The sequence below is a fragment of the Lissotriton helveticus genome, chromosome 12 (genome assembly GCF_964261635.1).
Source record: "Lissotriton helveticus chromosome 12, aLisHel1.1, whole genome shotgun sequence".
Classification (NCBI taxonomy): Eukaryota; Metazoa; Chordata; class Amphibia; order Caudata; family Salamandridae; genus Lissotriton; species Lissotriton helveticus.
Window position 1 is genome coordinate 735,575,489 of NC_136073.1, and position 288,358 is coordinate 735,863,846.

General features: G+C 44.8%; 1 protein-coding gene across 1 annotated transcript; it reads right to left on the reverse strand.

Annotated features, from left to right (window-relative positions):
* Positions 1-14,212: 14,212 nt before the first annotated feature.
* VPS45 (vacuolar protein sorting 45 homolog) lies at positions 14,213-230,997 on the reverse strand. The gene is made up of 15 exons (XM_078671388.1): positions 230,801-230,997; positions 224,537-224,671; positions 222,077-222,137; positions 216,468-216,547; positions 214,353-214,421; positions 208,493-208,630; positions 207,702-207,812; positions 202,648-202,782; positions 201,059-201,172; positions 190,739-190,906; positions 129,054-129,212; positions 112,078-112,185; positions 71,942-72,063; positions 45,306-45,437; positions 14,213-14,808 (listed from the first exon to the last, which is right to left on the reverse strand). Exons 1-15 carry the CDS (start codon positions 230,891-230,893, stop codon positions 14,721-14,723), a joined length of 1,713 nt encoding a protein of 570 aa, XP_078527514.1. The 5' UTR covers positions 230,894-230,997; the 3' UTR covers positions 14,213-14,720.
* Positions 230,998-288,358: the final 57,361 nt, after the last annotated feature.

The following is a 288,358-nucleotide window of genomic DNA, read 5'->3' on the forward strand; positions in this document are numbered from 1 at the left end:
AGAACACTCCTACCCAGTCAACAGATCAGGGCTTGATCCATCACCGTTTTTTAGCTCACTGCACCATCCCAGTTCAGAACCTGGCTATATGCAAATTAGTCTGTCCCTGGCCCAGTGCATCATGGGAACAGGGCAGACCAAACTACCAAGCCAATTCTTCACTGGAAAGGAAACAAGCTTCCGGGGACCGGTTTCTGGCATTACAGCCGTCTTCGGCCCGGCTTGCTTGAATCCTGATGGTGCAATGAGCAAGGGACTCATGTCTGAGCATACCCTTCCACACTCATGGTGGCCAAAATAATTTACAAAAAGGGGGTGGTGATGGACAGAGTATCTGAGTTAATCAGAACACTCCTACCCAGTCAACAGATCAGGGCTTGATCCATCACCGTTTTTTAGCTCACTGCACCATCCCAGTTCAGAACCTGGCTATATGCAAATTAGTCTGTCCCTGGCCCAGTGCATCATGGGAACAGGGCAGACCAAACTACCAAGCCAATTCTTCACTGGAAAGGAAACAAGCTTCCGGGGACCGGTTTCTGGCATTACAGCCGTCTTCGGCCCGGCTTGCTTGAATCCTGATGGTGCAATGCGCAAGGGACTCATGTCTGAGCATACCCTTCCACACTCATGGTGGCCAAAATAATTTACAAAAAGGGGGTGGTGATGAACAGAGTATCTGAGTTAATCAGAACACTCCTACCCAGTCAACAGATCAGGGCTTGATCCATCACCGTTTTTTAGCTCACTGCACCATCCCAGTTCAGAACCTGGCTATATGCAAATTAGTCTGTCCCTGGCCCAGTGCATCATGGGAACAGGGCAGACCAAACTACCAAGCCAATTCTTCACTGGAAAGGAAACAAGCTTCCGGGGACCGGTTTCTGGCATTACAGCCGTCTTCGGCCCGGCTTGCTTGAATCCTGATGGTGCAATGAGCAAGGGACTCATGTCTGTGCATACCCTTCCACACTCATGGTGGCCAAAATAATTTACAAAAAGGGGGTGGTGATGAACAGAGTATCTGAGTTAATCAGAACACTCCTACCCAGTCAACAGATCAGGGCTTGATCCATCACCGTTTTTTAGCTCACTGCACCATCCCAGTTCAGAACCTGGCTATATGCAAATTAGTCTGTCCCTGGCCCAGTGCATCATGGGAACAGGGCAGACCAAACTACCAAGCCAATTCTTCACTGGAAAGGAAACAAGCTTCCGGGGACCGGTTTCTGGCATTACAGCCGTCTTCGGCCCGGCTTGCTTGAATCCTGATGGTGCAATGAGCAAGGGACTCATGTCTGTGCATACCCTTCCACACTCATGGTGGCCAAAATAATTTACAAAAAGGGGGTGGTGATGGACAGAGTATCTGAGTTAATCAGAACACTCCTACCCAGTCAACAGATCAGGGCTTGATCCATCACCGTTTTTTAGCTCACTGCACCATCCCAGTTCAGAACCTGGCTATATGCAAATTAGTCTGTCCCTGGCCCAGTGCATCAGCCAAGTTCTGAGCTGGGATGGTGCAGTGAGCTAAAAAACGGTGATGGATCAAGCCCTGATCTTTGGACTGGGTAAGAGTGGTCTGCTTAATTCAGGCACTCTGTTCATCACCACCCCCTTTTCTGAATCATTTTGTCCACCATAAGCGTGGAAGGGTATACTCAGATGTGAGTCCCTTGGTCATTGCACCATCAGGATTCAAGCAAGCCGGGCCGACGACGCCTGAAATGGCAGAAACCGGTCCCCGGAAGCTTGTTTCCTTCCCAGTATAAGAATTGGCTTGGTAGTTTGGTTTGCCCTGTTCCCATCATGCACTGGGACAGGAACAGACTAATTTGCATATAGCCAAGTTCTGAGCTGGGATGGTGCAGTGAGCTAAAAAACGGTGATGGATCAAGCCCTGATCTTTGGACTGGGTAATAGTGGTCTGCTTAATTCAGGCACTCTGTTCATCACCACCCCCTTTTCTGAATCATTTTGTCCACCATAAGCGTGGAAGGGTATACTCAGATGTGAGTCCCTTGCTCATTGCACCATCAGGATTCAAGCAAGCCGGGCCGACGACGCCTGAAATGGCAGAAACCGGTCCCCGGAAGCTTGTTTCCTTCCCAGTATAAGAATTGGCTTGGTAGTTTGGTTTGCCCTGTTCCCATCATGCACTGGGACAGGAACAGACTAATTTGCATATAGCCAAGTTCTGAGCTGGGATGGTGCAGTGAGCTAAAAAACGGTGATGGATCAAGCCCTGATCTTTGGACTGGGTAAGAGTGGTCTGCTTAATTCAGGCACTCTGTTCATCACCACCCCCTTTTCTGAATCATTTTGTCCACCATAAGCGTGGAAGGGTATACTCAGATGTGAGTCCCTTGCTCATTGCACCATCAGGATTCAAGCAAGCCGGGCCGACGACGCCTGAAATGGCAGAAACCGGTCCCCGGAAGCTTGTTTCCTTCCCAGTATAAGAATTGGCTTGGTAGTTTGGTTTGCCCTGTTCCCATCATGCACTGGGACAGGAACAGACTAATTTGCTTATAGCCAAGTTCTGAGCTGGGATGGTGCAGTGAGCTAAAAAACGGTGATGGATCAAGCCCTGATCTTTGGACTGGGTAAGAGTGGTCTGCTTAATTCAGGCACTCTGTTCATCACCACCCCCTTTTCTGAATCATTTTGTCCACCATAAGCGTGGAAGGGTATACTCAGATGTGAGTCCCTTGCTCATTGCACCATCAGGATTCAAGCAAGCCGGGCCGACGACGCCTGAAATGGCAGAAACCGGTCCCCGGAAGCTTGTTTCCTTCCCAGTATAAGAATTGGCTTGGTAGTTTGGTTTGCCCTGTTCCCATCATGCACTGGGACAGGAACAGACTAATTTGCATATAGCCAAGTTCTGAGCTGGGATGGTGCAGTGAGCTAAAAAACGGTGATGGATCAAGCCCTGATCTTTCGCGATGAGAGCCACCAGAAGGCCTGAGGTGAGTATCCAAGGAGCAGAGCCATGAGATAGATGTACAGAGGTCTAAAGGGATCAGAATCTCTTAAAGCCTACAGAGAGGCCCAACAGGATAAGAACCTCTGGACTGTTAATATGCCTTAGGACATCACTGCGACTGTGGAGAGGGGTAGAAGATCAGAGGGACAAGGAGACCTGTGTGTGTGGCTGCGTGTGTGTGTGTGTGTGTGTGGCTGCGTGTGTGTATACGTGGCTCTGTGTGTGTATGTGGCTCTGTGTGTGTATGTGGCTCTGTGTGTGTGTGGCTCTGTGTGTGTGTGTGGCTGTGTGTGTGTGTGTGTGGCTCTGTGTGTGTGGCTCTGTGTGTGGCTCTGTGTGTGTGTGTGGCTGTGTGTGTGTGGCTCTGTGTGTGTGTGTGTGTGGCTCTGTGTGTGTGTGTGTATCTGTGTGTGTGTGGCTCTGTGTGTGTGTGTGTGTGTGGCTGTGCGTGTGTGTGTGTGGCTGTGCGTGTGTGTGTGTGGCTCTGTGTGTGTGTGTGGCTCTGTGTGTGGCTGTGTGTGTGTGTGGCTCTGTGTGTGTGGCTCTGTGTGTGTGGCTCTGTGTGTGTGCGTTGCTCTGTGTGTGTGTGTGGGGCTCGGTGTGTGTGATGGGCTCGGTGTGTGTGTTGGGCTCTGTTGGCAGCTTTTTTTGTAGGTGGGTCTGTGTGAGGGTGGCTGTGTGTGTGTGTAGGTGGGTCTGTGTGAGGGTGGCTCTGTGTGTGTGTAGGTGGCTCTGTGTGGGTGGCTCTGTATGTGTGGGTGGCTTTGTGTGTGTGGCTCTGTGTGTGGTTCAAATGCAATAGGTCTCTCATTTGCGAGAGATTAAGCTATTGGCATTGTAAATGACAATGCCATTTATTTATATGTTTTAAAAACAAGAACATAAATAAAAATAATGTAATGAGCAATGCCAATATCTCTAACTTTAACAATGCCGAGACCATTGCATTGTAAATGCTTGTTTGTATTCTCTTCTGCTGTAGTGGGCAAAAGGTAAATGTGAATGACACAGCAACAGACCAAATGGATGAAGAGGGCTGGCTGAAAGCCCCTGTAAAAAGTGTTTAGGGATATTATACATGCAATTGTAGTAAAAGAAAAAGGTCTTGGCTAAAAAGTGAGATATGGAAATGTTCATATTGATCTTGGTTAATGGGACTTGATCTGGGTGCATCTATATTACATTCCAGAGGTTTTTCGCTATTTGCAGGACCAATTAAGTGCAAAAAGACATGTATACACATAAGTCCTACAGGTTGCTTAGCCATAGGACCTCAAGGCGCACTGTACCAAAGAGGTCCTACTGGTCAAAAAGCAATTTGGTTGCTTGGGTTCCAATTCAGAAGGCCACAGCAGAATAGTTTAGGCTGACCCTTTCGGGGTTGCGGGACTACAATACTTCAGACATGAGGGCGTTGCCCTCCATTAATGAAGTAGGACCAAACAGTGTCCTTGACTACCAGCAATGTCTACCATCGCATTTGGTGCAGGCATTTAGTAACTGGGGGCCATTCTTACATAATTGACTATGTGCCCAGCCGTACAAATGGGCCTTAAAGGTTGCATACTAACTGTGTCACACCTGTGTTACCTGAATAAACTCTTTTTCACACATACTTAACCAAAGAATTGAACTCTGGTTAGAGCTGTGAGAGTTACACAGCCTCATGACAGGGGATAAAGGCTACTGGTGTGTAGACTAGGTGCATGATGATGGCAGGGCTGTAGGAGAAGGCATGGAGCAGCAGCAGAAGCGCTGTGGACTGAAGCTCTTCTTAACTGGTAGGAAGTATTGACTAATGCAGATGGTACAGGGTAGTGGCAGGCTGTCGTCTAGTGCTCGGGAGTGTGCAGCACTGTGGAGGTGTTTGCGTTAGTGCCTGTTGCAGTATAGCTCCACGAGGTGTTGTTTGGTGCGGTGATGTTTCATGGTTGCATGGCATCAAGGACTGATGGAATAATGCCAGGGTTTGTGGACCAGTGACTGGATCGGTTGCCCAGTGGCCTAGGGTGTGCTCAAAAGGCACAGTGTGTGGTCCAAGATGTGGTTGTGTGGGCCAGTGGGGACATGGACTAGTGGTGGTGGCTTAAGACGTAATGTGCTCTGGTAATAGGTCATGTGGTCTGGTTTCTGGAGTGGCCTTGGGGCAAAGGGTCTGGTATATCGGTCCAGTGTTTTTTGTGTCCGCTATTGCTATTCCCAGTGTTTTCTTGCAGTAGCGCTGATAGCAGAAGAAATTGTGGTCTATTTGCCACTGGGATCTAACAGCATGAATAGTTCAAGGATGTTCAGCACTTCAGTCAAATTAACATTTTGCCTCTAGAGCGCTCCCCGTTCACTAATAAAGAAGACAATTTAATGTATTTAATTTAATATGGAGCCTTTGGGACTACAGATTTACTTAGCCATATTTAAGGCTTCTCTAGCAGCAGTTTATATACAATTGGGATACTTAAGATAAGATTTAACAGCAGTGGGGGTAATCTGAAGGCAATTTTAGACGATATTTGATCTAGGGTCCCCAGTGGTCTAAAGACTAATAGTGTGATGTGGCGGAAATGTTGGTTTGAGTATGGGCAAGAAACAGGAAGGTAAGGATTAATAGAAAAGTATGACCTTTGGACTTTTTAGTGCTTAGAAAGTTCATGACCCTCTAACTTTTACATCTTATTCATTGTCACCCCATACATGAAGCACACAAGTGGGATTGTTTATCCGCACGTGGAGTGAAGCAGCGTTAAATTACACTTTTCCATCATTATATGGTGTTATCTGTTGCTTAAGTAATGGTTGCTGCTGGCCAATTATTATAGTGTTACCACCCTCTTTAGAGGGTTATAATGGTTGCTAATACCTACCTAGTGAGTTATAGGCCTGAGCCACCAGCAGGAACCTTATGGAATGCTGACGCTACCCAATAGAAAGGAGGGGCGGGGCTTAGGCTCCCTTTTTGTTTACAAGATCTCTCCGAGGGCGGGGCAGCTTTGCTGCCACACCCACGCGAGACCTAAAAATGAGACAGCCTTTAACAATGTTATAGCCAGAGTGAGAAGAGCTACAATGTTATTACAACAGCCAATTCACTGAGATTCCAATGTTCTAAAGTAAACAGAGACAAACAAAAACAGTGATTAATTTGAGCCAGTGGTTTCCGGTGCTTGGCACCGGCACTGAATTGCCCACACCGGCATTTATGACAGCCAGCACATGGTGGCGCTGTTTCTAAAATATAAAGATGAGCAGAACAACAGCTGTTTATTAATACAATATAGATTAAAAATAACTAATATCTGCCACCCATGCCTTTCTTATGCCTTTGGAGTCCTTAAACAGTATGGATTGTCACACTTGTAGCAGTGTGATGGTTAGTAGTTGAGTAAGTGATGCCATTGGCAGTGCTGACAGTGACAATGTGTGGTGCAAGCTGTAGTGGCCTCCTGACTGGGACCCTGGCACTTATTTTGTTTACAAATTAACCACAGGCCAGAAAGACAAGCACTGGAATGTTGGAGCAGAATGCTGATACCAGCAAGCAGCGGCTGCGGCTCCTCCACTATGGCGGAGGAGCGTCGGCCTCCCTGCCAGCAGCCTCAAAATATCAAAAAATAAGATGATAATAAAATGGGTTTATTATCGTTTTATTTTTATTTTCCGGACTGAATCTTGAGGATGGGGCCTAATAGGTGACAGGCTGCAGGAGTGGTGCGCACGGCTGTCAGTGTGCATGTCAGCTTGGTCAGCTATCTTCGGATGTCCGAAGCGGACATGCGCACAGAGATGTCTCCAACACAAGCTGCATTGCCGGGTTGGAGACAGCAGGCACAGGTTCTTAGTCTTTCTGGGAGCACATATCCAGGGCGCTCAGGCCAATCCTGACGCTGCTCTTATGCATGAGAGCAGCGTCTGGATTGGCCACAGAGGAATATGAGAGCCTGGGCAGGCAGTGGACTTTAGCCGGGAGAAGCAGAAGAGCGGCGATGCGGAAGGAAGCAGGTACGTTTTTTTGTTGTTCTTTTTTGTTTGTATTTTGGGCCGTCGTCCAACCCCCCCCCCCCCCCCCCCCTGCCCCAACACCAACCGCTACTGCGCTCAGGTATTGACCCAGAACATCTTCTTTATCTTCAATGGCGCTTTCAACATTTCAAGATTCCAATAGCTGTTAAGGCCCTCAATAGATGGCAAGAACATATATTAGAAGTGGGCGGAGCGTTGAGTGCATCAATTAATCCCCTGACTACAGTAGTGTCTCTAGGACTGAATTTTAGGGGGCATACAAGGGGCCACAGATAAAACTGGTAGGGCCACCTACAATGGGGAATTGTGAAGCTTGAGTTAATACAGACACACACAAAGTAACTTTAACATGTTGAGCAGACTGTGAATTAAATCTACTATGGTTTGAGGAAGGGGTCTTCCGAGTGTCTTAATCACTCCTAATTTCCTCTTCACATTAATCTCTTCTGCAGTTTTCCAGTTGAGCCACGTATACCCTTTTTCTCTTTCGATTTTTCTGAAGCACTCGATTCAAATCCCTCCCCTCACCTCTTTCCTCTCCAGCACTCTCTTGTCATCCTCTCCTCCACATACTTCCGTGCATCTCCTTCACGTCCCCACCTTCCCATTACACACACACAATTCAAACTCATCTGTAACTTCTGCATTTTTCTTATCTTAGACCAGGTCAATACTTTTACAGCTGTGCACCTCCTTTTGCATACTTTTGCATAGAACCACGGTTACAATTGGCCATTGCTGTGTGAGCTCTGCTGAGAGGCCAAGCATCGAATGAGCTGAGCATTGTTCTGAACCCCTTTCTGACGCTCTGACAGGCTCCGTGCGACTCTCGCACTGTCTTTGTCATGAATTCTTCAGCTCTGTATTGTGCCCTGTTATAAACACCCATCCGCAACCTGAGCTCAGACCCATGCATAAGGCGCCTCTTCACAGCACGCATTATACATTCATATTTGCATAAAAACAGCACAAACACATCTTGGAAAACGCAAATACTCTTATGTAATGTAAGTGAAACGTGAAATGTAAACAGAAGCAATATCACTGCTATCAGGCTGGCAGGGTTAGTGTCTCTTTGCTGGCAGCAACTTTCGCTGGTGGTGGGCCACAAGGGGGAGGGTGGGGCGAGGGCAATCACAGATGGGGCTCGGCCCTACCTGCTCCCTTCTCCCCCCGCGTCACTTCTTCACTAGCATTCGTATAGCCCGCCTTATCCATGACGAGCAGCCTACGCGCTGGCACGCTACTGTACATTCGGAGACATGACGACCTTACTTTTCCCCGTGATTCACTCCCACGAGTCAGCACTCCAGCCCCACTCCCGCACTGTTCCTTCTTGTTCTCTTACCGCATCTCTTCTCTCCTCTGACGCGCATCTGATTTCTGGACACAAAAGGCAACAAGATGCCCTTGAGCGTTAGGCGCTGTCAGCGGCGGACCGTGCCTTGGAGCGAGCTGCTAACGCAGGGCCGTGGCCCAGAGACATCCTCTCTCCCGCACAGCTCTATTCTCCCACACAGCTCCCTTCCGGGGCAGCCCTGTGTCCCACACAACCGCGACAGCGCGCAATGAAAAAAACACCATTTCACAACAGCTGAGGCCATCTCTCCCCTCCACGGGCGCCTTGGAAGCCGAGAGGCTGTCAGCCAAACACTTTTCTTTCCGGGGGTTTCGCTCAGTGGTGATGTCTGTAGGGTGCTGCAGGTCCAGATATGACCCTTTGTCGCTAGTTTACTCTTTTCTGCCTCCGTTCTAACTCGTCTGCCTCTCTCTCTTGTTGTGAGTCACAGGACCGGCTTTAGCGCCGGTGGCGCCCAGTGCTACAATGTTAGTTGGCACCGCCCCCAATGACCACCTCCACCATGGATTCTCTCACTAGCACCTTTTAACAGTGACCAAGTCTCCATAACAACTCTCTCTCAGATGCATTGAATTCATTATATAGCGCTACTCATACCAGTAAAGGATGTCAGAGCACTTTGCATCACACACACATTACACAGAAAATCAATAATACTTGTGTAAATCAGTGTATAGGAAATGTTACATAAGCCAAAGGACTAAGGGCCAGATGTATCAAAGGGTTTTGCCCATTCTGTGTCTATGGGGAAATGTGTTGATACATATGACCCTAAAAGTGTAGGAGTCACGTGTCATCCATAATGGTAAGTATAGTGTTAGAGTGCTTGGTGTGGAGAAGCACAAACTCAGAGTCGAAAAAGAAACAGCATAGTTGGGAGTTTTCTTTATTAATAAGAATCAATTTCTACCCAAATGAACCCTTTTCGCAACATTAATCAATGTTCTATACTTAGCAGAGTATATGCAGTTCCATGATGAAAGTTAATACCTCACTATTCTATATTAGGACTTAAAAGTTATAAATTGCAAGTAACAACAAGCATTAGAAATGCAATCGGGCTCGGATTTATTTGAGTTTGAGCTAATGGCATTGCAAATGGCAATGTCTTTTCGCCATGTGTTATGGACTGTGTGCATGTGGTGTGTAGTGGAATTATGTGGGTTGGATTGTAATTTTACCAATGGTGGCATGCTGTGCTTTAGATGAATATGTTTAAAAGTAAAGTGTACCATACTGCGATTGCTACAATAGTTAATTGTGGATGCGTAAACAATTGATGCGTGCACTGATGGCTGGTGGTGTGTGACTCACTGTCACTCACTGTCACTCTACACTCACTGTCACTCTGCACTCACTGTCACTCTGCACTCACTGTCACTCTGCACTCACTGTCACTCTTCACTCACTGTCACTCTGCACACACTGTCACTCTGCACACACTGTCACTCTGCACACACTGTCACGCTGCACTCACTGTCACGCTGCACTCACTGTCACTCTGCACTCACTGTCACTCTGCACTCACTGTCACTCTGCACTCACTGCCACTCTGCACACACTGACACTCTGCACACACTGACACTCTGCACACACTGTCACTCTGCACACACTGTCACTCTGCACACACTGTCACTCTGCACACACTGTCACGCTGCACTCACTGTCACGCTGCACTCACTGTCACTCTGCACTCACTGTCACTCTGCACTCACTGTCACTCATTGTCACTCTGCACTCACTGTCACTCTGCACTCACTGTCACTCTGCACTATAAACGCATTACAGTGAGTGATACAGCTGTGCAGATGATAAGTACAGTGAAAACTCCGCCTCCACCCGACACCTTGCATGAAAAGCTGGTGCCCTCGCGCTCTGCTCTTATGTATTTTTTGCATTGCCATTTGTGTAGCGCACAATCTGCCGTTGACTTGGCATCGCAGCGCCTGGCACGCGTTATACTGTGCTACCCTCTTCAGCGCAGCGCTACGTGGAGCAAAGGGTGACTTTTGAGCGCTTTATGCAGGAGAAGACAGAAAACGAAACAAAAACATCAATTTACAATCTTAAAAACAATTACTAGTCGAAGCCTATAGGGACAGCTTCCTATATCGCGGATGGGCACTTTACATAGAAAACGCTATAAACGCATTACAGTGAGTGATACAGCTGTGCAGATGATAAGTACAGTGAAAACTCCACCTCCACCCGACACCTTGCATGAAAAGCTGGTGCCCTTGCGCTCTGCTCTTATGTATTTTTTGATTTGCCATTTGTGTAGCGCACAATCTGCCGTTGACTTGGCATCGCACAGTCCTGCCAAGTATCACACATCACGTGTGACACTAACGCATTTCGGTGCGGTGTTCTGCATCATCGCACTGAAATGCTTTGTCACGCATTTTAAATGCCACTGAAACAGCCAGGCTACCGCACTGGTGCTAGCATGCTGCCTCTGCTGTACCAGACTTGCCTCAAGCAGCTCTGGCAGTGTGGCTCATAAATAGTTAAATTCTCGTTCTCCCCAGCTCAGGCCAAGTGAGTCACAGAGTGCTGGCGGCAGTGCTACAATGTTACCTTTGCGGCCTCAGCCGCCCGCCAGCCTAGCTCCATTAATTAATTAATTCCCGGCCATACCGCGGTGCCGCACGCCAGGCTGTCGACCAAACTCACTGACTCTACCGATTAAACACCCGGGGCGGGGCCATGACATGTGTGCCAGTGGGGCCATTACCCGTTACCACAGTTACCCTGTGCTGCTCACCGCCGTGGCCGCTGGACGACGTGTAGTTAGTCAGGCTTGACTGACAAGACCCGCGTTACCTTTACACTCTTTGCCGGGGCCGCAGTAAGTGACTACTATTGGGGGGAATGTCGGGGTTCACACCGTGGGACAGGGGAGAAAGGGTTTCAAGAAGTTTGAACCGTCAATCCCTGCAAAACGTCATTAACATTATCCTCCACGTTGCCTTCACGCAACAATCATTGCAGTGAATGGGCAGTCGATGACGTTTTCCTATGGGTTTCAGAGACTCGCCCTCTGCCTTTTGCAAACTTCAGCACGAACAATCTCCCTACGTCCCGTGCCTGGAGCACCTAATTTAGAAATACACACATTGCCACCTCGGAAATTAGCTTTGCTAATTGCCATCATGTCATCGGTTAACCTTCCCACTGAGCGCCTCCGCCTAGTATCCCTGCAGTAAAGCAGCGTGTCTCTGCTTCAACAGTGAAACGTTAATGCACATTACTAAAATGTAACAGAGTCGGGGTGTGGGTGAGTGTGCCGTGCACGGGCCTGGGCGCGCCTAACAAAAAGACATTACACGCTGCAGACGAACGCGCGCCTGATACATGCAATGCAATGCTGAATGGTGAACGCGCTCCCACCATCTGGATTGCATTTGGAGGAGCACCCTGACAGCTCCTAATTAAAATTAATGGACTGCCGTGCGCGTAACCACACAGAAAATGCCAACAATGACGGACGAAAATTACATATAGCCGATCGCGTCAAGGCTACTAAAAAGACAGCACAGCGAAGACGAATCACTATGCAGATGCCATAAAAAAAACTCGCGCACTAAGGAATGTTTCTGGCCCGAGCCCTAAAGAAACTTTTTTTTTTTTCTTTAACAATAGGAGCTCGGAGCTCCGCCCCACTTCGTGGTGACATAGGCCGAGCCCTAAAAAGGATGGCTCTTTTAGTAACCTGCTGATCTATTTACATTAAATGCACTCTGTAATCTACTTAGTACACGTTCTTTGCAGTAGGCATATTAACCTTCTGTACTACCTTCACATAAGTCAAAACCTGAACTACACAAAACTCTGATCTCTGGCCAGGAAGAACATTAATTACAGGAGTGATCTTGACATTTTTGTGAGGCCCTGTAATTGCAGGTGGAAAGGAACGCACAGCAGATGCTTTAAAGTCATAATAAAGATGTAAAAACGGTGCCCCCAGGAAGCCAGTACCCGGTGCAATGACACCGGTCGCACCGCCCTGGTGAGTCGTAGCCTAAGGGGAAAGGTTGTGGCCAAAGGGCTAGAGCGGTCGACCTTGGAGCTGGGGAACCGGGTTTGAGTCTCGGCAGGGACGCTCAACATCCTGTGATTCTGGGAAAATCACTTAAACTCCGCCTAACAAAAATGAATGTGTCCTTATGTAACGTGACTGGTTGGTGCTCATGTAAAGCCTCTGATACCTTGTGGTCTAGTTCGCGCTATATAACCCCGCCCCCCCCTCCAAAAAGATGAAAAATTAACCACAGCACACAAAGAGAAGAGTAATGCCAACTGCCTCAACCACCGGCATAAATTAAGCATTGGTTTTGGTTCGCACCATACCATTCCATATATCGAAGAATTTCCGTGGATATACAGCCCAAAGGACAGACAGACAAGCTGTGTTTTTCCGTATTGCAAAAACATAAAAGTCAAAAATACCTAGATGAAACTTTGACCTAATTTCCTTATTATAGTACTCGTAATATCCGTAGTTTTCTCTCATTACAAAATTTAATCCTTTAAAACATTTGAGTTGTAATGTCTCAATGACTGCTGTCAGAGCTAACAAACAGTATAGGCAGTCTCCTCCTGAGCAGAACACCAACTCTTAGTTAATAAAAAAGCAAATTTAGCTCTCTAGATCCATTGTTCTGAACTTTGCTTTCCTGTAAATACATGTTCATGACCTGGTAGGAAATGTTTAAGGTTGTATCTATATATATTTGCCAGCCAGCTTTCAGCACAGGAGTGTACATGGGTCCTGCCCACTCAGTGCTACATTCCCCTACAGCTTAGAGCGTAGGGAAGGGAGTCATCGGCAGCTCTGTTATCGGAACACTTCAGGCCTGATGTGATGCAGCCGGAAATGGCATGACATGGGATTTCCAGTTTAGTGTGGCCAGACCACCAATATTTCTGGAGGCTTTTATCCAAGCCCACAATGAGAAACCCCAGGCACACCAGCGACCCTTCATATGTGGCATTGGAAAATGTAGCCCAAGTTTCAACATACATTTGCAGTAGCCACTTTGGTGCCAACAGTTCCACCATACGGCAAGGGCATGGAAGACTTGCAGGCCCAGAGATTTTAAATGCAAAGGGGGTTACAACCATGCAGCCAGGGGCTGTTTCCAGGGCAGAAACCTCAGCCCTAGCTTCAGCACCCGTTTTTCAGAGTTAGAGTGGAAACATGTTTTCAGTGTTGGTTTTAACTAACAAAAAGTAGCAAAAAATCGCCCTAAATCGAACTTGGAATTAACTGAGTGTAATAAATTACCTTTCAAATACACATTTTCAAATCACTTACAATCAAACCAACAGATTCGATATAGTTGTTGTTCAAATCAGATTCTTTTAACTATTAATATCGATGTAAGCTGGAACGACATCAGGTACCGACTTTGAAAGCCCCAAATCCCTAATGCGAACTAAGTCAGTTGATTCCAACATATTTCTTTACACTTAAGACCAGTGCACCATTTCTCTCCCACTTCCATCTGTTGGAGAGTCTAAAAAGTGACCAAGCAGGTCACTCTTTGTCGACCAGCTGGAATAGGCGACTCATGCAACTCATATAGTAGGCACACAGTCAGCACCAAGTAAATGAAAACTGTTGATTGAAGACCTGGGCAAATATGTACTGCTCCAGAGAGCAGCAAGTCGCTGTGTTCTATCACCAAGAACAGGCATGTATGCGCTACTCAACCATCACGGAAGGCATAAATACAGAAGCGAGAAGAGCAAAAAAAAAGCAATCAAAGACTTAAATTAATGTTACAGTCACCCCCCCCCCCAACACCATGCATAAAATGATGGAAAGGAAAAGCATTCGGCTGTGGAGGATTTATTAGGGAAGGGATTTTAAGACAACAGTAGGTCAGACAGATTAGAACACATGCACAGTGATACACGTATTACGGTTCGAGAAGAGTCCAGTGCACAATTCTGTTTAGAATAGACTTCCCTGGTAGCAACTCCATTAAAGCTTCAGAGCAGAAAGAGGTGGACAGTGGCGGACTGGACCAACCTGTACATCTTCCTGGAAGATGTGGAAATGGAATAAATATTTGTTTATACAAAGTGGATCCTCAACAGCTGTAGAAAGATCTCAAATCCAGATATTGTAGCGAGCACTATAGTTCATGTGTGCGTGGTGCCCACCCCAAACCCCAAGATTTTGTTTTAGTCGAGTCTTCCTTTCTTCAGAAAATGAGCAGGCTGAGGCCTGAAGAAGAGGTCTGGAAGATCTGAAGGGGATATCCTAGAGGTTTGATCTGAAACACAACACTGGAAAAAACATAGAAGAAGCTGTCGGCTCTAGTCTCGTATTCCCGGCTCCACGTCTCACCGCCTGGATACTGACCGCGCTGTAGCATGGATGTTCTCAGCACTCCTGCTCTGGAACCCCGATGCTTGAACCTCCTCTAAAAAACTAAAGAGAAAAGATAAAGAAAAGATAAAGATGAAACAGGGAAAAAGGAATACTAAATTATTGCCCCTGTAAAGCAGGCACACAAGGATTAGAGGGCAATAAGCATCATTTATATCAGTGTTTAATTTGTGCAGGCGGTGGGTACAGGTACTCATATTTGGGATTGGGACTTACTTTCCTATTATTACACGTTGACCCGGAGCAAGAGAGACAAAAGGCTTCAATTGGAGAAAGAAGGAGGAAGAGAAAGGAAATCAATGGCAGAGACAATCAGCATTTAAAAAAACAGAACGTGCAGGAGCCAGGAAAGGGGACAAGAAATGTAGGGTGGTGGATGAATCAGACATGTGGTGGAATCAACACTAAAAGGCCCTAGTATGGGGCATTCCGCTGCACAAGCATCAGGCACTCACAAAAACTGTTCAGCACCTGCACTTGTTTATTTATTATTATTTATTCTTTTAGCAAATCATGTGCGTCCAACACAACCTACAGAGGGATCGATCCCTGCCAGTTTTTTTTCTAGAATACCTACTGACTTTGAAAATGTACAATGAAAATATGTTTAATTTAAATTCCCTATCCTGAAAAAAATCAGGTCCTCCTCGACCTACGCAACACCCCTTTTGTTTACTGTCAGGCTGTACGAATGGTCTGTTATAATGACTGCTCCTATCATCCAAACATTCATCCAACATCATTTTGCATTTTTTTCACTCCTCCTTTGCGTGTTTTAAATGAACTGAAGAGCATATTAAAGAGCTTTTCTGCTGTAAAGCAGATCCGTATAGTTTACGCACTCTGATCTGTAGCTCTGATTGTGTGCTTAGCATCCAGTGTAACAAAACACAGTTGATATTTGCAGATTAGGTGGAGAAGCACTTTCTCATCAATAGGTTCAGGGCCTTTGATGAAAAACTAGAGGTCCGTCACTCCATTGTTTCTGCACATCCCATCCTTTGATAAATATGGCTACTGTGCCGTCAAACTGATCACACTCTCGTAGAGAAGCGCCGTTGAAACATTAGGCCTTTTACGCCTGGATCTCCCCAAAAACCAACAGTGAAACAGCGGCCATTTTGAGGCTGAGCTCGAACGTACACCGCTGCTGTTAAAATGCGTGAATGTTATGCTGCTATCACTATTGTGCCCCTGCATGGAGAGGTTTCCAGCGGTCCACTCCTGTGCACAGCCCCTTACACACCATTCACTTCCTCGTTTTCACCTCCCCACTACCTCCCTTAAATATAAAAGGCTGTATTTGGAAATTTGCTGGGTTCTTTGCTTCAAGTTCCTTTGCATTTGGCACCTTTTGATAATAGAGAAAAATAATGTTGTATTTACAGCTAATCCTCTTGCCCCTGTTTCACTGTCCATAGTCCTGCTCTACCGCCACGTTCAAGTTAAGCACCATAAGCAAAGAAGTTTTCTTTTAAATGAAGAGAAGGGGGATTGTATCACCAGCCTGGCTTCTTCCTGGCTTGATTTGGATCCTAACAAGTGTCCTCCTACTGCTGCCTTCAGTCTGTCCATATCTGCCTTCATACCACGTGCTGCCAATCCCCCTTTTCATGACTTTATTCAGCCCACGTAAAAAGTGATTCTCCAAGCCTGGGATTGGCGGTAGTAGTTCATCCAGGAATCCAATAATTTGTGATTTTCGGTCACCAATCCTCCACTTCAGTTGGTGTACGTATACATCGAATTTTAGTAGTACATAAGTGATTACTGATGGATATATACACTGCATTATGTAAGCACTGCGAAGCACATTGCTAACGAGGTACCCAGGGAGGGGCGGACGTGGGCCACTGATAAGACATTAGACCCGGTGCAGACGTGTGTTTTCAGCCTCACATCCTAAGGTGTGACTGAAAACTGCTTGCTCTATGCGTAATTAGTAAGGCATCATCCTCAGAGCACCAGCCACTTTGCTGCCACATGGTCACGCGTGCAACAAATCAGGACAACTAATACTGCGCCTGCCTGGTGGGTGGTCGGGCAGCTGGGTGGGCCGCCACCTCTCAGAAGAATGCATTGAAGGAGAATCCAGACTGATCCACTGCTTGTGGTAAAACACTCCAGACTGAGCCATAAGAGACCGAGCATAAGCCAGTCATGCTAATATCGCGCACTTTGATGAGAGGGACCAACAAGATCAGAGGTGGGACCAAAGGAGAGCATATAGTGGCACCGCTCATTCCCAGGGACAATGAATTGTATTAGACTGTGTTAGAACCTCTTCCTTGAAGTACTTCCTTTCTTGAAAGATGAGGGCTGTGTTCAATATGTGTTTATTGTCTTGTTGCCTGATTGTGGAGTCTACTTGTTGATGAGCTAAGAGACACCACAACCATGCACTGACGTACAGGGATGACCATGCAATAACGTGCAGTGGCGCAATTACCATTCATTAATATGCATTGATAACATAATTTTGCCTCGACGAGCGAGGATACAGTTCTTCTACAGTGATAGCCTTCCCTGATTCTTACTGGAAGCCCCAGCTAGTGAGCCCAGCTGCAGGGGAGAGGAAAAGGCCTTTAACTGACAACCTATTTGTGTAGGTTCTGAGCGCGGGGTGGAGGCCTATGTCTATGTCAGTCTCCCCTGGAGAGGCCAATGTCCTGTTAACTTTCACACTCACCTGAAGGTTCCTCTCTGTTCTAAGGCATCTTGTTTCTTCTTGCTTTTGACACAACGACAAGCACGAGAACCCAGTAAAATCCCAAATAGAAGCGCTGTCTCGTCACGGGGCAGACACAGCAGAACATTTTAATCAACAGGCAAGCCGCACTGGTAATCCCCTGGCCATCTTGTGACAAACTGTTAGCTGTGGCTGCCAGATTAGAGATGATATCCCGTGCAGTAACAAGGGGATTTACGTAATACACCGCTGCATCGCACTACAAATCGTTTTTAATCCTGCATGCTTATTGTTTATTCCAGTGCTTGTGTCCTCCATGGTTGATGAACAGCTGGTTTACATAAAATATGTATCTTTAGCGAGCCACAGAAGCTGGAACCACTGTGAGCCCATTGTAATAGTCATGCAAATCTGTATTTCATGTTGAAACAAGTCCTTACAAATATTTGGAATCTATGTTGCAGCAGATACAATGCCTCTTTTAACCCCTGTCAATGAACTCATTTATTGTATTTTTTTTTAAAAATAACTTTCCTTTGTCGCATCGTTTGGAGGTAAAAAATGAAGTCAGATCCTCCATCTTGGAAGGTTTGTATACCGTTTATCAGCCTTCGGTCTATGTTGGAAGACGTTCTGGGCTAATGAATCAAAACCCATGCATTTCGAGTCAGAGGGGCAAGCTCTTTATAGGTCTCCGCTCCAGCGAGGTTCATTGGCACAAGTGCAAACACTGAGATACTGGACTAGGTGTAAACCACTGAGGCTGCATTAGGAGCAAAGAGATCGCAACCCACCACAAATGCAGGTTGATTCACCCTGCCCCTGAATCCCATGCAAGTATCGCTCTCCACTCCAGCGGAAAGGAAAGCGGACCCTTGCCATGAGCCAGAAGCAGACATAAGGCACTGTCTCACGGCTAAGTAAATGGTACTCCAAAATTGTTGGGTCTTTGCCATTGCCACTATGCAAGGCCAGATTAAGCGTTGCATTTATGTGAGCCCTTGTGTTTTTAAAAACATTTCTTTATTGGTATTTTTGTCATACACATGTTATCACACTGCATAATATATGTGAGCCCTTGTTTATTTGCACTTGGTAGAGGTTCCCATACTTGTATTGTACAGTTCATGATGTGATAGGCATCTCATTTACCTACATTTTGTTATGTGCCCTGCTTTCTTTGCTAATGAACATAGCAATTAATAGGGCTTTGAGTGGAATAAAAAAACTGGGGTGCCTCTGAAAGGGGTGTGGCCGGTGTAATTAAGGGTGTGGCTTAAAAACACGCAAGCTAAAAATCTGTGCTTAGCATAGTGTGTGGCCCGACTGGTATTTTTTTGCTTCTGTCAATGCATCCAGATATACAATACAACAAGTAACATTACACCTACAACAAGCCAGGACTATTAGCTGTGCCTATGGCTGTTAGCTGCATAAGATAAATAAGCAACGACGGCTTCGTTCTATAGACTATTGTAAATGCTTCAGTCCTGAAATGAGACTTTGAAAGAACTATAGGGAGTCTCTTTGAAGTTACATCAAAGGCAGTGAAGGGTGGTACTGCTGCAGGGTTAAGATTTTATTTTTCGCCCTGAGGGTGAGGGCAAAAATGGAGAGACCGATAGGGACCCGTCTCAGCACCTGCTGTTTAGAACTGCTGGTGCAGGACCTAGCCCACTTAAAGTACTGGAGATAATCTCTTCTTTTCAGGACATTTATCCTTCACACAGACTCTGAAAGCCACTTGCAAGCCAAGCTTGATGACACAGCCTTGAGACTGAGCAACTGTCTTATTTTGACTGGCAACTCCTGTGACTGGGACAACAGATTAACTGGTGCATACAGTACTGGATTACCAAATAGTCAAAGTAGGTACCGGCCTATGGCCCCCTCCTTTAACCCCTCCCATGTTCATGACAAGCTCAGCTCGTCATGAGGCACGGTTGCGCTGTGCTGATGACACGCGCGGCGCTCACACGCGGGGCTAATTCCCCCGCTGTGCTGAGTGTTCTGAAAAACGGGCGTGGTCATGACGAGCTCAGCTCGTCATGAGCACAGCGCCACCGAGCAGCGTGACGAGCCAAGCTCCCCCCCCCCGCCGAGCTTCCCCCGCGGCACCCCTCCTCCCCCCAGCGCTGCAGGGGAATTAGCCCCACGGCGAAGGGGTTAAGGGGCCTCACGACACTGGATCAAAATAATATTGATTTGATCTTGAAAGAAAACTACAATCAAGCTTTCTTAAATATTGTTTCCAAAAGACTCTATAGAGAAAATACTGTGTTAATGTAATGTACCCATTAACAATTTAAAGTACATAAACGAGAGACATCAGATTCACATAGCATTTTGTCTCCTAAAAGCTCATCTTCTGGCAGCTGGCAGTTTGTAAAAAAAACTCCGGTGCATTGAGTATTAGGAGATAATTTGCGAGGGGGGCCACAACATTTCGACTGCCTAGGGGCCTCCACAGGGTCTAATCTGGTACTGGGAGCATAGTATGGTGTAATGTGTATCTCATCAGGATTAACATCATTATATATTTAGTTTGGTCCAGGACTTGCTTTGGTGTTGCCATTCATCTCGGAGGTGGATATCATAAAAGGGGAGTGTACATTTTGCACGGTACAGTTGTGCGCTATAGGATCTTATAGTAGGCAAGTACCGAGTCAGACGGTTGAAAGGGAATCTTTTGTTAGATCTAGAAATCGGAGAAAGTGCTAAGTGCGTGACAGTGGGCAGATGGCTGTTTTAACTAATTTGCTTAAAGGGGTACCCGGAAGTGGGGTGGATGTGGCTGGATTCTCTAAGTACCAGCTTGGTTGATGTTTTAATATTTGAGTTTTTTTGCATCATTCTGGAGACTTTCTATTTTACCCAGATAGTCCTAGGTAGCCAGCAGAGATGAGTATGATTTGAACCCAGTGCCTTTGGCCAACCCTCAGTTTTGAGAATGTTTTTGGTGCCTTGTGCAGGATAAGTAGGTGAGAGTAACGCCAGCCTCTTCATTGCAGACATCTAGTCAGTACGGGGTGGGTGTTTCAGTGGCATATGTGAGATGCATTGCTGGGCATGGATCATGTATGCTCAGTCATTAGGGTGCCACAACATGAATCATTCATTGTTTTCAAATGGGGCAAATAGGAGTGATGTTCAAATAGGCTTTAAAAGCACTACACAAGTTAGCTGGTGCATTTGAGAGAATGGTGAACACTTATACAAAAGGGCACTGTGGTTTTTTTGTCACCTGCCTTAAAGAGACCTCATTTTAGGTGTAGTTTACAACGGCAGAGATCGCAGGCCGTCGTTCATAATTGGATTAATAACAATAACATTTTAATTCAAATTCTTTTTCAGAGTCCAGATAGTCTGAAGTCATTGCTACCAATCTAAACTGAAGAGATCTGCCGGGTTTCCGAAGAGGGCCAAGAGAGTCCCGACAATTAGCAAACAACAAGGATTGCAGAGATATGGAGAATGTGACTAATGCTCGTTAAGGATAATGTTGCCATATTTTTGACAATAATTTGCTGCCTGCGCCGTAGTTGACTCAAGTGCATGTATCAAGAAACTTCATCCAGATTGCTCTACTATTAAACATCTCAAGAATAATATGTGGGAGGGTAAGGCGTATGGACTGCACCGGTTGCGAACCACAGAAGAGAAAGTGCATTTATTCACAGGGTAGGTACAGCAGTGGTACCATTTAGGAAAAGAAAACAGAACACGATGTGCTTCCTTAAAAGCCGTCATCGCATCCATTTTCCCTTGCAGGTAGATGAGATGGGTGGAAGGTAAACTGAGAAGTTTGTACAGGGATTGGCTTGCTCTGTTGGGTTTAAAGTGACACAAAAGTAGCAGCGAACAATTGTAACCCTGCCCCTTATCAGATGGACTGTCGTCTAAGTAGAAAGGTGTAGACAGAACCTGCCATTGCCACTGGTGTCACTGGTCTTACTTCCTAACATCAGTACAATAGTGCGTTTCTCTTAATCAAGCGAAATATGTAAATTAGCACTGTCAAACCAAAGAGTAAAAGGCGAACTTTCATCTGTTGAGTTATTTTTTTTATTACCAATACTTCACACCTGTCATTATCCCTTAGTACGAGTTGCCTGGAAATTCCAGTCCCTGAAGTTACCATTAAAGGCTGGTACGGTAACAATGGGATTTATAAAACCATGCTATTCTGAGTTGGACGCTGAGGGTTGACTAAGAAATATGGACCTATCGGGAGAGTTACTGCATTCAGTTCTGCCTCATTATTGACTGCCTTTTCACCTGGAGGATTCAGTTACTTTGAGCAACCGGAGTTACCACAAGAAACTGCTTGGGCCCGCTGTGTTCCACATGACCACGATGGGCCCAGAAACTCCAGTTTATCCCTAGATAGTAAAAAGTCAATACCTTAATTAGACTAATGGAATCAAGAATTTGCAAAGTCTTTCTTACCATACATGACATCATCAGTCTGTAAACGAGTAATTAAAAAAACATGTTTAACGTTATACCGTAAAACATCTTACCTCCGCTTCCCTTGTGATTTATAGGAAGACATGCCGGCGAGCCAGGCATGGTTTAAGGTTAATCAATAAAATGGGGCAGCTGAGTTATGTCGGACGCACACATAAATTATCCAAAAATCAACAACAAAATTAAATCAATACATAAATCAAATATCTGGTGCCCATGCATGGAGGACTGGCCACCACAACAGTCCTAAAAGAGCAAAAGTCCAACAAAATGTGATGCCTTGGAGCACTCAATAAGGCAAGTCACACTGTGGATCTAGTGAGAGTCCTTTCAAAGCTTTAATTGTCTTCAATCTATTCACATAGGTCCTCTAGCCAACACGTGTTTCGTCGCTGGGGCTCTACGCCATCGACTTCTTCAGTGGTAACTTCCAAGGTGAATACATTTAGAACCAGAAAAGTGAGTACAAACAAAAAAATATCTTCACAAAAAAATTCTAAATTATAAGATAACTTGTACAGTAACCAACACAAGATCTTCAAGGTTAAGAGTATCTCATGTACAGCGTGTAACGTTACTCTAAAGAGCAAGGCTTTATGCCTTGGCCCCGTCTGGCCTCTATATTTACAAAATGGAAAGTGATGCTTAGTCAATTTATTACACACTGAACCCCTGAAATGCAATAAAAACTGCAGTATTAGCTTTATTTTAAAGTGGAGTTTAAATATACAATGGAATCTGGTCAGATGTAAGATGCTTGTGGGGAGTAAGATTCATGTTATGCTTACCTCTACCTCTGTCGGTAATGTAACATCCAGAAAGATTTGAGAGAATTTCGTTTTATTTAAAGCTGTCATTTAAAAAAAGAGACGCTTTTCTCATCGTTTTTTGGCTAAGTCTTCTCTTAATATGTAATGTGATTCAGTAGCATAACCTTTGCCAGAAAGCGCGGCTTTATGATTTCTCACATTTTTTCTTTATTACGGTTATTTTGGTACTTAATAAAATAGATTGCTATTCTATCTGCACACTACATTAAAGCAAACGCCTAAAACAGGACATTAAGTCTGCAGGAAATTCTATGCATGACATGCAACCTCACTTTGGCCTCAAAATCAACCACTACATATTCCTTCTTTCTTTTGAATACCAATGTCCTCCTCATCCATTGCCATTACTCACAGACTTTAGAAGGAAACTTTAGTCCAACGACCATTCAGGACACAATAGTGTATTTACTGCAGCATCAAGGTCAAAGCAGTTGTCTGGGACCCAAAAATCATGTGGCAATTTTTTTGACTATCAAAAGACGAGTTATTGTAGTAACTCAAAGGAGAGCATCCTTCCGAATCCCGACTACACAGGCAGTGATGCGTATACTGTGAGAGTTAATGAATGTAATTGATACAGGACGCAAGTACTATGGAAGGGATTGCAACTCAACTGTTTTTCTCAGGATACGATCATGTGAAGCACGCAGCTTTTCAAGAGTCCTCGCCTGTCCAAGAATCATGGTAAAGGTTTATGAATACGGTTGACTCTTTCATACTTCCACATATGAAACTTACCCGCCCTTTCATAAACTAAATACAGTGAGCCGAAACCGTACTGCAAACTTCCCAGACCTATGCACTGTACAATGAGTAGTACCTCCAAGCAATGACCACCTCTTACAGAAGTGACAATGTTCCCTTATCTTACCGTTCTTGCCACTCACGCCAGTGTGGTGGCAGTTATTTGTTGTCAGAAATGGTGGTTTTCGCGACAGGATTCCAGGATGTTACTACCCTCCATCAGTTCTCAACAATACCAACCATAATGCGACCTGTAATCTCGTTACTCAGTGACATACAGGTACAGTACCTGGCGGGTCTCCTCAATATATTCCATGTCTCACTAAGGCACCTCATTAATGCTGTCTGCATGTATCATCATCCAAACTCTATCCGCGGTAGACCGACACTCACTGTAGGAGGGCTGTAAATGTATCCCATCTCTAACCCCATACATGTCAAGCCAGGCATTCACCGCACTCAACCTCCCCAATGCAAATCTGTCACACGACTCTTCTCCAAATATGAATAATTCAGAAGCCGCTCTCAGTCTGTTATTAGACAAGGAGGACATTTCTACTGTTACCTGTCAATGAGGATGCCAAAGGCTCGTGCTGAAAGCCGGAACCCTCACCATTGCACAGGGACTTTCTAGGAACCGGTCAGCTTTGCAAGTCCCCACTTTATCAACGTCCTCTTAAATAGATATTCTGTCGTTTTCTTTTTACTACCCACTGATGTCATTTGCTTCCACTTAATTATTTAACATGTGTGGTTCTCCTGGAATACATTTAGCACTCATTGTATGCTTGAAATAAGCTCTAACCTGCATTATACCAACAAAAGCTGTTGGCTTTGTTGCACTGAAGGGACATTTAAAATCTCTTTCCTCAAAAGAGGCTAATTTGTATCATGCATTTTCTCACTATTTCCTCAGTTATCCAGGATGGTGTCGAAAAGAAGAAGGCTATGTGATCCTTATTAAAATCAGTAAATTCATACCGCAGCTTACAATTCATTAGAAACCCGTTCTGCTTCGCAAGAAAGAGTTCATTTCCTGCTGTTAGTAGGCCTGTCCTCAGGGAGCTGTATTTTATGCTGTTTAAAGTATACTGGTCTACATGAATTGGGGTTGAACAGCTTTTCCCTGAGATGCTTAGCGAACCTAGGCCAGCTGATTGCATGCAACAATTCACCTTCTTTTTACATTTGAAATAGTACAGGGACAACTGATTAAACGCCATTGTCAGAATGATATAATTGTTTCTATTTATCCAAATAGATTGTCTTGCTTAGAGAGCAAACAGCCTTTGACTTGCAACAAGGCAATCTGAACGAGGTATTCGTTTGCTAGTCTTCCCACTGGATGAAAACCTGTAATTCACACAAATTGTCATTAAGTCGAATTATGAAAAATAAATAACAGGTGTGATATACAGCCTGTAAAATATTGGCTTTGAAGTCACTGCTGTTTGTGAAGTAAATAAAGACAAACACATCTTAGCAATCTTACTGTGTAGAATGATAGAAGCGCAACAGTGAATTACGGGGATATTGTTCACTGAATGATTGTGAGTGACACCAAATACATAATGAGAGCGATCTCACTCAGAACCCCAAGGAAAAAAACTTTTCTGTAATTCACTTTTTACTTATCTATGATTTTGTGAGATGCATCACCCCAAGCATTATCTGCCCATGCTTTAAACTGCTACGCAGGGACAGAGGAGTAAATAGGAGCTTCTCCTCACTGTCCTAATTTTTTTTTGTAGGTCTCGCCTGAGCCAGCGCATGCGCTGGTCTGGCAAGACCTTTAGTGAGTGGGGGCTTTAGAAATGTGACCACAAGCTTTTGCTTGTGGCCTAAAGCTTGCTGTTACGCACAGCCGCGATCAGGCGCCATCTGGCTTTCCTCTCGCTTGCTCTCCAGACCAGCGGATGCCCCTCCCCCTCCCCACCACTGAGCGTGTCTCGCGGCCGCAGGTCTTGTTTTTTTTAGCTTGGCCTCCTCACTTAACCTCTCAATCTCCCTGTGCCGTTCCCCACACAACTGCAGCTGCTACATTTCAGTAACTTCTCCCAACCTCTGGATTTACATTTTTAGTCTCTGAGATCACATAGACAATAAGGTTTGTTCAACTGACAAGGCCACAAAAAAATTCTCCTGGCTGCTCCAGAACACATGAGCGGAAAGTAAACTTGTTTGGATTCAGAACATTGGAATTTCAAGAAAGCCACGACAATCTCTAAAGGGCTCCTCACTGCTACAACAATGCTCAACAACCAACTTTCATATAAATCTAAGTGCTTCATAGCGAGGGGAAATTGCCGGTCCAATGTAAATAACAAAAGCCCACAATATTATTGTTTTGATAGTCACTGCGCACCCTTTTCCTTTACGCACGCTCAAGGGCCACTGACCCAATTTAGAGCATAATCCATAGCCTCTTAAAACCAACTTTAAGGCAGAGGAGTTGGCCTAACGGCTAGGGCGCTCGACCTCGGACCTGGGGATCTGGGTTCGAGTCTCGGTAACGACGCCAAAACCTCCTGTGATTCTGGGCAAATCACTCAATCTCCCCGTGCTTAAAAAAAATGAATGTGCGTCCGTCCTCATGTAACGTAACTGGTGCTATGTAAAGCGCTCTGATACCCGATTCGGCTCGTGTCTAGTTCGCGCTATATAAAACTGTACAAAAAAAAAAAAAAACTTTTCCCTTCAACCCTCACTAGTGCAGGGCTTTGAAATGTAGCAATGCAAATAAACGGGGGACTTTTCATGTAAACAAACTTAATAGGGGGTGGGGAAGGTTAATGGAGGTGAAAACTCTGCTTTCACCTTTTCAAGCCGCATGGCCAACTGGACCGCAATACATTTTGAGAAGCTGTATGCTAGCCAGAAATGTCAGCTTTTCATGAAGTACCAAATAGTCTTGCGTTTCTCATACCACAGCTTGAAAATAAAACTATGGATTTAAAGACGCACCAAAGGCAGGCCGTAGAACTTTCCAAAGATGCGAGGTGTGAGCTGAGAGTATATATCCTTTCCCTGGGCGAGTTGTGTGTTGTTCACTCGCAGAAGCTGGCAACTGAGACGATGAGCTGTTGCAGGAAAGTATTTTGACATCTGGCGAAGGCTTTAAAGTTACAATTAAACAACATGTGCAGCTTTAAAGGGACCATGCGGTGAATGATGTCACAATACATCGCTAATCCCAATTGACATCATCAAACAAACGAACGTTCTATAATGTTACTATTGCAGAATGGAGCTAAGAAAATGCCCCCACCCCTTCAGCTTTCACCATTCCTGTTATGACTTATTTACCCACTAACCTGTTTACCATTTTTTATACTGCAGAGCCAGGAGACTCTCAACCTTTTGAACCATCTCATAGAGTTTGGAACATGTTGCCTACAGATTTTTAACAAGTCGAGCTCTTTTATACAATGCATAGAAAACGCAGTGCTTACATAGATTTGAAGGGATCAATAATGGTATTTACTTTCTTGCTATCCAGCAGCAATCTTTGTAACACTTTGGTTGTGCAGTGTGGCAGCGCACTCATTCAGAGTGGGTTTGAGCGAGTCATTGCTGGAAATAAAGCTGGCTGGCAAAGAGAAGGATGCAGAAAGTTTGAGACAAAGAGGCGACAGAGAGAGCGACACAAACGAGTGCATGCGCGGTGGACGCCACTAGTGATCTTTCATAACATTTCCCTTGCAGTGTGTACTGAGAACCTACTTTGTAGAGTCCAGTGTTTCGATCAAAAGGAAGACAAGGGGCACTTTAAAAGTTGTATTCTGAACAGACTTCCCAGTGGAACCCTTCACCCCATCAAGCTGCCAGTGTGTGGGGTTCGCGACACCCCTGCGTGGTGGGGTTCATCCCTCCTACGGTAGTCTTTTACTACGAATCCTTGCATTCACCGAAGACACCTTTTCTACTGCGCTGTCTCATGCTGCTGAGCTCTTGCACGGTCTCTCCATTCACCCCTCACTTCTCTTCCCACTTTCCTCTCGCTCCCGATGTCTCCCTCCTTTTCTTTGGCTCCTGGCATGTCTGCTTTTGACCCTCTGTGTCTGTCCCAGAAGTATTTCCATTGAGTCTGTGGTCAAGAATGCGGATTCCTCCCAAGCACCTCCACCCTCTCCTCTCGCTCTCTCTGCACCGCTACCCCAGCTCTCTCTTTCATCCACTGTGCTCTATTCCTCACCAACTCTCTACCACCCTCCGTTCTCACTCCTTACACATTCCTTCTTCCCTGTCCCATCCTTCTCTAACCATTCATCTCTCCCTGCCTCTCACACATACCTACACTTCAATGCAGGGCTCTGAGAGTGCTTGTTGGACGGGAGCTGTCAGTTCTCATTCACAAAATTAAGTTGAATTGAGGTTTTCAACCATCTAATGGGTTATTTGAAAAGTACAGAGATGTCTCCACAGAAAGTAATTCTAAGTCAAAAGACATTTCATTCAGTCAGTTGCAGTTCAACACCATCAGGCTACTTTATTGGCAAATAAATGAATGAATAATTAAATAAAAACAATAAATACATCTCCATCAGCTTTACAGGTCTCAGGCAATAATTTTAGTTCAATCTAATAATTTAAGTTACAGGTCCTGCATGTATGATGACATTGGCATAGCCAATAGGTCTCGCCTTTGGGACCTTATACGTGTTTAGCCATGAAACAGTTGATGTTGTTGCACTAAGGATATTGTGCTGCATAACTAAATACTTATAAGGTCCCAAAAGCGAGACCTATTGGATATGCCAATGCTTGTTAATATATGGCATTCTGGCACCCACTCTCAATGCCTTCCCTTCCCTCTGCTCCAGAAGTTGTGCTGCCTGCTGTCCTGCGATGCTCTAACAAGTGCTCACAAAGCGCAGCAGGAACAGACTGGAATTCTTTTATAACGTAGCAATAGTGGTTAACAAATGAGGTTACCCACTGTTGTTCGGTCATACCAATAAATTACTGGATTTAGAATCCAGTCATTCATGCTAATGGTTCTCTCTATGAGAGCCATACATCACAAGTAGCATATTACTCTAAGAAGATCTGCCTTTTTCTCATATACAGTAGGCTGGACTATGTTGATAACATGGAATTTGAACTTTGTGCTATAGTAATAAATGGGGGATGATCGTTTATTGGTACACTTGTTCCAAATAAAATGTTTTAGAGGGTCATGTTTATTTCCAGAGATAAAGGCATACATGTTATGTTATAATTTATTTATATGATATTGAACGACTGCAGATGCCTGTTGGCGCTTTAGAAAACACAAACCATCAATCAATCAATCAGGGAAATTGTAAGCGCACTACTCAACTGTGAGGGCCTCAAGTAGCTGGGGGTGGGGGGGAGCAGCTCTGGTCAGTCGAAGAGCCAGGTCTTGAGGGTCTTCTTGAAGATGTGAAGGGTGGGGGCGTGCCTGATGTTGATCGGCAGCTTGTTCCAAGTCTTGGCTGCGATGTGGGAGAAGGTTCTTCCACCCGTTCTTGCTCTGCAGATACGCGGGGTCTCAGCGAGGGCGAGGTCAGTGGATCGGAGGTTCTTCTTGTGTACGTGGAACGCGATTCTGTCGTTGAGATATTGGGGGCTGGTGTTGTGGAGGCATTTGTAGGCATGGGTGAGTATCTTGAACGTTACTTGTTTCTCGACGGGGAGCAAGTGTAGGTTACGCAGGTGCTGGGTGATGTGTTTGTGTCGAGGGATGCTGAGGACGAGTCTGGCTGCGGTGTTCTGTATGGTCTGGAGTTTGCGGAGAAGAGACTTATTGATCTTGGCGAAGAGGGCGTTTCTGTAGTCCAGTGTGCTGGTTATGAGTGTGTGGGTGACTGTCTGCCTTGATTCGGTGGGGATCAATTTGAAAGTCTTTCGGAGGATGTGGAGGGTGTTGAAGCAGGAGGAGGTATTGGTGTTTACCTGTCGGGTCATGGAGAGGGAGGAGTTGAGTACAATGCCGAGGTTTTGGGCGTGGTCCATGGGGATGGGGGGTTGCAGTGGGCGGTTCGCCACCAGGAGTTGTCCCATGCCAAGGGGAAGGGTCCGAAGAGGAGGTCCTCTGTCTTCTCGGAGTTGAGCTTCAGGCAGCTGCTGCTCATCCAGGATGTGACGTCTTCCATTCCTTCCTCGAAGTTGAGTCTGGGGTTAATGAGGTCCTTGGTGAGGGAGAGGATGAGCTGGGTGTTGTCGGCGTGGGTTACGATGCTGAGTCCGTGCTGTCTGACGGTGGCGGCGAGGGGGGCCATGTAGAGGTTGAAGAGCGCGGGGCTGAGCGACGATCCTTGGGGTACTCCGCAGTTGATTTCCGTGGGTTTGGAGAGGAAGGGTGGGAGTCTGATTCTTTAGGTTCTGCCAGTGAGGAAGGAGCGGAGCCAGTCGAGGGCGGTTCCCTGAATGCCGGCTTCGTGGAGTCTGGCGGTGAGTGTGCGGTGGGAGACAGTATCGAAGGCTGCAGAGAGGGCGAGTAGGATCAGGGCTGCGGTGTGTCCTTGGTCGAGGAGGGTGCGGATGTCGTCTGTCGTCTGTGGCGGCGAGTAGAGCAGTCTCCGAGCTGTGGTTGCTGCAAAGTCCGGATTGGATGGATGGAGTTTTCTTCTATGAATACAATAAGATCTAATACCAACAAAGGGGAAGAACAATAAGGAAAGATACAATTAAGTCAGGTTTTTAGCTGGTGTTTAAAACATATTAAGTTGGTCTAGGCATGGAGACTTAACTTAAGAGTTCCACATTTTGGTGGCGGGAGGAGAAAGCCTGATCCTCATAAGTAACCACTATGGTCCTTGTAGTAGCTTCGAAGACGCGTGAACCGTGATGTAGCTTTATGTACGATTGTCGGGACCATGACGGCTGCTGGAGATTGAATGGGTAGCAAGGTTAGGGATCTTAATACAGAAGAGACATGTAATGTAAATTTGCTCTGTTGTGTACTCGGGTGACTGTATTTTGAGTAAGATGCAGCAAATGCAGGATTGATCTGCTGGATATGCAAGATAAATTAAACTTCCTTAGTTGCGATGCAAGTGGATCGCATCGCCAACTACGTAACTATGTACAGTGGAGTCAATAAAACAGAGAATCTTGTTTTTAGAAGACGGAGGTTGGTGAAGCAGATGTGGGCCACATTTATACACTGGCCTTCGAAGCACATAGTATAGGCAAGAAGGAATCCCAAATTGCACACTACGTTGGATGGGGAAGGAGGGATGCCCATTATGTCAGGCCACAAAGTTTTATTCCATTCAGCAGTCCTTGTGGTGGAAGTGAGTAGAATCTCAGGACAGGTCAAGCTCAGCCTGAGGAACATGTTGGCCACCAACCACTTGACAACGGCGACAGGCATAGTTAACAGCCTTGGAATTTGAATGAATATATTTGAAGAGTGGTGCAGACTCAAAATTATGCGAGTGTTGTTGATGCGCATTTAGATGTGAACACCAGCTTGATGGCGCAGCTGGATTAAGGCTGCACACATATGTTAAACAAAAGGAGGAAATAATGGACCACAGCTGAGCTCTACTTATAATGAAAGCCTTTATCCAGATAAGGACTGTACCAGTGATACCATATGGATCGAAAGCGAAAGTCTTAAAGCAGATGTTATGGTGTCTAGGAGGACTTACACACCAGTTTCTCCTCTATTGATGAGCTGGTGAGGGCTGATAGACTACCAGCCCTGTGCTAAGACCAAGATGTAAATGTAATGTAAATGTATAGGCATTTATATAGCGCACTACTTACCCGTAGGGTCCCAAGGCGCTTCGACCGCTGCGAAACCCTTCCTGGCTTCCCTGAGAGATGGTCCCTTAATGGGTATCTCCAGGGTGAGACCAGGCATCCCCGGCGGTCTGGTGGGGCCGTTAGTGAAGATGAGGCAAGCTAATGCCCAGAGTTGCCGAGTGTGATCGCTGATCAGAGTGGGCACCGAGGCGAGAGAATTATCGAGTCCGCTGACCCTGGTCCAGAAACCTGCCGCGCCGGGAATCGAACCCTGGTCCCGGGCCGTCCTCTGCTCTCGGGTCTGCCGCCTCTAACCAGTGAGCCACACTACTTCACTGAAAACTGGCCTGTTTGCCATCCATTAAACTATTTATTTCAATGAAGTACTGAACTGACACAGAGCCACTCTTTCCAGCAGTTTACCAATACAGGGAAGCAGTGAGGTGGGCCTGAGGTTCCTCATATCACTGACACCCAAAGATGGTTTATTTCATAGGTTTGACACAGCTGTTTCCAGGGGGTCTTGAAATATCTGTTAAGCATGGCGGGGAGAGATTCAGCTGAAAGAAGCATCTTTCGAATTTGAGCTTGTGGGGAGCCTGATGGATGGCTGTTGGTAACAACCTGCAAGAGTTTGCTTTGGTGATTTGGATGACTTAGTCTACATATAACCTCACCTGGGAGTTGAATTTGAATGGAACAGAATTGCAGAAACTTTCTCTGTACAGAAATGGGGAATATTGTCACAAAGATCTTGGGTTGATCGTTTTCAGCTTTTGTGGCTATTGGATTTTGTTGTTCAGAGTCAATGCAAAAGATGTCTTTGGAGGGGGTTGATTGCATTTCTATCATTTTTGAATAAAAGACTTTTTTGAATGTCATTTTACCTGCATTTCGAAGCATTAAGAAGTAGTATGCCTCCTTGTTTGGTGTTGGGTAATTTCTCTACCATTTTCTTTCAGCTGTCAAAACTTCGAATATTAAACTGTTTACATCTACAGGGATTCCTTCAGCTTTGTGAATATTTTTGTTCCCAGGGTGGTAGGTTTCTATCCAGGATCACCAGAGGTAAGAAGTTGAAATTGTCTAGCGCAATACTGGGAGTGAAGTCTGTTGAGGAAGCAGTTATTAATACTGAAGATTTAGTAACTCTGACGCATCTGAGTATGGATTAAAAAGCCTCCTGTTACGCCTACATGTTGCTGCTGGGGTATTGCGGCAACCAGAGTGCGATTGTATTTGACATGGAATGAGATTTCATAATGATAGGACCAGAAAAGAGAAATAGCTTTATTCAATGAGATCAATTATGCCAAGGGGAATTTAAAATATTATACAAGCAGGTCCACCGGAATTTTGTAGAGGATGACAAAATTACACGGCAGGGTTGACTAGATTATCTGCAAAGAAAAGGCAGATTGTGCAGCATAATGCAGCACATTTTGTGTTAGCATTACCTTAATCATTTTTACAAGTTAACATTTTCTGAGCATAAGATTTTACTTCAATAGTACCTTTTTGACACCCAAATACAGAAATAGGCAACAGAAAGGTGACCAATCAACCTCTGTGAAGGGTTTACCACAGCGGGCAATCAGTATTGTGGAATTTTTTTTAACTCTTGATCTGTTTTAGCTGGAAATAATTTGCTGAAATCTGTAGACTATGCAGCAGTTGATGGATTATATGACAAATGAGGCAAATCCATAATTATGCAGAAAACACTCCACCTGCAAAATTACTTATTTCCAGAGGCCCTGAATATATACAGGTTATCCAATGGCGGTTACTTCTGGGTAGGTCTCGTTAGGACCACGATCCATTGGAAATAGTTTTTTTTTCGTTTGCTTATAACTAGGGCTCCCGGTTTTATGGTATTTATTTTTCTAACATTTCCGTCTGTATTTATCCATATTTATTTTGGGGCCGTTTTTCTGTACTTATCCAAATTTATTTTGTGTTTTGCGTATATAGTTGTAAAACTGTATATTTCAGTATTTATTTAAAGGATAGACGCACACTTATACTTTGATGTCTGTTGTGTTTAAGCTATTTAAGTTGCCAAATATTACTTAACAGTACATCCACTGGCAAATATTAGCATTATATCACATATGTATGTTGACACATGCAGTTATTTAAAGAAATTTCATCCTGTTTTTTAATTTCCCATCCAGTCCATCTGCTCAGCTGTAGGGCTATAATTAATGAAAGACAGCATGAAGAGTCACTTAAAAGAAGCATTTTTTCAGTATTTATCCACTTTTAAAAACAAATGCAGACAGAAAGCACATTGTTTTCTGTCTGTATTTATCTGTAAAAATCAGTAAAAACAGAGAGCCCAGTGAACGAACACACACACACACACACACACACAAACACCCCCCCGCCCCATGAGTCCTAGTCATGCCCCACCACGGTGAATGCAACAGGGATAAGCATATTACACTCTGTAGACAACACAGATTTATTTTATTTAGTATAGAGTTCTTCTTGAACTTCCTTGTCCGCCCCTGTTAATCCTAATGTGTAATAGGACTCCCAGGTCTGTCCGTCCATCTATTGTGTGTCTTTGCTTCCTCGCCCTAAGTGCGCCGGGTATGCCCAGACGTGGGTCCCGGGCTCACTGTGCCACTGGATTCAAGCTATCCTGGCTAAGGGGTGAAACCCCGAAACCAGTCCTAAGATGCATGTTTCCGGTCCAGGGAGGACCTGGCTTGGCAGTTCGGGCTGGACTGTTCCCATGAGGCACGGGGTCAAGACTGATTTGCATATGGCCAGGTCTAAACTGGGGTGGCATGGTGAGCAAAAGAATGATGGATTTAATCCATATCTCTTGACTGGGGGGGGGATGTTTTGATTGGTTCTGCATTCCGTCCATCAATTGTGTGTCTTTTGCAGGTCTGCAGCATGTTATGTTTATTCCCTGAAATGATAATGGAGGGCGGCGCCCCACTGCCCTCTCTCTGGTGAACGTAATCTGACTGCAGACTGATCCTCTACGCCTGGGCGGGGGTTGGTGGTGTAAATCAGATATGACAAAATGGTGGGAGATAGGGGAGCGAGCACTATGCTAAACCACTTGCATTGATTTTTCAACAATTTACTTTTCTCAGCATGAGAAGAGAAAAACATGCCTGTGCCAGTCGATAACGAGAAACAGCATTTCCAATCCCTGGAGCAAGCATTGGACAGGATATTTATGTGCGAGGCTACTGGTTTGATGTCTTGAAAGCCGCATGAGGATTGTGGCAAAATTCGGTTTCAAAATGATTAAGGGTAAACAGGAGGCCCCGGCCCCATTAATCGGGGGGACTTTTAGCCAAGGAGGACTAACAAAAGGGGAAGCCAGAGTTTAGGACCCCGGCTGATGGGGGTGTGACACACGAGTCTAATGACTCTCTCCCGGCGGCCAGCACTACCGCCTCTCAACGGGAACCATCTTGTTACAATGCTGCTGGCTTTCACCATAGGCCAGTTCACCTGAACTGCTCATTGTGGGCGAAACAATAAATGGCAAATTATCAAAACAGCGGAGCGCCGAACAAGGGGCAACAAAAGAAGAGCTCAAATTAAAACAGAGCAGTAACGTACAACAATTAAAATTGAACTAGTGACTGAAGTAAAATTACTCGCCTTGAAGAAAAAAAACTTTACATTTTGAGACCACAGTCCAGATAGCTTAGCAGCAGCTCTAAGTGTTCTGAATTAGAATATGTAGTCTTTGAAGAATTATACAAATACCTTTAAGAAACACGCTATAGGCTCACGGTGACATTTTTATCAGGTCAGGCACAGAACACGCTTTTCTTAAACACGCCACGCGCGGTCTGCACTTAACTGCAGCTGTTTTCGCGCGCGGCGGGAACCCTGTACTTTGCGGCCCCTGTCAACGGAGGCACCTGCGGCGCTCAGATGTGGCAATTACTCAGCGCCACGTCCAGGCTGTGCGGGTCAGACCACGTGAACAGAGGGGCGCACGTTCCCGGCCAAATGGCATGTTCTTTCAAGTCCTCGGGCCTTCTAATGGCAATGACCACATTCTTTCATTGGTTTTGTGCAGAACCTGTGACAATTCACTAGTGAATGTTTGAAGAGCGTTTCAGAGGTGCAAGGGAAGATATGAGCCACTGTGCTATGGACAAGTGGGCAAGAAACGTCTCCAGCACAAAAAAAACAACAAATAGCATCTTGTGTACACCATGAGGCCTAAAACAGATAGAAGCAGCGACAGTGATGCTAGCGATCGGAGACTCTGAGCCCTATGTGCTACAATTTGCCTGACCTACAAAGCTTGGAACAACACGAAAACCACGTCAAAGGCAAGGAACTTTAAAAGTCTCCTGGAAACCAACCCCACCTATGCTCACGAAGTCAAAGAGTGTGAATATACAGCTCTCCCTCTGAAAACATCTCCCAATCCTCCAAACTGAACAGAGATTATGCTGAATAAATTCTTCACCCTAGCACGCCTCCACTGTTGAAGCATTATATACTCTGTTATCCCCCATAAATCCATAGCCAAGCTTCAATTGCGCGAGAACCATGCAGCAAGAACAACATGCCATAACCGCAGGAAGATAAATCACATCAACCCTGCTTTTAAAGGACTCCATTGGCTCCTTGTTGATACCAACATTAAATTCTAAGCCCTGTGCATAGTAAGGCAAAGGGTGTACTTACCAAAAGAAACTGACACACACCCACATCCCTAACAGCCAAGAGACTGAAAATGGAACTGATCTATGACCATAAAAAAACACAACTTTGGAACACCCTTACCCAGAATCTATGAGCTGAAACCATCCAGATAAAGTTCTGAAAACTCTGGAAAGCTGAACTTTTCAGGCTCGCTTTCAGCTGAGATTGTCTGGGTACAGGAGTTGTGTTGGAAAAAAAACGGGATTGTTGTTCACCCTTACCCAATTGCAAACTAACGTCTCCTTCCAACTATCAAAATGCATCCCCCACCCGCAAGTGTCCTGAAGTAACCCACAGGCAATACACAGCACTTTACAAACTCCACAATAAATATAATATTCAAATAGAAGGAGCGGACATTTCTCTGTACACTCTCATCCTTTTAACCTAGGCCATACTACATAAATTGAAATTCAACATCAGTGACCAGAACTGACTCTGTGTGCATGAATTTATGCAGACTTTACCTGAACCCTGGTCACTAGGAGAACCTTGAGGATGAGCCACCTACACGAGTGCCTCTTCCGGGTGGTGAGTTCTTGGGAGAAACAATGGGCGAGCGTAGTAGGTAGGAGCTCACCCACAAAACACAATATAACACATACCAACACCGACCACGGAAGCTTAAGTAAGTGTGTGAGAGGTAGAGAAAAGTGCACACTACTGGGAAATGGCAGTCGTATTGGTCCAGATACCATCATTGTGGTAAGAATAGTCAACAAGTAGTTTTTTTCTAACAAAGTTTCTTGTGTGACTGTATTGTTTCCAATGCTCCAGAGTCAAAGCACCATGCAGTAGAAATTCCTCAGAAAAAAGCTGCATTATCTAGATCTGAACAGGGAGTGAGAAAAATGTAGCAGCATGTACCGGAGTAGAAAGTACAAATAGAGAAGGAGACAGAGGGTAAAATTAACTGACAGAATAAAGTAAATGGGGGGTACCAGGGACAGAGAGAGAGAGAGAGAGCGGAGATCAACAACTGCCTAATTAGAACATAACATACACATTCAGCCTGCAGTGTATCTTGGGTTCGGTGCTCCATAACAGATGTTACAGGTCTTAGTTGCTAGTAATAAATACCAATACCTACTAAGGGTATTACTTAGCAACCCATAGCTGCCTCAAACCCGGTATAAACGCCTTGGCACACTTGAACTCTAATGCCATTAACACTTAGACCCTTCTCTTCTTCCCAATGTACGAGTAAGGAAGGCGCCCTCTGGTGAGATCCGATATCACTTCACAAACATGTAAAATATTAATGTAGGAGCACACAGAACATCGGAAATATGTGTTACTTCTAAGTTACTTCCTCCTCCTGGAAAACTCTTTATGTGCCACACTTGCTGTTCTACAAAACTTTTCAGTGGCAAGGGTGTATGAACAAATTAATAAATGCAGGGTGTAAAGTGCAAGAGACCGCACTTAATTCCTTGTAGCAGTTAGGAAAAAGGGGAACGGGTCAGCGGTTCAACTGGATGAACACTTGTGCCTTTATGGCTATCTGAATTTGAAATAATTTGCGAAGGTGAGAAAAGTATGTCGCTTTCATGCTCCAGTTTACTTTTGTAGGAGAAATGATGAGTTCTCTAAAGGATAACATGGAAAGAAGACAGCGGAAAAAGATAATAAGTGATGGACAGAGGGGAAAGGTAGAGTAGTAGATGATGTGATCAGTGCCTGCAGTGACGTTTGCCATCTACGTACAGCGTGCTTATCTCCGCATCTGCAGAAGTCAGTGATGTTTACACTTATGCAGGAGTCTTTTAATGCCTATGTTTTCTTTTAATTACAGCCTGGAAGAGCGAAGTTGTTGCTTTCAGAAGACCTTTGGCTGAAGCCAAAACAAATGTTACACTGTAAACAAACATTGACAGTGCAATCAAGTTTAAAAGATTACCAAAGCTCCGCCATTATCGCATGAATTGGTTTGGCTGAGTAGTAATATAGCCTTATAGCCCGCCGTAGCGGGCTATACCGGCTAATAAAGGCCCGCTCCAGCGTTAAAGGCCCAAGCCAAAGGCGAGGGACTTTAACAAGGGAGCAGGACTTTAATAGCTGGTATAGCCCAGCTAAGAAGGGCTATAAGGCTACTAGAACATTCAGCCATTAGAGGGAAGAATGTGCCAACAAATAAAACAAAGGCTCTCAGAGTTCGAGGGGATTAAATTCCCTCGGGCTCCAAGAGGCCTTTGAAAACAACATTGGAATGTTGCTTTGTGGGGCTTTACCAGCCCGTAAATTCATGGAGCACTCCATTGTCTTCAATGGAGCTCTCAACATTCCAATGTTCTAATATAGCCTTATAGCCCGCCTTAGCGGGCTATACCGGCTATTAAAGGCCCGCTCCAGTGTTAAAGGCCCGAGCCGAAGGCAAGAGACTTTAACAAGGGAGCGGAACTTTGATAGCCGGTATGGCACAGCTACGAAGAGCTTTTAGGCTATTAGAACATTCTGCCACTAGAGGGCAGAATGTTCCAACAAATAAAACAAAGGCCTCTTGAAGTTCGAGGAGTTTAAATTCCCTCGCGCTCTGAGAGGCCTTTGAAAAAAACATTGGACTGTTGCTTTGCGTGCCTTTACTGGCCCGTAAAAGCATGGAGCACTCCATTGTCTTTAATGGAGCTCCCAACATTCCAATATTCTAATATTCGTTGAAGATGGATCCTCTCAAAGTGCGCAAAGTTAAAAAACATAAGAAATATGGGGGGGGGGATAAAGCTAAACTTGGAATCAGGAATAAAATCCATGCTTTCAGACATAAATGAATGGTCCTACTATTATGCTCCTCATTAACCAGTTTTGGGGGGACTTGCTCCGCTAGTCACAGCACAAGCTTCTGTTGAGTCGTGATATAATTTTGTCAGGCGGTGTTTTTCAATGTGGAACGTATTTGTTTGCTTGCACGTAAAGCCAATGCCTGACTCGTGCCTGTTACCTGAGTGGCATGCTAAGTCAAAGACTCTGGTTCCAATGGTGTTGTGTCACTTTTCTTGCTAATCGTAAATTCCTATGTGTATACTTCTGGCCACACTTTGAAAAGTTGTGGGGCCCTCAGCCAAATGATTGGAGTGAAATGTCAATTTTCTATGGTACAATTTCTGGATACGGTATGCCAGCAAGAAATGGAACCAGCTTAACAGTTGACAAAAGGCTTTTGTCACTAAAGCAGGGCTACACTAACGGGCCTTGTGAGGTTGTCCAGATCTACAAGCTCAGATTTAGTATTTTTTTACTGTTTTTATAAGATTGTTCAGGTTTGCTATCATCATCAATTTAGTGCCACAACCACATCAGAAGTCCTTCTCAAAATGTCTAGTTACTGCAGACAGAGGTGTCTAGATTTAATATTGTCCAATCTCCCATCAGATATTTTGAGCCAGGGCCTCCAGTAGAGAAATGGTGAATTCTATGTGCGCATACTTTTATATGTAGAAGCTAAATCTTTCAAAAGCCAAACAGGCACATACCTTACGAGTGAAGCCAATATTTTGAAGGGCTGAATTGCACAAGGCAACAATTTTTTATAACAGAAGGGTGTCACATTTCCTTGAAATTATTGGTGTCACATCCAGTTGATTTCTCCAGCCCAAAAGGAAATTGCAACCGTTTCATACAAAATCAACACTGGAATGAGTCATTCACCCCTCCCTGCAGATGTAGGTTTATGTGCGTAATGGTGTTAGAAGTCCGACATAGCCTTTCAGAAAGTCTGTTATATGCAGGTGATGTTACAGACATCGTCCTTAAACCCCGAACTCAGCACACGCAGGTGACAGTATTTTACATTATTGTTTACTCAACACTATTCTTTTATATATAGTAGAAGTATGAATGATTGTAAAGATTATTACCTCAGCAAATTTTATTTATCTATATGTGATCAAGGCCCTCCGGGACTGAAACGCGGCATGGTTGTCATCCTGTGAAATTAAAATATTTCACGAGCACTAAATTTGTGGTCCGTGCTCCATTCTTTACGTTCAAACGGCCAGTGGCATAAGGAGTACTTTGGATATGGATATGGATATGGATATGGATATATATATAGGAAGTGCTCGGCGAATTGAATTAGAGTGGCACACACGACGAAGTAAGACGCAAGCCTACATTGAGGTGAGAGCACGACGCTTGTATTGTGCCAATGCTTGTTCTGCCTTGCATATAGTCGCAGCGAGTTTTCCTGGGCAAGTGAGGCGAAAGTACAGACTATAAATTACCGCGAGAACTGCCCAGAGGTATATAAACTAACCAGGATACAGCAGAAAACATTTGTGTGAAGACCAAAAGTAAACGTGTTGTCTCTGAGTTAATTTGTACAAGAGAATCCGGCACAAGAAAGTTTTTAGCAAAAACACAATGGAAGAAAGAGCTCTTAAACGTGCGCAGAGAGCAGAAGCAATGTTTATGAAAACGACATCGAATCAAATTGAAGAAAAAAATGGCAATGAGGCATCAAAAACAACTGGGGAAATGACACAGAAACAGTTATTTTCTCAATTAGAAAAGCTTTTAAAAAAAGACTACCCAACCTTTTGCCGTCGGTACTATCGAGGTGTAAGGTCGTAAGGTCGTCTTGCCACGTCTCGGAATTGCAGTAGATGAATCTATATAAAAGAAGACTAAAGAATTTGAGTATCCCACTCTAAATAAAAGGGATTATCGTCACGAAGATTTTACCATGAAACGTCTTTCCCGGCAAAACAGACTGAGATAAAGAATACTTCCCAAAATGATGTTAGATGAATCTACTGCAATTCCGAGACGTGGCAAGACGACCTTACACCTCGATAGTACCGACGGCAAAAGGTTGCACTACCCAAAAGAGTGAACTAATAAAAGAAATACAAAATGGATTACGTGCTGTAAATATAAAAGAAGACTAAAGAATTTGAGTATCCCACTCTAAATAAAAGGGATTAGCGTCACGAAGATTTTACCATGAAACGTCTTGCCCGGCAAAACAGACTGAGATAAAGAATACTTCCCAAAATGATGTTTTTATAACAAACTAAGGGGTTTGATCATATACCTATTAACAACAGTGAAAAAGTTATCACATATTTATAAAGATATACAGATATCGCCGCCATACAACACAGACTAGGTACCCTGTACACACACGCAGAAGAGAGAATAAAACTCTTTCTATCTTGGTCCTGAGGAAGGTGGTCTTATCCCACCGAAACGCGCGTAGACCTGGCGTGTAACTATACACAAGCAACAACTGTGTTACCTCAACCTTAGGAATTGTTTTTGGCTGGGAGTAGGCTGGTAGTAGGATAAGTGTGAAGTTGTTTGAATGTATAAGTGTGTCTGGTGATTGATGTGTGAAAATCAGGGTGATGATTTGTATTGTAAAAATATTTGAGTTGGGAATATGTCACAAATGTTTTTGATATAACGTACTGTACTTTTTAAAATTGATTGGATTTGTACCATTAATCATGATACTGATGTATATGGAAGAAATGAACTGAAAAAGAAAAAAGGAAAAAAATATATTTTTTATACACTACAGAAAAAGCAAAAATAAATAAAATTATGGAACGAAATTACTGACTGTGTGGTACCTATATTGATTAGAAGGCCAATGGATTAATTTGATGAGTTCTATCACATGAGAAAGTAAATAGTGACCACGGGGGAATTCTCGTATGTTTTGATGTAATATGTGACGTCATCAGCAGTGCATTGTGGGGGCGCGAGTTATAGTTAGCTGAACTAACTATAACGCCCCTGAAACCTATGTTTTTTTCAGTGAATTTCTAGGGTTTTTAAATGCTAACTTCTAACTATAACGTCTCTGAAACCTGTGATTTTTTCAGTCAATATATATATATATATATATTCCATGTGGGCTAAGGTACATTGGCAGTACCAAACTGCCAGCCCACAAACGGATACTCCAGCACACAAGAGCAATATCTGGTAAGGATCAGGCATATCCAGTTGCCCGCCACTTTGAGCAATGTCACAATAGCAACCCCAATTCACTGCAATATTACGTAACCAATACAATCTTTACTGTGAAGCGGGGGGGGGGGGGGGTGACCGAGAAGCAAAGTTATGCCTATTGGAGACAAGGTATATAATTGAGTTGGACTCTAAGTATCCGACAGGCCTTAATGCCAGTGAAGATTTTTATACATGTCTTTGAATACTAAGCAATGCACCATTTACCTTGACAACATGCACTAAAGAAATTTGAAATGAAGTTGGAACATTTTTGATATTTCAATATGGGCTCATATTGAACAAAATTTGATTATTGATGATACCAGGTTACGGAACAGTTTTAAAACTATTCACGTATTATTAATTATGATTTAGGTTGCACTTTCTTGGGGGGGTTGGCTGCATTAGCGTTGGAAAGCAATTTTTGCTTGACCAATGTTAATGGCATTACAACATTAAGGTTAGGGGTTGCAGAATTTTGGCACTTTCCCTATGATCAATGTTTGTAATATAAAGTGTGGGAATATATTAGGAATGACGTTTAGTGATTTTTTATTGATAGAACAACAGGGTACCTCCACTGAGGTTTCTTTGAAGCAATATGCATGAATTTTAGGAATAATGCCAGTATTCAGAATAGCAGCGGACATGTGATTGAAAGATATTAGACATGGTTCTAAATTAATTATTGATTTTCACATGCCATCATTTTAGGGTGGGTAAGTAGCATACAGTATGACTAAAGCACAGCTTGGCTACATACATCATGATTAAACGCCTAAGAACTGAATATGGTATGATAGTTGACTTATAAGGAATAAGGGTTTTTATATAAAATTCTTGGATCAAAGGCGATTTTTAGTTTGTACATATTTATATATTTATTGTATATTTATTTATATATTTATTTATGGCAATTGCGATGGTTGTTTTTACATTTACCATATTTTTGCACATTATGTGAATATGTTGCTGCTATATCATGATGCTGCTATCTATGGACTTTATTTTGCACACTATGTGAATATTATGCTGCTAGATTAATATTCTGCTATAATGACGAAGTTTAGATGGTGCACACTATGTGAATATTTGGCTGCTATAATGATGAAGTTTATAGTTTGCACATTATAAAAATATCTGGCTGCTTTATTACAATGCTGCTACTTATTAACCACATTTTTGCACACTATGTGAATATTATGCTGCTATATAACTATGCTGCTACAAACATGAATTTGACATTTAATTATTTTTTGCATATTGGAATCGCTGTTGTATCACTAAATTGAGAATTTGCACACGTTTTTGAGCATAGTACCTCTTCTATATCCTTGAGAAGCAGGTCCATGAATCATTTCCTGGTGAAACACTTTATAAACGCCTACTCTGCCATGGCAACGCGTCATGGGATCAAGACCCGATAGGGGTTGAAACGCGATATGGCGGACTGGCTGGTCAAACAGAAATAAAGGATATTTGATTGGCACAAATTACTGGGTCCACCATCGTCTCTTTTGTCTTTCAAGAGCAAGTTCGAGTAACGTTGGTGATATATATATATATATATATATATATATTTTTTTTTTTTAAGGTTGGATCCCTTAAAATAATATTTCATCACACATCCCTAATCAATTGATCTCCGTCTAAATTAGAACTAGCTGATTAACACCCTAGTTATATTACTCTATTCTGTCTGGAGCTATATAAACCTTCCCTGCATACCTTTCATGCCATCAGTCCTGCAGACACAACTCAACCATTTCGGCATCCCATCCGTATCGGGTCCAAACCGTGCTTACCCGCCCCAAATACCATAGTTATCTTTCTTACTTTCTTGTATAGGGTGGTCTGTGCTGCGAGGAGTGGTTAGAGTCCACTTGGCTCCATAGTTATCTTTCTTACTTTCTTGTATGCGGTGGGGTCTGCGCAACGAGGAGAGGTTAGAGTCCACTCGGCTCCATAGTTATCTTTCTTACTTTCTTGTGTACAGTGGTCTGTGCTGCGAGGAGGGGTTAGAGTCCACTAGGCACCATAGTTATCTTTCTTACTTTTTTGTATATGGTGGTCTGTGCTGCCAGGAGGGATTCGAGTTCACTCGGCTTCTGTTTTGCTACACAAGACTATGAACAATACTTGTTCAGATAAAGGACAGTAAAATGACACCTACGATGCACAGTGAGGTGTTAACAAAGAACATCGCCTGTACTATGTGTAACATTATAAAAACACAAAGCCTTACAATACATGTCAGGGGAAATCAAGTAGCTTGCTAAGTGAACACATCTTAACTTGCAATCTATATTGATGGATTATTACCCTGCTATACATTTCTAAAGAAAATACAGAACTGGAAAAAAATATTTGAAAAAATACTCAAAAATATAGACTAACACAATCTCGAACTAACACAAATATCTCCCTAAAACTTTTTTGTACCAGTATTTAATTCATAAATCCAGTTATAAGACCTTGACAAGCATTTTAGAACTGAGTTGATTTATTATTCTGACACGTTCTAGTGTACTGCGGAGCAAACGCTCAATAGCGGGTTTAGGCGCAGGTCAAAATATTTGCAGGAAGTCATTTATGTAAAAACAAGACTTTGGTAGTCTAGGTTTTGGAGTCTGTTTTCCAACATGTGTTTTGCAGTCTGTTATCCATGTATTACACTCCTTTAAAGAGTGAAGACTATATTCTGACCATAGTAACTGTATGCATAAAAGATATTGGGGATTTTTGACAAAAGAGAGGGATGTTTGACAAAAGGAAGCAAAGAGAAGACCACTGCTTCACAAAGGGATGAACACTATCAGAGCTTCTGTTAATTGTTTGTGTTTCTTCTTGTATAGGTTAACGAGAAGATAGAAGAAGCTTCCTTGTATGGCATACCATTTGTTAGAACTGAGAGATGCTGGATACACTTAAGATGGCCCAATGTGCAACAGGTTTATTGGTAGAAATGAAAGAGCAAGAACTTAAAATATGGTGGAAGGCTAACCCCCTTCAAGTAACGAAGCAGGTGGATTCTCATGTCTTCCATCTCTTACCTGACATCAATGTACTATGCTAGTAAAACATATTTAAGGTCCCTCTTTGATTGTACTGTGTATTTTGACTTCAGTACTAATACGGTTTGTTTATTCACTCTACTGTAGGCCTACATAATGGTTTTTCTTTAAGTGTTGTCAAAAGAAGTTACGGTAGTAATGATATATAAACACAGTAAATTTGGTGAACAAGAGATTGTCTCAGGAACAATGGAAAATCAGGATCTATCAATTTACACAACTACCCAATGTTGCAGGGTAAAACTAATTTTCAATTCCTTAGCAGACAGACGAGATTTCAAAGCACTGAAACAGTCGACAAGCACCAGGGACCACATGACGTAAATAATACTGAAGGACCAATCAAGAGTGTACCTTTTAGTGTTGTGAATGGTCGTCCCTCCCAGAACAATCCTGACTCCAGGCGTCGTTCGATTGAGGTTATACACAGTTAACGCTTCCTCATAGGTGGTTCCTCCGATCATAAACACAATGATATCCTGGGGCCTGCAGCAATTGAATAAAGTAAATAAGGTTATTAGAGAAAACAATTGATCGCATAAAAACTCAATATTAAATCAGTATTTATTTAATTTAACACAATATTGTTCCATGTCACAACACATTGAAAGAAAAAAGTTAAAGAGACTATGGGTTTGTCTTGCTTTGCATCTTCTATCACTACAGCATAGCCAAGAGCTTGTGTGCAACATATGGAAGTTTACTTTAAGACCAGTTTTTTTGTATTAAATAAACCACCTGTTTGATGTGTCATACCCATTCGATCTGATGACCTGTGCTAGCTGATCCTACAGCCATGAGTAGTACACAGAAAACAATCTGCCTTCGTACTAATTAAGATTTTTTACCTGTTGCTCAGAGCCAATTCTGGAAGGCAAGTCTCAGCATTCCATTCAGATCGCGGAGTACATTTGTTTCCCCAGACACAATATTCCCTACCTCGCCTCCACTGGTCCTATGTGACTGCACCACACAATGATGCAACCAGTCTCCCTGCAAGCCAACCTGCATTACCTTATCCTGTGCAACAACCCTCTGAAAAACCCTGTAGCCATTAGATCTTGTTCCATTCAAGTACTATACTTCTCTTCCAGCACAAACCTCCTCATCGGCACAGTCTAATACTGACCCTGAGGCTTTCTGGCACTTTGTGAAAGCCAACTGGGTGTCACTGCTTCAAAGTTTAGACAGATAGCTCTTGTTGAAATTTCCCCACACTCAGGTATATTGCAGAGCAATTCTCGTCGAAGGGCTTCTCTTGACTCCCAACACCACAATTTCTCTGCAGTTTATCTATTCATCCCTGTACATACCCAAGGTTTCATAAAAGGTACCCTAACATAAAAGTGTGTGTGTGTGTGTGTGTGTGTGTGTGTGCGTGTGTGCGTGTGCATATATATATATATATATATATATATATATATATATATATATATATGTATGTATATATGTATATATATATAAGTAAATCCTGCACAGCCGCAGCGTCTTCAGTCACGCGGTAACCAGCAGAACAGGACACGGACCCAATTTTCGTGCTCATTAAAATTTTATTCGCCCAAGTTTTGTCAGAGACGCGTTTCGCAGCGCGAACGCCGCTTGTTCACTCAACAGTTTGTTTTACACTTGGAGGCTTATTTAAAGTGACAGTGCATAGCTTAGTGAAATCATGTGAGTTCGTATCGTTATAGACATGAAAGAAATACTTTCCGCATTTCTTCATTTTGCCACAGTTTCTCAACAGGTTAAACTGAAATACATTTTGTTTAAATGAGTTTAGAGCACTGCATTGAAATACATGTTAAATACATTAGTGCATATTCCAAACTTAATGATGGATACTGACTGTATTTGTCATTCATCATAGTTAATTGTAAAATACAATAACAAAATTACAGTTTCTCTGTGTTGTTAAAAGAGAGCTGTGTCATTGAACATAACGAATTCATTTACGTGGTACTTGTAAAGTGCAAGTGATTTAAAAACATGTTTTTTTAAATTCTCTGTATTTGTTAATTACCATACTCTCCACCGAGTTATATTTTTTTCTCTCTAATTTTGTCATAGTACCTCTTTCTATAGACATATTGCTTTCACGTTTCGTCACTATTGACTCAATAAGTTGAGTTACATTGTTTGTTAAGCATTCTTACATCACCTCTTGTTTATCTTTTCATCATTTTTGAACTCAAATATCATTTTCTATTTTGATATCGGATTTTATACCCATACTTCAACATCGATAAATGCTTTTCTTTGGTATATCACAACAATTGATCACAATATATGTTTCCACTTTCCCATAATTGTAAATCATCATATTTTTTGTCAAATTGATGTATGTACAAATTGTTCTTAAAAAATATTTTCTTCAAAAATATCTAAAAACATCCTAAAATATTTACACATATATTAAAAACACCTTTTCATAAATTCATCATGTTTTTTTGTATATATATAGGTTTAGTGTTTGAATAGATCTAAAAAAATTCATCTATATGTACATTATATTCCATTTGACGCTTACTGATTATGGGAATTTATTATGTAGGATATTGTAGATTTATCAATTACTTAAGGGAATTTACGGGATTGTTGGTGATTCTCATTATTCCAGACAAGTATACAGATCTTCCGTTAGATTCAACCCATTTGGATGTTTTGAATCTAATAATAAGATGTATCTTGTTTCCAACTTTCTTAATCTGTTTTCTCGATCTCCGCCTCTCCTATTGGGAGGGACTGCGTCTATTAGAAAATAGGACAGACCTTTGTTGTTTGATCCATGGACTGTTTTAAAGTGGCGAGCCACTGGATAGGTATTGTCCGTGTTTGTTATGGCGCGGAGATGTTGGAGAATTCTAACATGGGCCTGTAATTTCATACTGCCCACGTAGTGCAAACCGCATGGGCATGTTAGAACATAAACGGTATATTCGCTTTTACAGTTTAACATCTTATTGATAAAATAGGGTTTAGACTTGAATGGACTTATATATGTTTTTGTGTTGATCCCGTGTGTACATGCTTTGCATGTCGAGCATTTTTTGAAACCCTTTAAGTTTTGGTACCAGATTGGTTTACTTATTATTTCTGGATCTGGTACTACAAGGCAGTCTCTCATTGAGGGAGCTCTACTATATGTAATGGACGCCCTCTGCGGTAGCAGGGGTCCTAATACGGGGTCACTGAGTAATATGGACCATTCTCCCTGAATGATTTTTTGGATTGCCTGATGTTGTTTACTGTATCCTATTATGAGTCTAAAACTCTTGTCTCCATCTGTAGTTAGGTTGTGAGGCTGATTTAAAACTTTTTTACTAACCAGTAACTCATCTCTGGCTAATATATCTGTTTTAGCAATGGCATTGTCTATAACTTGTTTAGAATAGCCTCTGTTCATGAATCTTTCCTTACTCAGTGGTTGGGCTTTGTGTAGTTCCTCCTGTGTGCTACATACCCTCTTAATTCTTAGCATTTCGCCATAAGGAATGCTATTCACTAAATGGCGGGGGTGAGAGCTGGTGGCATGTAATACCGAATTTCCTGCAGTTTTCTTGCGAAATAAAGTTGTTTCAAGGTTATTGTTGTGAATATACACCTTTGTATCAAGGAAATTAACGCTGGTATTACTTATTTCAGCAGTAAATCTTATATTAAGATCATTGTTGTTGATTTTGACCACAAATGTCTCTGCTTCCTCCTTAGTTCCATGCCACACCACAAACAGGTCGTCTATAAACCTGAGCCACAACTTAACTTTAGTTAACATAGTATTGCCATATGTTCCCATGAGGACCAGCTTCTCCCATTTGCCCATGTGGAGGCAAGCGTAGCTCGGTGAGAAGCTGGCCCCCATTGCCACTCCTTGAACCTGACAATACAACAAATGATTGAACATAAAGAAATTGTTATTTAAACAAAATTCAACCATTGCTATCAGCATTTCATTATGATGTTTATACATGGGTTCTCAGTTTTTCAAAAAGTATTCCACTGCTTGAATGCCATCTTTGTGTATTATACTTGTATATAATGAGGACACATCAAGTGCCATCATTACATACTCCGGGTTCCATTCAAAGTTTTTTATTTTATTGATAAAGTCGCTCGCATCCCTTACATACGATGGTAGGGATTTTACATAGTCCTGAAGGAAATAGTCAACATATACTGACGTTTTTTCTAAATACTATTCCTCGCACTGATAATAGGACGTCCTGGCGGTGTTTTGTTGTCCTTGTGTATTTTAGGTATGAAATATATCGTTGGTACAGTTGGTGTGTCATTTTTTAAATATTTGTACTCCATCTCACTTATAAGTTGTTTGTTCCTCCAACTTGAAAGTTTCTTGTAGTAAGTTCGATACATCTCCTTCAATTTTGTAACATCAGTTCGTATATAACATTGTCTATTATTTAGTTGGCTCATGGCCTCCTTCATATAGTCATCATGTGCCCACAGGACTATGTTTCCTCCTTTATCGCTGTTGCGTACCACAACTTCTTTATTGTTTATTAATTTTTTCATTAGCTGGAAATACAGATGATCCTGGTTGCGGTGTTTTTGAATGCTTGTACCTATTTTTTTGTTCAATTTTTTGATTTTTTTGGTAATGACCTCGTGAAAGGTATCTATGGCATCATGTAACATGATCGGACAATATTTGGATTTGGGTTTAAAATGTGTTAACCCTGCCCCTTTACTTGAAATGTTGCATGCTGATGCGTTTGCACTTACAGGCGGAATGCCATCCTGATTCCACAACTCCTCTAGTTCCGCCTCTATGTTGGATCCTGACATAGTCGCGTCTAACTGAGGATTCTCTATATCATCACTTGTGGTTTGTTTGTGTTTCATTGCGTACATTTTTTTCAATTTGAGTTTTCTTACTCCTTTATATATATCAATCCGGATATTAGGATAATCGAAGTTGTTTGGAGGACAATAAGATAGGCCAAGACTTAATGTGTTCTTTTCTTTGTCCGTTAGTTTGACTTTGGACAAATTTACCACTGTTTGAGTTATTTCTTTCTCCAGTAGTTGCGTCTCCGTCTTGGTGGATTTTGATTTACGTTTTGCTGCAAACCTTCTCTGCTTCCGCTTGAGATTGACCCGCTTCCTTGGGTTTGTGAGCGGGTTATTGGCCTCAAAGTTGCCAGTCTTTGGGCGGCTAAAATTTTCATCTCTTCCCCCGGAGATGGTCTGGTTCCTGTTGCGCCACCGGGGTTATTCCTAAGTTCAGAGTCGTCTTCACTATTGGATGTGAGTTGGTCACTGGAGGTCGTAGCTGTTTCCTCATCTGTTCTCCTTTGACGATTGGCAAACTTATTAGCCGCTCCTTGGCCTTGTTTCTGATGTGTTTTGCGTGCCACATCATACTTGCGGAACCCACACTTCACGTTATTTTAGCAAATGTCATTCAAATAAAGAAATGAACCAACTTTATCATGTTCATCTCGGCAATTATTTAAGCCTTTTATTCGTATTGTTAAAATAAACAAAGATGTTTATACCAGAAAGAGAAAGCGTTCTTCACAAATGTAGCCACAAAAATAAGTTGTCTGAGTTATACAACAACCTATGTGTAACAAGAGTGAAAAAACAATTAACAATTCATGCGATTCATTTCATAGTGCAACATAGTGTTCAAAACGATCATATCACAAGTGAAAACAATTTGACAAAATATTATAAGTGAAAAACGATATCAAAATTATTTACAATGGACAACAATACATAAACGCATTTTTCAAAAATACTAGATTGTCATAAATCCCAAAAAGTACTCAGTATAAGTCACTAGAGGTACTCGGTAAACAATTAATGTCAGCAATAATTGCAAAAAAGGTTATCCCCTGTATGAACAATGTTTTCAAGGGTCTAGGATTCAATCCTTTATGACGACGCGTTTCGAGTGTGGGTCTCCAGTACCCAGACTCTCATCAGGGCCAATTTACTCGTTTTTCAGTCTTTTGACCTATTGATGGAAAAACAAATTGTGCATGCTTAATATGGGGGCTTCCTTTCAACTTCTCAGATTCTTAACATGGTTCATGTCTGGGTTCCTTACCTCGGGGTTGCGGAGGAAAGGTCACACTTTGGAGCTTGCTATTGGAACTGTACATACGCTTCTAAAATGAAGATTGTTGTATATTTATTAGTTACCATAATCCAACAATCGTCCTAAATCACAAAGTTTAAAAGGCAAAAGTCGGGGCAAGGATTCCTACCTGGCGCGACGTGTTTCCAAAATTCAATGAGGGTAACTATTTCCTTCCCTCGTCTTTTTGGATGGCGCAGTAAATCATGATTTCATTTTCCTTTCTGTAAAAAGAGTGACCAAAAATGCCATTGTTGCGTCTGTCTCTATATTGAGGGTGACGACCGTGAAGTTAACGGGGGGGCCACTGGCCAACTCACCGTTTATTTTCTATACACTTGGATGCGGTGTCTCTCATCCGCCCTCTTTAGCGGTAGCGATTTCTCCGCTGCAGTCCTGCAACAAAGGATCGCCCGTTAGGGACGCTGCGATGAAAGCATGTAATGCGATCTTTTGCTAAAAAGAAGCCCTGCTTACCTATTTCTTCCGCTTCTTGTCTCTCAATGAACCCCGTCTGCCCGAGTCACCAGTGTGGGTCAAACAGGCAATCGCCTGTGCGTTTCTTCAAACAAACTCAACCAATTGGATGTTTGCAGTGCGGTGATGCCTCAACGGTGCATTCTGGGAGTTGTAGTGAATTGAACGGCTGGTTGTCATTAAAGTCTGTTCAGTTCACTCATTGAGTTGAGTCCTCTGTTGATACTATCGAACCTCATTATTAGGTACGCTTCCTTGCGTAATAGCGCTTGTTCCACGTTTGGGGATCGATGTTTTGGATCAACGCTTGATAGCACTGTCCAAGTGAAATCGGTCTCCTTGTGGTTGGAAGCCACAAAATGGTCGACCATTGGGGCATTTGGTACTCTTTTCTTAAGTCGTGAGCGGTGTTGTGAAATTCGAATGTTAACTTGCTGGCATGTTTTGCCGATATATACTTTATTACAAGCACACTGTACCGCATATACAACATTCTTGCTTCTGCAATTTGTATGCAACTCGTGTCTCCATTTGATGCCATTGTGGCAAAATTCATTTCCTTCTATAGTACTGCTGCAGGCGACACACATACCGCATTTATGATGTCCAGTGATGGGTTTTAATTTCCACTGTGATATAAGGTCACTCTTGGGTTTAGGGACATAGCTGTCTGCCCGAATGATTTGTTGGCCAATACTGGGATTTTTTCTCATGGCAAATATTGGCCTTTCCAAAGGTGCCAATTTTTGAGGATTATTTGCCTAAATTTATTGGTATGCGCCCCATAAGTGGTAACACAGACCAATTTATTTAGTTCCTTTTTTGATTTTATTTTTAGGAGCTCTTCCCTCGGGGTATACCTTGCTCTCTTTGTTGAATGCTTCAGCAATTTCTTTGGGTAACCTCTCTTGTTCATTTCCTCACAAAATGTGGCTGCATGTGTATCAAACTTAGTTGTATCAGAACAATTTCTTCTGATCCTCAATAACTGACCATAAGGTAAATTTTGTTTCAAACATTGGGGATGTGCACTCTTATAATGTAAAATGGTATTTTTGTCAGTCTGTTTTTTAAATAGAGAGGTTGAAAACCTGTCTCCTTCGATGCCTACTTCCACGTCCAAAAAGGTCATTTTCTTATTGCTTGATTCAATTGAAAACTTTATGTCTGGATGACGTGTGTTCACCCAACCATAAAAGTCATCCAGTTGTGACTGGCTCCCCTGCCACAGGAGCCAGATATCATCAATATACCGTGCCCACTGTTTTATATGGTCACTGAAAGGGTTGTTCCTATAAATGAATTTTTCCTCGTACTGGGCCATGTACAACACCGCCATTTCCGGCGCATAGGGACAGCCCATGGCCGTACCCTTGATCTGAATAAAAAACTCATTTTCAAATTTAAAGTAATTGCTTCTCAAGGAAATTTCAGCCAATGATATAATGAAAGCAGTGGGTACCCTATGGGGTCTCTCGCGCTGCTCAAGGTAAAATTCCATTACTTCAAGGGCTTCATCCTGGGGGATCTGTGTATATAGCGAATTGACATCCATTGTGGTCATCAACTCGTTCTCTGCATCAAATGTCATATCATGTAATTTATTAATGAAATCGATTGTATCCCTCAGGTAAGATTTAACCTGGGATAAAAAGGGTTTCAAAAAGAAATCAATATATTTGGAAATAGGTTCCAATGCTGAATCACATCCAGAGACGATGGGTCTCCCGGGGGGTGTCTGTTGGTTTTTGTGAATCTTCGGCAAGAAGTATAGAACTGGCGTTCTCGGTGATTTTTTATTAAGAAATTCAAACTCTTTAGGACCCAGGAAACCATCCTCTAGTCCTTGTTTAGTTAATTTGGCGATCTTATTTTGAATTTCAAACACAGGATCTTCTTTAACGGGTCTATACCAATCCATGTTATCTACATGTGACCTGCCTTCAGACAGGTACATTGTGCGTGGCCAAATCACCACCGCACCCCCCTTGTCCGCTTGCTTGATTACAATTGAGGTGTCTGCTTTAAGGTCTTGGATGGCCGTCAGTTGGTTCTTGCTAATATTGTGATGCATGAAGCTCTTACTTTTTTCTAGCTTTGTGAGTGACGACAACACCGCCTGCTCGAAGGCGTAGACTTGTTTGGGTATATTTGTCGTTGGCAGAAATTTTGATTTTACTCTTAGTTCAGTGGTTTCCCTATTCGGAGTGGGTTCAGCACCGGCAAAGAAGGCTTTCAGTCTAATTTTTCGGCAAAATTCAATTGCTTCTAGTTTGAGTTTGGTGAAGTCTGTTCTTCTAGTAGGCACAAATTTTAAACCCAAGCTCAAAATTGTTTTTTCTTCTGTTGTTAAAGTTTTTTCGGAAAGGTTAACAATTGTAGAGGTGTCTAATTGTTGTAATTGTTGAAATATCTGTTTCTCGTGCGCATCTCCCATGGTTGTTTGAAGCGACCTGGTTGTTGGTCGCCCTTCCCTAAAAAAGGCTGATTAAAGCCCTTTTTAGTCTGTCCCCCTTGTCTATCTTGTCTGGACTCAGGTGAAGACCCCGACGACGAGGTCGATGAAAAGGTGGTGAACCTTGTTTTTGATCTTCCCTGATAAGAGTTTAAGGCCCTTTTTGACTCTGCTGTTGTATAGTAGTCCTCTTTTAAGAACGGATACACTTGGTCAAGCTTAAATGACTTCGAATCTCTTTCAAATTGAGAAGTTTTATTGTTGATAGTGATGTCTTTGAAAGTTTGTATTTCTTTTTCAATCTTCTCTAATAGCGCTCTAGCCTCAGTGTCTGTCTTGTTATCAGCAATGGCCTTTATTAAATCAGCAATCTCTTGTTCTTCCTGACTGCATAGGCGTTGGGCCGTCTCTATAGTATGGACCATAAGGTCCCTACTACATTTTGTATTGATGTAACTGAAACCTTTTTTGTACTCTGTGTCCTCGACAAAAATCACAGGGATATTTTTAATTTGTAACCCCCATGGTATGGTGCCAGCCCGCAGGTGCTGCAGAAGGAAATATCCATGTAGTTCGGTTCTTATGTGTTTCTTTTGGAGGCGAGTTAATTTGTCTGCCTCATTTTGATGTTTTGCAGTATTACTCAACGAAAGGAGGTAGGAATCCCTGCCCCGACTTTTGCCTTTTAAACTTTGTGATTTAGGACGATTGTTGGATTATGGTAACTAATAAATATACAACAATACAACAACAATCTTCATTTTAGAAGCGTATGTACAGTTCCAATAACAAGCTCCAAAGTGTGACCTTTCCTCCGCAACCCCGAGGTAAGGAACCCAGACATGAACCATGTTAAGAATCTGAGAAGTTGAAAGGAAGCCCCCATATTAAGCATGCACAATTTGATTTTCCATCAATAGGTCAAAAGACTGAAAAACGAGTAAATTGGCCCTGATGAGAGTCTGGGTACTGGAGACCCACACTCGAAACGCGTCGGCATAAAGGATTGAATCCTAGACCCTTGAAAACATTGTTCATACAGGGGATAACCTTTTTTGCAATTATTGCTGACATTAATTGTTTACCGAGTACCTCTAGTGACTTATACTGAGTACTTTTTGGGATTTATGACAATCTAGTATTTTTGAAAAATGCGTTTATGTATTGTTGTCCATTGTAAATAATTTTGATATCGTTTTTCACTTATAATATTTTGTCAAATTGTTTTCACTTGTGATATGATCGTTTTGAACACTATGTTGCACTATGAAATGAATCGCATGAATTGTTAATTGTTTTTTCACTCTTGTTACACATAGGTTGTTGTATAACTCAGACAACTTATTTTTGTGGCTACATTTGTGAAGAACGCTTTCTCTTTCTGGTATAAACATCTTTGTTTATTTTAACAATACGAATAAAAGGCTTAAATAATTGCCGAGATGAACATGATAAAGTTGGTTCATTTCTTTATTTGAATGACATTTGCTAAAATAACGTGAAGTGTGGGTTCCTCTTCTTTGTAAAGCATTATTGGGCCCAACCCCACTTCAGTCCATAGGGCCACACCCCCCAGTTTTTCCAAACATCATACTTGCGAGCAAAGGTAAAGATTTGCCCTATCTCATAGTCAACTTTGTCGCGTTGAAACTTGTGTGTTTTTCTGTCTTTAATTTTTTCCTCTTCTTTTTTTAAGCGTGCTGTCATCTCCTTGCGCATTTTGGCTATTTCCTCATCTTGGCCCATAGCAGCCAACTCTTCATTTAAGGAATCTATTTCAGTTAACAGACGTGCCCTGTCGATGTCCGCATATTTAATTAGTAGTAGGGTGAGTCTGCGTGAGGAATCTAAATTTACTTCAGCCCATTCGCGCATTAGTTCAGGGTGTGGTTCTTCATAGGTATACATATATATATATTTTCCACACACCCCTTCACGAAGAAGGATTAAGTACGCACTCACAAGGTTGTGATTTTCCCAATTTTTTAGTTTATTTTCACGATTTCCAGCATCTCAGCCCAAAGAACCGACGCGTTTCGCTGCACACACGCAGCTTGCTCACGGTTAATCGTTAGATATTTACAAGCCCCTCCTATTTCTACAGGGGAAACGCCAAACCATTTCATTTTCAATACCTCACTTCCTGTGTTCTAAATCGGAAGTGACCTGGGAGTTGTAGTTTTTTACTTACTTAAAAACTACAAATTTGAGTTGTTACCAACATAGATACGTTTATATCGATTTGTTAAACATTACGAATATTTCATTAATGTTAATATTTACAAAAAACCCTTTTTAGACAAATCTTCTCTTATGTTAATTCATCTTATGGTAGCTTATTTACATACTGTTCATCATTTCATCAGTATACGTTTATGCCCTCCAGTGGGCTTAAAATCACAGTTGTTCTCAGTTTGCTTGAAACCTGTCTAATTCATATTCCCAATATTTTTTATATATGAGCTATACTCCGCTCTATTTCATCATTTACTGAAAACACTTGGCATGCCCTCTAGTGGGCATTTGACGTTTATCGCAAAATTAAACCATGGAATTGGGTTACATATATTCATACAACCTGATCTAATTCATTCATTAATGCATCCAGCTCCATATTTGTACCCAAATCATATTCGAAGGTATATCACTTCTCCACTGGTGGGTCCTACCTAGCCACCATTGGGTGAACCCTTACTAACATAAAACATTGAGGGCTGCGTTCTTAGCCAGAAGGACCTGCCTAGCTAAGCCTTCCCAACAACTAACCCCACCTCTCCTTGGACCTTAGCTTCAGGGCTCTGAAAACACATACTGTATTGTATTTATAGCTCCTATAATAATAAAGGCATTGCATTGTATTTTACATTTCCTCACCAATCATCTCTGTCAGCCTTTACCATTTTGCAGGCTCTCTCTACTTTTCACATAATGATAATACAACGTACGTTTCTGGTCTGAAGCCTCATTCATAAACAAATTATAATAAATACAAATTAAGGTAAAGGAAACACATTTCTAGGGAAAAGATACAGAAATTTAGAAGTGTGCTGTCGTACAGAGTTCACTCAGTGGGCGAATCCAATAGTAGCTTTGATTATGAGGGAGAAGTGGGTGAGGAAGTGTAGGTGTCCAGACTAAAGCGGTTTTAAGAAGTTTATAGCAAAAGAAGGCAATGTAAAAAGAAAAGTCTAACAAAGAGAGATGTTATAGGCCCCACTTAAAAGGAGAATGCATATTCTACTACATCAACTACTGGGGTGTGAGCTTTGAGGTAGTTAAGTGACATGGGGTACTGTGTGTGGTAAGGTTTTAGAGTATTTGTATATTATACCTATACTCTTATCCTCATGTGATCCAATATCTGCAGATAAACATGGCTTACAAAAAACAAAAAAAATTTAATTAGAATAAGACTTACTTGCTTATAAAATAATAATCATACACAATTTCGAATACAGCATCCAAGTGAAAACAGTGAGATAGCTTGATTCACTAACCAATGTTACCATATGATCTTTACAGTTGTAAAAAGGAAATTAAATCTAAAATAACTCTTGGTTATTTTATTTTTTTTGAATCAGTGTACATCATACACTTTAAACAGAACTCCATTATTGCTTTCTGAAAAGAGTCATTTACCTACCAACTTGGAAAGATACGGAGAAAACCAATCTGACTCCAAATTCTTATCTGGAGCCCAGATTATAATATCTGGGGGCTTGACAACCTCATTCGTAGTGGTCTATTTGCTGTAGTACTACCATGATATAGCATATGTGGCCTGACGTTTTTGCGGGTCACTGTTCACAAAGCCTAGGGGTTTTAAGTGATTGTATATCGAAGGGGATTAGGTGTTTCACCTACAGCAAAAAAAACGTATATATTTAAGTGTGAGCAGTTGCTATTTGCAACGATTCACAAACACATCAGGCGGGTTGGAAAAAGGCCATTTCTTATTGGAAAAACCATCAGAAACACTGTGAAGATCTCAGCATAGATTGAGTTCTGTTCACTGATGAGTGTGTACTCCAAGTAAAACTGCACAGGTTAAAAAAGGTACCGGCTGTGCCAGAAAAGGTAGATCACAAGGAGTCATGTTTTTTGCACAAATCAGTTGAATACCACAAAACTATACATGTGGTAGACTCAAACTGCATGTTTTAATCATACAACAGCCCTCACAGGAGGAGATAAGATGTGGTGGGCGAGTTGTTGACAGAGGAACCAGGAGACCACCTTCTGATGCTTATTTAACCACTTTAACAAAATGTGTCAATCTAGCCAAATCACTTTAGGTGTCTGAGCTTTAATATCCCATTCTGAAAAGGTAGGAGCACTTTCCATTAGGCTAACCACAGTTACAGATTAATATAAAAAACGCATATCTACTTGTATGACGTAAAACCTGCAGACAAAGTGGCCTTCAAATGACCATCAATAGCCATTCAGACACTTCAGAGAGCAAAGCTCTAATTTGTTCTGGCATTAATTTTCTTAAGTGTAGAATGAAGTCAGCTTCTCGTGGGAGGACATTGTGTCCATGCAGGCACTGAACAGCCCCAGTTCTTGGCAGCATAACATTTTATCACCAGAGATGTATGTGCTTTGTAGTGTTGCTAAAGTTAGAAGACAAAGTGCAGCTTTTCATCCCCGCCGCTGCTGTCAGATGAGCTGGCAGAGCGCGCACCCACTCCTCACAGAGCTCCTTGTTAACCCATCTTCTGATGTGTAGGCACTTATTACAACTGCAACTTCCACTGCTCTCGGAGGGAACTAAGGGCTCTCCTAGGCCACTGCTCTCTTTAAAACAGAAACTTGGGGTTACCCTGTAGGAGTGCCCAAATTCTGAAAGAAAACAGAATGTTGGAGTAGGTTTGAGACTTGTCCTATGGCTGATAATTTGATCAAAAGTGGCCAATAAACAGCTCAGAATGCAGATCAGAATAAACAAAAGAAGGATAAAAATAGATAGCTGATTGAAAGAGTGGATTGTGTAAAGGAGCTAATTTTGAGACACAAGTATTCGAAGGGAGGCATTAGTCCTGAAGAACGCATGATACCAGGGGCTATCCTGGACACTTTCGATATCCCCGCAGAACAAGAGTTTGGACAATTAGCCCTTAAAGTAACATCTGGATCCCCATTGGATCCTCTACCCCACAAAATAGTGAAAGAACTGGGGGCTGAATTCTTTCCTGTACTGCGCCAGCTATGTGCACAATCCTTCTGCACAGGCACTGTGCCGAGGGAGTGGAAGCAGGCAGTGGTCACACCCCTGTTAAAGAAATCCAATCTGGACCCCAACTGCCATAAGAGCTACCGACCTATCTCTCTCCTGCCATATCCAGTAAAGATCATGGAACGGATGGTCAGTAGGTCTCTGTCCCTCTTCCTGGAAACTAATAACATCCTTGAGGAGGAACAATTCGGGTTCAGACCAGCCCATGGAACCGAGTCAGCATTACTGATGGTCCTGGACGACCTAAGAATGAGGGCGGACAGGGGGGAGTCAGCAATTCTGATTCTGCTTGACCTGTCCGCCGCTTTCGATACGGTGAGCCACGACATCTTGCTGACTCGGTTGAAAACCGCTGGAGTAGAGGGTATGGCTTTTGAGTGGTTCCGCTCTTACCTGTCAGATAGATGGCAGGCAGTGGCACTACCCCCGTATCAGTCGGAGTTTGCTATGGTCCCACATGGGGTCCCTCAGGGGTCTGCGATCAGCCCGATCCTTTTTAACGTATATATGCAGCCCCTGATGGCCATCATCAAGGCTCACGGCATTAGCGTGATCAACTATGCGGATGACACGCAGCTGATGATTTCCCTTGATGGTGCCCATGCAGAATCTCTTGAGACCTTCCACACCTGCATAAGGAAAATGGCAACCTGGCTAAAAAGAAACTCACTACAGTTTAACAGCAGTAAAACTGAGATAATGCAATGCAAAGTGGGAAGAATAGCTAGAAACCTGCCCGTTGACTTTTGGCCTCTGGACTCATGTGAGCCATTGGCACCAGTAACAACCGTACGGAACTTGGGGGTTAATCTCAATGACAAACTGAGTCTTGAGTCCAACGTCAACAGACAGGTGAGCAGCTGCTTCGCTTTAATGCGGGGCCTTCGAAAGCTGCTGCCCTTACTTCCAGCACACACCAGAGCAACCGTGGTCAGAAGCATCATCCTTAGCCGCCTGGATTACTGCAATGCTCTGCTACTGGAATCTCCTGCTTATCTGATCTCCAGACTTCAGAGCATCCAGGCGGCAGCTGCAAAGATGGTGCTCTCCCGAGGACGTCGATCTTCCACCACTCTTGCTCTGGCCGAGTTGCACTGGTTGCCCATTCAGCAGAGGATCCATTTCAAATCCCTGTGTACCGTTTTCAAGGCTGCACATGGCTTAGGTCCTAAACCCCTTCAGACCAAATTCAAGTGGTATGAACCTACACGGACCCTCCGTTCCTCATCCACCAATCTCCTTAGTATACCCAGGATCAGGAAAGCCACTCATGGGGGAAGAGCCTTTAGCATAGCGGCAGCCCACCTCTGGAATAGCCTTCCTCTGTCAATTAGGAAAACCAACGAACTGATGCTCTTCCGCAAAAGGATAAAGACCTGGCTATTTCCTAATGTCACACCTCCATAAAGCTTCTCCCCTCATTTCTGCCCTTACTGCTCAGCCCCTCAGATGCATTTTTCAGCGCCAGGATGCCCGTAGGGTTACAGCGCGCTTTAGAAATGATATAAATAAATAAATAAATAAAATGCCTCTCACGTAATAGAAACATAATGATACATTCATAATTGCAATTTTTTAACTGATAAACAAGAGCTAGAATCCTCTATCCAAGATAGGTTTATAGGGTGCAAAAATAAAACAAAGATAACATCCTGACGTATGATAATCCCACAAAAAGCCTGATGATGAAGAACAGAAGTTAAAGAGGCTCAGCAATTTGTTTTTATTCTTACTTTTACAAATTACAAATCTCCTTAACTTGGGCAACTCGGGGTCCTAGAGGTACTGTACCACCTGCTTAGTCTCCTCCTACGTTTGATCTAGTCACCCGTCAACTATAATGGCTACATGGTGCCCTATGGTATTCTACCCACCAATAACAGCATAAAATGTCCCAAATATGCTGATGACAAATAACTATATTTAAAAGTCTCCTCCCCTCCAGACGTAATTCTTCAAACACTGCCTACACCTGACCCAGACCTGGATACTCAGCCCCTACATGAAGCCCAATCCCACCTAAAGAGAGTTTAAGCTACTTGCCAAGAACAACAAGCAATAATTAGGCAAAAAACTGGCGCAAGCCTGCACAGACAAAACCCTCAAATGTATTATATCCCTGAAGACTGCCCAAAACCTGCTCCACTTTAGGAAACAGTTGAAGGCACACCACTTCAGAACACTACATGACGATGCAGCAACAGACCTCGTCCGCTCTCGGAACCCTGCTGCTACTCTAGACCCACGGTGGCAGTATCACTACCCTTAACCCTGTATACACTCTGCTGGCCTTCAGCTCTGGTTGTGCTCCATAAATACCACATGCATGTATTACATACAAGAGACTACTGGAACAGCAATGAAACAAGTGCTGATAGGACAGTGCTTAGTTACTAACAAGTTTTTACTCTTTGGGATATATAGTGGATAACACCGAGCCGTCCTATGATCTGTGGCAACAAAACTGAATGGGAAAGCCAGATGCAGCTAGGTATCCCGTTAAGGCATCTAACACAAGAATATACTTCTGGGTTTTTTGGATCAATAGCGATACATTGGTACAGAAGTATTAAGTGTATATAATTTGAGAGCACTACACATGCCTTGATTTTACTTTTCCATCTTTTAGGTGACAACTACTTAGGAGGCAAACCAAATCTAAGATTAATCAGCAGGCTGCAATGTGTGGGGAAACCCCACAATGCTACAGTTGAATTATTAGCCAGAATTTGTCCAACGGGAAGCAAGCTAGCTTATGAGAACTATTCTGTTGTCTCCTGCTTTCATTAGCATAGGCAAATGAGATGCAAGGCTATGCCATGAGATTGATCTTTGTCCACTCATGGTTTGTGTTACGTTGATTTCCACATACACCGCAGCCTGTGTCTTTGGAGAGACCCTCTGGTACTGGTCACAGTAACATGGCAAGACGGTAACGGCTGAGGAGGCTGTGGAGAATTAGGCCTGTTTTTATTGTTGTAGATGGCTTCTTTTCCTTTTTCGGGAATGTGTATGTGAAGTGATTTTCACGCACCACAAGGCCATGTTTGTATGATATACTGAAGGTGGAAAATTGCATTTTTTTAATAAAATAACCATATGCATGGGCTAATGCGCTTCTCGCCAAGATCCTCACCACCCATTCAGATGATGACTGAACGTTCAGATCGACTTATGCAAAAGGTAACTCTGCTGCACCCTACGTGCACTACATCCGCTTTATGTGCATCAAGTCCACTGATTATTTTTTGCAATTATATGTCACAATATCACGGTCAATAATTCTGACCATCATCGCCTATCATCTAGGTGAGCATATATGGGAAGATTAACTATCTCATTCTGAACTCCACATCTCCTTCCCTTGAAGTCACATTAGTAGCCTATATTGTGTAGTCACATTCAATGCAGATCGATGTTAAAACTCAGATATGCGGTAGAACACAATTTGTGATATGACGGGAGACTTCGAGATGTTACCGTACTAAACAGAAAACTCAGGCCTCGCCTATGCATTGTCTGTTCTGAACAGCCGCTCCCTAACAAACCGCAAAACCGTGCTCTCTCAAATATGACATGGAGGTCACAAACACAAAAATAAGAACCGCACTGAAGAAACATGTTTAGCGTAAGATTCTAGTACAGAGTGAAGAAATGACATTGAGCAATAAAGTTTAAATGTCGAAATTTTCACACTGACATTGTTTAGTTGCAGAATCTGTGCCCAAGTTAAGATCAATACATTTATTAGTAACTATAAGGTTAAGTTTTAAATAAGAAATGCTCTTGACTGGAATGTTGGAGAACCAAAGCAAGAACATTTTCCCAAAGGCTACTCTTTTTACCTCTGGCCTAGAGCCAGCTTTACCTGTTCAGCAACCCTCATGTTTGAAAAAAAAAATCACTATACAAATACATACATATATATTTAATATTCAAGGGCTTTCGGTCAGCCCTCTTCATCCATTGGAACTCTTCACGGTGACTGACTGCATTTTGAATTATTATATGTACACAATTGCCTAAAAAGAAGTGAACTTTAGTGTCAGAGCCAAAATGCTTTGGACACTTGTTTAGTTTTTACCTTTGTTTTAATATTTTGGAGTTTTTTCATAGTGCATATATTGTCACAAAAAATAAGAAGATAATGCTTGCTTGCCACAGCCGGACTCACTCGCCCTGTCAATACTCGTTTAAAAGTAGGCGGTTCATCGGTGCACACTTAACTCCAGAATTGTCAAATAACACTAGATGCTGAGCCAGAGTCAAAGGGACAAAGCAAAGGAGCTACTTCCTACTTATCTAAATACTGGGAATGTGAATTTAAAGTGGCCATCTTATTCTATGTCATCAAAGATAGTTTCCAGCCCACGGTTTTTGTGTGACAACAACCTAATGCATTCTCTACAGTGTCGTTTTTTTAGCTTGATTTTAAAGTACTCACTAGACTAGCACATCTCACAGCAATGATTTGGGCTGCCAATTGTCCCCTTGTCAGTTACGACATTATGTTAGCTTGCCACCCAGGCTGGATTGTGCCTTTCAGGATACAGCCAAAGCCTATTTGCATATGGGCCGTACTCTTTTCTAATGGGGAGCAGTGAAATAAGGTCAGACTTGTTTTGGTTCGGACTGATTCAAGCATTCTCATACAAGCTTTTAGTTTTCCCAGTGAGAGACCCTGGATAGCATTGGTATGCTCAGAGGTGGGTCCCCGAGGACTCTTTGGGACTTGAGCCCAACCTCTACTGACAAGACCCAACAAAAACCAAAGTGTATCTCGTGTTGCTAGAGTGCATGTTCAGAAGGCACAGGGCCTGGCACCTTGGCAGAGATGTTTTAAGTCGTGGGCAAAGTGAGTTCTGGCACAGGGCCCCGGCCTTTCAGCCCCCCCAACCCCCTACACTCCCGATAGAGCCAGCTCTGTTCTGCTGAGAGTCTTGCCCTGATGACCTTTAATAATTATTAAATAACATGTTTTAAATTCTGTTTTCATGCAACATCTATACAAAAGTTTCTCTTAGCTCAAAACAGGACCTCACATATGAGCATGGCTTTCGTTCCCGTCACTCGACGGAATCGGCATTAATTGTCGCTGTTGGAGAAATCCGCAGAACTGTAGACGCAGGAGGTAGGACTGTCCTCGTACTCCTTGACCTATCAGCCGCTTTTGATACCGTGAACCATGCGTTTCTGGTACAGAGGCAGAGGGATATAGGAGTCGAGGGACCGCCCTGTCCCTACTGTCTTCCTTCTTGGAGGCAAGGGAGCAACAGCTATTTTGGGACGGCATGCAGTCTAAAAGCCTTCATCTTCCTTGTGGAGTTCCGCAGGGATCAACGCTATCTCCGACCCTTTTTAATCTTTACGTCACCCCTCTGGCCGAAGTAGTAAGAAGACATGGCTTTGGATTGGTCTCGTATGCGGACGATTCTCAGCTCATCATTTCCATCACCAACCAACCAGAGACCACAGCAATTAGGTTCCACGCCTGCCTTACCGACATCATGACCTGGATGTGTCAGACCTATCTAAAGATTAACACAGAGAAGACAGAGGTGATGGAATTTGGATCAGAAAAACGTATTGCAATGTCCCTACGTTGGAGGATGATCAAAAGATTGGGTACCTACTAGGTAGGCTACCCACTAAGCAAATTCCTTTACTGGACACAACCACTAGAGCTCAATTGCAAATAGGTAAGTTCTCATAACAACAAGCTTTTGTTTCAATCATGGACATATTAGCATATCAATGTATAAAAGATTTCATGTGACAAGAAGCACTCTAAGTCAATTATTTGGTATATATAAAAATAAACATAAGTTTATTATACGTTTGTCTTGAATTGTTTTAAAAAACAGGTATATTGTACACAACAAATACAGCAAATACATAAAGATTATACACAAAAAATTTTTTAAAAATGTTCAAGGGAACACAGGTCGACGCGGCGTTTCGGTTTAAAAAACCTTCATCAGGACAGTTTCTTCAGTTTTTGTGACTGAATACGCAATTTATTCAGTAACCGGCTTTTGTGATGACAAAGCCTAGATGTGTCCTGGTTTGGGTCCACATATGAAGATAGTTACGTCCCATATATTCGGGATGAGATAAAAACCTTTCACTCAATTGTGAGTATTGATTACTTATCGCTGTATCAGAGGGGCCACCAGGAGATTTGTGCACTATTGCATCAGTATACACGATGGCAATTCTTACGTAATCGCTACAGCCGCTTGATACATGTACTTCATAGGCTGTTTTTATAATGCTCGCGATTTCAATTCCATCTGAATAAAAAGAGCTGGCCTCCCTGCACCTCCGTCTACAGCGTTCTGGATTCTGATAATTCCAGTAGGAAAAACTACTTGGCCCTCTATGGAACCAGACCTGGTGGCCACCTGAAGCCGGAGAATGTCCTCGTCCTCTGGAAAAGGTCAGAAATTTAGGGATCATGTTTGACAACAAGCTGAATTTTGGTGCGCAGGTGAATAATCTCATCTCTTCATTTTTCCTTCTTTTGAAGATTTTGAGAAAAACATTCCCATTTATACCCAAAGAGCTCCAAAAAATAGTGATGGTTGCGTTACTCCTGTCAAAACTGGACTACTCGATTGCACTGTTTTTGGGAATTGATAAATTCCAATTGCAAAAACTACAGTCTCTGCAAAATGCGGCAGCTAGACTCCTTTTGGGGCTACATAGAGGACAGCCAAAGTCAGCAGGAATTAGATCACTGCACTGGCTGCCCATAAGACAGCGCATTGAATTTAAATCTTTAACCTTAGTCTATAAGGCAATAAACGGCGGGAGCGCCGAGGACTTTCAAAAACTGTTCATACCATATGTTCCCGCTCGGGCCCTTAGATCGGCCAGCCAAGGTCTTATAGAAACCGTGAAGTATAAACGAGCCAGATGGGGTGGCCAAGCTATTACATACTGCGCGGCCAAGCTCTGGAACAAACTGCTTCTGTCCCTTATGACATCAGCCGAATCTTCAGTGTTTCAGAAAGAACTTAAAAACCTGACTCTTTACAACTACATAGGCTATGCTCCCACTATGGTCCCAGCGTCTTCTTTTTCTACCCCTACATCCCAGCGCCAAGACGCCTCGGCATTCGAGCGCTTTACAAGCATCCAAACATAAACATAAACATAAATGGGAGGAGGTCACAGAGATTATTTTCAGTAATATTAGTGAGCTGCTGCTCAGTTACAATATTGAAAACACACATGACTATCCCTGAATATTCGATGTAAACACATTTAGCATTTGGATGATTGTGCCTGTGTCGTGGAAGTGACCTGGCCAAAGAAGGCATGAAAAAGCTGAAATTGGCTCAAATTCAAAGCTGTTCTGAACAGTGGCCCCAAAACTACATATGGCCCAATGCCCCCAAAATCCTTAAGATGTACCTGCACCTCGGGCTGCTCTGTCTCTTTCAAACAATCTCAACAGCGATTTGCATATGGCTAGTGCACCACACCAAAATGAAGGTGTGAAATGTTCCAGAGGTTCCGATTATTAACCCATTTCCCTTCACCTTTTTGTTCTACTGTGTGTGTACACTATGCACTCTTTTGAATTGCAAAGTGTTTGTGCTTTCAACGACAGCCAACATTGAAAGGCAGGCAAAGGAGGCTTGATATTCGACTGCAAACTGCAGGCGAAACACTCATTGCTGTTAAGTTGTCTCATGTGTGATACATTCAACCAGTCCAGACTTTTTAGGAAATATCACGTTATATACTAGGTATTGTAGTTTCAGTTGGGACATTGTAAGTATGTATTTAAAACTCCCAGTAAGAAAATCATGTTAGCTAACAATCCAGGAGTGGCAGCCAGAGTGTGAGGCATATTCTGGGGAGTTAGAATAGCTGGGAAGTATTTGTGGTGGGTGCTGAAGTTTAACAGGGACACCCATTCTACTGCAATGTTACTTCCTATAGGGAAGTAACTCTTTAGGGGAGCAACATCACAGCTTTCTTGTCAAGATCCGAGAAGGTTGAAAACTCTGGTACATATCTTCACTACGAGGAGAGACTGAACTGGTTGAGAGATGTTTACCAGAAAAAGCTCCCCGCTGCTACTGTCCTCCCTGAACTGCTGAGAACAAGGTTTAGTAACTGGAGCCAATCTGTAGTAAGACTTGTAAGTAGAGGGAGTGACCTCAGCCTGCGGGGATGAGCTGCTCCCCGACCAGGAAGATACATTAATGGACCTGATGACTGAATCCCCACCAAGGCTGCCCCGGGCATCTGACCAGTCAAGGACGCCACATGGAACTCAGATCCAGGCTGTCCAGAAGCTGCAAAAATACAAAGTAGAGCGTAAAAGGACTTTCTATTGCATTACAAAGAGCGAAATAGAACCCCAACAGCATCCCTCCCATTGCATTAATGTCCATGCTCTGCAGGAAAACTTGCATTTGCAAGTAAAGGCGCAGCAAGTAGTGTTTCTCTTTAGACACTGTGGGCACACTAAGACCATAACTGACTGCCTCCCTGGAAATCTGCCGCCCCAGCACTCTGCCCGGCATGAATTGAAACTCTTCTTGCTCGCGTTCCTCAGATCTGGTTTTCTATCTAACTTCCCAACCACTGTCATTTCCTATCCATTAGGTCTTTGAAATCTGAAGTAGTTAAAATACAACATATTGGTGTTACACAAAATATAAAAAATAGATTGATAAATAACATTGTTGCGGAGCTGAGGAGTATCTCAGGGTGTAGACTCTGCCCCTTAGATGTTTAATGTACGTAGGTATGTATGTCAGTGCGCTGTATTAAGGCAAGGGTGGGGGATTCTTAATTCCTTCCCAACTGCTGTTCTCTTGCATCGACCACATTTTAATTGGTGGGCTACATAGCATTATTTACGAATTGTATCTCCAAATATAAAATCTGTTGTGTGTATGGTGATCCACCTGTAGATGGTGGTGGCTGCTGAACAGCCCTGATGTCTTGGCTGGTCCAGCCTCACCCTGCAGGTGCCTCCCTCCAGCACATATGTCAATAACACAACAGTAGCTATCAGCTTTGTCAATGCATGTGTCTGTTGGCCTTAGTAGTGCCCCTATCCCTGCCTATTCAGAGCTATTGCTCCCAAGGTATGTTCTTAGACCAGCTGAGCGTTTCAACACTGCCTACAGAACCGACAAAGGAGCAATCAGAGAGCAGAGGGATATTAACAAGTTAACTTCTGGGACCAGATAAGTGGTAGGTTTTGTGGCAAAACGGGTTTATTTGTCTCTTCATCTTATAGTGAAGTTTGGTGGATTTTATCTTGAAAGTAATAACAATTTGACTGTTTTGCTTAAAAGAAAAGGTGATCTGATACCTATTTTGAATGCATATATCTTTGTAAGAGTTTGCACGACCTGAGTCCACAACGGAGGAGGCTGGGTGGACACCCAAGTGCATATAACAGATGAGCAGTCATCTCTGAAATGCCTTCTCATGTTTTTAGAAGCACACCACTTCCACTTCTTTTGTGAGGTAACAGTTTCCCACGAGTAAGACTTAACATTCGTGGTTCCGCTCACAGGCGGGCAGGGAGAGACTTTGAGGGTAACTCTGGCAGGCTTGAGGTTCACCCTAAGAGGTCTCTTTTGTGCCCTTTCGCAGCGCTGCCAATCGATTTCTAACTCCTACCTGACAGTCCAAATTACGTAGGCACATAATACCCACAACATTCTAGTCTGATGATTATAGGTCAGAAAGATCTTCGCATAGTGAACCTGCCTTTTCAGGCACTAACAGCTAAAGCAAGAGAGGTTAAATACCAATGATGCCGAATCAGAAAGTTAACAACATATTAAATAACAAACACAAAGTATAACAAATCAAAAAGCTACAGAAATGTCCTCTGTGAAATAACAATAAAAAATATTAACGCCAATATTTTATTACAAAACACTAAAGAGATTGTAAGCCCTGGGGCGGTCATGCCCCTGGGCCAACAATGCGCCATTCTGCTTCTCATCACTCATTTTTTCACTTCTTGGTATAATTGGTTCCTCTCCAATCCAGTAAAATACCTAAGGATGGGGTTTATATTTTTATAATTAACTAAAAAAATAACAAATAAAAGCTTGCACCTCACCATAGTTAAGCTTTCATTATTTCAAGGTTAATAAAATCAGTACCACAAAGCGGAATAATATCAAAGGCTGACAAAGTGAGAGAGCGAAATCTGTTACCAGTTCTATCACGGAAACAGATCTTGTTGCATGATCGCAACAATAATACTGCTCCCACTGTGCTCACCACCAAAGGCTATATGGACAACACGCCTCAGGTTCAATGTGCCTGACAAAATGCAATCAACTTCCAACCACAATCTTCGCAACAAGTGTGTCTCTTTCACCCAAGCCTAATATCCAACCCGTATCTAGAACCTGCATCTTAAGGTGACCCTATTTTTTAAATCCTACACTGTAACCTTCAAGACAGTCCAATAACTAGTGCTAGACCAGCGCACAGAATAGGTCCTCTTACAGCTGCAGGGTTAGGCTGCTTTTCTAGAACCTAGAATCGGAGCTAACTGAGGTTGTCTGCTGCAAACTGCTACCATCAAAATGTGGATACGTTCCGGCCGCCTTTCCTCCTGGCTTGGCTACTTGGGTGTGGCCACAAATGCACATATTCATTTCAAATAATCGGCTATCTAAAAAGAAATTAATAACTGAACCAGCCAAAGTTTTAGACGTCTCTGGTGCAAGTTTGATAGCAGCTTGAAATCCCACAACAAAGACCCATAGTTACAGTGTGGTGATTTATTAATTAGTAAGTTCACACAATGCTCTCAGAATTAAGCATCATTTCTTTATGCAGTACTGATATTCAAAATTACATTTAATAAATCTTTACAAATAAGACTTGATCATTCACATGCATACCGTTCCTGACTGTCGTAATTTTTGGTTCATTATATTAATTATCCGTAAGCATCTTTTCCCTTGTGGACTTAAAAGCATTCAACAGCTTTTCGCTTGTCAAGGCTACATCTAAATTGACACACACCACAGGCCTCCCAGCTCCTACAAACAGTAATGGTGTCCTCACTTCTTGATTACCCACCTGTATATGTCAGACATGGGGCTTTCGGTGGCATGGACCAGAGTCCTGCAGCAGCTGATCCACTGGCGAGGTGTCTACTCAAGTGGAGCCAGCTGAGATTCCACAGATGGAAAGAGAGCTACCCCATCTTCAAATAAGGAGGGGGAAAAAACAGATGGGTGCATGGGGCATCCAGTAATTTCTGGCAGGTTTCCTGTTTCCATCTACCTCCAATTGAAGCTCTTAGTGTTATAAGCCATAGAAATGCTAAACAGTGTTTTTAAATCTACCACTTAGGTCTGTGACAACTACTAGATGTCCTTTCCACACAAAGGATCACTGAAGAATTCCCCCTGGTAGCACTTGATCCCCAACTTCTAATGTATTTCCCCACACAGCAGAACCTGCTTCAGCGGTTAGAAGAATTGTTTCTCTATTCAACTCTACATCAAACAAAGGTATTGTGATGGGTAGCACCTTAGGAACCCACCCATGACAGTGCAAACAAGTGTGCTTTTATTCCTCACAGGTATTAAAGGGAATTCGCCCAAATAGGGATAAGCCTTATGTGAAGAGGTGGTCGGTATTCTAGCCATCTGAAAGGTATTGTTAGCAAAAAAGAGCGTTACTTCCTGGGGCGATATCGTACTTCTATAATGACTCAATAGATCCTGGGCATACGTCAGAAAATGTAATACTTTATTGGCTTTGCAGAATACTGGGCCTAAGATTAGGGTTTGCTATTTCTTACTGGTCTTAGAGTACACCCCTTAGATCTCAAAAGATAAAGGACAAGATCAGAAAATGTAACCACATACCGGTGTTACTAGCACTGGGAATCATACCACAAGGTCCCCGTTTTTTATTTGCCTTCTTGGCTACAGGTAATCAGGCCAGGACCTGCTCAGGTCAGGACCTATTTCCTGTCACCGTCCTGTGTCCTACTAGGCTCAAGTTTGATTAAAGCGCTCCCTCCCTGTCTCTTATGGACTGAAGCCACAGGTCAGAACACACCATAACTAACCAGTCTTCCACAGTAGTGGCTATCGGCCCAGGACACGCCTGTTAGGTAATTTACATTTTTTACATATCCATGACAAAAACTGGTTTCTAGGTGACAACAAGTTATTACTTTCTTGTCTGTTAGTTTTTTCAGAATTACTATCAAAAGGAGAGTGAGAAGAGTGAAGGCACACTGTACTTCCCAATGATATCGGACTAGACCAGTCTGTTCGTTTTTTCAGACATGGGACTTATGAACCTACAGCTATTCCATAGTTAGGGTATTAGGGCCTAGAAAAGAACCTGCCTGTCACTAACTATTCCGTAAGGCTCTTGACCCTAGGCCAAAAGGTGCCTCTCCTTACCCATTTTATACATCGCCGGGCTCCAGACCAGATCTTGCGGTCATTATTAGTTTCAAAGGGGCTCGACCCAGAATATGTCTGATATGCTAGAACGGTTCTCATTCAGTGCTCAGGTTTGCGCACATATGCAAAGTGCCACTTTGAAGTCCCCTCTGGAGGTGGTCTTCTAGGGAGACTCCCGTGCATTGCTTAACCCTAGAATTAATGCTCTGTGATGAAAAGGCACTGCCATGCTTGCACTGGGTTAGAGTACGCCTGTTGAGCAAGGTTAGCTATATTTCTTACCTGTCTCTAAGGGTGCTGGGCCCCAGGTATGGATAAAGGTTATCCTTCAGTTTCCCTTTGATAAGCTGGTCCAGAGTCTCTTGCAGGAGGGGCTGGTGCTGAGTATACACGTTTTCTACTCCCTAAAAAGAGAAAAGGCACACGCACATTGGCTCATTCAAGACAACTGATAAAACACACAATACTCTACTAAATGAAGCAAACCAGGTACAAATTCACCTTCATGACTGATGAGGTTTATTGTAAAGATACACAGTATCAGTCATATTATTAAACCGAATGATTCAGTTTGCAGTAGCTGGGTAGTGAAAAAAACAGCTCACAGGTCAACTAGGAAGGGGGGGTGGCGGTGGAACACAAAATCCACCCTCTCAGGCGCCACTAATATCAGTTTTATTAAGTTCTTCTTGTCAGGTGATGGTTTGTGTCCTGACAAGGTGTCAGCATCAGGAATAAACTTTAACGAATGTGGCTCTCCTGTGCCCAGGGGTCCACAGTGGGCCATGTATTGTGATTCAAAAGTGACTAAGGCACCAAATGAGCTTGGTCGCAGAGAGACACGTCAAGAAAGGACACGGCTGCTCAACTGGGACCTTCCCCACTCTTCTCATTGACACATCATCTAATTTTAGCAACACACGAGTCACACCTCTACGGACTCTGTGGTTGGAAATCAGATTCTAAATAATGTCAGCTTTGTTCTGTAAATATCGAAGGTCACTTTAACACTGCAGTGCATTATTTGTTGATTTCAAATGAATTATATAGTTATGACTTTAAATGTAACTGATATATAAAGGTTACAACAAACAGTACATACAAACTCAGCTGTAGATCATAGCAAATTACCATAAGTGGCAGAGATGGTGTTGGATGTCACAATTTAAGTAAACACTTGTTATTTGTATTTAACATTATATTTAAAACATTTCTTGCATTGCCACATGGCTTATAGGCAAAGCGCTGAACTAAAAAAACAAATACAATTAAATACATAAAAGAATATAAACAATTAAATAAAAGTACAATTAAAAATAACTTTAAAAACTTCACATACTTAAGACATTAAAAAGGCCGCTCACGGAGATTTGGCCACAGGGAAGGACGACGTGGGATTTCCTGCGCTGGGATAGCGCTCGTGTCTCTGTGTGGGGTGTGCTTTGGGTCAAGGATTTGGAGTGCTGCATACGCCGAGGGACTGCGAGGACCAGCAGGCTCTCTGCCCCACACCTGCTGCCTCTTCCCTCGGCGTTCCCGCCCCCCGCCTGAACATTTAAATACCTATCGCGGCCCCCGCTCCGCGGGTGCCGCTCACGGAGATTTGGCCACAGGGAAGGCCACAGGGAAGGACGACGTGGGATTTCCTGCGCTGGGATAGCGCTCGTGTCTCTGTGTGGGGTGTGCTTTGGGTCAAGGATTTGGAGTGCTGCATACGCCGAGGGACTGCGAGGACCAGCAGGCTCTCTGCCCCACACCTGCTGCCTCTTCCCTCGGCGTTCCCGCCCCCCGCCCGCAGTGCATATAATCTCGCGCCTAATCCCGCAACACGGGACGCGCGCGGGACAAAGCCCGGACAAAGGGCGGGCCCTCTACGGCCCTCATAGGACCGAGGAGGCCGGGACGGGCCACCCCCCTTGGCTCTGCAACCAGAGGAAGCACATCGTTTGACTTATACCCATAACACTTCCTGGTCAGTGTTTCTCTTTCCTGTAAGACTATGTCACGTAAGGGGTCCAAAAATAAATTACCTTTAATATGTGATCCAGGCCAGGGGACCCTGAACTTTACTGTGACCAAACAAACACTGTCCACTGTCCACTTTCGGTGAAGACGTGATCGAGTCGCAACAATCGTCAGACACCAGTCAATTACCCCCATTCAACTCTGTTAACTCGCAAAACTTGTCCTTTTGGGAGGACATGAATTCTTTATGCGGCACTAAATATGCCCTAGTGGCATCCCCTTGCCCCGTAAAAAGTTCTAGCATTTCTACCCCATTTGGGAAACCATGTGACTTATTAGAAAATACCTATGGTGTTGCCTTGTCTCAGGGCCCAAATAATAAAAGGAAGCAAGAAGAGACTATGGAAAGTGGGAACCATCTAAACACACCATGTGCTGGTCTTTCATCACCAGTCACCAATCCCCCCCTAACCATGGTAGAGAGTGGAACTTACGTAGATCAAGTACTCTTACTGTCCCAGATAGAGTTATTGTTTAATTCTATCGTATCACCTCTGGTTCACAAAATTAATGCCCTTGGCGATAGAATTACGGGTATCGAGAGAATCATTCAGGCCAACCCCCCATCACTTAATAATGATCCATCCATTGGGTGTAGAGCCCTGCAGGCTATCTCCATAACAAAAGATGTAAACCCTTCTACCCCTAAGAAGGTTATAGCCAACGGTCCTGACTTATTTTTTGCCTCAAAAGTTCCATTGCCTATTAACCCTAGCAAACATGTCCAAACTTCACCACAGCTTTCTAAAAAATGTGTTATTACCAAAGTTGCCCCTAAATTCGGGTCTAATAATTACACTGCTGCCAGAGCGGATCTAAATAGAGTAACAAGTAGAGCAGCATCTATACACTTGCCTCCTGAAGCCGCTCCTTTTGTTCTTGTTCTATCAGGTATACCGGCACCCTGCCATGGGAAATTTGAAAGCCGACAGGAACTTTTAAATAAGGTCTTATTCTGGCTTTCCAAAAACAGACCACTCGCGCCCAATCATGACGGTGGTATTCTAAGTGTTAGAAGGGTGGGCTGGCTAGGGTCGCTAACCAAAGACATTAGTGGGGATCTGGTCCTAGTGAAATTCAAAAACAAGAACATCGTCCCCCTTCTACGATCTTACCCGCCCCAAAATGGAGATGGCCCCATATCCGTCTGGGACTTACATGACTTTTATCCAAAGTATAATATATATCCTGCTGTTGGGAAGGGGTCCTCATGCGGTTTAACGTGTTCTTAAAAACTTTTGTAACCACAGCCAGTCTTCCACAATTGTAATGTTGTATTTATGTACATCATGTATTATTATTTTTTTATGTTGATGTTGCTTTTATGATTTTTAATCCTACAAAAATCGAATAAAGCTTAATCGAATCATTAAAAAGGCTGCAATCAGCAGAGACCTAATGTAGCCAAATCTTATCCAAAGAATGAGTTGTCAACATTTTTCTAAAAGTAGGTGGTTTGCTAGTAGTCATAAGCTGGGTAAAGAGTCGTCCAAAAAGTGTTGCTGCGAAGTACTCACACAGGTCTTCTTTTTTGTAAGCCTCAGAGGAAGTGTACAAAGATGAAATGGCTCCAGGAAATTCTTAGACTTACAGAAACAATCTACTTTGACGTTGTACCCCGATGGAATGTACAGATAGGGGGGCATAGTTGAATTACAGGGCACTCGCTACCATATAACCAGCATAACAACAGAGGATTTGGGCACACAAACCAGAACTACATCCCCTCATCTAGTTGGAAAAGAACAATCCCATGACCAAAGAGTGCTAGTCCTCAGCAGAAATTAATACATTGATCATCCTCGCCAAATGGAAATGGAAATATGCTGCTTGATGAAGATGTCGGACTTGTGACTACATATCGAAATTGGATACTGCAACTAAGAGAATTTGATTATGGAACCAGACGAAGAGAGATTTCATTCACTCAAGGACAAGGCAAAACATGTTCTGCGGTTATAGTTTAAGCCGATGGATATTAATCCAATGTTCAATGGCCTTCCGACATCAATGTAAGATGTTTGGCGTCTTCAAAGACTTGGTGGCATCTGCATATCTGAGGCTACCATTTTCTATGCAATACACAGCTACACTTGGCGATACCAAATCTAGACTGTAACATAGCTTACAAAATGGTTCCATGGCTCTGCATGTGTGATGTCAAAAGTCAGAGAGTGGAGATTTGTAGGTGCTAAATTGTAGAAGATGGTGTAAGGCTTTTGGAATATGTTCGAAACAGAGGGAGGTAGCAAGGGTTAGGACCTTCAAGTGATGGAGGGGGCAGGACAGTTAGCAAAGTGAATTTGTGACTGAAAGCGATGTAAAGGAAGGGGGCCTGCTTCAATTAAGGAGGCTACTAATTAAGGCTATGGATCGATTTGAACACCAGAATATTAACCTCTGCGTTAAACGTTATTCACACTGAGCCAGTCTGTCTGCATTTGTTACAGGGAGGAAGAAGTAGGCTGGGTCAACAAAGTGTTGGTTACTAAAAAAAGTAAATTTTCAATCGAACTGATGCAGTAGTCACTGTGGGATACTGCATTGAGCAAGGCCATGGCAAAGTGGGCCAAATACATTTCATTTTAAGCCTGACAACTCTTGCTTCATCGCATTTTATGAGGGAGCTCAGTCAGACATTTTCAGAATATAGGCCTTTGGAACATTTTGAAAATGTTAAGTTAATGAAGGCAACGGACGGCTTAAAGATTAATACCAAACATCAGTCATATACTTAAGCATCCCCACTTAGCTATATGTTGTAATTCATGTGGATGGGCTATTTTCATCTTGCCTCCTTCAAACATAGAAACTTTCCTTCATTCATCTCTTTTCTTTTGTGCTCGATGTATAAAAATAGGCATTGCAAATAGTCATCAGCTGACTTAATCACTCAGGCAATTTACGGCTGTATTTTTAGAAACTTGAAAAGAACAGATTTAGCCAAAACGCAATGAAAGCAATAGACATCTTCAATTGCCAAAAACGGGATGAAAGGAGTAGACAGCTTCGATTAAAATGCCCATTTAAATCCTTCAATAAAGTATTTTTAACGTTGAGTAGTTTAGGTGCAGAGTGCAGATAACATATTTTTTGTTTAAATCAGTTTATTTCCATTAAACAGAAGGTATTTTGTCCAGTCTGAAATCCCATAATTATTCTACGTATAACACAACTATTCAACCATTTACTGTTATTACTTCCCCAGCATAGCACATGCTCATGTAATGAAAAAAACGTGCTTCAAATGGACTTGGTGCGATGAACATATGAAAGAATCTTCATATCGTATCAATTGCATATCCTATGGAAGGCAGCTTTGGTCACCCTCCATCATTGCTCCTATTAGAGATCCTCACCTGTCTGAAGACACCACAAGCACCCCACCTCCCCTTCGACCATCCTCTACAGTAGGGAAAACACAGCTGGACTTTGACTATCTTATAAATCAGACCACTGATGCACATACTCTCTTCTGGAAAACATATTTCTTGCCGAGGTGGAGGACGGCAGAGTGTGACTTTTATGTCTATAAAAAATCAATTTATGATTTTAAATAGCAAGGTGCTCTTTTTATAAAATGGTTCTGGATTTAGATTCAAAACAATATACAATGGATTTGGTTCAGAAATAATATACTATTGTACCCGGAAAAGCCTTCCTTCTATTAGTCTGCTTCCTTCAAAGTCTATTATTTTAGGTCCATCGACTGCAGGACTATCAATAATGTTCTGACTTTATTAGGTACCGCTTTGGGTTTCGTCTTGGGAAATCTGTTTGTTCAGAGAAGCAGAGAGTGCTTGGATCCGACAAGCTGTCCATGCAAGGTCTGAAATTTCTTCTTAATCGTTTATGTAAAGCATCCATAAGAATTATGACAATAGCCTCCCTCCCTCCTCATCCAGTATCCCCAACTGTGCTACTTTCCTCAGGCTACCCAAAACACTCACTGCATCATCCAACTTCAAAATATGTTCAACTGGGCAGCATTTAAGCGTTTCCATTTCCTCAGAGTTGGAATACGTCTCAGCTTTATACCCATGGCTTGGTTCCATTTACCAAATGTTTCTTTTATTCCCATTTTTCATTTACTAAAATCTTCTATTTTACCTTCCACAACATTGTCCACAGTATTTGTGCTTCCAGTTTTTGTCAGTGGGGTGCACTGGTGGATTCTGGTGGATTTGAGTACATTATCTACCACTTGTCAGTACAACCTAATTTTTTTCCCGTTATATGTAGATCCTTTTTGGCGTGGTTTAGGGTGGCTCCTTTTCTTCTACGACATTTCCACATAGCTGCTCAAAAGTTTAGTATAGTCATCACATGGACTGAGTGGTCAATTTGTTTCCTGAGGTCCCCAATTGAGTGCACGTGTTCCACCTAGCAAGATATGTGGACTCAGCCACTCCATCACCTGCATCCATGTCCACAACATCATGGATGCTATAAGAAGAAGCTCCAAAGATGAATGTGATGAGTCTGTTGTTCTATTTTTTGCCTGGGCTCGCTGAACCCGGCAAGCTGCAGAGATCACCTACCAAGCTGCCATTTCCTTGCACTTCTGTCACCTTTTTGGTGATTGCAACTGCACTCTTAGGCAGACCCCAATTACCATAACCAGGAGGTGGACCATGCACAACATTTACCTCCATTTAGGCACCCATGGAAATTAGCTTAAAACTAGTAGAGGTATGGTTCCTTGAAAGCTGCAAAGCACTTCTCCTAACGGTTTGTAAACTGAAAAATCTGGCCGGATACATTCCCATTTACTTCCTTTCCAAACTTTAGGTGCTGTTTAGCTCTCGCTATCTTCTCCCCATGCCTGTAGCTTCTGCACTGGCACAATGATTAATAACTTACCATCAAAGGGATTTCCTGTGTAGGTCATCCAAGGACAGATGCAAGTCTGATTTTGAGGATATTGATATGGGATAAAATAATGCAATGAGTCTAAATAGGAAGTATGTACAAAGTTGGATGGTATTCAAAAATCCTGACATGAATCTGACCCACGTGGACCCATACTGAACTCACGCAGTAAAAGAAATGAAAGATCGAAGTAGAAGATTGGAAATGTGACCGTCCACATCCCACCTTTTTTCAATGACTCTAAGGACAATGAAAGAATTTCTCTTCTTCAGAGCATTCCACATCTAGCCAGGAATGTTATTTCTGAAATTGAGAAGATCTGGTTGTGAGCAGTCTCCAGAGCACTGCATTCAGATTTTGAACACTGTAAAACATGGCTTTCCCAGCTTAGGTCCAGAACAAGCCCGAGCATCTTGGGCCATGTGACTTTAAAGCCCTTTTCAGGGATACATAAAATATTACTTAGATATAACTGCAAGAAACTCTGGACTGTTAATCCTATATTTTTGAAGGTATGACATGAATGCCACCAGAGCATTCGTTATGGTAGACTTAAACAAGAAATGCAATCTCATGCAATTCTGTCTGATGCACATTTCGCCACCTCAGTCAAGGTAGTAATAGGCACCTAGAGGTGCCTGACTGTCTGTATTAGCTACAAGCTGCAAATGTGGCCCACATGGCAGCAGAAAGCAAAAGGCGTGTCAAAATATCTCTTCATTTAAGGCAGCAAATATGCTTTCAGCGTGCCTGTCTCTAACTGAACTGGAGGCTCATTCGGACCATGTTTCCTACAAATAACAGGATATGTCTGGCAAAATCCTCAGGACTGGGCATCTTCTTATATCATACTGGCATGAAGGCATGAACCAGGATTTTCTCCATTCTCATCTTCAGAACTGAGCTCATGAACATTTTCCCACCCTCTTTGAGGTGAGCAGCTGAAAAGATTATTTCACAATATCTGTAACTCACTAACAGTGCTATAATTGGTACTGCTGATCTTTGCAATCCTTACAACTTAGTTACGAGCCATCAATTTCCATAAAGAAGGAGCATTTATACCTCCTAGGCTTAGTTCATAAATAGTTTCCCTGTATTTTAACAATCTTTAAACCAGGCAGGAACACAATTATTGCAGAGAAGGCATTTTAAACTATGGATCCACTTCCTAAGTATTGCTAGTTCTACAAGGCAGATATGAACGTGCCCAAATTAAGCCATAAGGAGGTCCTACATTTTAGCACATCTAATCAAACTACATGGAGGTGGCAAGTCTTTAAGATTTTATTTAAGTAACATGTTCAAAGTAATCTAGGCACTTCGTAAAGGGGAGTGACCAATATCCCGACACTTGAAAACAATTGTGCACAGTACAGACGTGTTTTATGTCTGGCTATAAAAGGAGCTTCATTTGCTTGATCACAGCCTAATGAATATCCAATAGGGACATTGTCTAAATGATCATGAAAATGTCTAGAAGTGACTTGTTCTGGGATTCTTATTGGGGTTCATTTTAAAAATACAATATCGTGTCAGTTACAGAGTGAGTGTTACAACATTAGAGTGTGATTTCTCAGAACGTCACTGGTGCTCCAGCATGAACATTAAAAGCTTTTGTGAAGGCCAGTCCACAAAGTTTGCATTTAACAGACACTAACCCAGCAAATTGCACCACATCAAATAGCCTACTGCGCTCAAGAGAAATTGATCCAATGCAATGCATCCTTGGAATGCAAACTCACCACACAGGCCAATATCCTAGAGACCCTTAAATCTTCTACGAATATACTCTAAGCCAAAGCACTTCACCCAATGGTTCTAAAACACCACACAGTACTGCACCCCAGGAATACTGACCCCACCACACTGCAATTCACCCTATAAATATTATTCACCACAATGTGCTGCAATGTAGAGATAGCAACCTACCACAGTATACAGCGTCCTAAGGGGCAGTAACCACACTGCACTGCATAATCTGGGCACAAACCCACCACGCTCCACACTTGGGTACCTGATGCACTGAAATACATCAAAGGGGGCACTAACACATATACCGCATCCTCAGTACACTAACCTATCACACTTCACTTTATACTATGGCCCGAACCCACAACATTGAGCTGTAACCTGTGGTCATTAAACCACCACTCTAAACAGGATTGCAAGGGGATTAACTTACAAGACTACATTGCATTCCATAACACTAATTGCAGCACGGGGCGCTAGAGGGCGCGCAAGCAAGATGGCCGCACCTGTGTGAGGCTCTAACGGCCCGGGTGACATTATCCTGCTCCCATTACACAATCACTCGACCAGAAATGGCGGCATCATCGCCAGAACATATTCTGCTGTGAGGTTAGGGGCTGAGCTCACAAAAGAGTTGCTAGACGCGGTGGATTGCAGTGGCTTACTGCTAGACCCTACCGGGCTAGGCTGGAGCTGGACGAACTGCACTGGGAGCTGCCGTGGCAAAACAGACGCCACCAGAATCAAGCGGCGAGATCAAACTGAGTCGCGGCTGAGCCCCGGCCGCAAAGCCCTGAGCCAGTGAGTGGTGGGCGGAGAGTGGAACTTGAGCAGCGGATCCGAAAAAGTAGGGCGGGGTCGCTCACCCCCAGGTCCCCGCCAAAAGATATCTGCACCACTAACAGAGGTGAGCCTGCTTCGCCCGCGTAAGAGACGGCAAGAGAGGCAGCGTCCTGCTGAGAAAAGCAGCAGACCAGGAAGCTGGGAGGCGTTGAACCGTCGGGCCTCTGAGACCCAACAGAGTGGCCGGTGTGGGGCTGCGGCCTATCAAGCCTTTGGGATCTGCGCAACCGGCTTGCTCCGGCCTAGTGCAAGGCTCTGGTGCGAGGCGCGAGAGCGGGCCCGGAGGGCTGACCGAACTGTGCTGTGTCGCGCCGCGGAGTGGCGAGCACTCTGCCCAGTGATTTTGGAGGGTGAGGCGACGGGGGCCCTGTCACGAGTGTCGAGGAGCAGTGTGGGGGGGTCACAACGCCCAGACCACCTGAGCAAAGATTGGAGCAAAGACGCCCCCGGCCCCCAAAGGACGGGGAGACCGCAGAGGCCACAGAAGCAGCCCCTCCTCTGAACAGCATTTGAGGCTGGATGTGAGTACCATACCACTGATACAGTTTAATGCGGCCTTTGTAGCCATAAATTGAGTTTAATTTTGTACGTATGCATGCAGCACTTCCCTGCGACTGTTCGAATTAATTAACTGCACCTGCATATATACTGGGACACTAGGGAACACGCAAACTTGACTCCCAGGGCACCCTGCCCCTGCCCAGTCCCAGTTCGCGGGAAGGGTGGAGGCGGGGAGCTGCGCCCTCTGTTGCTACCCCACAGGGTGAGCCCCCAGATCACTGTTACTCCTTACACCTTTCTCCTTTTCTTTTTTTGTTGTTGTTCTTCTCTCTACACCCTTCAGGAGAAACGAATTCCTGTTGAGAGAACCTGCAGGGGTTACAGTATTGTTTTTTTCTTTCTTCTGTACTGTAAGGTTGATTCTATTTGAACCCAAGGGAGGGTATTGTATTCACGACAAGGTTGGGTTGTCGATGTGGGTGTGGAGGTCTAAGAAACTGTTTGGGTACGAGTTTAATGTTTAACAATATGCTATATGTATCAGAATTTCAGAATGGCACCCAGAGCAAGCACGTAGCCACATTGCCAATCATTAGTGGACTTGCCCAACTGGCGCAGATCCTGGCATATGCGGAGCCCCGAAAGTGTTAAAACAAGACGCAAGCATCAAAAGACAGACACCGGCAATCCCCCTGATATACGACTCCTTACTTGAAATATTAGGGGGCTGGGAAACCCCCGCAAATGTAGGCAAATACTAGGATACCTAGGCAGACACCGCATACAAGTGGCGATGCTGCAGGAGACCCATCTTGATCCTCGGCGTCCCACAGAAATGTGCTGCTAAATGGGCAAGGTATAGCTGCTTCGCTTGTTGCTCCACCTACTCCCGAGGCACATTGATTCTGGTGAAGAAGAACACTCCGTATGTGCCTGTGGGCACAGTCTATGGCTCACAAGGCCGTTTTAGCTTAATGTGGGGAATGCTGGCATCCCACTCGGCCACACTAGTCAGTTGTTATGGACAAAACACTGATGACCCAACCTTTTTTTGCCACCCTATGGGGAAAATCATAGACTCGGGATCTACGCATGAGCTGTGGGGGGAGACTTTAACACTGGATTCAACCTGACGCTGGATAGATCATGACCGCAACCACATCACTACAACCGCTCACAGCACCTAGTGTGCGACATACTGATAGACAATGGCTTACTGGATGCATGGCGACACACATACCTGGAGAAGAGGGAGGGTACATGCTACACTGCAGCGCATGGGTCCTAGTTGAGATTGGATAATTGGGTCAACACCAGGGGACTGGGCACCTGGCTGACCAGGGTGGAACATTTAGCTCGCACTCACTCTGACCACTCTCCAGTGCTCCTGTGTCTCTCACCACCAATTGACTGCTCCCCCTACATGAACTGGTGCCTGAATCCCATTACGCTCTTAGACACAGCTTTCCAAACTGAAATGGACCAAGAGGTCCAGGACTTCTTCCAGCACAATATGGGTTCGGTCCAGCACATAGCGACGGTATGGGAGGAGTTTAAAGTTACTGTTAGCGGATTATGCATTGCCAAGGGGGAGGGGTACTCAGGGACCTATGCACAACACTTACAAGGTTAGAGAAAGAGATCAAGCACCTAGAGACGGACTTCGCCCGCTCGCCCACCCAGTCGAAACTTGTTGATCTCAGAGACAAAATAACAGAGTATCAAGACACAGCAGACCGAGAGTGCCGGTTCCGGGGCAAGTATTTTAAGGCTCGCAGATATGGTAAGGGTGAAAGACCGGGGAAAGCGCTAGCTGAACAGATCCGTAGGCCATGGGGCTCCAGTTACGTCCTGGGATTGCAAACACCAGGAGGGGACCCAGTCAAAGACACTTTGAGTATATTTCAAACTTTCCAAACATTTTACTTGTCGCTATACACTTTGGCACATCAGCACCCACTAACGTTGCAGCAGTACCTGGAGCCCACTGCCCTTGGCTGGCTAGGAGACTCTCAGAGAGGATTTCTCTTGGGCGACTTCGAACTAGATGAAGTTTGCGAAGCAATTATGCAGCTTCAGTCTGGTAGAGCCCCTGGCCCAGATGGCATAACATTGGATTTTTATAAAACATATATGGATCAACGTGCCCGATACTTAGACAGGTGTACGAATAGGCCTTTGAGCTGGGGGAGCTGCCGCCTACCATGAGAGAGGCTACAATAATACCTTAGGACTCTGTTTGCAGTAATGCAGGACATTGACCCAGACCTCGAGACAGCCACGTTTTTTGTATGCCATCAAGGAATTTGACTCTGTGGAATGGGATTATCTGGTTGGCATCCTGGAGAGGGCAGGTATGCCGCATGATTTCCTATCATGGATGCTGCTGCTCTACACACGGCATGTGCTAGAGTGATCATAAATGGAGCCACCTCCTCCCCCTTTGCCATTATCAGGGGCACATGCCAAAGATGCCCGCTATCACCGCTCTTATTTGCTCTCGCCGTTGAACCATTGGCCTCCAACCTTAGGCAGCACTATCAAGACTGGGCCCTGGAATATCCCGCTAGGCATATATTACTTTCGCTAGACGCAGATGACATCACACTGTATATGCGCGAACCCCAGACCAGTCTCAATCCAATTCTACGGGAGTTTACTGTCTTCAGAGAACTGTCAGGAGTTAAAATAAACTGGGGAAAGTCCCAGATGTTTTCCCTCACGGATAATGCCCATCCATACCCCTTAGAGTACCCTATAGAACGGTGCTCGAAGAAAGTAGTCACTAGGGACAGTGCGGAGCTACTCCAGTCGAATTATGGGAAAACAATGGAACATATAACAACCTTGGTGACAAGATGGATAGCCCTACCCTTGTCTATGGCAATTAGAATATCCCTGATGAAGATGGTGGTTCTGCCAAACTATTATACTAGTTTGCTAATATCCCCCATGCTCCGGGACCAACATTCTTCAAAACTCTGAAAACTCAGATGACACGGCTTGCTTGGGGAGGGAAACAACCCAGACTGAAATGGGAGACCCTGACCCCTACCGTACTCGCAGGGCGGGTTTGAAGCTCCAGACTTTGAACTCTATTACCTTAGTGCGCAGGCACACAATGCAACCTTACTGATTCGATCCCCCGCCCTTCATGCCGCATTTGGCGGTGGTATATGAAGAAGTGGTTCTGTCGGGAAAGTGTCAATTTCTATGCTCAATGAAATCAATGCATCCACAACATTACATTTTTTGTGAAGAACATTTACGATTTTAAGTTGAAGGAAAAGGTTCAACGTCACTTTTAGAGAACCAAACTGTAATACTTGGAACACACCACAAGGATAATTAGTTTTTAGTGAGAAATTACACTTTGTATTATATGAGTATTATGCACACAAATTAATGAACATGGTTGTCCATAAAACAATACAATGCAGGGCAATAAAGTGATTGAAGTGCAAGAAAAGTGACTTTGTGGTGATAAGTGAAAAAAGTGCTATAAATATATTATACAAAAAGGTAACATGTAAGAGCAACAGTAGTTATGTTGTACTGTCCAATTTCTAAATGCATGAATACACGGCCCAAGAATGACTTTGTGTTAGGGTCAGAGAAGCTGCATGGACTAGTGTGACTGAAACGTCGACGTTTCGACCCTAGGAAGTAGCGCAGCTTAATATGCGTCAGGGGCTGGTCTTCGTCAGGACAGGGGGGTAGGAAAGCAATAGTTGACAGCCACAATGAATGATTGATGGGGATCCTATGAAGTGAATAGTGTAGGATCCGAATTAATTCTGCACGGATAGATCCACACCAGGAGGTTGTGGTCTGAGACAAGGATGAAAAATCATTCAGTCTCCACCAGCTGGTTGGAGAGGGATTATCGAGTGATTTAGGGTTGTGATTTAATTAATGCCGCCAGCAAGCGATTATTACAACAGGAAGGGAGAGACGTGATCTGTTCTGTCTGCTTCCGCTTCGCTACTAATTTGGGGGTGGAGCAATACTACATGCAACCTACACCTCTGTCAGGATTCAAAGCCACGCAAGCGAAGACGAGAGAGGTATGCTCCACCACTGTGGCATGTACTACAGCCGCCTGGCAGAAGATTGCTCAGCGGACAGACACGGCAATACTTTACTCACCCCTGCTCCCGGTGGTTGGGCACCCGGACTTGGAGGCAACCCAAGAGATGCAATGCCGCCAGCTCCTCGAGAGAGTAGGGGTTACGAACTGGGGAGACCTATACATGGGAGGGATATTGAGCACTACAGAACAAATCTTCAGGGATACTGACCCCGGGGCAATGGACCTGTTTATGTATGTGTGATTGCGGCAGGGCTTCAGAACTGCTCCCCCTGACTTCCCGGCTGAAGCCCAAACGACCACTCCACTGCACCGATTATTACAGACCACAAGCCCTACTCGTGCAGTATCCTTACTATATCATACTACGCAGGCGACTATGCTGGCAGGCGCAGGGACGGCAAGAGAGAACTGGGAACGTGAACTGGGGAAGACCATAGAGGAAGAGAAATGGGTCTATTGCTGCCAGCAGACAAGTAAAGTGTCGGCCAGTAGCCGGATGCGAATTCTACATTATAAATATCTTCAGAGATTATACTATACCCCCATCAAACTCTGCAAATTTAAAGTGAGGGACTCGGACACTTGTGATAGATGCTGACAGGGAGCAGCGGATTTCCTGCACTTAGCTTCGGAATGTGCGGAGATCCAGTTATTTTGGGGTCAAATATTCGAGGCACTAGCTCAGATGACTTCTTCAACAATAACACAAACACCCTTGGTGGCGCTTTTAGGGTACACGGCACACATACCTGCAACATATTGGCGATACGTGACACTGGGGCTACACTTAGCTAAACTGAGAGTGGCGTGCTGATGGGGCAGGGGCCGAACTCCTAAGTTCAAGGAATGGCTCCATGACCTCCTATTCTGGCAGGAACAGACACTCACTTACGCAGAACTGTTACCCACACCTTCTAGGCCCAGAGATATTTGGGACCCATTGCATGCGTACCGGCTCGCAAACCCAGAGACGTTGGAAGAGCGGCCAGACTCCCCCTCCCAATCGACCAGCAACACAGTCCCTTTATAGCGACCCCAGAGGTGACCAAGGGGTCTGGTTAACTCCCCCTGGTCCTACACTAAACACCAGGTGCCCACCTTGTATCAACTAGATAAGGAACACGAGAGACTACCTCCTCAATCACAAAGCAACACTTGACTTTCAGACCCGCATAGATCATATGGGACTATGCACGTGCTTGACTGGAACTAAGTAAATATACTAATAAGATTATAACTGATACCGAGATATTCTGATTGTACTTGTACCTATGGGGTATTTTATGTTTTTTCTTTGTTGAAAGGCCAATAAAAAAATAAACTTTAAAAAACTACATGCAGGACACGGACGGGGCAAACACATTGCACCTCCCTACAGGGACACCAGTCAACCACACAAGACTCCATGCTAGAGACACTAAACAAACTTAATGCTTAGAAACAAATCTGCAAGTCTGCAACAAACCCCATGGGTACCCAATTACAATAATGCTCAATATCCTAGAGTAGGAAGCCAAACACAAGACAGTACAGAAGGTATACTAATCCACTACACTGTAGCCAAGGAGCCCTAGCTCCACATTCTGCATCCTGGGGTCTGTAACCAACTATATTTCACTGTATCATATGGACCAGAACTAAGCACAGTGCCTCCCAATAGCACCAACCCACCGCACAGAACTACTGCTAGGGAGTTTAACCCACCACCATCCTGCATCATGTAGCCACTAATTACATACAGCTTTCTAAGATTAACCCATCATAATACACTAAATGCTAGTGGGACAAACACCCCATAGTGAAGGTTCTAACACTCTGCACCATGTAGGTAAAGCAGTTTGTGGCGCTAAACAACTGACATAGACAAATTAAGCTTTGTGTGCCAAGGATGCTGCTCATCGTGCTCAATGCAGTTTTCTATAGAAGGGACACTAACAAGCAAACAACACTGTTTTGTAGGTGATACAAGGCCACCACAAAACACCGAACTATAGGCAATATTCCCACTAATTTTTTCACTCTGTGTGTAGCAGAGTAAGGTCTCTGTAAGGCTAAGTGTGACAAGAACCCGACAGCATGTGTAGACCAGGGCTTTAAATGGGATGAAAAAACTAGGGGGTCTCTCAAAGGGGCATGATCGATGCACTAAGGGGTTGGCTAAAAAGCAATTAAGCTAAAAATCTGTGTGTCTCATAGTGTTCCACCTGACTGATATTTTGCTGCTTCAGTCATTGCATCCAGATTTATAATACGAGTAATATTACACCTACAAGAAGACAGGACTATTGGCTTTGTCAATGGTTGCTTGTTGCATAAAATATATAATATTGAAAATGCCTACGCTCTTGTGGTAGAGGTTGTGGCTTAATGCTCGAGCTGCCGACTTAGGAGATGGGTTTTGAGTCTCGGGTCAGCTTAACATCCTGTGATTCTGGGCAAATCAATTAATCTCCCCATGCATTCCCAAAAAAATAGAAAAATAACTAATAAAACATGTAAAGTGCTCCCATACTTTTGGGTTGAGTTTGCACTATATATAACTTGCTGCATTTCTTTTCTAAATGTGGGGCTGATGGTTTGCCTTTTGAAAGCATTTATGTTAAATGCTGCCCATGACAAGCGTGGTGATTAACATCAATTCTTTCAAAAGACCCACAATCAGCCCGCAGCCCGCTCTATTTAGAAAAGAAATGCATCAAGTTTAAAAGAATGAACGTGTGCTTTCAGATGATTCTGAAAGCACACCTCATGTTTGTAGACTTGCTGCATTGGTTTTCTAAATGGAGCACGGCTGCGGGACTGATTGTGGGTCTTTTGAGAAAGTATTTATGTTAATCACAGCACCGCTCATGGGCTGCATTTAACATAAATTCTCTCAAAAGGCCCACAATCAGCCCCACAATGGCGCTCTTTTTAGAAAAGAAATGCAGTAAGTGCAGGAGTGTTTTAAAACAGTTGGCACAAACGCTCTCCCAGGATGTGCTGTGTGTGCGTACTTCACACATGGCACTTCGCGCTAGGGGGGAAAGAGGTGCGCGCACGCGCCTCTTACAGGGAACAGTGACTATAGGTAAACTATTGAACTAAATTACCCTGAACTCTTGGGATACTAACATGCATCACAGTATCCTATGGCAACTGAATTACCATACACCACTATGGAGCACAAGGAACTCAACTCCCCACCCAACACTGTGACCTGCGGGCACTTACCCACAACACCCAATTGCGCTGCAGCCTATTCACACTTAACAACCATATTTTATCCTAAGCTATTAGGTCACTGGTCTATGCTGAATTCTGTGGGGTACCACCTACGACACTGGACTGAAACTTCAGGATATTACCTAATCATGCTGATCTGCGCTTTATGGACACCAAGTTATAGAGTGTCTACCCTCAGTCCAGTGCAACAGGAGTCTAAGGCACAAGTCCAACACAGTTCACTGCACTGCATTAAATAGATCTACCATATTGCACTATATTATAGAGACCTTAACCCACTATGCTACACTGCACCCGAGGGGCACTAGATGATATAGTGTACTGCATTCTGGGAACACATTCCTATTATTCAACTACTAGGAGTCAAGAGGGGTAGAAAAGACTGGATCGCCCTCCACTCAATCAAACACTAATCAAAAAATGACCCAGTCCTCAAGGCAACGCAGAAATAAGTCAGGCTGTAAACAGTTCTAGATCGTCCAGAGAGCACTCTAGTTATATCTCTATTCATAGAGATTATACCACCGTTTCAGGCTGTTGCCAACGTTAAAAATTGAGCCCATCTCTGATAAACAGAAAACCATCCAACACAATACAGACATTCACTCAAAGGGACAACATTTAGGAAAAGGTGTGAATAGCTAGATGACACCTCACGGGCGCACCACCAATGGGGCCCCTGGTTGGTACTCACCAGGTTGGCCCTGTTCTCATCATCGGTGTCAAATAGCTTAACGAAAACGTGTCCAAGACCCAAAGTAAGAAAAATAACAGTGAATGGTGCAGTGTACAAACAACATATATGTGACACAAGACTAACAGCGTTCAACATATAACACACACTAAACTGCGCAGCAAGATATTACTCGTACTTTATTGATATCTTTTTGTTGCATTGCAGTTCAACATGTAATATAAAAGGGTGAGATATGAATACTACCTATCGCCTCATACTCAACCCGCAGCCGACATGTTTCATTGCCTTAGGTATAATATCAGGCAATTTCTTCAGGGCCAACGTATATTTACGATGTCACTGCCAGCGGTACTGTGCTTCTAAATGCTGGAAATCAAAAACATAAGACACACATATGTATATATGTGGGCATCTGCCTGTAGCAATACTGCATATTTAATATCCACTTTGCACCCTGTTATGGATTAAAAATGCTTTTTACCTAGATAAGACATTTGCTTTCATACCGTTACCGCTCTGGCTCTGTGCAAAAATCTCAGACCCCCTTCCGATCGGTAAGTAGGGTCCCGCCTCCCTTCCTGAGGTGCCTGGACAAATGACACGGGGAAAACGCCATACGGGCGGAAATTAACATCAGCATGCCTACTCTCACCGTCTATTCATCACCAGGTTCCGCGTTTGTATGCTTACTCGCGGAGGTCCTGCAAACGGCGTTTCCTCAACACCGGAGCGTCATGGGTTGGGCTAGCAGTTTATTTATCAGCGTTTCTGTGTAGCTAGACTCTGATTGGCCCAGCACCTCACGTGAGAAACAGGTCGATGATTGGGCCTTGTAACCACGTGACCGCTTGCTCGTTTACAATGTCTATCCTGTTAAATCCAGCTTGTCATATAGACCTACACTCGCCCGAGTGGGATATAAACAAGTGGAATTACTTTGTACACAGATGTGGATTCACAGGTGTAACTTTACACAGATCGAAAGGACGGCCGCCATCTTGGAACAGTCTATCTCAATGACATGTCCCTTTGAAAACTACAAAAACATATCGGCCATCTTGGAATATTACTTCTATATTCAAAATGTACCTGGTTTCCAATGAAGGCACCATATTCCTGACAGTTACTTGTCACCTTATCAAATTCCCATTAAGATCGTATTACTAATGGTGTGGTACTGGGGTAATGTCATGGCGTTGACTATAAGCTAGAGACATATTACAGTGTGTATAGGTAAGTTCACCAGGGTTAGATAGATAAGTGAGAATTGGCTATCTTAGATGTTTCTTGCTACCCATCAAACCAATGTGAAACCGATACTTAGACAATTCCTATTTTTACAGTGTGTTCTAGAATTATTGAGCCAAGGAACAACTAGATCATCGTAGTTTATTCCATTCTAATAACTCATTAAGTCCCTGTTGTTCACTAGATTCTTGGAAAATCCAGCGCGCTTCTTTAGTCGCCAGTCGTTTCTCCATTGATTGTGCATCCCCCATAACTCTCTCCAGAACAACCCATGTGAAGGTGTGCTTATTGCGATGACAATGTTGCACTAGTTTTGTCGTTAGCTTGCCCTGTCGTATCGTGCTTAGATGCTCCTGAATGCGCAGCTTGATTTTGCGCGACGTCAGCCCGATGTATTCAAGGCCGCATTCACAGCTCAGCCTGTAGACTACATTCGTAGTATTACAATTGCTAAACTGATTTAACGTCCAGGTTTTTCCGGATTTTAGTTGGATGGTGTTGCATTTATTGGTGATATGGCACACAGAACAGTTGCCACAGGGGTAGTGGCCATTAGGTACAGTCGAGGCTTCTGGTTGTTTCTTCTCTATCATCCTAGTATGGACGAGTTTGTCTTTTAAATTAGAGGCCCTTCGAAACGCGAAACGAGGAGGTGGCATCTTATGGTCCTGTGTGCTAAGAAGGGACCAATGCTTCCTGATGGCCTGTCTGATTTTTGTGGCTAGTGGGTCGTAGGTCATGACCACTGGTATGCATTCAGATTTTTCTTTTTTATTTGACTCTAGGAGTGCTGTCCTCGGTGTATTGAGCGCTCTCTTGTTGGCTTGACGGATTATTTTACGTGGGTAATCCCGAGCTTGTAGCCTGTTGCTCAAGTCAATAGCTTGTTCTCTGTAGGTCTCAGTTTTTGAGCAGTTCCTCCTGTACCTCATAAATTGACCCACCGGGAGGTTATCCCTGAGGGCCCGAGGGTGGTAAGATTGGTACGTGAGGAGAGAATTTCTATCTGTTGGTTTTTGGTGAACCCTGGTCTCAAATTTTCCATCTGCTGCCTCAATGTCCAAGTCCAGGTACACTGCCTTCGTACGGTGGTAATTCCAAGTGAAGCGTAAACTCCTGTCTTGCGTGTTCAGCCAATTGAGAAACTGGAGGAGACAATCTTCCTCTCCCGACCAGACGAGGAGCACGTCATCGATATACCGCCTCCACAGGCGTAGGTGTTCCCTGAAAGGAGCAGATATTTTAAATGTCCTTGATTCAATGACCTACAACCCCGCCACAGAGTATATTGTGACTATAGACATCGAGTCTCTGTACTCGTGTATCCCCCAGGAAGCGGCCTTATTAGCAACTGCTAAAGCAATCAGCAAACAAGAGTGGTTCTACGATGCTCCACAGAGTTTTATCCTACAATGTGTAGAGCTAGCCTTAACAAAAAAATTTTTGGGCTATAAAAACGAGCTTTTCCTCCAAGTGACGGGAACGTCGATGGGGGCTACAATGGCACCGAGTGTGGCTTGTATTTATGTGGGGCAATTCGAGGAGCACGTCATCGATACCGACCAAAACCCTTTCAGGGAACACCTACGCCTGTGGAGGCGGTATATCGATGACGTGCTCCTCGTCTGGTCGGGAGAGGAAGATTGTCTCCTCCAGTTTCTCAATTGGCTGAACACGCAAGACAGGAGTTTACGCTTCACTTGGAATTACCACCGTACGAAGGCAGTGTACCTGGACTTGGACATTGAGGCAGCAGATGGAAAATTTGAGACCAGGGTTCACCAAAAACCAACAGATAGAAATTCTCTCCTCACGTACCAATCTTACCACCCTCGGGCCCTCAGGGATAACCTCCCGGTGGGTCAATTTATGAGGTACAGGAGGAACTGCTCAAAAACTGAGACCTACAGAGAACAAGCTATTGACTTGAGCAACAGGCTACAAGCTCGGGATTACCCACGTAAAATAATCCGTCAAGCCAACAAGAGAGCGCTCAATACACCGAGGACAGCACTCCTAGAGTCAAATAAAAAAGAAAAATCTGAATGCATACCAGTGGTCATGACCTACGACCCACTAGCCACAAAAATCAGACAGGCCATCAGGAAGCATTGGTCCCTTCTTAGCACACAGGACCATAAGATGCCACCTCCTCGTTTCGCGTTTCGAAGGGCCTCTAATTTAAAAGACAAACTCGTCCATACTAGGATGATAGAGAAGAAACAACCAGAAGCCTCGACTGTACCTAATGGCCACTACCCCTGTGGCAACTGTTCTGTGTGCCATATCACCAATAAATGCAACACCATCCAACTAAAATCCGGAAAAACCTGGACGTTAAATCAGTTTAGCAATTGTAATACTACGAATGTAGTCTACAGGCTGAGCTGTGAATGCGGCCTTGAATACATCGGGCTGACGTCGCGCAAAATCAAGCTGCGCATTCAGGAGCATCTAAGCACGATACGACAGGGCAAGCTAACGACAAAACTAGTGCAACATTGTCATCGCAATAAGCACACCTTCACATGGGTTGTTCTGGAGAGAGTTATGGGGGATGCACAATCAATGGAGAAACGACTGGCGACTAAAGAAGCGCGCTGGATTTTCCAAGAATCTAGTGAACAACAGGGACTTAATGAGTTATTAGAATGGAATAAACTACGATGATCTAGTTGTTCCTTGGCTCAATAATTCTAGAACACACTGTAAAAATAGGAATTGTCTAAGTATCGGTTTCACATTGGTTTGATGGGTAGCAAGAAACATCTAAGATAGCCAATTCTCACTTATCTATCTAACCCTGGTGAACTTACCTATACACACTGTAATATGTCTCTAGCTTATAGTCAACGCCATGACATTACCCCAGTACCACACCATTAGTAATACGATCTTAATGGGAATTTGATAAGGTGACAAGTAACTGTCAGGAATATGGTGCCTTCATTGGAAACCAGGTACATTTTGAATATAGAAGTAATATTCCAAGATGGCCGATATGTTTTTGTAGTTTTCAAAGGGACATGTCATTGAGATAGACTGTTCCAAGATGGCGGCCGTCCTTTCGATCTGTGTAAAGTTACACCTGTGAATCCACATCTGTGTACAAAGTAATTCCACTTGTTTATATCCCACTCGGGCGAGTGTAGGTCTATATGACAAGCTGGATGTAACAGGATAGACATTGTAAACGAGCAAGCGGTCACGTGGTTACAAGGCCCAATCATCGACCTGTTTCTCACGTGAGGTGCTGGGCCAATCAGAGTCTAGCTACACAGAAACGCTGATAAATAAACTGCTAGCCCAACCCATGACGCTCCGGTGTTGAGGAAACGCCGTTTGCAGGACCTCCGCGAGTAAGCATACAAACGCGGAACCTGGTGATGAATAGACGGTGAGAGTAGGCATGCTGATGTTAATTTCCGCCCGTATGGCGTTTTCCCCGTGTCATTTGTCCAGGCACCTCAGGAAGGGAGGCGGGACCCTACTTACCGATCGGAAGGGGGTCTGAGATTTTTGCACAGAGCCAGAGCGGTAACGGTATGAAAGCAAATGTCTTATCTAGGTAAAAAGCATTTTTAATCCATAACAGGGTGCAAAGTGGATATTAAATATGCAGTATTGCTACAGGCAGATGCCCACATATATACATATGTGTGTCTTATGTTTTTGATTTCCAGCATTTAGAAGCACAGTACCGCTGGCAGTGACATCGTAAATATACGTTGGCCCTGAAGAAATTGCCTGATATTATACCTAAGGCAATGAAACATGTCGGCTGCGGGTTGAGTATGAGGCGATAGGTAGTATTCATATCTCACCCTTTTATATTACATGTTGAACTGCAATGCAACAAAAAGATATCAATAAAGTACGAGTAATATCTTGCTGCGCAGTTTAGTGTGTGTTATATGTTGAACGCTGTTAGTCTTGTGTCACATATATGTTGTTTGTACACTGCACCATTCACTGTTATTTTTCTTACTTTGGGTCTTGGACACGTTTTCGTTAAGCTATTTGACACCGATGATGAGAACAGGGCCAACCTGGTGAGTACCAACCAGGGGCCCCATTGGTGGTGCGCCCGTGAGGTGTCATCTAGCTATTCACACCTTTTCCTAAATGTTGTCCCTTTGAGTGAATGTCTGTATTGTGTTGGATGGTTTTCTGTTTATCAGAGATGGGCTCAATTTTTAACGTTGGCAACAGCCTGAAACGGTGGTATAATCTCTATGAATAGAGATATAACTAGAGTGCTCTCTGGACGATCTAGAACTGTTTACAGCCTGACTTATTTCTGCGTTGCCTTGAGGACTGGGTCATTGTTTGATTAGTGAACACATTCCTATTAGACAGCATCCTTTGGTCACTGGCCAACCACAACGCATAGGATTCTAGGAACCTTCGCCTGCCACACTGCAGCACATCCTAGGGACAGTAGTCCACCATAATGCACTGCATTGTAGAGAAGCAGGCTCTACAAATCTACTCGCCCACTTGCTATGGCGAGTCACATTTTATCAGGGTGAACTATATTTAAAGCCCACTCACCCCTTCTGGCGAGATGACAAACAGGTGTTCTGTTCACTCACAAAGTGAAGGAGCATTAAAGATGCTTTTAAATCTTGTTTTTATCTTGTAACATTTATTTGTGTTCAGAGACAGAGGTCAAAAGTCTGTTTACATCTCCAATTACTTTTCCTTCTCTTACCACAAAGTTCGAGGATTTTGTAAAGTGAACCGTCTGACAAACATGCTGTACAAAAAGTGTGAAATTAAAGCCTGCAAGTAGGATGGAATGTTTTATTCGAACACACATTTAAATAGCTAAAAAGTGAACTGTTATAAAACATTTCAAAATAAATTTCAGTAGTTATGAAAGCCCTTATTTTGTAATTCTTTGTGATGAAAAAATATACATTTTAATAGGATTAAAACAAATCAGAACACTTTACTTGCCGATGTGCAAATGATAAATATGTATGCCGAAACCCAATTTCCACAATTATTGTTTATACACTATATAATTTTAGAAGTAAAACTGCATGTTAGTGGGAAAGGTTTGGGCCATTTTAATGAAAAATGTTTTGCCTGTAAATGGCAGCACACTACCACCTCACCTCATGCTTTAGTAATATATGTATCAAAAGTGAGTTTTTAAAGATGTACTGAGAAACATTCTGCCCCTGCTCTAATGGTAATGCTATCTTATTTAGCTGAGAGGCAAGTCGGGGTCATGCGTACCCTATATGTGGGTTAGATTCTTTTAATGGCTGGAGCAAACGTTTAGTCTATTAAATCAAACCAAATCGTTTTTTGTACAGCAGGAATGCTAAACTCATACTGGAAGGCGCTCTCGTATGTGATAATAAAGGAAAAGGTGGCTCTGAAAAATAAAATATTTGCCTGGGATGACATAATGAAACCAGTTTATGGGTCAAGTACATTACAGTTAGATCAAGTAGATTATTCAGGTTACTAGACCTGCAGGTCTAGTAACATTTATATGATTTTTCAAGGCCTGTGACAGAAACCCATCACACCGTTACATATCCTACACAACCCTCCAATGCACTGTAGTACATACAATGGATTCTAACTCATCACAATGCAGCGCACTCCACTGGATGAATACATACGCCACTGCAGTAACAGGATACCCAAACGACAGCGACAATGCACCTAATGGAATACTAATTACTACACCTGTCTGATTCCTAGGGACAGTATCCTAATACGCTGCACCTTGGGGACACTCACTCAACACACGTTACTGTTGTATAGAGTCACAGGCCATTATTCTCAGCACCTTCCTATACCGATCTTCTATAATGTACTCTATCCTAGGGACGTCAATAAATCAAACCCTGTGATATTCTGGGACACTGCTGGTTTGATCTCAGCCCTCTAAAAGCACAGATGCTACAAGAGCGAACGTCTGAAATGGAGACTTCAAGTCTACCCGCTTCTTTAAGAGGAGGCCACATAAATATATAATTTAGCAGCACATAAAAACAACACACCTCATAGCCTTTCATTCCCTACCTAAACAGAACATAGGCCCTGCATGGATGTATCCATGTGTACTCTTGTTTAATAACCACCAGTAGGTCTCTAGTTGTTTGTAAATAATGTTTCTCTTTAGATTCTGGGAATTGGGGATGAGAAATAGCTCCCTTTTACATAAAGAAAAAACACCAGAAACATTGGCCTTCAGAAAAATTAAACAAGCATTTACAATGCAATGGTTTTGCCTTTGTTAAAGTTTGAGCTATTGGCATTGCTCTTGACATTATTTTTATTTATGTTTTTTTTAACATAAATAAATGGCATTGTCATTTACAATGCCACTAGCTTTATCTCTCGCAAATGACACACACAAACACCCACAGAGAGCCCCCCAACACACACTCAGAGGCCCCCCCACACACACCCACACAGAGCCCCCCACACACACACCCACACAGAGCCCCCCACACACACAGCCACAAAGAGCCCCCCACACACACCCACACAGAGCCCCCCCACACACTGTGAGCCCCCCCACACTGCGAGCCCCAAACACTGCGAGCCCCCCACACACTGCGAGCCCTCCCCACACACTGAGAGCCCCCCCCCACACACTGAGAGCCCCCCCACAAACTGAGAGCCCCCCCACACACTGAGAGCCCCCCCACACACACTGAGAGCCCCCCACACACTGCGAGCCCCCCCCACACTGCGAGCCCTCCCCACACACTGAGAGCCCCCCCCACACACTGAGAGCCCCCCACACACACTGAGAGCCCCCCCCCACACACACTGAGAGCCCCCCCACACACTGAGAGCCCCCCCCACACACTGCGAGCCCCCCCCACACACTGCAAGCCCCTACACACACTGCAAGCCCTACACACACTGCAAGCCCCACACACTGTCTGGCAATGTACATCAGGCCCTCAGAGTTCCATACAGCTTTGGAGAGAGTTATTCTGCAACTGTTCATTATAAAGAATATATTCTTTCCCAACTATACATTAAAATGATATTGCAAGACACCTGCAGTTCCAAGACTTTTTTAAGTAACCCGCTTTCGGACTCTTTCCCCTTGAAGGTCACAATGCTCCTTGGTGACTTGAATTGCCCATATTACAAATGTTATGGTGACTTGAATTGCCCATATTACAAATGTTATGGGGAGCAGTCACAACTGCTGCGTGGAGTGCCCCTCCCGCCCGCCGTAATCCGCTAAGTACTGCTATCACGGGGGTCTTGCTTCCCCCACAGTTCGCTACCAGCGGGGCCCCAGGCCGCCTCCTGGTAGCGAAGTGTAAAGACCGCGTTGTAATGGTTGAATCCCAAATAGCATTAGTCCTAGTAAAGTGACATATCACACAGGCCTGGCGAAGTGTATCCGTCCTTAGAAATTTAAACATGTAAGCTAAGTTTAGATATGTGCAGGGTTCTTCATCTTCCAATGAATAAGGGCAGGCACAGCTCATAAAAATATGAACATTGGTTACATTTTTGTGACGCAGAAATTGACTGAACAGGAGAGACAAATGAACAATTCCTAGTAAGGAGGAAAACAAATGCACCAAGTCTAATGAGACTGTATTATGCATAAACAAATACTGGATAACTGATCACTGTATCAACCCTGTGGTCTTTTGTGGAGGGAGAGGGGTCTAGGAATTTATGTGATTGAATATGGAACTTGAAATATAATGTTTCTGCAAACGTCAGTAAAAAGATCTCTAAGAACAATGTTAAAAACACAAGAGGACATCACATTACTATCTCTCCCTCACACTTCAGCTTCACTCCATGCATAAGTGGAGCCACAATTTTGCTGCCATATGATTGCAGCACGCCTCTATCACCATACACACAACACAGAATGCATCCCATGTAAGCTACACAGTAAACCTACACTCTACTAACAATGCACAACAAATGGAGGAGCCTCTCACTTGCAAGCACTTCAGGGCCTCGTCAGGGATAGGATGCCAAATACAAATTCTAAACACAAACACAATGAGTGAGAGGATGGGAAAAGCCGATGAGATATGAATGGTTTGTGGAGTTACAATTAAGCCAGAAAACAAGCAGACCAGAAGAACAAGTTACTTACCTTCGGTAACGATATATCTGTAAGAAACAGTAGTTAGTATTAGATTCCTTACCTTAGAATATCCCCAGGCGTCAGTCTGGATCCGGAAACTTTTGCGTAGCAGTACCCCTGCGCGTCGGTAGGCGTCGTCTGCAGGCGTCCCCTGCGGCTCCGCGTCGTCGGCGTCGTGCGCCGTGATGACGTCGCTGGAGTATATAGACGCCGCCTCCGCGCGCTGACGTCAGTTCTTTGCACACAGCTTTTCCGCGCCAGAACACGCAGAGCCATGTGAGAACCAACACTGGTGCCATTTGAAACTAGGGCCCTGAAAGGGATGTCCCTAACCCTAGGTATCAGTTCGCAGAACGGGGAGGATGGGCGGGGCGGTAAGGAATCTAATACTAACTACTGTTTCTTACAGATATATCGTTACCGAAGGTAAGTAACTTGTTCATCTGAAAGAAACAGGTTAGTATTAGATTCCTTACCTTAGAATAGATACCCCAGCAATACCAACCCCGGTGGTGGGTCTGCGAACCAATACAACCTACACCAGAAAGTCCTGGAGGACCGAACGGCCAAAGAAGCCATCCCTCCGGACTTGACTGTCCAGGCAGTAGTGCCTCGCAAAGGTGTGCAGCGAGGCCCACGTGGCCGCCTGGCAAATGTCCTGCAAAGGGACTCCCCGGCCCAGGGCAGTAGTAGCCGCCGTGGCCCGAGTGGAATGGGCCCTCAGCCCAACAGGAGGCTCCTTCCGAGCCAAAGAGTAGCATGCTTTGATGCACAGGACGACCCACCGAGAGATGGTCCGTTTCTGTACCGCCCTTCCCTTCTTCTCACCCACGTAGCCAACAAACAGTTGGTCATCCACCCGGAACTGGCGTGTGCGATCCATATAGAATGAAAGCGCACGTTTTGGGTCCAGACGATGGAGCCGCTCTTCATCCTTTGAAGGATGCGGAGGCGGGAAGAAGGAGGGCAAGGTGATGGACTGCCCAATGTGAAAAGCAGAGACAACCTTGGGCAGGAAAGAAGGTCTGGTCCGAAGAACCACCTTATCAGGATGAACAGACAAGAAAGGAGGTTGAACAGAAAGAGCCTGGAGCTCACTCACTCTCCTGGCAGAGGTGATGGCTACCAGGAAGGCCGTCTTTAAGGTGAGAAGACGGAGAGGACAGGAATGAAGGGGCTCAAAGGGAGCGCACATCAGGAAAGTCAAAACCAGGTTCAAGTCCCACTGAGGCATCACGAACGGAGCTGGAGGATACATGTGCGTGATGCCCTTTAAGAATCTTAACACAATAGGGGACTTGAACAAAGATGGCTGATCAGGTAGCCTCAAGAAGGCGGAAAGGGCAGAAAGATAGCCCTTGATAGTGCCCAGAGCAGAGCCCTGCTGGGCAAGGGAAAGGAGGAAGAGGAGAACCTCAGATAGAGGGGCAGAAAGGGGATCCACAGCCTTTGCTGTGCACCATGCCACAAATCTGTTCCACCGGCAGGCGTATACCGACTTTGTGGAGGGACGCCTGGCTGCCAGAATGACATCACAGACTTCAGGAGGCAAGTCAAATGGCCTCAACTGTCGCCGCTCAATCTCCACGCATGGAGGTGGAGACTGGACAGGTTCGGGTGGAGGACCGTCCCCTGCTGCTGCGACAGAAGGTCCTCCTGAAGGGGCAGGCGGATCGAGGGACCGACTGTCATGCTGAGTAGCTCGGGATACCAGTACCTTCGAGCCCAGTCCGGAGCCACAAGGATAACTTGGGCCCGGTCGCGCCTGATCTTCTTCAGCACTCTGGGCAGAAGTGGTATAGGCGGAAAGGCGTACAACAGACCGCAACTCCACTCGCGCCGAAAGGCGTCGCCGAGCGAGTGCCGTCTTGGAAACTCCAACGCGCAGAACTGATGACATTGCGCGTTCTCTTCTGTGGCGAATAGATCTAACCAAGGCTCTCCCCATTGCTGAAAGAGGCCTCTCGCCACATCCGAGTTCAGACGCCATTCGTGATCCACCGAGCACCGACGGCTGAGTTCGTCCGCCCTGGCGTTCAGAGAACCTGCCAGGTGTTGAACCGTCAGAGTCACGCCCTGACGTTCCAGCCATTGCCAGAGGCGCAGAGCCTCTTGGCAAAGGGTCCACGACCCCACACCGCCCTGTTTGTTGCAGTACCACATGGCGGTGGTGTTGTCCGTGAACACCTGCACTACACTCCCGTTGACAAAGGGGAGGAATGCCTTCAGTGCCAGGCGAATCGCCCGCAGCTCCAACATGTTGATATGGAGCCGGGACTCCGCCGGAGACCAGAGGCCTCTGATCTCCGCCTCTCCCAAGTGGCCACCCCAGCCTTGGAGGGACGCGTCCGTCACAACCACGTGCTCCGGCTGGGGAAGGGAGAGGGATCTGCCCCTGACCCAATCGCGGTCTGTAAGCCACCACTGCAACTGTCTCGCAGTGCCCTCCGAGATCAGGACATGGTCGGATAGGTTGCCCTGATGCTGGGCCCACTGAAACTTCAGGTCCCACTGCAGAGCCCGCATCCGCCATCTGGCGTGATGCACCAGAAGGATGCAGGAGGCCATCAGCCCCAGAAGCCGCAGCGTCAACCTGACCGAAACCCGGGATAACGGCTGAAAGATGGGAATCAGAGCCTGAATATCCCGGACCCGCCGTTCCGGGGGATAAACCCGAAACTGCGCCGAGTCGAGAACCGCTCCGATGAAAAGGAGCTTTTGAGAGGGACACAGGTGTGATTTCGGCACATTGATGGAAAACCCCAACTCGTGCAGGAGGTCTGCCGTCATCTGAAGGCGGTGGACGACTGTCTGGGGCGAGCCCGCCTTCAACAGCCAGTCGTCGAGGTAGGGGAAGACTGAAACCCCTAACCGGCGCAGATGAGCTGCGACCACCGCCATCACTTTCGTGAACACCCGTGGGGCGCTGGTAAGGCCGAATGGGAGCACGATAAACTGAAAATGCTCGTGGCCTACCGTGAACCGCAGGTAACGCCGGTGGGCCGGCAGGACGGGGATGTGAAAGTACGCATCCTGCAAGTCCAACGCTACCATCCAGTCTTGTGGGTCTAGAGCAGCCAAGACCTGAGCCAAAGTCAACATCTTGAACTTCTCCTTCCGGAGGAAGCCGTTGACGTTCCGTAGATCCAAGATAGGACGCAGGCCTCCCTTGTCCTTCTTGGGTACCAGAAAGTAGTGGGAGTAGCAACCACACCCTACTTCTGGCCCAGGAACGCGCTCGATGGCCCCCTTGGCCAAGAGGGCCGTAACTTCCTCCTGCAGAAGTGTCAAGTGGTCCCCCGACACACGGTGGTTCTGCGGTGGCATGGCTGGAGGAGTGGACTCGAAGGGGAGGGCATAGCCCCTTCGGACAAGCTGCAGCACCCACCTGTCCGATGTTATCGCGCGCCAGCGGGAGTGGTGATGGCGAACCCTGCCACCCACTGGCGTCACGTGAGCCCGAAAGCTCGGACTAGGAAGGCTTGGATGCCGCAGCGGAGGGAGGCGTGGACTGACCACGACGCTGGCCTCTACCGCCACCACGGCGGAAACCACGGGCGCCACCGCGCTGGGGAGCGCTCTGCGCCGCGTGGCTGGCAGCACGTGTGGGACCTCCTCTCCCTTGGCCACGAAAGGGCCGAAACGAACCCGTCTGCTGGCGCTGGGTCTGGGTCGAGAGACCCAAGGACTTGGCCGTGACCCTGGAGTCCTTGAAGCGCTCCAGCGCGTGGTCCGCTTTGTCACCAAATAGGCGACTGCCATCAAATGGCATGTCCATAAGCGTATTTTGGACGTCTGGTGAGAAGTTGGCAGATCTCAGCCAGGCATGGCGACGAATCGCCACCGTAGTGGACATGGCCCGTCCCAGTGAGTCCGTGGTGTCCAGACCACAACGGATCGAGTACCGCGCCGCATCCCGGCCTTCAACAAAGGCCCGGGTGAGCTTGTCCCGCACTTCCTGGGGGCATTGCGGCAAACACTCCTCGACCGTATCCCACAGGGAGTGGGTGTAGCGGCCCAAGAGGCACGCGGTGTTACAAGACCGCAGCCCAGCACTCAAAGAGGAAAACACTTTCTTACCGAATTGGTCGTACCTCTTTGATTCCCGGTCGGGCGGAGCCGACGGAAATGCGGACTGCGAAGTGGAGGCCTGGATCACCAGACTCTCCGGGGAGGGATGGGTGGACAGGAAGGCAGGGTCGTCCGCGCAGGGACGGTGACGCCTGGCAACGTTCCGGTCAACCGGCGCACCAGAGGCGGGCCTGGACCAGGTGCCCAGAAGGACATCCGTCAGGGCCTCATTAAACGGCAGCAGAGGCTCCTGGGGGCATGACTGCGGTTTAAAAACTTCCGTCAGGATATTCGGTTTGACCTTCGCGACGGGGAGCTCAAGGTGTAAGGCCTTGGCAGCCCTCATCAGGACCACCGAATAGGCAGCACCCGCCTCGGACGCCACAGGGGACGGAGAGACAAACCCAGGGTTGGGCGACTCGTCCAGGCCACTGGCATCACCCAGATCACCTACCCAGTCCACATCGTACTGGCAGGCACGGGATAGAGGGTCCTCAGACCCCTCCCAACCCTCTCCATACTCCTCCTCGTCATACCCATATTCTGGGTCGACGATATAGACATCGGGGTCAACAGGCCCCATCGGCGTCGGGTCCGGCGTCGGCCGACGCCGGTCCGGCTCCGAGTCCGGAGTCGGGGAGGAAAGGGGGGTGGCGCCGCGCGGCGTCGGTGCCGGGGACCCGACGCCGGCCGGAGCCGACGGCGGAGTCGCTGCACCACGCGGGGGCGGTACCATGGGCTGGCCCACAGGAACCGACGCCGGAGAGGCCGGGAGACCAGCCGGCGACGAACCAGAGGGAGCCAGCGGCGCCGGGGCCGGAGCCACCGGCGGCGCCGGGGCAGGAGCACCCGAACCGCTCGGGCCCCCAGACGGGACCGACGGGCCCGCAGGCGCCGAAGGCCCCGCCGGAGAAGACCTCGCCCTCATAGCAATGAGGAAGGCCTCGATCTCCTCACGCGACGCGCCTTCCCCAGGGACCGACAGGTGTGGGGCAGACGGCGTCGGCGACCCATGCGGGACCGCGGGGGTGGGGTCACCCGAGCCCCCGGCCGCAGCACGCGGGCGTCGGGGGGAGTCGGGGGTGCGATGGCGACGCCCCGACTTCTTGTGCTTACCTGACGAGCCGGAGGAATGGTGGCGACTCCCGGAGCGCCCATGGCGGCTCCGCGACCGCTCCCTCGACCGCTCCCTCGACCTCCGACCGGACCGGGACCGCTCTCGACGCGGGGCCGACAACCGGAGTTCGAGAAGCTTGCGGGACCGCTCCCGCCTAGCTTTTCCAGTCAAGGCCCGACAGTCGACGCAGGACTCCACGTCGTGGTCCGCGCCCAGACACCGGAGGCAGAGTCGATGGTGGTCGGTGACCGACATCATGCGGTCGCACTCGTCACAACTCTTGAAACCGGGCATCCTACCGGCACCGTAAAGATCAATCAGTTAACAAAAAACTTGGTCAAAAGACCGGAGTACTGCTCTTCGGATCTGCGCTAACTGGCGCGGAAAAAAGAAGAACAGACGTCAGCGCGCGGAGGCGGCGTCTATATACTCCAGCGACGTCATCACGGCGCACGACGCCGACGACGCGGAGCCGCAGGGGACGCCTGCAGACGACGCCTACCGACGCGCAGGGGTACTGCTACGCAAAAGTTTCCGGATCCAGACTGACGCCTGGGGATATTCTAAGGTAAGGAATCTAATACTAACCTGTTTCTTTCAGATATGCAACGCTGTTATTATAGGTCCTCAAGTTTCAGCTTCATTTCTGTCTGTACACAGTACCAAACACAGTAATAAATATCTATTAGTACATAGGTCACATTGCAAAATATATACACATTCACAAACGTGATAGGGCGTAATACCGACCAGGCACACAATCGTGAGTGGCTAAAACGTTTCGCAGTTAATAAACATTAGGTGCTTAATGTTAAAACAGCACACCTTTTGGCCTTGTTGCTGAGCGTATGAAATAATCCGGACTGTAAAAGGGTTCTGACTATTTGCTCATTATCTCTTTGGCTTCTCTGCTGAGCGCACTAAGTGATGTGAAATACTTGGTTTGCTTACGCAGAGACCGGACTGCTTATAGCACTATAAAGCGGGGGGCGGGGTGCCAGGCTCCCGCCTCCACTGACATGGAGTTACGGTCATACCAGCGCACACCTATTGCACCTCACATGCTCATGAGGTCCCTGCCAGTACCCCCAGTTACAGTGTAGTAGGTAGGTTCATTTTATCTAACACACCGTGCCGGAAAGGCTCAGTCAGTACAGTGCCGGCTGCCTGATTCTGGTATGTGCTTTGCATCTGGAGATGAGACACGTGAGGCCAGGGGCTAGTTCCTTTATTAAATATCTGCGTGCCCCCTCCCAACGGACCTGGGTTCGAGTCTCGGTAACGACGCCAAACATCCTGTGATTCTGGGCAAATCACTTAATCTCCCCGTGCCTAACAAAAATGAATGTGTGTCCTCATGTAACGTAACTGGTGCTATGTAAAGCGCTCTGATACCCGATTCGGTTCGGGTCTAGTTCGCGCTATATAAAACTCTGCAAAAAAAAAAAAAGCATTTGCAATGCAATAGGTCTCGCATTTGCAAGAGTTTAAGCTATTGGCATTGTAAATGACAATGCCTTTTATTTATGTTTTAAAAACCAACACGAAAATAAAAGGCATTGCCATTTACAATGCCAATAGCTCAAACTCTCACAACTGCGAGACCTGTTGCATTGCAAATGTGAGCAGTTTTTTTGAGTGTTCAGTGAAATGTTGTTTAGCCTCTGATGTGGCCAACAGTAGAGTAAACTTGAATAATAGCTTTATGGAATACTGAAATCATTTTGACTGTTCGGTCATCATGGCACTTGAACAAGCTAATGTATGTGCATATAATCAGGTCCGTCCCTAATAGCATTTTTCAAGTTTCCTAACCTAGATCCAATCGTAATCAAATATGAGACATCTGTTGTAAAACATAGGACACCTGGTTGTTAAACCAGAACTAATTTTTAAGATGAAAATTTAGAGGAATCAGACTGTTATGGTCGTGCCATTTAATAGCGAAGGTTTCGGAGCCATGATGAGCATAGATCAGGGGTGTCCATGTGGGACCAGGAGGGCTGAATTCACCCTAGGTTTTCAGGAGATATATTTGCATGCGATGCACCTCAGTGCAACTAATTTAAATAATGGCGACCATACACCATCATATTATACGCAGCATTATATATTAGAGGGTTATTTATCTATTGCCCCCTGCAAAGGCACTTACTTTTGCCAGAACAGCATGTCTAAATTGGAGGAAACGTCCTGCAAGAGGTACGTAAATACCAAAAAGTAGCGAGTTTTGAGGTATTCACCTTTTTTATAAGAAAATGGCCTACCCAGAAAATGCCCTCGCTCTGAACTTGTGTGCCCCCCAACTGAGTTTTCGCATTTGTAAGTGCACCCTTAAGAGAGTGAAATTACACCAAGCCGTGTTTCATGAATCTAGATGGTGAATTTTTGTGTTTTTCTTTTTTGTATGGCTGAGCCCATCTTAAGGGCAAAACAAACATTGCAAGTCGGTTCCATACATGTTAGTGGTGATATGCTAATGTGGGACCGACGCTTGCTGTCTTCAGTTCAGATTCACACAAAATCTGTTTTTGTGTATAAACGAAAAAAGGGTATTTGTCAAGTCACGTTAGGTAAAAGGGAGTGCAAAAAAAAGCATATCAAAAACACTTATTGATTTTCTTTCTGTCAGTTACCTACATTTTAGCTTATTTGCCTATTTTCACTCGTGCAACACCAAATTAGGAGATTGGCTGGATAAGTAATTTTTGTATTTATTATTTTCAAAAACACTCAACTTAATTTCCCAAACATCGGTGGCCATGAATAACTCGATTTTTTGCCAATAAATAGTTTAAAGAAGGAGCTATACCGATTCTAAGCCCTGGAATGTGCAAGAGCCAGGTTGACACGCAGTAATGGTGCTCAGTGTTCCGATTTGAAAAGATGAAAGGCTGAGGTTGCCCTTATTGGAACTCTTGGCCGACAGGTGTTAAACACTTAGATCAATTACCTCTTCATTATTACCAAATATGTAACAATTCAGCTTCATTATAGCCCCCAGGCCGGCCAGTCTCACTGTCTCAATCCTTCGGGTTCAAATAAAGATGAACACTGGACGCGTGAAAACAAACAATTGGGGCACTTTTGGACAATATTCTTCCTTGAGAACACAGCCCCCTCGACTGCCCTGTGTGCTCTTTGGCGCCACACGTGAAAACAGCAGCGCGGGAAAGCAGAGGCTTTCGTGATATTTTGCACTGAAAGGAGATCCGCCCGCACTTTCATCAGGACGAATATTATACACAATACGGGGCATGTGATCGACTGCACGTGGTGTGAAGGTGTTCCGATCCAGACCGCGCCTACCTTTGATCCCTTAAGAAACCGCACATCTGGGGCTTCCCTCTTCTGCAGGTTTTGAGGCAAAGAGGGCGATTGTGGGTACATTTTGTATATATTTCTATAGGGTTTGCAACAAGCTCCTCTCTTTCTGGGAGCTGGAAACAATTTTTCTACTGCGTGTTATAGCGCTGGTCTGCTGTTTCCAAGCGCTGTAAATAACTGACGGTATTGTATTCACCAATTTCAAGACTCTCCATTTCGACCTTTCAGTATCCACTATTGGCAGAATGAGTTACCTGCACAGGATCACACATCTTGGTCAAACGTTGAAGCCCGGATTAGAGCCGGCACAATAGTTAAAACATACCCTTGATCGTACCCTGCGATTGCCTTTAAGGCAAAGAGTGCACCTTTCTAAATATCCATTCAGTCAACACGCCTGTGAGGTAATGTTCTTAGAAATGTGTTTAATTAAAAAGAATAGGATCGCTCATGAGTTTGGCGCTGACACATTCCTAAACTGTGAAAATGCGAACCTGTCAGAAGGGCGAAAGCGTGGCCTGAATTCACGTCCTTGGTGCGCCTGCGTACGTGACTTTCATTTACCACTACTCGGAAAATATGGAAACTAGCTGTCTCCGTGGAGCAGACGGGGGAGGTGAAAGTGAATGTACGCGATGCGCCCGTAAGCAGAAAGTAAGCACATCAATACATTTCCTCCATGACTCGCATTTTTAAGTATACTTCCGTCTCGCAGAACATGTGCACGCTCGGACAGGCTGTTGGCGCTGGAAGGGAGATAAACCATGTGCGCACCCGGACAGGCGATGTGCATGCGCGTGCACATCGCCTGTCCGGGCGTGCATATGGTTTGTCTCCCTTCCAGCACCTAAACGATGACAATAGCGTTCGCTGGGCGAGACCTAAAACAAGCACTGTGGGGGAGAGATCGGCGGCAGTGAAGGTGCCTGCGAGAGGCTCTTGTGGCGTCTCAAAAGTGAAAGCAGGAGCACGAGAACAGACGCTGCTGACGCCGCCGTACACGCTCACAGCTCATGCCAGCAGCAAACGCGCGCTCACAAGGCCAAATCCGAGACGGAAAATGCGCGCGTCCGACTCGTGTCCACATATTCAGTAAGCATATAGGTATACTAAAGTATACAAGAGGTCCATCGCTACGCTCGACCTAAAAAATGAAGGTGTCCCTGCCTTTGACAGGAGTAGGTTTGTGGGTGTAAATCAGGCTGCCACACTATGAAAATGAACTTTTCCCTGCTTTGACAGGAGTAAGTTTGTGGGTGTAAAATACTTTTTCAGGTTGCCACACAAAAGAACGCCTAGAACCCCACCCCTGATCTTGAATGTGTGAATGCCGCCGTTCTGCCTTGGAGGCCGGTGCGTAAGTGCACTTTACGACCATCACATTCCACCAGTTTTGATTCTGTAACCAGGATTAGAAGCCGACGTTCGTAATGTGCTTCTGTTATACCATCTCCTGGTTCCCATCAGTATTTACAGCTCTGGTCTTCCATTTACCATGGGCGGCTCTCACACATTCACACACCTGGGGTGCATTAGAGAAGTTGTGTTTCCGTTTCTCTTCATTCTCAGTCTGGGGTGTCTGACGACCTCACCGGAAGACCATGGGCCGCTTCTGACTTATTCGAAGCAATTCACGGAAAGTAACTTTTTGTAATCGTGAGTGTAAATGGAGGACATGTACATACAAAATCTGTCACAACGATAGTAGTGTGTGTGCTTATTTGAATGAAGCACTACTGCCTACAGATGTCTGAGGAGTTACCTTTTCTTAAAGTAACATTTTCAAATAAATGTTGCTCTACATTCAAGATCGAATCAACAGACACGTAATAATGTTAATTCACCAGGCCTGCAAATGATCCATTTTGCCTAACTTTGTTAAGAATGCAAGGCAAAGTCCGTAGAAAGACACCAGCCACTAAAAAACTGTGCATCCAGTGAAATAAAAGAAGAAATCTAGCCCACCCGACTTCCTATCTATTTTAAAAGTGAATTAAATCACTGCTTTTGTTCCAGTGTGAGAACAAGCACTTGGGGCCAGATGTAGGTGGCCAATTACCGGTCGGTAACGGCCGAATTCGGCCGTTACCGACCGGTGAGATGTAGGTCACTCAATTTTACAGAATCGGTAAATTTACCGATCGGTAAATTTACCGATTCTGTAAAATACCGAGTCGGTATTTTTACCGAATCGGTAAAATTGAGATGTAGGTGGGACTCTTCTGAGTCCCACAAGCCTTACCGAATCGGTATTTTACCATCAAATCCTATTTGATGGTAAAATACCGATTCCGGTGTGCATGCACATGTGTGCGTGCACACCTGTGCCATATGCCTGCCACATGGCACCCGAACCCGTTTTGGGGGTGCTAGAGGGTGTCAAAGTGACACCTCCTGCACCCGTGTGAAATTCGGTATTTACCGATTCGGTAATTACCGAATCAGTAATGCCCATTCATTCCTATGGGCTTCAAAGCCCATAGGAATGAATGGGCATTACCGGTCGGTATTTACCGAATCGGTAAATACCGAATATTACCGATTCGGTAAATGCACATCTGGATTTACCTACATCTCGGTACTTCTATTTTACCACTTCTTAAATACCGAATCGGTATGATTCGGTATGTAAGAGGTGGTAAAATAAAATTACCTACATCTGGCCCCAAGTGCTTTGCATGATTTTTATTTTTGCAGTGTGCGCTTTGCTGTTTTTCTTTCTGAGTGTATATTCTGAGATGCAGCTTTTAATGAGCCCGACCCCCACCTTTCTCTCACCCTATTGCTGCCTCCAGCACGACCAAAGCACCCCACCTTTGAAAAGATCCAGCCCCTTGCAGTCAAACCCCGTAGCAGCAGCCCTTGAGTGGGGCAATCAACATGACAGCGCTACAGTAGGTTAAAAACAGCAATGGATTCTGCCTGATCACAAAGACACACACATCACATGCGCCCCACATCTGGCACTTATCAGAATCGAGGTAGAAGCTGCGTTTATGCATCAGATTTACTTAGTGTTCATCAAGCCTCGGTGATTCCACAGAAACGAACACAAGAGATCATTTGAAGTCATCCAAACATCATGTTCTAGAGGTTTTTTTTTGTTCTCCTTGCCAAATCATTAGGGTATCTGGAATACTTACAGTGTAAATGCCTTGCACAAAAAAAGGAAGTTACCAGGGCTGTGTCCCGGTCACCGGCAGTTGGGAACGAGCAACGCAATCTGAAAGCACATACAATGAAACATAATATACCTTTAGCCCAATGCGCCAGTGATGTGAGCAGGCGGCCTCGAGGACTCAGCGCGCACCATCCGTGCAGTGCGAGCCCTAAATTGGGAAACACTCCGGTCTCTGGGAAACCCCTCGGCACGGGGGGGGGGGAACACACGGAGAGCGGGAGGAGGCGGGGAAGACAGGACAGCACACGGAGAGCGGGAGGGTGGCGGGAACGGGCACACGTACGGCGGGTGGGGGGGCGGGAAGGCAATAAATAAAATAACATTCACACTCACCTGGACTTCTTCCGGCGGCGGTCGGCATGGACTCAAGAAAACAAACCCAAACGAAACTCCGCCCACTCCACATTTACCAACTCCGACGGCTGCATCAGTGTAATCCGGCCCGGTAGAGATGGGGCCGCCTCCAAGACGAACGGAACCACGCCCAGGGAAAAAAACACGGGAACGCCCCTGAATCTGGTCCGGCCTTGACGGACAGATCCGGCTCCCAATGGCTAGCCTCCATTTATGAAACTAGCCAATGGGAGCCGGGGGCGGGTCATCGATCCCACATAAGACTCATAAGGTTTTTTAGCGCATGCGCACTACGTGCGCACTTGCAGGCAAAACCTAAAAAGGAACAAGAAGGGGATTAGAAAAGAGAAAGTTTCTTTCAAGTCTCCTATATAATGATTCCTTATAAGACATGTGCTAGGACAGCTTTAATCTCTATGTTTACAAAGTAAAACGCCAGTTAATGACTAAATAATTTTCACAGGACTGGATTTCAGGGCAAACTGTTTATTGTGGTTTTCCGGATTCGCTACAGAACCTGAATGATTTTTTTTTAAACTGTGCCCACTGGATTAGTGAAGGGCTAATCTAGCTTTTCTCTGGAATGGAAGGTCGTTTTCCCTGGAGCATGAACCACTGTACAGTAGCACTAACAGTTGTGCTACAACAAATACAAACAAAGTATGTTTCAATGTTTTCCTAGTTTTTACTTTTGTATCCCCTACTTTGAATGTATGGAAAAAAACAGCTTTCTCCCACACTATCAAGAGTGTACAAAAACTATACCTACTTGCTTTATCAGTGCTTGTTCTATAACTAAGGTCATACAGAGTTTTGTATTAAATTCACAGAACTTCACGAAGTGTCAATCACTGAATTCTATTGAGGAATGCTCTCACATTCTTCTGCCCATCAAGAGACGTGGCGCAGAAGCCTGCACTACTTCGAATAATAAAGAAATGCTGCCGGCTCCCCACAAACGGTGGCAGGTGTCATATATAGGTCGACCAACTTGGCTATAATTACCTTAAGTCCTTTGAAGAACTGCTTTGTGATGGCCACAGCATCCTTAGGACTGAAGAGGTCACTGCCACGCGATCGTTTCCCACCATAGTCCACCACTGCAGAAATCAACTGTACAGTAAAGAAAGTGGGATTTCTCTTAAAAAGTTCATACCCCATTTATTCAATTACATTTCCCAATCTCTGTTCTAGAGCACAAAAGAAATAGGTAAAATCATCAACTATGATGTCTAGCAAAAAAGAAACATTCAACAATGATAAAGAATACTCTGTGAGGTATCTCAAACGAGAATTGAAGTGAGAAGAAGGGTGAACTTTGGTATAAACATTAATCGAAATATTGGCTTGTGGGTTGATTCCTGGCAGAAAATAGTTGAAACACTTGACAGTATATCCCAATCATGGAAGCTGATCAACAACAGTGCATTACCCCTTCAAACACTTAGGCCTTGATTAAAATCACATGAGTCTTTGGCCACAACAGCAGCAAACTCATTCCCCGGTCCTGGTTATCCGCTTTTTCTGACAAGCGGCAGCATATAATGCTTCCCCTGTCACATCCCGATATTCCTTTCCCTCTCTCAACCCTTCTTTTTCCTTGCCTTCATTCAGGCCCCCTCCTCTAACATTTACTGCTACATGAACAGGATGCACATTATAACAAATGAATTCAAATCAGACCATTAGTGTTCCATTTTAATGTAAACTAAGATCCACAGGCAATGCCTTCGCATCTGTGAGATATACTCTTTCTGCTGACAGGAGGAGGAGGTTGGATTAGCCACAAATTGGAGCAAGGGAATTTTTTTTTTTTTAATAAACAGTTTTTATTGAATTTTTTGCATAAAGCATTAAGAAAATTGAGTCACACACTTAGTTCGTCAAAGGAAAATACAAGGCACGTTCTCAATGCATTGGCATTTGGTTGAAACAATACATTATTACAAAGCAGCAACAACAGCAGTAGCACTCCTGCCATCAGTCGGTAACATAGGTTTACTGGCCCAACCATTTCCCCCCTACTAGGTTGTGTTTATGGGGGGAGCCCCTGGCCTCATAGGTCGGTTTTTCTTGCTTTGCACATCAATCCACACCTGGAACTATTGGGAGAGAGTGTGAGGCAAAGGGGACTTCCATCGGGTGGCAAGGTCGTGTTTGGCAACCTTACTGGCCGTCCCTAGAAATGACCGGTTAGCTCTCGTGACCCCCAAGCCCTCCACGACACCCAAACGAAGCATCAAAGGTGAAAAGGGGACCTCCCAACCAAGCACCTCAGACAACTCTCCCACTAACGTAATCCAAAATGTTCGATTTGTGGGGCACAATCAAACTACATGGTATTTATTCATGTATTTAGTGTAATGTCAAGATGCAATCAGACCACACGTTAATCTCTTGGACCTGAGATGCATGATTATGTGGGGGACATTAACAGAGTGGGACATTACTGCATGAAGAATAAAGTATTGATAGTTGTATTGAATACATGGCAAGGCTCTATATTCGGGACAGCTTGTGGGAAGGGCCGAGTTTCGGAGGACAGAGTGGGGGTTACAGTTTAGGTTTCATTCACTTTATGGTACAAAAGGGGGTGGTGATAGACGGAGCATCTGAACCAATCAAACACTCACACTCAGTCAGAAGATCTGGGTTTGATCCATCACCGTTCTTTAGCCCACTCTGCCACCCCAGTTCACACATGGCTATATGCAAATCAGTCTGACCCTGTGCCTCATGGGAACAGTCCAGCCCGAACTGCCAAGCCATGCCTTCCCTGGACCGGAAACAAGCTTCCGAGGACCGGTTTCTGACATTCCAGCCATCTTCAGCCCGGCTTGCTTGAATCCAGTGGCAAAGTGAGCAAGGGACTCACGTCTGAGCATACCCTGCCACACTTATGGCGGCCAAAGCGGTACAGAAGGGGGTGGTGATGGACGGAGCATCTGAACCAATCAAACACTCACACTCAGTCAGAAGATCTGGGTTTGATCCATCACCGTTCTTTAGCCCACTCTGCCACCCCAGTTCACACATGGCTATATGCAAATCAGTCTGACCCTGTGCCTCATGGGAACAGTCCAGCCCGAACTGCCAAGCCATGCCTTCCCTGGACCGGAAACAAGCTTCCGAGGACCGGTTTCTGGCATTCCAGCCGCCTTCAGCCCGGCTTGCTTGAATCCAGTGGCAAAGTGAGCAAGGGACTCACGTCTGAGCATACCCTGCCACACTTATGGCAGCCAAAGCGGTACAAAAGGGGGTGGTGATGGACGGAGCATCTGAACCAATCAAACACTCACACTCAGTCAGAAGATCTGGGTTTGATCCATCACCGTTCTTTAGCCCACTCTGCCACCCCAGTTCACACATGGCTATATGCAAATCAGTCTGACCCTGTGCCTCATGGGAACAGTCCAGCCCGAACTGCCAAGCCATGCCTTCCCTGGACCGGAAACAAGCTTCCGAGGACCGGTTTCTGGCATTCCAGCCGTCTTCAGCCCGGCTTGCTTGAATCCAGTAGCAAAGTGAGCAAGGGACTCACGTCTGAGCATACCCTGCCACACTTATGGCGGCCAAAGCGGTTCAGAAGGGGGTGGTGATGGACGGAGCATCTGAACCAATCAAACACTCACACTCAGTCAGAAGATCTGGGTTTGATCCATCACCGTTCTTTAGCCCACTCTGCCACCCCAGTTCACACATGGCTATATGCAAATCAGTCTGACCCTGTGCCTCATGGGAACAGTCCAGCCCGAACTGCCAAGCCATGCCTTCCCTGGAACGGAAACAAGCTTCCGAGGACCAGTTTCTGGCATTCAAGCCGTCTTCAGCCCGGCTTGCTTGAATCCAGTGGCAAAGTGAGCAAGGGACTCACGTCTGTCTGAGCATACCCTGCCACACTTATGGCGGCCAAAACGGTACAAAAGGGGGTGGTGATGGACGGAGCATCTGAACCAATCAAACACTCACACTCAGACAGAAGATCTGGGTTTGATCCATCACCGTTCTTTAGCCCACTCTGCCACCCCAGTTCACACATGGCTATATGCAAATCAGTCTGACCCTGTGCCTCATGGGAACAGTCCAGCCCGAACTGCCAAGCCATGCCTTCCCTGGACCGGAAACAAGCTTCGAGGACCGGTTTCTGGCATTCCAGCCGTCTTCAGCCCGGCTTGCTTGAATCCAGTGGCAAAGTGAGCAAGGGACTCACGTCTGAGCATACCCTGCCACACTTATGGCGGCCAAAGCGGTACAAAAGGGGGTGGTGATGGACGGAGCATCTGAACCAATCAAACACTCACACTCAGTCAGAAGATCTGGGTTTGATCCATCACCGTTCTTTAGCCCACTCTGCCACCCCAGTTCACACATGGCTATATGCAAATCAGTCTGACCCTGTGCCTCATGGGAACAGTCCAGCCCGAACTGCCAAGCCATGCCTTCCCTGGACCGGAAACAAGCTTCCGAGGACCCGTTTCTGGCATTCCAGCCGTCTTCAGCCCGGCTTGCTTGAATCCAGTGGCAAAGTGAGCAAGGGACTCACGTCTGAGCATACCCTGCCACACTTATGGCGGCCAAAGCGGTACAAAAGGGGGTGGTGATGGACAGAGCATCTGAACCAATCAAACACTCACACTCAGTCAGAAGATCTGGGTTTGATCCATCACTGTTCTTTAGCCCACTCTGCCACCCCAGTTCACACATGGCTATATGCAAGTCTAGCCCGAACTGCCAAGCCATGCCTTCCCTGGACCAGAAACAAGCTTCCGAGGACCGGTTTCTGGCATTCCAGCCGTCTTCAGCCCGGCTTGTTCGCCCTAAGTTGGCAGGGTATGCTCAGACGTGAGTCCCTTGCTCACTTTGCCACTGGAGTCAAGCAAGTCCGGCTGAAGACGGCTGTAATGCCAGAAACCGGTCCTGGGAAGCTTGTTCCGGTCCAGGGAAGACATGGCTTGGCAGTTCGGGCTGGACTGTTCCCATGAGGCACAGAGTCAGACTGATTTGCATATGGCCATGTCTGAACTAGGGTGGCGGAGTGAGCTGAAGAACGGTGATGGATTAAACCCAGATCAGTTGACTGGGGGTGAATGTTTGTATTGTCAACGCTCCGTCCATCACCACCTTTGGTTGTTCTTTGTTCGCCCTAAGTTGGCAGGGTATGCCGAATGTGAGTCTCCTGAGGCGGAAGCCGGGAGTGAACCCTTCGTTTTTAAAAAAACTTGATTGTGTTATGCTTTTAACCTTAAGACCTACTCACCCCCTGCTTTAAACAGCGTTCTCAGCGCTGCAACGATTCCTCACCGCCATCACAGAGGGCGAGGCGCGTCCCTAGACACGCCCACCTCGGCTGGCCACGCCCCCTGATATTTCTTTAAATAGCGCGCACAGCTGACAGCGCGGCATTACCGAATGTGAGTCTCCTGAGGCGGAAGCCGGGAGTGAACCCTTCGTTTTAAAAAAAACTTGATTGTGTTATGCTTTTAACCTTAAGACCTACTCACCCCCTGCTTTAAACAGCGTTCTCAGCGCTGCAACGATTCCTCACCGCCATCACAGAGGGCGAGGCGCGTCCCTAGACACGCCCACCTCGGCTGGCCACGCCCCCTGATATTTCTTTAAATAGCGCGCACAGCTGACAGCGCGGCATTACCGAATGTGAGTCTCCTGAGGCGGAAGCCGGGAGTGAACCCTTCGTTTTTAAAAAAACTTGATTGTGTTATGCTTTTAACCTTAAGACCTACTCACCCCCTGCTTTAAACAGCGTTCTCAGCGCTGCAACGATTCCTCACCGCCATCACAGAGGGCGAGGCGCGTCCCTAGACACGCCCACCTCGGCTGGCCACGCCCCCTGATATTTCTTTAAATAGCGCGCACAGCTGACAGCGCGGCATTACCGAATGTGAGTCTCCTGAGGCGGAAGCCGGGAGTGAACCCTTCGTTTTTAAAAAAACTTGATTGTGTTATGCTTTTAACCTTAAGACCTACTCACCCCCTGCTTTAAACAGCGTTCTCAGCGCTGCAACGATTCCTCACCGCCATCACAGAGGGCGAGGCGCGTCCCTAGACACGCCCACCTCGGCTGGCCACGCCCCCTGATATTTCTTTAAATAGCGCGCACAGCTGACAGCGCGGCATTACCGAATGTGAGTCTCCTGAGGCGGAAGCCGGGAGTGAACCCTTCGTTTTAAAAAAAACTTGATTGTGTTATGCTTTTAACCTTAAGACCTACTCACCCCCTGCTTTAAACAGCGTTCTCAGCGCTGCAACGATTCCTCACCGCCATCACAGAGGGCGAGGCGCGTCCCTAGACACGCCCACCTCGGCTGGCCACGCCCCCTGATATTTCTTTAAATAGCGCGCACAGCTGACAGCGCGGCATTACCGAATGTGAGTCTCCTGAGGCGGAAGCCGGGAGTGAACCCTTCGTTTTTAAAAAAACTTGATTGTGTTATGCTTTTAACCTTAAGACCTACTCACCCCCTGCTTTAAACAGCGTTCTCAGCGCTGCAACGATTCCTCACCGCCATCACAGAGGGCGAGGCGCGTCCCTAGACACGCCCACCTCGGCTGGCCACGCCCCCTGATATTTCTTTAAATAGCGCGCACAGCTGACAGCGCGGCATTACCGAATGTGAGTCTCCTGAGGCGGAAGCCGGGAGTGAACCCTTCGTTTTAAAAAAAACTTGATTGTGTTATGCTTTTAACCTTAAGACCTACTCACCCCCTGCTTTAAACAGCGTTCTCAGCGCTGCAACGATTCCTCACCGCCATCACAGAGGGCGAGGCGCGTCCCTAGACACGCCCACCTCGGCTGGCCACGCCCCCTGATATTTCTTTAAATAGCGCGCACAGCTGACAGCGCGGCATTACCGAATGTGAGTCTCCTGAGGCGGAAGCCGGGAGTGAACCCTTCGTTTTTAAAAAAACTTGATTGTGTTATGCTTTTAACCTTAAGACCTACTCACCCCCTGCTTTAAACAGCGTTCTCAGCGCTGCAACGATTCCTCACCGCCATCACAGAGGGCGAGGCGCGTCCCTAGACACGCCCACCTCGGCTGGCCACGCCCCCTGATATTTCTTTAAATAGCGCGCACAGCTGACAGCGCGGCATTACCGAATGTGAGTCTCCTGAGGCGGAAGCCGGGAGTGAACCCTTCGTTTTTAAAAAAACTTGATTGTGTTATGCTTTTAACCCTAAGACCTACTCACCCCCTGCTTTAAACAGCGTTCTCAGCGCTGCAACGATTCCTCACCGCCATCACAGAGGGCGAGGCGCGTCCCTAGACACGCCCACCTCGGCTGGCCACGCCCCCTGATATTTCTTTAAATAGCGCGCACAGCTGACAGCGCGGCATTACCGAATGTGAGTCTCCTGAGGCGGAAGCCGGGAGTGAACCCTTCGTTTTTAAAAAAACTTGATTGTGTTATGCTTTTAACCTTAAGACCTACTCACCCCCTGCTTTAAACAGCGTTCTCAGCGCTGCAACGATTCCTCACCGCCATCACAGAGGGCGAGGCGCGTCCCTAGACACGCCCACCTCGGCTGGCCACGCCCCCTGATATTTCTTTAAATAGCGCGCACAGCTGACAGCGCGGCATTACCGAATGTGAGTCTCCTGAGGCGGAAGCCGGGAGTGAACCCTTCGTTTTTAAAAAAACTTGATTGTGTTATGCTTTTAACCTTAAGACCTACTCACCCCCTGCTTTAAACAGCGTTCTCAGCGCTGCAACGATTCCTCACCGCCATCACAGAGGGCGAGGCGCGTCCCTAGACACGCCCACCTCGGCTGGCCACGCCCCCTGATATTTCTTTAAATAGCGCGCACAGCTGACAGCGCGGCATTACCGAATGTGAGTCTCCTGAGGCGGAAGCCGGGAGTGAACCCTTCGTTTTTAAAAAAACTTGATTGTGTTATGCTTTTAACCTTAAGACCTACTCACCCCCTGCTTTAAACAGCGTTCTCAGCGCTGCAACGATTCCTCACCGCCATCACAGAGGGCGAGGCGCGTCCCTAGACACGCCCACCTCGGCTGGCCACGCCCCCTGATATTTCTTTAAATAGCGCGCACAGCTGACAGCGCGGCATTACCGAATGTGAGTCTCCTGAGGCGGAAGCCGGGAGTGAACCCTTCGTTTTTAAAAAAACTTGATTGTGTTATGCTTTTAACCTTAAGACCTACTCACCCCCTGCTTTAAACAGCGTTCTCAGCGCTGCAACGATTCCTCACCGCCATCACAGAGGGCGAGGCGCGTCCCTAGACACGCCCACCTCGGCTGGCCACGCCCCCTGATATTTCTTTAAATAGCGCGCACAGCTGACAGCGCGGCATTACCGAATGTGAGTCTCCTGAGGCGGAAGCCGGGAGTGAACCCTTCGTTTTTAAAAAAACTTGATTGTGTTATGCTTTTAACCTTAAGACCTACTCACCCCCTGCTTTAAACAGCGTTCTCAGCGCTGCAACGATTCCTCACCGCCATCACAGAGGGCGAGGCGCGTCCCTAGACACGCCCACCTCGGCTGGCCACGCCCCCTGATATTTCTTTAAATAGCGCGCACAGCTGACAGCGCGGCATTACCGAATGTGAGTCTCCTGAGGCGGAAGCCGGGAGTGAACCCTTCGTTTTTAAAAAAACTTGATTGTGTTATGCTTTTAACCTTAAGACCTACTCACCCCCTGCTTTAAACAGCGTTCTCAGCGCTGCAACGATTCCTCACCGCCATCACAGAGGGCGAGGCGCGTCCCTAGACACGCCCACCTCGGCTGGCCACGCCCCCTGATATTTCTTTAAATAGCGCGCACAGCTGACAGCGCGGCATTACCGAATGTGAGTCTCCTGAGGCGGAAGCCGGGAGTGAACCCTTCGTTTTTAAAAAAACTTGATTGTGTTATGCTTTTAACCTTAAGACCTACTCACCCCCTGCTTTAAACAGCGTTCTCAGCGCTGCAACGATTCCTCACCGCCATCACAGAGGGCGAGGCGCGTCCCTAGACACGCCCACCTCGGCTGGCCACGCCCCCTGATATTTCTTTAAATAGCGCGCACAGCTGACAGCGCGGCATTACCGAATGTGAGTCTCCTGAGGCGGAAGCCGGGAGTGAACCCTTCGTTTTTAAAAAAACTTGATTGTGTTATGCTTTTAACCTTAAGACCTACTCACCCCCTGCTTTAAACAGCGTTCTCAGCGCTGCAACGATTCCTCACCGCCATCACAGAGGGCGAGGCGCGTCCCTAGACACGCCCACCTCGGCTGGCCACGCCCCCTGATATTTCTTTAAATAGCGCGCACAGCTGACAGCGCGGCATTACCGAATGTGAGTCTCCTGAGGCGGAAGCCGGGAGTGAACCCTTCGTTTTTAAAAAAACTTGATTGTGTTATGCTTTTAACCTTAAGACCTACTCACCCCCTGCTTTAAACAGCGTTCTCAGCGCTGCAACGATTCCTCACCGCCATCACAGAGGGCGAGGCGCGTCCCTAGACACGCCCACCTCGGCTGGCCACGCCCCCTGATATTTCTTTAAATAGCGCGCACAGCTGACAGCGCGGCATTACCGAATGTGAGTCTCCTGAGGCGGAAGCCGGGAGTGAACCCTTCGTTTTAAAAAAACTTGATTGTGTTATGCTTTTAACCTTAAGACCTACTCACCCCCTGCTTTAAACAGCGTTCTCAGCGCTGCAACGATTCCTCACCGCCATCACAGAGGGCGAGGCGCGTCCCTAGACACGCCCACCTCGGCTGGCCACGCCCCCTGATATTTCTTTAAATAGCGCGCACAGCTGACAGCGCGGCATTACCGAATGTGAGTCTCCTGAGGCGGAAGCCGGGAGTGAACCCTTCGTTTTTAAAAAAACTTGATTGTGTTATGCTTTTAACCTTAAGACCTACTCACCCCCTGCTTTAAACAGCGTTCTCAGCGCTGCAACGATTCCTCACCGCCATCACAGAGGGCGAGGCGCGTCCCTAGACACGCCCACCTCGGCTGGCCACGCCCCCTGATATTTCTTTAAATAGCGCGCACAGCTGACAGCGCGGCATTACCGAATGTGAGTCTCCTGAGGCGGAAGCCGGGAGTGAACCCTTCGTTTTTAAAAAAACTTGATTGTGTTATGCTTTTAACCTTAAGACCTACTCACCCCCTGCTTTAAACAGCGTTCTCAGCGCTGCAACGATTCCTCACCGCCATCACAGAGGGCGAGGCGCGTCCCTAGACACGCCCACCTCGGCTGGCCACGCCCCCTGATATTTCTTTAAATAGCGCGCACAGCTGACAGCGCGGCATTACCGAATGTGAGTCTCCTGAGGCGGAAGCCGGGAGTGAACCCTTCGTTTTTAAAAAAACTTGATTGTGTTATGCTTTTAACCTTAAGACCTACTCACCCCCTGCTTTAAACAGCGTTCTCAGCGCTGCAACGATTCCTCACCGCCATCACAGAGGGCGAGGCGCGTCCCTAGACACGCCCACCTCGGCTGGCCACGCCCCCTGATATTTCTTTAAATAGCGCGCACAGCTGACAGCGCGGCATTACCGAATGTGAGTCTCCTGAGGCGGAAGCCGGGAGTGAACCCTTCGTTTTTAAAAAAACTTGATTGTGTTATGCTTTTAACCTTAAGACCTACTCACCCCCTGCTTTAAACAGCGTTCTCAGCGCTGCAACGATTCCTCACCGCCATCACAGAGGGCGAGGTGCGTCCCTAGACACGCCCACCTCGGCTGGCCACGCACCCTGATATTTCTTTAAATAGCGCGCACAGCTGACAGCGCGGCATTACCGAATGTGAGTCTCCTGAGGCGGAAGCCGGGAGTGAACCCTTCGTTTTTAAAAAAACTTGATTGTGTTATGCTTTTAACCTTAAGACCTACTCACCCCCTGCTTTAAACAGCGTTCTCAGCGCTGCAACGATTCCTCACCGCCATCACAGAGGGCGAGGCGCGTCCCTAGACACGCCCACCTCGGCTGGCCACGCCCCCTGATATTTCTTTAAATAGCGCGCACAGCTGACAGCGCGGCATTACCGAATGTGAGTCTCCTGAGGCGGAAGCCGGGAGTGAACCCTTCGTTTTTAAAAAAACTTGATTGTGTTATGCTTTTAACCTTAAGACCTACTCACCCCCTGCTTTAAACAGCGTTCTCAGCGCTGCAACGATTCCTCACCGCCATCACAGAGGGCGAGGCGCGTCCCTAGACACGCCCACCTCGGCTGGCCACGCCCCCTGATATTTCTTTAAATAGCGCGCACAGCTGACAGCGCGGCATTACCGAATGTGAGTCTCCTGAGGCGGAAGCCGGGAGTGAACCCTTCGTTTTTAAAAAAACTTGATTGTGTTATGCTTTTAACCTTAAGACCTACTCACCCCCTGCTTTAAACAGCGTTCTCAGCGCTGCAACGATTCCTCACCGCCATCACAGAGGGCGAGGCGCGTCCCTAGACACGCCCACCTCGGCTGGCCACGCCCCCTGATATTTCTTTAAATAGCGCGCACAGCTGACAGCGCGGCATTACCGAATGTGAGTCTCCTGAGGCGGAAGCCGGGAGTGAACCCTTCGTTTTTAAAAAAACTTGATTGTGTTATGCTTTTAACCTTAAGACCTACTCACCCCCTGCTTTAAACAGCGTTCTCAGCGCTGCAACGATTCCTCACCGCCATCACAGAGGGCGAGGCGCGTCCCTAGACACGCCCACCTCGGCTGGCCACGCCCCCTGATATTTCTTTAAATAGCGCGCACAGCTGACAGCGCGGCATTACCGAATGTGAGTCTCCTGAGGCGGAAGCCGGGAGTGAACCCTTCGTTTTTAAAAAAACTTGATTGTGTTATGCTTTTAACCTTAAGACCTACTCACCCCCTGCTTTAAACAGCGTTCTCAGCGCTGCAACGATTCCTCACCGCCATCACAGAGGGCGAGGCGCGTCCCTAGACACGCCCACCTCGGCTGGCCACGCCCCCTGATATTTCTTTAAATAGCGCGCACAGCTGACAGCGCGGCATTACCGAATGTGAGTCTCCTGAGGCGGAAGCCGGGAGTGAACCCTTCGTTTTTAAAAAAACTTGATTGTGTTATGCTTTTAACCTTAAGACCTACTCACCCCCTGCTTTAAACAGCGTTCTCAGCGCTGCAACGATTCCTCACCGCCATCACAGAGGGCGAGGCGCGTCCCTAGACACGCCCACCTCGGCTGGCCACGCCCCCTGATATTTCTTTAAATAGCGCGCACAGCTGACAGCGCGGCATTACCGAATGTGAGTCTCCTGAGGCGGAAGCCGGGAGTGAACCCTTCGTTTTTAAAAAAACTTGATTGTGTTATGCTTTTAACCTTAAGACCTACTCACCCCCTGCTTTAAACAGCGTTCTCAGCGCTGCAACGATTCCTCACCGCCATCACAGAGGGCGAGGCGCGTCCCTAGACACGCCCACCTCGGCTGGCCACGCCCCCTGATATTTCTTTAAATAGCGCGCACAGCTGACAGCGCGGCATTACCGAATGTGAGTCTCCTGAGGCGGAAGCCGGGAGTGAACCCTTCGTTTTAAAAAAAACTTGATTGTGTTATGCTTTTAACCTTAAGACCTACTCACCCCCTGCTTTAAACAGCGTTCTCAGCGCTGCAACGATTCCTCACCGCCATCACAGAGGGCGAGGCGCGTCCCTAGACACGCCCACCTCGGCTGGCCACGCCCCCTGATATTTCTTTAAATAGCGCGCACAGCTGACAGCGCGGCATTACCGAATGTGAGTCTCCTGAGGCGGAAGCCGGGAGTGAACCCTTCGTTTTTAAAAAAACTTGATTGTGTTATGCTTTTAACCTTAAGACCTACTCACCCCCTGCTTTAAACAGCGTTCTCAGCGCTGCAACGATTCCTCACCGCCATCACAGAGGGCGAGGCGCGTCCCTAGACACGCCCACCTCGGCTGGCCACGCCCCCTGATATTTCTTTAAATAGCGCGCACAGCTGACAGCGCGGCATTACCGAATGTGAGTCTCCTGAGGCGGAAGCCGGGAGTGAACCCTTCGTTTTTAAAAAAACTTGATTGTGTTATGCTTTTAACCTTAAGACCTACTCACCCCCTGCTTTAAACAGCGTTCTCAGCGCTGCAACGATTCCTCACCGCCATCACAGAGGGCGAGGCGCGTCCCTAGACACGCCCACCTCGGCTGGCCACGCCCCCGTGACGCCCTCCCTCTCAGGTATAAATCATGTGCCTCGCCAGGAAGCGCAGCGGACGGGCGCAGCGGGCGCGCCGTCAGCGCGCCGAAGGCGCGCCAAAGGCAAGCCCGTCTGGGCCCGTCCGGGCCTGGACCGGGCCCAGGGCCTGTCCCCCTGCCCACGTTGCTGATTCCGCACGCATATGCTGGACCAACTCCCAGCTCCACTCACTCAATCCCTCTCTCTGTGCCGTCACTACCTGCAACCCTTCCCACCTTAAATCAGCTCCATTTTACTGCCCTCAATGCAACTTCACTCTCCCGCCCTTCCTTCCCCCTTTGCCACCTGATCCCACGCCGCAGCTTTCGACCTCCAATCATCGGACGCTGAAAGCAGGCTTAGTCAACTGCCGGTCTCTCCCCCGTCATGCTAATGACATCTGGTTGTTGATTTCCTCTGAGGAGTGGGATATTTTATTCCTCACTGAGTCTTGGATGACTGACTCCTCCTCCCCGGACATCTATTTAGCCATTCCATCAGGCTATGACATAAAATGTGTTAATCGGGCAGGGGGTAAATCGGGAGGCGGACTAGCAATCATCTTTAAATCTCATTTCCAGCTGACCATTACCAAACTCACCAACATTGGTATTATTGAAGCCCTCTACTTCTCAGTGTCAGATTCCGCGGCTGTTATTCTAGCTGGCTCTCTAATCTACAACCCCCCCACAGCGGCCTCTCTTTCTCTTACCGCTCTCACCCACCAGTTAGCTGATCTAGCCTTGAAACATCAATATTTTTTAGTTCTAGGTGATTTTAACCTTCACGTCGATAATTCCCTTTGCGCAAAAGCGAAGAATTTACTGGAAATCATGGATAGCCTTAATTTTACTCAACTTGTCACCGGTCCTACTCATGTGGCAGGTCACACCCTGGATCTTATTTTTGCTAATTTCCCCACTGTTATTGTTTCCCCCTCCCTTCCTCTTACATGGTCGGACCATTACCTTATCCCCTTTTCTTTGGCCTTAGACCGTAAATCCATCCCTCCTGTGCCCAGGAAAGAGCTGGGTAGGAAATGGCACAAAGTCACTTGTGCTTCCCTGGACCCGATATTCCATTTCCAGACGGACCATCTATCCCCGGATATCGATTTTAATATCGCCAGACTAAACTCCGCCCTTATCAATGCTATTGATCTTATTGCCCCCCAGAAACTCATCACTTCCACTAGATCCCGTCCTTCTGCTCCCTGGTTCTCCACCTCCCTCCGCGAGGAAAAAAGCAGCTGTAAAGCACTAGAACGGAAGTGGAGGCTTAATTACGATCTTGAAGCTAAGCTTGCCTACAAGGCGGCCTTGAGAAAATTTCTCAAACATAAAAAAACAGCCATGAAAGACCACTTCTCGCTCCAAATCGCCAAGGCCAAAAACTCTTCTAAAACCCTCTTTTCCATCGTTAAAGATTTTATCACCCCTCCGGCCAGGACCAGTCAGGTCTCAGCTAGCCAGAAACTTTGTGAAGGACTCTCGGACTTTTTCCTTGAAAAGATCGATAAACTTTGCGTTTCCTTCCCTAAAGGGCCAATGCCTCGGCCCTCGTCTACCGACCCCCCCGACTCTCCGTCCCTTCTTGCGTTCAATAAACTTGCCCAGGAGGATGCTATCAAACTACTCATTCACTGCAAGTCTGGTGCACCCTCTGACCCCGTTCCGGCCAAAACTATGGGTGAATTGGCCCCCCTGCTAGCCGACCCTTTCCTCTCCGTCTGGAATGCTTCTCTACACTATGGCGTTTTCCCTACCACCTGGAAGGAAGCCTTGGTGATCCCAATTCTAAAAAAGACAGATGCCGATCCCACTGTATTCTCCAACTACCGCCCTATATCTCTCCTTCCCAAACCTGCTAAAGTTTTGGAGAAAGCCGTGCAGTTGCAACTCACGGAGTACTTGGAGAACAATTCACTACTGCACGACTCGCAATCTGGATTTCAGGCGGGATACAGTACCGAGACGGCTCTGCTGGAGGTCTCGGAGACCATTCGAGAGTGCGTGGACAGAGGCGAGGAGGCCATGTTGGTCCTCCTCGACCTGTCCGCGGCATTCGATACGGTATCCCACTCCATTCTCCTTGACCGACTACGGCACATGGGCATTGGCGGCACTGCCATCAGTTGGATTGAGTCCTTCCTCTCTGGAAGAAGTCAAAGGGTGCTGTTGCGGCCTTTCAGATCGGAGGAAAAACCCTTGTTTTGCGGCGTGCCACAGGGCTCGGCCCTCAGCCCTCTGTTTTTTAACATATATCTTGCCCCACTGGCCGGCGTGGTGGAGTCCTGCGGAGTCAGGGTGGTCTCTTATGCTGATGATACTCAGCTGGTGTTCTCCTTTAGAGGCCACTCTGACTCCGCGTTCTCCAACTTCCGCCGGTGTCTTAACATCATCAGCGATTGGATGTCTGAAAACCATCTAAGACTCAACGCGGACAAAACAGAGGTGCTGTTTTTTAACCAGAAGAACTCCATCCCCTCCTCCTGGTGGTGGCCCGCGGCACTCGATCCCGCCCCCTCTCCCGTCCACTCGGCCCGCAACCTGGGCTTCCATTTCAATGACTCCTTATCATGCAAGACTCAGATTCAAAAAGTGACCTCGGCCTGCTTCCTGAAGCTACGCATGATCAGGAAAATCCTCCCCTATCTCCCTTTGGATTCCCGCCGGACAGTTACCCACGCTCTCATCACGTCCCACCTGGACTATGCTAATAGCCTGTATGCCGGTGCTCCCCAATACCTTATTGACCGGCTGCAGATTGTCCAGAATGCGGCGGCGAGGCTGATTGGTAACATTTCTTATCGTCAGTCAGTCGCCGCATATCGTAGGGAACTGCACTGGCTACCTGTGGCCAGCCGAATTCAGTTTAAGATCCTTACCCTGACTCATCGAGCCATTAATGACCGCGGACCAAACTATCTAAAAAAACGAGTCTCAATATCCCGGTCCATCAGATCCTTGAGATCCAATGACCTATGCCTTCTGATCTCCCCCCGCTTTAGACTTTCCAGAATGGGTGGCAGAGGATTCAGCGTCATTGCTGCAAAACTATGGAACTCCCTGCCAGTTGAGCTCAGATTCTGCCCCTCTGAATCTGTCTTCCGGGCCAGACTCAAAACCTGGCTCTTTTCTAGACTCTGATTTATCATGTCACTTCCCCTGTCCGTTCCTTCTCTCCCCTCTAAAGACTCAGGTTCCAGCGCCGGGACACCCCTCAGGGGGTAGCTGCGCGCTTTATAAGCTACATAAAATAAAATAAAATAAATAAAATAAATGCTCAGACGTGAGTCCCTTGCTCACTTTGCCACTGGAGTCAAGCAAGCCCGGCTGAAGACGGCTGCAATGCCAGAAACCGGTCCTGGGAAGCTTGATTCCGGTCCAGGGAAGACATGGCTTGGCAGTTCGGGCTGGACTGTTCCCATGAGGCACAGGGTCAGACTGATTTGCATATGGCCATGTCTGAACTGGGGTGGCGGAGTGAGCTAAAGAACGGTGATGGATTAAACCCAGATCAGTTGACTGGGGGTGAGTGTTTGTATTGTCAACGCTCCGTCCATCACCACCTTTGGTTGTTCTTTGTTCGCCCTAAGTTGGCAGGGTATGCTCAGACGTGAGTTCCTTGCTCACTTTGCCACTGGAGTCAAGCAAGCCCGGCTGAAGACGGCTGCAATGCCAGAAACCGGTCCTGGGAAGCTTGATTCCGGTCCAGGAAAGACATGGCTTGGCAGTTCGGGCTGGACTGTTCCCTTGAGGCACAGGGTCAGACTGATTTGCATATGGCCATGTCTGAACTGGGGTGGCGGATTGAGCTAAAGAACGGTGATGGATTAAACCCAGATCAGTTGACTGGGGGTGAGTGTTTGTATTGTCAACGCTCTGTCCATCACCACCTTTGGTTTTTCTTTGTTCGCTTTAAGTTGGCAGGGTATGCTCAGACATGAGTCCCTTGCTCACTTTGCCACTGGAGTCAAGCAAGCCCGGCTGAAGACGGCTGCAATGCCAGAAACCGGTCCTGGGAAGCTTGATTCCGGTCCAGGGAAGACATGGCTTGGCAGTTCGGGCTGGACTGTTCCCATGAGGCACAGGGTCAGACTGATTTGCATATGGCCATGTCTGAACTGGGGTGGCGGAGTGAGCTAAAGAACGGTGATGGATTAAACCCAGATCAGTTGACTGGGGGTGAGTGTTTGTATTATCAACGCTCCGTCCATCACCACCTTTGATTTTTCTTTGTTCGCCCTAAGTTGGCAGGGTATGCTCAGACGTGAGTCCCTTGCTCACTTTGCCACTGGAGTCAAGCAAGCCCGGCTGAAGACGGCTGCAATGCCAGAAACCGGTCCAGGGAAGCTTGATTCCGGTCCAGGGAAGACATGGCTTGGCAGTTCGGGCTGGACTGTTCCCATGAGGCACAGGGTCAGACTGATTTGCATATGGCCATGTCTGAACTGGGGTGGCGGAGTGAGCTAAAGAACGGTGATGGATTAAACCCAGATCAGTTGACTGGGGGTGAGTGTTTGTATTGTCAACGCTCCGTCCATCACCACCTTTGGTTCTTCATTCACTTTATGGGCAGGAGAAAACGACTTAGGGAAATGTGTGGACTTTTTACAGCGTAATCATCGATTCCATTTTAGAGCACAGCGACAGTGAGGGAGTTAATTAACATTTTAGCCCAAGAGACTCTTCTACCCACCATCGGATCTGCTGATGATGGTGGTACCTGCTAGCAGAAAGCACAGACCTCTAATGGTTAAAAGACACAGTTGCATGAGGCTATAGCTACCATACCTTGCGGTTTCTATCCGAGACGCCCCTGTTCTTGAGGTCCATCAAGAGCCCAGGCAGGTTGTTGCTGCTGTGCCGCTCATAGTGGAGAGCATAGAGCATGACCAGCCGGACTGCATCCGTCTCAGACACTCTCAGATTCTGCACCAGCCTGCGCACGTTCTGAAAGAAGAGAAAGAGGGTCTCTGAACAAATCAAAAGGAAAAACTAGAATTTTTAAATCAATAACTACATGTCTTTCCCCATGGCTAATTGTATACTTGCCGAATGTAGTAAGTCATGATACAGAGGACCTAGTGACTTCACATTATGAACTGGAAACCACTCACACAATGACATATGGGTCTCTGCGCATATCAATTTTCTACATTGGGTTAAATTCAAATAGAATAAACATTACAATTTCTGATAAGAAGCCGTCTATTTTTTAATATGTGCAAATGTCATTTTCTGCACAGTCAGAGAGCTACAATTAGAGATGTGCGATAATCATGCTACTGAACATTCATACCACTACATTTTCATTACTTCTTCAAATTCTGAAATTTGCGGATTCACAGCAGAGACTCGCAGAAATTCTGTGACAAGTTACTGATCACAATAAAACTAGTAATAATTTGGTGCAAAGAGTAAATTGTGTGATTTGTGCTGTACCACACATGATTTCCCCTATCATTTACATTGTAGAGACTTCCACTTGGTTTCAAGGCGTATCCGCGGCGAATGAGATTCTCAAATATCAGAGTCCATTAAAAAAACTGTCTCTTCAATACTTTTCAGAATAGATATAAACAACCTTAAATAATGATCCGAAAGGTCCAATGCTAAATAATAAGAAACCACATGCACTTCATTACCACATATTAACAGTGGAATACACCTGGATTCCTACACACATTTCGCCCATGGTCATCTCTACAAACATGACAGGCTATATGCTTATTATTGTATGTGGGGCAAATCAAGATAAAGTAATTAAATGTTCCATTTTGGAAGATAATACAGCATTTTATTTATCACCAAAGTCAGGCAAACATTAGAAAGTCTCAATCACTAATAAAAAACAAACTCAGATGTACTTACCAGCCAGTCTGCAGAAGCAACTTTGTGAGATCACATCATTAGGAAAGGCCATTCTCTTGAGGTCTGATTTTGGGCATCACTTTAGTTATTAGCACGTATCTCCTATTTCATAAAATGTGTAAGCAGGAGATATAGAATCCGAAGATTAGAATCTCAATCGCCCAACCGACAATGAAATGCTACCTGGAAGCTCCCTAACTGTGAGAGGCATGCCCGCACAGCACGGCCTACACGTGTGCGGGGGGGATCTGTCCTATCAAGAATTGCAAGCACTATCTGGAGGAGGCCTTTGATGAATGGAAACACTTAAGCACTGTCTGTAGGATTTCAATACTTCAAGGATGTGAAGGCCCTACCTGTGAGAGATCAGACCTGCTAGAAATTCAGCCAAACCACTTCTGTGAGTGACTGTCCCATAGCAAAGGGCTAAAGTCCTTGGGATCGTTAAAACCTGCAACTACTGCATTTAGGTTATAAATCAGATACAATTTATAGACACACGTAGGAGCTACCATGGCAAGAGTAATTGTCAGATTCTTTAGTATCGGGCAGCCTCACTTCTAGGAGCCACCAGACTAATAATTAAAAGTCTCTGAGGAATCCAAACAAGCAACTAGGATAATATTTGGAGCCCTCAAGGTTTGCCCAGGTCTCCGCTTTGCCGTGCTCTTTGGATTAACTATCATTGTAGTCTAGAACAACATTCTGGGTGTTTGGCTTTTACTAAACTGTGGTCCATAAATTGGGTAATTGTCACATCTGTTCTAGAAGTGTGGTATAACGCCAAATAAAACAGTTAATAATATTATGACAAATATTATAAATCCATCACTTCAAGAGATCGAAACATTTGGTTGGAACGTGCTTGCTGGAATACTCTGACTAAACAGAGACTTAAGCTTGGCTTAGGCCAAAAGACTCCCAAGTAGAATACCCGTTCAAGAATGTCTAAAATGGACAATAGTTGATGCATACTTTTGGAACTTACTTCCACTTCACAATAGACAGATCCCTAGCTTCATTTAAGGTCCATCTAAAGCCACTTCTATTTCCCAACTCTGGACGTGGAATGTGAAAGAATACCTCTGATATTGCAAGACTTGTCTGCAAGTGATGTCCTACATTTAACAGATAACCATCATAAATAAGATGTCTGTCATAAGAGCGTTCTCAAGAGATCTGTCTCCATTTCAATTAGATACCTGTCCTATTGGAATGTCAGAGAGATCTGACTTACAAGAGACCACCACCCCATTAACCGTAGGACCTAATTTGTCCTCAGAAGTGACTACTTACATTCTGCAATAAACTTTCCTATAAGGATGGTCTGAAAACATTCTGTGGGAAAGCTACCCTACCAGAAAAATCTAAAGACAGCAGTGAGGCAGTGTTAAGTAGTGGTTACACTGTACAACACAAAGGACCTCAAAACAGTTACTGCAAATTAATAGCGGGGACATTATAGATGGATAACATTACCTGCTGCAACTCTCCATCATGAGTAGAACTGTCCAAACAGAAAGTGGTGGCCATCTTCCTGCCTCAGTGAGAGTACTTTTTCACTGGTAACATTTAACAGGCAAAGCATTGCAGGGGATTGGCACACGTCTCAGACAGATTGAGGCACCATATTTTGGCACAGACAATGAAGAGATAACAAATGAGAAGCGTATGACAAAAGAAACCCTACATTGTGGACTGACTGGGAGAAATCCCTGGTTGCAAAAATAAAATAAGTATATAAATACAAATTTGATTTTAGGTTTAGCATTAAAAACCAAACTTGTCTTCCAAACCTTCCAAACCCAAAGGAGTACAAATGCTTTCATATGTGTGTAGCCTTACGGCTAGAGCGGTCGACTTCGAAGCTGGGGAACCAGGTTAGAGTCTCGGCAACGACGCCGCTCAACATCCTATGATTCAGGGCAAATCACTTAATCTCCCGTGCCTAACAAAAATGAATGTGTCCTTGTGTAAGCAACTGGTGCTCATGTAAAGCGATCTGATAACCGATACCTTCGGGTTTAGTTCCCGCTATATAAAACTCTAAAAAAAAAAATATATATATATATATATATATATATAACAATGAACGTTGTCAGTGAAGGTCAGAAAATGAGATTTTTAAACAAATTGCATGAAAGATGAAAGGAAGAATTGGTAGGAAGTTTATCATATCTACACAACGCAAAAGAACTGACCCTTCAGGATGCACGCACAGAAACAGAGAGAGGTGGCACAGTGTAAGACACAGTGAGAAAGTGTGAAGATCAAGAAGGGTGTACATTCTAATGACACACTGGAGAATGGTGGCCTGAAAGGGTAGGCCACGACAGGCGTTGACCAATGATGGGAATGTAAAGATATTTTTAAATAAGATGAAAAAGAATAATAGACTTCCACAGCACACCACTAAATCGTAGTAGTAGTAGTGGAACTTGGTGACCTTGCAGAGTGACCAGCAGCTCAGAGCCTCGGAACAAGGGGGTGTCTGATGCCAGAGAGTTGAAATCTAAATTTGAAGCCTCTGCTCTCTCTAGCATCCAACAACCTCCATCCCAAAGGTGTACAGTGCAGCAGAGCACAAATGCAGGGGTGGTGTGGCACTGCTAACGCGGTGGGTGCGTATGGAAATGAAGAGGGTCTAGATGAGAGTTCTGGAATAGAGACAGGGAAGAGAGACTTTGGCCATAAGTCATGGGATGGAAGAGGCAGAGAAGAGGGTGCGGTGTAGAGCATTCACGGGGCAGCAGGGGGATTGTGAGTCCTGTGGGACAAAGGGCAGTGGTTATGAGGTAGGCTGGGGAAAAAGGTAGGTAAGCAGGGAGTCGAGCGCAGCCTATTAGCACAGAAGAAGATCCCCGGTGCATTTTCAATTTTACAGGCACGCAACACAGGAACTTGACACCTCTGCTGCCTGATGCTCACCTTCATTTTATTGGCTCAGCAGCAGTGCAAGGCCAATAAAAAGAAGGCAATTTTTGCATAGACTCTTGTATAAATCACAGGATTTTTACAAAAGTTCAGATTTATTTTAGATTTTTTTTGCTAACTGCAAAATTACAATATCCTTGTGGGGGATCTGACTAGAGGGCGCAAATTAGACTTTCCAACATGGTCATAGCACAAACATAAAACCATACATCCACAACCTCTCTACTGCACTTACAGTTCAAAATACAGTAAAAAAAAAAGTACAATAAAATCAAAGTTGAAGGATAAAATCTAAATTCCAGGTTTCATTGACTGTGTAATTCCTCATTATTCCACAGGGCTTCCCCTAGACATTTCTACTTTGGGAGAAAAATGATACAACCATAGTGTTTCTCCTTATCTTGGATCTCTGTAACAGGTCCCATTAGGAAATCCGGGGCACTCGTGATGAAGTACACTGTCAGCAACTCCTACTTGAGATGCTCATACAATATAAAACGCTTTATGCAAAGCACTCTTTAGAGCCCAGTCCAGCTTGAACCAAACACCTAAGAAATATGAAAGCGACAGACTGCCTTGGATAGCAGTAACATGCACAATAAGCCCCAATATCCTAGGAAAGAAAGATTATGATGCAGGCATGCAGAAAGCAAGTATTTGGTGTGTAATTTTCCTGGTTACATCAAGAAGACTCTTAATTTAAACGGCATAATTTATTAACCAGGATCTCCCCAAGAACATATGTAAATACTGGCCTAAACAGAGTCTCTAGATAATTAACACAGAGAAAATGTAGAGTGAGGAAGAACAACAGAGCTGGCTGGTCCTTCACACCCTAGTCAATGACTTCTTCTGCACCTCAGGGTACAGACATTATTATTTTTTGATATGGTAGCCAGATCATTTTTTATGGAATTTCTGGCCAGTTACATTCTTTAAGCTCTGACGGATTAGTTGCCCTCAGAGAAGACCCCACAACTCAATGGCTCCATTCATCGACGACTGTCGTCCTCAGGGTCACATAAAGCTCGTACTGTTAGCTGCTACCAGCTGCATTAATCACCACTGATGTCCTGTCAGGCAGGGGTCATCTGTGAACTTCTGCAGCCCCTGGAGGGGTCACAGACATAGCTGTGGCCAACGAGGACAGAAAGCCTCAGTCTTCAAGGCACGCTGACCACTCGGGGCACATTTTTACAGCTCTGCCTTGACTGATTGATCACTGTGACCTTGCACCTCATGATCGCCCCCCCAAAAAATGAAATTATATATCATGGATGGTGGAGTGTTGTCAATAAACTAAGGAGCACAAGTTAATTAGAGTCCGTATTCGTTCATCTGCAGCAGGGAAATGAGTGAGCTAAGTTCTAAGGATACATATATTTTTATATATATATATATATACACACACACATATATATACACGATGGAGTTTGCCGAATAAAGAAGAGTTCTTTTTCAATTCCAGAGTGCGGCGTCTTTATTTTGCAAAAAAACACATATATATATATATATATATATATATATATATATATATATATATATATATATTTCCTCCCAAAGTATATATATATAGATAGATATTGTTCTGTTTGTAACTCAGACTGAACAAAGAAGCCACTTAGAATGAGGCGTATTCAAGGTCCTCTGTGTCTTGACTGACATTTCAGTCCCCAGTAAATGCTGGAATGCTGTTTTCAAGTCATGCCAACGCATCCAATAGGAAAAAAGGTGGCCGCACTGAAGACTGTGTGTTAGGCAGGAAGTTAGCAAAATCCTTACTTATTTACTATGTACCTCCATTTAATACAATTATAACACCTGTGTTACAGCTGGCACCATGCATTGATATTATTAAGAAATTCATAGAATTCCAATTGCGAGTGGCAGAATCATCGCATTATTGAGACATGCACATGTATTCTGAACTGCAGTCGGCACCATGTCCCAGGACTGAGATGGTCACAAGGTTCTCATGATGTTCCTCTATCCGACCGGTACCATGCATAGACATCCCAGTACTGGGGCATCATCATCATCATCATCTTAAAATCTGTAATCGGTTGACAAAAACAACCATAAAAGAAAACAATAAATACAGTATAAAATCATCTTAATATTTCACTTTCACATAAAATACATCTCAACTAAAAACCCATGACAGAACAAGGAAATCAGTCGGGTCCAGATCTTGACGTTAATGCCGCATGTAAAAAACACAGTACAGTAAACAAAACAAGTTCATTAGGAAGCATCTGCAGGTAAACAAGGGCAGGATGTACTAGTGAAAAGTTCGGGGATTTCATTAAAAGTACTACAAATCACTTTCTGGGGCTACTAAAATAATCACAAAACAAGGAAAATGAAAGGTGTCCTGCGGAGACTTATTGTCGCAGCTGCATGTCACCCTACTCCCAGTACCGGGGCATGGAAAGGGTTCCCATGATGCATCTCTTTACAGACCTGTCCATTCCATGAAGTAGTAGGGCAGTCGTTTTTTTTTAATAACATTGCAGGTCAAAGGAATTTGACCATAGTTGAGAACCACTTGTGGGCCACGTATGACAGGTGCTTCAGTACAGCCAGGTTACCCCTTAAGACAAACTCTCCTGGACAAAGGCAAGACTGCAGGTGCAGATGGCCCGTCATGGCCACTCGTCTCATCCCTCAGCCACTAATCCGAAGAGTAAACCAGCCACAAAGGCAGCCCTGCAGTTGGTGGTGGTGGAAGCTTGGCAGGGGAGGAGAGGAGGGGTCTGATGGAAGCTGCACCTTGGAGAGTAGAATAGGACATAAATCGATGGATCAGCAACCGATATTACAGGAAGCAGGGTGGACAATAGCAGGGGAGTGAGGAAGGTCACAGCATGTGGGCTCTGAAATGATAGGGTAACAGGATGAGCAAAACTGAAGACGTTATGATAGTGTTGTACAGAGACCGGAATATAGATACGCGTTAATGGTAGAGGGAGACAAGGCTGGGGGTACGAGGAATAACAGGAGTGAGGAAAGGTGCAAGGGTAAGGATGGACAAGTAGGCCAAAAAGGAGAGAAACAGGGAGCTGAAGAGCAAGAGAAGAAAACAGAAAGGAAACGATGGAAGAAGGTGAGAACTGGGGAAAAAGAAACAGACAGAAGTGAAGAAGAAATGCTGAAGCAGACAAATGAAAAGAGACAGAGTGCCACCGCTAGACAAGCAACGTGTATCTATGGCGTGTAAAATCAAAATTATTACCAACGCTCAATGGACTTCGCCTCAGCCCACTTCCCTTCTTCACGTGTAAGCACTAGTGTGAGAGTACACTGCCTACTGGTGCTCTCAGTACTAATGAAAGCTCACGTTAGTGATGCACATATCACTAATGTGAGCTTTCATTAGTACTGAGAGCTTTTATGCTAAGATTTGTGAATAAAAGAGATCTTCTCTTTCCACATCAGCAGTCTCCTAACCAAGCCATATTTTCCAGGAAGCCCGGTTCTAGCGGGTGGGCCAGGCCCACCCAAACATGAGCCTGGCCCACAACAACAGCCTTGGCCCTCGCAGTGACAGCCTGAAGGCCAATAAAAAATGGCCACTTTAATTTAAGACGTTCCTCTGAACATTGTTTTTCTTCCTGTTCTAGGAGTTGCGTGCATCTCCTTTTAGAAAGGTGTGCTGTGTCTCTGCCCTCTCGTGCAGGTACAATAGGGGCATGGGGAAGGGGACAAATCCTTTCTTTGGCACCGGATAACCTCTGCCTACTATCCTGCAGCGTGGATACTTCCTTTTCTATTCAGTGTAGGAGAAAAGAAGGTTATTTATCCTGTTTCACCTTTCCTGACCCAGAGAATGTGTGCCTGTTTGTTCTTATTTTTAAAATCAGAGAATGCCCAGCAGGACACATACTTCGTGTATGTTTTATTTAAACAGTTTTTATCATTATCATGGCGGACTCTGCCACTAATACACGACAACAATACAAAATGTCCAGATAACTCTGGTGATTAATGATCCTGCTGGAGAACAATCTTGCGTCTGTTAGTAGTTTTAAAATGCAGATAAACAGTATTTTATGTGGCTAGCTCAGTGGGTTACTGCCTTTGTCACAGAGATCCTTGTGTTACTTGCAGTTCAGAAGTTACAATCCTAACATAGGACAATAACCTCTGAACTGTATTAATAGAGCTGCATACAAACCTGAATGGTATGGTTACAACTTCACTTTTTTGTGCTGTGATATAGTTCGAACTTCCCCAGTCTTTCATTATTCTAATGTTGCTAAAAAATAGTTTGTTTGGGCAGAAATTAGTTTGTTTGGGCAGAAATACATTTTTATCAGTAAAGCCAACCCCCAACAACTGGAGTATTCTTTAAATCCTGAGTTTGTGCTTCTCCAGACCAAACCCTCTTAAAATATACTGCCCACAGGCATGGATGACATGTGATACCTACACCTTGTAATCCTCATTAGCTTATGTGACATTCTCTGTATACTGATCTGCATACTTGTATGATTCATTGTCTCTGTATAATGTGGGAGTGATGTAAAGTACCGTGACACCCTACACTGATATGAGTAGCGCTATACAACAAATGAAATTCATATGAGAGAAATGAGGGGCACTGGTAGAGGGTGGCAGTGTGGGAATCCGAGGAGGTGGTCATGAGGTGGAGGTGGGAGCTACAGAGAGATGAGGGGCACTGGTGGAGGGTGGTAGTGAGGGAGTCTGAGGAGGAGGTCATGAGGGAGAGAGGCTATGGAGAGATGAAGGGCACTGTTGGAGAGTGGTAGTAAAGGTATCTATGGAGAAAGAGGCCATTGGTGGGGCGCCAAAAAAGACTTTGGCACCTGCGCTATAGCCGGCTCTGTCATGGCCTTTCCGTTTCTGTTTATTTAATTAGTAGTTGGGTCATTAGGGCTACTGTGGAACATACTTTAAAGTACGTGCTAATTATATTTACTGCTATATCAATGTTTCAAGTTTGAAGGTGATTTTACTTATGTTGTTTACCGGGAATAATGAAAGTGGAGCTGGATGGCGGCTGATATGGGGCTGGGGCCCAAGGTCAGCTGTGAGATACGGTGCACAGTAGAGGGGTGATAGAAAAGTGGATAATCAAGCCTGTAAGGGAGTGCGCTGCAGAGTCCACGGTCAGGTGGAGGTAGTAATGAAGAGGGATTCTCCCTGAAGCCTCACACAGAGGGACCCCGAGTAGTGTCACTTGCCTGATAGTCCCACATCAGAAACCTCCACTTCGCATCAAAGGGACATTACATGAAAAAAACTACCTTTTGAGAGTGATAACATTTAGAAAGATTTGGAAAAGAGTGAGTTTTACTGGGCTTTGAAAGACTAAGAAGAGATAAAGCAGGGCCCAGAAGCAGGCCTGGCTAAACATATAAGCGACAAATCGGGCCCGCAGTGGCCCACCCAAATGCCCCCTTGGCCCACCCAAATAAAAATTCCTGGAGCCGGGTCTGTTTTCCAGGCTCTCCGGGGGCTTAGCACGCGCTTCATTGAGTGAAGCGAGGCATTAATAGGCTGCTGATGGTGGGCATTGGTTTGGAAGTTTTTAAAAGATTGCATTCCCTTCAGTGGACATTGGGTCGGCTGCTAGGATGGAAGAAGACTGTGATGTAGAACTGTTTTGGAGGGACTGATGCCAGGGATGCTGAAAGGAGGGGACTGGCCTGACCTCACGATTCATCCCCTCAAAGCGGTCTGAGCTGTGCGATACCTGCTCCCCAGAAACACACTAACAAAGGAAAGAGTTCTCTACTCTTGGTGCAGTACACTGGTGTCCCTGCACCGAACGGGAGAGACAAGCTTAATCCCTCTTTGCACTGGGAGGCCACGACCACAGCTCTAAGAACTGGACACAGGCTTGACCTGACCCTTCACAGCGTCATCAAGGGGGGCGTTGCGCTCTGGATCATGAAACACCCCCCTTCCATGGACCGTCAGTTCTGGATTCTGTCTCATCAGGACCAGTGGAAATGTGGTAGTGAGGTCTGGTGTTTTCGTTCTCATTTCGTCCATAACTATAGTATCTGGCTTGGGAAGGGGACTTTTAACACTAAATGGGGAGGTCCTTTGGAAATAACATCTCTTGACCTTTCTTCCAAATCAAACATAATGTCTTGTGTGTTATGGCTGGGTCAACCTTTGGACTGCAGAAGCACCACACCGTTCTTCGGAGCCCTTGTGGTGACACATAGCAGACATGCAGTAAAAGTAAGGACCAGGTGCTGCACATGGCTTTTAGCAGAATGTGCACGGTGGAGTGTTCTGACAAAGCTTTGAAAAGTGAAAAAACTGAGGTGGGCCTGGGACACTCGGTGAGCAAGACAGATTTAGGATACACGACTAGCTAAACAAAAGAGTAGATTTCGCAATGTGCCTTACCCAGTGTTAGAAGTGGGCGGGATCGGAAGGGCACGGCGTGCCCCTACTTTTAAAAATGATGTTAGTCCGTTCCCCTACTTCTTTGTTTTAAAAAAGGGTACCAGGACTGCAGGTTTAGCCCTGCTTTAAAAGTTCAACTTTATTTTCCAGCCTGTGTGGTGCACCGTGCACATCGAAGAAGGCCTCTGCAGTGCGCCTGACCTCCTCCCCTTCCCCTCTGTGTCTTGGGGCCTGCAAAGTGACACTGAATGGGCCATCAGTCTTAGCAATGGCGCGAAAATGGCTGACTCTGGTGGCGCTGCTTGCTGCTGTGAGCCCGTGATTCACGCCTCATTGAGTGAGGGCGATGCCTGCCTGCCCCCACTGTGACCATCAGAATACTTTGGTGGTGCCGCCCTTGACGCCACCTGGAAAGAAGAAAAGAGCTTCACTGAGGACTTTGTGGATTGCTGTAAATCTGCTTTCCAGCCAGCCAGAACTGAACAAGCATTGAAAATGCAATAGATTTCGCCTTTGATTAAGTTAAAGCCATTTGCTTTGCTAATGGTATTGTATAGCAAAGCAAATGGCTTTAACTTAATGAAAGGCAAGACCTATTGCATTTTTGTTAGTAATGCTGGTTTGGCATTGTTTTTTACTGTGCTGTTCAGTGCTGACTACTTGTCTGCTGCATGCAAATAAATACAGCTAATCCAGTAATTTACTTGCCACTAGTTTTTCATGTTAAATAGATAGGCTGTTTCTAGATTGATGATATTAAGGTACAAGCCCAGATGGCACACTGTTTCCAGTTTCCTGTATCAGATTTCTTCATCAATACCTCTATTTGGTATCGTTTGGAGGTCTGACTGACCTTTGACTATTTGAGTTTGTTCACTTTTGGCCCTATAGCACATGCTCATTGGCTTAGCTTGCAAATTGAATAAATTCTACTCTTTCCCTGCCAGAATAGAAACCAAGCTCATGGCTGTGCACAGTGAGTGACCCATCTATGTGCCATATTCCAGTAGCATTCTTTGGGACATATTAGCTTCACAAAAACTTTAATTGATCACAAAAGATAATGAGCCTTGCAGTTTCTCTCAGAGTGTAAAAGCATAGGCATGCACTGGCCATACACTTATCAGGGGAATCGGATTAATACCTGTACTTGCGGTTTGTGCTTTTACAGAGTGGGAGGTTAGAAGAAACCGAGGCCTCTGTACATAGAATTATCTGTTTCACAAACATCAGAGATCGCACTGTACCATGCCGTGCTGTAGCACAGAGCAGGAGAGGTCTTACTTAACCCACCCCATGTTTTGGCAAAATTTACAATCATCATAAAATCTTTAGTTTGTCAATCAAAGCGACTGAAAAATTACAACCTACATTAAAAACGAGTATATATATATATATATATATATATATATATATATATATATATATCACATATTACAGTAAGATTAAAAACATAATAAAATGAAAGATTAAGAACAGAATTAATATCCATCATCAACTATCAACTAAAGTGACCTATTGCCTCTCGCACCTCACTGTAAATTGGCCAGCCGGTCCCCTGCAACCGGGTCCTTCAACGATCCATGAGGGACATGAATGCTGTATGATGCTTCTTTCTGCATCTATAGAGGATATTTGTATGGGTCGTTTATGATACAGGTGCTCCCAGCCATGCTGGAATCCATTTAGTATTTGCTACAAGTGGTATCTAAGATGAAGGGATGGAGCGAAGACAGACGGCAGATGTGAATTCCAGGGCTCTTCTAGGGCAGTGCAGCGATCCTTTGTACTGGAACAAACTTGTGGGTGTGGAAGAGGAGACAGAGAAACCGTTGAAACTGGATCGTTAACCACATAGCCTTCCCTGGCCTATTGTTTGCTGGAAAGGCCACTACCCACAGGTTATCAGAACTCTTGCTTACCCTCACCTTCCTGTTAATATCTTGTGATAAAGATCTTGGGTGAATCAGTCTGAGTGAAATAACCAAATGAGCAGAACTGGCAAGAACTACTCACAGGACTGACTGTTGAAATGCATAGCTACTTCATAGTATAAAGATGGACCACAAACTTCCAAACAGTGTGCAAGGTGCCAATGCACTTAGAAGGCAGGGCCAGAGAATGTTCCCTGCAACAGTTTGAGCCAGGATATAGTGCGCCAGCGAGGCTCACTAAATAATGAAAGATAATAGTCAGATATCAGATTTCTATAAATCGGGACACTTGTATAGTGTGCTTCAGTGCTTAATTTGAGCAGGTTGTTTCCGGTGCTCGGAACCAGCACTTAATTGTCAACACCGGCACTTGTGACAGTCAACAACAAGGTGACACCGACTTAATTTAAAGATGATCAAAACAACAGATGATTATTAAGTCACTATACACTAAAAATTACTATTTCCTCTACCCAGCTCATTCTTATAGCTTCGGGGGCCTGGAATTGTCTAAATTGTTTTTTGTAGAAGTTGTGTTGTTACTATCATTGGCAGCATGGCTGATTATATGATTCCAGGAAAAGAAGAGCTCCAAAACATATGATGTCTGTTTGCCAATGGAGAGTAGAAATGGTTAGAAAAAGAGAGGAGAAGTGTCAATGAAAGAAACTGCATGGCTCGGGGACAAAGGTCTTATGATTCCACTTATAAGCGTAATTTGGAATATTCTGTGATTGGAAATATGTCCCACATTGTAAATGAATTAATTATAAACAACTTATATATTAAACCTTAAATAAACATGTTTATACATTGTTTGAATTAAATAACGTTGCAAGCTGTAACTGGTCAGTGAAATGCCAAACGTATTTAAAATTGGTATGTTTTGCTATTTCTAGCCACTACTCTGACTCCACCCACTAATCCAATCCTCTGTTTACTCCCGCCCCCTGATTCTCCGCCCACAGTTCCCCATTTTTTCCCCACTTCGACCACTGCCCCTACCCAGAGGCAATGTGTATGCCACCAACGCCTACTGAGGCCTGAAACCAGCCTCATCACGATTTTGGTGTGTAAAAACTCCAAGGAGCAGTTTCAAGCTCCGCCACTAGGTGGCAGAGTACCCACAGATTGGAAATAAAAGAAAACTAGGAGCTAAAAGCACGTGGTGATGTCAACCCAAATTTGCTTTAGCTAGGCAGCTTTTAAAGGCCCACTATATTAATTTGAACAAAAGAGAACTATGTGCTCAGCCCAATATGTTGTATTTTTATTTGTGAATAACAATAATTTTCTACAAGTCTGTCATTGGGTTTATCTTCCTATGTAAAAATTGCTTTTCTAATGGATCACAGCCTCTCCATCCTGGCGTCACTTTGCACAAAGCACTCTTCTCCTTACACACACAATTTTAAAGGCTACACAAAATATGAAGACGGCCTCACGGATCAAAACAATGTGCATGTGAACGGTTTGCCGTCAACGCCTGCAATTGTCACGAGGCCTGTGATACTTGGCAGCCACCCTTTTCATACCTTATGGATCTTATGATCAAGGCCACCAGGATTATGCAGTGCTATGCCCGCAAAGTTTTCTTCATACATACGGATTTACTGCACTCGATTCATAATTCACCATTTTCTGCATGACTTGCAGATGCGAACGAAGACTGGTTACTCGGCAAATGGGTCAAAAGTGGATGGTGTCGCGCATTGTCAGGCATTTTTTCCAAGGTTTAATGATGTCCTCTGTTCAGGTTTAAAGCGCCAAGTAAACAAGAGAAAGTTTTGCTCAGACAGTATTAATGAGTTCAAATGACAAGCAGCAAGATGCAATATTACCACATAATTTGCATTTTCATGCCATACATTTTAGCCAACCTTGCCTCATAATTTGCTTCTCCACTGCCGCGTTATTGTAGTGACCCTCGTTAGGTGCAATGAGGCCAAATATATTTGTTATCCAGTAGGTAATGGAATGAGTGATAAAGGACACTTTTTAAAATAAAAAAAAAATGGGCAGATTTTGATTGCGAATGCAGGTAGCCCCGTTTAAAAGGTTGATATAAATACGCACAACTAAGAGGCCTGATCTTGAAAGTGGTACAATAAATACAAGGAGCAAGGCACGCTTTGCCAATTCCGAGAAACAGAACACCACAGAGTTCAGTTTTCTTTTCCGAGTCACTTGCTAAGGGGCTAACCACATAGGGTGGCATCGTCCATCTTGTGGAAAGCAATTTTATGCAGCAAATTTTCCACTCGACTACTTCTCCAATTAAACACATTGGAGGGGAGGAGATTGTCGCTGCGCTCCTCTACGGTTCAGCCTCTCTCAGGTCAGATAGCTGCTGTGTCCCTGATGCCTGGTGCAGTGCCGGGGAACAACCGTTGTCGCGCCTGGGGCATGTTGACCACAGCCTGGCTAGCTCCCCCTATGTAGCGTGATCATGGGGACAGGGCTAGCGGCTGAGGCCCTTGGATGCAGTTTGGACGCATTTTCAAACTAACCGACCAGTCGAGATCTTAAAGCTATGCTATATAATATCATTATGTTATGTATATATTCTTTGCGGTCACTTCCCACCAAAACTCTTTGTGCTCACCAATATTGGCAGATTATATCTACACTGTTAGTTTAAATTGCGCATATTTCGTACACACCATTGTAACATTTTATTTTTATGTTTAGAAACAGTTTCGTATCTAATATGTAACCCATGTACTCCGAAGTCCTTATGTAATGTACTTGGTTCTATTGCAAAGCGCTCTGACACTTTTGGTAAAGTATGCACTATACACAAATGCATAAATAAAGAATAAATAAACTACAGAAGACAACTGTGCACCAGTGCTTAATATGCACTGGTGCTTGCAGGTGGTGGGCACTGGCACTCATCTTTGGGAACTGGGCAGCATTTTTTAAAAATCTTTAGACTCATCCAAATCAAGCAACAGAAAGGAAGAAAAGGGAGGAACAGTGAAAGAAAAAGATAGGAAAACAGTGACAAAGGAATACAGAATGGATGGGAAAGAACCTGCAAGAGAAAGATAAAATGACAGGCGGTTAAGGTTGTGGACGCGTGGCATGTGTTGGATTCAAGATGGCCAGCTTCGTGTTTGGCAAAGTCTTCATACGACAGTGTCAAGCTCCTACAATAAAAATGTGCCCCACCACCCACCCAACCCCACTCACACTCCCGTTGTATATGTTGACTGGAGATAATGAAATAAAAGGAGCTGCGAAGAGACACCACCATTTTACAAACAACAATAATGTGAAAAGGGCATTTTTGTGCCAACTAGTAGGCAACAAAAAGGAGTCTCAGTTTTACTTAATTTCACAAGTTTTTAAATGTGTGAACTACTTTCAGTTTAAAAACTTGACCATTAACAAGTTGGATGCATCCCATGTATAAATTTGATGTGTGTAATATACTGAACAACATAGCAATACATTGTGGTAAAGCATATGAAAGGCAGACCTCACTAAATGTGCTTATAGTCCAATATATTGTAAAATTGTCCACACCGTAACAGCCATGCCCAGGCAATGTAGCTGCAACCAACGTCCAGCCTAATGTACAGATATTTTGACAAAACCCAACCTCTTTTTGGCCTCTTCCGGACTACAGTCTACGTACTAGAGTGTCATCAAAGAGACCAATTTGTTATATTTTCCCAAACAGATGTACGTGGAGGTAAGTTAGGAGCACCTTCCTAACCTTTTCTGTCTTTTTTGTGTATTAACTGAAAGCCGGAGAAAATGAGCACATGCCTCCCATTGCACTCCACCTTGGCAGATACAAGTGCAAAGTATTTCATCTAGTGTGAGACACAGGAGAGAACTGTCACTGCTCTATCACTGCATGATCTTTTGCCTCATCAGTCAATTAAGAGTGAGAGGTAGCTCATCCTTCTCCTTAGAAGGGACACTGGTTAGTGAGTGAGATGAAAACCTTAAGGTCCCCCCCCCCCCACCCCGATCGTGATCGACCAGTTGTGCCCACAACAGTATCACACATATAAAGTGCTTTGCGATGCCGCGTCAGGAGTAGTAAGCGCTATTTAAATAAAAGTACAATACAATACAATATCATGTGGCACTTGCTGATTTGCTGGTAGTTGAAAGCTGGAGCCCTAAAGTGCAGGAGTAAATGGCGCACATGCGCTGGTTACACTGCTTGAACTGCAGAATAACATGCACTGTTAGAACATTATACCTCATTTCAACCTGTCTAACTCCTAATCGGGCACAGATTAAGCACCCGTTCATTTTACAACCTTGCAAATCTTTAAATTACAGGGTGCCACTCTTATGTTCATATCCTGATTGTTTTTTTTTTTAAAAGTCCGTTTTGTATTCCCTGAAATGGTTAGACTGCGATTCTTTTTTGATGCATTACTCACTGTGAATTTCACATCCAGTTACAAGTTTCCGCACTATAAAACAGCAGTTTGCCTCAATCCCAAATTAAAATTGTTGTGCTATTAAGATTCTGTACTTGTTAAATGTTGCCATGGTGAAGGACCATCAGGTACAATTTTGGAAATATAATTTGTGCTATTTATGTATTTAATTAATTACACACATTTCATTATTTACTTAATTGGTATGCATCTAGTGCATGTTTTCAATAATGAATTCCATTATGCGAATGGTAAAATGAGCTGACGATTTAAATTTCATGAACTAAGTTAGCACCCAGGATAAGGCGTGAGGCAAGCTGGAAGAAGAAAGTCCTTCTAAATTTTAAGTTGAGTCGAAGACAAGGCACTGAACATCACTGAAGGCCTGTCGCCACCACCCAGCCTCAAAAGATGGTCTGATTTTCAAGGGGTAAGCTCAAGAAAGGACACTGATGAGAGACTTTAGCAAGCATCATAAATAAGAAACATGTTATCAGTTGACATGCTGTGATTGGCTTGGATGAAGCCGCGCTGTCTTGTCGTGAGATTCTGAATAGACCGTTGTATTTCCAACCCAACTCAGCTTTGACGTTCCTGCCACCCCACTCGTGGTGCTGCCTCTGTTCCCCGTTATTCTCCACACCAGAGTTCTGCTCTGTCAAGAGGCACTCTTTTGAGGGAGTGCTACTGCCCTGTCAACCCCGGCTATGAGGCAGAAATTTATATTCCGGTCACTGGCCTTTTTAACTGTATCACTATGGGGGACTGCTTAGTTCCTCACTGTTGTAAAGGTCGTTTCAAGGTTCATGAATGAAGTCCACTGGAATCCATGTGTGCTGTGCAAAGTGGCTGTCTCCTCTCCTTTGTGCTGGGCTGGTGCTAGCCACACCAGGGTGCATGTTCATACTATCCTGTTCCCGCCTCCCTGGAACTGTTTCACCTTTTGAGCAAGGGAGACACCCAGACATTGCAGCTGCTTTAGCGCTGGTGTCTCCTGACTGAGTGAAACCCATCTATTGCACATGTGACGGCCATCCCGCCAACAGTGGCATACATTGACAGGATGAAGGCACATCACGCCAGCAAGTGTGGGCTAAAAGCTTTCCAGGATGGGAGGAGCCTTGGAACCTTTGAGCAGTGCAGACCCTTAGACTGGCAGTCATCTTGGCCATCAGATGAGGACTGGTCAGGGCCCCTACAGCCAGTATATTGGCCACCCACATCGACTAAACACAGAGGAGCCTTACATATAGTGTGTGAAATAAAACATTTGGAATTGAAATTGGATAGATGCACAGCAGATTATTTACACGATGATTGGGTTTAGTTTAGTTGAGTTTACTGGTGCTCCGAAAGGTGACGTCGAGGGTCCAACGACGTTTTGAACATAAGTTGAGAAGTGAGACTAGAGATACTCTAGGATCATCCCTTTGCGGGCACACATTTTGTTGTCTTCCCTTAAAAAAGACTTACAGTCCATTAATTGAATTGTTTGCGTGTTTTTTTTATTTCATTAGCACTTTGACTTGTTGCTTTCAAATATAGTTTCTTAGCGTTTAATACTTTTCAAACATTTTGTCCTTCAGGCAATGTCATTATTATATTTAATGCATTTCGGGCATTTGAGTCATGCCCTTCATCAGGGAATCGACACTGCAAAACGTAATAAGGTACCGTTATTGTGGAGTGAAACAATTTATGACATAAATGATATCATTGTAACATACCGTTTTAAAAGTAAACTTTACAATATAAACAAAAATGAGCAGAAATGTGGACATGGTTCTAATAATATTCTGTTAAGAGGTGTGCTGGTGGTGTACACACGGAGTGATCAAGGTAACGAAAACGGAGCATCACTTACATGCCTTTCTCTGTTTGCTGCTACGATCTGTGGAGAGTAAACAGTAAATGAAGTGATTCAGTTACGGGGTGGTTGTTGGGGGCTAGAGCGTGGCGTTTAGCAAATGCTGGTCTGACATCTATGGTACACTAACCTTGAAGGGAAGTTTAAACGAGCTCGGGGCCCTTCCTCGTCTTCCGTAGCGACGGCACGGGGGTAGCCGGTCGCGCTATGATATTTTGAATAGTTCCGGTCATGTGATAGGTCACGTGACAATTAACAAAGAAAAAAGACTGTAGCAAGTCTAAGATCATCGGCGGGAGAATCAGTATCACCATTGGGTGAAAAGGTTTTGCGCATGAAATATGGTTTACGGTGTGGGGAATGTAATAAAAATGTATGAGGTGGGCATGATTTCAAAAGCATAGCGAAATTAAAAAAATGGAAGAAAAGAGAAAAACGTGTTGTGAACCCGTCGGGGCTCGAACATATATTGTGTTGATGTGCAAGTGGTCTGGTTTAGCAGGTAGAGCTACTAACAAGTGATAGGGACTCCAGTGGAATGTAGAGGTACAATATACATGGTACAATGCGTGTCTGATATGATAATTAACAAACACAGTTATCACAAGATACGGTCTATTGAGCAATTAATCACAAGTAGCAGGAAAATTCAATTCTTTCATTCAAACCCGTCGGTTTTTGGGTGGAAAGTTTTTGAATCCAGTGGTTCTCTCTTCTGAGAAGGTGTTTAGAATTGTCTCTCCCCTCAGTTTTCTGTACAATTTCAAGGATAATAAACTTGATTTGGGAAACATTGTGGTGTTCTTCTACGAAGTGCGATGATAAGGCTGATTTTGTATTCTTCAATCGAATATTGGATTTATGTTCTGTTAGTCGCACCTTGATGCGACGTTCCGTCTTTCCCACGTACATTTTTCCACATGGGCATCTTATCCCGTAGATTAGATTGCTGGATTCACAGGTGGCATTTACCTTTAGTTTGATGGGATGACCTTGTGAGGGGTGGCATATGGTGTTTCCTTTGATTATACTGTTACAATTTCCACAGTTAAGGCAAGGTTTGGTTCCTGAGTATGTTGTATTATCTGAAGGTTTATTCTGAAGAATTTCCCCCAAGTTCTTCGCTCTGGTGAAAGCAAATATTGGTGGTTGGCTAAATGACTGTTTGAAATCAGGTTCAATGTTCAAAATTGACCAGTGTTTCAAAATGATTTGTTTATACTTCTTACTGGCTGTGGAATATTTTGATACGACCACAGTGCGTGTTTGGTCTGTTTTCACTTTGGGAGTTAAGAGTTTTGGTCTGTCCATTTTTTCAATTCTCCCTTTAGATTCTTCCACTAGGGTTGGTGGGTAGCCTCTGGCAATGAATTTGTTGGTCATTTCTTTAAGTCTAGTATTGAGGGTCATTTCATCAGAGGTGATTCTCTTCACTCTTGCCATTTGTGAGAATGGTAAATTCCTGATTAAATTAGGTTCATGGAAACTTGAGTATAGTAACATATTGTTCCTATCCGTGGGTTTAACATATAGGTCAGTCGTGAATCCATCTGGGGTTATTGATACTTTTACATCCAGGAAGTTAACCGTGGTATCAGATATATCCCATGTCAATTGAATTCGTTGGTCTATGTCATTGAATTTGATCAATTCCATTCGTAATTTCTCTTCTGTGTTTGTCCAGATGATGAAGAGATCATCAATGTATCTAATTATCATTTTGAGGTTGTCTGTCCATTCATTCTTAGAGAGGATGTGTTGATTTTCATACCACTGCATGAATATATTAGCATACACGGGTGCTGCTGAATTGCCCATGGCCATGCCAGTGAGCTGTTGGTACCAGGATTCATTGACTTTAAAGTAACTGTGATACAGTATGAAGTGCATCAGCTCCATGAGAAAAGTCTGGAAATCTATATCGAATTCTGTGTTGAGCAGAGCGGATTCCATTGCTTCTATACCCATGTCGTGGGGTATACTGGTATACAAGCTTCGTACATCGGCTGTACATAAGATCACTTTTTCAGTTGGATTCAAAGGTATCTGTTGTAATTTCCGTAAGAATTGTGAGGTATCTTTGACATAAGTTTGCATGGATTGCACTGTAGGTTGCATGTATTTGTCTATGATTCGACCAATTGGTTCGTGTAGGCTCCCTCGTGTAGATACGATTGGCCGCATTGGTGGGTCATAGGTGTTTTTGTGAATCTTCGGTACCATTCGTAGTGTTGGACTTGTCGGGTTCACTGTTGTGAGGAAGTTTTTAGTTCTCTCTGTGATAATGCCTTGTTTCTGTGCTCCATCAATGATGGTTTTTAGGATTTTGGAATATTCCAATGTTGGATTATGATCCAATCTGCTGTAGGTGTTGATATCAGTGATGTGTTCATTCACTTTGGTGTTATACATATCGGCATTCATGATCACAATGGCTCCACCTTTGTCAGCTTTGGTGAATATAATTTTGTCATCATTGGCCAATTTATTCAATGTGTCAAGATCCTTTTGTGTGGTGTTCTTTCTTTTGGGTTTAGTGTGTTTAATCCTGTGAAGATCCTGTTTGACTAAATTTTCGAATAAATCCAATGTCTTGTGGCTTACCGGAGCCTGAAAAGTACTTTGGGGTCGTAGTCCTAACAGTTGATCTTTCTCTGATTGTGGGTGATCCGGTAGTATGTTGTCAAAAAAATGTCTCAATCTAAGCTTGCGCATCAGCTTAAAAAAGCTTACTTCCAGTTCCAAGTTGTCCGTTGAAGTAGTGGGTACAAAAGATGTTCCCTTTTGTAATAACTCTAGTTCGTAGGAGTTAAGGTTTTGGTCACTTATATTGATGACTAATTGTTCTGCGGTTGGTTCTTTTTGGTTCTTTTCTCTTTCTCTTTTTCCTTGGTTGTAGCTGACGTACTCCGAGTGGTCGGTGGTTCTCTTTCTTTGTCCTTTTCTTGACCCTCTCCTGGGTCTCCTTTTTGGGCTTGGCCCTGATCTAAAAAAGGATTGGTTTCAGTTGTTCTGCTGGTGGTAGGTTCTTCGGTTGGTGTTTTGTCTTGAGCTGTTTGAGTGGGTTGGGGTTTACGTGGTTTATGACTGGTGTCGCTGTCAGTGGAAGATGTATCTGTGTTGGAATTGTATGGACGATTTCTACGTTTTTGGGCGTAAATCTCTGCCCAAGTGTAAACTTCCCCTAGACGGTAATCGAGGGTGTCCCTCTTAAATTTGCGGATTTTCCGTTCATTGATTTCTTTTGAATGTCGGTCTATTTGATTTTTGATATCGTCTAAGGTTGTGCTTAGCTGGTCCTCAGTCATCATTTTAGAAAGTTCTGATGTTATTTCCTCTATTTCCGTGCTAAGTTCTTCTAGTATGGTGGATAGTTCTTGTATGATCAATAGGATCAAGTCTAGTGAACATTTGTTCAAAATTTCATACCAGCGTTCTTGAAACTTTTTGGAATGTTTGCAGAGGGATGGTTTAAGTGCAATTCTTAAGCCTCGTGGTATGCGTGAGTTGCGATGATATCTTATAAGCGTGCTAGCATGCAGTTGTTGGTTGGTTTTCCTTTTAGAGAGGTACAGTAGTTGTCTTATATTTTGCTCTTTGGACCGGCTTGTGTTTTCCTGTGTAAGTTCTTCCCTGATTAGAGAATAAATTTGATCAGCATCCTTGGTTTCAAATGCGAAGGTAGAGGCTCTGGCCTCCGTACTCTTTGATATGTCCTCGTAATTACTCATTTTGTGAATTGATTGTGTGACTGTTTGATGCGTGCTATCTGTCCTGGGGACACTAGGTTTGCACAATGTAATTGAAATTGGATAGATGCACAGCAGATTATTTACACGATGATTGGGTTTAGTTTAGTTGAGTTTACTGGTGCTCCGAAAGGTGACGTCGAGGGTCCAACGACGTTTTGAACATAAGTTGAGAAGTGAGACTAGAGATACTCTAGGATCATCCCTTTGCGGGCACACATTTTGTTGTCTTCCCTTAAAAAAGACTTCCACTCCATTAATTGAATTGTTTGCGTGTTTTTTTATTTCATTAGCACTTTGACTTGTTGCTTTCAAATATAGTTTCTTAGCGTTTAATACTTTTCAAACATTTTGTCCTTCAGGCAATGTCATTATTATATTTAATGCATTTCGGGCATTTGAGTCATGCCCTTCATCAGGGAATCGACACTGCAAAACGTAATAAGGTACCGTTATTGTGGAGTGAAACAATTTATGACATAAATGATATCATTGCAACATACCGTTTTAAAAGTAAACTTTACAATATAAACAAAAATGAGCAGAAATGTGGACATGGTTCTAATAATATTCTGTTAAGAGGTGTGCTGGTGGTGTACACACGGAGTGATCAAGGTAACGAAAACGGAGCATCACTTACATGCCTTTCTCTGTTTGCTGCTACGATCTGTGGAGAGTAAACAGTAAATGAAGTGATTCAGTTACGGGGTGGTTGTTGGGGGCTAGAGCGTGGCGTTTAGCAAATGCTGGTCTGACATCTATGGTACACTAACCTTGAAGGGAAGTTTAAACGAGCTCGGGGCCCTTCCTCGTCTTCCGTAGCGACGGCACGGGGGTAGCCGGTCGCGCTATGATATTTTGAATAGTTCCGGTTATGTGATAGGTCACGTGACAATTAACAAAGAAAAAAGACTGTAGCAAGTCTAAGATCATCGGCGGGAGAATCAGTATCACCATTGGGTGAAAAGGTTTTGCGCATGAAATATGGTTTACGGTGTGGGGAACGTAATAAAAATGTATGAGGTGGGCATAATTTCAAAAGCGTAGCGAAATTAAAAAAATGCAAGAAAAGAGAAAAACGTGTTGTGAACCCGTCGGGGCTGTGGTTCCCAAAATCCGGACCCTGTGGTTTTCCCGATATCGAGGTCCAATACCCGTGTCACGAAACCTCAACGTACCGAGACGATTTTGGTGTCTACGAACCGATAATGATTAGGACATCATTCCTATGTATTTGCGTTACAATCGAGGGTTGCCAACACCCCTAAATCACAGTTTCCGTCCCATCCCTTAAACTCCATTTTGTGAACGGCATCCATCTTGCATCTTGCCCTCATGATAAGTCAATTAAAGGTCGAGCTTGATCCAAATAGACACGTCCACCTTTCGTGACTTTCCCCTGACCTGTCCCAACTGACTCCACTGTCTTCGGCCAAACCTGTTTAGGCAGCTCCTCGCCCAGTGGCCGAATACGATAGCATCTACGCATAACATTCCACGAACCATTCACTACATACAGCCCATGTTTCCTTCAAACACGCACCTGTCCCCGTATCTTGTTTATGGCCCTTTTATGGCTGGGTTGTACCTTCCTTTATTGGTGGTTCATCTATATCTGATGGGAGTTCCCGATCCAACTGGGTAATCTATCAGCAAACTGGACATCTAAAATATGGGCTTGCTTACATGACTTCGCTCTTTGTATTGTTGTAGAAATATGTGTGTTGCCATACCATAAACTCAAGAATTCTTGCTTGAAGCCATATATTTGATATATAAGGAGACGGCTGGTTCTGTAAAAACGAACAGTCTCCCAAGAACCTACTCTCTGTGTGGTGTACTTCTGGGACACGTGTTACTTGGTAGCTACCAATAAAACTAGATCTTTGACTGCGACTAGAAGACTACGTGTTTCTGTGGTCCGGAACAAGGGAACTCAGAGGTCTTCGGGTGTTATCCCCTGACACCAGCGGGTTCCTAAAAACCCGTTACCTCAGTTGGCGCCCAACTCGGGGCGATATCAAGCGGTGACGGTCCAAGCCAGATGTTCGTGAGGAGCTTCGTGTGAAAATTCCGGAGGACGGCCAGCCACTTCAGCGACCCCTGTATGTCGACGTGGTTCCGAAGGTCTTTGCTGCGAGGTTCCCCGCGTCCCGACGGCTACGAAGGACTGCTGCCCTGACTATCGCCTTGTTTTGGACCCAGTGATCCTTGGTAGAGCGAAACGATAGACGAGTCTTCTAGCGACGTCATCGATCTTCAAATACTTCAGTTAAGTATAAGTGGAGCGTCTCCTAGTCCTTAGTTTGTTCTTAGTTTTTGGTATCCTTGAGATACGACTTGATTTGGAACTTGCAAGCCCCAAAGCCGAAGGACTCGTGTATTCACGAGAAATATCGTAACAGATAATCCTTTGAAGTTTGAAGCTAGACCAGTGAGCGAAGATGCCTGGTTTTAGCAAACTTGGAAACTTGTTTTGTCTTGGTTGTAGTAAGGACTCCCAGTTGGAAGATTCTTGTCCGGTTCCTCCAATTGGAACTCCAATGTATGAACTCTATGTGAAGCACGGCGTAGGTCCTATCACATATAACGAGGTATGGATAAAATACACCCGCAAGGATGGTGTTTTAAAATGGCCCCAATATGGTAGTTTCGACCAAGAAATATTAGATAACTTAGAGGTCAAATTGTTCAAGAAGAAAGCCCGGCCGGCAATGTTTGACTCTTTCCGCTTATGGCGCAAGGAAGCCAAACAGAAAGAAATAAGACTAGCAAAAAAGAATAAAAGAGGTATGTCAATGGTGCAAGCTGCCGTTGCATACAGAGATAACGAGGAAGAGCAGGAGAGCGAACAGATGCTTAGGAGCAAGAAACTAGCGATAGATAAATGTTACCCAATGCTGCCAAATAGAGGAAAAGGTCAACAGGAAGGATCCGAGAAAGATCCATTGATGTCCCACCTATTAAATTCTCCGCCACCCTATGCACAAAATGCCACAGCACCTCCGCAACCTTTCGTTGCACCTTTGGTAGCTGTAATACAGGCTCCTTTACCGCACTCACCAGCTACTCTTCAGCTGACTCCTGTTTCTTTGGCACAGCCTCCTCAAGGCTCACCGATCACATCTATTTCTCCTACCGTTCCTTCTGAAATTTCGCCTAGCGCACCTTCTAGTCTCTCTGATACTCGTTCTACGAACATTTCTGTTTCTGCTTTGCGTGACTCTGTTCTACTACCAGCTATTCCTCCACTTTCACCTTTCGTCTGGCATAAAATGGCCAGCATTGTTACTAACTTTCCTTCACCACTTTTTCGGTCGCCTAAAACGACCCCTAACACGGAACGAAGACAATCACGAAGCCAAATGCCTGATTATCAGGAAAGGGAAACATTGAATAAGTTAGCACGAAATTGGGCTATGGATACAGCGAGATATGATGTAGAGTCTGTCATGAACGTTTTCCGTCAATGGGATGAACCAACGCAAAGATACGTCTTTGAGCAGATGTGTGTTTTCCTGTGTGAGGATTTGGAAGATAATGGTCAGAAGAGCAACCTGCAGGAGTTGTGTAGGTTACGATTTAAATTTGGGGAGGGTATGATAGTTGGTCCCGACGTTGAAAGAGCAGTAGAGATATTATTATCACATCGAAGTACAGGTGGTAATTCTGGGTCATCCTCTGACAGTGGTACGTATAGTAGGAAAAGAGCGAGACAGTACCCTATGAGAGAGGTTCCTCCGGTTTGGAGGGAAGGTGATGCAAACGCAGTTCCACCGGTTCTGCCTCATTTCCAGCGTGTATGGGTACATGTCCCCTGGAAAAGATCCGAAGTTCTAGCACTCAAGCAGACACTACCCGATCCCCGTAAAAACCCGACTGGGTATTATAAGGAGTTGTCCCAAACTGCAAGCTCATGTATAATGAATTTAGCGGATATAGACATGTTGTTTGGGAACATTGTTCCACATCCTTTATGGAGTAAGATACGTCATACGGATCATGACCAAGAATTAGGTGACTCATGGGCAAACATTGCGACTACAGATGCTAGACAAATCGGTGGTTTCAAGCCTGAGCCGTTAATAGCTGAACTTCCTGGTAGAATTATCGCATACATGAAGACAATTATGCCTGAAGTACGTGTAAACTGGGACAAGCTATCCGCGTGCAAGCAGAAGAAAGACGAGAATGTGTCTGACTTCTTCACGAGATTTGAGGAAACCTTCACTGACCATAGTGGTCAGGATATGGCTACAGAGGGTGGCCAAAGACTGTTTGTAGACAAGTTTGTACACAATTTGCTTCCTGAATTGTGTGCTAAACTAAAAGACTCAGAAAGTGCTTGGGCTGTCTCTACGTCAGCGCAGATTCTAGCAACAGCCCAGTACTATGAAAATAGGCGTAAAGACGAGTTAGACAAGGCAGACAAAAAGACGAAAGATTTGAAAACTAAAGTTCTTCTCCAACAGGCCTATCAGCCTCGTATGGCTAGCCAGCCTAATTATCAACAGAATCTGCAGTACTCTAGAGACGCGCAAGGAAACGAGCTTTCCCATCAGCGTCCTACGTATGGCCCGAATCAATGTGCGTATTGCAAAGAAGAGGGCCATTTTAGGAATAATTGTCCGGCTCTTGCACGACGTTTAAACGGTGCACAAGGTGTAAGGGAAAGAGGTGTTCAGCATGCCTCTAGAGGTAGAGGCCGTGGAAATTTCACTCAGAATATAACTTCTTTTCCACCTCAGAAATCAATAAATAGCTTTGATCAACAGGGTAATTCATCGTCCAAGTCAGCTCAGTACTATGCTGACGACTATTACACCGAACACGACAATGAGGGTAACGATCGCTAGGACAGCCATGGACAAAGAGAGGGAGTTGTTTCAGTTCCAGTAGATCAGGATGGACCTTATGTCGAGGTAATTACCTCAGGAGTGTCAGAGCCATTTCTGCTGGATACTGGTGCTACAAAAAGTTCTATTATGCACTCAAAACTTCCTGGCGCACCTTTGTCTGGCGAAATGAATGTCTCAGTAGGCTTCTCTGGCGCCCCTGTTAGAAACCCGATCTCTAGTCCTGTTTCCGTTTCTGTTGGCCCCTGTGAATTAGAAGCACCCCTCATTCTTACAACAGGTTGCGGTGAAAATTTGTTAGGATTGGATTTGCTAAAGAGATTGTACGCGACTTTGTACTGTTCTCCCTCGGGAGTACAGCTTACTTTAGGAGAAAAGTCATTTCTCCAATGTACTTGTCAAAAGAAGGTATCCCAACCGAATTGTCATCACTTCCAGATATACTATGGGCTAATGGTTCCAACGATGTAGGTCGTTTAGAGATAGCACCGTATGTCATAACTTTGAAAGCAAACGTCAGATTGCCACGTATTCCCCAATACAAAATTTCTAACGACTGCGAACAGGCATTGTTAACGATCGTTTATGATTTGGTCGATAAAGATGTTATCGAGGAAACAACAGGAAACATTTGTAACAGTCCAGTTTTACCGGTCTTGAAACGTACTGATCCTTCACAGCCCCCTGTGTATAGGTTTGTGATTGACCTCCGAGAAGTAAACAAGGTAGTTATACCGCAGTTTCCAGTCGTCCCCGACATTACTGCTTTATTGACAATGGTTCCAGCTTCAGCAGCTTGGTTCTCGGTGATTGACCTGAAGAACGCTTTCTTCAGCATCCCGATCGCCGAAGAGAGTAGAGACCTTTTCGGCTTCAATTTAGGAGGACGAAGCTTCCGCTTCAAATGCGCTCCTCAAGGCTACTGCGAAAGTCCATCAATATTCAGTCAGGCTCTGAAAACACAACTAGACACAATTGTACTGCCAGATGGGTCAACATTGATTCAGTACGTAGACGATCTACTGATCGCTGCAGACACTGAAGAGATTTGCAAGGAAGCTACGTTGTCGCTATTACGTCACCTATGTGACATGAAGCACAAAGTCTCCCTTTCAAAACTGCAATTTTGTCGACAAGAAGTAACCTACCTAGGTCACATCTTATCGAAGGAGGGAAGGAGACTGACACCAGAAAGAATACAGGCAATCACAGAACTAAGTGGCCCAAGGACACTTAGAGGTGTCCGAGCTTTTTTGGGCATTACATCGTACTGTAGACAATGGATACCGAATTTCTCACTACTAGCCAAACCCTTACTGTCACTACTCCGCAAAGACACGCCTAAACCTATGCCTTGGTCTGAAGATTGTCAGACGAGTTTCCGCGAGTTGCGCGATGCATTGTGTTCGGCTCCTGTGTTGGGAAACCCCAACTACAGTAAGCCTTTTACATTGTATGTCCACGAAAAAGAAGGTTGTGCATTATCAGTCTTAATGCAACTCTTTGGGGACAAACAGCGCCCATGCGCGTATTTTTCGGCAACTCTGGATCCAGTGGCTAAGGCACTGCCAAGTTGTCTAAGAGCAACAGCCGCAGCAGCTGTCTGCATTCGACAGTCTGCTGGATTAGTCATGAATAACACTCTGATCGTTATGGTTCCGCATGCAGTAGACATTTTACTAAATAGGACAAAGACACAACACCTTACTAGCGCTCGACTATCCAGTTACGAACTTACCCTGCTAGCAAGTCACATCCATATAAAGAGGTGTGATACACTCAATCCCGCTACGTTATTACCCATCCCGACAGAGACAGACAAGAGTGACAAGCATGACTGCTGTTTCAGGACAGAGGAAGAGACAAAAGGGAGAGTAGACTTACAGGACACTCCCCTTCCCGAATGCAATGATACTCTATGGGTTGATGGTTCATGCTTCAAGTTGCCGAATGGTGATACGACTACAGCATATGCCGTAACGACGTTACACACCATTGTAGAGACTGCACGCATTCCCCACAGTTCTGCACAAGCTGCAGAGTTGATAGCGCTTACTAGAGCATGTGTGCTGGCGAAAGGAAAGCGAGTAAATGTGTACACTGACAGCCAATATGCCTTTGGTGTGGCTCACAGTTTTGGGAGATTATGGCGTGAACGTGGGTTCCTTACGTCCCATGGTGCAAAGATACAACATGGCCAGCTAGTTAATGAGCTCCTTGAGTCACTCACCTTGCCCCTACAAGTCGCCATTATAAAATGTAGTGCACACAGAAAGATTCAGGATGATGTTGGCCGCGGAAATGCATTTGCAGATGAGGTTGCGAAAGGAACTGCAAGGAACACAATGAATCGGATGTATGTCATGGGTCCCGCCAGATGGACTGCTGATGTAGGAATGTGTGAGGACACCATTGAAAGCGTAAAATCAATACAAGCCGAGGCCACTGAGAACGAGATGAATGAATGGAGAGAAAGCACAGGTAGATTGGATGCGAATGGTTGTTGGGTTGAACTATCGGAACACCAGCGATGGTTACTACCTAATGCAAGACGTACTTGCAGTGGTAACGATGGCTCACGGAATGGCACACATCAATTCGAGAGGAATATGTAAACTATTGGCCCCAGTATGGCAGAATAGCAATATCCCAAAGTACGCAGAAAACGTGGTCAGAAAGTGTATGGTATGTTTGAAGTACAATCCCGGTAGGGGAACGCCAACTCCAGCTGGTCATTTTGCGCCTCCAACGTACCCGTTCAAGGTTTTGCAGCTGGATTTCATCCACATGGAGAGGTGCAACAACCTGAAATACGTTCTCGTTGTTTGCGCCTTTTCAAGGTGGGTGGAAGCGTACCCCCTTAAGGACAACACCGCCTTATCGACTGCCAAAGCCCTTGTCAAAGAGTTCTTCCCTAGATTCGGTATGCCTAGAATTGTCTGGAGTGATAACGGAAGTGAATTCGTAGGATGCGTGATGAAGAGAGTGTGTGAGTGTCTAGGCATACACCAAAAATTCCACTCTGCGAATCACCCCCAATCGGCTGGATTAGTAGAATGCTACAATGGCACTCTGAAACTCAAACTAGCCAAAATCCAAGCCAGTACAGGTCTTAAATGGCCTGATGCCTTGCCTCTAGCACTTTTGTCAACCAGGACGACTGTCCACTCCAGGTTAGGACTTAGCCCCCATGAAATCGTGTTTGGCCGCCCAGCCAACGTCTGGGGCGTGCCAAGACCCAAGAAACTGAGCGAGATAGAGCACCCCGTACTGCTTGACTATTTGTGCGAATTGACAACTAAATTGCGTGTTTTACACCAACAGGTTCACAGTTCTTCTCCACCAGCCTCTGACGATCCAGGTCACCTCATCGAACCCGGTTCGTGGGTTTTGTTGCGGAATTTTCAGCGCACCAACAACGGACAACCGAGGTGGACCGGACCGCACCTGGTACTACTTTCAACAAGATCTGCTGTTCGGGTTGAAGGCAAGAAGAACTGGGTACATGGGACCCACTGCAAACGGGTCCCTCTACCCCTTCCATACGACCGGTGGGTCAACAAAGGACTTGCTGACTCTGAGACAGAATCCGTACCTCGCTTCATCCCTTTCAGCGATGCCCGTTTGAAAGAAACTAGCACTGAAAAGAAGAGTGATCATATTTTGCAAGGACTTGTGTCACCATCTATGCAATTGGACACTACTGACCCTGAAACGCTGTTTGAAGATCATACCGTACCTGGGAAACGACGATACAACCTGCGGTCTAGACAAAAGAACTAATAAAAACTTGCTCTAATGTAATTTCCTCTTCTCCCCTAAGAACTATTTTTGAATTTTCAGGTCTCTCGTCCCAAGGGAACTAGCTCATTTTTGATTTTTCGAACCGCCATCCGGTTCTGCTGCTAGGGTCGCGGTTGAAGTCTGGGGAGTGCAACTGGGAAGTTCTAGGTCCACGGTTCAGATTGGTCCACGGGAGTTACCCCGGACTGAGCAGAGCGCGCTCCCTGGGAGAATCAATCAACCACCGCGGGCAGCAACTAGAGCATGGAGTTTCCAAGGGTAGAGAGACCTGTCAGACTCACGAACTTCGAAAAACAGTTATGCACGATACTGTCCAGAAGAAGATTCCTGATATTATGTGTTTTAATGTTATGTAGCATACTTGTGTTTTTTATTGGTTATACCTTGTTCGTATTTAAAGTTACCTTTTCGAATGACACCCAGACACCACCTCCTCCCACTATTTCTCCACACTACTTTCACCCTTTACCTGAACACGAGTCTGCCCGAAGACTCGAATTTGTAAACAACTCTTTCATCCAGCTTCTACACCAACACCAGTCCATAATGAACACGTCAAACTGTTGGATATGCGGACTTATGCCACACACAACCGATAAGGGTATCCCATACTTCGTTTTGCCATTTAGCTACTATGGTTCTCTGTGGGCTTTCCAGACCATGTTCCTATTCGCCCTAGAACCATACCCGACCCGTTCCACTGCGAGCGACTCTAGTAACAAGGCACTAATTGCAGGGATAAGGAACATGAGTAGGGATATCGACACCTATCTGACAATCCCCAAAGATGAACTGAGTCCCTACGCCCGTTGGAACGTGACCAAACATGGGGTTTACCTGGTCAAGAGCCAGGCAGCACAGAAATCTCGCCCAGTTTGGATAGTTCCCCACCGAGGTCACTTATGCTTACAGGGTATTGGTAGGAACCCCACAGCACAGTTAGGAAAGAGCATTTGCACGGAAACATATGTATTTGCTTCCCGAACTTCCCCGATACTCTTGGCAGCTAAAGGCACGTATTTCGTTTGCCACGACCAAGCCTACACGTGGTTGCCCCCTGATTTCTCAGGTATATGTTTTATTTCATTTCTGCTGCCTCCTACCTACACGGCCCGAGCAGATTACCACCGGACAAGGACAGCTAGAGGTGTCGTGAGTAAAGACGACACCGCGGGTCAGGAATTCGCTGACTTCGCAAAGGGTTTTCTGCCATTTTGGGGGCCTATGGTGAACAGCAGGAATATTCGCCAGTTAGCGAGGATAGTTGAATCCGCCGTGACCACAACGGCCGGAGCACTTGGCAATTTGACAACAGAGCTTCAGTCGGATCGACTTATGACCCTTCAGAACCGAATTGCCTTAGACATTATACTCGCCGATCGTGGTGGTGTGTGTAGAGTCATCCAATCCAGTTGCTGCATTTTCATCCCTGATAACGCACCAACAGTATACCAGGCCATCTCCAAACTACACGAAATATCTGGTTCCCTTCACATTGAGAAAGGGGATTGGTCCCTGCTGGGGTGGTTCTGGGAACTGATCACTGCCTGGGGATGGAAAACTTTGATTTTCATCGGGATGATCTTGGCACTTCTGTTCATGTTTTGCTTGTGTATACAGTGTGCTCCTGCACTATGTGGCCTCTGTGCTACCTCGTGTGTACGGAAGTCTGTGTCACAGGACGAGCTGAGTAGCAGAATGATGCTCCAGCAACATCTCCACGAATTTCTTCATACCGATTTGGACTCAGATTAGCATGAGTTATTGCCTTATATGAGGGCAAAAGGAGGGTCTGTGGTTCCCAAAATCCGGACCCTGTGGTTTTCCCGATATCGAGGTCCAATACCCGTGTCACGAAACCTCAACGTACCGAGACGATTTTGGTGTCTACGAACCGATAATGATTAGGACATCATTCCTATGTATTTGTGTTACAATCGAGGGTTGCCAACACCCCTAAATCACAGTTTCCGTCCCATCCCTTAAACTCCATTTTGTGAACGGCATCCATCTTGCATCTTGCCCTCATGATAAGTCAATTAAAGGTCGAGCTTGATCCAAATAGACACGTCCACCTTTCGTGACTTTCCCCTGACCTGTCCCAACTGACTCCACTGTCTTCGGCCAAACCTGTTTAGGCAGCTCCTCACCCAGTGGCCGAATACGATAGCATCTACGCATAACATTCCACGAACCATTCACTACATACAGCCCATGTTTCCTTCAAACACGCACCTGTCCCCGTATCTTGTTTATGGCCCTTTTATGGCTGGGTTGTACCTTCCTTTATTGGTGGTTCATCTATATCTGATGGGAGTTCCCGATCCAACTGGGTAATCTATCAGCAAACTGGACATCTAAAATATGGGCTTGCTTACATGACTTCGCTCTTTGTATTGTTGTAGAAATATGTGTGTTGCCATACCATAAACTCAAGAATTCTTGCTTGAAGCCATATATTTGATATATAAGGAGACGGCTGGTTCTGTAAAAACGAACAGTCTCCCAAGAACCTACTCTCTGTGTGGTGTACTTCTGGGACACGTGTTACTTGGTAGCTACCAATAAAACTAGATCTTTGACTGCGACTAGAAGACTACGTGTTTCTGTGGTCCGGAACAAGGGAACTCAGAGGTCTTCGGGTGTTATCCCCTGACACCAGCGGGTTCCTAAAAACCCGTTACCTCAGTGCTCGAACATATATTGTGTTGATGTGCAAGTGGTCTGGTTTAGCAGGTAGAGCTACTAACAAGTGATAGGGACTCCAGTGGAATGTAGAGGTACAATATACATGGTACAATGCGTGTCTGATATGATAATTAACAAACACAGTAATCACAAGATACGGTCTATTGAGCAATTAATCACAAGTAGCAGGAAAATTCAATTCTTTCATTCAAACCCGTCGGTTTTTGGGTGGAAAGTTTTTGAATCCAGTGGTTCTCTCTTCTGAGAAGGTGTTTAGAAACACAGAAGAGAAATTACGAATGGAATTGATCAAATTCAATGACATAGACCAACGAATTCAATTGACATGGATTATATCTGATACCACGGTTAACTTCCTGGATGTAAAAGTATCAATAACCCCAGATGGATTCACGACTGACCTATATGTTAAACCCACGGATAGGAACAATATGTTACTATACTCAAGTTTCCATGAACCTAATTTAATCAGGAATTTACCATTCTCACAAATGGCAAGAGTGAAGAGAATCACCTCTGATGAAATGACCCTCAATACTAGACTTAAAGAAATGACCAACAAATTCATTGCCAGAGGCTACCCACCAACCCTAGTGGAAGAATCTAAAGGGAGAATTGAAAAAATGGACAGACCAAAACTCTTAACTCCCAAAGTGAAAACAGACCAAACACGCACTGTGGTCGTATCAAAATATTCCACAGCCAGTAAGAAGTATAAACAAATCATTTTGAAACACTGGTCAATTTTGAACATTGAACCTGATTTCAAACAGTCATTTAGCCAACCACCAATATTTGCTTTCACCAGAGCGAAGAACTTGGGGGAAATTCTTCAGAATAAACCTTCAGATAATACAACATACTCAGGAACCAAACCTTGCCTTAACTGTGGAAATTGTAACAGTATAATCAAAGGAAACACCATATGCCACTCCTCACAAGGTCATCCCATCAAACTAAAGGTAAATGCCACCTGTGAATCCAGCAATCTAATCTATGGGATAAGATGCCCATGTGGAAAAATGTACGTGGGAAAGACGGAACGTCGCATCGAGGTGCGACTAACAGAACATAAATCCAATATTCGATTGAAGAATACAAAATCAGCCTTATCATCGCACTTCGTAGAAGAACACCACAATGTTTCCCAAATCAAGTTTATTATCCTTGAAATTGTACAGAAAACTGAGGGGAGAGACAATTCTAAACACCTTCTCAGAAGAGAGAACCACTGGATTCAAAAACTTTCCACCCAAAAACCGACGGGTTTGAATGAAAGAATTGAATTTTCCTGCTACTTGTGATTAATTGCTCAATAGACCGTATCTTGTGATAACTGTGTTTGTTAATTATCATATCAGACACGCATTGTACCATGTATATTGTACCTCTACATTCCACTGGAGTCCCTATCACTTGTTAGTAGCTCTACCTGCTAAACCAGACCACTTGCACATCAACACAATATATGTTCGAGCCCCGACGGGTTCACAACACGTTTTTCTCTTTTCTTCCATTTTTTTAATTTCGCTACGCTTTTGAAATCATGCCCACCTCATACATTTTTATTACATTCCCCACACCGTAAACCATATTTCATGCGCAAAACCTTTTCACCCAATGGTGATACTGATTCTCCCGCCGATGATCTTAGACTTGCTACAGTCTTTTTTCTTTGTTAATTGTCACGTGACCTATCACATGACCGGAACTATTCAAAATATCATAGCGCGACCGGCTACCCCCGTGCCGTCGCTACGGAAGACGAGGAAGGGCCCCAAGCTCGTTTAAACTTCCCTTCAAGGTTAGTGTACCATAGATGTCAGACCAGCATTTGCTAAACGCCACGCTCTAGCCCCCAACAACCACCCCGTAACTGAATCACTTCATTTACTGTTTACTCTCCACAGATCGTAGCAGCAAACAGAGAAAGGCATGTAAGTGATGCTCCGTTTTCGTTACCTTGATCACTCCGTGTGTACACCACCAGCACACCTCTTAACAGAATATTATTAGAACCATGTCCACATTTCTGCTCATTTTTGTTTATATTGTAAAGTTTACTTTTAAAACGGTATGTTGCAATGATATCATTTATGTCATAAATTGTTTCACTCCACAATAACGGTACCTTATTACGTTTTGCAGTGTCGATTCCCTGATGAAGGGCATGACTCAAATGCCCGAAATGCATTAAATATAATAATGACATTGCCCGAAGGACAAAATGTTTGAAAAGTATTAAACGCTAAGAAACTATATTTGAAAGCAACAAGTCAAAGTGCTAATGAAATAAAAAAACACGCAAACAATTCAATTAATGGAGTGGAAGTCTTTTTTAAGGGAAGACAACAAAATGTGTGCCCGCAAAGGGATGATCCTAGAGTATCTCTAGTCTCACTTCTCAAATAAAACATTTGGTCCAGGAGTGCAATTTATGCTTAGTTGCCATTAACTACTGGACCCAAGTCTTGGAACCGTGTAAACTTGTCTTGCTCCTTGACACGGAAGAGAAGGAAAGCGTACCTTTGTTGCCGGCCAGGAGGCAGTGGCCCAGTCTGATTCCAAGGATGACAGCGCAAGACTCGACTGACTGGAATGACCATGACAAGGACATCTCAAGGAACAAAATCAGCTTCACTGCCTTAAACGTGCGAAGAAGGAACCTGCTTTGTGCTCTAACCATGCCTGGTCAGTAAGTTACCCTTTACCAACCTTTTCGTTGCCCAGAATGTCAAGGTGATGGTCAGTGTTCAACCCTGTGGCACTGGGATGGGTGCTGATTACTGAACTGTTTAAATCATTGTTCTCTCCTTTCATTTTTGAATCAGCACCAGTCCATGGTGTGATTCATGCTGAAGTTAAATCGGACAGGCTACTGGTGTCACACTGGGTGACTTCCGGTGCCCTTCTAGCAGAAAACGATCTGTACCACGAGAGGTACGAATGCAGTTAGGAGCACCTGACGATTCTGGCGACACTCGAATACAGATGGAACTGAGCCACTGATTTTAACTATCAGCATCTAGTGCTTAAGGGACTAACTGGGCCTGTAACAGTCAACAGGGGTTCAATCACTTGGACCTTTAGAGGTCTTCAGAAGTGCACTACCTGACTGCAAGCGCACTGAAGAAGTTTCAAGAATTCCTGCAGGTGGCATTTCTGTTGCTTGGTTGGTGCTTTTTGGGATCGTCATTTTAAGGCTTTAAGTGTGATTGTTTTAAATGAACCTGCAATGTCCCTGCTTGTATGCTATCACTGAGAAGGCTGTTTTTACTTGAGAGACTGGAGTGATTCATGCAATCTTAAGCCACCCACAGCATCTCTTATAGACCAACTGTAGCCAGAGGACTCGATGTTAACAGTAATTCTGGTGCCTCTTGCTATCTTATTTTTAAGCGTACTGTTTTACTTATCTGCTATTACAGTACTTTCAATTTTCTAAAGCAAAAGAGCTCACTTGTCATTAAAGTTGTGGACTGTTGTTATGTAGCTTATGTTTAGTCTCCATTTTAGTTTCTCATTTTAACGTATCATTTTCTAATGGTGGTATGCTCGTTACTTTTTTTTTAAAAGCATTGTCATCCTGTAGTCTGCACATTTAGTTCCAGGGTCGCACAAATTCAGAACATGATGCATTCTTTTATTTTCTCTGCTCATAAGGAGACGACGTTTCTGCTTTAGTCTGAATAAAATGTTGTTCTGCACCTCTGGCAGTGTGATAATCTTGCCGCTTTATGATGAAAACGGAGTCCAAGCTGAAGTCGGAGAGAGCTATACACCTGAGTCACTATGGTACGCTGTTGTGAGGTGTCACTAGGATGCAGTGCCTCTGTCCCCCACCTTTATCCTGAGAAAGAAGATAACTATACACTCAGACCGAGGTTCATTCGTGGAAGCACGGAGCCTGGCTTCCTTCCCTACAGTACCAAGGTATGGAGATCGGTAATGCCAACATGCCCTGGCAGATGAGTACTCCCGATAAGCCCTCTTTAGCACAGAGATCAGTAATAGATAGGAGTAACTTTAGCAATAAACAGGGCAATAGCGTGTCTTTTCTTGCTTGTAATTGCAGTTCATATTTTATTTACAAAGAGTAGAGCTCTTCAAAAAACTTTTGAAAACGCAATAACGTATATTTTCTTTGAAAACACTTTGGGCATGCAAGAGTGACAAACGAAAGTGTCAGATCTGTTACCACGATTTCCTTGGGCACTGGAGAGTCATGTTCTAGATTACTGACAACATCTATAACTGGAGGATTAAGAGTTTAGATGCATTACTGTGAGCTAGCCAAACAGACCAACATTTACTAAAGCAAACCAATACAAAAGGGGTTGAGGCAAAATAATATAACACCCACCACCGCAGTGAACCCGATTTTAACAGACTACTAATGGTGCACAGAACCAGAAGTTCAACCTCTTTCAAATTCCAGCGGAGAAAACTCCAAACATAGAAAAAAAGTGATGGTTCAGCACCCTTATTTTTTGTATTCTTGGTAGTTCAGCACAATTCTTTTTAACATTTCATACACAAGGAATACATAATTCAAAGTGTTCAATAAAAGATTTGGACAATAGTTCTTTTAATCATATTCTTCTTCTTTAATTAGTTTCTTAAAACCAGTAGCCGTAGCTAACGCGTTTAGTCCTGAAAGACTTCTTCAGGGCTCCATTTTCAATTCCTCTCAGCGTTGTGTCTATACTCCAGCTTTTGGATCTTGAGGATGTTACGCGAAGCTAACACAGGGCTGAGGCACACGAACTCTGGTCTATGAAGACTTACGAATGCAACTAGAAAAATACAGTTTTTTCAACAAAAAAACCCCCAAAAAAATTTGAGTATACCATACAGGAAACCAAAGTAAGAATTTGTCTGCTTGGACTTATTACCAAAGCATTCAAAGTGCAAGTCTATCAGGAAATAACTGATGGCAGGGAAAATATATAAATCAGCATAGACACAATGCTGAGAGAAATTGAAAATGGAGCCCTGAAGAAGCCTCTGAGGACGAAACACGTTGGCTATGGCTACTGGTTTTAAGAAACTAATAAAAGAAGAATGTGAATAAAAGAACTATCGTCCACATTTTTTTATTGAAAACTTTGAATTATATGTACCTTGTGTATGAAATGCTAAAAAGAATTGTGCTGAACTATCAAGAAAAAAAATAAGGGTGCTAGACTAACATTTACTGATTATATAAGAAGACTCAATACTATGAAGTTTTGTTGTTCTATATACACAGTCCTACTAGATTTGTAGGAACTGAATAACATGGTGTCACCAACGTTCTAGGCATGGTACCTATTAAATAGCTCTCCTGAGTAGTTTATTTGCAGGTGCCCAAAACTTCTGTATTATCTCTATACAGAGACGTCTGTGGTAATAAGGGTTTTATTCTTCTTCAGTTTAAAAGGAAGGACCTATTTAGGACTGTAGGTTAATTAAGCTTGATTGTTTAAAGCGATTGTCCCCAAGAGAGTTTTTCTTTCTGTCAATTCTATTTAATAAATATGGTGCAACCAATAGTTATTCTCGTAAATTGCAGGCAAGCAGTATCTGTATACTTAATTAGACATGGGCTCGCTAATGGCGGTGGAGAAGTTACCTTTGTGGTTGAGGCACGTGCAGTGTACAGATGTGAATATTTTTATTGCTGGGTTGATTTCCCTACAGTCAATCCCAATACATTCACTTTTCACACATAATGAGGTTGCAGCGCCAGCTGCATATAAACCTAGTGAATATTTAGAAATACCTTTTAACATTCCAGGAACATCATATTTGGTTCCAAGATGCCCTTCTACACACGGTACACAATGTTCGACTAGGTCCTCTCGGTAATGATGAGGCTACCTGCCAACATTAGCAGGCTATACGCCTTATCCTAATCCACAGCAATTAACCCAACGTGACACAGTTGCTCTCTTAAAACATTTGGTTAGACTATATTGACGTGTAATGCTGTATGTTCTGCGTACAATCACTACTACCCAGCGAGGGCTCCTCAAGCTGGACAGGCTTAGTTAGCTATGCTAGCAATTAGTCCTATCACTATTAATGACATTATGGTTAAAGTTCCTACCGAAACCAACAGTTGATGGACAGAATGCAGAACAATGTCATACATTCACCCCAGTACAGAGATCTGGGCCTAAATCCATCGTTTTTTTGCACTCCACACCACCCCAGTTCAGACATGGCCATATGCAAATCAGCCGTGACCCTGTGCCTCATGGGAACAGTCCAGCCCGAACTGCCAAGCCATGTCTTTCCTGGACCGGAATCAAGCATCCTAGGACCGGTTTCTGGCTATCAGCCGTCTTCAGCCAGGATAGCTTGACTCCAGTGGTGTGGAGAGCATGGGACTCACGTCTGAGCATACCCATCCCACTTGGGGTGACAAATGCAAAACCAACAGTTGATGGACAGAATGCAGAACAATGTCATACATTCACCCCAGTACAGAGATCTGGGCCTAACCACACAACTGGAGTCAAGCTATCCTGGCTGAAGACGGCTGATAGCCAGAAACCGGTCCTAGGATGCTTGATTCCGGTCCAGGAAAGACATGGTTTGGCAGTTCGGGCTGGACTGTTCCCATGAGGCACAGGGTCAAGGCTGATTTGCATATGACCATGTCTGAACTGGGGTGGTGTGGATGCAAAAAAACAATGGATTTAGGCCCAGATCTCTGTACTGGGGTGAATGTATGACATTGTTCTGCATTCTGTCCATCAACTGTTGTTTTTGCAAAGTTCCTACCAAACAGGATGAAATTCCGTTTTGGATTGCACAAAAAACAAATCAACTTTAGGCAGTGAATTCCCCATACGAGACCCCATAGAATTCTCACTAAGAGCCCAATTTTGATGCGGTTTGGAAAGCTCTGACCACCGGTCGGAACCTTATGAACTGCATCATAATGTGCTGGTCGGATTCCTTTCCTACCGTCTCATTTTGATTTAGGCAGTTGGAAAAGAATTCAACCTGTCATTCCGGGTGTCTTCCAACGGGCTCGGAGAGCCCGTCCACCAGTCCGAATGCGTCAAGTGATCTCAAGGGTGGGCCTATCAGCCCTTGAGATTACAATGACGGTTTCTGATATGGTTTCCATGCCGGTCTGTCTGACATGGAAGCCATGTCGGAAAGCGTCTTTAGGGGCCCCCAGCAGGGCCCCCTTGGGTGCATGGCCTCTGGTTGGAGGCCGAGGGGGCACCTATGGTGCCCCCCTGTTGAACCCGCACCTTGGGGCAGGCACCTGGGATGGACCGCACCTCCCATTTTACTATGGAAGCATGCATTATGGCAGGAATGCATGCTCCCATAGTAAAAGGTAGGAATGGCACCAAATCCTAAAGAGGTGGTCGGGATCGCTGATGCAGTGTCAGGCAGAAGTGATTCCGCCTGACATCGTAATGAGGCTATATGTGTCTTCTACGCAATGTGGTTCATCCTGTGGAAGAGTCTAATACATGGGGTACTGTTCTGTAGCAATATATGCCATCATCCACAGCTCTCTGTCCATTGCTTTTTTATCTGAAGTCCTTATACCGATTCAAACTGAACATTGTGCATCCCCTGCCCTGGATTTGGGAATGAAACCCACTACCAACTTTGTCACAGAGTCCTCAATTATTTTAAGTAATATTAATGGGGAGACAGCTTCTTTGGCAATATGGCAACTGCTTGCTACAGTACCAGCTGTGGGAATGCAAGCTCCCTGAAATTATTTTTGAAACCTATACACCGATGGGTCATGAAAGTCTGGGAACCAGGTTAAATAATCCATAACTTAAAGGCAAATATGATTCAGACATTACCAAGAAAACACCCAAGACTTCTAAAAAGCACTGGGATAAAAACAAAGCTAAAGCAAAAACATGAACTGGATCTCCGCAACTAGAGCCTTCTATTGGTTATTCGGATTCTGAAATTCAAAGCCCCTCTACCTTCTGAAGCTATCCTTAACTGCCCACTCTAGCTTCCTTGAGACATATAAGAGGCTAAAGTGCGCCTTTTGACTATACAATATGTAGTGAACCAGTTTTATGGACTTGCAACATTTGTGACAAACAACATTACTCACTTTAGGTAAAGCCAAATAAAACTCCACCAAAAACACAAAGAAAAAGACTAATTTAACTAAATATTAAACTTCCAACTTAATGAGTCCAACACATAACACCTGTTTTTATCTCAATTCTCTGAGAATAGGAATTCAACAACAGTTTTTATGTTGCTTTACATAAATAAATATATATATATATATATATATATATATATATATATATTGAAAACAATGCAATAAAGGACAGTATTTAGATGATACAATCATCAAAAGGCAAGTTTCATATTGTGCATTCGTAAACAACCAACTTCATTACCTCCCCCCACCCTCTCCCCAGACACAACAAACACAGCACCCATTGTTTAGTTGACTCAGCACCCCTATATAGTCCTTTAAACAGCATGTATTGGCATGTCCTTTCTTCCTCAAGGAAAGTCCTATCTGCTCCTCCCACTACTTTCAGATACCTCCAACAAGTAGTACTGCAGCCATTTACCCCATTTCTTGCAAAATGTTCTGGGGCATTCCCTACTGGCATACATTATTTTTTTTCAGCAATCCTATACATGTCCATTCCCTGTTTCCACTCATCTCTGGTAGGCCAGTCTCGAGACCCCCAGTATCTGGCAATGTCTCTTTTGGCTACGACAAGCCAGAGTCCACAGAAAAGTAGCTGAGATCGAGGGAGATCTACGTCGTTGGGGATCCCTAGGATAAGGAATTTGGGGCCAGATGTAGGTCGGCAAATACCGGTCGGTAACGGCCGATTTCAGCCGTTACCGACCGGTATTTGGTGTTTGACATGTAGGGGGCCTTATATTTACAGAATCGGTATATTTACCGAATCGGTAAATTTACCGAATCTGTAAAATACTGAATCGGTAAATTTACAGATTCGGTAAATACAGATATAGGTGGCACTTGAAACAGTGCCACAGGCCCTTACCGAATCTTTATTTACCACCAAATACTATTTGGTGGTAAATAACGAATACCTGTGTACATGCACATCTGTGCATGTACACCTGTGCCATGTGGCACACATACATGCCCTAAGGGCATATATGTGTGTCACATGGCACACAAGCCAGAAACAGGGGTGCAACAGGGTGTCAAAGTGATACCCTGTCCCCCTTGGCAATTCAGTCATTTTACCGATTCGGTAATTACCGAATCATTATTTGCCATTGATTACTATGGGCTTCAAGGCCCATAGGAATCAATGACAAATACCGGTTCGGTAATACCAAATCCTACCGATTCGGTATTTTTTACAGAATAATTACCTACATTAGATTTACCGATTCATGAATACCGAATCAGTAAAATTCGGTATTTATGAATCGGTAAATCTAATTTACCTACATCTAGCCCTTGGGGTCTAATGGTAGTTGAACCGACAGCACCCTACCAAGTTCCCCCATAATGTCCACCCAATACTCACAGATCAAAGGACAATTTAATATTGAATGAAAGAACGAACCCTCCACTCCCTGATATCTCAGATACTGGGATGTCTGCGCCCTTCCCATAACAAGCAGATGACGTCTGTCATAGTAAACTCCGTAAAGTATTTTAAATTAGATTAGGAGAAAGGGGGCTTTCATTGCCACCTCTCTTGGGTGCATCAGAGCTGCCTCCCAGTCTACATCCTACCTCTCTTTCCCATTTATCCCGTACCTTACAGAGAGTGCCTGTCATGTTGTTATTGAGTGTCTATTAAGTCAGAAAAACTGCTCCCTTTCGTAGCTCCTCTGTTAGGAGTCGGCCTTCAAGGGGGAACATTCTGGGATACTTTCCCCAGGAAGTCCCTTAGCATAACACACATGCTGTATTTTTGCATATTTTAGGAACTGGTTGGCGCTCACCCCATAATCGAGTTGGAGCGAAGCAAATGGCATGATGTCACTGCCCTCAAGAAGGTCTCCCATTTTAGATATGCTGAGTAAGTCCAAAGACTTGAATCCTGCAACTTCTGCATTTCGGTTAGCCATTTCCCCTTCCACAAAGGTGTTTCTCTAGTGGGCTTTCCATGCCACTCTATCAATTTAATTGCCTTTTTCCATGCCGCTAGTGAGAACTGTGTGGCCGGGAGGAGACGCCCTGCTCCCCCACCATATAAGTAGCTGAGACTGGACCCATCCCTCCATTGTGCCCACTCAACCCTGAAAGTTGAGTGGTCCCCTGGGTAAAATAACCAATCATTAATGTTGATGAGGTGGGCAGCCCAAAAGTAAGCCCATATATCCGTCAGGGCCAGCCTGCCATTATACTGGCTACGTTGTAGGGATTTTAAGGTAATCCGGGTGTCCACCCTCCCAGAGTAGCCTTCTCATGTCGCTCCCCATCATCTGGAAGACCTCGGGAGAGATCATAAAATAAGTATATTGTAGGACGTAGAGCAATGTGGGTAAAGAAATCATCATAAACATAGCTGCCCTCCCCATCAGTGTGCGGGGCAGCTTGCTCCATCTCTCTTATTTCATCCCGACATGATCGAATCACCTTCCAGAGGTTACGTGTATGGAAGGTTTCTCTTTCTACTGTCATGAATATACCCAAGTACTTGAACCCCAGGGTGGTGTCTGTCAGATGTCAGGGCAGTGGGGCCATCTCCAGTCTGCACTGTGGGAGGAAAAGCACCGATTTATCCCAATTAATACAGTAACCAGAATGACTCCTGTACTCCTCGAAAACTTGGATGGTCTTGGGGAGAGACAAGGATGGGTCAGCCAGGTACAGAAGGACATAGTCTGCGTAAAGCAAGATTTTCTCTTCTGCATCCTCCTCACCTAGGAGCAGGAAGCCACAGATTCTGTGATGGCACCGGACTGCACAAGCAAAGGACTCTATTGTCAGGGCAAAGAGGAGAGGGGACAAGGGGCAGCCCTACCTAGTACCTCTACAAATGGAAAACTCATATACCACTCCATTGACCGGACCACCCACACTGGAGTATGATATAATACGTGTACCAATCTCCCATAGCGGGAACCAAAATATAATCCATAATGAAAAAACTGTGTGGCCCCCTGAGAAATATGAATATTTTTGCTTGGAAGGATGGGCACGCCACCATAGGTCTGAGGGGCCCAGGGTTGCCGCAAGAAGAGAGTGGGGTGCTTACTAGACCTCCAGAAACGTATCCCTCATGGTCATCATTACATCATTAAAATCTCCTCCCATAATATAGAGTGGTGAGTCCGCTTCAGGTAAAAAAAAGCTTTTATTCAACTTAAGAGGCATCTAGGGTAGCTATTTCAAAAAGCCATGCCCTATACACACCAAGAATCAATCTAAATCTTATTTTATTTGCAAACCACAGATGTTACTATAGTTGATATGGTATGAATTGGCTAACTTGTGGAGCAAAGGACAACTAAAAGTGAAATTGTACCCAGAGTTTTTTTTACTGGGGTAACAGAGAGGAGATAGGCATTGCAAAAGGTATAAAATGCCACAATGAGATGGTAGAACTATTACCTTCTCTTACAACAGGGAATCTGGATCAGCAAACTAATGATGACATCTGCTGATGGTTTCTCAGAGGTGTCTGCCACAGGAGACTAATAATAGTAGTCCCTTTTGTGATGCAGGTCAGTATGAATTTAGTGATCCTCACCAACAATATATCTTGAATGCTAATTGTACGTGCTAGACTATGAAGAGGTATTTTGTGGTCTGTTGTACCAGAGGTTGCTTAGAGATTAAGGGCCAGGTGTACAGAGCATTTTCCCAGTCACAAACTGCCATATTCGCAGATTCGGACCGCTTGAGACCAGAAAAATGCTTTTTCAAATGTACAAAATGCGAGTCATTAACTTGTTAACAAATCGCATTTTGCATTTGCGATTCGGTTTTTGAAAGGGGTGTTTGTAGGGTGTCACTGACAAATGCTGAATGGGTATGGTATGTATTACTGTTTTGCAACTGAATTCTGAGCTCAAAACAGTAATGCTTTACCAGCAGTTAAAACGTGGTAGTATAACATTTGCAAAGGGATCATTTTGCTTTGCGAATGTAAATAATAATATTTTTTAAGAGCAGGCAGAAGTCTCATGTTCCGTTGCCTATTCTTTAAAAAAAAAACTTCAAGGTTTAATTTTTTCTGTTAAAAAGCATTCCATTTTCCTTACATAAAGAAAACGATTGCTTATTAACAAGCAATCACAGACATGGTAGTCTGCTGACGTCAGTTGGCCGAAATCCCTGTTATGGCTGTGATTCCTAATGGGTCGCAAACTATGACCAACCTCATTAATATTCATGAGGTAGGTCAGTTTCAGAGCCACAAGGGGTCCCTAAATGAGTTTCATACATTAGGAATACCAATTCGGTATCCTAATATTTGTACCTCTGGCCCTAAGTAGCTTACAAACATCCAACATGGCACCATTTCTCACATTTATTCACTGTGATTACACGTAAATTTTGGTGTATTGTTAATACGGGGTCCGAGGAGCTGGTTTCGGCAATTGAGCCCAACATCTCGGCTAAGACATGGCAGGATCACTTTTACTCACTATACAAGGCCCTCCATGACGCTACTGATGACACCCTAACCAACATTGATGCAGTAATTAAGGGTGAACCTTTTGCAGAGACGGACGTCCGAGCAGCCATCACAGGCCTGGCAACAGGCAAAGCGCCCGGACTGGATGGTCTGCCGGGCGACCTATTCAAGCATGAGCCCGACATATGGGCACCATACCTGGTTGTGATATTCAATGCTGTCCTTGCGGGTATGGAGGTTCCTAGTACTTGGCTGGGCGCAGAGATTGTTCCCATATTTAAGAAGGGATCACCTCTGCTCCCAGCCAACTACAGGCCTATTAGCCTCATAGATGTTTCCCAGAAGCTATTTGGCAGGCTGGTTTTGGATCGCCTCGAAACCTGGATGGAAGAAAATTCCATTCTTAGTCCCTACTAGGCGGGATTTAGAAAAGGGGTTTCCACTATGGATCAGATATTCCGCCTGAACCTCCTTTACTGGAAGATAGCGGTACTCGAGGGCGGCAGCATGTACACAGTATTCGTGGACTTGCGTGCCGCCTTCGATTTAGTACCCAGAGACAAACTCTGGATTGTACTGTCCGAGTTGGGCATTCCAGGGGATATTTTGTCTATCCTGATAAGGTTGCATCAGGAAACTTTTGCACGAGTCAGGTGTGGTAGAAAAGGGGCACTCTCAGAAAGGTTCTCCGTTGACAGGGGGGTGAGACAGGGCTGTGTGCTTGCACCGACCCTCTTCTGCCTCTTTGTCAACGGGGTAATAGATCACCTGACCAGGATCAATGACATCGATGCTCCCAAGTTGAACGGCAGCAGGGTGCCTGCAATTATGTTTGCGGACGACACCCTGCTGCTGTCCAAATCCCCAATGGGAATACAAAGAGTCCTGGACGGGTTTTCAGCATTTTGTGTGGAGCGAGGGCTTGAGATCAATGCGTTAAAAACCAAATTCATGATTCTCAACCCCCCCCCCTTTAACACGTCCCAATCCCACTATTGGCTCAACAAGATTAGAGAGGGTTTTTACATTCGAATACCTGGGGGTAACAATTAACCAGGACATGACGTGGGACTCGCATCAGGCAAAGGCCCACATGAAATTGGTCCAATTAACCGGAGGTATTTCCAGGATGACAAGTAGATCGACCTACAAACCTTTTAGCGCTGCCCTTGAAATTTATAAAATGCAGGCTAGGGGGGCAGTTTTATATGGAGGTGAATTGTGGGGTCATTGTCCTAATCACAAATTACAAATTACTGAAAACAATTTCATTAGGCAGATGGCGGCTTTACCCGTCAGTACCTCCCTCATCCCATTGAGACTTGATTTAGGCCTAAGGCCCATTGATGAGGAACTGGGGCTAAGACCAATCACTTTCTGGCACCGCATCTGGAGCACGCCAGAACTCACGAGCTATAGGAGCGAGCTCCAAGAGATCCTTCGTCTACCTAAATCAAGACAAATTCCATGGCTAAATTACATCAAATCAACATGTGAGAAATTAGGTAGACCAGAATTATGGCTAGACCCAGTGAATTCATGTACTAGGATCTCACGCAAACTCTTAGTGAGAGACTTTCGCGAGATGAATCTCCTCGCTACAATGGGAAAATCGAGGGAGGGGTCCTTGTCAGAATTGGTTTTTAAGTTTAAAGAAGTGTACTCACTCGAGCGCGTGTTAGATGACATCTTCCCGGTCCTTACAAGGAAAATCTTTTTACAATGGCGCTATGGTACACTCCCTACAAGGGCTTTTACAAAACACTGGGCCCAGTCCGCATCGAGAGAGCACTGTCCATCATGCAAGTACCATCTGGAGAACGATCTTCATATTATATTTTTCTGTAAGGCCTATAGAATACCGAGGAAAAACTGGCTTGTCCCCCTTCTTAAACAATTGGGTTTTACTTGTTACCTCCCAGCTTATAGGATATTAAAAACGGACCTTTCACCTATTATTGTATTTGGGGTGGCAACATTTTTAACTGCGATGTGGCATATCCGTAATCGCTTTTTAAAATTGGATCAAGAGCCGGCATAATCGCAATGTTTTGATTTTAGGATTTAGGAAACTGTAATGCCTAGACAATGTTGTTCATACCTTTTTTAAATGTTGCCTAATCATGCCTGGATGTTCTTGTTATTTTAAAATGAATATGCTCTGTATATCTTTTATGATCTAAAGTCGATCGAAATAAAGATTGGAAATGAAATGAATGATTACAAATTACTTTTGTGATTTTATTTATTAATTTTTTCATAGTTATAAAAAACATTGCAAATTTCACGAACAATAAAATAAAAAATACAGAGAGAAAAAAAGACCATTCAAGTTGCTGAGCATTACATTCATAGTTTGAAATAGAAACAGCTAAAAAGAGCAACATTATTATCTTTCTTCAGCTCCATCAAACTTAGGGCTTGTATTCTTCTGGAATTATCCTGTTTTTTGTTTGTAATTTTTAAACTTTTTTATCGATTTGCTCTTGTTGAACTACAACACAAACTACAAAAAGAAAAACCAAAATAGCAGTAACTAGAACGCATCTATCAAGTTATACTCGGTGCAAGCAACAGATGTCAAACGTAAGCGCATTAGCCTTTGCCACAGTCGTGAATAAGGTCGGTGAAGGCAGTGTGGTAAGTCAAACAGCACTATTGGCATGCATTATAACGGTAGGATAGAAGTATAAGGCAGCATTTGGGCAGCAGAGATGAGCTACACTGAGGTCAGATGAGAGGGCAGGGGAGTCAGCTGTTCAGTATGATCAAGTCCTAAGTAATGGTCAAGAAGGGTGCCAAAATCTCCTTTTGTCTTGAGGTGGTTGGCCTTAATGTCCAGTAGCTCTCCAACTGTTGCTGGCAATGGGCGGTGTCTTTCAGCCAAGTCTGTACCTTAGGAGGCAGCATACCTCCCCAATGCATCACCACTCTTCACTTAGCTAGCAGGAGCAGCATTACCACAGCATTGCGAATACTGGACAGGACATCCTTGACGAACCCCAGGAGAGCAACTGTTGTTGTTCAGAGGACTGTTAAGTCACAAATTTCACCTATACAATCATAAACCTCCAATCAGAACTCAGGCCCCTCCGGACACAGCCACACAAGGTGTAGGAAATCAGCTCCATCAGCACAACATCTGGAGCAGGAAGGGCTGTCCCGCAGGCTCATCCGGTGTAGCTGGACCAGCGCACAGTAGACCGGGTGTATATATTTGACGTGTATTAGGCGATGCCAACAGCTGAGGGGCAAAGTGCTCTTTTGGGCGCAGCAGAACTTCCATTGGTCATCAGGTATTGCACAATCTAGGGAGTGCTGCCAAAGGTATTGGGCTTTATGTACAGTAATAGGGGCCCTGTCCTGCATGACCGAGTATAATCGAGTGATCAGCCGCCTTGGGAGAAGGATGCAAGGAAGCTATGGAGTGCTGTAAAGCTAATTACTATACAATTCTCTAAATGTGCTGCTTAGCAGGTAATAGCGCAGTGTGCCCATGGCAGTGCATTCTGCCCTGCCCTCAATAGCCTGAAGTGTGATAAAAAATACCCCAAGGGAATAAGTCTCCAGGTGTGGTTAAGCCCAAGTGTCAGAGGCGGTTACACACAGCCGTCTAGCATGAGGGGCAAGATTGGGTTATACGCTAGATATAGGCTACAAGAGTAAATATGGGGCACCCCACCCATTTACGGAGCCAGTTCCATGCCTATATCGTGCTTTGGACAGTATCCACCTGGCCCAAGGGCATTTTGGGGCCAAGCAGAGCACCGTTTCCAGCAGTTAAGCCTTTGCATCGTCCACCTTGATGACAGCATCGGGCAGTAACACTGTGGGGAAAAAACAGTGATGGCAAATTGAGCCTACGCACAAAAGGCACAGAGTTCGAGGTCAGGTGCATTCAGTCCCCCCTGTTCAAACGGCAGTGACAGTAACTCCCATGCCTGTCTAGGCTGTCTAGGCTGTCTCCCAGCTCACACCAAACTGACCAGCAGCAATTGTAGGCCTTTGTCAGCGGAGACGGGATGTTGACAAAAAAGTTTAGGAACTTGGGCAGGACTACCATCTTGGCAAGGGTGATCCTGCCAGTTAGAGATAAAGTCAGTCTAGTTCATAGGGGAACAAGGTCCACCAACCAAGTCATCCCCCTGCCATAATTCTCCAACCAAATCTCTCTGAGGTCTCTACTGATCCATATACCTAGGTACTTGATGGTGGAGTTTAGGGGGGACTTGACTCCGACCATATTCGAGGATTGAGGTCAGCAGGAATATGACGACTTTTGCCCAATTAATATGAATCTCCACGAGTGCACCAAATTGGAGGAACTCCCGCAGTACATGGTCGAGGTTCCAGGCAGGGTCTGAGACAAACTCTTGAATCCACTAAGTCCAACCCTGGCAAGGAGGAAGAACAAGTAGGGCCACTCGAGAATCGAGGGCAGTTGTGGCGTCAATGAGTGCTGTAGCTGCTCTAAACTGTGTATTTATTGTGTGGAGCAGTGCAAAGAGGTTGTGTATATTGTCTTCAGTCAAGCGTCCTGGAACAAACCCAGAACCAGGGGGAGTAGTCGGTCCCAAAAGATGGTAGGAGTCACATTTAGAGTGGGGGGTACTTGTCTGGCTCGAGGAGAGTGATACTGATGGCCTCCCTGAGAGATTGGGGGAGGCAGCCCATGGCCCTGGCCTCTTCTTACCTGGCCTGCAACTGAAGGCCAAGTAGTTCAGTGTATTCCTTATAAAATTGAGCCATAAGCCTATTGAGGCCCGGCACATTGTCTCCTGGGATGCCACGGATAACTTGACACCCTCATCGTCAAAGGGGACAATTAAATATTGCCTGTGTGCTGAGTGCTGTCACAGTAATTATATAGACTCGAAATAGGTAGTTAGATCATCAGGGGTGGGGCAAGAGTAGAGAAATATAAGACCATTGTCTTTGTAATGGGCGCCATGCTGTATCAAGCAGTTCTGTCTTCCGCCTCCAATTCAGTGACATATATGCTGCACCTGCTGTGTCTGAGTAGGGAAGCCAGAGTCTTACCTGCCTTGTCTTCCTCCAGATATTGTTTAACAAAAACGGGGTAACCCTGTGTCCCTCAGAACCTTGGTATTAGCGGTTGAACAAACAAGTGGTTCTGTTGGGTAGACCAAATTCCTTTGAGAACGCTAATCTATGCAAACAAAACAACAGTGAAAGCTCTCTGATACATATGCACAACTGAGAAATCAATACGACGTTTCGACCCTAACGCGCCCCAGTTGGTGGTCGCTGCGGGTCTTTATCAAGGCGGGATATGGTCGGTGATAGTATGGTACAGGGACGATGATTTGCCTGAAGAGTTGCCACACGAATGTTGGCCAAATCCGTCGTGGAGACGATCAAGGTGCTTGGTCCGCCGTAGCTGGTAGTGAAGTGAGTCAAACATTCGCCAAACGTCGACGCCAATTTTAGGTCCAGAACACTCCATGACTCCTCTATAAAACATCGGGATTCATTGGAGATCAATTCATTGTTGGCCTTTCTGTGACTTGTGTATATAATTGTACTAATTGTTGTGTATATATCTTAGCACTTGAGCACCTTTTTCACCAATTGTCACTTAACTGTATATATATGTGATGGTCGTATTTTGTATTAATTGTTTTTGATATTGAATGAAGTAATTCAGCAAAAATTAAATTGAATTCCAAATATGTGTATGAATTCTGCACCAAGCTATATTATTTGTTTCTTCTGCTTGAGTATTTTTTTCTCAGTTGTGCATATGTATCAGAGAGCTTTCACTGTTGTTTTGTTTGCATAGATTAGCGTTCTCAAAGGAATTTGGTCTACCCAACAGAACCACTTGTTTGTCTTCCAGGCCTGAGACTCCCTGTTTAGGAAGTGGTCCTCACAGTCAACCATCTCGCAATATTCTGAGCTAATTTCCCAGATCTGAGCCAGTAACCAGACTTCCCCCATAGCAATACGCTGGAGCTCAAGGCCCCGTAGGATCTCCAGATGGATCAGGCATGCCTGAAGGACCTGCAGGACTCTAAATTACTTAACGATACAGGGTAAGAAGCACTGGAGCGTGGTTTGAAAGTATTCTGGGTAAATGCTCTGTTCACTTTATCCGTGCGGCTGTATCCCTGGTGAGCAGCCAGTAATCTATGCATGACCAGGTACTGCAGAAGGGGTAGACGTAGGCGCCCTCTTTATCCACTGGATGCCTGTCCCCCCTCAAATGTCTGACAGGTCAGTCATTTATGATAGTCTAGAGCTGTGAAGTAGTTTGCGGGTACAGGGTCCTCGTCAAATACGATTTGTGCACTTCTGGGTTAGGCACTATGTTGAAGTCACCTCCACATGACTGTGGAGGGGCCAAACCCCATTATTTTGTGCCAGATATAGATAACCACTTCTGTACTGTCCATATTCAGATTATATGTGCAGGCAATAATGACTGTCTCACCCCCCAGGATCCAGTGATGGATAACAAACCTGCCCTTCCCATTACAGATAGAATCAAGTGTGTGCCAGTTTACCCCCCCTCCTTTCATAATAGCACCACCACCTCCCTGGCATAAGCCGCATACGTAGCATCATTAGTCTCTCCTATCCAGCCCACTCTCAAGTTCTGTTTCATATTTGCAATTAAATGCAGCTCTAAGGCTGTCCTATATCAACCCTGTGTCGCTGAGGGAATGCAAATACCTGTTGCATCTTGCGGGGGTTATTCATGCAATCGGATGTTCCAAGATATTAAAATGAGGTCAGACATTTCAAAAGGCTAGTCGTCTCCTGCTGAGATTTCCACCAATGAAAAGGGAACCTGACGCAGTGGCACATGCGTATTAACAGGGACAGCTGTGGGTCAAATATATGAATTATGTTTCGCTCTGCATGACATCGCCTAGTGTGAACTTATAGAGCAGGCAGTTTGCTAACAAGCATTTGCAATGCAATAGGTCTCGCATTATTAAAGTTTGAGCTATTGGCATTGCTAAATAATGCAACACCAATAGCTTTTGTTGCAGTTGGTGTTGCAATATTTAGCAATGCCAATAGCTCAAACTTAATTAACCCGAGACCTATTGCATTGCAAATGCTTGTTTATGTTTTGTGACCGGATTACAGTCCCAAAACATTGATACACAGGGTACGGAATTGGTATTTGGAACAGACGCCTAAAATACATCCCTTAGAAAAACCGATTTGATATCCATTTTTAAACACATTGAGTGATTTGGAAAAGGTTTTCTGAATCACTTCATGTGTTTAGTTCATAAGGAAAAGATTTCAGCTTTTGCAAACTCTCTGATTTACCAGGGTGTATGGTCTGCGGACGCTCAAACAATTCATGCATCTGGCCCCTAATGAAATAAAGGTGTCAACAACTTTCCCAAATTCCTTGAGTGCATGCTCATACCTCAAATGCTGCTTTATGATTCTCTGCAGGAGCCAATACGTGGGAAACGTGAGGCGATGCTATGTCCTCATTCGCTGGGGTGAATCCTCAAGTCTTCAGAACCCTTTACTCCTGTCAGAAGAACATGGCTGAAAGAGCCGACGTCAGGCTTTCAGAAATCAGGTTTCTGCACTTGAGCTCTGAAATGTCAGCTGCATCGGAAAACTAATAGCCTTTCAACTTACTGACATTGTGACAAACTACTCTAACCAGCCGTAATCCATGGAACCTTCTGGAAAACCCTTTCGTTGAGGGTGAAAAGTAATTCGGGGATTCTGCTGATTGCAATAGTTATGCATGAGAAAATCCAAATTTGAAATTCTTAATAGTCAGAATATTTTTTGACATTCATTGCTAGAAGTCCGACTGACCAGTCAGAGTGTTTCGAGGCATCAATTTGCAAATAGAATTGTGGAGCAAGTCTAATGGGCTTTCAGAAGTCTAATTTACTCTAATATAGAATGACAAGTCAGAATACTTCCTTCTGAATTCCTGTTTGCAAGGTCTTATGGACTACAATGCTAACAAGATGTGCGCGCGCACTCATGAAAACGAAACCTAGCGTGGGGGCGGGACTTCCGTCTTGTGCGCGAATCAGCGCCCACGGAGTTCCTGGCCCAAGTAGCACTGGTGACGCGGGGCTCCCATGCCCGAGGGAGAGCCCCGCGGAGGCTACAGAACACCGGATTGGCGGTAAGTGGGACTGTATTCGGGAGCGGCGGGGGGGGGGCGCGTGTGTGTATGTGTGCGCGCGCGTGTGTGTGTGCGCGCGTGTGTGTGTGTGTATGTGTGCGACGGCGGGGGTGTCTGTATGCGTGCGTGTGTGTATGTGCGCTCGTGTGTGTGTCTCTGGTGAGGTAAGGGGGGAGCGTGTGTGTATGCAGTGTGTGTGTGTGTGTGTGTGTGTGTGTGTGTGTGTGTGTGTGTGTGTGTGTGTGTGTGTGTGTGCGCGTGTGTGTGTGTGCGCGTGTGTGTATGCGACGGCGGGGGTGTGTTCTCTGTATGTATGGGTGCGTGCATGGGTGCTCGTGTGTGTGTGTCTCTGGGTATGCGCATTCGTGTTGGAGCTTCCGAGGCAGGAGATGGGCACGGCTCCGTGCGCGCCCACGAGGTGCAATCTGTGCTCGTGCCCATCTCTTGTCCACATTCCCAAATACGGCTGACAATAGGTCTAGAAGCAGACAACAGCAATCAATGCTTCGCATTGAATGCAGGTCTGCTCGACCTAAAAACATTTTTAGTAATGCTTAAATTGTTGAGTAATTTAAACGGTCTTTGTATCTTGTTATATTTTATTGTTTATGAAATATGCAATGGTTTTTATTAACTATGCAAAAATAAACACAATCCCAACTGTTAAGTACAAGCAAAGTGGTTTGTTGGTAAAGTAAGCAACTCTCTTTGTGTATTCTGCCCATACAAAGGTTTTTCCTTTTCCACCATGTAAGAAATTTGAGTATTTTAGGAAGTTAAACGCATATCCTCAGTCTGTGCACTTTTGTTCACTTTCTGAAATTTTGCAGTATTTCAAATAAAGCGTGGAAATTCAGCTTGAAAGATCTGCTTCAAACCAATGTCTTGTGCCTGGAATATAATGAACTGTCAATACAGGAGTGTGATTATTAATCAGACCTGGAAGGGGGCATGGCTGGGCCGCGACCAAAGATGGACGTACATTAATTGAGGACTGCGCTGTTAGTCAATCAACCCCACAATCCATCATATTATCCAATACCATGGTGGGCTTCCAAGCATGATACAGCATACAGAGTGGTGTGATACTCTGTCCCCCCTGGCCCAAGATCATACCGTGCTCCCCCAACAATGGGGAAGCAGCAGAGGGCCATGGAGAGGAAGAGATGACGTAATGGCATGAGCAGAGCTCCGACAAAGCTGCAGTAAACGACCAGGCAGCCGATGCCGGCTCGACCCCCACCGGTAATTGAGGGTCCAGGACCGCAGTGATTGAGGGAAAAGCAAGGAGGCCGTCCCACCTTGCGTAGGCCAGCCTGAAGCAAACCCGGTGAAAGAGAAGGCGCTGAAGATGGATCTGGCGCACCCAAGGCCTTGGAGACCTGCGGCAACTGTGGCAGGTGAGGTGGCGGTGGAGGGTGACGGACCCGAAGGGCTGCTCAAAACAAAAGTCAGAGTGAGGCACCACCCGCTCCTCGCCGCAGTCAAGGAAGAAGGACTGAATTGAGGCCCGGCGGCGCAGGTATGCTGCGAGTGGTAGGGCCATGAAAGCTGAGCGGAGGAGGGGGATGGTCCTTTCCAGGCCATCAAGGGTGAGGTCAAAGCATTGCACTGCCTCTGCAAGAACCACCGAGTCAGAGCTGGGCAAAGGCCTGATAACACTGAGGCCTGAAGTGCGTCTGAACTGGTCGGAGTGGGCGAAGGGCAGACCCCGCCATACCAAAGCGGAAGAGAAAGCGAGGTCGGGTGATGCCCTGGCCTACATCCTATTACAGAACAACACATTGAGAAACCTCTGATGGAGTCTCGGATTGCGAGAGGTGGATTAGGGCCCGCCGGACATCTGAGCGCTGGGCCTGGCTGGAAGTAGGGGCCTGCCTACAGCCTGGATTATTGTAGACGGGAGGGGAAGGCGGCAGTTGAGCGCCCCCCCCAGGAAAGTAAACAAGCAGGCTCAGGTGCGGGGCAAGCTCCTTGCAAAAGTGGGATACCCGTGAGGTTGAAATCGCCTGAGAAATCTCTGAGGGGCAGAAAAAGAACGATACACCCCCACTCCCCAAACTAGCTAGGAGAGGCAATCCCGGCGTGCCAAAGTGGGCAGACTGTGTAACTACGGTGAAGCCTAGGGATGGGAGTGCCCCTGACCAACAAAATAGACAACTATGTGGTCCTGAAACTCCCCTTGGTAGCGGAGTGAGAAAAAGCAGTGGAGGTCTCCCTAGGAGCGATCATGGCAGCGATAAAAGATGTGAAATGCACCTTAGAGCCCAAAATAGACATGTGACTATTGTGGTCAACTTGATCAGGGCACATATTCAAAAGCTGAGCGACAAAGTCACAACAGCTGAGACACAAGTAGCCCAGTTACAGTCCACTATGAAACACCTGGAAGAGCAAGTGCAAACCTTAACTCAGCAGGCCACGTCCATGACCACAAAGATCGAAGACCAACAAGGAAGGGCGAGAAGGAAGAATATCAAGGTGGTGGAGCTCCCGGAAGGGGCGAAGGGCCCCAGTGCAGACCTCTTCTTGGAGGACCTCATACTGACCACACTACGGGCCAAAAGACTGTCAAAATTGTTTTTGCTCGAGAGGGCGCATAGGGCTCTGGTGCCCACACCCAAGCCAGGGGCTCCTCCTTGCACAATAATCGCAAAAATCTTCACTTACCGTGACCGGAATGTGATCCTCCAAGTGGATCTAAAAGAGCAAAATGAGACATACACTTCAAATACATTCTAGTGCGCCTCTTCCTCAACTTTACATTACAAGTCCAGATCCAGCGGAGGAGCTTCGAGGCGGTGAAGAGGAAGCTCAGGGAGCGAGAAATCAAATACATGATGTTCTTCCCAGCCAAGCTTCACATAATTGAGGAGGGTAAAACATGCACATTGCATCCCCGGTAGAAGCCCGGGAGTGGCTGGAGGGATGGCACACAGTTGGCCAAAATAGAGGCAAGGGACCGGGACACAGTTGGGGAGGATCAGATCGAAGCAAGGAGGCAGAAGAGAAGGGAGAAGTTTATGGTGGAGGAGTCCATGGAGTCACAGCAAGGTAATGGCGGGGGTGGAATGAGTTAACAAACTGGGCCAACCTGAAGATACGAGTGAGTGGGGCCCGGAACTGGCACTGGGCGAGAACAATGGCCTAGGCGGCAATGACCTGACAGATATAATACGATGGAGTGGTTATTGGAGTGCCCAATAAAACACCTTGGACATAATCATTCTGGGACAATTGGGGACTGTAGACAGTGATTGTTTTAGTAGGGGTTTGAAATAAGTGACACTTTCTGTTGGTTATCTGGGCGGGGCCGAGACACCCCTATTGTAGTTATTGTATGCGATTGCGTGGGCGACAGGTGCTCTGCAGGTTGGGAAGTTGGGGAATGCACAACCTATTTAGCAGGGTGGCAGGGTGGGGGGAGGTGGGTCAAAGTTTGGGAAAGGGGAATTATTGTGGAAGTTTCACATGCAGAAAGTTCAGTTCTCAGAAGGAGAGAAGAGAGGGTGGTTATCGCAAAGTAGACAGGGCGCTAAGTGGAGTGGCTGTGACTTATCTAAGCCTGAAGAATTTGAAGATGGGGAAGGGTCTTTTATCATTCCTATGCCTCAATCTCAAGTGCAGTCAATAAAAGTGTGGTCCTGGAATGTCAAAGGCCTTAATGGCAGGATACAGCGAACAGTGGTCATATAAGTCATGAAGAAACATGCCCAGGCTATTATTCTATTACAAGAAACACACCTGCAGGGCAACCATTCTAAGGCATTGGACAGATTTGTGTATACCCTGATGGCGCATGCTGGCTATACAGCTAGTAGGAGTAGGGGTGTTGTGTAAAAAGACACTCCCTTTGAGTCCAGTGAAAGCATGGACTGACCGCTGGGTAGGTTTGTGGCTGTAAGCGACCAGTGGGAGGGGCACACTCAATTTCTGCTCGGTGTATGTCCCACCTAGGCTACAGGCTCCCACATTGGTCATACCAGGGCCATTACTCCTAGAATTTCCGGAGGTGCGATTGATTCCGGACGGAGACATGAATGATGCTAGTCTCAAAAGAGTTGGATGTTTTGGTGAGGTATTTTGGTATTAGACAAAATACCCATATGTCAGCGGTCCACGGGGGCCACACCAGGTTAGATTACCTAGTTATGCAGGTTCACGGCATGGGGTATTTTAAAGGGACCAAACATGAAACGCGGGGGTATCTGATCATTCCCCAGTCAAGGTTATGCTGGAGGGTCCAATGCGGGATCACGACCTAACCCGAGGATTTGCCTGTAGCATCTAAAAGATCAAAAATGTAAGACCAGCATGAGGAAGCGTACTGAGCAATTCTTTGCAGAAAACCTAGGGCCTGTGGGTTCATTGGTGACGCTTTAGGAGGCGTTCAAAACGGTAATTAGGGGCCATGCCCAAGCCTAGGTGTTGGCAAAGAAAAAGGAAAAGAAGCTGCAGTGCCACACCCTTGAAAGCAACATGACCAGCCTGGAGGCCCACATGGCTGAGGGGGTATACATCCTGGAGTTGAGACACCAATTAAGATTACACCAAAGAAAGTTACGATTATTATTAGAGGATAGTGCCAGAGCACAGGCGCTTGCTACCCAACACAGATTATAAGAGGTGGGAGACAAAGCCAGTAAATTACTGGTGTGGTTAGATAAGCAGAAGGCATGTGGTAAGTGGGTCCCAGGGAAAGTTATAGCAGAGGCATTTGTGGCGTACTGTGAAACACTGTACACATCCTCATCTGGAAAAACAGAGTTGGACTACAGGGACTTCCTAAGAGACATAACCTTATAGCCTCAGATGATAGGAAAATAATGGAGTAAGACTTTATGGTGGAGGAGATTAGTTCAGCAGCATGTGCTCTGCCATCCGGGAAATCGGTGGGGCCCAATGGCCTGCCAGTAGAATTCTTTAAATGTATGTTAAATAAAACCATAGTGCATCTCCTCTATATGTTTAAGGGGGAAAAAACGGAAGCCATCCTACATCAAGACCTGAGGATGGCAGTGATAGTTGTAATTGCCAAGGAGTGCAAGCCCCCAGCGGATTGTGAGTCATACAGACCAATCTCCCTGCTCAGCTATTAAGTAAAAGGTCTTGGCTAAGGCCCTGTCCATGCATCTGTGTACAGTGATTCCCTCTCTCATCCATCCGGATCAATTCAGATTCATGACCCACTGAGGTACCATGCTGAACCTGCGAAGATTGTTTGGGATCCTACATGTCACGAAGCCAACCTTGTGGACCCAGCAGTTCTCCTGTCCGTAGATGCCAGAATGGCTTTCAATAGCATGAAATGGTGCTACCTTTTGGCAGTTCTGCACTGCCTGAGGTGCGGCCAAATGTAATCATTGGGTGAATCTGCTGTAAGAACAGCCATTGGCCAGGGTGCGGATCTTTTCGGCGATGTCCGAGGTGTTCCATCTACAAAAAGGAACGAGACAGGGGTGCACCTTGTCCCCGATATTATCTGCCTTGGCCCTAGAGCCCTTTGCAGCACGGGTACGACAAGACCCCCTGATATGGGGCATACAGGTAGGAGAAGAATGGGATGAACGCATCTCCTTGTATGCAGATGATATTTTACTGTACGTAATGAGGTTGAGGCAGTTCATCAACGGGATACTACAGATTTTACGTATCTTTGGGGACTATTCAGAATATTGTATAAACTGGGATAAATCCCTGCTGTTCCCATTGGTGGGCAGTGCTGCCAGTCTGACATCTAGGTGTGAGGTGTGAAGGGAATCAATATCTAGGAGTCTACATTACAAGGGAACCCCAGGAGTTTTATGAGTGGAATTTAGCAACTCAACTAGACAGATTCTTAAGGGATGCCCAACGTTGGCGGTTGGAGCCACTTACATTAATGACCCTATTAAATTTCCCCAGGTTTTTTTTCAAAAGGCAGAGGCCTGTGGAGAAGGGGAGCATCACGCATAGCACTGCACAAACTGCAGAGGTGTGTTTATGAGGCGAACTGACGGTTCCCGATATCAAGTTATATAACTGGGCCTCCCAACTGGTCACGGTGAACGGTTGGGTTTTCGGAGATAGGGCAGAGCCGGCATATAGAGTAGACAGATCAGTTATGGGAGTCAGGGGCTATCTCCCCTTACTGTAGTACAAAAAAGCTGAGGGGGGTCTCCTGGCACAAACACGGACAGTAGTAAGACCATGGAGGCAGCTGGGAAGAAAGGCTAACAACAATGGCCCTGCTATGGGATAGTGATCAGCTTCGCAAGGTGGGTGGGTTGCGTAATTCTGGCAAATGGGAGCAGCTTCGCCTGGAAAAATTGTGCGATGTTTGGAGAAGGCAGAAGTACGTCACATTTGCCATCGTTCAACAGGAGTATGATATAAGGAAAGGAGAGTGGCTGAGATACCTGCAACTGGGTCACGCTCTTCGGGCCATATCTGTGAGGGGGGAGAAATAGCAGAAGTGTCCCCCTAGAGTACAGACTGTTAACTGACCCATTAGAAGAGATATCATTAATATATACGGAAGTAGTGAATAACGCCCCAGAACCCCTGGGACCACTGAGAGCAGCATGGGAGGGTGACCTGGGCCCTCTTGATGAAGGAGACTGGGTTGAGGCCCTACAGGGCCCAAGAGAGGTGGCGATACCTTCCAGATTCCGACTATTTCAACCGAAGATCTTACATCGAATATACTACTCTCAATCATTATTACATCGACTGGCCCATACAGAGAATAACTTGAGTCATAGGGGATGTGGGCTAGAGGGGACCTTACCCTCTGTTGTGGGAATGCCTGGTGATACTGCAATACCGGTGCAAAATCGGGAGTAGTATGACCGCGGGGTGGAGGTCTCCGTTGAGGCGTAGTGGTTCTTGTTGTTGATCCTAGGGGACAAAGCCTGGCTCAAATATATGAAACTGTGGCTGACATTGGCCGCAGTGGTGGCCAAGTGTAACATGGCAGGTGGCTGGTGGAACACCCCTCCCACCAAGAGTGGCGGACGGGAAAACTGATTTGGACTGCTGTTGGCAAGTGGAGCATATGATATACCTAAGCAGAGGGTGTCCACGGAAATGGGAAAAGATTTGGGGGAACTGGCAGGTGAGGATTGTAGAGAGGGATTAGTAGGAATAAGTAGAGACTGTTACTACACTGTGTTGATGACTCAATCAGTGATTATCGAAATGATTAACTGTACAATTGAAAAAAGAAATAATAATAATCAGACCTGGAGAGCACTGGAATGATCATTCTGACAGGCCAGCTCTTGCTCTACTTCAGATACTTCCATCAAGTGCCGCTCGCTGACCAACCGGGATAGCTCCCCCACCACAGTGACATGCTTCGACACAGTGCCGGACATCTTTTTAAATTGAGGATAATTCTCAACAAAGGCCTGCAAAAACAAATAAGAGCATTATAATTGAGGTTGAAGGGGACAATAGTGGCTAAAACACAAAAATTAAAAAGACGTGTCCACCAGCTGAAAGAGTAGTTAAGAAAAATGCTACTGTTAATTTGGAACAGTTTTCAGCTTGCTTTGTTGTATATTTCCCATGTTGGGTACATAAACCTAGGTCAAAGATATTTGATGTTAATGGATGCCTGAAATGGAACAACAGGATAGAGATACTGTAGTTTGTTAAATGCTTTCATTTAGCTGCATACATGAACGCTTAAGCAGGATTTGTGCTTCCCCAAGGGCATCATATACTCTTCTGGAACAAATAAACACTCAAACAGTAGACATTGGGTGCCAATCTGTTACACGAGGTGACTCCAGATTAGTTGTACTTCTTGCAGACTTAGTAACTTGCTGAACAGAGATATATATATATATATATATATATATATATATATATATATATATATATATATATATATACACACACACACACACACACACACACACACACACACACACATATTATTTTACTTACTGGCAGTCACCAGTAGGTATTTACAGTTAGGACCTAGTTCCATAGGAAAAACATTTGACTTGCCTATATCTTTGGTGCTCTTTGACAAATCTTAACTACATTTTTTCCACAGAAATTGTGCCAGTGATTCCCTCTATGCATGGAAAGCTTTGGGGTGATGTGTCAAGCAGGGGCTGAGAAAAAGGGGGAGGGGGGAAAAAAGTGTGTTTCATGTGTTAATTCCCATTGGGATTTTAGACATGACTACGGTCCGAACCTGTGAAAGGATTTACACCAAATTTGGCACAAAGCTAGCTCTTGGCCCGGAAAGAGTGCTTTATGTTATTTGGTTGGTTAATCCGTTCAGTAGTTTTAGACATCCAAATTTGTACATCTAGGGACGCAGATCCTCCAAGGATCTAACAGTCCCAGTGCTGAAATCTGATTGGCTACAAACACTACACCAGGAAGTGTTCGCAGCCATCTTGGGACTCTGCTTCTGCCGAGTCCTAAAAGAAAGTTAGAAAACAAGCACTGGCATTGCCAATAGGTCTCGCAGTAGGAAAGTTTGAGCTATTGGTTTTCTAAATTACATTTTATTTTTTTGTTTTGTGATTTACAATGCCCATACTTTTAACTTTTCGCATTAGGAAAGTTTGAGCGATTGGCTTTGACCTGAGCTCAAGAGGTTACATCCCCGCAGCAAGTTTACATCTTAACAAGCAACAACAAGATGCGCGGCCGCCATTATTTAATGTTAAAAAAAAGACAAGTAGGAAGTAGTGCTTGTGAGAGCACAGCGCTCTAAAAAAACAAGCAATGCGCGCTCTGTGCTGGGCTGGCATGTGCAGCTGACCTCTCGGAACCAAGGCCCGGAGTCAAAGCTTTAGGTAAAAGGCGAGACCCGCGGCTGGACTATGTGTCTCAGTGTAACATTGAAAGGGGATATGACGCTGGACTCAGCCTCTGAGGGAACATCCGATCACCAGGAAGCTTGGGTGAAAGTAAGATGGCGTCGCGCACACTCACTGCAGCTTGGCTCCTCAGTACTAGCTGCAGCGGCGAGCGGGGTTGTTCCGAATGGCGGAGGTGTAAGATGTCTTTCGGGACTTCAGCGTCACTCAGTCTCTGGAGGTGTCATTACTGAAACACGCGCCTCTTATGAAGCCTATGAAATGGAGAGAAGCGTTTAACGTGCGTGACTTTTGGCTGAGCGCTGTTTCCTAGTATAAATACTCTGTGCCCGAAGTTTTACAGTGTGCTTTTGTTTTATTAAATGTCACACTCTGCAGACTGCTAACGGCCCAATAACATTGCCCACTGCAATGGGAAACAAGTAGGAAGTAGTGCTTGTGAGAGCACAGCGCTCTAAAAAAAACAAGCGATGCGCGCTCTGTGCTGGGGGAGGGGGAGGGCCATTAGCCTGTAAGAACTCTCGGCAAGATCAAAGGAAGGGTGGGAGGGACATTGGGGAACAGATGGCCATGAAAGTTTATGGGCCAAAAGCGTGTGCCTGTGGCCACGTGAACTCGAAGAAAACCGCACGAAAAAAGCTGTGGTTTCACGAGGATTTGAGCACTTGAATTCTCGCCATTTCCCATTCCTTCGGAATGGAAAAGGCGAGACCTAAAAAAGAAAGTGGGCAGGATAGGAACACCCAGACCCCGTAGCCCTGGGACCCCTCCTGGGTAAGAAAACATTTTTCTTTAAAATGTTTGCTGCGAAATCCGCGTCGCATTGAGGCTCCCCTTGAAGTCCCAAACACTGCACACTGGGTGCCCTGGGTGGGCTCCAATGCACTCAGGAACAGGAGGCCGTGCCCGGGGTCCCCGGGGCCAAATTTGCCCTGCGGAGGGGGTCGCATGGCCCACCCCCTACCATTCCAATAATTGGGGATGGGGTCCCTGGGGCCAAATTCAGCTCGCGGGGGGGGGGGCTCATGGCCCCCCTCCCCTTGCAATAATTGGGCAGGCCCTGAGGGAATCTGGAAGGGGGGCAGTGCGGCCCCTCTCCTCTTTAAATTTTGGCTGGGCCCCGGGGGATGGGGGTCTCTGGGCAGAATCCGCGAGGCCCCCTCCCTTTTTGAGTGCAGACAAACAAGCAGAAAAAGCAAAACAGAGGGCATAAAAACGAGCAGGAAAGGCAAAATGGAGGACAGAAAAATAAGCAGGAAAGGCAAAACAGAGGGCAGAAAAATTTGCAGAAAATGCAGACGAGGGCAAAACAGAGACACACACATCTACTCACAGACCAACTGAGACACTCACACACCACTCACAGACCCACTCTGACACTTGTGCATTCACTCACTCACAGACAGACTGACTCACACACTCACAAGGCACTCGCAAACCCACTCAGGAACTCCGACACCCACTCACGCACCCATTCAGACACCAAGTGGGACACTTATACAGCCACTCCCAGACCCACTCACACACACACCCACCCACTGACAGACCCACTGAGACACTTATGTACTCTCTCTCAAACATTACAGGTTACAGTCAGGAAATACAATTTCAAAAACCTTATAAATTCACAGGAAAAAAACAAAGGTTACAGGGACATTATAGTTCGGCTCACATTTTACTCGTACAAAACCAGTGAAATTCAGCAGTTATAGTTACCTGAGCTAACTATAACTTACACCCCCACAATGCACTGCTTTTGGCCTCATATATTACCTCACTCATGACAGTCAGTGACATCACTGATGACATCACGCAAAGCATAAGCACAGTACCATCCATACCGAGCTTAAAAGCGACAAGGCCTTTTTCCATTTTTATGGCACAGTCTTTAAGCATTGCTTTAGCAAGATCCATTGACACCGAGCTGAAAAGTGACGATAGCCTTTTATCACTCCAGGCACAATATTAAAGCTTTGGACTGGTGAAATAACATCCAAGCCAACTTAGAAATAATAAAAGCAACTCTTGACATGTTTTGCTCTATTTACAGCTTATCAGAGAGCTATAGCTTTGTCCAGACACAAGGGATCACCCAGTATAAGTCAAGATAATATACTTTCAGGCTTAGAATGCCGTATAAATTATGCAACAACAAAAGAAGCATGGGACTGAGTAATTCCCAAGTTTAGGTGAAGAGCCGCTCCTTTGTATGAAGCACCCTACAACACCACTGACACTTTGCATCTGCTCACCTCAACTATCTGTTTATCTAGCAGAGTTTTTAAGCATAGGATAAGCACAATGCCATGCACTTTGAGCTTGAGAGTGACAAAGACTTTAGCCATTTTTACAGCAAAGTCTGTAGAGGAACTGCTCTCCGCCTAATACGTCTCTGATAAGCTATACATACCTTAATATAGAACACGAGCATGGTTTGAATGCATGCACATTTTTCTTTAGAGACAAACCTTTAACCATGTACGACCACACATCACTCTTACTGGAGATGCTACGATTTTGCTTGGAGCAGAACATTTTCCTATACGAAGAACAATGGTACAGGTAGACCACGGTACTGTGATGGGAAGTTGCTTTGCTACCAGCTATGCCTGTAATGTTTATGGTGTGGTGGGAGTCGGAGTATGTTTGGTCTGAGGCTAATAAGGAGCGGACGAAGTGCTTGATATTGTGGACCCGCTACATAGACGATATTTTTGTCATTTGGGACGTCCAACGGGCGACACTGAATACATTTTAAAACCGGTTATCAGATAACAATCTAAAATTCACAAACAGAATAGAAACCAACAGTATTGAGGTCTTGGATGTCAAAGTAGAAATAGTAAATGACAGCATTAATACCAGCCTATTCAGGAAAGCCACAGCAGGCAACAGTATCCTTCATACACAAAGTCCCCATCACATCAGATTAAAATGGAGTATCCTATATGGGGAATATTAAGGGCTAGAAGGAACTGCAGTACTGAGGAAGCTTTTAAAGCCGAGGCAGACAGAATGGAGACCCGCTTTAAATCCAGGGGTTACCCAGGAAAGTTTATCAGAACAGCTAGAGAGAAAACAACCGTCATCAATAGGGCCAGTCTAATTAGACCCAAGAAAAGGGAAGATGATAAGAATGTAAAATTCATTACCACCTTCAACTGTGAGTCCCACTCAGTAAGCAAAATCATGAGAAAACATTGGCATCTCATTAAATCTGATGTTGTAAGTGGAAAACATGTGAATCGTAGTTTGCCAATAACATACCACAAGAGTGATTCTCTCAATGACTTCATGGTACACAGAGGTAAAAATGGCATCCGGCACCTGGTTGAGAAATTACCAGGCTTTTACAAATGTGGAAAGTGCAAGGCATGTGCCCACAGTACCAATATCAAGACGTGTACTCTGGCCACGGGCAGAGAACTCAAGATCAGAAGCTTTGTAAACTGCAACAGTGATTTTGTTGTGTACGTTTTGCTCTGTGTATATGGTCTGTGTTACGTAAGGAGCACAATCTTCCCAATCAAGAAAAGGATTTTAGAACACATGCGTGCCATTAAGAACTGTGACAGTAGTTATCCAGTGGCCAGTCACTGAAACTCAATGCATGGATCCAATAGTGATCAAATTTCATTTTTTGGGTGTTGAAAGGGTTCCAGTCAATCCACGAGGAGGTGACCGAGAACCGGCACTAAGAAAACTGGAATCAGAGTACATCATCCATCTGAACAGTAAACACCGTAACGGACACAATCAGGATGAGGGATTGCAAGCACTTGTAGGCTGAAGTACTGACATCCTTTCATTTGAGACCTTATAATTGGTCACTTCATGTATCTCCCTACTATCCACTTTTAGGTTTCCTCCTCTCTCTTTTTTCTTATGTACAGACCCAGGACACTTACTTATATATCCCTGCCTTCTTTTTGCTGTTGATGTCGCCCTCGACCTATACAAGTGAGTCCTATTGAAATATTATATTTTGCCACTTCTAAGATGGAGGTGGCACTAATTGATTAGCACTTAGAGGTGTGAATCTTTGTGTATTTGTATGCAGTGTGATCCTTTAGATATTTCAGTTGGTCCAACTATACATATGAATAATTGTGGCCCCTTCCTTTTCTTTTGCTTGAAGCTTTTGCTCCAATTCTAAACCCATGCACGGATTTTACTATCACTTTGAGTTTTTTATTTGCACTATCTTTCGGACTGTTGATGCAACTTTCTTGTTGGTATATACTATGTCCCTCTATTGGCAGATTTCTTTGCCTTATATTAGAATCTTGTATTGTTTTTAGTTGATCATTTAAATATCATGGACCCATGGTATGGAAAAGAACCTATTGTAATTGAAGGTAACTACCAACATGATATCAGGCAATGTATATTTGATCCAAAATACATGTACAATTATGCATATGCGTGTATATATGCTCTGGAATTCCTATACAGGCTACCAATATCAGACACTGGTCGAAGCTTTTACCCATAGATTATGCCATCTATTATTGTGTCCATAGGAAAGTGTGTGGTCTATTGAGCACAAACATTCTGTGTATTCTAAACCATACGTTATGATTCCTAAAAGAAGCTATCTATTGACCGTGACCTTGATAGCCTGCTGGCTTAAATACAACTTTATTGACACTGTTGTGCGCATACACACTTGTGTATTAACACTTTACAGATTCTAAATAATTTGGTATTTACTTTTAAATGATGTAACGCACGTGTTTTAAATCTATTTTTATATTTATTATTATTTTTGGTTTACATTTGAGCACCAACTGCAACTCAGGGACATAAGTAAACAATGGCACTAGTCTTGTTTCCATTGTACGATCATTCTAAGTTCCCGCAAGTCTTTCTACTGCGTTTGTTTTGTTTAAACTTGTGTTTAAAGGGGATTGGGCACTTTGTGTCACCTATGGCTTCGAAAAAGACTGAGCAGGTCGAAACGCCTAATTAACTTCATGTGAAAATCTGTCCGGAGTGTGGGAGTATACTTGCGCTGCTGCGCAGGTTTTGTTTGCATACCTAAATGCTACTAAGACATAACATTGACGTTTTCCACGAGAAAGTGATACAGGAACTTAAAATTCTCCATAAAAAACAATGTCAAAATAAAAAGTGGTACACTGCCCGTGATGACTCTTACTTTAAGCTGATAAAAAAACTCCGGCTGGATAACAATGTTATTGTGCGCCAAGCACACAAGGGCGGGAACATGGTTTTATGGCCGTGCACTATGTACATGGCAGAAGCCCTTTCACAGCTGAATGATAAGAATTGCTATAAGCGGAGTGACATGGTAAAAATTTTCTTGGGATTCCTTCTAGTCCAGCGTGTTAGCATAGAAAAGCACGGGCTTGTTGTCTATGGATGAATTTCGGTTCCTGAAAAACTATCACCCGGTGATGCCGATGATTTACTTTATACCGAAAGTGCACAAAAATGTTGCTAAACCACAGGGTAGGACCATTATATCGGCCTGCAACAGCATTATGGAAAACGCCAGCAAATACATGGATTTCTTTTTGCAGGAACATGTGAGATTATTATCTTCATTTATTTTGGACACAGGGGATCTTCTACACAAGTTACAGGAAGTGACTTGGCAACAAGATTATTTGCTTATCTCTTTGGATGTGTCGTCTTTGTATACTTCTATTCACCATCGAGATGGGCTTACGGCTGTAGAGAACTTCCTAAAAAGGAGACCCATTTGCTTTGCTGAACATAACAAGATGCTGATGGCGATTGTATCTATGTGTCTGGAAAATAACTTTTTTCTATTTCAGAAACAAGTATACCAACAAATCAGGGGTGTAGCGATGGGGGCCCGTTTCTCCCCCAGCTACGCATGTTTACACATGGGGCTGTGGGAGGAACAGGTCCTTGCGTCGACATTTGAGGAAATACTGGATAATAAAGTTATACGTTGGTATAGATACATAGATGATTTGCTCATAATATGGAAGGGGTCAGAGGAGGAGGCTGTCCATTTTATAGAGCGCATCAATGATAACAACATGAACTTGTTTTTCACCAGCCAGATCAGTGAGAATTCCATTTGTTTTTTGGATGTTGAAATTTACATTAAGGATAATTGCCTGCACACCAGGTTACACCGTAAGAGCATGACTGGCAATTCATTACTGCATGCGGACAGTCATCACCCAGCGCACTTAATTCGCAGCATCCCTTTTGGGGAGATGCTGCGCATTAGAAGAATATGCAGCGCGGATGATGACTGTTTTAGTGCTTAGTTGGATTGCCGTGCCAGGTTTATCCACAGAGGATATTCTCCCGGTGAGGTCGATAAAGCCATGGCTAGAGCTAACCAGCAAGGTAGGGCTCAAGCTTTAAAGGGTCAAACACTCAAAGCTAATATCTCTATGAAAGAACATCCCATGAGGCTTATTCTTACATATAGTAATTAACATCGTACTATTAGAAAGATAGTCAATAGGAATTGGGCACTGATAAGTAATGATCCTATTTTGTGTGAAAAATTGACTAGATCTCCTAATCTGACCTTTCGTAAGGCTAGCTCAATGAGTGATACGCTAGTTAGCAGTAGCCCGGAGGTGGTCCATACTACATCTTGGATACAGAGCCTTAAAGGCTTTATCAAATGTGCAGTTTGTAAAGCATGCAAACATGGTGTTAACAAGACTGAATTTTCAACCCCATTCAGTAACAGGCCCACTAAAATTGGTAAAAAACTGACCTGTAAGTCGGATTTTGCTGTGTATGTGCTGGAGTGTCCTTGTGGCCAGCGATACGTGGGTAGTACCCGATTGCAGGCGCACAAGAGGATACTCCAGCACATATGCACAATTAACAATGGGGATGTCACATATCCCGTTGCTCGTCATTTTGGAGATAAGCATGCTACGAATTCTGGTGAACTGAAATACTATTTGATTGATTCCATTCCCCCATTGAGAAGAGGCGGTAACCGTGACAGTATGTTAAGAAAACTGGAAACTAAGTATATTTTAGAAATGGATACTAAGACCCCAAATGGGCTAAATTCTAGCGAAGACATTTATACATATTTATAATATCTGTTTGCAACTTTGTATAGTATGTGACAGTCTCCATTTCCTTGTGTTGATTCATTTACTTGCTGCTGCTGTAAATATTGATGTATTTTATTCACAATTTTGCACTTATTTAGGGATTTCTTTTAGGCATTTTTAATAGGGTTAGTGACACTTTATAGATACACTCAAGCACTTTAGATTATGGACATGGTGATTGAACTGATTGCCGACTTGGGCTTTATCCTTGTGCTAAACAATTGGTGCTATGGTACTGATAACTATGTGCGATATAATGTTTACCTGCTGCTATGATGATACCAATGATATGAAATTATTTTTTTGGTTTTAATCTTTAGAGCTTGGATATGTGTTTTATATTGAGTGTTTTAAAACCATAATCAATGTTCTTACATTTTTATTCTTATTTGATTATTTATAAAGATGGGCATTGTATTTCTACATCACTTTTATCAAACATAAGCAATATAATAATATTTGTTATTTGTGGGTTTAGACTTGATTATAAATCGAAGTCGACCCTGTGGGATGTTGTTTGGCGGGTTTTGCACATAAGTTATTATTATTTAATTATCTATTTATTACTATGTATTTATGGTACTATTCTCAACTTCAAAGTATACATGTATTTATTGTTGAGATGTTCATCGTAAAAAGGACATTTACGTAGTATGTTTTCCATGTCCACTACAAAAATGTTGCACTGTCAGTTTATAATGGTGGAAAATGCCTGGTAGCATGTCATGTGATCAAGGTCCCACGAGGATCGAAGCGCGTACTGGGCTTCGAATAAACACGCAATTGCACTGAAATATTGGGTTCGCTTCGTCTTTTTCCAAGAAACGAGTGGAGTGCTAGACGAGTACGAGATAACCTAAATATATATGTATATAAATATATGTGTTTGCAGTCTTACAATAAAGGGTTTTATTCAGTTTCTTCAGGGCAATGACAATGAAGGCTCGAAAGTTTGAAGTTCTTTGGGAAAAAACTAAGGTCAGTAACTCACTTCTGTAAACTAATGATTTGCCTTTCACTTGGACAAGAACTAGAACTAAAACCATCACAACAAGTGAAAACTAAATTGCTGAAAGAGAACACATTTGTAGTGATCTAATTTTATAAAACTAGAATGCCGTACGAGGATGAATGATCCATGGTAGGATGTAATCAGCTTTAGAACAAGTTACCAGTCACCTTTTTATTATCTTTGTTTTGAAGGGTAATTTATCCAAATGTATGATGCATAAACATCAGTCGTAAGTATTAAATCATGGCACACTCACATATTGGATGGGTTTTGTAATAAAATGACATCTTTAGGACCCAATTGTGGTTAGAAATTCAACAAGCTACTGGCATGACAAAATTACAATAGCTGAGTATTCCTGTTAAAGCATTGCACGTTCTAAAATACACTATTTCAAGAATCTGGGGTACATTTATAATTTACAAAAGGCAGACTTTATTGATGCACCCTCTGGGTAGAAAAGAGAAATCCCAGACATCTCACAACAGAAGTATTAGGAATATGCAAGACAGTGACGGCCCTTATGGCAGCTGAAAATCTAGGACAATTGGTGAATTAGTGCAGGAAATTATAGATCACATTGTTCCCTGCTTTGCATTCATTTTTGTTTACCTTCATGTCTGCAATGGACTCAAGTTTCTGTTGGTCCTTGGGTTTTTTCTTCTGAAAATCTTCCATTAGGTTTTTGATGTTTGTTCCTATCTCGCCAAAGTTCAGGTACATGTTCTGCACAAGGGAAAAACATATATAAATATTTATAACCAATTAAAATACTACCCTTTCCAATGAGTACACTAGACTACTCGTTCAGAAAGTCTTGGAAGATAAAGTCCTCCAGAGTCCAAAGGTGATGAAGAAAAGTCAAATGAAGTGACACCAGCAAACCTCAAGGTTTGGGACAGAGAAGTAAGCAAGGGGGAAAGACAGAAGAAAAACAAAGAGTGACAACAGAGAAGAAAGTAGAGAGTTGTGGGTGGAATGCGAGAGGTGGCAGAAAAGACAGAAGAGAAGGATAAAAGAGAAAGAGTAAGAGAAGAAGAGGGGGAGACAAAGAGAGTAAGAGAAAGCGAACAATAAGACAAGAAAAAGAAGGAGGGAACAAAAGAGAAAGTGAGTTAGAGAAAACGGTGAGAAAAATAATGAAAGGACACGAAGAAAAAAGATATTGCTTGGCAGTACACTGGTCATTAGAAATGGACATTGTATTGGTTTTGCATTCTTTAGGAGTCAAGACATTAAATACTGAGTAGTATTTTTCAGCAGTAATAAGGATTAAGCTTCCAGCTAAAATAGTACTTCTGATCATCCCTAAAGGGCACATTTTCTAATAATTAGAGGATGCCTTTTCAAGTTAGAATTAATAAAAATAATCATTTTTATATGATAAGTGACAGTGGTCATTGCTCAGGGTAAAACAATTCCATTATAACATACATTTAAACTTTATGTCCTCAAACATAGTTGTATTTCTGTTAAACATCTGCTCGATTCTTGGAGTCCCTAAGTTTCAGACCCATCATTCTCACCCCGGCCATTCTTTGCTTCTTCACACAACATGCAGAAAACTGTAGTTCACTTTAAGGGATTTGATGTTTAACTGTTCAGTCATATTACTTTGAGCTTGAAGACCTAAATGCATAAATCAAAAGCACTAAAACTAATTTCAATTTTAATTCCAATTTTAAATGAAAATAAATATTTGACAAAGGTAATCATTCGTCTGGAGAATAGAGGGGAAATCATGTCCCCCAGCTTTCATATTTTTTATTTAAATACTTTCAGCCCAAGTGTTTTATGCCACATCATGCCACACAGCAAAGCATGAATATAAAGAAAATCCTAAAACTAGAAAGAAATAATCAAAATTAACCAGTGTGAGCACCTATCTCTGAATTGAGCTGCTCTGCTGTGGCTTGGCCAATGTAATTTTTATCCACTTACATCTTCCTAGCTGCCCATAGCATGATTACAGACTTTATTTATAGAGGATACAATACTGTAGAGCAAATGTTGGCATAAGTGGCAGCCTGAATCTGAACTTAATGGTATTAAGAAGCTGCTGTTCACTAAGAGCTGGGTTCTGCATGAATCAATGAAGGTTTCAGGAGCCATGTTTTATTGACACCTTACATGGTTCACTGACTGCATTTCTGCTTGGTCAGATCCACCCTCCACCTTTACATGATAAGGGAAGAACATACGTTGGCATAGAACTCATCATTCTCCGCAGACAGTACAACTTCTCGCAGGTCTTTGTTGATGCCAGGCACTCTGGAAAGGTCGATACGGTTGTTGTTTATCCCCAGTAATTCATGCACCATTGCCTGATATGTCCACTAGAATGTACAAAACAGAGATATGTAAATAAGTAGTATTGTATGAAACATAAAAGATAGACCTGGGAGTCTTAAGCATGAACGTACCAGTGTATTACACCCCTGCCCAAGTAACTGACTAGTATCCAGAATTGGGAAGGGAGTGCAAAAGGCTTGGACATAACAGATATGATGAGTAAGAAGATGGTGATCTCTAACCTTCTATTTCAACCCTCTCTCTCTCCAACAGCACTGATTCACTTCTCATTGCCTTTGAGATAGATCTATAGTTCAGCATGTTTTATACGCAGAGGACAGAGAGAAAGAGGACAGGCTTCTTTTACCGTTATGGTACACACTATACATAAAGAAGATGCATTCAATTACACAATAAAAATATTTACACTCCTTTTATAAGTCTCAAAACACATTCCCAACTCTTTCCTTGCACTTTGCCTCCATCTTAAATCTACTCTGATTGCAGACAAGACCTACATATTGGCACAAGGAAGCTGTAGCTTACATCTAACCACAGGTGTGCAGGAGATGCAAGTACTCTGCACTCGTTTTCAATTTGGTGTTAGGTTCTGAAAATAGGATAAAGCTTTTTCAAAGTCTTTGTTTCCTTGCTGGGGCATGGTAAGGACATGTGTGAATACAGGGAAGATACTCACATGAAGAACTAATTATTTGTAAGCAGGTTTTCCTTTTCTAGTATGGAATCGTCTCCAGATTTATTGGACACCTATTAAATGAAAACGGGACCAAGTCTCTTTTGATTTATCCACAAAATCAATCAGCAATATGATGGGAGTGTTACTAAACCAAAACTGACCGCAGCCAATAAGCCACAATGCTTAGTTGGAAGGGGAAACAGCCTTTACAACAAGGTGTTTACCACACTGTGCCTTTCCAAACATGTTTTACTACGCATGTTTTTGACACGTACATGCATTTACATGACATGCCTTTACCACACATTTACGGTAAGTTGGGGGCGTGGGGGGGTCTCCCCCCATAAATACATTGTTTTTACATAAACAATGCGTGGTAATGGCATGCATTGCAAAAACATATGCGTTCTAAAAACAATGCGGGGCAAAAAAAGCGTTGTAAAGGCATGCAAAGTATTTCCCTGCGCTGCGCTGTCATACTACCGTTGTTATCCTACAAACATAACCATCCACAAGGTGGTGATGTACTGATGTCACAGGCCAAGTGAATAGATCTCTAGTCACTTATCCTCTACCTTCTCCCTTAGACACTATCTCACCAGCTGCCATTGGTAACTATCCCACCTCCCAGTACAAAGATCTATTTCACCTCACATTCCTTGGGACTGGCCAATTCAGCACCACAAAAGCCATCCTGCATCTTTCTAAGACATCATAGACAGTACCAATGGAGAGAACTATACACTGGCCCACGGGTGTCTCTCCATATAATATGTGAAGGCGATGTCAACTTTTGACAAAATAAACTACAGATGGACTTTTATGAGAGTAGCAGCTTGGCCTAATTCAGCTTCTTACAGTGCTAAGCAACCTCACAAGGTCAAGGGTCTACGACAATAGACATCTGAAAACCAATGACCCCCCCGTTGAGATTTAGGAGAGTGGAGTCCCAATGGTGGACCTCTGGCCTCAGACTGGCATGAGAGCTGCTAACGGCGAGTGTATGAGGGGCTCGTATATGGGAAAAGCCTTAAAATGTGTAAGAGTTTTCACGTTTTAATCTTCCATAAATTGAAAGTGTAGCAAGCAATTTACATGGAGACTTTAAATTTGCAGCAGACCAACAATCACCTCACTGGATCACACTTTCATGTTTTGTTCATCTTAAACACACACCTGATAATCTCAGTGGTGGTGATATTTTGTTAGGTAAGTACATGAATGGTCATATTAACATTCACATTCAGGTCAGAGCAATTCTCAAGGTAGTGCTTTTGCTTGATTTGGTGTAAATCCTTTCAGTTGGTTCGAGAAATATGGGTGGACTTCAATGGTTAAAATATAGAGCCACCTGGATTGTTAACTCACAGAGGTCAGCAAACCCTACTTTGCAGACCTTCTGCAGACCCAGGATTTCAAATGTATTCAAATCCAATTGGTCAAGTGAGCTTTTTCTTATGTGGGTTAATTCACGACAGCAAATCTCAAGTTGAGTTCCCGCACCAAAAGCTCTCCGTCTGGCGACACTCAACTTCAGGAAATTTTTTACATCTGCAATTACATGACCCAGTGATTTTGTCCCCACATCGTGATAAAACATAAATGAAATGATATGTAAAGCTGCAGGGGTAGTATAGTCGCCTGGCTCAGGTGGAGGACCCAAAGGAGGGACTCCCTTTCCCTATGAATAAAATAAAATATATTTTTTTTAAAGCCAATTTTACTTTGGGGTTCCTAGACAGCCGTCAGGAGAATAGAAGGAAGGAGATGAGTGAGAAGCAGCATCAAAGTTATAGATGTGAAAGGAATAAAAGAAGAAGACAGCAAGAGGTCAAGAAGATTAAATGGAGGTTTAGGGATGAGAAGGTAGGATGTACATAGAAGACAGCGAAGAGAATGAGGAAGATTTAAAGGAGAGAGGAAAGGGGAAAAGGCGATAAATGGGACCAAGGAAAGAAGTAGAGAATGAGAGGATGGAGATAAGGATGAGCGAGAGAAGGGGATGCAAAGAGGCAGAAGTATTGATCAGAGAGACTGAAGGGGGAAAGAGATGAAAGGAGAAAGGTATTAAGATAAGGAAGAGAAGGGAAAGGCTGGTAGAAGGAGGAACTCAGATTCATAAGCAGGCTTACAACTATCATTAGTGCAGTAGATGTAGTAGCACGTGTGTCTGCAGGACTGTTAGTAGTCAGTCTTTTATTTCCCATGAAGAATTAAAAATAATAGGAAATATCTTTCCTGATATCTTTAAGAAGATTTACCTTTTATTCCAATCTAGGAAAGATGTACTGTGGGTGTCTGCTATTAGTGCTAACTACTAAAGTTTGTAAATATTCAAAAGATTTAATACAAGTATTTGTTTCACTAATAGTTTTAAAGGGCTGACCATATTTGGCGAAGTATAATTAAAGTGGGATTAAAAAGAAAAGCAACAGTAGGTAGAGAGAAGACGACATTAAGTCGCAGTAGTGCTCTGTGTCACGGTAAAGGAAGAAGGAGGCAAAAGCAATAACGGGACAGTGGAGGACAACGATGACAGGGAAGGTGGAGAAACGAGGATTAATGAGGAAGAGAGAGTGACGGGGAGATGGAGGATGACCGATAAAAGGATGCAGACATGCATTTCCATGGCGCGCTAATGTTTAAATTAATTGCTCCTTGACTTCAGCAATGGAAGGATATCCTCACCCGATCAAAAAGTATGGTGTAACCTAAATATTATGGGGACGCAACAAACCCAAGAATGGGGGGGAAAGCCACTGAATCAGGAACAGCAAATTGAAACAGACAAGAACGCTATACAGCCATGAGGAAGGGATAAAAAAGTGTGCAACAAGCGAAAGTACAGTCCGGTTTCAGCACGCTAAGCTGACTAATAATGACAAAGCACTGGAAACCGCAAGGCCATGGGAGGCCTTAGTAGTTTCGCTGCAAGTGGCGAGCTCTGATGATAGCTCGGCACTAAGCGCACAGGTGGGACTCACTAGAGCATGCGAACAGGGGGAAAGCCCCTGAAACGCCACTAAGAACCTACTGAGAGAACGCAAAGGGAGATTGGCAAGCATAGTATTAACGTATCTACGTTGAGTGAGGTTGAGTGAATTGTTGCTCTATAACACAGGAGCGGAGATAGATTAGGACACACCGGTGGAAGTGGGAGGGTTAGGAGGGAGGAGGGAATGGGCTGGCTTATAACATGTTATATTACTTGGTTTGACTGTTTTAGACACATTCTGGGTAAGGGGGGACTTATGCCGGATTGATGTTTGATCATAAAGTGCGTGGCAAGAGGGGCTCTGGGTGGGAGTTATGTATGTAAGCTCTGACCGTTAAAAGTGACAGGGCCTTGCAAGAGCATTGCCCAATGGGGTCTGCAGACATGCCAATAACCAAATACTGATACTACTGTAATAACTGCCAATGTTTATTGGAAAAAAACAGTTAAAACAATTAAACAAAATATGAGGAAGGGATAAACCCAAAGCCAACTCTGAGTATATATTAAGGTATTAGTTAAAATGCTGCTGTAGCTAATGTCAGAAAAAAACGTCAAAGTTCTGTGAATCAATTCACCCCTGCTATGGTAGAGAATTAGTACACCTGCTGAAGCTGGCCACCCAGTAGATGCTCAACAGAAACCTGAATTCAACTATGGCAAAACAAATCTTTCAACAAGCTGTTTCGAATGAAGAAACATGGTGCTAGATCCCTGGAAGTCCAGGGTCCAATACTGGAATTCAACCCAAGCCCAATAGCATAGCCAAACTACAATCTTTCAGGAAAGGCCTGAAAACTGAACTATTCCCATGGGCATTCATTTATTTATTTTAGAATTTAATTTAAACTACAGACATTAGTGGGAGGTGAAAGAAGAATAGTGCTCTAGGCTCATCCCCTCCATGATTAGACAACAACTCATTCTTGCTGTTTCTTATTATCTGCAGCATAGTATTCTATAATATTGTTAGTAAAACAATAAATAAATACATTTTAAGAACTATTTGCAGTGTTGAAAAAACTATGAATTGACAATTGTTTGATTTGATCTCTTGCAATTTTTGTTAGTGAAACCTTTCTGGGTCAAGACGACACGGTTAAAGATAACCTCAGTGATTCTGTACTTTACACACTCCAGCTAACTTGGTTACCTGATCAGAAAAGCAGCTTGCAATGACATGCCCCATGCAATGAACCTAAAAACTGACTGACGGGATTTCCCAAATGGAGCTGGCTTCACAAATTCCCTTTGCAGCAAATAAATCTTACCTGATTTAAAAGAGGTGTAATGGCATCGTCACAGCGATCCAAGATCAGTAGTAGTGGCGGCACCTCAGTCCTTCGGAAGTCAAAAAGCTCATACTCCTTTGTGATGACTTGCTAGTTAGAGAAGACACAAATAAGCAGGTCAGAGTCACCTGTAAAAGGAAGCCAGCGCATACAATAGAGGAATATCACTGGGGAATACAGGGAGTTGTAGAAGCTGTGCCAGGGAGCAGTTGGCATAATCATGGCAGAATGTAAAAAGGTATACATTATTTACTTTTCCATTGAAAATTCTTTACATATCACACTTCAGGGAACCGGTTCATACTGATGTCAGCTCCATGGAGAATAATGAAAGCTGACCGTTCCAAGGTGAAAGGCAGATTGTTTGGAAGTTATTTGTACTCTCAGGAAGGTGTTCCTTGGTGGAATGGTTCACCCTCCTCCAACTTCTTGTTGAGATGATCACCATAATGATTTAAAAAGATAATTTTGTATATTAATTGGGGCAGGTGAGAGAAACCTTGCGGTGTTAAACCAAAACCAGACCAGGCTCCTTGGCATGATAGAAATATTTATAGCAAGACCAAAACTATCCGAAGTCATCTCAGTTTTATAAGGTGGTCAATTTAGACTCCTTATGTTCACCGGTGGTGAAGACAATGCTTTCTTTTGTAAACTCTACAGCTGATAAAATATGCTGATACATGGAAGGGGCACAATCTTGGTAGCCAACTGAATAGGTAGACGAATGAGTGGCTGGCCATAGAGAGAATAGCGCACACAAACCTTACCTTGACTCCTTCAGCAAGTCTCTTAGCTGTGTCAGAGGATAACTGGTAGCGGATCATTGGGCACTTCTTCAAAGACAACAGCAAAGCAGTCAGTCCTTGGGATGTTCTGGACAGCTGCACAGGATCCCAGTTCCGGCCCTGGGAGGGACAAAAATATATGCTCTACGCTGATAGAAAAATACCTTAGATAAACCATCTATTGAAAGAGGAGTAAGTGGCCTAACAGTTTTTAAAAAGTCTTACTTTTTTTGTACCTGAAGACTACCGGTTAAAACTCAAATGTGTTTTATGGCTCGCTACTGGTTGCAAGGAAACCCTCAGGTATTCTTTCTTTAAACTTATAATCAAAGTTTCCTCCACTGTTGGAAATCTGAGCAGAGCTACAGAGTCAACACAAAACCTTGATTACGTTCTAGCAAATCCAATCACAGCAAGTCCCTGTGCTTGCATCAGTGCTGTGCCTGAATTCACAGCTAAACTGAAGAGAATGATATTAATATTGATTGCAACACACAGAAAAAGCAAATGTGTGGGTGTACCTGTCAATCTTTTTCCATCAATAGTTACTAACAAGCAAAAATGCCATGGGGCCTAAACTGTACACATAATATTCTATTACTTGAAACAGACCACCCACTTTATTGATTACTTATGAAGTAAATGTGTGCTGTACATCTGACGGCACCTTCTGATGAGAGCATTGTATAGACCTTTACCACAAATATGTGCTCTGCACCTTCCAATTAATCTATGCTTGCATTCAAATGCAGTCAATTGCAGTCAGCATTAGACTGCTTTGTTAAAAGTAATTAATTTGGCTGAATTTGGAGCTTTATGACCTTATAGGGGTGTTGATTTACTTTTTTCAGGATTTTACAAAACCTTTCCAGGTTACACAGAGTCGCAGCTACTAGGCATTATCCTGCAAAAATGTGTGTAGCCCTCTTTCACAGTCTTAAGTGTAAAAATGATGAAAGTATGTGTGCATTTTCTAACATTTATTTCCAGGTGCTGCAACCCCTCCCCAAACACTTGAACAATTTTGAGAGGTTCTCACTTCCCGTTCATACCCGGGAAAGAGGTTTTTTCCTACTCTCGTTCGGAGTGAATCTCTGACCATTCCCAGAGTGGACAGGGTCCTACTATTTCCATTCACAGGATTATCTGATCATTTCATGGTCTGGTAGGTGTCTTACTTTTGCCTTTGTCAGGATTAAAGCACTGGCCACTTCCATAGTGTGGAGGGATCATAAAATGGTTTGTGAATACCCACAAATGTTTTATTTTATGGTATGAATAGGTCTCCAGTGCATTACTGCTATGGGATACCCATAAACTACCCACAGAAGTATATTAACTTTTACTGACACCGCAAGGTGAGTAAATCTGTTAAAGACAACTTTTTTAATTCAAAAATAGTTTTTCCACTTGGAAATTGAGTTATTTGTACTTGTCAGTCAGTCAGTCAACTTTATCTAACTGGAAACCAGACATAAAAGCATAATTCATATAAAGCACAATAAAACAAATCATCATATCAAAGTATACAATATAAAGACTTATTAAGTCTTATGTACATGTACAATTCACTTTAGGAATGAGGTCCACTATTCCTATGGAAGGCCACAGTCAAACTGGTTAGCTCTCATTTTCTAATCTATGTGAAAGAAATGATCTTCTATAAAGATTAAGGATCACTGCCATTCGGAACCTTTCAATTGTTTACAATTCAAATAAATATGCTGACCAGCTTTTGAGAAAAAAATATGAATTCTTCCTGTTTTGAAAGTTATGTTATGTTATGTTATACCACTCTTTTATAGCGCACGGCTACCCCAAAGGGTGTCCCGGCGCTTTGGCAAAGAGGCCTGAATACCAGCAGAACACAATAACAGCAACTCACAGCGGTCCTAGAGCTTATGAAGAGAAGAGCAAGGTCTTTAGCTCTTTTCTAAAAGAGAGAAGGCTGTTGGCTTTACGCAGAGTAATAGGGATCTCATTCCAGCGTCATGCCGCCACATACTGGAAGGACCGTCCTCCCATCCGGGCACGTTTGATAGACGGTACATCCGCTTTAGCCAAATCAGCTGACCGCAACAACCTCCGTGGCACGTAGAAAGCCATGCGCTTCCTGATGTAGTTCGGACCCACTGAATGAATGGCTTTAAAAGCCAACGTGAGGATCTTAAAAACAATTCTTTTAGATATAGGTAGCCAGTGCAGTCTATGTAGCAGCTCTGAGGCTCTTGCTCTCCGTGGCAGGCCAAATATGGCTCTCGCCGCTGAATTCTGCACTATTTGCAGTCTGGCCAACAAATATTTGGGCAGTCCTGAATATAGCGCGTTGGCGTAGTCGAGTCGAGACCCTACTAACGCCTGGACCGTAGTTTTTTTATGCTGCAAGGAGAGCAGTGGGAGAAATTTTCTAAGCATCTTCAAGATGCCGAAACATTTCCCCGATAGCCCCATAATATGGGGTCTAAAAGACAGATCATCGTCGCGCACTACACCAAGGTTCTTTACTTGGGACGATGTCTTCTCCGGTGGGAACATGTCCTGGGGCCACCACGATTTCCAACAGGGATCAGGGGCACAACCAAAGAAAAGCAACTCAGATTTATCCGAGTTGCATTTCAGGCTGTGCCGCTGGAACCACGCAAAGACCGCACTCAGACAGCCTTTGATCCTGTCGCCGTCAAAAACCTCTCCCTTCCTGCAAGTAAACAGGAGCTGGGTGTCATCAGCGTAGGATATGATCTGGGCACCAAAAGCCTCCGCTACCTCCGCCAGAGGGGCCATATAGATATTAAAAAGGGTGGGGCTCAGAATGGATCCTTGAGGAACCCCCACCTCTAGCGGTGGCATTTCAGCGGAGAATGGAGGTGCCCAGATCACCTGTCGACGACCTGACAAAAAGGATTGAAACCAATCCAACACCGTCCCACGCAACTCGATCTCCCAGAGTCTAAAAAGGAGACCGTCATGTGGGACGGTGTCGAAGGCCGCCGACAGGTCAAGCATGACTAACATAGCCTTCCCCCCGAGATCGAGGGTTTCTCTGATAGCTTCGGTAACCTCCAGGAGGGCTGTCTCCGTGCTATAGTTCGCACGGAAACCAGATTGAGAATCATGGAGAATGTTGTTACTCTCAATAAAGTTGGTAATCGTATGCTGGACATGTTTCTCAACCACCTTAGCCAGAGCAGGAAGCAGGGAGATAGGTCTATAGTTAGCCTGCAACAGGGGATCTAATAGACGTTTTTTGAGCAACGGCAAAATCAATGCGTGTTTCCATTCCTGTGGTACCACTCCCGAGCTCAGAGAGAGATTAAGCAAGGGGTTCAGCAAGATGTTAATTGCTGACGCCACTCTACCCAAGCATTTTGCTGGACATACATCCAGAGGTGAGCCAGACTGAAGCCGTGACAACAGCTCGTGAGATGTGGCACAGGCCATCGGTGGGAAGGCCGATAGTATGGGCCCTGTCTCTTCCCCCAATAACCGTACCGAGCTCAGCTTATCTGCTAACGCATCAGCATCGGCAGGGGGAAAAGATTCCTGAATAGTTTTGATTTTAAGTGCAAAAAAGTCAGCGAGCTGCTTGATCCACCTTTCTGTATGAGAGAGAGTAGGAGTGCATGCAGCAGGAGCAGCAAACTCCTTTACTATTCTAAAAAGTTCCCTACTCATGTTACCCGCGTCATCTATTCTGCGCTCTAGATATTCTTTTTTGCCTTCGGAGATCTGTTTATGGTAGAGTTTAATAGCCTCACGATATTTTATTTTTTCCTCTAAATCATATTTGCGCCGCCACAATCTTTCGGCTATTTTGCAGTCCTGACGCATTTTCCGTAAAGCAGGAGTAAACCAAGGGGCGGACACACGGCTGAGGACTGAATTGGCTGACTTGGCAGGTGCTAGCTCCTCAAGTCTTGATCTCAGCCACTTCTGAACCAGATCCAGGTCAGAATCTAAGTCACCTGTAAGTTTGCAGGGATGTCGACAAAGAGCATCCGACATCATTTCTGCCGTAACTAGATGAAAGGCTCTTAATTGTCGGGTCACGCCCTTCTGTGCTCTCTGGCCAATCCTGGTCCCGTAGGGGATATCAAAATTTATTAAAAAATGATCCGACCATAATACAGGAAGCGGCGGGGACACAGCAATCTGAGTCGTAGAAAAAATTAAGTCAAGGGAATGACCTTTAATATGAGTGGGTGTATCAATATAGGGGACAAGCCCGAGCAATGCAGTAATATCCCGCAGTTTGGCCGCATCGGGGTCCGCTATCATATCCATGTGCAAATTCAGATCCCCTAACAGGACACAGTGTGCTGATCGCATGCAGGGTATAGAAAGTGCAGCCTGCAGATCATCAAAGAACGAGCCAATGGGCCCAGGCGGTCTATAAACAAGGATCCCAGTGCATGTCTGAGAAGCCGACAGGCCAAGTGTAAAGCCTAAGGCTTCGCAACCTGCGATATTCTCCACAGGGAAAGAAGTGCATACAAGGGCTTTATCCACTATAAGGGCCACTCCACCTCCCCTGCCGCCGACTCTGTCTTTCCTTAAGATAGTATAGTTAGGAGGTAAGGCACAGGCCAAATCCGGTCCGGAGCCTTCCCCTAGCCAGGTCTCTGTTAAAAACAGACAGGACATATTAGAGTCCGAAAGAAGATTCCAAATGTCCGTGGCATGTCTGGCAAGGGATCTGGTGTTCAGGAGAGCACATTGACAGTGCAGAATAGGAGGTGTCAAAACTGTTTTCGGCGAAACCTCAGGGCGCCATCCACAGGCAGGACAGCCTTTCCTCAGGTGGCGTCCTCCGGGAAAGACACAATGACACAACGGAGAGTGAATGCGCAATGCATGCAACATAGCAGCACCATACACAATCATTCTCAATCCAAGCTAAAAAACCAAATAAAATTAAAAAAGTAAGCCAGAAAGTACTAAATGTAAAACAGCCAGAGTCCCACCTCGTACACCTCCGAGACGCTGACGAGCGCAGACGGGCAGAACTCTGGCACGACTCAGGCGCAGGGAAGGCGCTTCCGCTGCGCGTCACCGCTGCGCTACAGGCGATCTTTAAATAGCGTCCTCTCCGCGTCCCAGATCTGCTGGACGCTCCAAAATGGCGCTCACACTTTCCTTCCCACACCAAGATGTCCCTGGCACCCACAACCTCCCGGGAACCCGGACCCGCCAAACAGCGGTGGCTCTTCCTGAAAATTATGGTGCAAGGTAAGGGACAGGAGCGTAATTTAAGAACAGGGGAAAGCGAAAAAAATAATTATTAAATAAAATCCAAAAACGGGATTTTTAAAAGTTTTCAGTGCGAGTAGATAGAGCGCGACCAGCGCGACCAGCAGCGAGGCGCCGATGTAGATCTCGGCCTCAGGAAACCTTACCAGGTTCTCTCCTCGTGCAGCTCGCCCTAAATAGCGTCCTCTCCGCGTCCCAGATCAGCTGGACGCTCCAAAATGGCGCTCACACTTTCCTTCCCACACCAAGATGTCCCTGGCACCCACAACCTCCCGGGAACCCGGACCCGCCAAACAGCGGTGGCTCTTCCTGAAAATTATGGTGCAAGGTAAGGGACAGGAGCGTGATTTAAGAACAGGGGAAAGCGAAAAAAATAATTATTAAATAAAATCCAAAACGGGATTTTAAAAAGTTTTCAGTGCGAGTAGATAGAGCGCGACCAGCGCGACCAGCAGCGAGGCGCCGATGTAGATCTCAGCCTCAGGAAACCTTAACACCAAAGTGAATGAAATACATTGCTCGACTGGAAAACAATGTTAATCTGTCACAACAATCACCACCATTATAAAAAATACATTGATAGTGTGCTTCATACCTGACAGCAACCCAGAATGTTTAGGGAAAACACATGCGGACTCACAGCGATGTAATCTCCATAAAACTCCTATTGAAATCAAATACAAAACATCACCATTTAGGCATCAACACACATTGTTTTATCATAATAGTGAATCTCCTCCCAAGCCAAAGTGTTACAAAGACAAAAGGCTTGTTAAACTCCATTTGACGTAAGGGGGTGCACAAAATATTGACGACGATATGGCGTTCATCTTATTTAAGAGAGCAAGGAAAGGAGGTATGTTACAGAGTCTCCCAAAAGAAAAGCAATCTCTTGGTTCATATTGCCTCATCATGAAAGTGGAATTCATTAATAGCAGCAATACCCCTGCATCGACTCAGAGATAGTCCAAGGGCAAATTTCACACTCTTTTAGACAGCGCAGAAGTGAAGTGTGATGAGAACAAATGCTTGAATAAATCAGAACAGATAGCAATTACTCTGGGCTCATCTCATTCTGTTGTTTTTAGATTGACTGTGCTATTACAGCCAGACACCACCGATTCACAAATTGGTGTTGGTGCAACCTGAAATGGACTGTCCATCCAAACTGCTTGACCATGTCTTCTCTGTAATGGAATACAAGCATACAGTTCAGATATGATGGTGGTCCCCTAGCTACTGGCGCAAGCAGAATCTCAATGATGAGGCCCAACAAGGAGAATCATATCTCACTATTATATCCTTGTAGTTCCATTCAAAGAGGATAAGGCCTCTTGTTTCAAAATGGACTATCCATTACTGAGCTGAGCCAAGACCAGATTTGCATATGGTTGCTCTATATCCATAATGGCACAGTGAGTAAACACATTGTGGTCCAGAATATGGTTAATAATAATTCAAGTCTTCCAACCACCAGCTTTTACTTCTTTTCCAAACTAAGAAATATCTTAATACTGGTGTGTATCCTATCATCAAACAGAAGGTAAGGTCTAAATTTAGTCAGAATATTTATTGCTACTTCGATTCCATCAATTGCTTTAATCGAGAGAGTTTCTATTACGTAAGACTGGAGTGGTTATTTCTACTTTCAGATCAAATAACACTATAAAAGCAGGCTTTGAAAGACCGACAAGGTGTGGAAAGCAGCCTGTGACTGCTTGTAGACAAAAGAATGCCCTGGTAACATATATTTCATCCACTAATGCATTCAGGAAGGGTGGTCCAAGATCACCTCTAGACTAGAGAGTAGTTTAACAGCAGAGGAAAATGAGTCTATGTGTACTTCAAGATTACAGATTTTCTGATAGTAAAAGTGCAATTCCCAGCAGCTGGTGGTTTTTCTACGACTACTCACACCGTTTAATGCGGAGAAGGCAGATCTCATTAATTTTCATGATTCTTTGTTATTTTACAGACAACTTTGAGACCACCTTGTACACACTGGTGGGTTTAACTGCTGTGCTAAGCTCATAGATCAGAAACAAGTATTGTGCTTCAACTTGTGCTGTATCCTTTTACTATGCAGTGAGTGATGCATATGGTTTACACTCTAACACAAATGTTTTCGCTGATTTTGGCTAGGAACAGTGAATATCGGAGAATATAACTGCATGTTTTTTTAATGCTGCCTGGGGAGACAATGTGCAGTACAGCTAGTTTCAATAAAGAAAAGCTAGCAGCTGCAGTTGCCATTTTCAAGAAGAAAATATACTGTTAAATCAAACCTCAAACACAATTACAATAAACATCAAGCAAAAACCATATGAAAAATATTTGTGTTAATGATGGCTAGGTTTCTGGCCAACAGATACTATACTGTATATGTTAATATGGATTTTATAATAATTATTATTATTATTGGGCATGTGTAATTGAAAATAATTAAGCAATGTGGTGGCTTTTGAAACAACTTAAAAGCTTCCAGAGATGCATATTTTGTTCGGATATATTTTGGAAGTTGTGCTTCTTCCAAGTTGGGGCAGCTATTTAATACATAATTAAAGGTCTTACTTTCTTTATGGAAACATCCTACTCTGGAATAAACAATGGTGCCTCTCTTGGTCTGCTTAGGACATATTGCTACTTGACTGATCCTCTGGAGCATTAACTATTTGCACCTTTATGCAACAATGTGGTTCGTGATACACACCTGAACTTCGGCTACTACTTCCTGCTCGTCAGCCTCAGCCAGCGACTTGACATCACTCTTGCTGATCACGTTAGTAAAATCTGAAATCAACAAGAACATGACAGGGTTCCATTGGAGAAAAATGTTGCCAGTTTGGGCTGAGAACTAAAGCTTGAATTGGAAGAACCACACTTTAAAGGATCCAGCCTTTGTTGATACTTGCGCTGTATTCAAAATCAGTCTTATAGGGAGCGACATCAAATAACCTCAAAATGACCAATGTAATCTCTTCCAGGAGCAGTGAGACAACCAGCCAATGATGTCACAGGGCCGGTCATATCAGATTCATATGAAATGGGCAGGGGTTTATCAAGGACACTCCCTCCACTTATCTCTTGCATACTATTAACCTGTATCCTTCACAGGTATAGACAATGCCAAATGAGACTGGGCAGCCTATTTGCCATCAGAGAGATGTTCCCCGCCAGCAGAGTAAAAGGAAATGTGTGCAGGTGAAGAAGGGAGTAAAGGCGCAGGGTTAAAAACAGATGTCAAGAGAGGAGAAGGAAGACTGAATGTGCATAGGAAAACCACAGGAGAGGAAGTGTCTACCAAGAGGCAATATTGGAAAGAAAGTGGCTATCCCCAAGAGGGGTTTCTCCTCCATGCAGAGAGAGAGGACATTGATGCATGAGTCAGCGGTCAACAGTAATGAGGTCAATGGAGTGAAAAAGCCAGAGTATATTTCAAGAACCTTTTCTAACATCCTTCCTGAACCCTATTGTCAGACGAAGATGTTGCAAACAAGAAGGAGAATATATGCATTTGGGCAGCTAGTGGAGGTGTCTAATTTTGCCACAAAACATATTCTGGCCAAGATTGGAGGAGAGCAATCACTTGAACTACCGCAGTAAGATTAATACTGAGGGAAATGCAGAGACTTCTTTGCTATACATAAAGAACTGTTTTAATGTGAGCTAGTCTGCATCTATACCTAGATAGGTAAAAGTGAACACCCGGAATAGTCCAAACATCTGTTTGTTTAAACCGGATTAGTCATTGTGCAAGTCTATGGCTTAGAACTGAAGGTTCGCCTCTTAGAAACACTATGTTACGTTAGTCTGGAAGCAGCATAATATAGCCATTAGATTGATTGCTAGACCACTGGGCTATTTTTATAACCATCTTAGCAGGCCGCCCTCTGTTAGTTGCGGGGAGGGGGTAACGAGCAACTTTACTTATCCATCTTTTGTAAATAGACCTGTGTTGCCTAATATCCGTCCTGGTCCCCAGGATGGTATATTCACCCCGCCGATGCATACGGTGAACTCTGCGATAGGCGGGAATAAATTCGTAACATATACCCCCAACCCATTTACAACCTATGGTAGCACCCCTTTGCCTGTTAGTGGGATGGTCTATCAAGTCCCAATTCAGAATAGGTACCAGTCGTTGAGCTTTCTGGATCAGAATGATTGACATGAGATTGACCTTTCCCGGGGTGATGTAACTAGTAATAATTGTGGAAAAGTAACTATGTCCGTAAATGAATTGGACGATAAAGTGATTGTAGATTGTGTGTCGGTAGGGGGAGATGCCTCAAATTCAATGTATAACATAGAGCTTTTTAACCTAGAGGATAAAATGTCCATATTTAGTGATGGACCGCCTATTATCAGCCATGAGAGTGATAGGGTAACTTGTCATATTGCCAGCTGGAATAATGCAGGCCTAGCGGCAAAGGAGGATATGTTAGGATGGAAAGATTTTGTGAATTTATTTAACATCATTTGCCTCCAGGAAACCTGGTGTAAAGATTTTAGGGGCATTGATGGCTTTGTATCCTATGAACTTCCTGCCTTGGTCTCAACCCATGGCAGAGCTAAAGGAGGGTTGTTGGTGTTGATTTCAGTCAAGCTGCCTATCTCGGTGAAAAACTATGTAAAAGTGGGGGCTCATTCACAAATTCTATGGCTAGCGCAAGAAGCGGGTAGAAATATACTTTTGATTAATAATATATTTGATGGCACTAGACATGTTGCAATTAACGAATTAGATAGGGCATTGACTAATTGTGTTAAAAATTTTAATGGCGTTTTTGAATTTATTTTTGTGGGGGATTTTAACGTTTCAGTATGTCCATTATCATCTCAGAAGTTATGCGGTGTGGATAATCGTTTGGGGGATGCTGATGTTCATTTTCCCCATCACTCCTATGGAGAGACCCTGAATAACTTTCTGATAGACTATGATATGGAAATTATGGAAAATGTCAAAAATGATGAGGGTGAAAATATACCGACTTTTAAAGGAAGGGGCGCTAATACTATTATTGATTTTATATGCATGTCTTCAACACTTATTTCGCTATGTTCTGTGCCCAAGGTGGTTGATGTTGTGCTAAGTGATCATAACTGTTTAACTACTGAGGTAATAATATGGAACCATGTCTATATACGTGAACAAGGTAGTATTGTTAACATTGAACCTCATAGGCAGAATGGTTATAGGTTGAGGTGGAAGGGAGAAAAAGCGGATATAACATCTGAGTCCATCATCACTAGTTGTCTAATGGAAATCACGGCAATTTTAGAACAGGATGAAACCTCGGCTGACAGTATTGACCACTTTGATAGAATTAATTCAACCATCAATAAGAAGTTTACCAAAGAGGTTGGGCACAAGAATAGATACAAAAGGGGGTGGTTTGATCATGCTTGCTCTACTGCCCGAAGGGACCTTAAAGAGGCCTTGGCAGTTAAACCAAGAGACAAGAGTCTGGTGATTCAACTTAGGCAGGATTTTAATTTGATCCTTAAACGTAGAAAAGCCGAATTACAGCAGGAAGCGTGGGACAACCTCAGCCAAGCAGCAGAATTGAAGAATTGTACCTTGTTTTGGTCCACGGTGAATAGTCCATTCCTAAAAGATGAAAAGGTACCAGAACTCACATCAAATGTGAGTATGGAATCTTGGATCCAACATTTCTCCATTATTTTTGACTCAAGTAATAGACCTGTCCCCAATGGAGAAGGCTGGCCTATCGTAGCCTTAAATATCACCATAGATGAGGTTATGGTTAGCATAAGAGCCAGTAAGGGAGGGAAGGCCCAGGGACCCGATGGAGTACCCATAGACGTGTATAAGACCGCACCGGAGATTTGGGGCCCATTGTTGGCTAAAATCTTCAATGCAGCTATCTGCTGTAAAATACCGTCTACTTGGGAGGAATCAATAATCGCTCCTATTTATAAAAAAGGTGACCGGGGCAATGCCAAGAATTATCGACCAATATCCTTACTGGACTCATCTGTCAAAATTATGAGTCGGGTCCTTTTAGTAAGACTAGAGGAATGGGCAGAAACCAATGAGATTTTAACTAATTGTCAGTTTGGGTTCAGAAAAGGACGTGGCACCATTGAGCAGTGTCTGAATCTAGAGCTTTTGATAGGGAAATATACCCAGGCCAAAAAAGGGTCGCTTTATTTATGTTTTGCTGACCTAAGCATCGCTTTCGATATGGTAGACCACGCTATATTATGGGCCAAACTGATAGAAATGGGGGCTCCTGAAGGTATAATTTATTTCCTGGCCCGCCTGTACGAAAAGCTTAGCACCAGTGTTCGATACGGACCTAATGGGGAGTGTACGACCAAGTTCAGGATCGGGAGGGGAATTAGACAGGGGTGTGTTTTAGCACCCCTGCTTTTCACCCTCTTCATAAATGAGGTGGATTCTGTCCTGCAGACAGTCACGGCGGATGCCCCTAGAGTTAACAATCTTAACATACCCGTGTTACTCTATGCGGATGACGCCGTGTTACTGTCCAGGACTCCCCTGGGTCTTCAACGTTTGATGGACTGCATTGTGCAGTTCATCAAAAACAGGAAACTGGTGATTAATAAATCTAAAACATATGTGATGGAGTGTGGGCCTGGACGAGCTAAAATGAAAAGTAAATCCCATTATTTTATTGATGGTGAACCGGTCCAAAAAGTTGAAAATTTCTGCTACTTGGGAATTACTTTTTCAAATAATGGTAGATGGGATATTGAACACAAAGCTGTAAAAACAAAGATGACTAGGAGTGCTAATGGGGTCTTTGTATTTGCCAAGAAGCTGGGGAGTAGAGGCATTAAAGACATGTTAAAAATTTATCAATCTAGATGTCTTTCTGCAGCCCTTTACGGGGCAGGTGTATGGGGTGTGTCACCAGCGGGGAGCCTTCAGGTAGAGGAGAATAATTTCCTGAAAAGGCTCCTGTGTTTACCCAAATCTACCTCCAACACCTTGGTTCACAAGGAAACAGGGATTCAAACCCTAAATGATATGATCATGTTAAGACCCTTATTATTGTGGCGCTCTATTTGGCTGAGTGATGGCACCTCATTGAACAGAACTATTATTGAGGATTGCCTTTCTTTGGACCAGCATCTTAAGATCCCTTGGATTAAATACATTATTGAATGCTTCCTAAAGATTTTTGGGCTTAATGTGACCAATGATCCATACAGTGCCTCTGATATCTCTAAATTAAATATGAAAATAACTTTTCTGAATTATTGCAACGAAAGGCATTCCCTGGAGGATTCTAAACTACCCACATGTATACTGTACAATAGCATGAATGATTTTACTGGATTTCATCCGTACTTGGTACAGGTAACCAGAGTCTCGCACCAGTTTGTACTAACCAGAATGAGGATGGGAATAGTACATTATCTTGTTGCGTGCCCCAATATTAAAATGCGCCCTAATGGACCCTGTGCATGTGATAATAAAACGGAACAGAGCACCAAGCACTTTCTCTTATCATGCAAATTGTATAGTGAATTACGGAAACTCTTTGTAAAGCCTATGTTGAAAAGATTTGGAGTGAGAACAATCACGGACTCTATGAAACTGCTTTTTAATTTGCACCATCCGGACATTTGCTTTTTTACTGCTACATTTTTGCTCAAATCAATCAGCGCCAGGAAAAGTATGTGTTTTTAAGCATTTTAAATATTTATTCCATCCCCCTCTGGATAATATATGCATTATGTGTTTTTCTTTTAATGAAATGTTTGTATCTGTAACTGTATGTGCTTTTATGGACATGTTTTTTTTAATGTTCCGAATAAAGCTTTATGAATTGAATTGAATCATCTAAAGATAAGGTACCAAACATATGATGAAAATACAATTTTACTTTATTACCAAACATATGATGTAAATACAGTTTTACTTTTTTTGTATTAGGCTATAAATATACTCATGGATCATGCACCTCTGTGATCTTTTTAAACAGTTCTTTAATCTGAATGGAGGCGTGGAAGTTTAACATGATGGGGGCGTATGCCAGTAAGCTATATTGATATTTCAAATATTTAACAAATAAAGAGAGAGAATTTAAAGTGAATTCACTAAACAGAAATCTCGACCTAGGGCCAAAATATTAAAAGTAGTGATAAATACAGCAAGGAAACAGTTACTTTTGAGGATGATCACTGTAAACAGATGAAGAAAAGTGTACAACAGGTGCCATAAACACAATCGACTGGATGAATATAACATCCTTCCATGTGGGGTTCACTTCAGAACATTTATAGTGCATTAAAGAATTATGGAACCATAGTAAGGATACTTACAAATGAAATAAACACAATACTTGGGTCTACGAAGTTCTTGAATCAAGAAATCCACATTTTCCTTCATGGAAAAAAAAGAAAAACATTGCAATTAAATAAATAAAAACAACAGAATTTTTTAAAGCTTTTCAATTTAAACCGCTGATTATGTATAAAAGAGAGGTAAACGTTTAGAGAAGTGAATAGGTTTAAAAGTGCTGAAAGCGAGGTTCATGAAGAGGTCGTGGAATAAAGGGTCAATTTGATAGCAAAAAACATTGTGAGGGGAAGAGTCATTAACTGTGTTATTTTTTATAGTAACATAACATGTGACACTAAATATTCAATCATAAAAGGTCCCACAGGAAGTTCAAAGGTAGTCTAACTTGAAGCATTACCCTGCGTTCTACACTCCACTCCAATGGGTGCATTTCTTATGTGATCACTTGTCAATGGTGGAGGATTGAGTGTGTCCAGCATTATCTATTAATTTATTTTTTAAAGTTCAATGTAGCACGAACTTGGCCCAAGGGCAGTGGAGCACTTTACATATGCACGTGATGACATTAAATATTTTATTTCGGCACGGAAAGATTAAGGACCAGATGTAGGTGGCTAAATACTGGTTGGTAATGCCGAAATTCGGTACATTTCAGCGTTACCGACTGGTATTTTGCCATTCCTATTGTAGATAAGGAATCGGTAAATAAGGAATCGGTAAATACTGATTCCTTATTGCTCTTGCATTTAAGGAATCTGTAATACTGATTCCTTAAATGCAATGTAGGAAGCACATTAAAGAGTGCTTTTGAGGCTTAAGAAATCGGTAATTACCACCAACTTCAAGTTGGTGGTAATTACTGATTTCCTTTAAAAAAATCACTTTTTTGTTTTTTGTTAAGTGCCATGTGGCACACAGTCATGCCCTTAGGGCATGCATGTACGCCACATGTGCACACATGCACATTTCAGGGGTTCAACAGGGTGTCCTTTTGACACCCTGGCACCCTTGAAAGTGCTCCCGCTATTAGCGATTCGGTAATACCAAATCGCTAATAGTGAATGTCTTCACATTCATTCCTATGGGCCTCCAAGCCCACAGAAATGAATGGGTAGGTATTCCTTATTACTGAAAATCTCAATTACCGATTCGGTAATTAGGAATATTAAGGATTTGGTATTTTTTACCGAATCTTTACCTACATAGGAAATACCGATTTCTTAATAGCAAATCAGTAAAATTCGCTATTAAGAAATTGGTATTTCAGATTTACCTACATCTGGCCCTAAGTGATTTGCAAAGATTCACAGGCTCTTAAGCTGAACCTGGGACTCAAACCTGGCTCCCCAACTCTAAGATCAGCCGTTCTGACCGTTAGGCGACATCTCCCAATCAGCATGCTGGGAGGGTGTGAGAACTTTCTGACAGCCATCATATACTTCCATTTCTGAACTCATGGTCATGTTTTCAGATAGTAACTTTCCACATCAAACTCAGAGAGTCAACTGGCTAGCTTTATTTGGATTTTTTACATCACTAACTGAGCAGTAGAAAGTAAAATCCCTGTCAATGTTGGTGTAAGACGCATGAACTATTTAGGAGTCATACAACACTTATAAAATCCTAACAACTAATTGCACAACATATTACCATGTTTTTAATCTATAACCGACCACGAATCTCAGAACTCATTTTTGATCGACTCTAGTGCAAAGTAAAAATAATTTGACATTTCAGGGGAAAAGATGAGAGCTTAGATTACAGGTCTACTCTCAGCAAACCATAGAGAAATAATTGCACTAACTGTTTGAATGCCTAAATCTGGGCAGAACAGGTAATTACTGTATAGTTCACAATCTTACTTGAAGGTTTTTTTGTAACTGCTGAAAAGTCAGACTGACCAATCTTAAGTTTTACTTGTAATTTCCTACCATACGATGGTGACATGTTTGTGTACCCTTATTCATTTCTGTGTCATTTGAAAAATTGATAGTATGTTTACATTTCATACAATTGTCTGTTGTGCTCAGCAAATTTCTTACACATGATCTCGGTTCATATTATATACTGTGCCACAGACCTAAAAGTCATCAACAAAAACTGTTACCCGTAACTTGGCATGTTAACCAATTCTTGAAAGTTATCATCACTGTTTAGATTTCTTTATTTTCCAGCTCCTTGATACACACTATTGACAGATTATGAAATGTCTGCTGTGGGCAGGAAGATATGTTTTCATTCATTAAAAGATTAAGACAATTTTGTGTAGTTCTAAAAAATAGTTTGTCGAAATTACGAAATTACAAACGCATCCTTTTTCCAATAACATCTTTATATTTATAACAATGAAGGATATATTTACTTAAATATCGGAATTAGAAACATAAAACAAGTGTTACAGTGAGTTGATTATCTGGACTAGAAACGACAATGCTAATACTACAGTGAAGGCTTTTCCCTCCCACCCTTGCCTCACTTACCTTGGTAGGTCTCAGGAAGCATATGGCTCTGAGGTGTTTCATGACATCCCGGTTCATAGAATCGATTCGCTCAAAGAGGTAGACTTCCTTTTGCAGGATCTCTGACTGGGTGTATACCATGCTGACAATCCCAGTCTAGAAAAAATATAAACACAAGGTTTGCCATATACTTGTTTAAGATGTAATCTCGGCATACAAGAGAAACAGCAATATGAAAAAAGATCTTGCTACCTGGGTATTCCTCTTGTCCTGCTGCCCTCTTTCATCACTCATTTGTGCAGCCTATGTGCTGCAGAGATTTCATTTCAGTCCTTTAAAAAGGCGTATTGATCATTCAACTAGTTTACATTTTTTCCAAAAATCAAAAGTGGTGGGGATTGAAAAGAGCAAACGATTTCAAGCAACAGCTACAGCAGGAACATAGGTGCAATAAGAGAATAAGAAAGTAAAATCCTGGGAACCAAATAGATTAAGGCGGGTAACAATGAGATGTAAATCTCGTTAGGTTAGAGGGGGCTGGCAGATCCGATCTGCCATCCATTTCAAATTCTTCTATGCTGATTCCATATTTTTTACGATGTCGTGAAATGAATTAGAGAACATATATTCAAAATGTTCACGTGTCGGGGGCTCTAAGTAGTGTTATTATGCATCAAGCATCTCAAACATTTGACTGTAAAATATTGAAAACAATAAGTAGCTTTGTTTAGACACTCACATGGCCAAGAAAAGGAAAATAAATAACTAGATACTTTCCAACCCATCCACAGAAGACAAGTGCAAGTGAGGAAAGAGATCCATCATTAGCCATATAACACAGGTCAAAGTCAACATTCCTCTCCAATTCCGAGACCATACCAATCTGGACACACTCCTAACTTAACAAGGCCACATCGGCTACACTGCCATGACTGAAACACAGATCTAATTTCTTCCATCGAAACTCATGAACCCAAAACACTCGAAAGATTGCACAAACCTACCTATCTCCCATGGAATATTTCTGATTCCTGAAATTAAGGCAAAATGTACAATCTTTCAAAGAATACACAGGATCTAATTTAATATAGACAGTCCAATGAAACCACTGCACTACAAAACATGTATTAGCAAATACCAGCTAGGTGCTGTCCATAGTGCAGTACTAAGACTGACACAAACCAGTCAATGAAAGATAACTTCTGCTTAACGGTAAACAGCTCTTCTTATCCGGGTGGATGTGTTCATAATCTTTTTAAAACCATTCGAGTTAACCCCAACACAGTAAAAAAGAGAGAGGTTCAAATCTGACTCTTTTATATAACAGCCAGTCTGAAATAATTTGGTCCAGGTTTGACATCCTCATAATTGCATTTGGAAAGCTTCAGGAACTGATCCCAACCCTATGCCATTTGATAGATAGACTGAACCAGTGATGCACCACATATTGCTATCATATACCTGGAACCTCTTCCCTGATATACCAGGCACTAACATCAGACTTGTTATTTTATTGGCATTTGTATAATGGTCATCTCCCACTGGTAAAGCGTCTTCATGCTGTGGGATTTTTGGATTGCGCAATGAGGCACAGCTCTCAGCTGCCTGGTATGCACAATGCCTCTCAGATCTGGGAATATTGGAAACGGACGTGAAACTGTGGTTAATAGATGTACTGATGATGTTGTGTATTGGTGGTATTTGAGTGCATGTGCATTGCACATGTACGGTATGATCTCTTTGAGGAATTTGCAATATGCATTCCTGTTCTACGATGTAGAAGTGCTCGCTGAGTTGTGCTCCTCCTAAACACAGGTTTTGTTATCAAATGGCCATGTATTTCAACCACATACCTGTAACTTCCATAGGAATCCCTTGTAATTCCACCATATACCAGACAATTTAATCCAGTAAAAACATCTTTTGCCAAGCATTGCCACTATATGCCCGGTTACCTCCATAAAATATTGGGTATTACCATAATCAGACTGGTTAGTCAAATCAGATTCCGTGGGGTCAAAGACTCCAGAACAGCCAAGCGCACACAATTGTGCTAACCCTGTGAAGAGCTGTCCTGAATACAATCAACAAAGCAAGATAGAAGGGTTCAACTTTCTTGAGGGTCTGTCAATGGAGGTGGACACTTTGTTATATAATTTTCAGCATCAAGATCTTATCTAATGAAGGGTCCCGGCTCTTGGAACAGCCTCAAAACTCCACACAATCCTGGAATGTGGACGACTTGTCCTTCCAACAATGCTTTCTTGTGTTTTTTTTAATGGGAAGTTCTTTTGGGAGGTTGCCCCAGTCAGGGTGTAAGAGAACTCTTAGGCGCTGGACATTGCCAAAACCAACTTTGCCTTCAGCTCCCTGATATGCTTCATGTAATGGAACACAGAGGAGGCTTAGTCCATGGCATCATATTCCAGTTATAAACACAACATCAAAAAGTATTGTGGGTCTGACAATGATATCTTGGCAAAAGACAATTGGATTTAAATACTGACATTTTCGAAGGAGACATTTGACTTTGTTACTGTTGAAGTACCTAAAAACTTCGACAGTGAGACATCGAGAGAGAGAGAGTGAGAGAGAGAGTGAGAGTGAGAGTGAGAGTGAGAGTGAGAGTGAGAGTGAGAGATAGATAGATAGAGAGAGAGAGAGAGAGAGAGAGAGCGCGCGCTCCGGACAATGAGGTATGGAAAAGCAAGAACTGAAACCAGGTCACCCCTTGACGTATAATATACTCTGTTATCGATATATGGGGTGGTGGAAGATGGATACATCAGAAGTAAAGTAATATGCAAACAACATGACTCTTGCAATAAATTGGGAGCAGAAAATACAGTTCAGTAGCTAATCTGTATGGAACCTTCAGCTCATGTCAGAGAAACACATATCCAGCCAGAAGCTATGCACTTTGTACTAAAATTGCAACTTGTTTTCTGAAGAGATGCTTCTGTTGTTGACTGAATAATGCACGGACACTTTTCATTCACCACACCATTCTTCCTGTCTCTTTAGCTCACTCTTGCTGGTTTGTTTTATTTCCGCTTTCTGCCATTGGCACTGTTTTCATAATCAGAATAAGTCCAGGTCCACAAAGATTTGTTTCATTAGTTGATAATGTTTTATGAGCATCAACCTTCAAAACCTCAGTACCTTAAACTTAAAGACCCCAATAACAACTCAGATTATGATGTGGCACAAAGATCTAGAGACAACTGTAGCACTTCTATCCTCGATGTGCCATAAGACGTTTTTCCCCACATTTGTGAGGATAATAACACACCTCATCCACATTTTCTGTAATATGTTTAGGGTTTCCAGTTTTCAGTTAAAACCATTCACAACCAATAATACACCACCAAAGGCAATATTTTGCTTTTCAGTGGAAACTGGAAAACGCTGTATTTTGCTGAAGTTTTACTGCTTACTGCCTTCTGTTGTCAAACAGTGTAAGCACAGCCTCTGCCTCTAAGCTATATTTCGTGATGGATGTTCCCACTATGACCAACTCGGGCTCCTAAAATGCCTGTATGACCATCTTGAAGATCCATGGAACCCTAGAAACTTTGTCACCTCTGTTTAGGGAACTTGTCACACCTCTTACAGCTTTGATTCACAGTATGTTGCTAAATAGTGACCAGCAAGTTTGCATCTGAACTCTGTGCAATGTCTCAGTCTATGGCAAGGAGCACCTCCATGGTGTCATCTAGCTTCCCCGGATGTTATGGAGTTTTGCTTTCTCAACACTCTGATACCAGGATTGTGGTAACAAAGATCACTGTGCATACAGATGCACAAATAATCAATGTCCTCCTATAAAACACTGCACCCAACACACATGTCCTTGGATATACTTCATGATGGTCTTAAAAGTATGCCCATACAAACCACATTCTCCCATACAGAAGGATTAAGGGCATATCATGAACAACTCCAATGTTCATATGCAGGCCCATAAGGGGTTTGTGCGCCAAGGTTGCTGAAACTGTGCTGCTTTTAGCACATACATTACAATAATCTTGCAAGTGCAGTTTATTGGAAGTAGTAAGAGAGGGTGACCTCGAAAAGAAAGAGATAGGACCGTTACCTCTACATACCATTTTGTGATTATAAGAGAATGAAATTAGGTATTCGTGTTTATATCTGATAAAGATGTTAATTCTCCTGATAAAGAGTATCGTTACGACCCGAAACGCATACTGACCTGTATTTTAAAACAGAAAAAACTTATGAAGATTAATATTAATATGAAAAATATAAAATTTCACACAAAAATATGTATTTTATGTAGGAAACTGCCAAACGAATGCCATAAAATATACTGAAAGAACTCTAGACGAGAGCCCTCTTCGCAGATTAAAATAATTGTGTTTTCTGCAACATAATATGACCATAGTGGCACCCTCAGGAGCGCCGTCACTATTTTTGAAATATGTAAATAAGGTGAACGATAAGACTGAAAATCCATGGGAAAGAGGTAGAGTATTTACATATGCCAATGTTTAAAGCAGACACATTATTATTTAAGGTGCTATACAAATGTTCCTTAAAGAAATCTGAGTTACTTCGGGTAACAGTATCTCATTATGAAACATTTCTGGCTGATAGCGACAAAACAGCTGTTCTGGACACATCATCTGGATGAAGAACTGCCAACTAATCTCCCCCATCAACAGGACCTTCTGTATCCAAGATCAAGAACTGCAGTATGTTAAATACATCATAACATGTACAGAATCGTATCTCATAGAATTAACCCGAGGCCAGTACTCTTCCCCAAGCAATATACTCACAACCCCGTGAAGGTTTTGAAAACTGTACAGAGAAAATGCAGCTCAGTTCCATAGATGCATTTAATGAACAGCTAATTGATTTTAGGAGCCCCTAGAGAGGCACCACTTCAAAATGACACACAGGTTGTGATCACTGTACGACCATTTGTGTGTGGCAAGAAGGGTCAACAGGGCTCTGAAAGCTGTCATGCTGGTGACACAGACATAGCGGAGCCATAGGCAGGGAACTGTGGTATTGTTTCACCGAACATCCAAGCAAGCAGGCGCACATGGACATTTGCGAGTTCTTTAAATGAAAAGATCTGGATGGTGGTTCTATATGGTCCACCGCCCACGTGGGACTGGTCACAACTCTGTACAATTTTTTTTTATTTATAAAGTTTTATATAGCGCGAACTTGATCCCGAAGGATATCAGAGCGCTTTACAATTTGAGGCAAAGGTAACAGATCAGAACATTAGTCTAACATGGGGAATCTAATGGGCATTGAATTTCAAACCATCAACTTCTTGCTGACATTCCTGAGTCCATTTGTACACTTTGTTTTTGCCTGGTAGAAATCTTAAATTGATAGATTTACTTGCCAAGTTTGTTATAAATGGTCTGAGATCATGACATGTATGGCACTGTTGACCATGAGCGTTGGAAGGGGCACGTCTGTAAATAACATGATCTGTGGATGGTTGCACGAGCTATGGCTGGAGCAGGCTCTCTGTGTACTATGGGCTGGGGAGGGTTAAGGACTCTGTTCCAGCATGTGCTTGAAATGCTATACAGGGATTGTGCAGCGTTCCATTCAGCTTCTGGTTGGACAGAATGAGCGTCCCATGGTGTGGGGTTGGTGCAGAATGAATGTGCATCAGGGGCTGTGGGTGGTGTAGCACTCTATATGCCACAGGCAGGAACAGTGGAGTTCTCTGCATGCACCATGGGCTGAGGAGAGTGCAGAACTCTCTAATTTCTCAGCCCCATAATCTCACCCACTCAATGATTTTCTCCTGCTACTAGATGTACTGAATTTGTAATGGGAGAAACACAACTACAAGTAAGGGAATTCATTTGGAACCTACCCACGCACTGACCTGAACCAGTGCAGACCTTTGACGGTACAGAGCTGCCCTTGTGTCAGAAGCTTGCATGGCTGTGGGTGTTACAGGATAGATACAGAACAAGCTGTGACAGTATGTGTTAATGTGTGCTGGACTGGAGATGATTGAGGCTGGCATTGGACTGGATCTTGTGACTTGAGGGTTAGTTTTACACGAGCTATATACAGAGCATCTCTGCATATACCCTGAGTCTGGATGGAGTTTAATTCTTAGCTAGGGAGGTGGGGCTGGCTGCGGATTGCGCTAATCTAGGCGTCTTTAATAGGGTGCGTAAGGAGCAAGTTACGCTGATTGTAGATGGCGCAAAGGTCTGTAATGTGGACCATGGTATGCCAAGACAGGGCCAGTCGCTTGTGCACGAGAGAAGTGCTCACCGTCTCCTTGTCCATGAGAAGCACCTTCATGCCCGGCCCGCTCTCCTCTATCATCTTCGACACATACTGCTTCACGGCTAGTACAACGTTCATGGTGACTGTCTGTAAACAGCTGGAGCTAGGATCTTCCTGTACAGCTGAGGCAGCGCTTTCGATCCTGCCTTCGCTTAACCCACTACCGCTTCTCTTCCTGTTTCTGCCGGGGCATGCTGGGAAGTGTAGTTTAACTGCATAGCAACGCGCAAGCAGAGATACAGACAACGGACAACATTTTTTTCGCGGAATGTGCTTTTCTTCTAAGTAGAACAAAACTTGCGAACTCTATTGGGTTGGACATGAGTTATTATTATCATTATATCAATTATAAAACATCCGGGAACCCATAAGTGGGGTTCAATGCCGGACTTTGTATTACCGACCATGCACTCTTAAAATAAAATGCTGCAGTAAAGATGATATATTACTCCTACACCTTGTTGAAACCCTCTTTCAACTTATGTTACATATCCATCCAGTGCTTTGATTTACACATTTGTTTCACGTTATTGTCTTTGTATAGTGTGTGGGTGTGATGTAAAGTTCTCTAACACCCGCTATTGGTATGAGTAACACTAATAAAGTATGAAATAAACAAATTAATTAGTACGTGTTTTTTAATTACTCTCACAGACCCTACATCTGACATTCTTACAGTGCATGCATATCTCTTACATACCGGTGTTGAACAAAGTCAAAAACCTGCCTCCAAATCACAGTTTGTCTTACTTGTGAATTTACAAGATGTGTGCGTCTTTATTCTTCCATTGCATTGGTAGCTGTTAGGCTGCTGAAGCTATCAGCCAGGATGATACTCGAACAAAAGAAGGGCCTTGTTGTGATGCTATTACCCCTGTGGTAATGATGACAGGACACAGGGGAATGGGGGCCAAAGTATTTATTTAATATTTTATAATACATTCTGGGAAGGAGAGCGCCGGGCGTGCTGTGCCTTCGGTTGCTCCGGCCGAAATCGCGCTTGTACAGCGCGATCCAAAATGGCCGCCGCTCACGCTGCGTGGTGACGTAGCGGTCAACCACTAGAGCGCAACTCTACATATCTCCCCCTTTTTATACCAACCAAGAAACTAACAGTCTCTACATAATCTAACTACATTTCTTCTCCCAGTTCATAGTCTCGATATCTTGTGGGTCTCACTATCGCTCTGCCCCCCGTGTCCATCTTACTAGGGTGGCAGTCACTTCTCGGGGACTGTTCGTTGCTGGACCCACCACTCTATCCTCTTGTGTACTCGGTCTTTCCCTCCTGGGAGTCTCTCTCTCTTCTCTTGGGCATACCTCTGCTCTTGGGACTTCACTGCCCCCTTGCTCTTCTTCCTGTCCTTCCGCTACCGTGCTCCCTTCTCCTTCCAGGCTCACAATGTCATTCTCCTGTGACCTCAGGTCCATCGTTGTTTGCTCTCTGCCTTCAGGGTACCATTGTAGAATCTTGTTACACCGGGACATGCAATCTTGGAACCACACGTTCCCATCACTAAGCAATGCAGCCCGGTCATACACCTCCTTTACTTGTAAGGGTCGACTGTATTTGCTGTCACCTTTTTTCTGTAGTACCGCCAATTTGACCCTGACCCATTCTCCTTTCTCCAGGGATGTTTCCTTCACATTCTTTCTTCTGTTGAAATGTTCAGTATATATCGTTTGGGCTTTTTCTAGATTGTGCTGCAACACTGCAGGGGACCATTTGCTGGTTACGGTCTTCTCCTTCCACGCCAGGTTATCTTTAGTGAAGGGGTCTCTACCCCTTAAAATTTGGAAGGGGCTCTACCCCGTGCTCGTCGGGGTGATGCGGTAGGCCCATATCATGTTTTGGACTTCTTTTTCCCAGTCCTTGCCCATCGTGATGGCCGCCTGGATGGACGCCATGAGTACTCTGTTGAAGCGTTCCACTTGTCCGTTTCCAGCAGGATGGTATATGGAAGTGTGTTTGGGTTGGATGCCGTTCCTCTCCATATATTTGTGCCATTTCTCCGAGGTAAACTGGGGACCATTGTCACTTAAAACTGATTTCGGTATGCCTTCCCTGAGAAAGGTTGAAGTGAGAAATCTAAGTATCGTTTCTGTGTCCATTTCTTCTTGTATGTGCACTTCAGGCCATTTCGAGTATCTATCCACTATGACGCATAGGTATTTTGGGGTACCTTGGTCATCTAGTATAGGTCCCAGTATGTCTATGGATAACTCCTCCCATGGATTCTTCGGGTTGATGAATTTCCCTAAGGCTGGCCTCAGAGGTGTCATAGTCTTGTCTGCTTGCTGGCATTGGTCACACTCTCTCACGTGTCTCTCTGTTTGAATGTCCATCCCTGGCCACCAGTAACCCTGCTTGGCCCTCATCTTGGTTTTCACGATCCCTAGGTGTCCTTCATGTAGAATCGCCAACAATCGTGGTATCAACAATGTCGGGGGGCGACTTTGTCTCCTCTGTACAGGAAGGTGCCTTTGTCATCCTGGGACAATTCTTCTTGTACTTCGTAAAATTTCTTGAGGGGCGTCCGCAGGTGTCTTTTTTCTGGCCATCCTCCGACTATGTATTCCTTCAGTTCTTGGATGTCCTGGTCTTCTCCATATGCTCCCATCCACTCTTGGTTGCTAATCACCTTCTCCGGGTCTTCCATCAAGGCCACCATCTCATCACTCTCTTCTGCCCCGTCTAGTGCTCTTTCCATCGCGGCTGCTCTACTAAGGTAATCTGCTACCTTGTTCTTGTTTCCCGGGATGTACTCCACGTCGTATCGGTACTCAAGTAATTTCAGATTCATCTTGGCTATCCTAGGAGTAGCACTTGCATGTCCGCTGAATGTGAGCACTTTTACAAGGGGCTTGTGGTCAGTCTTCAGTTGGAACCTCGTGCCCCATAGGAACTAGCAGAATTTTCCCATGGCCCTTACCACGGCCAGCATCTCTTTCTCTATGACGCTGAATTTCTTTTCTGTGTCTGATAGGGCTCTGGAGGCGAAGCTGAAAGTTTCTATCGTTCCATTTCTCCTTTCTTGCATAAGGACTGCTCCCAGTCCTTTGTCACTGGCATCCGTCGTCAGCACCGATTGTCCTTGAGGGTCATATCCCTACCAGGGGTATGGCTTGGCTGATGTTGTTCTTGATGCCTTCGAATTCCCTATGTGTCTTTTCAGTCCATGTGAACACTGTTTTTTCCCTTATGAGTTCCCTTAGATGATGTGTCTTGGTGGCAAAGTGTTGTATGAATTTGCTGTAATATTCAGCCATCCCTAAGAAGGATCTTACTTCTTCCTTGCTGGATGGAGACGGGGCATCACAAATGGCTTTTACATTTTCCCTTTTTAGTGTGATGCCTTGCTCTCCTATTTCGTGTCCATTCCAAGACGGCACTTCTCCCACTCTGCTGTGAGGTCTTTTTCTTCTAGGACACTTAGCACCTTGTTCAATTTCGTCTCATGATCTTTCCGGTCTTTCCCCATCACCAATATGTCATCCTGGAAGTACTGCACCCCCTACATGTCCTTGAAGAGACAGTGCATTAGTTTTTGGAAGACGGCCGCTGCCGAGGCAAGTCCAAATGGCATCCTGCGGAATTGATAACACCCAAACGGTGACAGGACACAGGGGAATGGGGGCCAAAGTATTTATTATATTTAACACATTCTGGGAAGGAGAGCACGGGGCGTGCTGTGCCTTCGGTTGCTCCGGCTGAAATCGCGCTTGTACAGCGCGATCCAAAATGGCCGCCGCTCACGCTGCGTGGTGACGTAGCGGTCAACAACTAGAGCGCAACTCTACAAGCCTACGTCCCTTTAAATCATGCCAATGTTTTGAGCCCTGCTGAGAGTAAAAATAAGAAACCTCCTTCATCACCTCCCTCATCCCCTGCAGGTTGCTGGTCCGAACGGAAAGCAGATGGTGCAGCATAAAGTTGGCCTCTCTTTAACCCTCACAAAAATCTAAATATGACTGGTACCTGACACGCAAAATTAACATGCACTTTGCACGAGTTCTACCTGGCAGTGCTGATGCAGATAGTTTTACTATAGAATTTATAGATCTCCCATGACACGCTACACCCACTCCCGCAGCATCTTCCCACTTGAAACATTGCATCTTGGGCCCTGTAGGCACCGAACAACAGGCAGCTTGCAGGAAGTGATTGCTGATGTTACCTACCCTGGGGTGGAGCCTCGTATCGAACAACAGGTTGGGGCGGGGTATTTAAATCCACATTTGCGCCCATTTCCTGTTTTGCAACCCTGGCTCTGAAGAAGGCGATGAAGTAGCCGAAATGCATTCGCCATTTGGAGTGTGTGTCTTGCTCAATAAAGGTGCCTCTGAAGTCTCCCCCATTGTTGCCTCCCTTCTTCCTTCGGAGGAGTTCTTGGTTATATTTTGTAGCGCGTTGCCAGAGTCGCACTTGGGAGGCCCCCGCAGCACTAAGATGGCCTTGGACCCGCAGGTTCCCCACCTCGGTGGGATTCTTCTCGCATCCAAGTCATGGAATACCAAGGCCCACCTCCTGGCGCAGGACATGATGGGGCGGTGCTGTAATCATGGATTGCACATCGGCGAGTTGGACCTCCAACATTGCCCCCGCCGTAGTACATCCTGTGACTTGGGGATTGCTGCGGTCTGGGGAGCAGAGGAGGCATCTACATTGCTATGGACACATCCAAATTGGGGGCAGTTTACCGTGACGACGCAACAGCCACTCCCGCAGCACCTTCCCACTTGAAACATTGCATCTTGGGACCTGTAGGCACCGAACAACAGGCAGCTTGCAGGAAGTGAATGCTGATGTTACCTACCCTGGGGTGGAGCCTCGTATCGGACAACAGGTTGGGGCGGGGTATTTAAATCCACATTTGCGCCCATTTCCTTTTTTGCACCCCTGGCGCTGAAGAAGGCGATGAAGTAGCCGAAATGCATTCGCCATTTGGAGTGCGTGTCTTGTTCAATAAAGGTGCCTCTTATGTCGTCCCCATTGTGGCCTCCTGTTAGACCTGTCTGGCTTTTTGCGTAGTCCCTCCAATTTATTATTTATTTTGTCCCCTTTTTGCCCTCATACCTTTAATAATTTTTGTCCACTAACTTTTTCTAGGTGTTGGTCAAGGGGATAGGTGTTCTTTCCCCCCCTCATAGTTTTTCACCTCGGGCCTAGAGGCCTGTTCTGACAGGAATAGTTGGAGTCACAAAATGGTGGCTACCAACTGCCCTAACTGATACACCTGGAACCTGTCCCATAGAGAAGTATAGGGCGTTCCAGAACCTTCTGGTCCCTTCTGGACTCCTGAGGGTCAGCCTATAAAAGGCGGAATGCTGGACAGCCATTTTGTCTGTCAGTGAGGAGCAGCTAGAGTGAAGGCTGAGGTCTGGTAGGGGTAGGATCCTGAAGGGTGGATTGCTCTACAAGGGTAGCCCTCTGTCAAGGCTTTTCCACCTCCCATTTCCTGTTGTCCTAGCCAAGCTAGTTCATCCTGCTGACCCTGGACAGTTAGGTGAAGGGGTTAATTCCGGTAGTCTTTGGAGCTGAGAAGGACCCTGCCCTGGGAGCTGAAGTAAGAGTTCCCCTGTGCCCCTAAGTCTGTCCAGTAAGGAGGGATAGGGGATTAGTGCTGAAGAAGAGCTCTGTGGCTCTACTCTGAAGGAGCCCCTTTTACCCCCCCTCCTCTCTATAGTGTGGAAAGGAAGCCCTTCCTCGGTATAACAACAGGATTTCCTTATTACTGGCTGGTCCTGTGGTGTGTGGCAAGCCTTTCAGCCTGCTAGGTGGAAAGTGAGGGGCTAGGAACTCGTTCCCTTCATTGAATTGGGAGCGGGACCCCTGGGGCACCAATCGCGCTCTGTGGCAGCGCCTCCCCAGGAGTGAGAGGAGTCGGTGTATTGACTGGCTTTCGAGCGCTACCGCGCATGATCCCAGCTGAGCCGTGGCTGGCACAGGAGGGGCCTAGGATCGAGCAGGCCTGGGAGTGAAGCATCCTTCCTGTGAGCGGGCGCAGTGGGAGGCGGCACCAACGCGAGCGCTACCGCGCATGACAGCTAGTGTAGTGGCCCCGCCTATCGACGCTGAGGAGGAGCGCCGGGTGCCACAGCAGCCAGAGCGAGTGTCCCGCCTTTTCCCTCTGCTCGCGCGCCACACGGAGGAGCTGGCCCGAGCAGGGAGGGAGAGCTGAAGGGGCCGGTAGCGGCCTGGGGGCATTGTTTTAACGGCCTTCTCCTTCCGCTCGAGCGCCCCGCAAAGGAGCTGGGCCGAGTGGGGAGGGAGAGCTGAGGAGCCTTCAGAGGCGAGAGAGCCTTTCCCACACTCGGTTTCTTGGCCGTATCGGCTGTGAATTCCCCCTTGCTTCTGGTGCAGGAAGATTTCAGCATCTTTGTAATCACAAGCAAGGAGATAAACACGAGGGGGAAGTGACTCCTACAAGAGTAAAACTGGTGCCAGAGATTGAGACCTAACAAATGAATTAACAGTGAATCTGTCCCCAGGAGTACAGTGTCCTTGAGGAATCCCTGACAGGGCTTCAATGTATGCTGGTTTAATCTGTTATAGCCAGAACTTCTGTGGTCAGTAGTGAATGGGAAAGAAAAGTGTAACCTTCCCTAGAGGAGTATAGGCTTTTCTGCAGGGAAACTCTTGTCCTTTGATGGGGAGGTAACAAGCTAAGCAGGGGCAGTGTAAGGTTAACAATGAAATGGTTATTGCTTGCCTGACTAAATATAAAGTGCTGACACTGCCTCTTCTAAAGTGATGTTGTGATGAAAGTTATAGAAAGTCAAAATAGTAGAGTTTAAATGTAATGTACTGTAAATGCTGGTTGATAATATGTTTTAGCAGCTTAAAAGTATAGTTATTGCTTCCAAGACAAACTGAAATACCTAAGTTGTAAATTTTGAAACAAAAGAGCAGAGATACTATTTTTATAAACCAGCACATATTTTTCTAACAATTTGGTGTAGTGTCCTTTTTAAGTGTTATTGCGTGGAATTACTGTTGGGTGGTTTGCAACCTTCACACTTGTGCCTCTAGAATTGCATGTCTTACCCTAGGCCAGGCTACCCTAGGTGACCTGACATCCCAGGTTCCAACAGATTGGTGTCTAGCGGTGGGATCCTGACTGTGGTTGCAGCTACTCAGTAGTAATTAAACGTAATACACTAGCCTACACCAGGAGTTTTCTCCTAGCGGCCCTCCTAATTTGTCCTTTTGTTTTTCCAAATTTGTTCCTGGTGGTGAGGTGGAGGTGGCTTTAGGTTGCCCTTGCAACTCTAATTTCCTGGTGTGTATAACTTGGTATTTCCTGTTGTAAAATGGAGTTTGCACTAGAAAACTTAGATACCTATTCTGTGGCTCAGCTGAAAGATTTCTGCCAGAAAATGGGGGTATTTTTTAAGCATGGTGCCAAGAAGGGGGAACTCCAGACCAGTCTCAGGGCTTGGGTGGAGGCACACAAAGAAGGGAAGGAGGAGGATGAAGGGGCAGACCGGGACACAGTTGTGGAGATAGAGGGATTATTCCACTCTGAGGGGGAAAACCTACTCCCAGGACCAGTGTCCTACTCCAGCAAGGGCAGTAGCGCCTCTGGGGAAGGCTTAACTGAAGCCGAGCTTACTGACAGGAGGGAAAAAAGGCAATTGAGATGGGAGTTGGCTAAGCTGGAGCAGGAGAAAGAGGAGCGGAGGATGGCTCACGAGTTCAGGTTGAAAGAGTTGGAACTCCAAGCCCTGCAACGGGGGCCCTCTCCTGTAATAAATGGTGGCAGCGAATCCAAAGAGACAGCCAGGGAGTCCAGACCCTATTTGCCAAAATACCTTATTGCTAGCTTTAGTCAGGGAGATGACATAGCCAAATGGTTGGCTGCCTATGAGGTCTCCTTAAGAGCCCATGGGGTGCAGGAGAAGCACTGGGGGGGTGGTTTGTATAAGTACATGCCTCCTACTGATCGGGACACCTTGCTGGCCCTGGAACCAGAGGAGCAAACCAACTACCCCATCATGAAACTAGCATTGGTAAAGAAGTTTGGGCTTACCCCAGAAAGGTATCGTCAGAAGTTCAGGGGGAGCCACAAGTTAAGCACTCAGAACTGGGTGGACTTCCTTGATTATGCAAGAAAGGCATTAGAGGGCTGGGTCAAGGGCAGTGAGGTGAAGGACTATGAGGGGTTGTATGATCTATTTTTGAAAGAGCACCTCCTCGAGAAGTGTTTTCCCGAGCTGCGCCAACACCTGGTGGACAGCAAGCTGACCAATCCCCGGAAGCTTGCAGAGGAGGCGGACATCTGGGCAAGTACCCGGGTGTCCTCAAAGGGGACTGGAGGGGATTCCCAAAAGGCCGGACAGGGTGCCCCCCAGAATAAGGAGGGGGGAGATAAAAAGAGGGAGTTCACTAAAGGTCCCCAAAACAATTTCCAAGGGAAGGGAACAGGTTTCACCCCTAGGGCAAACCCGCCCAGAAACCCTAATCCTGGCCAAAGCCAGCAGCCAAGGGTTCTCCACTGCTTTGAGTGTGGTGCTGTTGGACATTATAAGGGAGATGTCAGATGCCCAAAGAGACCACCCCCTCCCACCGGAGGAAAACCACCGGGAGTAGCTAGTGTAGCGCTCGGGGAGGGTTTGCCCTTAGATAAGGGGGGTGAGTGGGCGGGTGTCACCTTAGTGTCCCTGGGAGAGCGGGAGATGGTTCCAAAGATCCAGGTGCCCCCAAATACTACAAAGTATGGGCAATGGGTCACCATCAATGGCCAGAGAGGGGAGGCTCTGAGAGATACAGGAGCCAGTATGACTATGGTGAGAAGTCAACTGGTGTCTCCAGAGCAGGTGGTTCCCAATGTACTCCACCCCGCCGCGATGGCTGACGGCAGAATGGGCCACTATCCAGTGGCTGAGGTTCCCTTTGAGTGGGAAAGGGTTGCAGGTTCACTTCGAGTTGCCGTAAGCCCTGCCGTGCCAGTTGATTGTCTGCTGGGGAATGACATGGAGCACAACACTTGGAGAGAGGTGGAATACCGGACGCACTCTGCGATGCTGGGTACACCTGACTGGGCCTGTGTGAGCACAAGGTCTGCGACTGCCCGGAGAGGGAGTTCGCCTGGGTTGGAGCCTGGAACAATGGCCCAACCCGCTGCCAAAAAGGGACAGATCCGAAGACAGGAAGAACCTGCTTCGGCTTCCGCACCCCATGTGACGGATCGGCCACCTGCAGTGGTGGACCAGGAGTCTGTGGAGGGGGAAGTAGACTCTCTGGAGGATTTACCCATCCCTGCTGAGTGGCATGTGGAGGGAGGACCTACCAGAGAGGAATTCTGTAAGGGGCAGAGGGAGTGCCCTACCCTTGAGGGACTGAGGCGTCAGGCTGAAGCCCAGGCAGCAGGTGATGTTGCGGGATACTACCATATTTACTGGGAGGATGGACTCCTCTACAGTGAACCCAAGGTACCCTTACCTGGCTCATCAAGGGCCTTGGTAGTCCCGCAACAATACCGAGCCTTTCTGCTGGAATTGGCTCATGCTATACCCTTGGCAGGACACTTAGGTCAGGACAAGACCTTTGCTCGGCTTGTCCTCCACTTTTATTGGCCTCAAATGAAAGTGGCGTCCAACACTTACTGTCGGACATGTGTATCCTGCCAGGCCAGTGGGAAAACAGGGGTGAAGCTGAAAGCTCCCCTGGAACAACTTCCAGTCGTTAGCACCCCCTTTGAAAGGGTGGGCATCGACATTGTAGGGCAATTGGATCCACCAACAACACCTGATCTCTTCTCGTCTCAAGAGAAGGATGGGTCGGTGGAGGGAATGATTCTCTCCCCATCCCTAACTCCTGAGCAGCAAGAGGATTGCCGCCAGGTATTGGAGCAGTACTCTTCGTTGTTCTCCCTTGTCCCGGGAAGAACCCACCTGTGTACCCATGATGTGGACACAGGAGACAGCCCACCAGTGAAGTCAAAGATCTACCGGCTGTCAGACAAGGTGAAGGCTAGCATCCATGGAGAGGTTGCCAAGATGCTAGAGCTAGGAGTGATAGAACCTTCCAACAGCCCTTGGTCCAGTCCGGTGGTGCTAGTGCCAAAAGCCGCTCCACCGGGCACCACGCCAGAACTGAGGATCTGTGTGGATTACCGGGGACTGAACTCAGTTACAAAGACTGATGCTCATCCGATCCCTAGGGCGGATGAATTAATTGACCGGCTAGGAGCTGCCCAATATCTAAGTACCTTTGACCTCACTTCGGGGTACTGGCAGATCTCCTTGACAGATGGAGCAAAGGAAAGGTCAGCCTTCTCCACGCCTGAGGGACACTTCCAGTTTTGTGTAATGCCCTTTGGGCTTAAGAATGCCCCTGCCACATTTCAGCGGCTGGTGAACCAGGTCCTCTCTAGAATGGAGAGTTTCTCTGCTGCTTACCTGGATGACATTGCTGTCTTCAGTAGCAGTTGGGAGGACCATTTGCAACATTTGCAAGCAGTTCTCCAGGCCCTGAAACAAGCTGGATTGACAATCAAGGCCAGCAAATGCCAGATTGGGCAGGGGTCGGTTGTGTACCTTGGACACTTGGTGGGTAGGGGGACTGTGCAGCCCCTGCAGGCGAAGATTGAGGCAATCATGGCCTGGGAACCCCCCAAGACACAGACTGAGGTCCGAGCTTTCCTGGGCCTCACAGGCTACTACCGTCGCTTTGTGAAGGGATATGGCACTATTGTAGCGCCCCTCACAGAGCTCACCTCAAAGAAACAACCTCGACGGGTAGTTTGGACGAAAGCTTGTCAGCAAGCTTTTGAGAAACTGAAGCAGGCAATGTGTGCAGCACCGGTCCTGAGGGCCCCAGACTTCACCAAGGAGTTCATTGTCCAGACAGATGCATCAGAACATGGCATTGGGGCAGTGTTATCGCAACTAAATGAAGAGGGCCTGGATCAGCCTGTGGTCTTCTTATCCAGGAGACTGCTTCCCCGGGAACAGAAGTGGAGTGCAATTGAGAGGGAAGCTTTTGCGGTGGTGTGGGCTCTGAAGAAGCTGCGGCCATACCTGTTTGGCTCGCACTTCCTGGTTCAGACTGACCACCGACCCCTTCGTTGGCTGATGCAAATGAAGGGGGAAAATCCCAAGCTGTTGAGGTGGTCCATTTCCCTACAGGGAATGGACTTCCGGGTGGAACATCGGCCTGGAGTGGACCACGCCAATGCAGACGGTCTCTCCCGGTATTTCCGCCTTAGTGATGAGGACTCCCAAGGGGTTGGGTAGTTCTCCCCACTTTCAGCTGGGGGGGACGCGTGTTAGACCTGTCTGGCTTTTTGCGTAGTCCCTCCAATTTATTATTTATTTTGTCCCCTTTTTGCCCTCATACCTTTAATAATTTTTGTCCACTAACTTTTTCTAGGTGTTGGTCAAGGGGATAGGTGTTCTTTCCCCCCCTCATAGTTTTTCACCTCGGGCCTAGAGGCCTGTTCTGACAGGAATAGTTGGAGTCTCAAAATGGTGGCTACCAACTGCCCTAACTGATACACCTGGAACCTGTCCCATAGAGAAGTATAGGGCGTTCCAGAACCTTCTGGTCCCTTCTGGACTCCTGAGGGTCAGCCTATAAAAGGCGGAATGCTGGACAGCCATTTTGTCTGTCAGTGAGGAGCAGCTAGAGTGAAGGCTGAGGTCTGGTAGGGGTAGGATCCTGAAGGGTGGATTGCTCTACAAGGGTAGCCCTTTGTCAAGGCTTTTCCACCTCCCATTTCCTGTTGTCCTAGCCAAGCTAGTTCATCCTGCTGACCCTGGACAGTTAGGTGAAGGGGTTAATTCCGGTAGTCTTTGGAGCTGAGAAGGACCCTGCCCTGGGAGCTGAAGTAAGAGTTCCCCTGTGCCCCTAAGTCTGTCCAGTAAGGAGGGATAGGGGATTAGTGCTGAAGAAGAGCTCTGTGGCTCTACTCTGAAGGAGCCCCTTTTACCCCCCTCCTCTCTATAGTGTGGAAAGGAAGCCCTTCCTCGGTATAACAACAGGATTTCCTTATTACTGGCTGGTCCTGTGGTGTGTGGCAAGCCTTTCAGCCTGCTAGGTGGAAAGTGAGGGGCTAGGAACTCGTTCCCTTCATTGAATTGGGAGCGGGACCCCTGGGGCACCGATCGCGCTCTGTGGCAGCGCCTCCCCAGGAGTGAGAGGAGTCGGTGTATTGACTGGCTTTCGAGCGCTACCGCGCATGATCCCAGCTGAGCCGTGGCTGGCACAGAAGGGGCCTAGGATCGAGCAGGCCTGGGAGTGAAGCATCCTTCCTGTGAGCGGGCGCAGTGGGAGGCGGCACCAACGCGAGCGCTACCGCGCATGACAGCTAGTGTAGTGGCCCCGCCGATCGACGCTGAGGAGGAGCGCCGGGTGCCACAGCAGCCAGAGCGAGTGTCCCGCCTTTTCCCTCTGCTCGCGCGCCACACGGAGGAGCTGGCCCGAGCAGGGAGGGAGAGCTGAAGGGGCCGGGGCATTGTTTTAACGGCCTTCTCCTTCCGCTCGAGCGCCCCGCAAAGGAGCTGGGCCGAGTGGGGAGGGAGAGCTGAGGAGCCTTCAGAGGCGAGAGAGCCTTTCCCACACTCGGTTTCTTGGCCGTATCGGCTGTGAATTCCCCCTTGCTTCTGGTGCAGGAAGATTTCAGCATCGTTGTAATCACAAGTAAGGAGATAAACACGAGGGGGAAGTGACTCCTACAAGAGTAAAACTGGTGCCAGAGATTGAGACCTAACAAATGAATTAACAGTGAATCTGTCCCCAGGAGTACAGTGTCCTTGAGGAATCCCTGACAGGGCTTCAATGTATGCTGGTTTAATCTGTTATAGCCAGAACGTCTGTGGTCAGTAGTGAATGGGAAAGAAAAGTGTAACCTTCCCTAGAGGAGTATAGGCTTTTCTGCAGGGAAACTCTTGTCCTTTGATGGGGAGGTAACAAGCTAAGCAGGGGCAGTGTAAGGTTAACAATGAAATGGTTATTGCTTGCCTGACTAAATATAAAGTGCTGACACCGCCTCTTCTAAAGTGATGTTGTGATGAAAGTTATAGAAAGTCAAAATAGTAGAGTTTAAATGTAATGTACTGTAAATGCTGGTTGATAATATGTTTTAGCAGCTTAAAAGTATAGTTATTGCTTCCAAGACAAACTGAAATACCTAAGTTGTAAATTTTGAAACAAAAGAGCAGAGATACTATTTTTATAAACCAGCACATATTTTTCTAACAATTTGGTGTAGTGTCCTTTTTAAGTGTTATTGCGTGGAATTACTGTTGGGTGGTTTGCAACCTTCACACTTGTGCCTCTAGAATTGCATGTCTTACCCTAGGCCAGGCTACCCTAGGTGACCTGACATCCCAGGTTCCAACACCTCCCTTCTTCCTTTGGAGGAGTTCTTGGTTATATTTTGTAGCGCGTTGCCAGAGTCGCGCTTGGGAGGCCCCCGCAGCACTAAGATGGCCTTGGACACGCTGGTTCCCCGCCTCGGTGGGATTCTTCTCGCATTCATGTAATGGAATACCAAGGCCCACCTCCTGGCGCTGGACATGATGGGGCGGTGCTGTAATCATGGATTGCACATCGGGCGAGTTGGACCTCCAACATTGCCCCCGCCGTAGTACATCCTGTGACTTGGGGGTTGCTGCGGTCTGGGGAGCAGAGGAGGCAGCTACATTGCTATGGACACATCCAAATTGGGGGCAGTTTACCGTGACGACGCTGCACCCACTCCCGCAGCACCTTCCCACTTGAAACATTGCATCTTGGGACCTCTAGGCACCGAACAACAGGCAGCTTGCAGGAAGTGATTGCTGATGTTACCTACCCTGGGGTGGAGCCTCGTATCGGACAACAGGTTGGGGCGGGGTATTTAAATCCACATTTGCGCCCATTTCCTTTTTTGCACCCCTGGCGCTGAAGAAGGCGATGAAGCAGCCGAAATGCATTCGCCATTTGGAGTGCGTGTCTTGCTCAATAAAGGCGCCTCTGATGTCTTCCCCATTGTGGCCTCCCTTCTTCTTTCGGAGGAGTTCTTGGTTATATTTTGTAGCGCGTTGCCAGAGTCGCGCTTGGGAGGCCCCCGCAGCACTAAGATGGCCTTGGACACGCTGGTTCCCCGCCTCGGTGGGATTCTTCTCGCATCCATGTCATGGAATACCAAGGCCCACGACATGATGGGGCGGTGCTGTAATCATGGATTGCACATCCGGCGAGTTGGACCTCCAACATTGCCCCCGCCGTAGTACATCCTGTGACTTGGGGGTTGCTGCGGTCTGGGGAGCAGAGGAGGCAGCTACATTGCTATGGACACATCCAAATTGGGGGCAGTTTACCGTGACGACGCTACACCCACTCCCGCAGCACCTTCCCACTTGAAACATTGCATCTTGGGACCTGTAGGCACCGAACAACAGGCAGCTTGCAGGAAATGATTGCTGATGTTACCTACCCTGGGGTGGAGCCTCGTATCGGACAACAGGTTGGAGCGGGGTATTTAAATCCACATTTGCGCCCATTTCCTGTTTTGCACCCCTGGCGCTGAAGAAGGCGATGAAGTAGCCGAAATGCATTCGCCATTTGGAGTGCGTGTCTTGCTCAATAAAGGTGCCTCTGATGTCTCCCCCATTGTGGCTTCCCTTCTTCCTTCGGAGGAGTTCTTGGTTATATTTTGTAGCGCGTTGCCAGAGTCCCGCTTGGGAGGCCCCCGCAGCACTAAGATGGCCTTGGACACGCTGGTTCCCCGCCTCGGTGGGATTCTTCTCGTATCCATGTCATGGAATACCAAAGCCCATCTCCTGGCGGCGCAGGACATGATGGGGCGGTGCTGTAATCATGGATTGCGCATCAGGCGAGTTGGACCTCCAACATTGCCCCCGCCGTAGTACATCCTGTGACTTGGGGGTTGCTGCGGTCTGGGGAGCAGAGGAGACAGCTACATTGCTATGGACACATCCAAATTGGGGCAGTTTACCGTGACGACGCTACACCCACTCCCGCAGCACCTTCCCACTTGAAATATTGCATCTTGGGACCTGTAGGCACCGAACAACAGGCAGCTTGCAGGAAGTGATTGCTGATGTTACCTACCCTGGGGTGGAGCCTCGTATCGGACAACAGGTTGGGGCGGGGTATTTAAATCCACATTTGCGCCCATTTCCTGTTTTGCACCCCTGGCGCTGAAGAAGGCGATGAAGTAGCAGAAATGCATTCGCCATTTGGAGTGCGTGTCTTGCTCAATAAAGGTGCCTCTGATGTCTCCCCCATTGTGGCTTCCCTTCTTCCTTCGGAGGAGTTCTTGGTTTTATATATATATATATATATATATATATATATATATATATATATATATATATATCAAACACTCCTTCGCCTGGACGAAAGTAATGGGCGCACTCCCTTTGAGTTCCACAAATTGGTTTATTCAAGTTACTTCAGCAGTAAAAAACAACACGATCTACGCGTTTCAGTGCTCCTGGCACCTTGCTCACGATCACTTTCTCAAGTTTTTTACACAACATTTAAAGCAACCTCAGTATTGGGTGTTACATCACATCCTGTTCATAGTAGCTAGGCATTCTGGTATTTGTGGTTTATTTTATATAAAAACAATTTTGTTATATGTAGGGGAATATCTCTAAGTGAAATTAGACCTCTTTACAAGACATTCAATCTTTTCCCTCATTATTCTTATGAAATTGTGGATTGACATTATAATTTTGCTCCATTATTTTTGCCAATTCTTCATCTTATTACATCCCTCTAGTGGGATTAGTTAACTTTTTTTTAACTTTTTTGAAACTTTTTTGGTGTGATTATATGTATCGACATCATACACCATTGTTTTTATCACACTTAACACTTTCCGTCCCTCCAGTGGGATTGGTCAACTATTCATGAGGATATCTTATTTGAAAGTCATCAGGTCTTGTTTACAGTGGTTTCCAACCTCACTGATTCACTTCTTTTGTTTCTCCTTTGTCCATATTAGAGATGAATGTATAACTCTTCCGACTGATTCAAGCCGTGCGGGTTTAAAGTTCTAAAATTCAGGATATGACGTGACTCTTTCTGCCGCAGAATTCTTTCGCGGTCTCCACCGCGTGGATTTTTTGGGATGGTTTCAATTCCAAAGAATTTCAATTTCAGCCAATCTCCATTATGCTTGGATTCCATATGTTTTGCCACTGTGTTGGCTCTGTCCTTGTGTACTGTGGCTCTCACGTGTTCCATTATACGTTTCTTTAGTTCTCCCTTGGTGCTTCCCACGTACATAAGAGGACATGGACATTCTATCCCATAGACTGTGAATTCAGATTTGCATGAGATTAATTGTCGTATCTGCCATTTTTTGTTGTTGCGCAATGGTATTTCCTTAGTTTGTTTTGCGATTTGGCACATTTTGCAATCATAACATTTCACAAAACCGGTGGTTTTCAACCAGTCTTTCCTTTTATGGGGTTTGCAGTAACTGTGAATCAATTGATCCTTTAAGTTTGGTGCTCTCCTGTATGTTATCACTGGATGTTGCCCTACTAGTTTACCTAAGGTGTCATCCAAATGCAATATCTTCCAATTTTTTCTCATGATCTGAACAAGTTGTTTACTGTTTTCAGAGTAGTCGGTGATGAGTCTGATCGGTTCTTGATCGTTTTTTTCTTTTTTCGATCGTTTTAGCCATTCCTGCCTTGGTTTGTCATTAGCTCTTTTCCAACATTTCTCAATGTTTCCTTGATTATAATTGCGATTTTTGAATCTTCTTTTTGTTGTGGCACTGTGTTTCTGCCATTCAGAGTCTTCACTGCATATTCTTCGAATACGGAGGAACTCTCCGTACGGGATGCTTGAGATTAGGGAGGCCTGGTGGAAACTGGTTGCTTCCAGTGTTGCATTAGTAGCCGTTTCTTTTCTGTGCAACGTTGTGTGGATCTCATTATTTTTGATGTAGATACGGGTATCCAGGAATGTTACTTCTTTGTTATTGATTTCATACGTGAAGGTTAATCCGGTCATACTGCTGTTGATGATCTTGTAATACTCCTGGAATTCATCTTTGGTGCCGTCCCAGATGATCAGGAGATCATCTATGTATCTGATCCAACACATAATTTTGCAGGTGAGCTGATGATGTTCTGATGCCCAGGCTATCCAGTGGTACGGCAATGGGTTTTTCATTCAGTCCGAATTACGCATGTCTTACAATGGGATATTGGGAAAAGGAAATAGCCTGGGCATCAGAACATGATCAGCTCACCTGCAAAATTATGTGTTGGATCAGATACATAGATGATCTCCTGATCATCTGGGACGGCACCAAAGCGCTATTTGATGTCCATGCGCTGTGACTTCAAAGCACTTCAGTGTGCTCCGGTTTCTGGATTCTCAGTTTTTTCAAACTGACCTGCTGCCGAGTGATCCTTTGAAAGCTGAGCCTTTGGATAAAACACATTAACACGACAGCTGCGTCGTGGAAGGAGCACCGCCTCAGGAAGGTAGAGGGGCCGGTCTGCAGGGACTGTCCCTGATAGAAATGGCGACAGCAGGCTGCTACTAAAACAGGAGAATCCAGAAACCGGAGCACACTGAAGTGCTTTGAAATCACAGCGCATGGACATCAAATAGCGCTGTGAAGGTCTTTAATTTATTTTGGACTAACAGGACCCACTGTGGTTTTTCACTAATGGCAGAAATGACTACAACTCCCACAAGTGTTTGGGGATCACGTGCTACAAAGCGCCCAGGCTGCATTACTTAAATGTTAAGCTGGAACTGCCTTTTACACTGTTTTGCCAATTGCCCCTGAGGAAAGTGCGAAGTGCACTGAAACGCGTTGGGCGGACTGTAAGAAATTACGGAGACTGGTATTCACCCTGGAATGCAATAAATCACAGTTTTTTCAAACTGACCTGCTGCCGAGTGATCCTTTGAAAGCTGAGCCTTTGGATAAAATATATATATATATATATATATATATATATATATATATATATATATATATATATATATATATATATATATATATATATATATATATATATATATATATACATATATATATATCTGTAATCTACAAAATGGATTTAATATTTCACTTAGAACCATTCTCAATTAAAAGGAGAAATATTAATAGTGACATGGATTAATCAAGTGACTGATGTTTTAATATAGATTTTATGCTTAGTTGTAACTAAAAGCTACTATGCTTACGATATTCACTATTTTGAATGGTGAAACATTTGCAATGTGACATTTGCCCTAGAGAACTTTCTCTTTATTTCATTGCTGAAGCGGAACATGATTAATAAACGTGCAATTTGGTCTGTGTAACTACTAGAAATGTCGCTCTTGGTTTTAAATGATCCTAATATGTGTAGGATATTAGAATCAGTTGAACGGTAAATGTAAATGTTAACTCATACATTTATGTTACACAAATGTACTTTCATAAAATATAGTATGCCAATATACTTAGCATTATGCAACGTGATTTCTTAATGCATATTAATGCCAAATTAACTAAAAGGGCTAAAGAACCATATTCTCATGAATGTTTAAATGTGCACACATGTAATAATTGTTCACAATTGATTTATTATCTTAAATTAGCAGGTTTCACTCAAAAGACCTGAATCTGTATCTCCTGGGAACTGACTGTGTTCAGTATTTCTGCTGACTTGCTTTCTTTTGCAGGCATTCTCACCATTTGTTAGTATAGAATAGATACTTTTCTTGCAACAAGAAGCAGATATATGTCTGGTAACAGATTGCAGAGACGAACAAATGAGAACCTGCAAACGAACAATGGACTGTTGTACTAAACCATGAGCGGGTGACCAGGAGAGTGTTCCAATGTCTGATATGGGACCTTTTCTCCAAGTTACAGAATGTGTACCATATGGATCTAAAGAAAGTTTGCAACAAATACAATTAACCCTTATTGATGACGCAGCTCAAGGGGAGTTGCCATTGGACTCTGTGGATTATAATTCATTGATGCCCTAGTCGAGGGTAGAGGTGACAGACTTGAGGTTGCTGAGAGCCGATGGCAAATGACTTCGTACTTTCCGACTGCATGCTGATCTTCTGCATCCCTTTCTGCAGAATCTCTGCAGACCTTACCATGGACTCCGACCTGAACCATTTTTCAAAATCCCCTTGCCCTGAGAATGGACAATTAGAGACATTTCTCATGTCTTATTACTTCTCACAAGTAGATTGGGATTAACGCTTTCTTGGACTAGCTGAATACTCATTAGAGAGCTTCGAACATGATTCTGATGATATTGCTTGTACTCTTGTGCCTTATTCCTATTGTGTTCTGTAGGTTGCTACTCTCTGAAACCTGATTAATGAGGTGTTGTATTTGTATTTGAATCATATAAATTCTAATGTATAGAAAGGATCATTCAAATTTGTACTCAGAGCACCAGACCATAATGTTGCTATTCTGTATAGCTGCTATAGAGTTAAAGGTCTGTGTAATTCTTGTCGGCCTAAACTTTTTCTGAAGGCTTGGCCTTCGAGTTGCAATACTATATCTGTATAGCCTGGTCTTAAGAGTGATTTATCTGAATCTGATTGTTAAATTGTAATAAACACCCTAGAAATTGGCTACCAATTCCTGGTCCTCCTTGAGTAGCCAAATGGTTGCACTGTAAATGCCTATCACATAAAGAAAGAGGGGGACTCGGAGCTAATCAAGGTCCAGTACCCGTGCTCCAAAAGACGATATAAATTCAACAAGGGGGACAACCCACACTCATCAAACTGCGAAATAAAAAGATCTCCGCTAAAGTGACCCTTCAGGGGACCCGTAGGGCATTGCAGCGCTGGCCTGACGAGGAGCATCCGCTCACTGATGAAGCATGATATTCCTAGGGATGTGTGAAGGCAACAAGAGACATTCTTGTTGACTGTCCCATTCTGATGGGCATAGTACCTAGCTACCTACTCTATCCTCTTCTTTCACTTGACACTATTAGTGTCCTACCAGGAAAAGTAACCCCCTTGTTGAATTGGTGCACTGTAAATGCAAAATAAATTGATCGGGCAAGTAATGGTAACTCTCTCCCCCCTCAGTGCATACATACAAGATCCATAGGAGGACAAAGTTAGCAAGTAAGTAAGAGTTAGTATGTGATCCTGTCAGGAGTTGAACAGATGCGCCTACAAGACATTTACATTTCTGGACTACATCTCCCAGCATTCCTGGTGTGTAGAGGGAGGAGCATTGTCCATATGGCCCAGCAAGAGCGCACAGGAAGTGCGCGTAATTCTGTTTTGGTGGTTGGTCTGGCTAGATCAACTTTTGTTGTTCTGTTCTGGTCGAGGACTTCGCGCTGTGAGAGCGCCAATCCCCCGGAGTATCCCCTTGTGTTTTCGCGCTGACGTAAGTGCTGAGGTTCTGGGAGCCGCGCTGAGGGAAGCGCCGCCACCCGGATTGCCCTGCTGCTGTTTCGCGCTGACGTAAGCGCCTTGGATTACCGGGAGCCGCGCTGTAGGAAGCGCCGACACCCGGATTGCCCTGCTATTGTTTTCGCGCCTTCTTCTACGAAGAAGGTAGCCATTACTACCGTTCCCATTTCTAGTCACGGTACAACGGAAAAGGGAGATAAAGATGATCAGACCCTTTTTCATGGGTTGTAGTTGCCTTCCTTGGCAGGCACTAATGAAGTTACTTCAGTGTCACACATAGTGATACCCATGTTTCTAACGGATCAGATGCAGATGCATCAAATAGGGGTTATGGTGGATTCAGGAGCCACAGGGAACTTTATAGACAGTGGTCTAGTTCAACGTTTGGAACTGAAGCGTATCCCTAGAGACACACCTGAACATGTACTGGCGGTGGATGGGAATCCATTGAAGTCAGGTCTTATCACGGAAGTAACAGAGGATCTGGAGTTGGTCAGGTGTGGGGAACACATGAATCATGTTGAGAGGATCTCTTTAAACATAATTGAGGCACCTCAGTATGAGATAATACTAGGTATGCCTTGGTTGTGGTATCATAACCCCATGGTGGATTGGACTGAGATGATAGTGGAGTTTGAATCAGAACAGTGTAGAAAGTCATGTAACCACACTTCTAGTACTCATCTATTGGCTCTGACTCTTAGTTATCAAGTAGCAACAGCCGCAGAAAAAGAGATGAACATCCCGCCTGAGTACGCCAAGTTCAGAGAAGTTTTCAGTGAGAGTAAGGCGGGGGTATTGCCACTACACCGTGGTTATGATTGACAGATAGATCTGATACCCGGGGCCATTTTGCCTTCATGTCGGGTCTATGCTCTATCAGAACCCGAAACACAACACCTACGAGAGTACTTAAATCATTACGTAGACATAGGGTTCATCCAGCCCTCTCGTTCACCTGCGGCTTCGCCTTTATTCTTCATAAAGAAAACCAACGGAGAATTGAGGCCATGCATGGACTTCAGAGTATTAAACAGAAACACAGTCCGGAATCGTTACCCTCTTCCACTCATCTCTGTCTTGTTGGATCAGGTGAGGGAGGCAGTCATTTACACCAGACTAGATTTGAGAGGAGCATATCATCTGGTAAGGATGCGAGACGGGGATGAGTGGAAGACCGCTTTTAAGCCACGCTATGGTTTGTTTGAATATCTTGTGATGCCGTTCAGGCTTTGTAATACCCCTGCAGCATTTCAATTCTTTTTGAATGACGCCTTAAAAGATTATGTGGACAAATTTGTGGTTGTCTACATAGACAACATATTGATTTACTCGAACGATCAGGAACTGCACGTTAGTCATGTATCTCAAATACTACAAAGGTTATTGGAACATGGGTTGTTTTGCAAACTGAATAAGTGCGAGTTCCATGTGCATGAGGTTGAGTTTCTGGGAGTGATCTTAAGTCCATCAGGTTTAAGCATGTCAGAAAGAAAGGTGTTGGCGGTGCAGGAATGGCCTACTCCAAAGAATGTGAGAGATGTGCAATGCTTTTTGGGGTTCTCCAATTATTACAGGAGATTCATCTCTCACTTTTCACAGCTGGTCTCTCCTTTAACTCGTCTTTTGAGGAAGGGGAATCCTTTTTGTTGGACTACAGAGGCCATGAATGCCTTTACATACCTAAAAAGGGCTTTTACCTCAGCACCAATTTAGCAAAATCCACAAATTGAAGTGCCTTTCATTGTGGAAGCAGATGCATCCGACGTTGCAGTGGGGGCTGTTTTGTCTCAACGGGATCGGCATACTGGGCAGTTACATCCAATAGCCTTCTTATCCAGGAAATTGAGTCCCGCCGAACTCAATTATACGGTGGCAGAAAAAGAGCTGTTGGCCATCAAAAAGGCTTTCCAAGAGTGGAGGCATTACCTGTGGGGGGCAAAACATCCGGTCACGGTATACACCGATCACAGAAATCTACAATACATGAATACGGCTAGGCATCTCACCCAACGACAAATGCGGTGGATGCTATTTTTTGCAGAATTCGACTTTGTAGTCACTTTCCGGCCAGGTTCCGAAAACAGGAAAGCGGATTCATTGTCAAGGCAGGAAGATGTTCTTGAGTCCAGGAAAGCCATTTCTGAAGCTATCGTTTCACCCAACAAGGTGATGTGTACCATTACAATAGAGAACTTTTTGGAGGAGTTACAGACACACAAGGATTGGGAGTGGCGGAAGAAATGGGCGAGTCAGGTTCCACACAGAACCCTCAAGCATGCAATACGTTTCTACCAAAATCATCTGTATTTGCCTTCCTTGGGTCTTCGACTAAAAAGCATTCAATTGGTGTCATGACTCTGTGCTAGCTGGTCATTCAGGATGTAATAAGACACTTCATTTGATGCAAAGGCAGTTCTGGTGGGAACATATGAATACAGATGTCTGTCTTTGGGTAAAATAATGTGACACTTGTGCACGAGCAAAGAATGAACATTCCAAAGCAAAAGGCAAGTTGGTTACCCTGCCAACTCCCTCTCAGCCGTGGCACACCATAAGTATGGATTTCGTTCTGGGGTTACCTTTGGATCATGGTCGAGGTTTACAGTCTCACCAAAATGGGCCATTTTATTCCTTGTAAGAATTTACCCACTGCAGGTCAGACCGCTCAGTTGTTGCTGACTCATGTGATCAAACTACATGGACTCCCGAGAGTTATCGTGTCAGACCGGGGGCCGAAGTTCATTGCTCAGTTCTGGAAGATGTGGCGTAAGACTCTTAGGATTGAGGTGGCTACATCAACCAGCTTCCATCCTCAGACGGATGGTCAGACTGAAAGATTGAATCAGACTCTGAAGACTTATTTACACTGTTATGCGAAAGAAGCAAGCAATTCTTGGGTCTCCTTGTTATGGCTAGCAGAGCTGTCATATAACAACGCCTGGCACAGCTCTATTAATGAATCACCTTTCAAGGCCAATCATGGGTCCCCTGTGATGTCGTTGATCAGCCTACTGTGGCTTCTCAGATGGTGGTTCTTCAGGAGATGCATCAAAAAATACGGCGTAATCTGATGAGAGCTAAGAAACAGTATAAGGCCTGGGCGGATCGTCATCGTCAGGATGGTGCCACTTATGTGGCGGGTGATCGTGTGTGGTTATCCACCAAGAACATTTGTTTCTGATACCGCAGCATCTTTCATCCTCGATACATTGGTCCTTATGTGGTGATACATCCTGTCGGATCTGTGGCATACAAGCTAAAGCTGCCTGCATCTCTGCGCATTCACCCTGTATTTCACTGCAGTTTGTTGAAACCTGCGGGGAGGGCCAGGAGAGTGGTTGTCCCGCCGGTGGTCCGGGATGGACAGATGGAGTATGAGGTTCGAAAGGTTTTGGACTCCAGGTATCGTCGTGGCCGGTTCTGGTATCTCATCACCTGGAAGGGATATGCAGCGGAAGACGACTCCTGGGAGCCTTCCTCGAATGTCCCTGCTCCCAGGGCTGTGCGGGTGTTTCACGCCCGATACCCGGATAAACCTGGTTCTAGGAGGCGTTTGGGAGGTGGGCGTACTGTCAGGAGTTGAACAGATGCACCTACAAGACATTAACATTTCTGGACTACATCTCCCAGCATTCTTGGTGTGTGTAGTGGGAGGAGGATTGTCCATATGGCCCAGCAAGAGCGCACAGGAAGTGCGCGTAATTCTGTTTTGGTGGTTGGTCTGGCTAGATCAACTTTCGTTGTTGTGTTCTGGTCGAGGACTTCGCACTGTGAGAGCGCCAATCCCCCGGAGTATCCCCTTGTGTTTCGCGCTGACGTAAGCGCCTTGGATTACCGGGAGCCGCGCTGTAGGAAGCGCCGACACCCGGATTGCCCTGCTATTGTTTTCACGCTGACGTAAGCGCTGAGGTTCTGGGAGCCGCGCTGAAGGAAGCGCCGCCATCCGGATTGCCCTGCTGCTGTTTCGCGCTAACGTAAGCGCCTTGGATTACCAGGAGCCGCGCTGTAGGAAGCACCGACACCCGGATTGCCCTGCTATTGTTTTCGCGCTGACGTAATCGCTGAGGTTCTGGGAGCCGCGCTGAGGTAAGCGCAGACACCGGAGTGTACTGCTGCATTCGCGCTGTGTGTAGCGCTTCTGTTTAGGTCTGCAAAAGTCTGGACTTGGTTCTTCCTTGGAATCACATTTTCGTTTTGACTTTGTTCTGCCCTCTTGTTAAAGGATCAGCTCCCAATGACTATGGGTTTATTATTTTTGTGTTCTTGAATCCTGCCTGGAACTGAATAGGATATTCATTGGTATTCTGAGTTTCTTTCCGGATTATCTTTCCCAACTATTCTTAACCAAGAGAGGGGAGGCTATCTGAGTTTGGTTGTGCCATTCATTGCTTCTATGAAAGTAACCTACTGGGGTATATGTTTCATGGTTGGTAGTCAGTGTGATTGGGATTATAATTTCTCCTGCTTTCTTGTTGTAGATACAACATTTTATGGAGAGAAGTATCTCTGTTTGGGATCAATGTTGGTATACTGGAGTACAAGGTCTTCTGCATCAAAGCCACAGGTACTACTTAGTCCTAGTGAGATTATATGAGAGTAGAAGAACGTATTGCCTTGTATTTACACTGTATTCTTTTGTTACAGGTATCCCTCTCCCCGCTGCTCCTTCCCTAATCCCTTTTTCCCTCACCTGATTGTCTTATTACTCTGTGTTATGTTATCCAGAGTTGGGGACGTCAGGGGGTGGACCCCTTTGTGCATCATCCGCATTCTAGGAAGTGGACGTGGATCTAACAGAATTACGCGCCCCCTATATACCGCTTCTTCCGTTTCGTATGAAGCACAAACATGGCATCTTTGGATGATGTATTACAAGCGCTAGTGTTAGTACAACAGGAATTGGCTGCTTCTAAAGCAGAAACAGCTGCTCTCAGAGAAAGAGTGGACCGCCAAGCTAGGAACCCGTTCGATGCCTCACAGGTTACATCCCAAATCCAAGTGAATGTACCTCCTCCCATTCGGTTGGCTAGTCCTGAGAGGTTTTCAGGGGACCCTTTAAAGATACAAACGTTTTTAACACAAATCATGTTACACTTCTCATGTAAACCCGCATCGTTTCCTACCAACCATTCCAGAGTTGCATTCGCCATATCATATATGACTGGTGATGCAGCCAATTGGGCTGTTCCATTAGTCAAATATGATGATTCTCTTCTTTCAGATTGGGACTCTTTTCGTAGGGAATACGAAAGGGTATTCGATAGGAGAGCTACTACCTTCTCTGCAGACCGTGAGCTGCTGGAGCTTAGACAAGGGAAGCAGGATTTAGTTACCTATTTGACTAAATTCAACCGTTTGATTGCTGAGACTGCTTGGCCGGAAGAAAAGAGGATGTCTCTGTATTACCAGAGTTTAAGAGATGACATAAAAGACGTTCTTGCTCAGATTGATCCACAGCCTACAACGTATACGGACTTAATGAACCTTACGTTCCATTTGGATCATAGTATAGTGGAAGGACTTATGCACATAATGAAAAGACAGAGAGGAAACAGAAATACCAAGAGAGGGGGAGGCTATCTGAGTTTGGTTGTGCCATTCATTGCTTCTACGAAAGTAACCTACTGGGGTATGTATGTATGTATGACATATGTTTCATGGTTGGTAGTCGGTGTGATTGGGAGTATCATTTCTCCTGCTTTCTTGTTGTAGATACACCATCTTATGGAGAGAAGTATCTCTGTTTGCGATCAATGTTGGTATACTGGAGTACAAGGTCTTCCGCATCAAAGCCACAGGTACTAGTTAGTCCTAGTGAGATTATATGAGAGTAGAAGAACGTATTACCTTGTATTCACACTGACAGATCCGGCAAGGGAAGTAAATCCTCTACTGCAATATTCCAGTTAATGGGGCCGAGTATATGAGATTGAAACTGCTGGATCACAGACAATGTCCAGGCATTGCTGAATGTGTCCCACAGGGCCGGTCTTAATCATGTCCATGCTGGGCACATGCCCAGGGCGGCGATCTCCAGAGGATAACTGGTGCTCCCTGCAGCAGTCTCCCTAGAACTTTTGTCCAAAGAATAATGTGTTTAAGCACTTTTTCTGAAGGTTATGTTCACCCTTGACTGCTTTTTGTTTGTGTTTCTTGTTAGAGCGATCCTTAATTTTCACCCCCCCTTTTCACCTTTCTCCCGACTTCACTCAAATTTTCAATACATAGACTATTAAAGAGGACGAGTGTGAGGGGGCACCAAATTTAGTTTTGCCGAGGTCACTCTCTGAGCAAAGGCCTGCTCTCGTGTCCCATGTCGTCAAATTTCACTAGAACCAATCCAGACCTCAAATCCGGCTCAATAATACCTGATACATCCTGGTCCCGGCTGGATCTCCCTTATTTCCTACACTGATTGTTATTATTAATTAGCACTTGTCTAACACCAGGGGCAACTGGGCCTGGACTGGACCCTGCTGTTGGCCACTGCCTAACACCATGTGAGTCTCAAAAGGCCTCCCCTTGGATCCTGGAGGTCTTTAGAAGTGTACTCCTGTAGTGGATTGGGGCTTAAAGGACTACGTCAGAAAGTAAAATTCTTGACCAAGACAAACCTGCTACATCGCAGTCAGCCTCAAATTGCACCTATGTCCCAGTCTACTGTGACCATTGACTATTATTGGTGCTTTGCGCTTTTTGGTGCTATTACTATTTAAAACTTTAAAGATTCATGTGAGAAGTTGGCCTGGTATATGATGTCCACAGTTCTGAGGGCACCTTGTATCAGTCCAAACAATCCCTTATGGTGGTGGCTGTAAGTCAACCTTATAGACAAGCTATCCTAGAGGTAGCATGGACTAAGCAGGCTAAAGGCTTAACTCAAGAGGACATGTGAAGCCAACTGTTTTACCATATGCAATCCTGTAATATCAAATGAAAGGACACCACACAAGTTATATATTATCAAAATATATGTATTTATTCTTAGAATAATCCCCACTACTCTGTATGAGCAATGAAGCACAAGCGTTTAAACAAAAGCACAATATAACATATACAAGTTGCACGTTTATGGATGAGGCCGGTGGCCACTCAAACCATATATCAAAAAAGTGGTATAACAATCACTATTTGATCAGTGGTAAGGCCTAGGGCCTTGGGAATCGCTTGGACTACAGTGGGCTAATGATAGTTAGGACGGGAGTAGCCCGAGGGATTCGGGTGCAGTGCCTAAAGCACAAGCATGCACCAATGCAAAGTCAATGGTGCGTAACAGTTATCGAGTTACAGTTTTAAGAGTCTTCCGACTGGACTAGAAGGACAAAACTTTAGACTTAGACACTAGAGGTGTAAACCTCTACAGGAGCATCGGCGTTCAAGAGTTACCTCACCCACAGGAAGCGGGTGCATAGGTGCAAAGATGTGTCAGGTTTTGTCACACAGTTCTATGGTGCCTGGAGATGAAGATGCTGCAGGCGTCCAGAAGAGCATCGGCGTTCAAGAGTTACCTCACCCACAGGAAGCGGGTGCATAGGTGCAAAGATGTGTCAGGTTTTGTCATGCAGTTCTATGGTTCCTGGAGATGAAGATGCTGCAGGCGTCCAGAAGAGAAGTGTCCGGTGCGATCCAAGGGTGGATCGAAGTTGAAGAGTACCTGAAAGCAGAGGGGACACAGTCTGGGTCACTAGCCAGTGACCAGGAAGGAACCAGGAAGGAACCAGGCAATGTTGGGCGCAATCAAGTTGATGTTGTGAAGCTTGTCTCCACTGCCACGTGGCCTCCGGGGCACCGAGGATGTCCTGGAGTGGATCACGAGCTGTCCCACAAAGGCTCCCGCTGTCGGCGGTGTCGGCTTCCAGATCGGAGTCAACAAACCTTGGCAAGGCCAACCCACGCAGGATTCGAAGATCGCTTAACACTCGGACCAGCAAGGTCAGAGCGGGTGCTCCTTTTCAGGGGAGCGAGGGCCAGTCTGGAGCAAGCAGACTAGCTGTGTAAATTTAAAGGTTCGTCGGTTCTGGGGCCACTAGCCAACGGGCAAGCGACCGGACCAACGCGTCGAGCAGGAAAATGCAAAAGGGCCCCACACAGCACTCGTCGAGTGTGGAGGAGTGAGCTTTGGTGCAAAAGCTGCTCGGGGCTGGAGCTTCTCAAACTCCAATGCACAGCTTCGAGGTGGCCTCGGGTGCTGCACGGTCAGCGCTTCGTGGTTTTTCCAAGATGGCCGCTCCCACGCTTCAGGTCGCCTCCACGGGTCTCAGCTCTGCATAGACTGTGGATGGGGCTGTTGGAAGGCAGGGAAGCTGGCTCTTGTCGATCTCTGTCGCTCGAGTTCTAGCGGGAACTGCAACAAAGCAAACGTCGAGGTGCTGGATGGTGCCTGCTTGCACAGGGTGGTCACTCCTTGACCACAAGGGAGATTATTCAGTCTTCCACGTCGAGTGGGATGTCGAAGGGTCCAGAGTTTCGTTTCATAAGTTTCAGTCAGGATAATCTGATGTGCATCTGCACAGCTCCTACTTTTAAGTCAAATCAAGGGGCTGGATTACCTGCTAGGTCCCTCCTATGGGTGGGACCTGGGAAGGGGGTGGTTACACCCCTTTCCCTTTGTCCAGCTTCGCGCCAAGACTGGGGCAGGAGTGCCCCAGAACCGGTTTGACTGGAATCTGCCCAGGGACACCTTGTGCGCCCCAGGCAGTGTCTAGTTTCTTTCAACCCTCCCTGCTACAATCCACTATCTCCTGTCTGGGGTGGTGTGACACCTCCCTGTGACAGGAAACCCTTTGTCCAGGCGTCCTCTGCCAAGTTTCGTTCAGCAGCAGGAGGCCAGACATGTGTCTGTGGCAGCAGCGTCCATTTTGTGATGCTGGGGCTCTGGTTAGGATTAACAGCGTTTTTAGTAAAGTAACATGCCTTCACCCCCTAGAAGGGTGGGATGCTATCCCCATTACGAGGACTGGCAAGGGGATAGTATTCCAATGTGTATGACACCAAACACGACATGTTTTGATAAAGCCAAACCAGAGTTGCAATAACCGTAAGGATTATAATGCACTTAAGAGTATATGGTATGGCAGTATCACTGGAACAGGATTAAGAAATTGGTCCCAACACTGCAGTCAGGCTCAGCTCATGCTAGAGCACCATCTCACATAAAACCAAGCACTCTGCCTCCAGGACTGTAAAGGCCTGCTATAGGAGTGACTGATAGGTATATGTGTCCAGATATAGGTTTAGACATAGGTATACTATATCTAAGCAAGGGGTGAGTACACCACCTTGCCCCAGCTGTGGGAACAGCCAGTTGTGTCGATTTAAGTACCAGCCAGGGGTGGCAAAAGATATGCTGCATCCCCTGGTAGGCCTTGGATGCACCTATGCCCTGGGCACCTATAGTGCACTCACTGTACAGGGGCTGACAAGGTGTCCAGTACCAAATTGGTTATGTACCTATAGTACATGGAGTCCATTTAAAGAGAGAGCAGATAGCCTGGGGACCTGATTAGCAGGATCCCAGGCCAACTAAGTCGAAAACCAGCTAAACACAAGGCAAAAAATCTAGGGTAACCATAGTCAGGTATCCACCTTCCTACATAGCCCCCCCCAAACGAAAGGAGATAAGGCTATCCTTGACCAGGTAAGCCTATATTGCCTAAGTGGCCATATAAGGAAGTACCTGCACTAGCATGGTTACCCCCTGTCTCATGGTCCACTAAGCAATCCCTCCCCCTACGGGTATCAGAGGGTCTCCACCATAGGGAATCACTATCTTTGGTGTGTTTTGGCAAAGTAAAAGGCTGGTGTTGAGATGGAGTACTGAAGTGAGGCTCCACTAATGTAGGGCTCAGCTTCCTCCAATCATCTTCCACCATGTGTGCCTTTCTTTCCTTGACTGAGTTGCACTGTGCTCTCAGGGTCAACCTCTGGCTGCCTACAGCTGGAGGCTGGGTCCCTTCTGTTGGCTTACTGGAGGGACAGGTCAGGTTTGGGGCCCTTAGGTCCCAGGTTTGGCTGTGCCCAACAGTTTCCATCTGGGGGAGGTCCCTAACTAGTGGTAAGGGGGACCCTCAGGAGTTTTTAACTTTTTCACCTTGCTAGGGCTGCTAGCTTTGGTGCCCCAAATCTGCTGATGGGGGTGTTTTATTTGACAGGGGGCCCTTTGGCGCTCACTGACCTCCTTGACCTCTGCAGCCCTAGGCTGACTGAGGCAGGGTAGAGAGGGGCAGGTTACCTGCTCCAGACTGGGTCCCACCTTGGAAGGTCCACTGACATCAGGTGCTCTGCCAGGCTAGGCCTGACTACCTCTGGTGCAGTTCCTTCACAAGGGGTAAGATCAGTTCCCTAAGGAGGCTGATCCTTTCCTAATGTCTGGTGGGAGGGAGATTTCTCTTCCTCCTCAATGCTCTCTGTTTGTGTGGAGTGATCCATAGTTTCAGGCTTCCCAACACATGAATCAGTTTGAGTTTGGGCTGTGGCCATCACAGCCCCACCAACATTTTCAGGAAGGGACTCAGTTTGGGTATGGGCTGTTATCATAACAGCTCTGCTAACCTTTTCAGGAAGGGATTCTGCTGAAGATGGGGCTGAGTCTTGCACAGCCCTACCAACCTTTTCTGGAAGGACATCTTGGATTGGGGCTGTGGCCATCACAGCCCCACTAACCTTTCCATGGAGATTTACCATTTTAGAATGGGTTTCTTGTTCAACCTCAGCCCAGGCTGAGATTTCCAAATCATTCCCAAGTAGACAATCTACAGGCAAGTTTGCTGACACTGCCACTCTCTTTGGGCCAGTGACACCTCCCCAGATGAGATTTACTACTGCCATGGGATGATTTTTTCTGAACTCCATCAATGTTAGTCACCTGATATGTGGCACCAGGTAAAAGTTGCCTCGAGGGGACTAGATTCTCAGTCACCATAGTGATGCTAGCCCCTGTGTCTCTGTAGGCCTCAACTTTTTGACCATTGATGATGGGCTCCTGTCTATACTTGCTCAAAGTGTTTGGGCAATCAGTGAAATTGGCAAACCCCGTGCCATTTTCATAGACAAGAGTATCTGGATTAGGGGACCTGGTTAGGCCAGAATTCACCTGAGCTCCAAAAGTAAACCCACCCAAATTCTTGGGGGTGCTCCCACCACCTGGGGGATTACTGCTGACAGTAACAGGAGGTGTTGGAGCTTTACTTGGAGGTATATTTTCCTTATTGTTATTCCTGGGACAACTGCTGTCTGTTTTCCAGTGGCCGGGCTTTTTACAAGTATGGCAATAAGGTTTCTTCTGGTAGTGTTTTGGGACCTACCCCCATCCTTGGAGTTTTGGGGCCCTGAGGGAGATTTTTCTTTAGATTTATCCCCACCCTTCTCTTGAGCCTTGGAAGTATCTTTCTTTTGGTCATTACCCTGATTCTTAGGCCTAATCCTGGTTCTGACCCATTTGTCTGCCCTCTTACCCAATTCTTGTGGAGAGGTCAGATCTGAGTCCACCAGGTGCTGGTGTAAAAGCTGGTTCTGACAATTACTTAGGATCTGCTCCCTCATAATCAAATTATACAATCCTGTATAGTCATGTACTTTGCTGCCATGTAGCCAACCTTCCAGAGCCTTAGTAGCACAATCTACAAAATCAGTCCAGTCCTGAGTCTGAGCTTTTTGGGTGACCGCTCAGCCCTCCACAGGGCTTGGTCGCCCCACTCACTGCTGCCGCTCCTGCCTGCCTTTGCCGCCTCCTGCCAGCAGATTCCTTCGCCCGCTGCTCCTGGGAATATCCCTCTGCTCCTGGGAATTTCCCGCTGCTCCTGGGAATTTCCCGCTGCCCGCTGCTTCTTGGAATTTCCCGCCGCTGCCTCCCTGCGGCCCCGCCCCCCTGTGATTCCATTTGCCGCCCTGCTCCCGCCACCCAGCTGCTCCTCCCTCCCGGCTCCTTACTTAAGGGGACCGTAGGGGACCACAGAGTGTGACCGCTCAGCCCTCCACAGGGCTTGGTCGCCCCACTCACTGCTGCCGCTCCTGCCTGCCTTTGCCGCCTCCTGCCTGCAGATTCCTTCGCTCGCTGCCTGCTGCTCCTGGGAATTTCCCGCCGCTCCTGGGAATTTCCCGCTGCTCCTGGGAATTTCCCGCTGCCCGCTGCTTCTTGGAATTTCCCGCCGCTGCCTCCCTGCGGCCCCGCCCCCCTGTGATTCCATTCGCCGCCCCGCTCCCGCCACCCAGCTGCTCCTCCCTCCCGGCTCCTTACTTATGACGCCCCCAGAGCGACCGCGCAGCGGACGCGCGCAGCGGGAGCGCCGATTGAGCGCCGAAGGTGCGCCAAAGGTAAGCCCGTCTGTGCCCGTCCGTGCCTGGCCCGCGCCCAGCGCCAGGACCCCTGGCCCTCCCCGCTGAGGCAAGATGACCCGACTGACCTACGACGCCGCCACTCTCAACGCACTCAATGCTGGCTGGACCCACGCCTGCTGCCGAGCCACCCCGAGACGCACCCACGGACCCTTCACCTGCTGCACCTGCAAGTTCACCTGCCTCCGAACCTGCCCCGCACCCGCCAAGACAAACACCAGCAGCAACCACCTCAAGTGCATCCTGATCAACACCCGCTCCGTCCATAGACACGCCGTGGAACTCTGGAACCTCCTCGACGCTATATCACCGGACGTCGCCTTCCTCACGGAAACCTGGATGAACGCCTCCTCTGCACCCGACATCGCCATCGCCATCCCGGATGGGTACAAGATCATCAGGAGGGACCGCATCAACCAGACCGGAGGTGGCATCGCCATCGTCCACAGGAACACCATCCGCATCACGACCGACGCCAACGACTCCTTCGCCGCAGACGTACATCTCCACTTCCAGATTCACACCGACCCTAAGACGACCCTCAAAGGCACCCTCGTCTACAGACCCCCGGGACCACGCACACAATTCAGCGAAGACATCACAGACTTCATCAGCCCGCACGCCCTCCCCTCCACCGACTACATCCTCCTCGGGGACCTCAACTTCCACCTGGAGAACAACAAGGACCGCAACACCACCGCCCTGCTGGAAAACCTCGCCAACCTCGGACTCAAGCAACTGGTCAACACCCCCAACCACTACGCCGGCCACACGCTTGATCCCGTCTTCTCTTCCAGCAAGTACATCACCTTCAGCCACGCCACCGAACTCCACTGGACCGACCACAGCTGCGTCCACTTCAGCTTCAAAAGATCCACGACCCACCACCACCCGCAACAGGTACCTCACAGGAATTGGAGCAAGATCACCGCAGACCAGCTCACCACCTCCCTCAGCCAGAGCCCACCCGCCAACACAACGGACCCCAACGAAGCAGCCCGCAACTTCACACAGTGGCTGACCGCCTGCGCCGACGACCTCGCGCCACTAAAGAACCCTCCCAGCATACCCAGAAGCAAGAAGGCATCCTGGTTCACCGACGACCTCAAGGACTCCAAGAAGACCTGCCGCACCCTCGAGAAAGCCTGGCTCCTCGACCGGACCACCGACAACATGACCGCCCTCAAACACGCTACCCGCAAGCACCACCAGCTCATCCGCACCACCAAGAAGAAATCCCTGAAGGAACGACTGGACAACAACGCCCACGACAGCAAAGAGCTCTTCACTATCGTCAAGGAGTTCTCCAACCCCAGCACCGGCACCAACGACATCACTCCGTCACAAGACCTCTGCGACTCCCTCGCCTCGTTCTTCCACCGCAAGATCGCCGACATCCACAACCGCTTCGGCGCCCCACCCACGCACCCAACCGTCAAACCAACGCCCCCCACCACCACCCTTCGCACCTGGACCACGGTGACCACCGAAGACACAGCCCGCACGATGAACACCATCCACTCCGGATCACCGACTGACCCCTGCCCACACCACGTCTTCAACAAGGCCGACTCCACCATCGCACCCCAACTCCGGAACATCATCAACGCCTCCTTCAACACCGCCACCTTCCCGGAGAGCTGGAAGCACGCCGAGATCAGCGCCCTCCTGAAGAAACCTACAGCGGACCCCACCGATCTCAAAAACTTCCGCCCCATCTCGCTCCTCCCTTTTCCTGCTAAAGTCATCGAGAAGATCGTCAACAGACAGCTGACTGCCTTCCTCGAGAGGAACGGATCCCTCGACCCCTCGCAGTCCGGCTTCAGAGCCAACCACAGCACCGAGACCGCCCTCATCGCAGCCACTGACGACATCCGGACCCTGCTCGACAAGGGGGAAACAGTGGCCCTCATCCTCCTGGACCTCTCCGCTGCGTTCGACACGGTCTGCCACCGCACCCTAGTCCAGCGCCTCAGCAACATCGGTATCCAAGAGAAGGCACTGGAGTGGATCATCTCGTTCCTCGCCGGAAGAACACAAAGAGTCCGCCTCCCCCCGTTTTGCTCCGAGGCCACCGAAGTCATCTGCGGCGTCCCGCAAGGATCTTCACTCAGCCCCACCCTCTTCAACATCTACATGAAACCTCTCGCAGCCATCGCACGCCAGCACAACCTCAACATCATCTCTTACGCCGACGACACCCAGCTGATCCTCTCCCTCACCAGAGACCCCGACACAGCCAGAACCTGCCTACACGAAGGGATGAAAGACGTCGCCGAGTGGATGAAGGACAGCCGCCTGAAACTGAACTCGGACAAGACGGAAGTCCTCATCCTGGGATCTTCGCCCTCCGCCTGGGACGACTCCTGGTGGCCCCCAGCCCTGGGCACCGCACCCAATCCAACCGACCACGCACGCAACCTGGGCTTCATCCTGGACCCCTCCCTCTCAATGACCAGACAAGTCAACGCCGTCTCCTCATCATGCTTCAACACCCTGCGTATGCTTCGCAAGATCTTCCGCTGGATCCCGACCGAGACCAGGAAGACTGTCACCCAGGCACTCGTCACCAGCCGACTGGACTACGGAAACGCCCTCTACGCCGGAACCACAGCCAAGCTACAGAAAAGACTCCAGCGCATCCAGAACGCCTCCGCCCGACTCATCCTGGATGTCCCCCGACGCAGCCACATCTCCAGCCACCTGAGGAACCTGCACTGGCTCCCCGTCGACAAGAGGATCACGTTCCGGCTCCTCACCCACGCACACAAGTCTCTCCGCGACCTGGGCCCCAAGTACCTCAACGACGGCCTGACCTTCTACACGCCCACCCGCCAGCTACGGTCCACCAGCCTCGCCCTCGCAGCCGTACCACGCATCCGAAGAGCCACCGCCGGAGGAAGATCCTTCTCTTACCTGGCTGCCAAGACTTGGAACTCCCTCCCCATCCACCTTCGGCTGACCCAGGACCATCTCACCTTCAGGAAACAACTCAAGACCTGGATGTTCGAGCAGTAGCATACCCCTCCCCCCAAGCGCCTTGAGACCCTCCCGGGTGAGTAGTGCGCTATACAAATGGCATGATTGATTGATTGATTGATTGATTGATTGAACAACAACCTGTATTGTTCAGTGGTTAAGCCAAACCCATCAATAAGAGCACTCTTCAGCACAGTGTAATTTTTAGCATCCTCAGCTCTAACAGTGAGAAGCTTATCTCTCCCTTTCTCAGAAAAGGAGAGCCACAAGATTGCTGCCCACTGATCTTGGGGGACCTGCTGTACCATGCAGGCCCTCTCCAGAGCAGTTATCCATTTGTGGATATCATCCCCATCTCTGTAGGGGGGCACAATCTTACTCAGGTTTCTATGATCATAGGACCTGTCTTTATCCTTAGGGATAATGCTGCCACCAGTGGGTGTCTCCCCACACAATTTCTGCTCTCTAGCAAAAGCTAGTCTAGCTTGGGCCAGGGCTAATTCCTCTCTTTCTATTTGGAGATTAACTGCTCTCATCCTGGCCTTATGCTCTCTTCTTTGAGGGGAAGTCATTCCTCTCTGAGATTCTCTTGAGGCACTAGAAATGTGAGAATCCCTTGAAGGGCTTCTCTCTCTCCTATTGTCTGGGAGAATTCGGTTATGTACTCTGGGGAGGTGCTGGCCCTCTCCATTTCCATGTAGGTCCAAGTTGGCTTGGCTAAGCCTTACCACTGGGACCTGGCTAACCCCTTGCTCATGATCTGACCCTTCATCTTCTGATTCAGGGTCTACCTCCTCATTTTCTACTTCTGGGGAGGTGTTCTCAGTATCTATTGGGTTCACGCCATCTCCTGGTCCTGAGGGAGCTACTCTAGCTTTCTCAAGGTCATCCTTCTCCAGGATGGCTATCATGATAGGAATGGAAGGGTTGTGACCCTTTCTCAGCTTCCTTGCAGTGCACAGGGCACTCAATTCTCTATGGCTGAATTTGTCATAGTTGGAGGTTGCCTGTGGAGGGTCAACCGTCACAGGTAGAGAGCCTGTAGCTTCACCTGTGCCAGACATGACTCTAGTGTGGTGTAAGTGATGCACCTACCTACACTAAGTGTTTTCCTACTGTACCTTGTTAGTGAGTTGTAGTCCGGGTGTGCTAAGCCCTTCTACCTACAACTACTAAGTTCAGTAGAACTTAAATATGCTAAGCTTTTATTTATATGTACCTATGGTACTTAATGTGATCTTTAAATTTGATAAAAGATTGCAAAGGTAAAACAACAGCAAGCTCAAATCCGTACCGCTGCTCACCAATGTGAGAAGTTGGCCTGGTATATGATGTCCACAGTTCTGTGGGCACCTTGTATCAGTCCAAACAATCCCTTATGGTGGTTGTTGTAAGTCAACCTTATAGACAAGCTATCCTAGAGGTAGCATGGACTAAGCAGCCTAAAGGCTTAACTCAAGAGGACATGTGAAGCCAGCTGTTTTACCATATGCAATCATGTAATATCAAATGAAAGGACACCACACAAGTGATATATTATCAAAATATATGTATTTAATCTTAGAATAATCCCCACTACTCTTTATGAGCAATGAAGCACAAGCGTTTAAACAAAAGCACAATATAACATATACAAGTTGCACGTTTATGGATGAGGCCGGTGGCCACTCAAACCATATATCAATAAAGTGGTATAACAATCACTATTCGATCAGTGGTAAGGCCTAGGGCCTTGGGAATCGCTTGGACTACAGTGGACTAACGATGGTTAGGACGGGAGTAGCCCGCGGGATTCGGGTGCAGTGCCTAAAGCACAAGCATGCACCAATGCAAAGTCAATGGTGCGTAAAAGTTATCGAGTTACAGTTTTAAGAGTCTTCCGACTGGACTAGAAGGACAAAACTTTAGACTTAGACACTAGAGGTGTAAACCTCTACAGGAGCATCGGCGTTCAAGAGTTACCTCACCCACAGGAAGCGGGTGCACAGGTGCAAAGATGTGTCGGGTTTTGTCACGCAGTTCTATGGTGCCTGGAGATGAAGATGCTGCAGGCGTCCAGAAGAGAAGTGTCCGGTGCGATCCAAGGGCGGATCGAAGTTGAAGAGTACCTGAAAGCAGAGGGGACAGAGTCTGGGTCACTAGCCAGTGACCAGGAAGGAACCAGGAAGGAACCAGGCAATGTTGGGCGCAATCAAGTTGATGTTGTGAAGCTTGTCTCCGCTGCCACGTGGACTCTGGGGCACCGAGGATGTCCTGGAGTGGATCACGAGCTGTCCCACAAATGCTCTCGCTGTCGGCGGTGTCGGCTTCCGGATCGGAGTCAGCAAACCTTGGCAAAGGCAACCCACGCAGGATTCGAAGATCGCTTAACACTCGGACCAGCAAGTTCAGAGCGGGTGCTCCTTTTCAGGGGAGCGAGGGCCAGTCTGGAACAAGCAGACCAGCTGTGTAAATTTAAAGGTTCGTCGGTTCTGGGGCCACTAGCCAACGGGCAAGCGACCGGACCAACGCGTCGAGCAGGAAAATGCAAAAGGGCCCCACGCAGCACTCGTCGAGTGTGGAGGGGTGAGCTTCGGTGCAAAAGCTGCTCGGGGCTGGAGCTTCTCAAACTCCAATGCACAGCTTCGAGGGAGCCTTGGGTGCTGCACGGTCAGCGCTTCGTGGTTTTTCCAAGATGGCCGCTCCCACGCTTCAGGTCGCCTCCACGGGTCTCAGCTCTGCATAGACTGTTGGAAGGCATGAAAGCTGGCTCTTGTCGATCTCTGTCGCTCGAGTCCCGGCGGGAACTGCAACAAAGCAAACTCGAGGTGCTGGATGGTGCCTGTTTGCACAGGGTGGTCACTCCTTGACCACAAGGGAGCTTATTCAGTCTTCCACGTCGAGTGGGATGTCGAAGGGTCCAGAGTTTCATTTCATAAGTTTCAGTCAGGATAATCTGATGTGCATCTGCACAGCTCCTACTTTTAAGTCAAATCAAGGGGCTGGATTACCTGCTAGGTCCCTCCTATGGGTGGGACCTGGGAAGGGGGTGGTTACACCCCTTTCCCTTTGTCCAGCTTCGCGCCAAGACTGGGGCAGGAGTGCCCCAGAACCGGTTTGACTGGAATCTGCCCAGGGACACCTTGTGCGCCCCAGGCAGTGTCTAGTTTCTTTCAACCCTCCCTGCTACAATCCACTATCTCCTGTCTGGGGTGGTGTGACACCTCCCTTTTGACAGGAAACCCTTTGTCCAGGCGTCCTCTGCCAAGTTTCGGTCAGCAGCAGGAGGCCAGACATGTGTCTGTGGCAGCAGCGTCCATTTTGTGATGCTGGGGCTCTGGTTAGGATTAACCGCGTTTTCAGTAAAGTAACATGCCTTCACCCTCTAGAAGGGTGGGATGCTATCCCCATTACCAGGACTGGCAAGGGGATAGTATTCCAATGTGTATGATACCAAACACGACATGTTTTGATAAAGCCAAACCAGAGTTGCAATAACCGTAAGGATTATTATGCACTTAAGAGTATATGGTATGGCAGTATCACTGGAACTTTATGAGAAAGAAAAAGGAACCCACACTTCATAACATTTCACACCATTCAATTTAGGATGAAAAGATAAACAAAACTTAATATGTTTATCTTGGCGATTAGTTGCGCCGTTTTATTCATCAATTTTATCAAAAAGCAACTTTTGATGGATATCACTTAAGTCAAGAGAAATACCACTGTCTTAAACGTACTGACCATAAACGTCGTGATGCCCAATATTTGCAACACAAAAGTTAGATCAAAAAATACGTAACTACACAACAACTTAAAACAACATACATATAAATTGTGAAGACATGTAACCAATAAATAATGTACAAAAAAGTGTGATACCATTTCACAAAAAAGGGGAAAATGTCAACGTATTTTTCCGTAACATCATTATGAGCACTTAATCACAAAAAAACAATATTTGACAATATTTGACCAAAAAGCAGCCTTTCAATGAGTCTGCATGAGAACAAAACGACTTCTCAGTAGAAATGTTAGTAGGCTTTAAGTTCCTAAATATTTTATCTATTTTTCAAGACTTAGGACTTGATCCTGTTCGCCTACGCGTTTCGAGTTTGGGAGGTTTCTTCTCAAACTCTCTTCAGGGCCAAATGAATTTCTTTCCCCGTTTGTTAAACCTAATGGTAAAGACACAAACAAATTGTGGACACTTGTTACAAACTGCTCCCCTCAACCTGCTCCATCCTTCTCCTATATACAACTTTTAAAATGAAATGTACCTCTGGGGACTTGAGGTAAGTTCAGTTCATCCAAACCACTTGTATTGATTTGTCGAATCTGTGCGTTTTTCTATAAAAAACACGGGATTTTTCATGAAGTGCTAATTGTATAAACTTATATTACAAATTACATGAACGGTAGAAAAAAAGCCAATTTTCTCATACCTGAACATAAGGTAAGGCGAGAATCAGGTTTTTGCTGCAATTTTCTATTAAGAAGTTTTTCGTTTTTCACATAATTCACTGAATGTTGTGTGCAGGAGCAAATAGTGACTATTTGCTCCTGCACACAACATTCTGGGGCCAAGCAGAATCCATTATGGAAAAAGCGAGTAATATGCTCATTTTACTTGCAGTGAATTATGTGAAAAACGAAAAACGAAAAACTTCTTAATAGAAAATTGCAGCAAAAACCTGATTCTCGCCTTACCTTATGTTCAGGTATGAGAAAGTTGGCTTTTTTTCTACCGTTCATGTAATTTGTAATATAAGTTTATACAATTAGCACTTCATGAAAAATCCCGTGTTTTTTATAGAAAAACGCACAGATTCGACAAATCAATACAAGTGGTTTGGATGAACTGAACTTACCTCAAGTCCCCAGAGGTACGTTTCATTTTAAAAGTTGTGTATAGGAGAAGGATGGAGCAGGTTGAGGGGAGCAATTTGTAACAAGTGTCCACAATTTGTTTGTGTCTTTACCATTAGGTTTAACAAACGGGGAAAGAAATTCATTTGGCCCTGAAGAGAGTTTGAGAAGAAACCTCCCAAACTCGAAACGCGTAGGCGAACAGGATCAAGTCCTAAGTCTTGAAAAATAGATAAAATATTTAGGAACTTCAAGCCTACTAACATTTCTACCGAGAGGTCGTTTTGTTCTCATGCAGACTCATTGAAAGGCTGCTTTTTGGTCAAATATTGTCAAATATTGTTTTTTCGTGATTAGGTGCTCATAATGATGTTACGGAAAAATACGTTGACATTTTCCCCTTTTTTGTGAAATGGTATCACACTTTTTTGTACATTATTTATTGGTTACATGTCTTCACAATTTATATGTATGTTGTTTTAAGTTGTTGTGTAGTTACGTATTTTTTGATCTAACTTTTGTGTTGCAAATATTGGGCATCACGACGTTTATGGTCAGTACGTTTAAGACAGTGGTATTTCTCTTGACTTAAGTGATATCCATCAAAAGTTGCTTTTTGATAAAATTGATGAATAAAACGGCGCAACTAATCGCCAAGATAAACATATTAAGTTTTGTTTATCTTTTCATCCTAAATTGAATGGTGTGAAATGTTATGAAGTGTGGGTTCCTTTTTCTTTCTCATAAAGTATTCGGGCCCTTACCCCACTTCTGTCCACATGGGCCAAACTCCTTTTTGGAAGACAGTATCACTGGAACAGCATTAAGGAATTGGTCCCAACACTGCAGTCAGGCTCAGCCCATGCTAGAGCACCATCTCACATAAAACCAAGCACTCTGCCTCCAGGACTGTAAAGGCCTGCTATAGGAGTGACTGATAGGTATATATGTGTCCAGATATAGGTTTAGACATAGGTATACTATATCTAAGCAAGGGGTGAGTATACCACCTTGCCCCAGCTGTGGGAACAGACAGTTGTGTCGATTTAAGTACCAGCCAGGGGTGGCAAAAGATATGCTGCAGTCCCTGGTAGGCCTTGGATGCACCTATGCCCTGGGCACCTATAGTGCACTGTACAGGGGCTGACAAGGTGTCGAGTACCAAATTGGTTATGTACCTATAGTACATGGAGTCCATTTAAAGAGAGAGCAGATAGCCTGGGGACCTGATTAGCAGGATCCCAGGCCAACTAAGTCGAAAACCAGCTAAACACAAGGCAAAAAATCTGGGGTAACCATAGTCACCTTCCTACAATTCATACCTCTGGTTCCCCTACTTGGACACTTTTAATTTTGGTGTCTTTTTGTTCATTAAAGTGTACTCTATTTTTCGAATTCAGTTTGGGATTTTCATTGTTTTGAATTTTGATTTTATTACTGTTAATTACTGTTTTGGTACTCCATAAATACTTTACACATTGCCCCAAGTTAAGCTTGTCTTTTCGGTGCCATAACTACCAGGCGTTTTAGCCCAGGTTCATTTAGTTACTTTGAAGATTTACCCTGACAAGGGTTGTGATAGTTCCTTGCGGAGTGTAATCACCCACTGTAAATAGTATTCCCATTTCTTACATGAATGAACTGTGCCCACTTCTGCTTGAGTACAAACTTTTGTGGCAGGAGCTTAGTCCATTTCACCGGCAAAAACATATTTACATATGAAGTGTCAGAAGCAATTCAATAACAAATACAGCAACTAGGATCAATATCACTCATAGAGAAAGTGGTGTGGCATGATGTGCAAAATAACGATGTTTTGGGATGTGGCCCGAGTGATTTCCAGTGGCTGAGATTAATTTGAGCATTCCATCCATCACTGTTTTGTATACTTATTGTATCGCAATAAGTGAGACGGCTATGCCCAGACGTGGGTCCCATGCATACTGTGTAACTGGATCCGTCAGACTTCAGAACAACGTCTAACCCTAATAAATGCATGCTTGGCATTTTGTTGTGTTAGTGAAAAACAAGTTCAAACCACCATCTCAAAAAATGCTCAGTTTAAACGATAAAACAAAAATGGAGCAACAGTGGTTTCAGTTCCCATCAAAGATTGCCAATTATATATAGAGAGTTCCAGAATAATTCATTATTAGGGGAGGGCATATATTAAACTTTTAACACATTGTTTAACATATGAATAAATATGTTCAATTTATTACTTCATACTGACATTTTTTGTGAGAGCTTTTCTCTTTGTTTCTATGTCTGACCCCTGTAGCCCTCACTCGGATTCACTGGCTAATCCCTGTCATTAAAACATTCTCTGGTGAATATTTAGAAACGTTTATCTACAAGTACTTTAAATTAAAAAAAAAAGACACTCTCTAAATGTCACATGAATAGTGTTATTTTCTTAAGCTCTGTATACATGTAAAATATGCAGAACTACTGTGCGTCTATAATTGTACTAATAAAGTAGAAACTGAATTAATTCACCCCTTAATTATTGGTGTTAATTACTAATCATTTCAATCGTAGCCGTTTAAAAAAAATGTAAACGAAAAATTCAAATCCATCCCATTGAAAGTAGCATGCAGCTGTTTGTAGCAGGTATAAACCCTACCAACCTATTTTACCAGGCCTGGAACATATGACCTGAAAATTACACAAGGATTTCTACAATTAACACATTTCACAACTGGGATATCTTGTTGCAGGGATTCTGCTGGGAAAGCAGAACTGTGCCTTGAGATGATAGGGCATCAGAATGTAGGGACGGAGTCTTCCTACAACATCACTATCTGTCGGCCCAAATCCTGGCTAGCCCATAGTGTCTCCCCTGAACTCCTACCCTTCCCAGAATAGCAGGAGATTTTGTCAATATAGACATGGCCCTCAAGTCCCCAAGGGCACAATGGAAACAGATCATCACCTTTCATGTTTCACTCATGCATGCACTTAGTAAACAAAGAAAGTTTACAATACATTTATTGAAACTATTGTATTCTATTATGAAGCAAATGTGCTGCGATTATTAGGCATATACAACTAAACAACATAATTAGCTCTACTATCAGGCTGTATAAAATAAACATTCGACCATGGCAAATTATCTATCTGTGTAGGTCTACCCCTACTGTGTGAGCAAAGGGATATATTAGTAATCTCTGGGCTTGGCAACAGACCCCATACCTGGTGTATTTTAGTGATCAGCATTATTAGAATACGTTTACACAAGGATGCATGTCAGGCTCTGCAGGCGTTCATTCCAGGACCAGCCTCTCTGCTGGAATTCTCCTCTGCCCCAAAGGGAATGAGGCACAGTTTATATGACAAACACAACTACGTTGGAAAGCTACTGCTGTGCTACCGTGTTACGTCTAAAACGTGAGGAGCTGTTGCTGACTCGATTAAAGGAAACAGTACACCAAGTTGACATGTATTCCAGGCAACCTTGTACAAAATGTGCAGACTGACTCCTGGGAAGAATCACTGAGTAACAAACAACATGTAAAGCGTATTCCTAAAAATAAGTTCACAAAAACAAATGTATTTTGTGTGGCTGTGCAAAACAGAGCCAGCCTAAAACACCTAATATGCAAAACTAAGGGAGAATCAAAGTGCTCCCAGAAGGGACATTACTACACCCCCTCGTTGTCAGGTGAGTAACTTAGCGACTAACAAAATAATAAAAATCACAAGCTAAGCAAACTCAAAGCAATGCTAATCAGCATAATCTTCAAATTTATAGGCATATTAAAAAATGGAACAGGAAAATTTTGTAAAGGTGGCTAAATTAGGTTGAGCTGGAGGCAGCTAAGATTTCTTCCACATGAACAATGTTTATAGAATCCAGACGGATTCAGTCTCCGCAGACGATGACTCCTCAATAGCCCCATTAAAAAGCTCCAAAGAACAGACATGATCCTCGTTATCAGCAAATGCTGAGGAAGTAGCCTGTTATCCTGCATCCATGTTATTAGAGCCGGAGTTCAGAAGTCCTAGTGTTGAAGCATCCAGCTCCCCAGCTAGAAGCAGCTTTAGCATGCAACTTGAAGCAGCTGCAAGTTCATGGGACAAATCCGAAAATGGATTTTTATCAAACTAATCAACAGGTTCATGTCCACAGGAACAGGCAATTACAGTGCAAAGCAAATATCAAGTGCCCACTTGAAGGGGCACCATAGACAATGAAACACGGGCAGTACAGAGGTAAACCAGGCGGGTCGGAATGACAATGACCAGTCAGTGTTGAGTTCCTGGAGTACAGGGACTCTAAAGAATCATATCATGCACTCACAGCACAGCACAGTTGGGCCAGTGGAGGTGTGGTGGTGAGCATCAGCAAGGCCTACCAGTGCAAGGGATTCGCCCTATTTTGTCAATGATATTCTTGTGTGTGCTATACTTCATAATAGCAACTTTCTTTGGGTATGTAAGTGCAGTCAAGAGATTATGTACTAATTCTCCGTCCATTATCTGCATCCCGTGGGATGTAAGAAAGCCTCTTTCCTTCCAGAGTAGGCCAAAATCATGAACCACTCCAAAAGCATAGCGGCTATCCGTGTAAATGTTCACACACAAGTCAGTGCTAAGGTCACACGCTTGTGTCAAAGCTATTAGTTCAGCTGCTTGAGCCGACTTCTGAGTTCTGCGAGCTGTTTCCATTACTGTCTCAAGTGTGGTGAATGCATAAGCAGCTGAAGTCGTGCCATCTGGTAACTTCAGACAGGACCCATCAACCCACAGTTCCCCATCTACATCTGGAAGGGGCGTATCTTGCAAATCGATGCAACCCTTTGTCTGTTCCTCAGTAAGGAATATACAATCGTGAGGTTCCTTTGACTGGGACTGAGTCGCAGGATATGGCAACAAAGTGGCTGGGTTCAGTGTCGCGCACCTCTTCAAGGTAATATGAGGTGCTAATAGTGTCAATTTGTTTCCTGTCAAACGAGCACTAGTTAAGTGTTGTGTCTTAGTCTGATTCAAAAGGGCATCTACTGCATGGGGTACTAGCACCAACACTTTGTGTGACAAATCTATCCCTTCACTCTGACGTATGGACACAGCTGTTGCTGCAACTGAACGGAAACATCCAGGCAACGCACGAGCAACAGGATCAAGAACTGCAGAAAAATATGCACAGGGACACTGCTTATCACCATGTGCCTGTACTAAAACTGACACCCCATCTTTCTCTTGTACATAGAGTGTAAAAGCCTTCGTGTAATCTGGTGTGCCTAACACTGGTGCAGAGCAAAGAGCTTGTCTTAACTGACGAAAAGCGTTTTGGCATTCATCATGGAAGGGGGATCGGACTGTTTTAAGTCAAAAGCGCTAGCAGGGGTTTAACAATGTATGAAAAGCCCAATATACATTGCCTACAAAACGAAGTCAAACCAATGAACGCACGGACATCTTTCTGTGTGGAAGGTACTGGGGTGTCTAAAATTGCTTGAATGCGATCTGGTGTCAATGCACGGCCCTCCTTAGACAGAAGGTGCCCTAAGTAGGTTACCTTCAGTCTACAATATTACAATTTTTTTTGTGATCCTTTTTGATGGTGTGTAGCAAGAAAAGAAAGGCAAAGACAAAGTACACTCTTCATATAGTTCAGGCGTATCGGCTGCCAACAAGATGTCATCGACATACTGTATGAGAGCCACCCCTTCAGGCAAAGTAAAGGAATCAAACTGTCTCGTCAATGCTTGACTGGAAATACTAGGACTCTCAGTATAGCCTTGAGGAACTCTACAAAATCTATATGATCGATTATTCAAAGTGAAACCGAACAAATATCGACTTTCAGGATGAATAGGGATCGAAAAGAAAGCGTTCTTCAAGTCTATAACAGAGAATGTAGTTGCTGTCGGAGGAACCAAAGTAAGTAGTGTCGTTATGTCAGAAACCACATGGTACTGTGGTACTACAATCTTGTTTACTTCTCTCAAGTCGATGATAAATCTGTAAATCTTAGTGTCAGTATCTTTTTTCAAAATGGGAAGAATCGGACTATTGCAAACATTGTAAGAAACTTCTTTTACGACCCCTACTTTGATCAAGTCATGTACAATGCGTGTGAGTGCTTCTTCTCCTTCTCGAGAAATCTTATACTGAGGCAGTCTTGGCAATGAAGCATCCTCCTTGACACTAATATGCACTGGTGGAATAACCATTTGCCCTACATCGGTGTCTGAAGTAGCCCACAAAGTACTAAGGAGTGAAGCTAATGCACTGTCCTCTTTAATAATACAGGATCTCTTAATCACAGGGTAGTTGTCATTCAAAATAACCCGTACTCCTGCCAGAGAACATCGTATCGTAGCCCTGAAATATTTGAGCATATCAAGACCCACAATATTATTTGGTGTGTTTGGAGAAAGCAAAAACGGACATGGAGCAGGAAACTTATCAACATAGAATGCAAGTGGTTGTGACAATGGGCTAAGGGAAGGTGTTCCATCGAAACCTATCGATGTAATGGTTAAGCCAGACAGGAGAGCCCTTGGAACCAATTGTTTAGACAAGGTGCTACGAGTAGCTCCTGTATCAACCAGAAACTGATCAGTAGAACCCAAAACATATGCTGTAACATAGGGACCCCTCTGATCTACTGGAACTTCAACTGATTCCTTACCCCATCTTAGGCAATCCTATGCATAAGCAGAATCTTGAAAATCAGAGGGCATGTAGGCGGACATTTGATATTGGTTCCTTCTATCAAAAGTGTTAACCCATCCTGCCCACGTGTATTTGCATCAAACCTAGCGCGATCATTCGTGCTTCCTCTAGGCCCTGAATATCCTGAGCGATTTCTCATTTGTCCCCGACCACGTGGACACTGCTGAGCCCAGGATCTTGGCAACTACCGTCCAATTTCCCTGCTTCCATTACTGGCTAAAGTACTAGAAAGTATCATCAACAGGCAATTGAGCAGTTATCTGGAGACCAACTCAATCCTGGACCCCTCACAATTGGGTTTTCGCCCTGGTTTCAGTACAGAGACAGCCATATTAGCCGTGACAGACTCCCTCAGGCTGACAATAGATGCAGGCGGATCAGCTATATTGATTCTTCTGGACCTCTCCGCGGCCTTTGATACCATCTCCCACACAAGGCTCGCGGAGAGGTTAACCTCATGTGGCATTCATGGAGTAGCCCTGAAATGGCTACAGAACTTCATGTCCGACAGAACCCAAACAGTCATCTTGGGCCCATTTCAATCTGGAAAAATGCTGCTGGACAAGGGTGTACCCCAGGGCTCCTGTCTGAGCCCAACCCTTTTTAATATTTATATGGCTCCACTGGCAAAAGTAGTAGAACATCTGGGCTTCGAAACAATTTCCTATGCTGATGACACCCAGCTGCTGTTTACCATCAGGCCTGATCCAGAAGCTGACAAATCTCATTTCTCCTAGGGTATATTGGCAATTTCCAACTGGATGACTGACAACTGTCTCCAGCTGAACCCAGGAAAAACTGAAGTCATGCTACTGGGAAAAGCCTCAGCGGCCTGGTCCAATGACTGGTGGCCCTCACAGCTGGGCATCGCCCCCGTGCCCAAGCATAGTGTCAAAAATCTTGGAGTAAAATTGGGCCAATCGTTAATAATGAAGGATCATGTAGCAGCCACAACGAGTTCCTGCTACTACAGCTTACGATTACTTCATAAAATCCTCCCCTACACGCCGACTGCTCACCGCAGAACCCTGGTCCAAGCAATGGTGATCAGCCGCTTGGACTACGAAAACACCTTGCTGGCAGAAGTGGGTGTGACCTTACTAAATAAATTACATGTCATTCAAAACACTGCTTTTAGAATGATCTTAAACATGCCAGCAGGCTCTCCCTTTGAACATCTGCTAAAGGAACTGCATTGGCTGCCGGTAAAAAAAATATCCTTTTTAGGTCTCGGCTAAGCGCGCGGAAGCGCGTTCGCCGAAGCCCTTTTCTCGGCGTGTCTGCTTTCCAGGAGACAATCCTGGCCGCGCGCATCTCCTTTGAGGCGATTCGAAACTGGCACGCGCACGCGAACGCGCTCGCTGTGGCCAGCTGCTGTCGCGCATTCACACAGACACACACACGAGCGCCCATGCACGCACGCACATACATACAGAGACACCCCCTACACATATACACACACGCGCACGCACACAAGTGCACCGAGGCCCGCCCGCCACTGTCGCACACATACATACACACACGAGCATACACACACACACGAGTGCACCAAGCCCCCCCCCCCCCGAACTTACTGGGCCAATCTCGGGGGACTCCGCTCTCAGCACGCGGCGCGCAACCTCCTGCTGGCGGCCCCGGGGTTCTCCACCGCTCACAGGAGCCCCGGGCCGCGAGACGCATTGACTCTGCCTGCCTTCTCTTCCGGTCCGGACGCGGCCCCGCCCCCGTTACAGGCGACCTTGCCTGACTTCCGGTGCGGCCGCGGCGGGATTCCGGGGGCATTTTCTGCACAAAACCTTGTTTGTCCTGACAACATTGTTTTTACTGTCGCCACCTCAATATTTTGACCCTTGTTATTATCATTGTTTGAAAGGTGTGCTCAAAAGGGTGAACTCAGTGTGCAAAATACACAATGTAGATTAAAAAACAGCGTTTCCGTTTTAGGCTCACTGCTGTGATTTCCCAAATCTGTTTCTAATATTTTCATCGTCAGTCTGTTTGCGCTTCACCACTTGTTTAAATTGTCATTGACATTTCTGTAGTGCCTAACAGCCCACGTATGTAGTCTTGTAGCACTGCCACTTTATCTGAGGGTTTGCGTGAGTGGAAAGATGCATGGTTTGAGCATGTCCTATGATAGAATCGTTGGCTGCCCTGTTACATGGGAGCCAGAGATGTGACCCAGGTGTGTTTGGGATTCAGCAGAGATCAAATGTTATCTTTAATGTTTCACTTATTTTACGTTCGTGTGGCACCGAGTAGACTTAACAACAGAGTGGTTTACATTAGGCATAGCTAGACAAATATTTTGGATAAACATCCAAAGAGTTTTCATGAATATTTACATTTTGTGATGGTAGAAAATGCAATCATTAAATAATAAAGCGCATGCGTTTGCATTTCATAATAAGAGTGTATGTTAGCTTTGAATCAGAAACGCCTACACTTCCATCGTGGTTACAATGTTGTTTCTGGTTGAGCGTCCCAAAAAAGTGAAATGTAATTCAATAAATTGAGTTAGAATTTGGTTTTAGCACAATAAAGGTTTTTATAGACAGGTAAGAATTGCTATTCCCTGCTAGAGTAATAGAGGTCTATGTATTCAGTAGAGTAAGCATCGGTACTTTTTGCTAGCGTAATACAGACGTATGGAGTGCACTTAGAGATGTAGGTGTTTCTGCTTCTTGCAAGCGTAATAGAAGCCTATGGATTTAGAAGGGTAAGCATGCGTAGTAGAGGCTGATGTATTTAGAGAAGTTAACTTTTGTTAACAGAGGCCTATAGATTTAAAGGAGTAAGCATTGTACTCCATGCTAACGTCATAGAGGCTAATGTATTTTGGGAGGTAAGCATTGGTACTCAGTACCGGCGTAATGGAGTTCTATAGATTAACATATGTAGACATTGACACTCCATGCTAGCGTAATAGACGTCTAAGGATTCAGAGACGTAAGCATTGGTACTTCGTAATAGCATAATAGAACACTATGGATTTTGAGAAGTATTGGCCTGTGTTTATGGAGCTTTAAGGGAGCAGCTATTTAGGTAAATATTTTATTACTTAATAATTAATTCATTTTTCAAGTAAAATATGTGTACGATGGGGCATTCCTAAGCATCTGAGAGATGTTGTTCCACATTCTATGCCTAAAAGGAAAGGGACTGGTCGAGTATTTTTTGCTTACATTTTGGAATGTCCACACACGCCTTTCTTTGTTTCCAGATGTAACAGAGCTGGACCTCCACGTTGTCCACCAGATCTGAAGGGATGGATGATTTGACCCCAGCTTCAACTCTGTTTTATGTGCACACTTGGAAGTAACCAAGAAATGTGCCATTGAGCGGAGGTAAGGTGCCGGTAACCTCCTCTTTAGGTAATTCCATCACAGGGGTGGATAGGGGGAATGTAATTTATTAATGAAGCAAGAAGTGTCCCTGTTTCGCCTTCACTTCTGTGGCATGTACTTCTATGCTTCGTTTCTTCAGTGGTCAGCTGATCAGTCGCTGACCATTACCCTTCATGTCTGATTCTTTGGGCTGCTTCCAGGTCAGTGTTCTGTGTGGGAAGGTGGGTCCATCTTCGAAGTCCTATTTCTTCAATCTGAAAAATATATATCTGTATATTGAGCCGTCCTGTTTCAGAATCAAGGGTTAGATCTATAAAGCTTTTGGGGTCACAAAAGCTTAAATTTGGCGTTTGTGATCGCAAAAAAAGTTTTGGGCCATGTACCCATCCAATTGTAGGAGTCGATAAAGAGTTGCCAACTGATAAAATAGATTGCGTATTTTGAAGATTTAGGTTGTGGCCGTCCCTAAAAAATACTGAATCGGTAGCAGAATCAGTGGTTTGCAACCGGAATTCCTCGTGTAAACTATTGAACAGTTATTGACTACAAAGTTAGGGCACTAACTTATTCACAAAAGGGATGGGGTCTCCTTTGTACCCATTTCCTTTGTGAATTGTGCAAAACTTTCAAGGGGAATAGGCAGGGTCCCAGGAGACCACTGTCAACTATTCCAGAAAGGTGTTTTTTTAATCCTTTTTTTTTTTAAACCAGCCCTGTTTCTATAAAGTAAATGGGTTTGCTTAAAAAATGTTTATTAAAAGTAAACACTGACACAATGCTCTGCAGATTCTTGCAGGCCTCCATACCTGTAATTGTGGCCAATCAGAGTGAGCTGCAATTTGTAAACTATCTTATTAATATTAATAAGATAGTTCCGTTTGTGACCAACTCAGATTCGAGCCAACCTATTAGATTGTAGTGCATCGGACGTGGCCATTAATCCCTGCCTTTTTTTAAACTATAAGTACCCTCTCTAGTGTTTAGCAACACACCATGTGATCAAGCCTCTGGACAGAGGCGAAACGCGTCATGGCGGGCATGCTGGGCGATTTATTGCACTAATAAAGCACTGAATATCTGGCACCAGAAACGGGTTTTGCTCATCGTCATTTTTTTGCAACCGGAGACGGGTTGGAAGAGCGCTGGCGTTTGGCGAGGATTTGTTCAATATATTCGCCGCCCTGTAGGGTGTATTGCTCCTTTGCTCTGAGGCTTTTTGGAGAGATATATATATATATATATATATATATATATATATATATGTATTCCAATGGCCTCAGCTTTTCAGGGTGCACTCAACAGCGCGTTACCACGAAGGTCATTGACATCTCTCGCCATCATCCGGGAAGTTACGTTCGCCTGACGCGTTTCTGTGGTCCAATTACCACTTCATCAGAGGCGTTCTCCTGCTTTTCATTGGAACGCGCTTCATTGACGCATGCTCATTTATTCATTGTCATTTGTGGAACTTACATGATTTTTTTAATTAATCCACACTGCATGCTGGTCATAGTAGTTCTTTTGCGCTGCATTGATTGTTCCATTAAAGCAGATTTGGAGATAATGTTTGTTTCCTTTAGTAGGATCCGATTTGTGAAAGCGAGTCATTTTACCCACAACGTGCTGTGCTGACAGATTGGAAGGGTTCCTCTGCCTTGGCCGCTCGCTTGTCTGAGCCGGTGCATCCTGCACGGGAAGGCTCCCGTGTGAATTTTTGTATTCCAATGGCCTCAGCTTTTCAGGGTGCACTCAACAGCGCGTTACCACGAAGGTCATTGACATCTCTCGCCATCATCCGGGAAGTTACGTTCGCCTGACGCGTTTCTGTGGTCCAATTACCACTTCATCAGAGGCGTTCTCCTGCTTTTCATTGGAACGCGCTTCATTGACGCATGCTCATTTATTCATTGTCATTTGTGGAACTTACATGATTTTTTTAATTAATCCACACTGCATGCTGGTCATAGTAGTTCTTTTGCGCTGCATTGATTGTTCCATTAAAGCAGATTTGGAGATAATGTTTGTTTCCTTTAGCAGGAGAACGCCTCTGATGAAGTGGTAATTGGACCACAGAAACGCGTCAGGCGAACGTAACTTCCCGGATGATGGCGAGAGATGTCAATGACCTTCGTGGTAACGCGCTGTTGAGTGCACCCTGAAAAGCTGAGGCCATTGGAATACATATATATATATATATATATATATATATATATTAGATTTAGTTTTACATTTTGATTTTTTTCGGTGGAGGAGTAGAGTCTTTAGGCCAGATCAAAAACAAGCATTTACAATGCAATGTTCTCGGCATTATTAAAGGTAGAGCGATTGGCATTGCTCATGACATTTTTTTTCATTTTCTTTTAAAACATAAATAAATGGTATTGTCATTTACAATGGCAATAGGTGAGCATTAGACAGTAGTAGAGAGTATTCCCGGACACAGAGCCGCACACACACACACAGACAGCCACGCACACACACACAGACAGCCGGCTCTGTCTGTGTGTGTGTGCATGGCTCTGTCTGTGTGTGTGTGCGTGGCTCTGTCTGTGTGTGTGTGTGCGCGTGGCTCTGTCTGTGTGTTTGTGTGCGTGGTTCTGTCTGTGTGTGTGTGTGCGACTGTCTGTGTGTGTGTGCGCGGCTCTGTGTCCGCAAATACTCTCTACTACTCTCTAATGCTCACCTATTGCCATTGTAAATGACAATACCATTAATTAATTATTTTTTTTTAAAAAGAAAAAAAAATGTCATGAGCAATGCCAATAGCTCTACCTTTAATAATGCCGAGACCATTGCATTGTAAATGCTTGTTTAAAATTTGCTGCCTGTCGTACAATGCTCTAAATGGTCGAGGCCCTCACTATTTATAAAAGAAACTGAGGAAACACATTCCAGGCCGAAATCTGAGATCAGGCTCTCAAAAACTGTTACAGATTCCACGCATCTGTTTGAACCGCACAGGAGGCAAAGCCTTTTCGTATCTAGCTCCTAAGTACTGGAACAGCTTGCCAATGGCCTTGCGGGATACTTCGACCTACGGTACCTTTAGGAAAGATCTAAAGGCTTTCTTGTATTACAATTGTACAGTTTAGGCCCCCGCTACTCGAGACGTTTCTCTAGGCAGCGCTGAGATGCCCCAGGGTGAGTCAAGCGCTATAAAAAAGCAACTAACATAACATAACATAACAACAGCCCGCAGTACTGGACAATCAGAAAGCCAATGTCCAAATTTCTTGCAGTACGCACACTGGTCAATAGATAAATTCAAACGAGTATAAGAAGGAAAAGACAAACCATAAGATCCACGTCCGCCTCTATCATTACCTCTAGAAGGCGGTCCATATGCTTGAGCTAACATAACCTTTGTTTTCAACTCTTTAGACTTTTTATCCTCATTACTTTTAGCTTCTAATTCTTGTCGCTCGTAATACTGAGCCATAGTTAGGAGAGAAACCGGAGAAGAGGTAGTCCATGAACTCTCACTGGCCTTCAGGCGACTAGCTATTCCTGGCAAAAGGTTTGCGACATATTTATCGACAAACAGATGTCTACCCATGTCATCTGTCAATGACTGGCCACTAAAATCGTGGAATGCCTCTTCAAAGCGTGTAAAGAAATCTGAAACCGATTCATCTACCTTTTGCTTACACTACGCTAATACAGTCCAATCTATCTTTTTAGGGGGAATAATCGTCTTTAACTTAACTAATATAGCTGCCGGAAGGTCTAAAATTAACTGACACGGTTTCTGTGCAGGTTCTCTATCTTCATCTAACTGCTCTAAATCTTTCCATATTGCTCCAAATGTCGCACGGTCATCAACTTTACGCACAGTTCTCCACAAATCAGGCGGTAATATTAGTCCAAAAAACAAATCATTATCAGGCAAAGTCATAGTACAAGAACTAATGGCACCCTCAACCTTCTCATAAAAGGCTGCTGGATTCTTTCGCGGATAAGGCAATGCATTTTTAAGGGCCATAACATCTGCTCTACTCCAAGGAGTGTAAACCCAATTATAAATAAAATATCCTTTAGCATCTACAGAAGTCTTATCATCATTTGTACCCGTTCCTTTAGGAGGAACATATAACGGCGCGGCTTCCCGCATGGGTTTCACATTAATTACAACATTCTTATCTGTATCAGGAATAGAAGTTCGTGCCATGCTGATTCGGGATGTTTGTGCAGCTGCGTCTGCTGCCTTTTTCTCCTCTCGCAAACGGGCTGCTTCAACATGCAGTTTTGTTGTGTAGGAATCTAGGACCCTAGTGTAATTTTTCCGATTCATGCCCATATATAGGTATAAATTACCCGATCCTTATATAGGCATAGAAATCATTACCATATTTAGACTGAGCCTATGCAGCCCAAATACGGCATGGCTACTTCCACTAAGTTCCGAGAATCAACAATGATTTCTTGGAAAAACCCGCCTTCAGCAGCTAGGGACTTCCCCTTGCCTGAATACTAACTTATCTAGGAAATCATGGAGTTTTCAAAGAACTGAGTCTTTGATGGCGTTATTATGTCCAATCATACGTCAAACTCGGCACCTTCAAAGTATAAATATGCCTACATTTGCCCAGACAAACACACGGTGGTTTGGAGCAGTTCGACTATCTACTTGCCCGACGCGCCCTGCAGCAGCAAGTCCCGAAGGAAGCCGACCCTCCAGCTGACGCACTGAGACGCTGTCTTTTCTCCTGCCGAGAAATCCAGCTCCAGTGTTTCTGGGCTACCCTTGCGGGTTGCTGGGAAATCGAGTCCTAAGAGAGAGATACAAGACCTCCTTCATTCTAAAACCAAGGTACGGAGCTGATTAGGTAGCTGCGCGCTTTATAAATTTAAATATAATAATAATAATAATAATAATAATTAGACCCTTAGAGAATTCTTGGAATAGATTCTTGGCAAAGAATACTAAAACTTAAGCTACACCTCACTTACTTCTTCCCTTTTACTAGACAGGTTAGGTACATCGTGGTAGGCGTATTTTAGAAGCACCAGTTGAGTACTTTTAGTCATTATTTATCACTGTATGTATTTTATGTATTATATGTTATTTTATATGGCTTAGAAACCATACCATGCTTTTACAGTACTACTTTATAATACTTTTCATATTATATGCATTGTACTTTATAACCAGTATTACGATTGTAGCAGTACATTTCTTATGCTTGAGAAAGAAGACTGTTCAATAAATACTTTTTATTGAAAACGACAGTCTCTCTATTTCTCAGCACCGCTGGTGAAATGAAGCATGCACGATTGACTGAGTAAAATAGCTATCTATTGTTTCCGCGACTCTAGAGATTGATTTCTTATTCTTGGGAAACAAAGTTGTCATGTTTTTGCGGTTGTCAGAAACTAATCCCTTCTTGTGAATTCGAGAAAGTTTCTACTGACCTCCGAGCTAGCTGGCACTCACAATTAAGTCTAATATATTCGGTAGAGACCTGGTCGACCTCAGTCCTACGTCTAAACTACAGGATGTATTATTCCAATGTGCAGAGCCAATTGGGAATATAGGAACTACACTAAGTTTAACCAAGCGTCTAATCGTGTCAGCCACCTGGGAGATGACAAAAAGACCTTCACGTAGGTTTTTACAATCAGCTGCTACATCATCGGGCTCTATTTCTACTGAATATTTTCTAAACCGCTCGATAACCTCTGCGGCAAATGTATCGGTAAAATATATTTGCTCCCTTACCTGCCAATCTTTTGTACTATCTAAAAGTTCAGAAGCAGTGGCAGTGCTACGAACGGCTTTACGCGCAGCAGATCTAATCTGAGACGCACGTTAAGCAGATAACATTGAACGGGTTTCTCTAGCTTTGTCCTGGTCTGTAGAAGAGTCCTCATCTGACTCATAAGGAGCAGAAGGAAGAGTATACGGAGGTGGACAACGATCTAATAAGAGAGAATCATCTTGGGGTTTATTAAGAATAGGATAAAGAGATCTACGAACAGCGTATTGGCCATTTACCTGTAACTGACGCTCCCTATCTTCCCTCTCTTTAATTTCTTTAATTTCCCTATTTTTCATTTTCAATGCTTTCGCATGGATGTTCTTTCGCTGTTCTTTTTCAATCAAGGCTTGCTCACGCTTCATTCATTCACGCACTTCTTTCTCCCACATTCGTACACAGTCAAACATATCTTGCCTAGCCTTTCGCTTAAACATTAGTTGCTCCACATACTGAATCTTTTGCAAATCAAATGACCCATGCATAGGCCAATGCAACTCAGGATCTTTACAAGTGTATTTGTTCCATAAAGTGCTGTACATTATGGAACAAATACCATACTTAATATACATTAAATAACTTACTCTGGAAAAGACAGTAATGAGGGGGAGAATTGAAGGGGCTGGTATTCGCTTTACAAAACAGGCCAAGTTTGCTACCGAAGTGTTACATGCTTCAAGGATGGTAAAGTGTTTACAAAAAACGTGAGTGGCCGACAGATAAGTTGCATTCATTTCCAGTAAGGAATCCCTCTCTGTCCACCCATTCACATCAGTAAACAAAAGGAAGTGACCACAACGCTTAAATAAAGCTCCCTCCCAGGGCTTCATATCAACCTACCGGAAAATGTTTAACACAAGAATACAAGATGAGAACTGAAACATTGAAATTGGCAAATATATTATGCCATATATTAACCATACTGCGGAGGGCATTTTAGCTACAATGAAGGGCAGTTGTTCTAACTTCTCAATGTGTAACTTTGTGTAAGTGGCATTCTTTTTGGCCACGAGTCGCTGTTTACGTGTCAGGATGAAAGGCAAGAATAGTTGTGAAGAAGTTAAGTAACGCCATGGCACGCTTCCATTTTGTAGGACCTGAAGTGTCCAACTAAACTGCGTGATGCTCTAAGCTAACTTTGCCCATGGTATAATGTTATTTTGCATAATACTGATCAAAACAACACAATGTTATTCAAACT

Bases quoted from the DNA above. Each gene is read 5' to 3' on its own strand.
- VPS45 (XM_078671388.1), bottom strand. From the start codon at position 230,893: ATGAACGTTGTACTAGCCGTGAAGCAGTATGTGTCGAAGATGATAGAG. The intron at 222,138-224,536 runs GTAAGTGAGGCA...TTTTCCATGAAG, and splicing joins GCTTCCTGAGACCTACCAAG to GAAAATGTGGATTTCTTGAT. The intron at 112,186-129,053 runs GTATGGTAGCTA...TTTACTGTACAG, and splicing joins TCTCGGATAGAAACCGCAAG to TTGATTTCTGCAGTGGTGGA.